Raw genomic sequence first — 288358 nt, 5'->3', positions numbered from 1 at the left:
CACAGATTAGATATTAGAAAAAACTTTTTGACAGTTAGAGTAATCAATGAGTGGAACAGGCTGCCATGAGAAGTGGTGAGTTCTCCTTCAATGGAAGTCTTCAAACAGAGGCTGGACAGACATCTGACTGGGATGATTTAGCGAATCCTGCTTTGAGCAGGGGGTTGGACCAGATGGCCCAAGAGGTCCCTTCCAACTCTACGATTCTATGATTCTATGATTCTATGAAACCTCACGTACCACATGTGCACCTGCTCCGAATGAAGGTAGTCAGCAACGCTACATCGCTTCCTCCACTGTAAGCCCATCGGTTAGCACACCACCAGCAGCAAATGTCGAGTTGTCGTCGCAAGGGCAAAGCAGTCATGGAATCACAATGTTATTGCTACAAAAGACTGAATCTAGGTCATCAGCAACACCACCAACACCATCACCATCACCAACTCTCTCTCAGTCCGCCATGTCCACTGCTAGTTCCACCATATGCAGCTCTCAAGTCCAGCTCACCCTACCAGAGACTCTCAGTAGGACAAGAAAGTACTCATCCTCTCATCCACGTACACTGGCTTTGAACGCCAACATTGCCAAACTAATCTCGTTAGAGATGATGCCCTACTGGTTGGTTGAAAGCAAAGCTTTCCGCGAGCTCATGGCCTACGCAGTACCACGCTATGACCTACCCAGTCGGCACTTATTTTCGCGAAAAGTCATCCCAGCCCTCCACATGCATGTGAAAGACCGCATTGTCCATGCACTCAAGCAATCAGTGAGTGGAAAGGTGCACCTCACAACTGATGCATGGTCCAGTAGGCATGGCCAGGGCCGTTACATGTCCATCACTGCGCACTGGGTTAATGTGGTGGATGCAGGGTCCACAGGGGACAGCGGCGGTGGGACAGTGCTGCCTAGCCCACGGTATAGGAAACAGTTGGCTGTAGGCGTTCGACCCTCCTCCTCCTCCTCCAGAAGAGAAAGCTCGTCCACAGAGCGCAGTCGCGCGAGCACTCCATCCGCAGCTGCCAGTGTTGCACACGAGGTGTCCCACTATCGAACAGCTAGTGGTAAGCGTCAGCAGGCTGTGTTGAAGATGATGTGTTTGGGAGACAACAGACACACCGCGGAGGTACTGGCCGACTACTTGCAGCGACAAACTGAGTCATGGCTGGGAAGTCTACATCTTGAGGCAGGCAAGGTAGTTAGTAATAACGGCCGGAATATTGTGGCAGCCATAGCCCTTTCAAAACTCCGACACATACTTTGCCTGGCTCACACCTTGAACCTGGTGGTGCAGTGCTTCCTCAATAATTATCCGGAGTTAGCACCCCTGCTCCATAAGGTGCGAAGACTGTGCTCGCACATCCGCCGGTCGCCCGTACACTCCAGTCGTATGCAGAAGCTGCAGGGATTGCTCCACCTTCCCAAGCACCGCCTAATTATCGACGTTGCAACAAGGTGGAACTCCACCCTGCACATGGTTCAGAGGCTGTGCGAACAGAGGCAGGCTGTAATTCATTTGTGGGAGGATACACGGGCAGGCAGTTTGCAGGAAGACATGGAGTTGTCTCGTGTGCAGTGGTCGAAGCTGAAAGACCTCTGTAAAGTCCTTCAGTGTTTTGAGGAATGCACACGGCTGGTAAGCGCAGACAATGCCATCATAAGCATGAGCATCCCACTTATGCGTCTGCTCATGCAAACTTTGATGCACATTAAGAAGCAGGCATCTGCAGCCGAGGAGGAAGAGGAGGAGGGAAGCCTTGATGACAGTCAGCCATTGTCTACTCAGGGAAGTCTCATGGACGAGGTGTTTGAAGAAGAGGAAGAGAAGGAGGAGGAGGATGATGGGGATGATTATTTTGGGGAGGAGGATGCTTCTCAGGGGGCAAGAAAAAATGTTGGCGTGGCAATGTCAGGTACAGGGTTTGTGCGTGACTGGAGGGATGTGGATTTGCCAGAAAGTGCTACTCCACTCAGCACTCACAGTGCATCATTGACACCTGGAACATTGGCCCACATGTCTGTTTATGCCTTGCAGATCCAAAAAAGGGACCCCCCGCATTGCCAAAATGATGAACGATGACGACTACTGGTTGGCCAGCATCCTGGATCCATGCTATTCAGGCAACTTCCAAAACATCATGCCACAGGAGAACCTAGAGCTAATATTGGCTAACAAACAAGCAACTCTGTTAAACCGTTTGTTTGAGGCATTCCCAGCACACAACGGCGATGATGTTTTTCCAACAAGTGGTAGGGGGAAACACGAAAGAGTTGTTCGTGGTGCACACAGCCGAAGTGGTGTTGGACACAGGGGTTTCATGACCATGTTGTGGACTGATTTTTCAAGTATCGTTTACACGACTGGTAATACTGCATCGATCGAAAGTGACAGGAGACAGCAGTTGTCAACTATGGTAACAAAGTACTTCTCCTCCCATATCAGTGTTCTCCCTCACCGGTCATTCTCCTTTGACTATTGGGCCAGTAAACTTGGCACCTGGCCTGAATTGGCACAATATGCCTTACAGGAGCTCGCTTGCCCTGCTGCTAGTGTGTTATCTGAACGAGTCTTCAGTGCTGCTGGATCAATCCTGACAGAAAAAAGGACCCGTCTGTCGACCCAAAATGTTGATGATCTAACCTTCATTAAACTGAACCATTCATGGGTTTCAAAGGATTTTGTCCCACCCTCCCCTGCTGACACGTAGATTGCCAGAAAAATGGCTTGCTTTTGTCCTCCTCTTCCGCGGACTTCTCCAATTACTCCATTTGCAGCTGCTGAATGTCCAACATCAACATATGCCAATATTTCCACCTCCCTAACTGGGCTGCCTCCCTCCACAGGGCCGGGGTCAACACCTGGCGCACGCACTCGTGCGAGTGCCGTTGCCCTGGACAGATGGGTGGGCACACTGTTTGGCAACGGCACTGGCACAAGGTCCCTCATAGTACAATCAAGTGTCTCTGACGGTGGGGGTGCACACCCACCATCAGACACACAGTCGTACTCTGAGGGGCCCTGTGCCAGTTCCGTCGCCAATTAGTGGGCCCTCCCTGCTTGCTCAGGATCACAGCACTTGCAAAGTTAAAATACTTACCTCTCCCTGCTCCACCGCTGTGATGTCTTCCGCATTTGCTGACAGTGACATTCTGGTCAGAGAGCGCGAGTGACATCAATTCCGATACCGAGTACCGATATTTTTACAATATCGGATACCAGAATCGGTAGTTCCCATATTGCAATGAGTCAGTGTTGTGGCTGTGATTGGCTGTTGAAATGCTGTCATCATGAGGCGCGGTCTGTGCGCATCATGATGAGCGGTCTGTGCGGGCCTGCCGGGGGTCTGTGCGGGCTGCCGGGGGTCTGTTTGTAGCATGTTGTGTGTATGTTGTATGTTTGTATGTTGTATGAATGTAGTATATATGTAGTTTGTATTTTTTTTTTTTTACATTTAACACATTAGCCGGATGATGGGACTACTACTGTCTCATCATTGGCTAATGTGTCAATCACTGTCATTGTAGCAGGCATAGCCCGATGGGACTTGTAGTCCCATCGGACCATGCCTGCACACACACACAACCCCCGGCAGACCCGCACAGACCCCCGGCAGCCCGCACAGACCCCAGGCAGCCCGCACAGACCCCCGGAAGTCCACACAGACCCCCGGCAGGCCTGCACAGACCCCCGACAGGCCCGCACAGACCCCCGGCAGCCCGCACAGACCCCCGGCAGGCCCGCGCAGACCCCCGAGAGGCCCGTACAGACCCCGCCCGCACACACACACATGCACAGTGTCCGCCCACGCACCGCCCACACTCTTCCCCCCTCCCGAACTGGATATGCAAGTAAAGAAAGGGGTTTTTTTAATTCCGATATTTCTGTCCCATTGACTTGCATGGGACTTCCGGTATCAGAATCGGCGATACCTGATACTTTTTGGGTATCGGTCCGATCCAATCCGATCCGATATTTCTCAATATCGGAAAGTATCTCTCAACACTAGTCATGAGATGTAAAAAGTGAAGTATTTTTCTTTGTACTATACCGCTATTTCTCTGCCGTATCAGAGGATCATGAATTGTGGCATGTGTTAAAGGAGCCCATTGACACTCTTTGACCCTGGGCCCACGAAAATCTGGAGCCAGCCCTACCCCCCCCACAACTTTAGCCAAATAAGCCCCAGTTTTCAATGCCTAACTATTATTATAAAGTAAATTAAGGTTGACAAGCTTAAGTAATAAGAATTGATATTTTTGGCATTAAAATGGGCACTGTAGGTGTGTTTCCTGTCCTCCACTCACTGCCGACTTTTCTTCCCCATTGACTTGTATTGGATTTCGTGTTTCAGTCGGCCTTCGACTTTTCACGATAATCGGCCGATTTCGTCCTACCCGACTTTTGAGAAAGTTGGGTTTCATGAAAACTGACTCATAGTAACATAGTAACATAGTAACATAGTTATTAAGGTTGAAGGGAGACTTTAAGTCCATCTAGTTCAACCCATATCCTATCCTAACTTGCCCTAACATGTTGATCCAGAGGATGGCAAAAAAAACCCATGTGGCAACAGTAAGCTTCACATTGGGGAAAAAAATTCCTTCCCGACTCCACATACGGCAATCAGACTAGCTCCCTGGATCAACGCAATATTAAGGAGACTAGTGTATATACCATGTAATATTATACTTTTCAAGAAAGGCATCCAGTCCCTTCTTAAATTTTAGTAGTGAATCACTCATTACAACATCATATGGCAGAGAGTTCCATAGTCTCACTGCTCTTACAGTAAAGAATCCGCGTCTGTGAGTATGCTTAAACCTTCTTTCCTCCAGACGTAGAGGATGCCCCCTTGTCCCCGTCACAGGTCTAAGAGTAAAAAGATCATTAGAAAGGTCTTTGTATTGTCCCCACATATATTTATACATTGTAATAAGATCACCCCTAAGCCTTCGATTCTCCAAACTAAATAACCCCAAGTGTAATAACCTGTCTTGGTATTGCAGACCCCCTAGTGCCCTGATAACCTTGGTCGCTCTTCTCTGCACCCGCTCCAGTTCAGCTATGTCTTTCTTATACACCGGAGACCAGAACTGTACACAGTATTCTAAGTGTGATCGCACTAGTGACTGATATAGAGGTAAAATTATGTTCTCCTCATGAGCATCTATGCCTCTTTTAATGCATCCCATTATTTTATTTGCCTTTGCAGCAGCTGCTTGACTCTGGCCACTAAATGTGAGTTTGTCGTCCACCCATACACCCAGGTCTTTTTCAGTGACTGTTTTGCCCAGTGTTTTACAATTAAGCACATAATTATACAACTTGTTCGTTCTACCCAAGTGCATGACCTTACATTTATCCCCATTAAAGCTCATTTGCCATTTATCAGCCCAAGCTTCTAGTTTACATAAATCCTCCTGTAATATAAAATTGTCCTCCTCTGTATTAATTACCCTGCAGAGTTTAGTGTCATCTGCAAATATTGAAATTCTACTCTCTATGCCACCTACAAGGTCATTAATAAATATGTTAAAAAGAAGCGGGCCCAAAACTGACCCCTGTGGTACCCCACTGCTAACCGTGACCCAGTCCGAGTGTGCTCCATTAATAACCACCCTTTGTTTCCTATCCCTGAGCCAGCTCTTAACCCACCTACACATATTTTCCCCTATCCCCATTGTTCTCATTTTATGTATCAACCTTTTGTGTGGCACCGTATCAAAAGCTTTTGAAAAGTCCAAGTACACCACGTCCACTGCATTCCCTTGGTCCAGTCCGGAACTTACCTCTTCATAAAAGCTTATCAGATTAGTCTGACAGGAACGGTCTCTTGTAAACCCATGTTGATATTGGGTCATAAGGTTATTCTTCTCCAGATACTCCAGTATAGTATCTCTTAGAAAACCCTCCAGGATTTTACCCACAGTTGAGGTTAAACTTACTGGCCTATAATTTCCAAGTTCAGTTTTTGTCCCCTTTTTGAATATTGGCACCACATATGCTATATGCCAGTCCTGTGGTACAGACCCTGTTATTATGGAATCTTTAAAGATTAAAAATAATGGTCTATCTATGACTGTGCTTAATTCCTGCAGTACTCGGGGGTGCATCCCATCCGGGCCCGGGGATTTGTCAATTTTAGTGATTTGTAGACGCCGCCGTACTTCCTGCTGGGTTAAGCAGGTGACATTTAATGGAGAATTTTTATCCCTGATCATGTTATCCGTCATGGGATTTTCTTGTGTAAATACTGTTGAAAAAAAGTCATTTAGCATATTGGCTTTTTCCTCATCCTCATCCACCATTTCACCCAGACTATTTTTAAGAGGACCAACACTATTATTTTTTAGCTTCTTACTATTTATGTAGTTAAAGAATATTTTGGGATTATTTTTACTTTCTCTGGCAATGAGTCTCTCTGTCTCAATCTTTGCTGTCTTGATTTGCTTTTTACAGAATTTATTTAATCTTCTGTATTTATTTAATGCCTCATCACTACCTACTTGCTTTAATTCTCTAAATGCTTTATTTTTATCTCTTATTGCGCCCCTTACAGCTCTATTTAGCCATAGTGGTTTCCTCCTATTTCTCGCATGTTTATTCCCATACGGTATATATTGTGCACAGCTCCTATTCAGGATGCTAATAAACGTCTCCCATTTTCTTTGTGTATTTTTATGTCTCAGGATATTGTCCCAGTTAATTGCACCAAGACCATCTCTCATCCGTTGGAAATTTGCCTTCCTGAAGTTTAGTGTTCTTGTAACCCCTCTACTACACATCTTAGTAAAGGATACATGAAAACTTATTAATTTGTGATCACTATTACCCAAGTGGCCCCCAACCCTTACATTTGATATGCGGTCTGGCCTGTTGGTTAATATTAGGTCTAGCAGTGCCCCCCCTCTTGTTGGGTCCTGAACCAGTTGTGAAAGGTAATTGTCTCTCATCGTTGTCAGAAACCTATTACCCTTGCTGGAACTGCAGGTTTCGGTTCCCCAATGTATTTCAGGGTAGTTGAAGTCCCCCATAATAATGACTTCTCCTTGAGTCGCTGCTTCATCTATTTGCTTTATGAGGATATTCTCTGTAGCTTCTATTATTTTTGGAGATTTATAACAAACCCCTATCAGTAATTTATTATTTTTCCCCCCTCCCCTTATCTCTACCCACAGGGACTCTACATTTTCATTAGATTCATATATATTATCACGAAGGATGGGTTTTAAGGATGATTTTACATATAAACACACGCCTTCCCCTCGCTTATTTGTTCGGTCATTTCTGAACAGACTATAGCCCTGTAAATTAACAGCCCAGTCATGGCTCTCATCCAGCCATGTCTCAGATATCCCCACCATGTCATAATTATGTTCCAACAACATTAACTCCAATTCCTCCATTTTGTTGGCGAGACTTCTGGCATTAGTATACATGCACTTTATGTATCTCTCTGTACCTCTATTCTTTCTTAAATTATTAACTGTTCTAACCCCACCCCCCATGCCACCTCCACCCCCAATGTCATTATTTGTGCCCAGGTCTCTATCTGCACTGTCTTCCCCTCCTATAAAAGGAATACCCTCCCCCCGTCCCTAGTTTAAACACTCCTCCAACCTTCTAGCCATTTTCTCCCCCAGCACAGCGGCACCCTCCCCATTGAGGTGCAGCCCGTCCCTAGCGTAGAACCTGTAGCCAACTGAGAAGTCGGCCCAGTTCTGCAGGAACCCAACCCCTCCTTCCTACACCAATTCCTGAGCCACTTATTAACCTCCCTAATCTCCCGTTGCCTCTCTGGCGTGGCACGTGGTACAGGAAGTATTTCCGAAAATACCACCTTGGAGGTCCTTGCTTTAAGCTTGTAGCCTAATTCCCTGAAATCATCTTTAAGGACCTTCCACCTACCTCTAACTTTGTCATTTGTGCCAATGTGCACCATGACCGCTGGATCCTCACCAGCCCCTCCCAGTAATCTGTCAACCCGATCAGCGATGTGTCGGACTCGACCGCCAGGTAGGCAGCACACCGTTCGACGATCCCTGTCTTTGTGACAGATTGCCCTATATGTTCCCCTAATAATTGAGTCTCCCACTACCAGAACCTGTCTGGCCTGCCCTGCTCTCCTATTTCCCCCCTTACTGGAGCAGACACTCCTCCGGCTTTCAGAGGACATGCCTTGCTGCAGCAGTGCTACTCCTGCACTAACACTCCCCTCATCTACCAACTTAGCAAACTTATTGGGGTGTGCCAGATCAGGACTAGCCTCCCTGGTGCTCTTCCCTCTACCCCGCCTTCTAACTGTCACCCAGCTAGCTGCTTCATTGTCCTGCAGCTCCAACCTAGCATTCCCCCCCTCATCTATCCAATTGAGCGTCTGCTCAGTGAGCAGAAGACTCCTTTCCATATTGTCTATGGATCTCAGTGTTGCCAGCTGCACATTTAGATCCAGTATCTGGGCTTCCAAATGCACAACGTGCTCACATCTTGCACAGCAGTATGCACCCTCGACCGGCTGTTCAAGGATTTCATACATGCGGCAAGACGTGCACTGGATGGCATTGGCAATAGTGGAGCACATCCTAATGGGGATTGCACCAGACAATAAGATAAGCAAAAATAAATTTAAAAAAAAAAAAGTATTAATATAACAGCAATTCAGTAAGACCTCCCTTGGAAACTCCCTGAATCTAAAGTCACTGAATTTCAAGTCACACACTTACCACAGTTCGCACTTAAGCTCAGGTCACACTCAGCTCGTTCACACTCGCTCAGGAAGAAGATTTAAAAGAGTTTTTTTTTTTTTTTTCCCTTTTACCAGCACACCACCTTGCTGCTCAATGCACTTCGACCCGAAAAAAGGCAAAGTCGCTCATCTCTAGTGCTAACAGAATCAAGACAGCAGTCCAATACACAAAACAATCACTGTTGATCATGGGGGAACAAGTGTGTTTGATGCAAGAATACAGCTTGCAACAAACACACCAGCACCTTCAAGACCAAGAGTGCAAACAGAATCAAGACAGCAGTCCAATACACAAAGCAATCACTGTTGATCATGAGGGCACAAGTCTGTTTGATACAAGAATACATCTTGCAACAAACACACCTGTACCATCATGACCAAGAGTTAATGCGGCCTCACAGAGCAGGTTTATACTTGCTGAATGCCATTTGGAAGCTGAAGAGGTGCTGTCCTAGCCATCCACCAGCGCTGCGGCCACCTCATTCCACAGCTGCCGGGTCACCACTGTGTCTTTGTACTGCTGGTCATGGCTGTCCCACAACGGAATACGCTCCTCAACAAGGCGGATCAGGGCGTCGTTATTAGAGTTGAGCGAAACGGGTCGAAAAATTTCAAAAGTCGCCGACTTTTGGCAAAGTCGGGTTTCATGAAACGAAACCCGACCCTAGGATGAGGTCGGCCACGAGGTCGGCGACTTACGCCCCAAAGTCGCATTTCAAAAGTTTGTTTTGCGCTCTTTTTCAGCCAATCAGGATCCACGGACACTGTGGGCAACGTGATGACATAGACAGGGGTCACCACCATCTTTCAGAAGGGCATGCAAGTGATTGGCTTGCTTTGGTGGGCGTCACAGGGGTTATAAAAGGGCGTGCACGCCGACGGCCATCTTACTTCTGCCGATCTTAGCATAGGTAGAGGTTGCTGACTCTGTAGGGAGAGCGTTAGGCAGGGAAGAAGAAAAAAAAACTGCTTCTGCTGCTAGCGATTTTGCCTGTACAACACACCAGTCACTGTGTGTGCAGTGCAAGGGGAGGCTATATTGTGGTGGATCAGCGGTGTTGGTTGTTAGGCTGCCTTCTAAGGCTTCCTGACAGCTGCATTGCTGTTTACCCACTGCTCTGCAAACTGCTTTTTTAAAAGCAATCCCAATTTTTTTTTTTGTCCTGCTGAGATACTGACCGTGCATTTTTTCACACCATACAGCATCAGTGGGCCTCAGACAATCCAAAAGTGTCCAGTGTCCACTAGTGTCTGCAGAAATTCAAAATCTCCCTTATCCTGTAGTCACTTTTTTCACACCTGTGCCATCGAGCCTGTGACATAGCGCTCTGATATTCAGTGGGCCTCACACAATCCAAAAGTGTCCAGTGTCCACAAGTGTCTGCAGAAATTCAAAATCTCCCTTATCCTGTAGTCACTTTTTTCACACCTGTGCCATTGAGCCTGTGACATAGCGCTCTGATATTCAGTGGGCCTCACACAATCCAAAAGTGTCCAGTGTCCACTAGTGTCTGCAGAAATTCAAAATCTCCCTTATCCTGTAGTCACTTTTTCCACACCTGTGCCATCGAGCCTGTGACATAGCACTCTGATATTCAGTGGGCCTCACACAATCCAAAAGTGTCCAGTGTCCACAAGTGTCTGCAGAAATTCAAAATCTCCCTTATCCTGTAGTCACTTTTTTCACACCTGTGCCATCGAGCCTGTGACATAGCGCTCTGATATTCAGTGGGCCTCACACAATCCAAAAGTGTCCAGTGTCCACTAGTGTCTGCAGAAATTCAAAATCTCCCTTATCCTGTAGTCACTTTTTTCATACCTGTGCCATCGAGCCTGTGACATAGCGCTCTGATATTCAGTGGGCCTCACACAATCCAAAAGTGTCCAGTGTCCACAAGTGTCTGCAGAAATTCAAAATCTCCCTTATCCTGTAGTCACTTTTTTCACACCTGTGCCATCGAGCCTGTGACATAGCGCTCTGATATTCAGTGGGCCTCACACAATCCAAAAGTGTCCAGTGTCCACTAGTGTCTGCAGAAATTCAAAATCTCCCTTATCCTGTAGTCACTTTTTTCACACCTGTGCCATCGAGCCTGTGACATAGCACTCTGATATTCAGTGGGCCTCACACAATCCAAAAGTGTCCAGTGTCCACAAGTGTCTGCAGAAATTCAAAATCTCCCTTATCCTGTAGTCACTTTTTTCACACCTGTGCCATTGAGCCTGTGATATAGCGCTCTGATATTCAGTGGGCCTCACACAATCCAAAAGTGTCCAGTGTCCACTAGTGTCTGCAGAAATTCAAAATCTCCCTTATCCTGTAGTCACTTTTTTCACACCTGTGCCATCGAGCCTGTGACATAGCGCTCTGATATTCAGTGGGACTCACACAATCCAAAAGTGTCCAGTGTCCACTAGTGTCTGCAGAAATTCAAAATCTCCCTTATCCTGTAGTCACTTTTTTCACACCTGTGCTATCGAGCCTGTGACATAGCGCTCTGATATTCAGTGGGCCTCACACAATCCAAAAGTGTCCAGTGTCCACAAGTGTCTGCAGAAATTCAAAATCTCCCTTATCCTGTAGTCACTTTTTTCACACCTGTGCCATCGAGCCTGACATAGCGCTCTGATATTCAGTGGGCCTCACAAAATCCAAAAGTGTCCAGTGTCCACTAGTGTCTGCAGAAATTCAAAATCTCCCTTATCCTGTAGTCACTTTTTTCACACCTGTGCCATCGAGCCTGTGACATAGCGCTCTGATATTCAGTGGCCTCACACAATCCAAAAGTGTCCAGTGTCCACAAGTGTCTGCAGAAATTCAAAATCTCCCTTATCCTGTAGTCACTTTTTTCACACCTGTGCCATCGAGCCTGTGACATAGCGCTCTGATATTCAGTGGGCCTCACACAATCCAAAAGTGTCCAGTGTCCACAAGTGTCTGCAGAAATTCAAAATCTCCCTTATCCTGTAGTCACTTTTTTCACACCTGTGCCATCGAGCCTGTGACATAGCGCTCTGATATTCAGTGGGCCTCACACAATCCAAAAGTGTCCAGTGTCCACTAGTGTCTGCAGAAATTCAAAATCTCCCCTGTCCTATAGACACCTTGTACCTTGTTTTACATTACTATATAGTTTGTTGGATTTTGTCTACATTTCTACAAAAAATGAGGAAGGCTGGTGGAAGAGGCCGTGGAATTGGGCGGGGGTTGGCATCTGGTAATGATGGTGTTGGTGGTGGATCTGATGGTAGTGGCAAGAGCAAAATAGGACCGAATGCAGGAGGTGTTGAGCCTGCGTCATCGTCTGGCTCCATAAGGCTTCGAAGGCTTAGTTTTCTAGGAGTTGGCACACCGCTTTTAAAGCCAGAGCATCAGGAAAAAGTTTTGTCTTACATTGCTGACTCAGCCTCCAGCTCTATCGACTCCTCTTCTGAAGTTGTAAAAAGTAAAAGCACTGAGTCGTCATTGGAGGCTCATGTTCATGAACCACACCTTTCCTTGTGTCCTTCACCCCAGCCAAGATTGAAGGATGATGCAGGCCATACTACTGATTACTCCATGGAGCTGTTTTCACATACCATGCCTGGATTATCAAGTGAAATGGTGAATTACCCAGGCCAAGATGAATCTGACATGGAGTGCACTGATGCACAGCCGCTGATAGATGATTCTGCTGGTACATTCACTCAGAGCACTACATTGTCCTCACAGTGTACAGAGCCAGATTCTGACCCTGATGAGGCTCAGGTGCCCCTTCCCGCACACTATACCACCATACACGGTGACACAGAGGAAGGTGCACATGACATTGAAGAGGAGGTGATAGATGACCCAGTTGTTGACCCAGATTGGCATCCATTGGGGGAAGAGGGTGCTGCTTCCAATAGCTCAGATGAGGAGGAGCATCCACAGCAGACATCGACATCGCAACACCTGTTATCTGGCAGGCCCGGAGCACTCCAAAGACCGGTTCCAAAAATCAAAAGAGTTGCTGGACAGATTGTCCAGACGGTCAAAAGATCACAGCGTGCTAGGCCACAAAATGTCTGCCAAAGTAGGAAGAGTGCAGTGTGGCACTTTTTTGAACAAAATCCTCATGATCAGGCCAAGGTTATCTGTAAGAAGTGCGCAAAGACCTTTAGCCAAGGGAAAAATCTGAAAAATTTGAATACCAGTTGCATGCTTAGACATTTAACCAGCATGCACTTGCAAGCGTGGACACAACACCAAACCTCAAGTTCCACATGTGCAACTGATCACAAAGAAGGTAGTCAACAACGCTACATTGTTTACCCCACTGTAAGCCCACCGGTTAGCACAGCAGCAAATGTTGAGGTGTCGTTGCAAGGCCACAGCAGTCAGGGAATTCCACTGTTATATCAACGAAATACTGAATCTAGGCCATCAGAAAGAACACCAACTCCATCACCATCATCAACCATCTCTCAGTCCGCCCTGTCCACCGCTACTTCCACCATATGCAGCTCTCAAGTCCAGCTCACCCTCCCAGACACTATGAGTAGGTCAAGAAAGTACTCAGTCTCTCATCCACGTACACTGGGTTTGAACGCCCACATTGCCAAACTAATCTCGTTTGAGATGATGCCCTATCGGTTGGTGGAAAGCGCAGCTTTCCGCGAACTCATGGCCTATGCAGTACCACGCTATGACCTACCCAGTCGCCACTTCTTCTCTCATAAAGCCATCCCAGCCCTCCACCATCATGTAAAAGACCGCATTGTCCATGCACTCAAGCAGTCAGTGAGCGGAAAGGTGCACCTCACAACTGATGCATGGTCCAGTCGGCATGGCCAGGGCCGTTACGTGTCCATCACTGCGCACTGGGTTAATGTGGTGGATGCAGGGTCCACAGGGGACAGCGGTGGTGGGACAGTGCTGCCTAGCCCACGGTATAGGAGACAGTTGGCTGTAGGCGTTCGACCCTCCTCCTCCTCCTCCAGAAGCGAAAGCTCGTCCACAGAGCGCAGTCGTACGAGCACTCCATCTGCAGCTGCCACTGTTGCACACGAGGTGTCCCCCTATCGAGCAGCTAGTGGAAAGCGTCAGCAGGCTGTGTTGCAGATGATGTGTTTGGGCGACAGACACACCGCCGAGGTGCTGGCCGAGTACTTGAAGCGACAAACTGAGTCATGGCTGGGCAGTGTACATCTTGAGGCAGGCAAGGTAGTTAGTGATAACGGCCGTAATTTTGTGGCAGCCATAGCCCTTTCAAAACTCAGCCACATACCTTGCTTGGCTCACACCTTGAACCTGGTGGTGCAGTGCTTCCTCAAAAATTATCCAGAGTTAACAGCCCTGCTCCAGAAGGTGCGAAGACTGTGAGCGCACATCCGACGGTCGCCTGTACACTCCGTTCGTATGCAGAAGCTGCAGCGATTGCACCACCTTCCCAACCACCGCCTCATTATCGACATTGCAACAAGGTGGAACTCCACCCTGCACACGGTGGAGCGGCTGTGCGAGCAGAGGCAGGCCATAATGCATTTGTGGGAGGATACACGGCCAGGCACTTTGAGAGCAGACATGGAGTTGACAGGTGTGCAGTGGTCGAAGCTGAAAGACCTCTGTAAAGTCCTTCAGTGTTTTGAGGAATGCACACGGCTGGTAAGCGCAGACGACGCCATCCAAAGCATGAGCATCCCACTTATGCGTCTGCTCATGCAAACTTTGACGCACCTTAAGGAGCAGGCGTCTGCAGCCAATGTTGATGAGGAGGAAGAGGAGGAGGGAATCCTTGATGACATTCAGCCATTGTCTGCTCAGGGACCTCTCCTGGACGAGGTGGAGGAAGAAGAGGAGGAGGAGGAGGATGATGGGGATGATTACTTAGGGAAGGAGGATGCATCTTGTGGGGCAAGTGAAAATGTTGGCGTGGCAAGGTCTGGTACAGGGTTTGTGCGTGACTGGAGGGATGTGGATTTGCCAGAAAGTGCTCCTCCAACCAGCACTCGCTGGTTTCGTTTCATGAAACCCGACTTTTCCAAAAGTCGGGTCGAGCAAGATCGTCCGATTATAGGGAAAAGTCGGGGTCGTCCCGAAACACGAAACCCAATGTAAGTCAATGGGGAATAAAAGTCGGCAGTGAGAGGAGGACAGGAAACACACCAACAGTGCCCATTTGAATGCCAAAAGCATCAATTCTTCTTACTTAAGCTTGTCAACCTTAATTAACTTCATAATACAAGTTACGCACTGAAAAATGGGGTTTATTTGGCTACAGACTGTGGGGGGGGGCTGGCTCCAGGTTTTCATGTGCCCTGGGCGAAAGAGCGCCCCTTTAACACATACCACAACTCATCATGCTCCGATATGGCAGAGAAATAGCGGTATAGTACAATGAAAAATACTTGACTTTTTACATCTCATGACGAGGCCCATCTATTTCTCCATACAGAATAATTGGTCCCATATAATGTTTGAAACAGTATATGATGAGCTCCACATAATGCTACAGTATATGTTGGTCCCAATGGATGAAGCTCCACTGTCTTATGGGCCCAAATAATGCTCCAAACATAATGGGCCCCATTTCTAATGCTCTAGTGTATAATGGGCCCTGTAAATGCTGCTCCAGTGTCTGATGTCCACCTTTGGAATGTTCCAGTGTATGGTGGGCTCCATCTATCATTCTCCAGAGAATAGTGCTCCCCAAAAATTGCTGTCCCAACATTGAAAACAATCAAATAAGTCTCCTCGCTAGGGAATCCCTGTACTTGTCTGGACTCCTCGTCGTCCCCATCTTCCATCTCACTGCACAGTAATTTCAACTTTGCAAGTGCTGTGATCCTGAGCAAGCAGGGGGGGCCCACACGTTGGCGACGGCACTGGCACAGGGCCCCTGATAGTACGGTGGTGTGTCTGATGGCGGGTGGGCCGAACCTGCACTTTCATCTGCAGCTTCCTCTTTGTCACCGTGTAAGATGGAACTGTATATGGGAAGGGTAACCTGAGTTTCATCAGGGTCAGATTCAGGCCATGTAGCGTGCGAGGGGAATGTAATGGTCTGGGTCAATGTACCAGCAGATTCATCGAGCAGTGGCTGGGCATCAGTGCACTTGTGTCGCCCCCAGGAGTACGGTCGCCACAGTGCCATTACCTTCTTCCTAGGGAGTGTGATGTCATGCTTGGGAGCAACGAACGATCTCTCTAGCAGGTTAACTGATTGGGCGGCGTTATTCCCACGAGTCATGACCCTCCAAACAGCGTTCATGAAGGCAAAGTGTTTGTTTTACGTGGGCAGTATGGTTGCAAAGCTGAACCTTAAAGGAATGTCCAGAAGGGCACCACCAGGAGTGGAGCCTACGGTTAAATTCGACTCCACCTGGGAAACCTCAACCATGCCAGCTACAGAACAGATGCACACATTGCAAGCTTAATTCCGTTAACGAAAGAGACTCCGTCATGCCCCGCGGTCCAAGTCCGGCTTACTAGAGGGACACGTGAGGCTCTGGCACATGAGATTGGCCAATAACTGGTGTGTCATGCCCTTACATGTCCATGGCTGCATGTGCGCTACACTGAAAAGGCCAGCGTTTGTCGCTTACAGGTGCAGATAACCCGCTGAACAACGTTAGTGATGGGGATCACTGATTACAATTATTACCCGCGAACAATGATTTCCCAGTAAGTGCAGGTCAACCGCAGTTCTGGAATTAGGCCTAACCGTCATTCCTGAAAAAATGAAAAACTTACGTGTGCAAACCACAGGTGCTGTAGCTTGCATAACAGCTCCCAGCCATTCTCACGCCCAGTATGGATTACACATGATTGCACAAAGGTGAGAAAGGGTACCGTATCCCCAGATAACATGTATGGATAGCGTACACATTCAAAATATATGTCTATACATCAGGAGGCAGGCTCAGACGGTGTTAGGCCCAGTATGGATTGCACGTGTTTGCACAAAGGTTAGAAAGGGTACCGTATCCCCAGATAACATGTATGGATAGCGTACACATTCAAAATATATGTCTATACATCAGGAGGCAGGCTCAGACGGTGTTAGGCCCAGTATGGATTGCACGTGATTGCACAAAGGTTAGAAAGGGTACCGTATCCCCAGATAACATGTATGGATAGCGTACACATTCAAAATATATGTCTATACATCAGGAGGCAGGCTCAGACGGTGTTAGGCCCAGTATGGATTGCACGTGATTGCACAAAGGTTAGAAAGGGTACCGTATCCCCAGATAACATGTATGGATAGCGTACACATTCAAAATATATGTCTATACATCAGGAAGCAGGCTCAGACGGTGTTTGGCCCAGTATGGATTGCACGTGATTGCACAAAGGTTAGAAAGGGTACCGTATCCTCAGATAACATGTATGGATAGCGTACACATTCAAAATATATGTCTATACATCAGGAGGCAGGCTCAGACGGTGTTAGGCCCAGTATGGATTGCACGTGATTGCACAAAGGTTAGAAAGGGTACCGTATCCCCAGATAACATGTATGGATAGCGTACACATTCAAAATATATGTCTACACATCAGGAGGCAGGCTCAAACGGTGTCAGGCAAAGTATGGATTTGACGGACCAGACTACACAGCGGAGGAGCAGGGAGAGGTAAAGATTGCAAATGCTGGGGCCCTGCCCAAGCAAGGGGGGCCCACTCGTGGGTGTCGGTACTGGCACTGGGCCCCTCATAGTACGGCGGTGTGTCTGACGGAGGGTGTGCACCACCACCGTCAGAGACACTTGATTGCACTATGAGGGACCCTGTGACAGTGCCCGCGCCCAAGAGTTGGCCTACCCACCTGTCCAGGGCAACGGCACTCGCACAGTGTCGTGCGCTAGGTGGTGACCCCGGCCATGGGGGGGGAGGCAGCACAGTTAGGGAGTTTTAGAAAGTGGCATATGTTGATGTTGGACATTCAGCTGATGCAAAAGGTGAAATAGGTCAAGTCCCAGGAAGAGGTGGACCAAAGCAAGCCATTTTTCTGTCACCCTATGTGTCATCAGGGGAAGGTGGGACAAAATCCTTGGAAACCCATGCGTGGTTCATTTTAATGAAGGTTAGATCATCCACATTTTGGGTTGACAGACGGGTCCTTTTTTCTGTCAGGATTGATCCAGCTGCAGTGAAGACTCTTTCCGATAGCACACTTGCAGCTGGGCAAGCGAGCTTCTGTAAGGCATATTGGGAAAATTCAGGCCAGGTGTCCAGTTGCGGCCCAATAGTCAAAGGGGAATGACCTGTGTGGGAGAACATCGATATGGGAGGAAAAGTAGTTTGTAACCATAGTTGACAACTGCTGTCTCCTGTCACTTTCCATCGATGCAGTATTACCAGTTGTGTGAGCGGTACTTGAAAAATCAGTCCACAACATTGTCATGAAACCCCTGTCTCCAACGCCACTTCTGCTGTGTGCACCACGAACACCTCTGCCAAGCTGATCCCGGCCCGTACGGCTCGTGTGAGAACCATCACCGCTGCTGTGTGCTGGGAATGCCTCAAGCAACCGATTTACCAGAGTTGCTTGTTTATTAGCCAATATTAGGTCAAGGTTCTCCTGTGGCATGATGTTTTGTAATTTGCCTTTATAGCGTGGATCCAGGATGCTGGCCAACCAGTAGTCGTCATCGTTCATCATTTTGGCAATGCGGGGGTCCCTTTTTAGGATCTGCAAGGCATAATCTGACATGTGGGCCATTGTTCCCGGTGTCAATGATGCACTGCGAGTGCTGGTTGGAAGAGCACTTTCTGGCAAATCCACATCCCTCCAGTCACGCACAAACCCTGTACCAGACCTTGCCACGCCAACATTTTCACTTGCCCCACGAGATGCATCCTCCTCCCCTAAGTAATCATCCCCATCATCCTCTTCTTCCTCCACCTCGTCCAGGAGAGGTCCCTGAGCAGACAATGGCTGAATGTCATCAAGGATTCCCTCCTCCTCTTCCTCCTCATCAACATTGGCTGCAGAAGCCTGCTCCTTAAGGTGCGTCAAAGTTTGCATGAGCAGACGCATAAGTGGGATGCACATGCTTAGGATGGCGTCATCTGCGCTTACCAGCCGTGTGCATTCCTCAAAACACTGAAGGACTTTACAGAGGTCTTTCAGCTTCGACCACTGCACACCTGTCAACTCCATGTCTGCTCTCAAAGTGCCTGGCCGTGTATCCTCCCACAAATGCATTATGGCCTGCCTCTGCTCGCACAGCCACTCCACCATGTGCAGGGTGGAGTTCCACCTTGTTGCAATGTCGATAATGAGGCGGTGGTTGGGAAGGTGGAGCAATCGCTGCAGCTTCTGCATACGAACGGAGTGTACAGGCGACCGTCGGATGTGCGCGCACAGTCTTCGCACCTTCTGGAGCAGGGCTGTTAACTCCGGATAATTTTTGAGGAAGCACTGCACCACCAGGTTCAAGGTGTGAGCCAAGCAAGGTATGTGGCTGAGTTTTGAAAGGGCTATGGCTGCCACAAAATTACGGCCGTTATCACTAACTACCTTGCCTGCCTCAAGATGTACACTGCCCAGCCATGACTCAGTTTGTCGCTTCAAGTACTCGGCCAGCACCTCGGCGGTGTGTCTGTCGCCCAAACACATCATCTGCAACACAGCCTGCTGACGCTTTCCACTAGCTGCTCGATAGGGGGACACCTCGTGTGCAACAGTGGCAGCTGCAGATGGAGTGCTCGTACGACTGCGCTCTGTGGATGAGCTTTCGCTTCTGGAGGAGGAGGAGGAGGAGGGTCGAACGCCTACAGCCAACTGTTTCCTATACCGTGGGCTAGGCAGCACTGTCCCACCACCGCTGTACCCTGTGGACCCTGCATCCACCACATTAACCCAGTGCGCAGTGATGGACACGTAACGGCCCTGGCCATGCCGACTGGAACATGCATCACTTGTGAGGTGCACCTTTCCGCTCACTGACTGCTTGAGTGCATGGACAATGCGGTCTTTCACATGATGGTGGAGGGCTGGGATGGCTTTGCGAGAGAAGAAGTGGCGACTGGGTAGGTCATAGCGTGGTACTGCATAGGCCATGAGTTCGCGGAAAGCTGTGCTTTCCACCAGCCGAAAGGGCATCATCTCAAACGAGATTAGTTTGGCAATGTGGGCGTTCAAACCCAGTGTACACGGATGAGAGACTGAGTACTTTCTTGACCTACTCATAGTGTCTGGGAGGGTGAGCTGGACTTGAGAGCTGCATATGGTGGAAGTAGCGGTGGACAGGGCGGACTGAGAGAGGGTTGATGATGGTGATGGAGTTGGTGTTCTTTCTGATGGCCAAGAATCAGTCTTTCGTTGATATAACAGTGGGATTCCCTGACTGCTGTGGCCTTGCAACGACACCTCAACATTTGCTGCTGTGCTAACCGGTGGGCTTACAGTGGGGGAAACAATGTAGCGTTGCTGACTACCTTCGTTGTGATCAGTTGCACATGTGGCACTTGAGGTTTGGTGTTGTGTCCACGCTTGCAAGTGCATGCTGGTTAAATGTCTAAGCATGCAACTGGTATTCAAATTTTTCAGATTTTTCCCTCGGCTAAAGGTCTTTTCGCACTTCTTACAGATAACCTTGGCCTGATCATGAGGATTTTGTTCAAAAAAGTGCCACACTGCACTCTTCCTACTTTGGCAGACATTTTGCGGCCTAGCACGCTGTGATCTTTTGACTCTCTGGACAAGCTGTCCAGCAACTCTTTTGATTTTTGGAACCTGTCTTTGGAGTGCTCCGGGCCTTCCAGATAACAGCTGTTGCGATGTCGATGTCTGCTGTGGATGCTCCTCATCTGAGCTATTGGAAGCAGCACCCTCTTCCCCCAATGGATGCCAATCTGGGTCAACAACTGGGTCATCCATCACCTCCTCTTCAATGTCATGTGCACCTTCCTCTGTGTCACCGTGTATGGTGGTATAGTGTGCGGGAAGGGGCACCTGAGACTCATCAGGGTCAGAATCTGGCTCTGCACACTGCGAGGACAATGTAGTGCTCTGAGTGAATGTACCAGCAGAATCATCCATCAGCGGCTGTGCATCAGTGCACTCCATGTCAGATTCATCTTGGCCTGGGTAATTCACCATTTGACTTGTTAATCCAGGCATGGTATGTGAAAACAACTCCATGGGGTAATCAGTAGTATAAACTGCGTCATCCTTCAATCTTGGTTGGGGTGAAGGACACAAGGAAAGGTGTGGTTCATGAACATGAGCCTCCAATGACGACTCAGTGCTTTTACTTTTTACAACTGAAGAAGAGGAGGCGATAGAGCTGGAGGGTTAGTCAGCAATGTAAGACAAAACTTTTTCCTGATGCTCTGGCTTTAAAAGCGATTTGCCAACTCCTAGAAAACTAAGCCTTCGAAGCCTTATTGAGCCAGACGATGACGCAGGCTCAACACCTCCTGCATTCGGTCCTATTTTGCTCTTGCCACTACCATCAGATCCACCACCAACACCATCATTACCAGCTGCCAACCCCCGCCCAATTCCACGGCCTCTTCCACCAGCCTTCCTCATTTTTGGTAGAAATGCAGACAAAATCCAACAAACTATACAGTAATGTAAAACAAGGTACAAGGTGTCTATAGGACAGGGGAGATTTTGAATTTCTGCTCACACTAGTGGACACTGGACACTTTTGGATTGTGTGAGGCCCACTGAATATCTGAGCGCTATGTCACAGACTCGATGGCACAGCTGTGACCAAAGTGACTAGAGGATAAGGGAGATTTTGAATTTCTGCAGACACTTGTGGACACTGGACACTTTTGGATTGTGTGAGGCCCACTGAATATCTGAGCGCTATATCACAGGCTCGATGGCACAGCTGTGACCAAAGTGACTAGAGGATAAGTGAGATTTTGAATTTCTGCAGACACATGTGGACACTGGACACTTTTGGATTGTGTGAGGCCCACTGAATATCTGAGCGCTATGTCACAGGCTCGATGGCACAGCTGTGACCAAAGTGACTAGAGGATAAGTGAGATTTTGAATTTCTGCAGACACTAGTGGACACTGGACACTTTTGGATTGTGTGAGGCCCACTGAATATCTGAGCGCTATGTCACAGGCTCGATGGCACAGCTGTGACCAAAGTGACTAGAGGATAAGTGAGATTATGAATTTCTGCAGACACTTGTGGGCACTGGACACTTTTGGATTGTGTAAGACCCACTGAATATCTGAGCGCTATGTCACAGGCTCGATGGCACAGCTGTGACCAAAGTGACTAGAGGATAAGTGAGATTTTGAATTTCTGCAGACACTGGACACTTTTGGATTGTGTGAGGCCCACTGAATATCTGAGCGCTATGTCACAGGCTCGATGGCACACCTGTGACCAAAGTGACTAGAGGATAAGGGAGATTTTGAATTTCTGCAGACACTTGTGGACACTGGACACTTTTGGATTGTGTGAGGCCCACTGAATATCTGAGCGCTATGTCACAGGCTCGATGGCACAGCTGTGACCAAAGTGACTAGAGGATAAGTGAGATTTTGAATTTCTGCAGACACTTGTGGACACTGGACACTTTTGGATTGTGTGAGGCCCACTGAAAATCTGAGCGCTATGTCACAGGCTCGATGGCACAGCTGTGACCAAAGTGACTAGAGGATAAGTGAGATTTTGAATTTCTGCTCACACTAGTGGACACTGGACACTTTTGGATTGTGTGAGGCCCACTGAATATCTGAGCGCTATGTCACAGGCTCGATGGCACAGCTGTGACCAAAGTGACTAGAGGATAAGGGAGATTTTGAATTTCTGCAGACACTTGTGGACACTGGACACTTTTGGATTGTGTGAGGCCCACTGAATATCTGAGCACTATGTCACAGGCTCGATGGCACAGCTGTGACCAAAGTGACTAGAGGATAAGTGAGATTTTGAATTTCTGCTCACACTAGTGGACACTGGACACTTTTGGATTGTGTGAGGCCCACTGAATATCTGAGCGCTATGTCACAGGCTCGATGGCACAGCTGTGACCAAAGTGACTAGAGGATAAGGGAGATTTTGAATTTCTGCAGACACTTGTGGACACTGGACACTTTTGGATTGTGTGAGGCCAACTGAATATCTGAGCGCTATGTCACAGGCTCGATGGCACAGCTGTGACCAAAGTGACTAGAGGATAAGTGAGATTTTGAATTTCTGCAGACACTGGACACTTTTGGATTGTGTGAGGCCCACTGAATATCTGAGCGCTATGTCACAGGCTCGATGGCACAGCTGTGACCAAAGTGACTAGAGGATAAGGGAGATTTTGAATTTCTGCAGACACTTGTGGACACTGGACACTTTTGGATTGTGTGAGGCCCACTGAACATCTGAGCGCTATGTCACAGGCTCGATGGCACAGCTGTGACCAAAGTGACTAGAGGATAAGTGAGATTTTGAATTTCTGCAGACACTGGACACTTTTGGATTGTGTGAGGCCCACTGAATATCTGAGCGCTATGTCACAGGCTCGATGGTACAGCTGTGACCAAAGTGACTAGAGCATAAGGGAGATTTTGAATTTCTGCAGACACTTGTGGACACTGGACACTTTTGGATTGTGTGAAGCCCACTGAATATCTGAGCGCTATGTCACAAGCTCGATGGCACAGCTGTGACCAAAGTGAGTAGAGGATAAGTGAGATTTTGAATTTCTGCTCACACTAGTGGACACTGGACACTTTTGGATTGTGTGAGGCCCACTGAATATCTGTGCGCTATGTCACAGGCTCGATGGCACAGCTGTGACCAAAGTGACTAGAGGATAAGGGAGATTTTGAATTTCTGCAGACACTTGTGGACACTGGACACTTTTGGATTGTGTGAGGCCCACTGAATATCTGAGCGCTATGTCACAGGCTCGATGGCACAGCTGTGACCAAAGTGACTAGAGGATAAGTGAGATTTTGAATTTCTGCAGACACTTGTGGACACTGGACACTTTTGGATTATGTGAGGCCCACTGAATATCTGAGCGCTATGTCACAGGCTCGATGGCACAGCTGTGACCAAAGTGACTAGAGGATAAGTGAGATTTTGAATTTCTGCAGACACTGGACACTTTTGGATTGTGTGAGGCCCACTGAATATCTGAGCGCTATGTCACAGGCTCGATGGCACAGCTGTGACCAAAGTGACTAGAGGATAAGGGAGATTTTGAATTTCTGCAGACACTTGTGGACACTGGACACTTTTGGATTGTGTGAGGCCCACTGAATATCTGAGCGCTATGTCACAGGCTCGATGGCACAGCTGTGACCAAAGTGACTAGAGGATAAGTGAGATTTTGAATTTCTGCAGACACTTGTGGACACTGGACACTTTTGGATTGTGTGAGGCCCACTGAATATCTGAGCGCTATGTCACAGGCTCGATGGCACAGCTGTAACCAAAGTGACTAGAGGTAAGTGAGATTTTGAATTTCTGCAGACACTTGTGGACACTGGACACTTTTGGATTGTGTGAGGCCCACTGAATATCTGAGCGCTATGTAACAGGCTCGATGGCACAGCTGTGACCAAAGTGACTAGAGGATAAGTGAGATTTTGAATTTCTGCTCACACTAGTGGACACTGGACACTTTTGGATTGTGTGAGGCCCACTGAATATGTGAGCGCTATGTCACAGGCTCGAAGGCACAGCTGTGACCAAAGTGACTAGAGGATAAGTGAGATTTTGAATTTCTGCAGACACTTGTGGACACTGGACACTTTTGGATTGTGTGAGGCCCACTGAATATCTGAGCGCTATGTAACAGGCTCGATGGCACAGCTGTGACCAAAGTGACTAGAGGTAAGTGAGATTTTGAATTTCTGCAGACACTTGTGGACACTGGACACTTTTGGATTGTGTGAGGCCCACTGAATATCTGAGCGCTATGTAACAGGCTCGATGGCACAGCTGTGACCAAAGTGACTAGAGGATAAGTGAGATTTTGAATTTCTGCTCACACAAGTGGACACTGGACACTTTTGGATTGTGTGAGGCCCACTGAATATGTGAGCGCTATGTCACAGGCTCGAAGGCACAGCTGTGACCAAAGTGACTAGAGGATAAGTGAGATTTTGAATTTCTGCAGACACTTGTGGACACTGGACACTTTTGGATTGTGTGAGGCCCACTGAATATCACAGCGCTATTTCACAGGCAGAAATTGGCTAGTGTATCACAAACTACAAGGTGTATGTAGAATTGGGCAGAGTAGGAATCTCCCTAGAGTGCAGGTCTGTAAGAACGGAACATGTCCTCGACTTATTCTCACAGAGTGACACAGATAGCTTCACTGTGGCTGTGATAACAGCCGTTACACGGTACTGTGTGAGGAGCGTACACCGCTGTATGGTGTGAAAAAATGCATGCTCAGTACCTCAGCAGGACAAAAAAAAAAAATTGGATTGCTTTTAAAAAAGCAGTTTGCAGCTCAGTACCTCAGCAGGACAAAAAAAAAAAAAATTGGGATTGCTTGTAAAAAAGCAGTTTGCAGAGCAGTGGGTAAACAGCAATGCAGCTGTCAGGAAGCCTTAGAAGGCAGCCCAACAACCAATACCACTGATACACCACATTATAGCCTCCCCTTGCACTGCACACACAGTGACTGGTGTGTTGTACAGGCACAATCGCTAGCAGCAGAAGCAGTTTTTTTTTCGTCTTCCCTGCCTAACACTCTCCCTACAGAATCAGCAGCAACCTCTCCCTATGCTAAGATCGGCAGAAGTAAGATGGCGGTCGGCGTGCACGCCCTTTTATACCCCCTGTGACGCCCACCAAAGCAAGCCAATCACTTGCATGCCCTTCTGAAAGATGGTGGTGACCCGTGCCTATGTCATCACGTTGCCCACAGTGTCCGTGGATCCTGATTGGCTGAAAAAGAGCGCAAAACAAACTTTTGAAACGTGACTTTGGCGCGTAAGTCGCCGACTTCGTGGCTGACCTCATCCTAGGGTCGGGTTTCGTTTCATGAAACCCGACTTTGCCAAAAGTCGGCGACTTTTGAAATTTTTCGACCCGTTTCGCTCAACTCTAATGACGACTACTGGTTGGCCAGCATCCTGGATCCACGCTATAAAGGCAAATTACAAAACATCATGCCACAGGAGAACCTTGACCTAATATTGGCTAATAAACAAGCAACTCTGGTAAATCGGTTGCTTGAGGCATTCCCAGCACACAGCAGCGGTGATGGTTCTCACACGAGCCGTACGGGCCGGGGTCAGCTTGGCAGAGGTGTTCATGGTGCACACAGCAGAAGTGGCGTTGGAGACAGGGGTTTCATGACAATGTTGTGGACTGATTTTTCAAGTACCGCTCACACAACTGGTAATACTGCATCGATGGAAAGTGACAGGAGACAGCAGTTGTCAACTATGGTTACAAACTACTTTTCCTCCCATATCGATGTTCTCCCACACAGGTCATTCCCCTTTGACTATTGGGCCGCTAAACTGGACACCTGGCCTGAATTGGCACAATAAGCCTTACAGGAGCTCGCTTGCCCAGCTGCAAGTGTGCTATCGGAAAGAGTCTTCAGTGCAGCTGGATCAATCCTGACAGAAAAAATGACCCGTCTGTCAACCGAAAATGTGGATGATCTAACCTTCATTAAAATGAACCATGCATGGGATTCCAAGGATTTTGTCCCACCTTCCCCTGATGACACATAGGGTGACAGAAAAATGGCTTGCTTTGGTCCACCTCTTCCTGGGACTTGACCTATTTCACCTTTTGCATCAGCTGAATGACCAACATCAACATATGCCACTTTCTAAAACTCCCTAACTGTGCTGCCTCCCCCCCCATGGCCGGGGTCACCACCTAGCGCACGACACAATGCGAGTGCCGTTGCCCTGGACAGGTGGGTAGGCCGACTCTTGGGCGCGGGCACTGGCACAGGGTCCCTCATAGTGCAATCAAGTGTCTCTGACGGTGGTGGTGCACACCCGTCGTCAGACACACCGCCGTACTACGAGGGGCCCAGTGCCAGTACCGACGCCCACGAGTGGGCCCGCCTTGCTTGGGCAGGGCCCCAGCATTTGCAATCTTTACCTCTCCCTGCTCCTCCGCTGTGTAGTCTGGGCCGTCAAATCCATACTGTGCCTGACACCGTCTGAGCCTGCCTCCTGAGACATATATTTTGAATCCATACATGTTATCTGGGGATACGGTACCCTTTCTCACCTTTGTGCAATCACGTGCATTCCATAATGGGTCTGACACCGTCTGAGCCTGCCTGCTGATGTATAGACATATATTTTGAATTTGTACGCTATCCATACATGTTATCCGGGGATACGGTACCCTTTCTCACCTTTGTGCAATCACATGCAATCCATACTGGGCCTAACACCGTCTGAGCCTGCCTCCTGATGTATAGACATATATTTTGAATGTGTACGCTATCCATACATGTTATCCGGGGATGCGGTACCCTTTCTCACCTTTGTGCAATCACGTGCAATCCATACTGGGCCTAACACCGTCTGAGCCTGCCTCATGCTGTATAGACATATATTTTGAATGTGTACGCTATCCATACATGTTATCCGGGGATACGGTACCCTTTCTCACCTTTGTGCAATCACGTGTAATCCATACTGGGCGTGAGAACAGCAGGCGAGCTGTTAAGCAAGCTACAGCACCTGTGGTTTGCACACGTAAGTTTTTCATTTTTTCAGGAATGACGGTTAGGCCTAATTCCGGAACTGCGGTTGACCTGCACTTACTGGGAAATCATCGTTCGCGGGGAAGAATTGTAATCAGTGGTCCCCATCACTAACGTTGTTCAGCGGGTTATCTGCACCTGTAAGCGACAAACACTGGCCTTTTCAGTGTAGCCACGGACATGTAAGGGCATGAAACACCAGTTATTGGCCAATCTCATGTGCCAGAGCCTCACGTGTCCCTCTAGTAAGCCGGACTCGGACCGCGGGGCATGACGGAGTCTCGTTCATTAACGGAATTAAGCTTGCAATGTGTGCATCTGTTCTGTAGCTGGCATGGTTGAGGTTTCCCAGGTGGAGTCGAATTTAACCGTAGACTCCACTCCTGGTGGTGCCCTTCTGGACATTCCTTTAAGGTTCAGCTTTGCAACCATACTGCCCACGTAAAACAAACACTTTGCCTTCATGAACACTGTTTGGAGGGTCATGACTCGTGGGAATAACGCCGCCCAATCAGTTAACCTGCTAGAGAGATCCTTCGTTGCTCCCAAGCATGACATCACACTCCCTAGGAGGAAGGTAATGCCACTGTGGCGACCATACTCCTGGGGGCGACACAAGTGCACTGATGCCCAGCCACTGCTCGATGAATCTGCTGGTACATTGACCCAGACCACTACATTCCCCTCGCACGCTACACGGCCTGAATCTGACCCTGATGAAACTCAGGTTACCCTTCCCATATACAGTTCCATCTTACACGGTGACAAAGAGGAAGCTGCAGATGAAAGTGCAGGTTCGGCCCACCCGCCATCAGACACACCACCGTACTATCAGGGGCCCTGTGCCAGTGCCGTCACCAACGAGTGGGCCCCCCTGCTTGCTCAGGATCACAGCACTTGCAAGGTTGAAATACTGTGCAGTGAGATGGAAGATGGGGACGACGAGGAGTCCAGACAAGTACAGGGATTCCCTAGCGAGGAGACTTATTTGATTGTTTTCAATGTTGGGACAGCAATTTTTGGGGAGCACTATAGTCTGGAGAATGTAAGATGGGGCCCACCATACACTGGAACATTCCAAAGGTGGACATCAGACACTGGAGCAGCATTTACAGGGCCCATTAAACACTAGAGCATTAGAAATGGGGCCCATTATGTTTGGAGCATTATTTGGGCCCATAAGACAGTGGAGCTTTATCCATGGGGACCAACATATACTGTAGCATTATGTGGAGCTCATCATATACCGTTTCAAACATTATAAGGGACCAATGATTCTGTATGGAGAAATAGATGGGCCTCGTCATGAGATGTAAAAAGTGAAGCATTTTTCATTGTACTATACCGCTATTTCTCTGCCGTATCGGAGCATGATGAGTTGTGGTATGTGTTAAAGGGGCGCTCTTTCTCCCAGGGCACATGAAAACCTGGAGCCAGCCCTACCCCCCCATAACTTTAGCCAAATAACCCCCATTTTTCAGTGCGTAACTTGTATTATGAAGTTAATTAAGGTTGACAAGCTTAAGTAAGAAGAATTGATGCTTTTGGTATTCAAATGGGCACTGTAGGTGTGTTTCCTGTCCTCCTCTCACTGCCGACTTTTATTCCCCATTGACTTACATTGGGTTTCGTGTTTCGGGACGACCCCGACTTTTCCCTATAATCGGCCGATCTTGCTCGACCCGACTTTTGGAAAAGTCGGGTTTCACGAAACGAAACTCGACCCTAAAAAAACAAAAGTCGCTCAACTCTAGTCGTTATCAATGTACACGTCTTCTTCATCACGTTGTGGAACCTAGAACAAAACAAAAAAATATCATCTTGGAAATTTGGAAGAATTAAAAAGATAGAAAAAGAAACAGAGAAGAAGCAAGATAGAAGATGAAAATAAAGACAGGAAAAAAACAACAAAGGAACAATGAAAGACTATATACATACATTACGTCTCCTCGCTGCGACTTGGCCACGCTGCTCACGCTCAGGCTGCTTCCGCTCAGGCTACTCCCGCTCAGGCTGCTCCCGCACAGGCTGCTCCTGCTCTTCGGCCTCACTTGCCGTGTCCAATGTCTGTAAGGCTGGTTTCACATTAGCGCTTTTGTGCGCAGCGCATCGTGCGCACCCGTGCGCATGCGCACGGCGCACCTGTTTAACATGGCAGGCGCATGGTCTTGAGCACGTTCACGTTTTCATGCGCATGCGCTTTTTTGTCTTTCGCGCCAGGTGCAACATGTTGCATTTTTTGGTCCGCCCTGTCTCGTTAAAACAATGCATGTGCACGCTTGCGCACGGAATGCGCAAAAACAACACATTGCATTTTCTAGACAATGGAAAACCACTCCCAAAAACCAAGGTGATAAAAGATTGTGTGGGCACTGGAATTCCCCAATACTCTACAGACTGCTGCAAGAGTCACAACAAAAAACCCAAGCTGTACCAATGTAAGTATAAAACCTAATGTCTGGCTGAATTTTGAATATATTTCTATGTACTTATGTCTCTTTTTTTTATTGCAGCATGTCTTCTTCATATGGTGACAAATATGTCCCCGGGACAGGGCAAGAGGCACAAGAAGTGAGTACCATGCTTCCCTATGGATTGGTAAAAATATACACATGTGGCTAATTTTTTTTGTTTAATTTTCAGACCTCATCCTCCACCACACCACCACCACCACCACCGGAGGAACGGCAGGAGCAGCAAGGACCAGTGCGGGCGGGAAGACGGAATGTAAGTACAGATGGTCTGTTTTTTTTTTTTTCATTGTCATTACTTTTCCTTATTCTTACTTTTTTATGCCTTTTTTTTCATCTTCATTAATTTGTTTCATTTTGTTCTGTTTTTTTTTCAAATTTTTTGTTTGGGTTAATTCCTCCGCTGTTTTTTTTTTTTTTTTAAAGTTGATTTCTATGCTTGGTTATTTTCTTTTTTTTGGAACTGTATTGAAATAATTTTATCTTGTCTTTTTTGATCATTTTTTATTAGTATTTTTTGGTAATTTTCCTGCTGTTATTTTTTGGTTCTTTTTTTGGTACAGTTTTTTTTTTATGTTAATTTCTATGCTGGTTTATTTTCTTTGTTTTTTTGTAATCATTTTTTAATGTATTTTTTTTACATTTTCATGCTGGTTTATTTTCTGTGTTTTTTCATGCTTTGTTTGCTTTTATTTTCATTTACATTTTTTTTTTTTCATGGCTGTTTTTTTTTCTATATTTTTCATTTTAAAATATTTCTAAGATTAATGTTTGTCTTTCTTTTCTAGGCTCCACAACGGGAGGAGGACCTTGCGCTGGACAATGACGAGCTCATCCGTTTAGTCCAGGAGCACTCGGATAACGTGGTGATCCGGTGGCTCTGGAACGAGGTGGCCGAATCGCTGATGGATGTCTCGGAGAACGCCTCTCCCCGGGTCCGAAAGGATTTTCGTAAGTATATAAATGCAGTGTGATGCAGCAGTGATCTCGGCAGGGATCACCCAACTGTGTGTGATGCTAGTAACTCCATGGAGTTTCTAGCATCACACACAGTTGGGTGATCATGGCCTCCAGTGCATAGTCTTATTTTTTTGTTTGTTTTTACCCACAGTGAACAAAGTCAGAACCCGTTGGCGCTCGATGAAGGACCGCTTCAACAGGGATATCCATCAGGAGAAGTAGGTTCGCAGTGGTGCTGCGGCAAGGACCGGCACGAAATACCGATATCATCGTGCCTTGGCATTTTTAAGACCGGACCTTGCCTCCCGAACGTAAGTATTTTCTAGTTGTATTGTGTTTTATCCTGTGCTTTTCTATTCCACAGGAGTTGGCGATTGTTAATTTATGGTAGTAATTTATTTCTTTTCTTTTCACAGCACCTGGAGCAGGACCCTGCAACCTGGGCCCGAAGCCGTCCTTCATCAAGCTGCCCCGGACCCGTCCCAGCCATCCATCAGCGAGGAACCTCCTTCCAGGTCTGCACCACAGTCATCTGGAGACCAGGAAGCTGGTCGCTCAGGTGTTCCCCTGTCCCTGGTCTCTGCCACTGGTTTGCGGGCACTTCCCGCCAGCAGCGGCATAGGACCTCGGACAGGCCTGTCATGCCCGAGTTTGTTGAATTGAGCTCGGTCTTTCAGAGTAGCCTCAAGGCACTCTCCGATAGACTTGTGAGCGGTTTCCTCCTTTTGGACCAACGCTGCAAGTCTATCGAGCGTCGCCTTGAGCACCTGGAAGTCGACCTCGCCAAACCAGCGCATCATTTTTATGCACAAGTAGCGGAACACCTTACCCCTGAACTCCAGTTGACTGTCATGCAGGCCTGCAACAATGCTTTTATGCAGGCTATGCAGCAGAGTAGGTAAATGCAGCAGTCAGCGGTGGCATTTCCACCTGTGCCACCGCTGACTCGATTCACAGCATTACCTACTTCTGCTGCATATCACTGCACGGCCACCACACTTCCAAGCAATGCCGGACACCATTATACCACCTCAAGTCCGAGTGCAGCTGGACACTTCCCCGCCAACACCATGCCAAGCGCTTCTCCTGCCTGGCCCACCACTGCTGCCACCACCACCACCACCACCACTGGATGGCCCGTCGTCACCACCCCTGCCTGGAGCGCCACCACCACCAGCACCAACACCCGGAGCACCACCCCTGACTGGGGCAACACCGCCGCCACCACCATCACCACCACCGGGAGGACCAACCTGGTATGGACCGCCACCACCAACACGTCTGCATGGACCGCCACTACCACCAGCACAACCACCTCGGAGCAGCATCAGCTGGGGACCTGCATTCACTATTTACAGCCCCTGCCAGGACATCCACCACCACCACCAGCATGCCACAGAAGCTACAGGATCCTGGCAGGCGGTCCACAAGCTCCAGGCGGTCCCCCAGCTCCAGCTGGTCCACGGCCTCCAGGCGGTCCACAGACTCAAGGCGGTCACCGGGGTCGAGCCAGTCCTCAGGCTCCAGGCGCTCCAGGCAGGACAGCAGCACGCCGACGGGCCACCATCATAAAAAAAAGAGGAGGACTCTAACCGTCCCCACTCCCTCACCTCCCACTTCCCTTTTCCTTGCCTCCGCTGCCTTCCCCCACTTCTTTGGTTCCTCCTTCCCCTAGAACCCCTTCCTCCACCCTAAGCCATTCCTAATCCCTCCACACACCCCAGTTTCCACCAACTGACCCCAAGTAAATTTATTTCTTTTTTTTTTTTTTAAATCTTAATTTCATTTATTTAAATAAATTTTTAAGTTTGATTTGAAAATAATGTTTGGTTATTGTGTCTTTCGCCGCCTGCACACACTGCGCCGTACACTTTGTGTTTTTGACACCTCATAGCTCCAGTACTGACACATGTTTCTTCAGTCTGCTAATATTGGTCAGACTGATGGTGGAGGGTGCAAGGCATATCTATTCTCACCTTGCCAGGTGTCATAAAGAGTGAATTGAGGATGGTGTGTTTTGCCCATTCGCATTTCACTCTTTGTGACACAAGGCCAGGGGATTCTAGATACCTTGTAATGAACCACATCATCTATACAGTCTGTGGCAAATAGACTGAATAGATGATGGAGAAACTACAGGCCATATCTACAAATACCCTGGCCTGGTGTCATAACTATTTAGCACACCTGGCCAGGTGAGTATACCTATGAGTTCTAATCTGCAGCGTCGCTTCAGTCTTCATTATCTATTGCACACAGACTGGAGACATGCTGGAGGTTAACTCCTATGTCTATTCACCTGGCCAGGTGTCCAAAAATTTCTGAAGTCAGGATGCGTTTTTTGGGGGCATCATCAATTCATCATGACACCAGGCCAGGGGATTGTAACAGTTGTATAAACCTTTATCATCTCTCCAGTCTGCGTGCGACAGTGAAGATACTACAACTAATATTTTTAATCACATGGTCAGTTATCAGACAGAGTGAAGGATGCTACTGCATCCCAAAATCAATATACTTAGGCAAGGTGATATAAATATTGTATTATCTACACCTTCTCTGCAATATGCCTTATGAACACGGACTGGAAAAATGAGGAAGGTCATACAACTTTTATATGTAGGGTCACCTGGTCAGGAGTCCTAGTAAAGTCAGGAAGCACAGCATCCTGATTTCACTGGACACCTGGGCAGGCGAGTAGTGGAGTGTATTAAGACACAGTACACTGGGTACAGGTATACAAAACAGGTATTTTATTATTAACACACATCAAAGCTATTACACCATTTGATCCTGCCATGCTACACGACCCATATCGGATAATAAGAAGTCCGCAAATTGGTCCCTCATTTGGGCAACTTCGACTGATGACCGAAGAGGGTGCTGAGTAAAATCTGGCAAAGGGTTGGTTCATCCATGTCAAAGTTCGGCCGCTCCTTTGCCATAACAAAATTGTGCAGAACCATGCACGCCTTCACCACCTCATCCACTGTTTCCAGTTTGAGATTGATGGCGGTGCTGAGAATTCGCCATCTTAACACTAGAATGCCAGTTGAATACTTTCTTGGAGTGGTCCAAGTCACGGCTGGAGTACGGCTTGAGCAGGTTTTGGCACATCTGAAATGCCTCATCCCCAACCACTACAAATGGCAGTGGTGGAGCTTGGGTTTGGGGAAGAGGCTGTGCCAGTGGAAAATTGAACTGGTTGCCGTACAACCTCCGGCCCATATCAGAGTTTTTAAAAGTCTGGGAATCGTTGCCCTGTCCGAATGCCACTATGTCCACCGCCACAGACCGGCAGTCTGCATCCGCAATGGCCATGAGTACTGTAGAAAAGTACTTCTTGTAGTTGTAGTACTCAGAGCCACTTCTTGTGGGTTTTGTGATGCGGGTTTTGTGATGCGGATGTGCTTCCCGTCCAACGTTCCCAGGCAGTTCGGGAAATTGCAGACTGCCCAGAATTTGTCCGATATTTGAAGCCACTTTTCGGCGGTGGGCAAGGGCAGAAACTCCGGACACAGAACATCAACAATCCCGGATAAAGTGGAGATTCCCAGCCGATACTGGAAATGCATGGATGAAAGACTCTCTCCAGTTGCCAGGAACCTGCAAAACATTAAAAGAAAAACAATTTATATTTCTGTCTAGGGTATTAATAAAAACACTGAAAATAAAAAGTTCATGGCATAACTATTTTGCATGGTTTTTTAATACAACATAGCAGAAAAACATTTTATAAAGGCTTGTGATTAGTACATGACAGAAGAAAAACCATTATGCAAAAAAGCAATTTCCCAAAAATAATGTTAAAATTCATTACCAAAAAACACAGAATTTTTAGCCACCAAAAAAAAAAAAAAAAATTATGCAAACATAAAAACATTTCATACCGTAAGGTGACGAGGAGCCTTTCTTCGGGAGGAATGGCATGCCGGAGCTGAGTGTCCCGTCTCCGGATGATTCCTTCAACCATACCCAGCAAGTCCAGGAAGCTTTGCTGGGACATCCGGGTATAGTCAGCAAATTTCTCCAGGCTTTCCTGGAGCTCGCTGTACAGCGTGTGATACGCTCCACGGCTTTCCCGGAGTTCAATTATTGGATGCCTCCAAAACCGACGCCGCTGCCATCTCTGCTATCTCTCCCTCTCCCTTTGTTGCTGGCAAGAAAAGGCATACTGCAATAAAAAAAGAGAAGAGCCAGCACTGCCAGTGGTCAGAACGCATAACATGAGGTGCATATGCACATATCTTACTGCATTCAAAATGAGACATTTAGCAAAATATTGATCAATATATTGAGCCACCCCGCCACGCCAAGGCAATCTCATATGGGGGGTCCTACTCTACATTTTTATTTATTCACTGTGCCATTGCGGCCTCCTAAATGTTTTAAAAGCAAGACCATATCAAATGCAATCCATACCTGAAGCATATCTGCATCACTCCCGTGCAGCCAGATGGAGCAGGTGCAGATGAAGGCCAACCAGGTCTGAACACAGACATCTCAGGTTTGACCTCCACACACTGCCCAACCAGCAAACACAGATGAAGGGCAATGCAGGCTCAGACATGGATGCAAAAATAAATAAAGCCTGGGGCAGGGCGGGGCTGCCGTGAGTGTGCACAGCAGCCTAGATCAATCACAATAAACACAGAAAGGATTGCGAACATGACCCAGCGTGCACGGCAACAGTGGTGGTCAGCCACAAAACCAATTTGCAATAAAGAAAGAGTGCACACACACAGCAGCCCCGCCCTGCCCCAAGCTTTATTTAATTGTGCACCTGTGTCCGGGCCAATATCGCCCTTCATCTATGTTTGCTGGTTGGGCAATGTGTGGAGGTCAATCCTGACATGTCTGTGTTCAGACCTGGTTGGCCTTCATCTGCACTTGCTTCATCTGGCTTCATGGGAGCGATCCAGCAATGTTCAGGTACAGATTGCACTTGATGTGGTCATGCTCTTAGGAGGCCGTAATGGCACAGTATTTATTATAAATGTAGAGTAGGACCCCCCACATGAGATTGCCTTGGCGCGGCGGGGTGGCTCAATTGAATTGATCAATTTTTTTGCTAAATATCTCATTTTTGAATACAGCTGGATATTATGTGCATATGCACTTTAATTTATGTGTTCTAACCTTAATCAGTGCTGGCTTCCCCCCCTATTTTCAAGAAAAGGCATACGCCTGAGACAGTGCAATGTCAAGATCCAACTTGAATCGAAAATTATCCAGACGCAGGTCAATCTTGACACCGGAAACAGCAGCAAGATCTGAGAAATTCATATAACAGGGTCTATATAAAACATTCCAATAACACACGTCCACTGGTGTCCCATTGGTGTACTCTGTTTCTATTGTTTTTCAAGGAATGTGAAATGTCACACTTAGAAACGCATGTGCATAAAAACGCAAACACATGTAAAAACGCATGTAAAACGCAAGCAACGCTGCGTTTTTTGGACGCATCAGCGAATGCATGACGCTAAAAAACCGCACATTTGTTTTGCGTTTGCATGCGTTTTTCATTGCGTTTTTTATGTGCACGATGCGCTGCACAAAAAAACGATAATGTGAAACTAGCCTAAAGAAAAAAAAATTACACATTCCTAGATGCAGCAGCTATACTTACCCAAAGGCAGCAATATCCTCACCTCACGATCAGCTTGTGACAGTTCTTCCTGGGATGGCGAATAAACTGATTCAGAAGAAGACATGCTGAAATGTAAAGAAAAATAAAACATTAGTACATAATAAATTGTACAGGACACACACACATTATGTTGAAGAATACTCACATTTTGGCTGCTGAAGTTTGAATCCAAGGCTCTTTTTCTGGTCTTCTATTCAAGGCTGTCTCTGGCTGCTTTTCTCTTGCTGTCTGTAGCTGGTCTTATCTTCAAGGCTGTAGTGGTGTGGCCCTGAAGACACCTTGTTTTATCTACACTCCTCCCAAACAATGTTGCTTGTTTAGGGGGATGTTTAAACAAGTGTCTAGACATCGTTTACTCAATTTGCATGCGCGCAACCATCTCTGACGTGCGCACATCCAAGTGCACGCCAGCAACCCCATAGACTGTAATGCTATTTCTGGCGCATACCGTGTGCACACGCGCACACGCTCTTTTTTAACGGTGTTGGGCGGAGCAAAAAATGCAACATGTAGCGTACGGCGCGTCTGGGCGCACACCTGGAAAATGCGCAGCACACGCAAATGCTGATGAGCGCATGCAATCGCTAAACACTGCTCATGCCATGTTAGAGATAGGGGAACATTACGCGTGTGCCCGATAGCGCACGATGTGCTGCGCGATAAAACGCTAGTGTGAAACCAGCATAAGAGAGACAGATGGCATGCAGGGAACATTAATAAGATTAGAAGGGTTTCTGAGTGTAGCAGTTGGGGGGTTTGACTTTCTATAACATGGGGGACCAAGGTTTGGAGCAATGTCTCCTGCGACTAGGAGAAGGAGGGTAGAAAGAGCGAGCAGATTGTTAAGTGATTTATGAGAGCGTCTCTGATGTTGAATAGTGGGACTGAATGGATCTGTGCAATTTAGCAATGTGAAAAGAGCGTGAGTGCTAGGGATGGGCGAGTCTACTCGCTAGGACTCGTTACTCGGCGAATAGCAAGGGACTCGCTGGACTCGTTACTCGGCGAGTCTCCCAGTGATTACTCACACAGTAACGAGTCCAATGCAAGTCAATGGCAATCCTAGTTTTGTCAGAGTTTTTTTTTCTCACTCGCTAGACTCGCTATATCACATCGCTGTCAACAGCGAGTCTGAGCGAGTCTACGATTCCGAGTCCTGTATACTGGATTCGGGACTCGCTTTTACAGAATCTGTTATGTTCCTACAAGTTTCCAAGACAGCCTATGTCAACACACAGCGATTGTGAGCGAGTCTGAGCGAGTCTACGAATCCCGAGTCCTGTATACTGGATTCGGGACTCGCTTATACAGAATCTGTTATGTTCCTACAAGTTTCCAAGACAGCCTATGTCAACACACAGCGATTGTGAGCGAGTCTGAGCGAGTCTACGAATCCCGAGTCCTGTATACTGGATTCGGGACTCGCTTATACAGAATCTGTTATGTTCCTACAAGTTTCCAAGACAGCCTATGTCAACACACAGCGATTGTGAGCGAGTCTGAGCGAGTCTACGAATCCCGAGTCCTGTATACTGGATTCGGGACTCGCAAATATAGAATCTGTTATGTTCCTTTGTAATTTGTAAATCACACATTACTCGCTAAGACTCGCTTCCCCATTCATTAACATTGGACTCGCTAGACTCGCAACGAGTAGCGAGTCCCGGGCTCGGACTCGCTAGAGTCAAGCGATTCCGAGTGAGTGCCATACATAGGAGAGGAAAGGAGTGAGGGGCCAATATGGATGGAGTGTAGAAAGTTAATGCCAGGGCAGTGGATGTGTGTGAATGCAGTGGCCAGGATATAAATTACACAAATGCATATGGTATATATTTGTTGTAATCCAAATGTACAGGGAGTAGATGTTTATAAATGACTTACAGTCTCCTGCCCTGTCTAACTGCCATGTTATAACTGCCTCATACATTGATTAAATGTACTTCGATTAAATGTGCATAAATGCCCCCTGCGTAAATGCCTTCCCCAAGCTATGTCTGAATATATAGGAGGCTAAGACTTTTTTTTTGCTCTCTCTCAATCATATAAGATGAAATAAGGTGCAAGATAAGAAAAAAAATATTATAACAGTGCAAGGTGAAAAGTGCATGAATATATAATAACTAGCTGAAGAGCCCGGCGCTGCCCAGGCATAGCATCTAACTGTGGTTAGTTAAATTATAATTATCCTCCATCCCATAGTCCTGTGCCCATATACCTATCATACATATCCACCATCCCATAGGCCTGTGCCCATATACCTATCATACATATCCACCATCCCATAGGCCTGTGCCCATATACCCATCATACATATCCTCCATCCCATAGTCCCATGCCCATATACCCATCATACATATTCTCCATCCCATAGTCCCATGCCCATATACCCATCATATATATTCGCCATCCCATAGTCGAGTAGTCGAGTAACCATATACCCATCACACATCCTTCATCTCATAGTCCCATGACCATATACCCATCATACATATCCTCCATCCCATAGTCCAGTGCCCATATACCCATCATACATATCCGCCATCCCATAGTTCCGTGCCCATATACCCATCATGCATATCCTCCATCCCATAGTCCAGTGCCCATATACCCATCACACATCCTCCATCCCATAGTCAACCATTAAGACGTCATAATGAGCGGCGGGGTTGCAACCTATGATGAATCAGCTTTGCCATAGCAACCATTATGACATCATAATAAGGGGCGGGGATTGATACGCACACACTGTTTCCCCATTATGTAGATAGGGGCATTATGACATCATAATGAGGGGCGGGACTTGACGTGCACACACTTTTTCCCCAGTACATAGACAGGGGCAAAATTGTTTGGTGAATTGGAACATGCGGGGTTAAAATTTCACCTCACAACATAGCTTAGGAGGCTCTCGGGGTCCAAACGTGTGACTGTGCCAAATTTTGTGGCTGTAGCTGCGACGGTGCGGATGCCAATCCCGGACATACACACATACATACATACACACACACACATACGTACATACATACACACGCTTGAGCTTTATATATTAGATAATTAATAATGATAATATGAAAGTGATGATCTCCTTCTTTTCTGTTAATTGTCTTCAATCCAGGTAGAACAACAGAAAATTGGATCACAGGTAGAACATTTCCTCGACCAGGCGAGAAAGATGGACCACAGGACCAAATGGCCCACAAGAAGACTAGAACCAAACGACTGCAAGCTTCAGGATATCCACAATTGACAAAGGTCACTAGATTCAAAACATAAAAATTAATAAGGAACATAAAGAAACAATAATATACATATAATAAGTAAAATATTACATAGACAAGTGTAGAATAAATAAAGTGCTCCATACGACAGAATAGATAAAATCAGGAGATAAAATGTATAAAAAAACATTAAATAACCGGATGACAAGGTGGTCATAAGATCGGAACAAAGCTAATATTTTCGTTTAGACCAAGGGGGTGTATGGTGTCTAATTTCCATATCCATCTAGATTCCATTTGCGCCAATCTCTGACTAATGTTACCTCCCCGTATCGTTGGGGGAATTTTATCAATTCACCTCACCCTCAACCATGATAGATCACAATTATGAAATTTTTTGAAGTGTTTGGGGATAATTTTCAAAAAGGACACCTCATCTTCATTTTTAGCAGCAATGATGCCGTTTACGTGTTCTTGTACACGTATCTTCAACTGACGAGTGGTAAGCCTTACATATATTTTAGGGCACGGACATACTGCATAATAAATCACCGCTTTTGTTTCACAGTCAATATGATGTTTAATGGTAAAAGTTTTTGGGCCTAAGGAATCACTAAATATGTCCGTTCTATCAATATTAGGACAGGCCACACAGTGTCCGCATTGAAAAGATCCTTCCTTTTGTTGTATCTGGGATAAAAAGATTTTGGGTTCACTATAATAGTGGCTCCTCACTAATGTATCCCGGATATTTTTGGTCCCACGATATGTCATGCTCGGTTCTTTGGGGAGGTATTTGGATAACGTTTTATCCACTGTGAGTATCGGCCATCCCTTTAATAGGGCATCCCTCATGCTTTGACTTTCAGTATGATAATTTTTCGATGTTCCAGCACGTTTGGAAGATGAATATAATTAATCATTCCTTTGTGAATGTCTTGCCCGATTATAGGCCCTTTTAATGGCCTATAATTGGCTGCTCTTTTTATAAATACCTTCCCCTTTTTGGATGACGCCACACCCTGAAGAAGGCTGATGCCGAAACGGCCGTCGGGGCTGGGTGCATCCTGGGGGCGCTGCACATGAGGGCTTAAGATAATGACCGAGTGAATTTTGAGCAACCTTCCATATATATCTCCTATTGTAGTGACATATACCGGTACCTACATGGTGTCATCTGCCATTGTGCATACATGTTTGAATCTGGTCTTTACTATTAGTTCAGGTATATGCCTTAATACTTTATTTGTATTGTTGTGCACCTTAGCCCTTTTTTGAATCATACTGCATTTGCACTTTATATGTATATATACACATAATATTTGAATACTAGTATTTTGCTTATCTATTTTTGTGGCTTATTAATTACTTTTTTTTGGATAATGCTAGATATATTTTTATATGTATTTATACTATATTGGCCATACTATATTTATGTGCAATATATATATATGTGCAATTGTTCCCCTGTTTTGTTGCCCCCCTCTTTTGGTATTTTGCTCCCACCCCCCCCTTTTTATGGCTTCTTGTATTTTTAAACAATTCTTATGTTGTTAATGTAAATATTGGTCATTAGAGTTGAGCGAAACGGGTCGAAAAATTTCAAAAGTCTCCGACTTTTGGCAAAGTCGGGTTTCATGAAACGAAACCCGACCCTAGGATGAGGTCGGCCACAAGGTCGGCGACTTACGCGCCAAAGTCGCGTTTCAAAATTTTGTTCTGCGCTCTTTTTCAGCCAATCAGGATCCACGGACACTGTGGGCAACGTGATGACATAGGCAGGGGTCACCACCATCTTTCAGAAGGGCATGCAAGTGATTGGCTTGCTTTGGTGGGCGTCACAGGGGGTATAAAAGGGCGTGCACGCCGACCGCCATCTTACTTCTGCCGATCTCAGTATAGGGAGAGGTTGCTGCTGATTCTGTAGGGAGAGCGTTAGGCAGGGAAGAAGACAAAAAAACTGCTTCTGCTGCTAGCGATTTGGCCTGCACAACACACCAGTCACTGTGTGTGCATTGCAAGGGGAGGCTATATAGTGGTGTATCAGTGGTGTTGGTTGTTGGGCTGCCTTCTAAGGCTTCCTGACATTCCTGCATTGCTGTTTACCCACTGCTCCGCAAACTGCTTTTTTAAAAGCAATCCCAATTTTTTTTTTTTTGTCCTGAGAAGAAAAAAAAACTGCTTCTGCTGCTAGCAATTTGGCCTGCACAACACACCAGTCACTGTGTGTGCAGTGCAAGGGGAGGCTATATTGTGGTGTATCAGTGGTGTTGTTTGTTGGGCTGCCTTTTAAGGCTTCCTGACAGGCTGGCATTGCTGTTTACCCACTGCTCCGCAAACTGCTTTTTTAAAAGCAATCCAATCTCCCTTATCCTCTAGTCCCTTTTGTCACAGCTGTGCCATCGAGCCTGTGACATAGCGCTCAGATATCAGTGGGCCTCACACAATCCAAAACTGTCCACAAGTGTCTGCAGAAATTCAAAATCTCCCTTATCCTCTTGTCACTTTTGTCACAGCTGTGCCATCGAGCCTGTCACATAGCGCTCAGATATCAGTGGGCCTCACACAATACAAAACTGTCCACAAGTGTCTGCAGAAATTCAAAATCTCCCTTATCCTCTCGTCACTTTTGTCACAGCTGTGCCATCGAGCCTGTCACATAGCGCTCAGATATCAGTGGGCCTCACACAATCCAAAACTGTCCACAAGTGTCTGCAGAAATTCAAAATCTCCCTTATCCTCTCGTCACTTTTGTCACAGCTGTGCCATCGAGCCTGTGACATAGCGCTCAGATATCAGTGGGCCTCACACAATCCAAAACTGTCCACAAGTGTCTGCAGAAATTCAAAATCTCCCTTATCCTCTCGTCACTTTTGTCACAGCTGTGCCATCGAGCCTGTGACATAGCGCTCAGATATCAGTGGGCCTCACACAATCCAAAACTGTCCACAATTGTCTGCAGAAATTCAAAATCTCCCTTATCCTCTCGTCACTTTTGTCACAGCTGTGCCATCGAGCCTGTGACATAGCGCTCAGATATCAGTGGGCCTCACACAATCCAAAACTGTCCACAAGTGTCTGCAGAAATTCAAAATCTCCCTTATCCTCTCGTCACTTTTGTCACAGCTGTGCCATCGAGCCTGTCACATAGCGCTCAGATATCAGTGGGCCTCACACAATCCAAAACTGTCCACAAGTGTCTGCAGAAATTCAAAATCTCCCTTATCCTCTCGTCACTTTTGTCACAGCTGTGCCATCGAGCCTGTCACATAGCGCTCAGATATCAGTGGGCCTCACACAATCCAAAACTGTCCACAAGTGTCTGCAGAAATTCAAAATCTCCCTTATCCTCTCGTCACTTTTGTCACAGCTGTGCCATCGAGCCTGTCACATAGTGCTCAGATATCAGTGGGCCTCACACAATCCAAAACTGTCCACAAGTGTTTGCAGAAATTCAAAATCTCCCTTATCCTCTCGTCACTTTTGTCACAGCTGTGCCATCGAGCCTGTGACATAGCGCTCAGATATCAGTGGGCCCCACACAATACAAAACTGTCCACAAGTGTCTGCAGAAATTCAAAATCTCCCTTATCCTCTCGTCACTTTTGTCACAGCTGTGCCATCGAGCCTGTCACATAGCGCTCAGATATCAGTGGGCCTCACACAATCCAAAACTGTCCACAAGTGTCTGCAGAAATTCAAAATCTCCCTTATCCTCTCGTCACTTTTGTCACAGCTGTGCCATCGAGCCTGTCACATAGCGCTCAGATATCAGTGGGCCTCACACAATCCAAAACTGTCCACAAGTGTCTGCAGAAATTCAAAATCTCCCTTATCCTCTCGTCACTTTTGTCACAGCTGTGCCATCGAGCCTGTGACATAGCGCTCAGATATCAGTGGGCCTCACACAATCCAAAACTGTCCACAAGTGTCTGCAGAAATTCAAAATCTCCCTTATCCTCTCGTCACTTTTGTCACAGCTGTGCCATCGAGCCTGTCACATAGCGCTCAGATATCAGTGGGCCTCACACAATCCAAAACTGTCCACAAGTGTCTGCAGAAATTCAAAATCTCCCCTGTCCTATAGACACCTTGTACCTTGTTTTACATTACTATATAGTTTGTTGGATTTTGTCTACATTTCTACCAAAAATGAGGAAGGCTGGTGGAAGAGGCCGTGGAATTGGGCGGGGGTTGGCAGCTGGTAATGATGGTGTTGGTGGTGGATCTGATGGTAGTGGCAAGAGCAAAATAGGACCGAATGCAGGAGGTGTTGAGCCTGCGTCATCGTCTGGCTACATAAGGCCTCGAACGCTTAGTTTTCTAGGAGTTGGCAAACCGCTTTTAAAGCCAGAGCATCAGGAAAAAGTTTTGTCTTACATTGCTGACTCAGCCTCCAGCTCTATCGCCTCCTCTTCTTCAGTTGTAAAAAGTAAAAGCACTGAGTCGTCATTGGAGGCTCATGTTCATGAACCACACCTTTCATTGTGTCCTTCACCCCAACCAAGATTGAAGGATGACGCAGGCCATACTACTGATTACTCCATGGAGCTGTTTTCACATACCATGCCTGGATTATCAAGTGAAATGGTGAATTACCCAGGCCAAGATGAATCTGACATGGAGTGCACTGATGCACAGCCGCTGATGGATGATTCTGCTGGTACATTCACTCAGAGCACTACATTGTCCTCGCAGTGTACAGAGCCAGATTCTGACCCTGATGAGACTCAGGTGCCCCTTCCCGCACACTATACCACCATACACGGTGACACAGAGGAAGGTGCACATGACATAGAAGAGGAGGTGATGGATGACCCAGTTGTTGACCCAGATTGGCATCCATTGGGGGAAGAGGGTGCTGCTTCCAATAGCTCAGATGAGGAGCATCCACAGCAGACATCGACATCGCAACAGCTGTTATCTGGAAGGCCCGGAGCACTCCAAAGACAGGTTCCAAACATCAAAAGAGTTGCTGGACAGCTTGTCCAGAGGGTCAAAAGATCACAGCGTGCTAGGCTGCAAAATGTCTGCCAAAGTAGGAAGAGTGCAGTGTGGCACTTTTTTGAACAAAATCCTCATGATCAGGCCAAGGTTATCTGTAAGAAGTGCGCAAAGACCTTTAGCCGAGGGAAAAATCTGAAAAATTTGAATACCAGTTGCATGCTTAGACATTTAACCAGCATGCACTTGCAAGCGTGGACACAACACCAAACCTCAAGTGCCACATGTGCAACTGATCACAACGAAGGTAGTCAGCAACGCTACATTGTTTCCCCCACTGTAAGCCCACCGGTTAGCACAGCAGCAAATGTTGAGGTGTCGTTGCAAGGCCACAGCAGTCAGGGAATCTCACTGTTATATCAACGAAAGACTGATTCTAGGCCATCAGAAAGAACACCAACTCCATCACCATTATCAACCCTCTCTCAGTCCGCCATGTCCACCGCTACTTCCACCATCTGCAGCTCTCAAGTCCAGCTCACCCTCCCAGACACTATGAGTAGGTCAAGAAAGTACTCAGTCTCTCATCCGCGTACACTGGGTTTGAACGCCCACATTGCCAAACTAATCTCGTTTGAGATGATGCCCTTTCGGTTGGTGGAAAGCACAGCTTTCCGCGAACTCATGGCCTATGCAGTACCACGCTATGACCTACCCAGTCGCCACTTCTTCTCTCGCAAAGCCATCCCAGCCCTCCACCATCATGTGAAAGACCGCATTGTCCATGCACTCAAGCAGTCAGTGAGCGGAAAGGTGCACCTCACAACTGATGCATGGTCCAGTCGGCATGGCTAGGGCCGTTACGTGTCCATCACTGCGCACTGGGTTAATGTGGTGGATGCAGGGTCCACAGGGGACAGCGGTGGTGGGACAGTGCTGCCTAGCCCACGGTATAGGAAACAGTTGGCTGTAGGCATTCGACCCTCCTCCTCCTCCTCCTCCTCCTCCTCCAGAAGCGAAAGCTCATCCACAGAGCGCAGTCTTTCGAGCACTCTATCTGCAGCTGCCACTGTTGCACACGATGTGTCCCCCTATCGAGCAGCTAGTGGAAAGCGTCAGCAGGCTGTGTTGCAGATGATGTGTTTGGGCCACAGACACACTGTCGAGGTGCTGGCCGAGTACTTGAAGCGACAAACTGAGTCATGGCTGGGCAGTGTACATCTTGAGGCAGGCAAGGTAGTTAGTGATAACGGCCGTAATTTTGTGGCAGCCATAGCCCTTTCAAAACTCAGCCACAAACCTTGCTTGGCTCACACCTTGAACCTGGTGGTGCAGTGCTTCCTCAAAAATTATCCGGAGTTAATAGCCCTGCTCCAGAAGGTGCGAAGACTGTGCGCGCACATCCGCCGGTCGCCTGTACACTCCGTTCGTATGCAGAAGCTGCAGCGATTGCTCCACCTTCCCAACCACCGCCTCATTATCGACATTGCAACAAGGTGGAACTCCACCCTGCACATGGTGGAACGGCTGTGCGAGCAGAGGCAGGCCATAATGCATTTGTGGGAGGATACACGGCCAGGCACTTTGAGAGCAGACATGGAGTTGACAGGTGTGCAGTGGTCGAAGCTGAAAGACCTCTGTAAAGTCCTTCAGTGTTTTGAGGAATGCACACGGCTGGTAAGCGCAGACGACGCCATCCTAAGCATGAGCATCCCACTTATGCGTCTGCTCATGCAAACTTTGACGCACCTTAAGGAGCAGGCATCTGCAGCCAATGTTGATGAGGAGGAAGAGGAGGAGGGAATCCTTGATGACATTCAGCCATTGTCTGCTCAGGGACCTCTCCTGGACGAGGTGGAGGAAGAAGAGGAGGAGGAGGATGATGATGGGGATGATTACTTAGGGGAGGAGGATGCATCTCGTGGGGCAAGTGAAAATGTTGGCGTGGCAAGGTCTGGTACAGGGTTTGTGCGTGACTGGAGGGATGTGGATTTGCCAGAAAGTGCTCCTCCACCCAGCACTCGCAGTGCATCATTGACACCGGGAACATTGGCCCACATGTCAGATTATGCCTTGCGGATCCTAAAAAGGGACCCCCGCATTGCCAAAATGATGAACGATGACGACTACTGGTTGGCCAGCATCCTGGATCCACGCTATAAAGGCAAATTACAAAACATCATGCCACAGGAGAACCTTGACCTAATATTGGCTAATAAACAAGCAACTCTGGTAAATCGGTTGCTTCAGGCATTCCCAGCACACAGCAGCGGTGATGGTTCTCACACGAGCTGTACGGGCCGGGGGCAGCTTGGCAGAGGTGTTCGTGGTGCACACAGCAGAAGTGGCGTTGGAGACAGGGGTTTCATGACAATGTTGTGGACTGATTTTTCAAATACCGCTCACACAACTGGTAATACTGCATCGATGGAAAGTGACAGGAGACAGCAGTTGTCAACTATGGTTACAAACTACTTTTCCTCCCATATCGATGTTCTCCCACACAGGTCATTCCCCTTTGACTATTGGGCCGCTAAACTGGACACCTGGCCTGAATTGGCCCAATATGCCTTACAGGAGCTCGCTTGCCCAGCTGCAAGTGTGCTATTGGAAAGAATCTTCAGTGCAGCTGGATCAATCCTGACAGAAAAAAGGACCCGTCTGTCAACCTAAAATGTGGATGATCTAACCTTCATTAAAATGAACCACGCATGGGTTTCCAAGGATTTTGTCCCAACTTCCCCTGATGACACATAGGGTGACAGAAAAATGGCTTGCTTTGGTCCACCTCTTCCTGGGACTTCACCTATTTCGCCTTTTGCATCAGCTGAATGTCCAACATCAACATATGCCACTTTCTAAAACTCCCTAACTGTGCTGCCTCCCCCCCCATGGCCGGGGTCACCACCTAGCGCACGACACCGTGCGAGTGCCGTTGCCCTGGACAGGTGGGTAGGCCGACTCTTGGGCGCGGGCACTGGCACAGGGTCCCTCATAGTGCAATCAAGTGTCTCTGACGGTGGTGGTGCACACCCGCCGTCAGACACACCGCTGTACTATGAGGGGCCCAGTGCCAGTACCGACGCCCACGAGTGGGCCCCACTTGCTTGGGCAGGGCCCCAGCATTTGCAATCTTTACCTCTCCCTGCTCCTCCGCTGTGTAATCTGGGCCGTCAAATCCATACTGTGCCTGACACCGTCTGAGCCTGCCTCCTGAGACATATATTTTGAATGTGTACGCTATCCATACATGTTATCTGGGGATATGATACCCTTTCTAACCTTTGTGCAATCACGTGCAATCCATACTGGGCCTAACACCGTCTGAGCCTGCCTCCTGAGACATATATTTTGAATGTGTACGCTATCCATACATGTTATCTGGGGAAACGGTACCCTTTCTAACCTTTGTGCAATCACGTGCAATCCATACTGGGCCTAACACCGTCTGAGAATGATAGATGGGGCCCACCATACACTGGAACATTCCAAAGGTGGACATCAGACACTGGAGCAGCATTTACAGGGCCCATTATACACTAGAGCATTAGAAATGGGGCCCATTATGTTTGGAGCATTATTTGGGCCCATAAGACAGTAGAGCTTCATCCATGGGGACCAACATATACTGTAGCATTATGTGGAGCTCATCATATACTGTTTCAAACATTATATGGGACCAATGATTCTGTATGGAGAAATAGATGGGCCTCGTCATGAGATGTAAAAAGTGAGGTATTTTTCATTGTACTATACCGCTATTTCTCTGCCGTATCGGAGCATGATGAGTTGTAGTATGTGTTAAAGGGGCGCTCTTTCGCCCAGGGCACATGAAAACCTGGAGCCAGCCCTCCCCCCCCACAGTCTGTAGCCAAATAACCCCCATTTTTCAGTGCATAACTTGTATTATGAAGTTAATTAAGGTTGACAAGCTTAAGTAAGAAGAATTGATGCTTTTGGCATTCAAATGGGCACTGTTGGTGGGTTTCCTGTCCTCCTCTCACTGCCGACTTTTATTCCCCATTGACTTACATTGGGTTTCGTGTTTCGGGACGACCCCGACTTTTCCCTATAATCGGACGATCTTGCTCGACCCGACTTTTGGAAAAGTCGGGTTTCACGAAACGAAACACGACCCTAAAAAACCAAAAGTCGCTCAACTCTATTGGTCATCTTTTCGTTTTTTTCGTTGATAAAGTTTAGTGTGTCCTTGTGGTTGACCACCAAAGCCGAGCCTATTCACCCCTATGAGCTGGTGTTGTTTAATGTCCGAGAGGCCATTGGTTGGGTACCAGCTCCAACAATCTCGTCAGTATTCTGGTCAGCCTCCGCACATAATAACTGAAAAGCGGGCATTGATGTCTGACATTGGCTTGGTTCTGAAGGACTTTGAGCACTCTACAAAGACATGAGTGGTGATGACACCATAGTCAGTGCAGCTATCCCATTTCTGTGCCTTCTTAACCAGTCGCTGCTCACAAAACACTGAAAGATTGTAAGTTCACAGATAAAAGGGAGATAGGGGAGTATATAAGGAATTAGAAGTCACCGAATCAGGAATAATCCAATTTACATATACTAAAATATAACCTTTATCATTAAAATAATCCAATAACGTGAATAAAACACACACCACCATTAAGGTGTCATAGACACTTGCAGGAAGACCTGGGGAGGTGCCTGTCCCTACAATTTCCTGTAAGCCTACCTAACAGCAGAGGTTAGTACCCTAGATACTGCACAATGGCGCCCCCGCTCAATGACGACTCACCCTGCTGGCCCTACTGCCACTAATTTGAGGCAGAGGAGAAAGGAAAAATGATAGATAAGAAAATCTTAGAATGTGTTATGTGTTTTCAACTTAATTGTCAGGGTTCATAACAATTGTCTGAAATGTTAGAGTTGTATGTGAATACAGTTGATGGTACACTTACCCCTACTGTGAGACTACCTAACAGTGGGGGTTGGCACCTTAAATAAAATGGGAGTGGAGCCCTGCTCCTCAGTGGCTGTCCCTTCTGTCCCTAACGGGAAGTTAATGCCAATTGGCATAGTGAGAAGGAGAAGATGATAGATAAAGTGCTGTGTGTGAAATATAGTTGGGATATGAAATAGCCTAGAAATCACTCCATAGATCGTAAATAGATAACAGATATATGTTATCGTGATACTACTTATATGAAGATACCCAATTTAAAAAAAATGAAAGACTGTCCACAACAACTTGATGTGGGATAGATGTGTACAAGCTCACAATGTCACAAGTTAACGATTTAAATGGAGGGAGCCATGTATGTCCATCCATAGCAGTAACTATCATCTTAGTATCCCTGACATACCCTGCCAGACGAATAACCAAGGGTTGTAGATGATGCTCTATCCACTGCCCTACGTTCTTACCAACATCATGCCAAAATTCAGCATGGCATCTAGATATAGAAGTGCTAGACTTCTAGAGGGTCAACTGGATTATCTTTTCGTCTGACAGATGAGGCATATAGTTGTTTGTTTATGGTCTTTTACAGGGGACACGGGAATCGAGGATTACCTTCACGTCGGACAGGTAAGGGATATTTTTTTTATTATTTTTGGTCTTTTACAGGAGACATGGGTCTTTTATAGTGGGACATGGGCATCGGAGGATTATCTTCACATCTGACAGGTGAGGAATAAAGTCAATAGTTTGCCAAGAGTTCCCCAAAAAAAACCTTGGCAAACTGTTGACTTTCACTATTCCTGGCTGGCGTAATCTCAGTAATTGTAGCTTAATACAGGTGTGTAATTAGTGTTGTAAGTCATTGATTTTTCATGGTGTATATTATTGGGAATGAATTATATGGCATCTGTAATTAAATTTCATGCATATTACTGCTGTTTCTGGCATCACATGGGATGGCAATGATTCCCTCTTTCTTGTTGTACTTGCACCTTTCTTGCTGTACCTATATTTAAAAATGTTTCAATAAAAATTAATTTTAACCTTCATGGTACTTCACTTCATTTCTCCTATACACAAGTAGGGGTGAATTGTGGTGTATGTCTTGGGTCTTATGAAGTACCTGGTAGTCTATTTGTTTTTTGGACTTTATTTAGTGAATTAAAGGTGAGGAATATGGTGGTTTATTATTTTCTGCCTTTTACAGGGGACATGGGCATCATTGGATTCAGTGTAAAGGTGGGTATAACTGTGCTTTTTTAATTTTGCATATTTTTACTTTTATTGATGTCAGTGGCCATAAAGATGTGCCTTTTTGGTGGCAGCTGTGGGCTGATATCTTTAAGACGGGGGAGCCAGTTTCTATGGCCCTTTACATTTAGAGAAAACTAGCCCCTAGCTGTCTGCTTTAGCTTAGCTGGTTGTCAAAAATGAAGGGCAATGGCACACCATTTTTTTAACTATTCATTTAAATCATTTAAAAAAATGGTGTTGGATCCCTTTATTCTTGATAATCAGCCATGATAAAGCTGACCTGTGCTGCTGTTTTGCCTCCACTGGTTATCAAAAATATCAGAGACTCCATTTTTTTAATTTATTTATTTATAGCACAGGCACCAGTTGATGAAAACTCAATGACAGCAGACGTATGCTGTTGAGAGTAGTACTCTGTCATCAGCCAACACCTTTCCCCTGTGTTACCTTTTACCACAGCTACTGGTTAACATGCTGTCATTTTATTTAGAAGAAATAACAAAAATTGCATTTTGTGATATTTTTGCATATTTTGTGCTCGAGAAACAATAATATAATTTTATAGTACTGGTTGATACCTTAAGGCCAGGGTCACACTAGAGAGGAATACGGACGAGTGAGAGGCATTAAAAGCACGCATTACACACGGACCAATGATTCTCTGTGGGTTTGCTCCCAACAGCCGTATATTTCTTGCCCGTATTCTACGGTCCATGCCAATCGCATCATGCCGCGATTGTCAGCGTACTACGCCCGTAGTACACCAATGAAAGTCTATGGGTGCGCTAAAAATACGGATTACACACGGACCACACATGTGACTTGCGAGAAATACGCACCCGGTGTCTTTTAGAAAAGCCGGCAATTCAGTGCGCTATACAGTAAACTCACACTGACAGGTTTAATAAAAAAACTAAAGAATAGACATATACACAAAGAATACATATATATATATATATACACATACATGTCATAGCGACAAACATATATATATTTATATTTCACAGAGTTCTTCATAGCAGAATAGTCGCTAATTAAATTGCCTGCTTCTATCAAATCATTCCCCAACCCGACATGAAATGACACATGGTTTACATTCAGTAAAGCATTTCATTTCATGTTTCTTTGTGTCCCTGACTAATAATTAGATGAGGGTTTGTGTGCAAAATTTGGGAGTTGTAATTGTTATTTTAAGGGGTTAATTCGTTGTTAAAAAATGCGTGGGCTTCCCATTGCCCTATAGTGGTGGCGAATGGGTTAATTTAACAAAGGGTTAATGCCACCATTCGATTGTAAGGTGACATTAAGCCTTTGTAAGATTAACCCATTGGCCACTGCTACAGGGCAATGGGAGGCACACGCATTTTTTAACAACGAATTAAACCCTTAAAATAACAACTACAACTCCCAAATTTTGCACACAAACCCTCATCTAATTATTAGTCAGGGACATATTAAAAAACATGAAATGAAATGCTTTAATGAATGTAAACCGTGTGTCATTTCATGTCGGGTTGGGGAATGATTTGATAGAAGCAGGCAATTTAATTAGCTGCTATTCTGCTATGAAGAACTCTATGAAATTTAAATATATATATATGTTTGTCTCAATGACTTGTGTGTGTATATATATATATATATATATATATATATGCATTCTATGTGTCTATATCTATTATTTCGTTTCTGTTAGAAAACCTGTCATAGGGCTCCATTATATGTCCATTTTGCAAGGTGGCGAGAAAATCTCAGCATACGGATGGCATACGGATTACATACGGATGCAGACATGCGCAAAATGCGCGACCACACCTTGCTTACGGATGACATATGGAGCGCTATTTAGGGGTCATTCATACGTATTACGCATGTAAACTACGGACCGTATTTTGCGTCGGTTAGTGTAACCCCGGCCTTATAGTGATAAACTAATTTGCAACTATTTTTATGTTTTATTACTTTTGCACAAGAAAATCATCTGCATCACATTCTTTGTCAAGAGAGTAACTTGAAGCTCCTGAGCCATATTGCAACATCTCTTCAAACTATAGCAGGTCTGTAGTCGTTCCATTTAGACCAAAAAATATTTTTCGGCTCCTATAAGCTCCAGGGCCCAAGATCGTTTGCAACCCCTGCACCTACTATAGTGACACCCCTGTCCTAAACCACAACCTTTGAAGTAAAAATCTGTTTGGAAACTTGTTTTTTTGTGTAACTAGATGTAGTTTTTACTGGTAACATTTTGGGTTACATATAACTTTTTTTGATAACGTGTTTCATTTTATGCAAACAGAGAAAAAGATGAATAAAATATTAATTATGTTTAATTTTTCTGTTTTGCAGTGTTCACCAGGTGGGATAAAGAATTAGGTATTTTTTATTGTACTGATTGACACTGGTACGGTGATACCGGACATGTCTTTTTTTATTCCAAAAAATGTTATTTTTTATCTTTTAACTGAATATTTTGCTAAACAGTTGAAAACCTTTTTTGGTTTTGATTTTTTTTTTACAGTATGTATCAGTCCCATAAGGGAAAGCTTAGGCTAGTTTCACACTAGCGTATGGAGTAGCTGTGGAGGGATGCGGAAATCCTCAGTGAAACTCCGCCCACTGCCGTGCCTCCTCCATTCAGTTCTGCCTTTGTCGGCATGCGGCCTGCGTACCCTATCTTTAGCATTGGGTGCACAGGCCATGTCAATGTATGCGGATGCCTCCGCATGCGTTGTTTTGACGGTGCAGCAGCCGCAACAGAATCCAACACGTTGCGTTCGGCGCAGGTCGCCGCACCGTCAAAATGACGCATGCGGAGGCATCCGTATACATCAGCATGGCCTGCGTACCCAATGCTAAAGATAGGGTACGCAGGTCACATTCTGATGGAGGCGGAGCTGAATGGAGGAGGTGGGGCAGTGGGTGGAGCTTCATGGAGGAAGTCGGTATCCCTCTGCAGCTCCTCCATACGCTAGTGTGAAACTACCCTTAATTACCCTGCACTACTTGTGTAGTGCACAGCATTATTTATCCTGTAAGGGTGTGTGCACACGCTGTGGATTCTGCTGCGGATCCGTAGCGGTTTTGGTCCTGCGGATCCGCAGGAGAATTAGCTGTGTTGTACTGTACCATTATATCCCATGGAAAATGGAAACCGCAGTGCTGAAGGTGCGGAATTTTCAGTGCGGTTTTTGCTGCAGTTTCCAATCCGCAGAAAGAATTGACATGTCATTCTTTTCTGCGGATTCCGCTGCGGTTTGCCATCTCCTCCATTGTAGAGATGATAAACCGCAGGGCAAAACCGCAGGCTAATCCACAGATAAACCGCAGGTCTTTTGACCTGCGGATTTACCTGCAGATTTTGCAAAATCCTCTCTGAAAAATCCGCAGACCAATCTTCAGCGTGTGCACATAGCCTCATTGTTAGGCTGTGTGCACACGTTACTTTTTTGCTGTGTTTTTTTCAGTGCAGATTTATCACAAACCCTGAAGTGTTTCCTGATGCCAGTAAACTGTATGAGGATCCTGATTCTCATGTACATGTTGCTTATTTTTTCTTTGAAGATTTGGTGCGGATTTGACAATGAAGCATGTCAATTCTTTCAGTGCATTTGCTGTAGATTTCATCTATACTAATGAGTGAAGAAAAAATCAGCCCGAAAAACGCAAGTAAAAAATGCAGCAAAAAAGCACATTTTTGCTCCTGCTTGTTCCCGCAAACAGATATAGAAATGGTGATGACATTTCTGCACCAAATACTTGTGTGCACATACCCTTTAGGTGCATTCAGATGAGCCTACACATTGGTCGTTTCTTTGAAGGTAATTCACGGACTGGCCACGGGTCTCCCAAATGGAGCATGACAGCTCCATATATATTTCTATGAGACTTTGACGCAGGGGACAGCAGGGTCACAGCATGTCTGTGCATTCCAGTCCATGATTGGATCGATGTGCACGGTCATCTGAGCCCTTATGCTGATTGACAGCCCAACAGACCATGCATCTAGCACGGTATATTTGGCTTTCATCTAATGTTAGGCTTCCAGTTGTCATAGCATTATTGACACCCCACGATCATACTGCAGAAAGTCCATGGAGTGACAGAGGGAGGCATCTTCCTCTGTCACACTGTTCTAATGCAACAACTACTAGTAACCAAGGCATAGAAAGAGTCAGTTGAGTCTCTGCAAACACTATCAGCCCTAAGATCCTTCTGTTATATCTTTGCTAGCAAGGGGAATTTAATGCTGTCGGGCAGTGGTAGCCCTAAGATAAAGATTCCCTGGCCTTTCACAACCTAATTGAAAAGTTGAGTGTTCATTTGCATGTGAAAAGTCACTGTTGTGATAGGAAATGGTTAAGAAACGTGGCAGGAAAAAGTAGCTAATCATTGCAAAAATATGGAATTTTTCCTCCCAAAAACTGAAGTGCAACCAATAAAATGTTCCTTCCTAAGTGTTTTTTAAATCTTATTCAAACAAGTTTTACTAGAGAATTAAGAAAATATAGATGGCATTAAAGTTATAAAAGAACAAATCTACTGTAATGTGAATAGGTAACAAAGATAAAGATATAAATGTGATACATTTAACACCATAGACAAAGTACAAAATGGTAATGAATAACACAAAGTGGGGGCAATGTGCAAATAAATGATGTGCGGAGTCTGTATTTAGTAGAATCAGAAATCCCTCAGTGTGGGGCCATCAATTGCTTAGTGATGCGTTCATATACATTTGGAACTGAGGATGATTCAGCATCTCGCCATGGATTCAGCTGTGAGCAGTCTGAGGACCCTTACAGTTCTCCATCTACACCTTCGGCATGGGACACCTCATTGAACCCCACGGTTTGCAGTATCATCTCTATGCCGATGACACCCAGATCTACGTATCTGGACCTGACATCACCTCCTTACTGGCCAAAATACCACAATGTCTGTCCATTCTTTCATCTTTCTTTTCTGCTCACTTTCTAAAACTGAACATGGACTAAACAGAATTCATCATCTTTGCCCCATCTCACTCTAGCTCTCCACCTGACCTATCCATCAATGTCAATGGCTGCTCACTTTCCCCAGTCTTGCATGCTTGGTTCCTCGGGGTGATCCTCGACTCTGCCCTCTTTTTCAAGCCACATATCCAAGCCCTCGCCTCCTCCTGCTGACTCCAACTCAAAAATATTTATGGATCTGTACATTCCTTGACCAAGAAACTGCAAAAACACTTGTGCACACCATCATCATCTCACGGCTCGACTATTGCAACCTCCTACTCTCTGGCCTCCCCTCTAGCACTCTTGCACCACTCCAATCTATCCTAAACTCTGCTGCCCGACTAATCAACCTGTCTCCCCATTATTCCCCAGCCTCTCCTCTCTGCCAGGCCCTTCACTGGCTTCCTATTGTGAAGAGGCTCCAGTTCAAAACCCCAACTATGACTTACAAAGCCAGCCACAACCTGTCTCCACCATACATCTGTGACATGGTATCCCGGTACTTACCTACAAGCAACCTTCCATCCTCTCAAGATCTCCTTCTCTGCACCCCTCTTATCTCTTCTTCTCACAGCTGCATTCAAAACTTCTCCCGTGTTTCCCCCATACTCTGGAACTCTACCCCAACACATCAGACTTTCGACTACCATGGAAACCTTCAAAAGGAACCTGAAGACCCACCTCTTCTGACAAGCCTACAACCTGCAATGATCCTCATTCTACTGAACCGCCCCACGACCAGCTCTACCCTATCTTAGTGTATCCTCACTCATCCTCGCCGGGGCAGGGTTCTCTCTCCTTCTGCACTTGTGTGTGCCTTGTATTGCTCATGTTTATTGTACTTGTCTAGGTAGCGCCCCTGAGGCTACAGTCGCCACAAAGGTACTTCACCTCCTCCTGAGGTGTGGTGCCCCACCATCCAGGTAAGGTGGGAACTCCTAACCATGCTCCAACACCTGCACCCCTCACCACAAAGTAGTGTAGCAAAGCCACATGGCGGCTCCTTGCTTAGAGAGTAGCAGAGCACCTTGGGTGGTTCCCTGCTTGGAAACATGAAATGTGCTGGGAGGTGGGTGGAGTTTAGAATACATAAAAGAGTGGGAAGGTTTAGAATTTCAGTGAGTAGTGAGTTAGTTCAGTCAGTCGGAGGGAGTCACTCAGAGAGGAGAGAAGATCACTAAGAGAGGGATGGAGGAAGAAGTGCTGCAGCTGCCTCAGTGATCTGAGCCAGCTGGCACGGGAAAGAAAAGGAGAAAGACATTGAACTGAAGCCTGAGCTTCCATAAGAAAAAAAAACAAGTACGGAACGTAGGAGTGAAAGGGAACACAGAGGACGTGGGTTAGAGGAAGAACCTTGCCTAGAAGTTCTAAGCGCAAGGCAGGGGCCCTGCCCCGAGGTTGTATGGACACTAATCGTTCTGCAACAGACACTGGTGGAGTAGTGAGCTGTAAATGCACTACTCCCATCTAAGACTTGGGGCACAACAGCAACTTGGATAGTGAGCCTGGACTCAGGAGTAAGGAGTCCCTGAAGCAGGCTACAGCTGTCTGCCGTACAAGTAGAGTTCTTGGGAACATCTGTCAGGAGGCACTCCATTGTAAAACTCAGTACTAGGAGTACTTCACTTAAAGGCGCTATAGAGGAGACGTTCAGAAAGGTACATGTTGGCAGAGTGTTGGAAGGGAGCATCCTATCTTGCCTGGAGGTTGACTGAGCCCAGGACCCGGAGGACACAGCACGGAGGAAGGCATCTGTGTGAACTACAGACTGTGAGTAAAGCTTTGGAACTACATGCCCTGGGGTCCTCCACTTATTCCCGCACCACTGCACCCCGCACTACTACATCTGGGCACCAGCCTCTACACCGCCTGTGCCTCTCCTCCATTGCTACATCTACACTGCCCTGGGACTACAGTTCCACCTGTGGGGAGCTTCACCATCTTGGCTGCAACCCACCACCAGTCCCAGAGGATCTGCATGCAGTGTTGGCCTAACACCTCACTTGCCGAACACCACAGGTGGCATCACAAACTATTCATAAACTTTATTTTATTGTTCATTCATCCCCCTTTTGCCATGGAGCCCCAGAGCCACGGACCGGGTCACAGCTTCCGTGACAACTCCCATTGAGATCAACGGGCCCGGTACCGAGTACCCCGCTAGGCCCTGGTGGGACGCTCCATATGCCCCTTTTTTCACATGTAAAGTGCCATGGAATAAATGGCGTTAAAAAATGAATAATAATAATAATAATAAAAATAATAATAATAATAATATTCCTCATGTCCTTGCTAAAATTGCTGTGCAGCACCACATCAATAATTTCAGTAATTATTCTTCAAATTTGAGAGAATTTATTTTTTTGCCTTTGGATTATTTACTCAAATTTTTTTTTTTTTATGTTTGACCGTCAATTTTACTTACAGGTACTGGGAACCTCAATGAGCTCGAAATTTTCCCCAACCCTCTCCATTCTCTCTTCATTGCATGGTGGGAAGAAATGCATACCTTTATTATTGATAAACTTTTTTTCATGATATCTTCTGGTACGGTCGTTAAGTGGATGACCTCCTCCTTGTTTGGAGGAGGGCACACAATCTGTATTGGGATTCTTGGATTATTTAAACAATTTTTAGTATTTAAAATTTACGCTAAATCAAGCATCTGAACAGGTTCATTTTCTGGATGTGCTGCTGCATGGCAAATTAACCCTACAGAGAGTTAACACTTCTCTGTTCAGAAAGGTGAATGCAGGCAATACCACTCTTTTAGCCTCTAGTTCACACGCAGCACACACCATTAAAGCGATTCCACATGGTGAATTCCTTGGAGCCAGACTATATGCTCTGATGACCAATCCTTTCTATCAGAAAGTCATATTATCAAAGATAGACTAAGAGAAAGAGGTTACAACAACTTCAATATCATTCCAGCTTTTAATAAAGTTTACAATACAACACGCATAGCTGTACTTCATGAAAACAAAATAAAATCCTCATCTATTAATATTAAAAGAATTGAATCTGTGATGACCTTTTCCACTCCATACAGTGCTCAGTTCAAAGAAATACAAAAAAATTATATTTAAATATTTACCGAAAGTAAATCAGGATGAATCCACAGTCTAGATCACGTGAAGTCATTATTTCCCTCTACTCCTCTTTGGTCAGACCTCATCTGGAATATTGTGTCCAGTTTTGAGCGCCACATTTTAAAAAAGACATCAACAAACTGGAGCAAGTTCAGAAAAGAGCGACCAGAATGGTGACCAGTCTGCAAACCCTGTCTTATGAGGAAAGGTTGCAGGATTTGGGATTGTTTAGTTTGCAAAAGAGAAGACTGAGAGGAGACTTAATAGCGGTCTACAAATATCTAAAGGGCTGTCACATTGCAGAAGGATCATCTTTATTCTCATTTGCACAAGGAAAGACTAGAAGCAATGGGATGAAACTGAATGGGAGGAGACACAGATTAGATATTAGAAAAAACTTTTTGACAGTTAGAGTGATCAATGAGTGGAACAAGCTGCCACGAGAAGTGGTGAGTTCTCCTTCAATGGAAGTCTTCAAACAGAGGCTGGACAGACATCTGACTGGGATGATTTAGCGAATCCTGCTTTGAGCAGGGGGTTGGACCAGATGGCCCAGGAGGTCCCTTCCAGCTCTACGATTCTATGATTCTATGATACGATCCTTAATAATGGAGTCAGGTGTGTGGCGAGGAGAGGCATATCACTTGGCAATGTGCTCTCTCCTATCCACTACTCCTCAGCACAAAACTCGACTACATGGCCGTCCTACCAAGGCTTTTTTACATGTGCAGGAGTTCGCTGCAAAATGTGTGAATACTCCTAAAATAAGGATAGTTTCACACTAGCGTATGGAGGAGCTGCGGAGGGATGCGGACTTCCTCTGTGAAGCTACGCCCACTGCCGCGCCTCCTCCGGTCAGCTTCACCTCCGTCCGTATGTGGCCTGCGTACTCTATCTTTAGCATTGGGTATGCAGGCCATGCCGATGTATGCGGATACCTCAGCATGTGCCTTTTAGATGGTGTGGCGACCGCAACAAAAATGCAACACGTTGCGTTTGGCACAGGTCACCGCACCATCAAAAAGACTGTGCTAAAGATAGGGTGCGCAGGCCGCATGCCGATGGAGGCGGAGCTGACCGGAGGAGGCGTGGCAGTGGGCGGAGCTTCATTGAGGAAGTCCGCATCCCTCCACAGCTCCTCCATACGGTAGTGTGAAAATAGCCTAAGAAAATGTTTACTCTTTCCCAAGGTTCCTCACACACCATTAATTCATTTATTAACTGTGACACCGATCACTTAATTTTTTGCATAGAATGCAGCATCTGCAAGAGGAGATACGTAGGCTGCACCACGAGAAAACTAAAGAAAAGAATTGCAGAGCACATTGCCAATATAAAGAGTAAAAACAGCACATACTCAGGGGCTGTGAAACCTTTCACTTTATTACATCAAAGTGATCTTTCCAGTTTTTCTGTTTTAGGGGCTGAAAGAATCATTAAACCTAATCGAGGGGGGAACTGGCAAAAAGAACTCATGTTGCGAGAAGCCTTCTGGAGTCTCCATTTAGATGCTAAGTGTCCAAATGGCATGAACCATAAAAATGATCTCTTTTACATTTATTGAAATTAATAGTCATATTTTTCTATATTAAATGCAAATAATATTTTCAAATTAAAGTCTATGAATTAATTACACTTCACTTGCATTCCCTGAGCACCTGCTTCTGCTAAAAGCTGACAACTCCGCACATCCAATTGCACATCAGTCCATTCTCCACGTCACTCTCAACTCAATTATCGCTCACTTACCATCACACTTGTGGGTTTCTTTCTCTGTACATATATATACTGCTCAAAAAAATAAAGGAAAACTAAACAATGCAATGTATTGTTGAGTGTTCCCTTTATTTTAGTGAGCAGTATATATATGACCATATGGGCATTACTATGTATCCTATGACTAAGGGCACTGACTTGCTAGAAACATGTCAGGTTTTGTTTTTAATTATGTTTTTCACTTAATAAATTTTTGAATTTTATTTACTGGAAGTTTGTGTTGAGCTTCATCCTCCCCTTCTGTTCTACATTGCCGCAATCACCGGCTGGACTAGCGCCTTCCAGGAGCATATCGAACCCGTGACGTCACATTGCACGGTGTAGGAAGCTGCTTTTAATTCCTATACTACTGTATAGATAATGCTCACCTCTCGGAAACCTTCAACCATCGAGCCGTACAGCTCACTCTGGCTCCAGTGTTTCCACCGAACGCTGACTAAGCCTCACATCATCATGGCATCAGGTGATGAACCATGTCCTGCTGCAGCATCAGGCCTACTCAGTACCCTGAGACTTCATATTATGTGGCCTAATCCACAACCTGAAGAGAAGCTAGTGTCAGAGAGAGTTAAACAGGTTGAAAATCTATTTTTTTCAACCTTGCATTTATTAAGCTTTGTGATCTTCCAAGATCGCCAGACTATAATAAATATCTTTAAAATTTCAAATTCGATTTGCATGAAATACTTTTGACATGAATCAAATTTCACAAAAAATCACACATATGTGCCAAATCATTTCCCTTCTAGTCATGTAGTTAACTGTTCGTAAGGCTAACCCTAAATTCACCCACACCATGACATGACTGTCTACTATGCAACTGAATTTTCCTCTTACCCACTGTTTACCCTTGATACCAGCTCCCAGCGTCCTCGTTGGTCCTGATTGCTGGTGAGTCCGCCTGTTTGACAGCTCCCCAGCGATCATGTAGCGAGACACCAGCGATCCTGATCAGGACATATTGTTGTCGGGATCACTAGTGCATCGTTTAGTGTAACGGGACCCTTATGAAAGGCAAAAAGTGAGGATCAGCATTTAAGCCTCTATTGTCCTTTAACAATTAGAGAAACATTTTTCTCAGAATTGCTCATTGTCATCCCTAATATTTTATAGAAAGAGTCTTCAACTTGAAGGGCAACTATACATTGGCTATAGATGCACACTATATCTTATCTGCGAGGGATTGCACAGATTTCATAGGGTAAAGGAGAACTAAGTAATCCCACTGCAGGTGAAAGGTCTAGCTTCGCCCCTGTTGGAGCCTTGAATGTAAAGTTCTGTAGCAGAGTTGTGAAGAACAGGAACAATTCTTTTTTTGCCAAGTTCTTTCCGGCACAACTTCTTTTACCTGTGTAAGACAAAAAAATAGATAAAAAAAACATTATGGTGATCAGCCATATTGAGCATGCATGTTGTACAGCAGGAAGAACTAGCATTATTTAATAATTTTCAGAAAACCATAAATCAAAATGGTACACAATGTAATGAAAGAGCTACTAATATTTTGGAAGATTTATTAGGACTTAATTCTGAGAAGATGCATTGGGGTTTCAGTACCTCATCAAAGTTAGCCATAAAACGGCACCAAAGAGCGGTAACTATCAGATAAATATAAGCTATAGGTAAAGCAAAATACACTGAAGTGATTAGAACTAATGATAGATATCCAAAGATATAATATAGCAGAGCTAAAACCCACATAAAGTGTCATAAAGTGCAAGTGAGGTAAACATGAAAAAACACATGTGCAAATAGCAGTGGATATGTTACTGCGGAGCCAGGAGTCCCTATGTACGTGTCGGCAATATCAGCCTTCTTCCGGGGGATATTGCCGAAACGTACGTAGAGACTCCTGGCGCCGCAGTACACTGTAGGTAAACATATTCACTGCTATTTGCACATTTGTTTTTTTATGTTTACCTCTGAACTTTATGACACTTTACGTGGGTTTTAGCTCTGCTATACTATATCTTTGAATATTTATCACCAGTTTTATTCACTTGAGTGTATCTTGCTTTACCTATAGCTTATATTTATCTGATAGTTACCGCTCAGTGGCGCCATTTTATGGCTAACTTTGATGAGTTGATTTATGTATTTTATTAATCATTACTTTTATATATTATTGAATAAAGATATATTCTTTTATGATATATATTTTTTGTATTTGGGTTTATTTTTCTCCTTGTCTGTATATGCTCTTCTTTATTGTGGTGTAGAACCATATTTTGTCCTTAATTTTTATTATTTTTTATATTTCACATTTGTTGCTTTATTTTTGCCCTGAGTTTCAGTACCTGGCTAGAGGTGATGCAAATTAATTTGCAGAGTAATCTGTGGTGAGTGGACAGTAGACATTTAAACTTTCTCCTACCTGCCGGCATCTGCAGCTCTTAAGTAGCCGGCTTAGCGCAATGTCACATGACACTGCAGTCGGCTAATCAATAAGTAAGCCAGAGATGCTGTCAGGTAAGAGGTAGTGATGGGCGAGCACTAAAATGCTTGGGTGCTTGTTGCTTGGGTTGAGCAAATTTGAACGCTCGGGTGCTTGACCCAAGCAACGAGCCCAATGTAAGTCTATGGAAAAACCGAGCATTTTTACCATGACCAGCCCAGGCGGTCGTTTTAGGGTCAAAAAATGTCGGAAATCGATGGGAACAGTGCTGAAATTACATGAGAACATCATGGGCAAGACCTATGGAAGCATTTCTGACACCGAGGTCACTGCTGTGAACAATGTTGTCAGAGTGTTATGTCACTTTTACAGGCGCACGCTAATACATACAAAAACGAAACCAAAATGGATTTTCCTGGGAAATATGTTAAGGAACATCCTTTACAGGGTAATGATTTGTATGTAAGGCAAAATAAATACCCCCCCCAAAAAAAATGTACCTGCACCACTTGGGCTATGTTCACACGTAGCGTTTTTGATGCGTTTTTCAAATTTACCATTGCTTTCAACCAATAGAAATGAATTCACTGGGAAACGTCATTTTAACATTTAACAACCTTAGCTGGCCATATGGTGTGTGTCACATCATCAGACACATCCTGTTTCATTTATGAAGGAGGGACACTGATAGTCACAAAGCCTATTTTTATAGGGGCATCAGGTGGCATTAATATTCTTAAAGGGCCATCAGGCGGCTATGTTTTGTTGTTCCCATTATTAAACAGTGGGTCTCCTATACTGCTATTGCCTATGCAGTGAGTAGCTGGGCTGCCAAAAATTAGGACGCACCCCAATACCCCTTTGACAAGACCTACAAGAGGGCCTCATGAAAAAATGTTCCCATTATAAGAAAGTGGGTCTCCCATAGTGTTTGCCTATGCATTGAATTCAAGCCCTGCCTTGCTCCAAAGTTTCACGCACCCCAATAACCCTTTGAACCGATGTACTGGATGGCCACATGAAACCAAAGTACCCATTATTAGAAATTTGGTACTCCCATACTGTTTGCCTATGCATTGAATGCAAGTCCTGCCTTGCCACAAAGTTACACGAACCCCAATAACACTTGGAACAGATGTCATGATGGCCACATGAAAGCAAAGTTCCCATTATGCTTATCTTTATATACTACATTACAGTTTGCCCATGAAGTGAATGCAAGGTCTGCTCTGCCACAAACTTACACGCTCCCCAATAACACTTGGAACAGATGTCCTGGATGGACACATGAAAGTTCCCATTATTACTCATTTGGTACTCCCATATTGTTTGCTTATGCATTGAATGCAAGGCCTGCCCTGCCCCAGTTACACGCACCCCAATAAGCCTTTGAACCCACGTACTGGATTTCCACATGAAACCAAATTTCACATTATTATGATTTTTTTTAACTCACATAAAGTTTGCCCATCAAGTGAATACAAGACCTGACCAAAATTTGCCAGCACTCCAATCCCCCTTGGAAGAGACATGGAGGATGGCCCCTGAAAAATGTTTTCCCAGTATAAAGGAGCGGGTCTCCTGTACTTATAATGAACATACACTATGTGTATGGGATGACAAACATTTCACTCTGGGGGTTACTCATCAAGCTACTGTGTCAACCTTTTTTTGGGGGGGTGATCATAAACACCCTTGCCAACAATAAAGTGGCTGGTGGTGGATGATGAGAATGAGGAGAAGGAGGAGGATAAAAGCAAATAGCCAAAATCAGGAAGAGCATACCCATGTGTGGGTGTGAAGAAGCACATGGGAATATACAGGGGTTGGACAAAATATTGGAAACACCTAACGTTTTGGCATCATAATCTTCGAACATGTTATAAACATGCAAACCGTGACGTATGGTAATGTGTTGTAGTTGATTATTTGTGTTATGTGATATGTGTATGTAAATTAACTGTTTGTTTTGCAGAATTGTAAGAACACTGATGAGAACCTGATACCAACGGCAGACTTCTCGGATTTTCAAAGAGGCCAAATTGTTGATGCTCGTATGGCAGGCGCTAGTGTAACAGAAAGTGCCCGAATGCTTGGCATGTCAAGAGGTACTGTCTCCAAAGTAATGACTGCGTTTGAAAGAGAAGCAAAAACGTCCGCAGCAAAGCCCAGGTCCTGCCGAAATTCGAAGTTGGCTGAGAGAGACTGTCGGACTCTAAAGCGAATTGTGAGAGAGGATCGCAAGACCACGGTTCCGAAAATCACTGCTGAGCTCAATGAACACCTACAGAACCCAGTTTCCACAAAAACTGTTCGTCAGGAGCTGCACAAATCTGGATTCCACGGAAGAGCTGCAATTAGAAAACCGCTGCTCTCAATGACAAATGTTTCCAAGCATTTAGAGTGGTGTAGAAACCTCCAGAATTGGTCCCTCGAGCAGTAGAAACATGTGATATTCTCAGACGAATCATCGTTTACCCTATTTCCGACTTCCGGCCGAGTGTACGTTAGGAGACAGCCGAAAGAAGTATTCCATCCAGACTGCCTCCTCCCAAAAGTAAAACATGGAGGAGGTTCTGTGATGATCTGTGGTGCTATTTCGTGGAGATCCGCCAGGTCAATGATATCCCTTCATGGAAGAATTAACAGCCGAGATTATTTAGGCATTTTGGGTGACCAAGTGCATCCTATGGTTCAAGCACTGTTCCCAGAGGGGAACGCCATCTTTCAGGATGATAATGCACCAATTCATACAGCTAGAATCGTTAAAGCATGGCACGAGGAACATTCTAATGAAGTTGAGCATCTCATCTGGCCCCCACAATCCCAAGACCTCAACATTATTGAGCATTTATGGTCGATTTTAGAGATTCAAGTTAGACTTCGATTTCCGCCGCCATCGTCGCTCAAAGAACTGGAGGGTGTTTTAACTGAAGAATGGGCTAAAATTCCTTTGAAAACATTTCATACCTTGAATGAATCCATACCTCGGAGAATTGAGGCTGCAATCGCCGCAAAAGGTGGACCTACACCATATTAAACTAACTTTTGTTGATGTGTCCAGGTGTTTCCATTATTTTGTCCAACCCCTGTACTTCCTAGACACTGGATTAGAGGTTAGGTTTCTCTGTTATCATGCAGTGGTGTGCAGAAGTCTGGCCCAATCGAGCCCTTGTTCATTTTTAAAGAGTCAGCCTGTCAGCATTTTCAATTGACAGGTGGATGGACTTATCAGTTTTAATTCCACCAGGAAAAGGCAGCGCAACATAAAGTCAGCCATGCATGCCAGACTGCTAAGAGGCAAGACTTCCAAGTCCTCACCAAGAGAACGACTGACTGTGCTCTCCTCCTCCTCCTCCCTGTCCTCAGGACATCCACACTGAACAGACGGTATGACAGTTGTGCTTGTAGTACCATCTATAGCGCATGAAAGTAGCTCCTGTTCTTCCTCCTCTTCCTCATGGTCAACCAATCCATGCTGGGATGACATTAGGCTGGGCTGTGTGTAATCACCCTGTATGCTTCCTTGCTTCATCTCATCATGCTCCACCTGCAATGCATCCTCTTTGATTGTGAGCATATAGCATTTAAGAACACAGAGAAGCGGGATGGTGACGCTAATTATGCCTTCATCGCCACTCACCATCTTGGTGGACTCCTCAAAATTTTGTAGGATGGTACATATGTCTAACATCCATGTCCACTCCTGAGGTCTTATGTGTGGAGTTGAAACTTAATACCGACAGCCTTTTTGTCAACACCCGCCCTCTTCAGCTCACAAATCCTTTCCAACATATGCAGTGTAGAGTTCCAAAGCTTGGGGACATCACATAACAGTCGTTGAGCTGGAAGCTGCAAATGCTACTGTAACACCCGTGCCCGTACCTCTGCAGGGTCCACGTCGGGGCCTCCAGTCTCAGTCTGCTCCCCAACACTCTGCCTCTGCCTCTGGTCTCTCCCCTACTCCTGCTTCCCGGTGCGCAGCCAACAGATCCTCGGGTGTGGTGCTGACGTCATGCGCGTGCTCCCGTTCTCTTAAAGAGACAGCGCACATTTTTCAAAATATGCTGTTAGCCAATGGTGTCCTTGTGTTTGCTATTTCTGGCCCCTCTGCCATAGAGAGGGCACTGGAGCAGCAAGTGTTTCCTGTTGCTAGTTTCTGGTTTAGTGTTCAGACATACTGTACCTGTGATCTGTTGTGCTTTTCCAGTATCCTGTCAGTACCGAGCTAATACGGTTTGTCTTCTCAGACTGTCAGCGGCTTGCTACTCCATCCCCAGGACGATACCAGTGCTGCCTGTGCAAGTTTCATCCTGCTCAGCCGTCTGTCACCCCATTACCAACAACAACGTCAGTACTGCCAGAGTCGGCGCCGTACCGTCCAGCCGCTTCCCGCCTGTCAAGTTCTATGCTACCTGTTATCCTTGTCTGTGCACCTGAACCACTGGGCCAGCTTCCACGTGTCTGGGGTCTAACTGGAGGTAGCACCTTTGTCTCTCGGACATTCCATTCTGATCCTGTTTGAGGGGTCTTACTACGGGTGTCTGGGGTTTGCATAGTCACGTCCCCTTCGGAGACCTCCAGACCATGATCCCGTGGTTCCACAAAAATAGCAATAAACGAATGTGTACTTCAACATCTGTGCCTTCGCTTCCATTCATTACAGGCATGCTCAGACTGGCCCACAGGGTAACAGGGGAATCCCCCGGTGGGCCCTTGGTGCAGATCCGGGCCCCCAACCCCACTGTATGGGCAGTACTTGGCATAATTCACTTGATTAACTCTGTAAAGGAAAAAGCAGCATCTTATCATTCATTAACCAAACTACCCTGTTTATTATATAGAGATAGAGGTAAATTTGTAAATGAGGGTAATGGAATATGTGTATGCAGGTGAAAAGTGGGCCCCCAAAGTCATTGTTACTGGTGGGCCCTTGGCATCCCAGTCCGACACTGATTATAGTTGCTGAAACACGAAAAGAGCGGTGGAAGCTGTAGCTTACTTTTTAAAATGGGCACACAGGCGACGTACTTTCACAAGCAGATCTGGCAGCTCTGGGTAGTTTTTGAGAAACCATTGAACAATGAGGTTAAGTACATGGGCCAGGCATGGTACGTGTATGAGCTGCCTCGCCTCAGAGCTGCCACCAGGTTCCGGCCATTATCACACACGACCATGCCTGGCTGTAGGTTCAGCCGTGTAAGCCACAGATCTGCCTGCTCTTAAAGAGCTGTCCACAACTCATGAGCATTGTGTGGTTTGTCACCTAAGCATATTAGCTTCAGTACAGCCTGTTGACGCTAGGCTGAGGCAATTCTGCAGTGCTTCCAGCTTGTGACTGATGTGGTCATTTCGGAGATGGAGGCTGAAGAGGAGAAGGAGGAGGAAGAGGTGCAGAAGCTGTAAATTGTGGGGGCAACCCTGATTGATGTAGGGTCTGCAATCCTCGGCGTCGGTAGGACATTTTCCATCCCAAGGTCTGACTGAGTCCCGGCTTCCACAATGTTAGCTCATTTTGCCATCAGCGAGATGTACCGTCCCTGCCCACAAGCACCTGTCCACCTGTCCATAGTTACAGTAGATGGACTTTCCCAGTAACAACATTGTTGAGGGCATGGCTAATGTTGTGGGAAAATATCTTCCCTGTAGCTAAATATTTATTTGGCAGCTAAATATTTTATTGGCAGCAAAATGGTGTCAAGAAATTGTATATGACACTCCAAAATTTTTTTACAGTACTACAAATGTGGCAGAATTTTCTGCGCACTCAGATGTGACCGCTGGAATGGGCAAACACGTTTAAAATAGCTGGATTTTCATGCTGTGCTATGAAAGCGATCTGGCTGTATTCTGCAGTATCAACAAGCAAATGGAGAAAAAAAAACGTGTGCTATGGATTGCTTTAGACTAAAATAGTCAAGATTAAGATGCAAAAAAAATTTCCTGCCCACTGAGACCTGGGGCTAGGTACAGTATATACGGTCAATATATGTAATAGGCAGCAGCAGCAGACAGTAATGGAATCGTCCCTCTTGATGTATGTGTGAGGGATGGCCAGGGCTGTAGTCACTGTCGAGGACACCAGGGCCTTTGTGTCCTGGCCTCCCATCACATGAAAACAATGTCTATTAGTCAGGATACCTGTGACTTCAGGTCCATCGTCATCAGGATCCCTTCTGCGCCACTGAAGGCTGTCTGCAAACGGTTTCACATGAATTAAGTCACAGTCCATTTCAACTTTCAAAAGGGCAACTGTACTGTATTTGTTTCGCAGCACATCCAAGTTTTTCACATCATTAATCACATATTACATTGCACATCTCTTCCTCTTTCCCTGTACTTCTGTCACTGTCACACAGCACGTACCCGGGTCGGACTACCACATATAGTTCCTTAGGGTCCTCCCTGTTTAGCTCTGCCACGGTAAGACACTCGTCTGCCTGTTTTGCCCCAGACATAAGATCATCTGTTCCCGAAGTCAGTTGCCACATGGCGAGTGACCTGACCTTCTGTACTTTCTCCTGCGGTGACACAGCATCCTCCCAGTCCAAACTTACTGCATCTGGAAGTTCCCTCAGCTGTTTCACCCAGGATATGAGGGCATCAGCCCATGCGATAAGTTGCCACATAGTGGAGCCACCTGCATCCCTGCATTGCCACTGTTTTTGCCTTAAGCTTCTGTTCCAAGCCTGCTGTGATCCTCCGCTGTTCTGGCCTGTAGCTATGGATGACTGGGCTTCTCCCTTAAACGTTGCATGGTCTCTGCTATAATTCTTGGCACCTAAGCCCATGCTATAATTCTGGGCACTTAAGACCAGGCAGGCGGTTTGGGCAATGTGGCCCGTCTGACCCCTAAGAGGAAATTTTCCCTCTCTTAGCTGCAGCTGACCCCACCTATGTTTAAATGCTTCCGAATCCTAACTGGTTTCACTATCTTAAATTACATATCCTATAACACCCCTATCTTGTGGACAAAAATGGGTACTAGGCTTTCCCTAATAAAACTGTACAGATATTAGCTTCAGATACAATACACAGTATTAACCCCTTCACCCCCAAGGGTGGTTTGAACGTTCATGACCGGGCCAATTTTTACAATTCTGACCACTGTACCTTTATGAGGTCATAACTCTGGAACGCTTCCATGGATCCCGGTGATTCTGACACTGTTTTCTCGAGACGTATTGTACTTCATGTTAGTGGTAAAATTTCATTCAAATAACTTGCGTTTATTTGTGAGAAAAACGAAAATTTGGCGAAAATGTTGAAAATTTCGCAATTTTCCAACTTTGAATTTTTTTGCCCTTAAATCACAGAGATACGGCACACAAAAAACTTGATAACTAACATTTCCCACATGTTTACTTTACATCAGCACAATTTTGGAACCAAATTTTTTTTTGTTAGGAAGTTATAAGGGTTAAAAGTTGACCAGCGATTTCTCATTTTTACAACACCATTTTATTTTTAGGACCACATCACATTTGAAGCCACTTTGAGGGGTCTATATGATAGAAAATATCCAAAAGTGACACCATTCTAAAAACTGCACCCCTTAAGGTGCTCAAAACCACATTCAAGAAGTTTATTAACCCTTTAGGTGCGTCACAGGAATTTTTTTGAATATTTAAAAAAAAATGAGCATCTAACTTTTTTTCATAAAAAAAATACTTCAGGTTCAATTTTTTTTATTTTACCAAGGGTAACAGGAGAAATTGAACTGCAAAAGTTATTGTGCAATTTGTCCTGAGTACGCAGATACCTGATATGTGGGGGGGAACGACTGTTTCGGCGCATGGCAGAGCTCAGAATGGAAGGAGCGCCGTTTGACTTTTTCAATGCAAAATTGGCTGGAATTCAGATTGGACGCCATGTCACGTTTGGAGAGTCCCTGATGTACCCAAACAGTGGAAACCCCCTACAAGTGACCCCATTTTGGAAACTAGACCCCCCAAGGAACTTATCTAGATATGTGGTGAGAACTTTGAACCCACAAGGGCTTTACAGAAGTTTATAACGTACAGCGGTACAATTAAAAAATCATATTTTTTCCACAAAAATGATCTTTTCACCCCAATTTTTATTTTCCCAAGGGTAACAGGACCCTAAAAGTTATTGTGCAATTTGTCCTGAGTACGCTGATACCCCACATGTGGGGGTAAACCACTATTTGGGCGCATGGCAGAGCTCGGAAGGGAAGCAGCGCCATTTGACGTTTTTGGCTGGAATTGAGATCGGACACCATGTCGCGTTTGGAAAACCCCTGATGTACCAAAACAGTGGAAACCCCCCACAAATGACACCATTTTGGAAACTAGACCCCCTAAGGAACTTATCTAGATGTGTGGTGAGAACTTTGAACCCCCATGGGCTTCACAGAAGTTTATAACATAAAGCCATACAATTAAAAAATCATATTTTTTCCACAAAAATGATCTTTTCACCCTCAATTCTTATTTTTCCAAGGGTAACAGGACCCTAAAAGTTATTGTGCAATTTGTCCTGAGTACGCTGATACCCCACATGTGGGGGTAAACCACTATTTGGGCGCATGGCAGAGCTCGGAAGGGAAGCAGCGCCATTTGACGTTTTTGGCTGGAATTGAGATCGGACACCATGTCGCGTTTGGAAAACTCCTGATGTACCAAAACAGTGGAAACCCCCCACAAATGACACCATTTTGGAAACTAGACCCCCTAAGGAACTTATGTAGATGTGTGGTGAGCACTTTGACCCCCCCAGTGCTTCACAGAAGTTTACAATGCCCGGGCGTGAAAATAAAAAATTCGTATTTTTTCCACAAACATGATCTTTTAGTCACCATTTTTTTATTTTCCCAAGGGTACCAGGAGAAATTGGACCCCAAAAGTTGTTGTCCAATTTGTCCTGAGTATGCTGATACCCCATACGTGGGAGAAAACTACTGTATGGGCACACGTCGGGGCTCGGAAGGGAAGTAGTGACGTTTTGGAATGCAGACTTTGATGGAATGGTCTGCGGGTGTCATGTTGCCTTTGGAGAGCCCCTAATGTACCTAAACAGTGGAAACCCCCCACAAATGACACCATTTTGTAAACTAGACCCCCCAAGGAACTTATCTAGATGTGTGGTGAGCACTTTGAACCCCCAAGGGCTTCACAGAAGTTTATAATGCCAGGGCATGAAAATAAAAAAATCGTATATTTTCCACAAACATGATCAATTAGTCCCCAATTTTTTTATTTTCCCAAGGGTAACAGGAGAAATTGAACCCCAAAAGTTGTTGTCCAATTTGTCCTGAGTACGCTGACACCCCATATGTGGGATAAAACTACTGTATGGACACACGTCAGGGCTCGGAAGGGAAGTAGTGACGTTTTGGAATGCAGACTTTGATGGAATGGTCTGCGGGTGTCATGTTGCCTTTGGAGAGCCCCTAATGTACCTAAACAGTGGAAACCCCCACAAGTGACCCCATTTTGGAAAAGAGACCCCCTAAGGAACTTATCTAGATGTGTGGTGAGCGCTTTGAACCCCCAAGGGTTTCACAGAAGTTTATAATGCCCGGGCATGAAAATAAAAAAATCGTATTTTTTTCCACAAACATGATCAATTAGTCCCCAATTTTTTCATTTTCCCAAGGGTAACAGGAGAAATTGGACCCCCAAAAGTTGTTGTCCAATTTGTCCTGAGTACGCTGACACCCCATATGTGGGAGAAAACTACTGTATGGACACACGTCGGGGCTCGGAAGGGAAGCAGTGACGTTTTGGAATGCAGACTTTGATGGAATGGTCTGCGGGTGTCATGTGCGTTTGGAGAGCCCCTGATGTACCTAAACTATTGAAACTCCCCACAAGTGACCCCATTTTGGACACTAGACCCCCCACGGAACTTATCTAGATGTGTGGTGAGCACTTTGAACCCCCAAGTGCTTCACAGAAGTTTATAACACTCGGACGTGAAAATAAAAAAATCATTTTTTTCCACAAAAATGATATTTTTGCCCCCCATTTTTTATTTTCCTAAGGGTAACAGGAGAAATTGGACCCCAAAAATTGTTTTGCAATTTGTCCTGAGTAGGCTGATACCCTACATGTGGGGGTAAAACACTGTTTGGGCGCATAGCAGAGCTTGGAAGGGAAGGAGCACCATTTGACTTTTTCAACTCAGAATTGGCTGGAATTGAGATCAGACGCCATGTTGCATTTGGAGAGCCCCTGATGAGCCCAAACAGTGGAAACCCCCAATTCTAACTCCAACCCGAACCCCAACACGCCCCTAACCCTAACCCTAGCCCTAACCCTAGCCCTAACCCTAGCCCTATCCCTAACCCTAACCCTAGCCCTAACCCTAGCCCTAGCCCTAACCCTACCCCAACACACCCCTAACCCTAACCCTAACCCTAATGGAAAAATGGAAATAAATACATTTTTTTTATTTTATTATTTTTCCCTAACTAAGGGGGTGATAACGGGGGGTTTGATTTACTATTTATGGCGGTTTTTATGTTTGGCGGCTGTCGCACGCTAAAAGACGCTTTTTATTGTAAAAATAGTTTTTGCATCACCACATATTGAGAGCTATAATTTTTCCGTATTTTGACCCACCGAGTCATGTGAGGTCTTATTTTTTGTGGGACGAGTTGACGTTTTTATTGGTACCATTTTTGGGCACGTGGAATTTTTTGATCACTTTTTATTCCGATTTTTGGGACGCTGAATGAACAAAAACCAGCGTTTCATGAATTTCTTTTGGGGGGGTGCGTTTACACTGTTCCGCGTGCGGTAAAATTGATAAAGAGGTTTTATTCTTCACGTCAGTACGGTTACAGCGATACCTAATTTAGGTTTTTTTTATGTTTTTGTCGGTTTTATGCAATGAAAACTATTTTATATAAAAAATAATTATTTTTGCATCGCTTTATTCAGCGAGCTATAACTTTTTTATTTTTTCGCTGATGATGCTGTGTGGCGGCTCGTTTTTTGCGGGATAAGATGACGTTTTCAGCAGTACCATGGATATTTATATGCGTCTTTTTGATCGCGCGTTATTACACTTTTTGTTTGGCGGTATGATAATAAATCATTATTTTTTGCTTCGTTTTTTATTTTTATTTTTTAAAGGGTTCGCTAAAGGGGTTAACTAATGGGACAGTTTTATAGGTCGGGTCGTTACGGACGCGGCGATACCTAATATGTGTACTTTTATTGTTTGTTTTTTTTATTATTTCCAAAAAATGGATTTATTGGGGGAATATTTTTTTTTTTTTCTAATATATTTGGCGATTTTTTTTTAATTATTTTTACACTTTTTTTTATTTTTTTTTTACTTTATTAAATAGTCCCAGGTGGGACATCACTGTCCTGTGACAGATCGCTGATCTGTCACATCACAGATCACTGTGACAGATCAGCAATCTGTCACAGGCATTGAAGAAGACTTCCTCATGCCTGCGCTTTGCAGGCACTGAGGAAGCCAGCTTCCTCAGGCCCCCGAAGGCCCCCGTCGCCATCTTGGATTCGGGGGCCTGGAGGAAAGGAGCCCCCCGCAGCAGCGCTGCACATTGCGCTGCCGTGGGGGGCTCAGGGAAGCACGGAGGGAGCCCCCTCCATGCCGATGCTTCCCTTTAACCCCCGGTACACCGCGATCGTGTTTGATCGCGGTGTGCAAGGGGTTAACGTGTCGGGGGCGGTCCGTGACCGCCCCTGACACATTGTGCCGGGTGTCAGCTGTGATAATCAGCTGACACCCGGCCGCGATCAGAGGCGCTCACCACGTGGGCGCCGCTGATCGCGGTAGACGTACTATCCCGTCCACGGTCATACGGGCCCGGGTACCGTGGACGGGATAGTACGTCGGATGTCAGGAAGGGGTTAAGCAACACTATTTACATAGCAGCCATATACATTAATAACAACAGTATCAACACAAAGGAAGGGAGTTCTCCCTTTTACATCTGCAATGAAGTAAGTCACATACAATGCCTGCCTGACTAGCAGTGATATCTATACACCCACATACAGTGCATTCATGCATGGCACTGATATGTATATACCCACACACACTCCCTGCCTAAATAGCACTGCAATCTATATAACCCGTAATTAGTCCTTAGAAGGACTGCTGATTTAGCTGGATTTGTGTATTTAATTATGGTATACCCACACTAACTTTGAAACCCCCAAATCTGACCCTATCTCGGCAGTTACGGTAACAGTACCTGACAATGATATGGATCGCTGATGCAAATCATTGTAATGCCATGACCAACATGGCTGCGGCATTACAGTGCATGGCACGCACTCCCTGCATGTTGACTGGTGCTCTAAAGAGCACCAAAAATGCAGGGCAGGGACCCGAGCTCACACCGAGCAAACCCGGAAATGCTCAGCGCTCGTCAAGCATCGCAAGTACAGCGATGATTGGGCGAGTACCGACCATTACCAAGTATACTTGGTGTCATGGTCACGTGTGTCTGGACGCAGCGAGTACTGCAAGGCGAACCCATGACACACGTGACCCTGGATAGACCGCCTCCAGTGGGGCAAAGTTAAATAATAAAACGTGCAACTGAATACGCCACCTCCAACTGGCGAATTTAGGCATTACATGTTATACATACAGTAGTCTGGAAACCCCTCCTGCAGTAAGGCGAATTTAAATAATAAAGGGGGAACCTGGGTAACATTAACAATGGTGGGCCCTGCAATGGGAATAGGGAAGTGGAGACCTCCTGAGCTCCCCTGAGCCAGTGTCCCTGCACTCCTAACGTTCCCTATGCCGGTTCCGCACCGGGCAACGCACAGGAACCTAAAAACCCTAGCTCGCCCTGAACCTAAACCCTCACTAGGGAATTGGTCGGTGCGGAATCTAATCCCACCACTGCACTAAACACACATGAGGGAAAATGAAAATACAGGGGAAACACCACTTAGCTTTGCTCTGTTGCGTACGCTCCTAGCAACACAGCCAACCACCTGTGTTCATCTTCTCCTCCACCCGGATCCATCACCATAGCTGGATCCTTCACCATAGTGCAGTGTCATGAACTCATTTTCTGCTCCACCAGTTGAGAGTTCCCCTTCCGTTCTCCCTCTGGTGGTGACAGGAGGTAGTGCGGTTGGTTTAAGTGGTAGTGATCTGCCACCTGATGAGGAAGATAACGATTGGATCTCTGGAGTATCAGACTGGATATAAGACAGCCGACGCCCTATCCGGGTGCTGGTGATTCAGTCTGCTTCTCAGGTCCTGGACTTCAGCTCTCTTCCAGTCTTCTCAAGTTAAGTTTGTTTTTTGCTAATGTTCACACTTGCGCTTGTTGGTCAATTAAGTTTTTTGTGTAATCAGCCTGCCCCTGCTGGGGCTATGCTGAAATTCCACTCCTATTAATCAGTATTTGCCAATCTGCTTTTTGTCCCTTATTAGATTGGTCTCTTTTTTGCTCTGTCTCAGAATATTTCAGAGTGCTGATATAGGTTTAGAAGTCTAGTGACTTCAGGGTTAATTTTGCTATCAGAAGTGTTGGACAATATTTTTGTAGGTTTTTTGGGCAGATTGCAGACAGTGTCTTTCCTTTTCTGTCCTTTTTAGTTAGCCGGGCCCCATCGTTTGCTCAGCCTATTTTCCTGCCTTTGTTTGTATTTTCATCTTGTTTTGCCGTCAATACATGTGGGGGGCTGTCTTTCCTTTCGGATCTGCTCTGGGGCAGTTAGCTTTCCTCTTTTCCTGCTTTAGGCTTATGTAGTTCTCCGGTTGTGACGAGGCGTCTAGGACCAACGTAGGAACGCTCCACGACTGCTGCTAGTTGTGCGGGTAAGATCAGGGATCTGCAATCTGCATAGTTACCAACTTCTCTGGTTTTCTGAGACTTAGCTTGTTGTCTTTTTTTCCTCCTTGGTTTCCCATTCATAACAGTGTAGCCTTGGAGCAGAGTCCACCACCAATTGCAGAAGTCCAGTAACAGAGTCCCAAAGATGAGTTCAGCGCCTGCCCAAAAAGTCAAGCTTGCTTGAGTCTAGCTCTAAGCAACCAAGTCCTGCATGCTGAGTGCAACTCTCTCCATAATCGCCACTTCACCAAGCCATGCAAGCACTTCCTGCCGACACCATAAACTGTGACTCCACCATGCCATGCCAGCCCTTCTTGCAGACCACATAGCTGCCACTCGTCCCCTCTGGCTGGGCTGCGCAGGACTCATGTTCAGCTCCTTCCTCACCCAGGCTTGCTTCCCAAATGACGAACACAATATCACCAACAGTGATTAAACACACCTGACTCTCTTTTATAGAGCCTAACACCTGATTTGTAATTAAGTGCACATTAAACCAAAAAAACTAAAGTGCACTACCGCTCACCACCACCGGGGCAACTTAGAATAAACGACACCACGTGTAATAATTCTAATGGCCACCGGGGGGCAATCAACCCACTTTGGCACCAAGCCAAAGGAAAAAAAGTTCACTTTGTGCATTTAAACTGTCAGATCCTCCTTGGATCATGACACTTGCTCATTACTAGCATGAGGTTGTTAACAGGGAACAGGTGGCAAAGGATTACTGATGTGGCTTGAAAATCAATCTACACCATCTCTAATCTTGAGACACTCACTGTTTCCTGAAACCTAGGCTTTTGGAAGATTGTGTTAAATATGTATATGAGGACTTTTAACTCTGAGAAGTTTGGTCAAGGGCCACAGCTCAGGAGTTAGGAGTTGTAACTTCTAAATAGTGAAGCATGGATGCAGTAGAAAGCATATACATGTCTTCAAAAATTAAGGTCTTTGTTCCTGTGTGCATTTGTAAACATTAGTCTGGCATTTTTATTTTCCTTTGGAGTAATGGCTTCTTGCTGGTAGAGTGGCCTTTCAGCCCATGTTGATACAGTACTCGTTTCACTGTGGAACTAGACACAATCTTACCAGCTGCCGCCATAATCTTCTCAAGGTTTTTGCTTTTGTCCGTAGGTTGATATGCTCATGTCAGACCAAAGCATGTTCACCTCTGGGACACAGAACTGTCTCCTTCCTGAGTGGCATGATTGCTGGGCATTCCCATCTTGTTTGTATTTGCGTATAGTTGTTAGTTTAGATGAATGAGGCATCTTTAGGTATCTTGAAATTGTACCTAAGAATGAGCCAGACTTGTGCAAGTCCACATTTCTCTTCCTGATATGTTGGCTGATTTTTTGAGACTTTCCCATGATGATACAAAAATAAGATGTGTGTTTCAGGTGTGCATTAAAATACATCCACAGATGTGTCTCCAATTAACTAAGATGATGCCAAAGAACCTATCAGAAGCTTCTAGACACATGACATCATCATATGGGCCGTCCAGAATTGTCTAAAGCCATAGTAATCTTAGTGTTTGTAAACTTTTGACTTTGCAGTAGAGATGAGCGAAATGGGTCGGTCAAATTAAAAAATCAACAACTTTTGCCAAAGTCGGGTTTCATGAAACGAAACCCGACCATAGCGAGAGGGCGGCCATGAGGTCGCCAATCCACGCACCAAAGTCGCATTTCAAATGTTGCTTCCAGTGCCTTTTTTCAGCCAATGATGGAGGACACGCACTGTGGGCAACGCGATGACATGTGCAGCGCCCACCACCATCTTAGAAAAGGGCATTGAAGTGATTAGCTGGCTTTATGTGGCGTCACAGGGGCTATAAAAGGCTGTGACCCCCGACCGCCATCTTATTTCTGCCGATCTTAGAACAGGGAGAGGTGCCGCTGATGATGCTGAATAGGGAGAGTGTTAGGCAGGGATGAAGAAAAAAATAGCTTCTGCTGCTAGCGCTTTTCACTGTACAGTTAGTGTGCAGTGAAAGTTGAGGATTTTAATTGTGTGCACCAGCGCTGGTGGTGATTAGGCTGCCTTTTAAGGCTACCTGATAGCTGCATTGGTGTGTGCACACTGCTGTTCAAACTGCTTTTTTCAAAGCACTCCAACTTTTATTATTTTGCTCATTTACCGAGCGCTCATTTTTTCACACACCGTATAGCGGTATATGCTCCTCACACACTACCGTGTACCAGCTGGGATCACGGACAAATATAAGCTATCTGTGTGTGACTCTGGAAAAACATGCTGAGGCGATTTGTCAGTTTTCCCACACGTACACCGTATAGAGCTGTCGGCTTTTCAAACAGTTTAGTATATGTGCTGTTTGATCACGGTCCAAACTATACAGAGATAGCGTGTGTCACTCCGTATAAACATAGCCTGAGATTTACAATCTTCCATACAGACACCGTATAGCGGTGTACGCTCCTCACACACTACCGTGTACCGGCTGGGATCAAGAACAAAACAAGCTATTTGTGTGTGACTCTGGAAAAACAAGGCGAGGCGATTTGCCAGTTTTCCAGACCTACACCGTATAGATCTGTCGGTTTTGCAAACAGTTTAGCATATGTGCTGTTTGATTACGGTCCAAACTATACAGAGACAGCGTGTGTCACTCCGTAGAAACATAGCCTGAGATTTAAAATCTTCCATACAGACACCGTATAGCGGTGTATGCTCCTCACACACTACCGTGTACCGGCTGGGATCACGGACAAATACAAGCTATCTGTGTGTTTTTCTGGAAAAAAATATCGAGGAGATTTTCCATTTTTCCAGACCTGCACCATATTGAGCTGTCTGATTCTCAAACAGTATTGTATATCTGCTGTTCGCATTACAGTCACATCTATACAGAGTCAGCGTGTGTGTTTGTGACACTCTTTAAATTCATATACGGAGATTGTTAGTTACACAAAAAATGTATCTAGCTGTACACTTCTGATACAGTACCGTATATCTGCTTGATGTATTACGGTCAAATACATACTGGGAGAGCGTCTGTGATGAATAAAAAACTATACGTAGATTTAATTTTTTTAATACACCTTACACAGCTGGATGCTCCTCATACAGTACCATCTCTCTGCTGGTATTTTGGGTACATTTTCCCAAACATGAGGAAGTATGGTGGAAGAGGACGCGGACGTGGGCAGGGGGGCGCAGCTGGTACTGATGGTGGTGGTGCATCGGCTGGTTCTGGCAAAAGTACAATTGCAGCTAAGGCAGGAGGTGTTGAGCCTGCATCATCGCCTGGCCCAAGAAGGCCTGTAAGGTTCCCTTTCCTTGGAGTAGGAAAACCGCTTTTAAAGCAGGAGCATCAGGAACAGGTTTTGGCGTACATTGCCGAAACAGCCACCAGCTCTATTGCCTCCTCTTCTGAACGTTCCAAACCTGCAAGCACGGAGTCGTCAGTGCAGGGTTCTGGTCAGAAAAAACACCTTTCCTTGAGTCCTTCACCCCCACCAAAAGTGAAGGAAGCGGCAGCCAACACTTCAGATTACTCTATGGAGCTCTTTTCACATACCATGCCTGGGTTATCCAGTCAAATCCTAAATTCCCCATTCCAAGATGAATCTTACTTGGAGTACACTGATGAACAGCCCCTGCTAGATGATTCTGCTGGTACATTGACCCAGAGCATTACTTTGCCCTCGCACTCTACTGAGCCGGAATCTGACCCTGACGAAACTCAGTTGCCCCTTCCCGCATACTATACCACCTTACACGGTGGCACAGAGGAAGGTAAAGAGGAAGGTGCAGATGACTTTGAAGAGGAGGTGATGGATCACCCAGTTCTTGACCCAGATTGGCATTCATTGAGGGAGGAGGGTGGCGCTGGCAATAGTTCAGATAAGGAGAAGGATCCTCAGCAGGCATTGACATTGCAGCAGCGGTTATCTGGCAGGCCCGTAGCTGTCCAAAAATGTGGACCAAAAAATAAAAGAGTTGCAGGACAGCTTGGCCAGACGGTTAAGTTAGCAGAGCGAGCAAGGCTAGAAAATGTCTACCGTAGTAGGAAGAGTGCAGTGTGGCACTTCTTTGTCCAAAATCCTGCTGATGAGGCAAATGTTACCTGTAAGAAGTGCGGAAGGACCTTTAGCCGAGGTAAACAAGTCAGAAATTTGAATACCAGTTGCATGCTTAGACATTTAACCAACATGCACTTGCAAGTGTGGACAGACTACAAAACGTCAGGCAGCACATGTGCACGTGCTCCGACTAAAGGTAGCCAGCAGCTCTCCATCACTTCCTTCACTGTAACACCACTGCCACTGTTAAGCACACCACCAGCAGAAAATGTTGAGGTGTCGTCGCAAGGCCAAACCACTCAGGGAATCACAATGGTTTTGCAACACAGCACTGAATCTAGGCCATCACCACCAACCCCCTCTCACTCCGTCTGGTCCACCGCTAGTTCCCCCATATGCAGCTTTCCAGTACAGCTCACCCTACCAGACACTCTGAGTAGGACAAGAAAGTACTCATCCTCTCATCTGCGTACACTGTGTTTGAACGCCTACATTTCCAAACTAATCTCGTTAGAGATGATGCCCTACCATTTGGTTGAAAGCGAAGCTTTCTCTGAGCTCATGGCCTATGCTGTCCCATGCTATGACCTACCCAGTTGGCACTTCTTTTCTCGAAAAGCCATCCCAACCATCCACCTGCATGTGAAAGACCGCATTGTCCATGCCCTCAAGCAATCAGTGAGTGGAAAGGTGCACCTCACAACAGATGCATGGTCCAGTTGGCATGGCCAGGGCTGTTACGTGTCCATCACTGCACACTGGGTTAATGTGGTGGATGCAGGCTCTACAGGGCACAGTGGTGGTGGAACAGTGCTGCCTAGCCCACGGTATAGAAAACAGTTGCCTGTAGGCTCTCGAGCCTCCTCCTCCTCTATAAGCGAAAGCTCATCCACAGAGCACGTCGCATGAGCACTACATCCGCAGCTGGCAGTGTTGCACACGAGGTGTCCCACTATCGAACAGCTGGTGGTAAGCGTCAGCAGGCTTTGTTAAAGATGATGTCTTTTGGCGACAACAGACACATCGCGGAGGTACTAGCCGACAACTTGCAGCAACAAACTGAGTCATGGCTGGGCAGTCTACATCTTGAGCCAGGCAAGGTAGTCAGTGATAACGGCCGGAATTTTGTGGCAGCCATAGGCCTTGCAAAACTCACACACATACTTTGCCTGGCTCACACTTTGAACCTGGTGGTGCAGTGCTTCCTTAATAATTATCCGGAGTTAATGTCCCTGCTCCATAAGGTGCGAAGACTGTGCTCACACATCCGTCGCTCGGCTGTACACTCCAGTCATATGCAGAAGCTGCAGCGATTGCTCCACCTCCCCAAGCACCGCTGTTGTGAGTTCATTTTCCCCTCCGTCACTGAGGCCTGGTGAACTTCCTATTCTAGTGAAGGAAGGTAGTGAGATAGATTATCAGGCACCTGGGACTAATGAAGACGATTGGCTGAGTGGAGTCACTGACTGGATTTAAGGCAGCCTACGCCCTTTCTGCCCTGCGGGTGATTTCTCTGTGGACTCTTGGACACCAGTCTGATTCCTGCTCTCCTAAAGCTAAGTTTTCTGTTTTGCCTTTTTGCATCTAAGATTTGTTTTTGTTTTTCTTGCTTTTTGGATTCTGCCACTCCCTGCTGGAGTGTGCAGTGTTTCTTGAGCTCTGTCTTCTGAAAGTACCTAAGTGCTGATTTAGTTTTTGAAGCTTAGTTGCTTCAGGGCCATTTTTATATCAGCTTGTTGGCTTTTGTCTCTGATAGGGTTTTGGCAGATTGCAGACAGCAGCCTTCCTATCCGTTCCTATCTAGGTAGTTTTTGGGCCCCGTCTTTGCTCAGCCTGTCTTTCTGTCTGTGTAAGTGTTTTCATCTTGCTTCACCGTCATTATATGTGGGGGGCTGCCTATTGCTTTGGGGTCTGCTCTGGGGCAGTTAGATTTCCCCTTTCCTTCTTTAGGCCTATGTATCTCTCCGGCTGTGATCGAGGGGTCTAGGTCATCTTAGGAACCCCCCACGGCTACTGCTAGTTGTGTTGATAGGTTCAGGGGTCTGCAATCTGATAGTTGCCAATTTCTCTGGTTTTTAGGACTTAGGCTGGTTTCACACTTGCGTTTTTTTTTTGCGGTATTTTAGCGCTAAATAGCGCATGCGTTTTTTTTCCTATACTTTGCATGGGATGCGCTTATGTGTGCATACACATGCGTTTGTACGCGTTTTTCCGCGCATGCGTTTTTTTGCGGTATGCGCTCGGGCGCACAAAATGCAACCTGTTGCATTTTTTGGGCGTCCGACTTGCCTCAAAAAAACGCATGCGCGCGCAATGCGTTTTTTTACAGCAAGACACCCATTATAAGTCTATGGTGAGCATATGTGCGCATTGGCATGCTTATGTATGCGTTTTTTTGCACATGCGTTTTTTTTTTTTACCATTAGTTTAGACAATGGAATTTAGGGGTTTGGGTTAGAGTTAGGGTTAGTTAAGGCGGTTTAGGGTTAGGGTTAGGGTCAGGGTTAGGGTTAGGATCAGGGTATGGTTTGGTTAAGGGTTAGGGTTAGGGTCAGGGTTAGGGTTAGGGTTAGGGTCAGGGTTAGGGTTTGGGTTAGGGTTAGGATCAGGGTATGGTTTGGTTAAGGGTTAGGGTTAGGGTCAGGGTTAGGGTCAGGGTTAGGGTTAGGGTGAGGGTCAGGGTTAGGATCAGGGTATGGTTTGGTTAAGGGTTAGGGTTAGGGTCAGGGTTAGGGTTAGGGTTAGTAAAGTCATGGTTTGGGTTAGTGTGAGGGGCCACCTAATGTTGGAAAAAAATGCAAACGCGGTAAAAACGCACTAAAAACGCATACAAACGCATAAAAACGCTGCGTTTTTTTCATGCATGCTCATAAAAATGCTTGAAAAAAACGCAGCATCTGTATGCGTTTGTATGCGTTTTTTCAATGCGTTTTTTTGCGGGAAAAACGCGCTGCAAAAAAAAGCAAGTGTGAAACTAGCCTTAGCTAGCATTTCTGTTTTTGCCTCCTACGGTGACTCAATCATAACAGAATCACCCGCCAAACCGCAGATCCTGGGGTACTCAATAGCAGGAAAGAATTGTGTTTAAAAAAAAAAAAAAAAAAAAGGTGTGTGTATATTCTTTCCTCTGTATCTCTGAGGCCGTAGGGGGAATTTTTTTTTCTCTCAATGGAGATAAAGCAAGTGTCTGATCGTGTGGAGCAGCTCGCTGCTGAATTGCGAGGAATTTCAACCTATCTTGCTCGTTCACATGCTGTTGAACCAAAGATCCCCACACCTGATGTATTTTTTGGGGATCGATCTAAATTTTTGAGTTTCAAAAATAATTGGAAATTATTTTTTGCTTTGAAGCCTAACTCGTCAGGGAGCCCCGCGCAGCAGGTTAAAATTGTCATCTCTTTGCTGCGCGGCGATCCCCAGGATTGGGCGTTTTCTTTGAAACCAGATGACCCTATACTGACTAATGTGAACGCATTTTTTCAAGCCTTGGGGCTGCTGTACGACAAACCTAATGCTATTGATCAGGCTGAAAAGACCCTGTTAGCATTGAACCAGGGTCGAGAATCTGCAGAGTTGTACTGTCAAAAGTTCCGAAAGTGGGCGGTCCTTACTACCTGGAATGATAGTGCCTTGGCTGCTCTCTTTCGGAAGGGTTTGTCAGAAGCCGTAAAAGATACTATGGTGGGATTTCCTGTTCCCTCTGGTCTGGACGATTCTATGTCTTTAGCCATTCAGGTTGATCGGCGTTTACGTGAACTCAGGATTACACGAGAGGTGTTGCCACCGGTTGAACAGACGTCTGAACCTATGCAATGTGATAGAGTTTTGTCTAAGGCACAACGTCAGGAATTCAGAAGGCGTAATAAGCTGTGTTTTTTCTGTGGCGATGCCTCACATGTTATTTCTGTTTGTCCTAAACGTGAGAAATGCTTTGCACACACGTTTTCTGTTGGTGGGGTTCAGCCTAAGTTTCTTTTGGCGAATACTCTGATCTGTTCCCTGTCCACATTTTCCGCCAAGGCTTTTGTGGATTCGGGAGCAGCGCTAAACCTAATGGACTTGGATTTTGCTAAACGTTGTGGATTTCCGTTGACACCTCTGCAGACGCCTATCCCTTTGAGGGGGATTGAAGCTACCCCTCTGGCTAAAAATAAACCTCAGTTTTGGACCCAGTTGGTCATGCGGGTCGCCCCAGACCACCAAGAAAATTGCAGATTTTTGGTGTTGCATGGTCTGCATGATGCCGTTGTTCTGGGGTTTCCCTGGTTGCAGATTCATAATCCAGTTTTGGATTGGAAGTCTGTGTCTGTGGTGAGTTGGGGTTGCCGGTGTACCTTTAGTGAGGCTCCGGTTTTTTCCACCTCTCCTCAGTCGCATGAGGTTCCTGACTATTTGGCGGACTACTATGATGTATTTAGTGAGAATGAGTCTGCGTCCTTGCCTCCTCATAGGAGTTATGACTGTGCAATTGAACTAAACCCGGGGTGTAAATTTCCTAAGGGTTGGCTCTTCAATTTATCTGTACCCGAGCACGAGGCTATGCGGTCCTATATTAAGGAGGCGTTGGAGAAGGGTCATATTAGACCATCCTCTTCACCCTTAGGTGCCGGTTTTTTTTTTTGTGGCCAAGAAGGATGGTTCTTTAAGGCCTTGTATTGATTATCGTGCCCTCAATAAAATTACTATTAAATATCAGTATCCGTTACCCCTGATTTCGGATCTATTCTCTAGAGTCAGAGGTGCTTGCTGGTTTACCAAGCTTGACCTCAGGGGGGCGAATAATCTTATCCGCATTAAGCAGGGGGATGAATGGAAGACGGCGTTTAATACTCCAGAGGGACATTTTGAGTACCTGGTGATGCCTTTTGGGCTCACTAATGCCCCTTCTGTCTTCCAGTGCTTCATGAACGATATTTTCCGAGACTTTGTCGATAAATTTTTGATTATCTATCTGGATGATATTTTGATCTTCTTCATGGATTGGGATTCTCATGTGGAACATATTCGGACTGTGTTCCGGATCTTGAGAGAGAATTCTCTGTATGGCAAAGGATCAAAATGCCTTTTTGGACTACAGAGAATTTCTTTTTTGGGATTTATTTTGTCTCCGTCAACTATTGAAATGGACCCGGCCAAGGTACAGGCCATTTATGATTGGGTTCAGCCCACTTCTTTGAAAGCCCTCCAGAAGTTTTTGGGTTTTGCTAATTTTTATCGGAAATTTATAGCAAAATTTTCTAGTATTGCCAAACCATTGACTGACCTGACCAGGAAGGGTGCGGATGTGTTGAATTGGTCTCCGGAGGCGGTTGCTTCCTTTCAGGAGCTGAAGCGTAGATTTACCTCCGCCCCGGTTCTACGGCAACCTGATGTCTCACTCCCGTTCCAGGTAGAGGTGGATGCTTCTGAGATTGGTGCAGGAGCGGTGTTGTCCCAAAAGGATCCGGTAACATCTAAAATGAATCCCTGTGCTTTCTTTTCCCGTAAGTTCTCTTCATCTGAACGTAACTATGATGTGGGGAATCGGGAACTGTTGGCCATGAAATGGGCATTTGAGGAGTGGAGACATTGGTTGGAGGGAGCCAAACATCAAGTTGTGGTCCTCACTGACCACAAAAATTTGATTTACCTAGAGTCGGCTAAACGCTTGAACCCTAGACAGGCTAGGTGGGCCTTGTTTTTTACACGTTTTCATTTTGTGGTCTCTTTCCTTCCTGGAACTAAGAATGTCAAGGCAGACGCCCTCTCTAGGAGTTTCTTTGCTGATTCTCCTGTGGTGACCAAGCCTGCCACCATCTTAGGCGAAGGGGTAGTTCTTTCTGCCATCTCGCCCGATTTGAGACTTGCTCTGCAAGAGTTCCAGGAGGACAAACCTGAGCATTGCCCCAGTGGAAAGTTGTATGTTCCTGACCAGTGGAAGAAGAGAGTGATGTCTGAAGTTCATTGCTCTGCATTGGCTGGTCATCCAGGTATTTTTGGTACTAGAGATCTGGTGAGACGCTCTTTTTGGTGGCCCACCTTGTCTCATGATGTCAGGAATTTTGTGCAGTCCTGTGGGACTTGCTCCCGGTCTAAATCTTGTTCTCGCTCCAGTGGGTTGTTGATGCCTTTGCCGGTCCCCAGGAGGCCATGGACCCATATTTCAATGGATTTCATATCTGATATGCCGGTCTCTCAAAGAATGACTGTTATTTGGGTGATTTGTGATAGGTTCTCTAAGATGGTTCATCTTGTACCACTCCCTAAGTTGCCATCTTCCTCTGAGTTGGTGCCTCTGTTTTTGCAACAGGTGGTTCGCTTGCACGGGATTCCTGAGAACATTGTATCTGACAGAGGAGTTCAATTTGTGTCTAAATTTTGGAGGACGTTCTGTTCCAAGTTGGGAATTCAGTTGTCCTTCTCCTCTGCTTTTCACCCTCAGACCAATGGGCAGACAGAGAGAACAAACCAGACATTGGAGTCGTATTTGAGATGTTTTATTTCCGCTGATCAGGATGATTGGGTATCATTTTTGCCCTTGGCCGAATTTGCTTTAAATAATAGAGCTAGTTCTGCCACTTTGATGTCACCTTTTTTTTGTAACTTTGGTTTTCACCCTCGATTTTCTTCAGGGCAGGTGGAGCCTTCTGCCTGCCCAGGTGTTGACACTGTGGTGGAGAGAATGCACTAGATCTGGGACCAAGTGGTGGATAAGTTATCTCTCTCCCAGGAAAAGGCCCAGCGGTTTTCCAATCGACATAGGACCATTGGTCCCCAGTTTAAGATTGGTGATATGGTGTGGTTATCATCAAAAAATATTGCTATGAAAATGGCTTCTCCTAAGTTTAAGCCTAGATTTATTGGACCTTACAAGATTTTGGAGATTATTAATCCGGTCACTTTTCGTTTGGCTCTTCCTGTCACATTTAAGATCCATAATGTGTTCCATAAGTCCTTGTTGAAGAGGTTTGTTGAGCCAGTTGTGCCTGAGGTGGCACCTCCGGACCCTGTATTGGTTGAAGGTAACTTGGAATATGAGGTAGAGAAAATTCTGGATTCCCGTCTGGCTAGACGGAGACTCCAGTATTTGGTTAAGTGGAAGGGTTATGGTCAGGAGGATAATTCCTGGGTCTCTGCCTCTGATATTCATGACAAAAGATTGGTGCGTGCCTTTCATCGGGCTCACCCTGATCGCCCTGGTAGCGTTGTTGAGGGTTCGGTGACCCCTCCTCAAGGGGGGGGTACTGTTGTGAGTTCATTTTCCCCTCCGTCACTGAGGCCTGGTGAACTCCCTATTCTAGTGAAGGAAGGTAGTGAGCCAGATTATCAGGCACCTGGGACTAATGAAGACGATTGGCTGAGTGGAGTCACTGACTGGATTTAAGGCAGCCTACGCCCTTTCTGCCCTGCGGGTGATTTCTCTGTGGACTCTTGGACACCAGTCTGATTCCTGCTCTCCTAAAGCTAAGTTTTCTGTTTTGCCTTTTTGCATCTAAGATTTGTTTTTGTTTTTCTTGCTTTTTGGATTCTGTCACTCCCTGCTGGAGTGTGCAGTGTTCCTTGAGCTCTGTCTTCTGAAAGTACCTGAGTGCTGATTTAGTTTTTGAAGCTTAGTTGCTTCAGGGCCATTTTTATATCAGCTTGTTGGCTTTTGTCTCTGATAGGGTTTTGGCAGATTGCAGACAGCAGCCTTCCTATCCGTTCCTATCTAGGTAGTTTTTGGGCCCCGTCTTTGCTCAGCCTGTCTTTCTGTCTGTGTAAGTGTTTTCATCTTGCTTCACCGTCATTATATGTGGGGGGCTGCCTATTGCTTTGGGGTCTGCTCTGGGGCAGTTAGATTTCCCCTTTCCTTCTTTAGGCCTATGTATCTCTCCGGCTGTGATCGAGGGGTCTAGGTAATCATAGGAACCCCCCACGGCTACTGCTAGTTGTGTTGATAGGTTCAGGGGTCTGCAATCTGATAGTTGCCAACTTCTCTGGTTTTCAGGACTTAGCTAGCATTTCTGTTTTTGCCTCCTACGGTGACTCAATCATAACACACCGCCTAATTATAGACGTTGCAACAAGGTGGAACTCCACCCTGCACATGGTTGAGAGGCTGTGCAAACAGAGGAAGGCTGTAATGCATTTGTGGGAGAATACACAGGCAGGCAGTTTGAGGGCAGACATGGAATTGTCGGGTGTGCAGTGGTCAAAGCTGAAAGATCTCTGTAAAGTCCTTCAGTGTTTTGAGGAATGCACACGGCTGGTAAGCGCTGATGATGCCATCATTATCATGTGCATCCCACTTATGCATTTGTTCATGCAAAGTTTGACGCACATTAAGGAACAGGTATCTGCAGCGGAGGAGGAACAGGAGGAGGAGGGAAGCCTTGCTGACAGTCAGCCATTGTCTGGTCAGGGCACTGTCCTGGACGAGGTGGAGGTAGAAGAGGAAGAGGAGGATGAGGGGGATGATTATTTTGGGCAGGAGGATGCTTCTCAGGGGGCAAGACAAAATGTTGGCGTTCCTGTCAAGGTTAGGACATGGTTAATGTCCTGTTCTCACAGGGTTAACTTTTGCCGGCCTCTCTTTGGATCTGGGAGGGGTATTTATAATCACTCCAGACTAGCATTCTCTGTCAGCTATACTGTTATTCTGGCTGTGTGTCTGACCCCCCTCGTGTGCGTGGATACTGCATTGCTTGTTTGATTCCCGTGTATGACCCGGTCTTTTCCCTCATTCTATACTCTGTCTCTCGTTTTGGTACTATTGTCTTCTCTGGTTCTGACCACCTGGCTTGGCTATTGTTACTCCGTTGCAGTTTGTCCCTATTGCACCGTCCATTGCCCATTCTGGTTTTCTGATCTATTGCTATGTCCTGACTATCCATTCTGTCTAACCCTTTGGTACTGTATTGCTATCTCGTGCTTTGACCTGGCTTGATCTGGTTTCTGTCTCTGTCTATGCCCCTTGGTAACATTGTCCTGTAGTTACCTTTCTAGGAGTTTCCCTGCAGCTCCTAGTTCTGTGGAGCTTAGGCCACGCCCCCAGCAGTCACGTGCTTCAGATCCTGGAGCATGCATCGTCACCGCTGCTGCCCACTCCACAGGTATCTTTGAGCACTGTTTTGTACTCAGGACATGCGCACTGGCTCAATGAGCAAGTGCAGTGCGGTGTTCCTGACAGTTCCAAGGTCAGGTACAGGGTTTGTGCATGACTGGAGGGATGTGGATTTTCCAGAAAGTGCTCCTCCACCCAGGAGTGGCAGTGCATTATTGACACCTGGAACATTGGCCCACATGTGTGATTATGCCTTGCGGATCCTAAAAAGGGACCCCCGCATTGCCAAAATGATGAAGGATGACAACTACTGGCTGGCCAGCATCCTCGATCCACGCTACAAAGGCAAGTTACACAACATCATGCCACAGGAGAACCTAGAAATAATATTGGCTAACAAACAAGAAACTCTGGTAAACCGTTAATTTGAGGCTTTCCCAGCACACAGCAGTGGTGCTGTTTCTCCCACGAGCCGTAGTGGGCACAATGGAAGAGGTGTTCATGGTGCACACAGCCAAAGTGGCGTTGGAGACAGGGGTTTCATGACCATGTTGTGGAATGATTTCTCAAGTACCGCTCACACGACAGCTAATACTGCATCGATTCAAAGTGACAGGAGACAGCAGTTGTCAACTATGGTTACAAACTACTTATCCTCCCATATCAATGTTCTCCCTCACAGGTCATTCCCCTTTGACTATTGGGCCTCTAAACTGAATATCTGGCCTGAATTGGCACAATATTCCTTACAGGAGCTGGCTTGCCCTGCTGCTAATGTGTTATCTGAAAGAGTCTTCAGTGCTGCTGGATCAATCCTGACAGAAAAAAGGTCCCGTCTGTCGACCCAAAATGTTGATGATCTAACCTTCATTAAAATGAACCATGCATGGGTTTCCAAGGATTTTGTCACACCTTCCCCTGATGACACCTAGGTTGCCAGAAAACTGCCTCGCTTTTGTTCTCCTCTTCCTCTGACTTGCCCAATTCTGCCATTTACAGCTGCTGAATGTCCAGCCTACACATCAACATATGCCATTTTTTAAACCTCCCTAACTGGGATGACACCTCCCAAGGGCTGGGGTCAACACTTGGCGCACCCGGGCAAGTGCCGTTGCTCTGAACAGGTGGATGGGCCCACTGATGGCTGACTGCACTGGCACAGGACCCCTCATAGTACAACACAGTGTCTGACGGTGGGAGGGCCCACTCGCCATCAGACACACCAGAGTACTATGAGGGGCCCTGTGCCAGTACCATCTCCCACGAGTGTGCCCTCCCTGCTTTGTCATGGCCACAGCACTTGCAAGTTGCAAGACTTACCTCTCTGTGCTCCACCGCTGTGTAGTCTGGGCAGTTAAATCCTTCACAGGGACGGCCAATAGAAATTTGGTGTATTGATCGATGATGGTTAATATGTAGCTATGGTCTGTCCTGCTGGCCTCTACCTTCAGATGATCATTGGCTACCATTTGTAATGGACCTCAACTCACAATCGGATGCAGTGGTGCTTTATGATCAGCTTTCACAGCCTTCCTAGAGACAGATGTGTGACATTCCTGCCACCATTTTTCAATGTCTCCTCTCATGCCAATCCAATAGAATCGCCTGCGGCCTGTGGCTTCTGTCTTTTACCTTCCAAAATGCCCAGACACATCATGATAGGCAGTGAGGACCATGTCTACATCTCTCCCTGTGATCACAATTTGATGGAGATGAGTAACGGTGATGTGATCCATGCTACTGCGATAAAGCAATCCTTTCTTCACAAAGAACTGTTTTCACTGTCTCCACAGACACAGTAATTGAGGGCCTGCATTGCCTATGCAACATCCACCGTGAGGTTTTCCCGTGATGAGTAATTCCCAAATTTCTGCAAACACTCGACTTTCCTTCTGTTCTTTTATCCATGCAGTTTGCAGTAGCGGAGAGTCTGGACTGGCTTACTGAAATTGAAATATATACGAAGATTTAAAAGTACCACAACACTGTATACTGGTGTACGCCTCGAATACCTTTCCCTTTTTCTACTTTTTAAATTCTGGTGTAATACACATTGAGCCTGTGAGCATCTGTGTATGACTCATGAAATATGTATGGAGATTTATTGTTATCCGTCGACTGTATAGAGCTGCACGCTTCTGACCATTCAGTACCATTTATCTGCTGGTATATTGGGTCCATTTTTCAAAATATGAGGAAGTATGATGGAAGAGGATGCGGACGTGGGCATGAGGGGTCACATTTTAGTGATGGTGGTGGTGATGCATCTTCTGGTAGTGCCAAAAGCACAATAGCAGATAGGGCAGGAGGTGTTGAGCCTGTGTTATGGTGTAGCTCCTGGAGGCCTGTAAGGCTCTCTTTCTGGGAGTAGGTAGACTGCTTTTAAAGCCAGAGCATCAGGAACTGGTGTTGCCTTACATTGGTGAAACAGCCTCCAGCTCTATCGCCTACTGTTCTGAAGTTTTAAAAAACCAAGCACTGAGTCGTCAGTGCAGGCTTCTGGTCAGGAGCAACCCCTTCCTTGTGTCCTTCACCCACATCAAAAGTGAAGGATGCGGCAGCACACACTTAAGATAACTCCATGGAGCTCTTTTCACATACCATGCCTTGGTTCATTAAAAATGGGGCCCATCATATTCTGGAGCATTCCAAATAGGGGACATCAAACACTGGAGCAGCATCTACAGGGCCCATTATATACTGGAGAATTAGAAATGGAGCCCATTATATATGGAGCATTATTAGGGCCCATCATATACTGGAGCATCCTCCATGAGGCCCATCATATACTGGAGCATTCCAAATGGGGGACATCAGACATTGGAGCAGCATTTACAGGGCCCATTATACACTGGAGAATTAGAAATGGAGCCCATTATATATGGAGCATTATTAGGGCCCATCATACACTGGAGCATCATCCATGAGGCCCATCATATACTGGAGCATTCCAAATGGGGGACATCAGACACTGGAGCAGCATTTACAGGGCCCATTATACACTGGAGAATTAGAAATGGAGCCCATTATATATGGAGCATTATTAGGGCCCATCATACACTGGAGCATCGTCCATAGGGGCCATCATATACTGTGGCATTATGTGGAGCTCATCATATACTGTATGGAATATTATATGTGACCAATTATTCTGTATGGAGAAATATATGGGTCTGGATGGTGCACAATGTGGTGGCCATAAAACTGTATGGAATAATATACTGTCCTTTTTTTGAGCTATTGTAGAATTTAAAATAGGTCAGTCATGTCATGTAAGCAGTGAAGTATTTGTCATTGTACTATACCTATATTTCTGTGCCGTATCGGAGCATCATGAGTTGTGGTAAAGGGGCGCACTGACACTCTTTGGCCCAGGGCACATGAAAACCTGGAGCCAGCCCTACCCCCCCACATCTTTAGCCAAATAACCCCCAGTTTTCAATGCCTAACTATTATTATAAAGTAAATTAAGGTTGACAAGCTTAAGTAAGAAGAATTGATGCTTTTGGCATTCAAATGGGCACTGTAGGTGTGTTTCCTGTCCTCCACTCCCTGCCGACTTTGCTTCCCCATTGACTTGCATTGGGTTTCGTGTTTCATTCGGCCTCTGACTTTTCCCTATAGTCGGCCTCTGACTTTTCCCTATAGTCGGCTGATTTCGTTCTACCCGACTTTTGTGAAAGTTGGGTTTCATGAAACCCGACTCGACCCTAAAAAAGTCGCTCATCTCTACTTTGCAGTAATTAAAATGCCTTAAAACATTTTCTTTCTCATTATTCTGTAATTAGGCAAATAGTAATAATTATGGTAATCCTAAATGATTTAAAACAGGAAAGGTTTATTCTTATTTCATGTTTAATATTGATAAAAACATGCATATGTGTCTTTTTTATAGTGTATGTAAACTTCAGTTTCCACTGTATATAATGTATTTTGCAGATTATTAAGACGCACTCCAAACTTCAGGGAGGAAAATAGTAAAAAATGTTTACCTTATATACTCGAGTATAAGCCGACCCCCCTAATTTTGCCACAAAAAACTGGGAAAACTTATTGACTCAAGTATAAGCCTAGGGTGGGAAATGCTCCATAGATTATTCCCCCATTTGAAGTTCCATAGATTGTTCCCCCATATGCTGACCCCAGAAGAAGCTCCAGATTATTCCCCCATATGCTGCCCCCATGCTGCTGCTGCATGTAAAAATAAAAAAAATGACATACTCACCTCTCCGTTGCTGGGTGTCAGGTGCCGGTGTCACTGCTGGCACCTGAGATACTCACCTGTCCTGCGTCCATGGCTGCTCACTGCTATCTGCCACGTCATCAGTCAGTGACATTCAGACTGCAGGGGGCGCGGCACGCACTAACCACATCACCGCGCCCTCTGCTGTCTGAAGTCACTGACCGATGACAGACAGCAGCAAGCAGCCATGGACGCAGGACAGGTGAGTATCGCTATACTTACCCGTCCTGACGCTGTGTCTTGAGCCCCCAGCTTCTCCGCGCTCTCTCTTCCTGCCTTCAGCGGTCATGTGGTACTGCTCATTAAAACTCATGAATATGCCCCCCCTCTCCCTCCGACCCCCTTTGTATATGACTCGAATATAAGACGAGAGGGGGACTTTCAGCCCAATTTTTTGGGCTGAAAATCTCGGCTTATATTCGAGTATATATGGTAATATTGTGGTGCATTTTAGAGTCCATTTTTATTGTAGCTTACCCGGGGGTTGGGGGAGACAGCTCGGGTGGAGGGTCCAAGGAGGCAGGGTCGCTGCTGCTGGAAGCTGGCAGCGGTGGCAGGAGTGGGGTGATGCTGCATGCCTCGGACTGGGAGGAGGGGATTTTTGGCAGTGCAAGGCTGCTGCAGGCTCCGGGCTTACTGAAAATGTTTGCGGAATCCCCGCGCTGCTCATCATTTTCACTGCGGTAGACTTTGGGAAAATGGCTCGAGCAGGTGGCACATTCCATGCACAAATTGAGATAATGGCTCCTGAGATTTCAGGAGACGAGATCTCGGGAGGCGAGATCATAATCTGCTCATGCACAGCGTAGCAGTATTTTCTGATGAAGGAAACCGAGATTTCCAAAAAGCGTACGACCATGATTTGTGGACACCACAATCCTGAGCTCCCTGATCCCTCTACTTTCTGCTTCATGTTTCTTCTACTTCCCCCAGAACATCTCATGCATCGCCTACATGGGGGTCACCTTGCTGGAAAATTTTTGGTGACTGTGACCCTGGATCTTGCAGGACTTCATAGTGGTGAGTGGGCTAATCATCTACTCTGCTGTTGCATCCTATTCATTCTCTCTATGTATGTAAGAGATATTTTATCTAGCACTCGCTGTATTTGTTACAGTGTATGGGTGGATTGAATCAGGCTGACTCCTATTTTTTATCAGTACATCTAAATATTTTTTCTGCCTAGATGCCTATCCATTTTACAACTTGATTGGGTACCTATCCCAAGATATCTAAAACAGCTCATAGGGCATATATATTTTAATATTTCTTATATTAAAGTGCTTTTTATCCAGTGCTATTAGATTTTTCTTCCAAAGCTATATATTGCAGCCCATTTTCTTTGTCTTTTGTGTATAAGAACTTTATTGCAGCGGTTCTTATGTTTTTGTCCTTGGCAGTATGCATAGTGCAGAGTTTTATGCCTGTTTTTGGTTTTCAGATATACTTTAATACAGGAAAGATGTATATCTTTGTACCGTGTTAGCCAGTAGATAGAAAAATATTCAGAATTGAGAGTCCTCAGTGGTTGATACCTTTTAATAGCTAACTGAAAAGATGGTAACACATTGCAAGCTTTCGAGACTACTCAGGTCTCTTCATCAATGCTCATCGTCACACAATAAGAGAAAAAAGAATGGATCTACCTGTGGCAAAACATTTTTGTATGATGGACCACAACATCATGGATATGAAATTACTGGTATTGAAAGGTAACTTCACATCTCAGAGAGAGAGACGTGTTTGGGAGTATAAATTTATGACGACCTTTGACACTCTCAGTGCTGGAATGAGTGTCACATGGATTTATGTCTTTTTACATCAATTAAGGAATTTGCTTTAAAGACCCGGTGGGGGCATCACAACTAGAGTTGAGCGATACCAGCCGATACTTGAAAATATCGGATCGGAATGGATCGGCCGATCTTAAAAAAAAGTATCGGTATCGCCGATTCCGATACCGGAAGTCCCATTCAAGTCTATGGGACTTCCGGTATCGGAATAAGAAAAACCCTATTTTTGCCTTGTACAGCCTCTCTGGGGTCTGTACGGGCCTTTCGGGGGGCTGTGCCGGCCTGCCAGGGGGTCTGTGCAGGCTCCGGTGGTCTGTGCAGGCCTGCCGGGGGGCTGTGACGGCCTGCCGGTGGTCTGTGCAGGCTCCGGTGGTCTGTGCCGGCCTGCCGGGGGGCTGTGCCGGCCTGCCGGTGGTCTGTGCAGGCTTCGGGGGTCTGTGCAGGCATCGTCCGATGGGACTACAAGTCCCATCGGGAGATGCCTGCTACCATGACAGTGATTGACACATTAGCCAATGATGGGACAGTAGTAGTCCCATCATCCGGCTAATGTGTTGAATGTAAAAAAAAAATAAAAAAAAATTACATGCTACATACATGCTACATACATACAACATGCATACTACATATATACTACATGTAACATACATACTACATATATACTACATGCAACATGCATACTTGCTACATACTACATGCATGCTACATACATGCTACATACTACATACATGCTACATACATACTACATATATACTACATGCATGCAACATACATACTACATATATACTACATGCATGCAACATACATACTACATATATACTACATGCATGCAACATACAACATATATACTACATGCATGCAACATGCATACTACATATATACTACATGTAACATACATACTACATATATACTACATGTAACATACATACTACATACATGCTACATACTACATGCATGCTACATACTACATACATGATACATACATACTACATATATACTACATGCATGCAACATACATACTACATATATACTACATGCATGCAACATACATACTACATATATACTACATGCATGCAACATACATACAACATATATACTACATGCATGCAACATGCATACTACATATATACTACATGTAACATGCATACTACATATATACTACATGCAACATGCATACTACATACATGCTACATACTACATGCATGCCACATACATGCTACATACTACATACATGCTACATACATACTACATATATACTACATGCATGCAACATACATACTACATATATACTACATGCATGCAACATGCATACTACATATATACTACATGTAACATACATACTACATATATACTACATGTAACATACATACTACATACATGCTACATACTACATACATGCTACATACATACTACATACATAATAGATATATACTACATGCATGCAACATACATACTACATATATAATATATATACTACATGTAACATACATACTACATATATACTACATGCTACATACATGCAACATACACACTACATGCTACATACATGCAACATACATACTACATACCACATGCATGCAACATGCATACTACATATATACTGCATATATACTACATGCATGCAACATACATATATACTACATACAATACATACATATAGACATACAGTACATATAGCATAGAGTACATACTCACCGTCACTTGTCACTTTGATCCCCGAAGCCATTGTCACCTGAGGGATAAATATCAAAATAAAAAAACACCAATATACTTACCCCGATCCGCAGAAGTCCACGAGGGTCCCACGTCGATCTTGCGTGGAGAACAGCAGCATCAGCTGATGCTACCGTTCTCTACCAGCTCCAGGAATACAATGACGGAAGGTAGGTATCCTTCCACACTGTATTCCTCCACCACTTTAAAAAAAAAAAAGTCCCTAGTCTCACTTTATGCCATTGCTGCGTAGCAATGGCATAAAGTGAGACTAGGGACTTTTTTTTTTTTTTTTTTTAAAGTGGTGGAGGAATACAGTGCGGAAGGATACCTACCTTCCGTCATTGTATTCCTGGAGCTGGTAGAGAACGGTAGCATCAGCTGATGCTGCTGTTCTCCACGCAAGATGGACGTGGGACCCTCGTGGACATCTGCGGATCGGGGTAAGTATATTGGTGTTTTTTTATTTTGATATTTATCCTTCAGGTGACAATGGCTTCGGGGATCAAAGTGACAAGTGACGGTAAGTATGTACTCTATGTTATATGTACTGTATGTCTATATGTATTGTATGTAGTATATATGTATGTTGCATGCATGTAGTATATATGCAGTATATATGTAGTATGCATGTTGCATGCATGTGGTATGTATGTAGTATGCATGTTGCATGCATGTGGTATGTATGTAGTATGCATGTTGCATGCATGTGGTATGTATGTAGTATGTATGTAGCATGTATGTAGTATGTATGTTGCATGTATGTAGCATGTAGTGTGTATGTTGCATGTATGTAGCATGTAGTATATATGTAGTATGTATGTTACATGTAGTATATATAGTATATATGTAGTATGCATGTTGCATGCATGTAGTATATATGTATTATGTATGTAGTATGTATGTAGCATGTATGTAGTATGTAGCATGTATGTAGTATGTAGCATGCATGTAGTATGTAGTATGCATGTTGCATGTAGTATATATGTAGTATGTATGTTACATGTAGTATATATGTAGTATGCATGTTGCATGCATGTAGTATATATGTAGTATGTATGTTGCATGCATGTAGTATATATGTAGTATGTATGTTGCATGCATGTAGTATATATGTAGCATGTATGTAGTATGTAGCATGTATGTAGCATGCATGTAGTATGTAGCATGTATGTAGTATGCATGTTGCATGTAGTATATATGTAGTATGTATGTTACATGTAGTATATATGTAGTATGCATGTTGCATGCATGTAGTATATATGTTGTATGTATGTTGCATGCATGTAGTATATATGTAGTATGTATGTTGCATGCATGTAGTATATATGTAGTATGTATGTAGCATGTATGTAGTATGTAGCATGTATGTAGCATGTATGCAGTATGCATGTTGCATGTAGTATATATGTAGTATGCATGTTGTATGTATGTAGCATGTATGTAGCATGTAATTTTTTTTTTTTTTTTTTTTTTACATTCAACACATTAGCCGGATGATGGGACTACTACTGTCCCATCATTGGCTAATGTGTCAATCACTGTCATGGTAGCAGGCATCGCCCGATGGGACTTGTAGTCCCATCGGACGATGCCTGCACAGACCCCCGGAGCCTGCACAGACCACCGGCAGGCCGGCACAGCCCCCCAGCAGGCCGGCACAGACCACCGGAGCCTGCACAGACCACCGGCAGGCCGGCACAGCCCCCCGGCAGGCCGGCACAGACTACCTGAGCCTGCACAGACCACCGGCAGGCCGGTACAGACCCCCGGACAGTCAGCACAGCCCCCCCGAAGGCCCGAACTGACGGCGCATCATGATGCGCACAGACAGCGCATCATGATGACGTCATTTTGGCAGCCAATCAGAGCCACAAAAGTGGCTCATTGCATTTTGGACTTCCGATTCCGGTATCCGATACGAAAAAAGTATCGGTACTCGGTATCGGAATTCCGATACGGCAAATATCGGCCGATACCCGATACTTGCGGTATCGGAAAGCTCAACACTAATCACAACACATTACAAGACCCCAATCAGAGGACTATAAAACATCCGGACTCCTTATCTATGTACTGGTCCAATATTTATGTTTCTCCCTATCCCATATTGATAGTTCTGCTTCACGTCACTTGTCTTATCCATTGCATTTTTTCTATGCTGTATTGTGCATAAATATGTGACTCTTCAGATTTTGTATTTGTCTATGCCTGAAGAAGAGACCTGAGTAGTCTCGAAAGCTTGCAATGTGTTACCATCTTTTCAGTTAGCCATTAAAAGGTATCAACCACTGAGGACTCCCAATTCTGAATATTTTTCAGATATACTTTAGAGACTGTTTGATTGAAACCGCTGATGCTGCTATGATTACAGGACTAAAATCAAGGTGTAAATCAAAAATGCAGTACAGGATCAGCACTTCAAAATTATATTTTAAACCAAGATAAATTTTGAGGTTCAGTTTATACAGTTTGCTTTATGTTATATAAATGCATGATGCCATTAAAAGGGAATGAAGGAAAGAGATTTACCTAATGAGAAGGGAATGAAGGCTTCGTTCTTCTTAAATTTTCCTTCTGAGTCAAGAAAGTGCCCAGGATAAAACTCTTCTGGCTTCTCAAAATAAGCTTCATCTCTAAGAGCAGAGTGAAGTAATGGAATGACAGTTGTGCCCTGGGGAAACAAAAGGTAAAATAAACTACCATAAAAATATACAATATAGCGAAAATATTATAAATATGCAAAAATTCTTAATAAAACACACACACAAAATCCTGACTTAAGTTATAAAAAAGTGTCCTAACCTTTGGAAGATTATATCCCCTGAATGTGACGTCCGTAGCTGTGGCATGTGGGAGGCTTCCAGGTACAATGTCCCCAAATCTTTGAATTTCATGAATGACAGCGTCAGTATATGGCATTTCCTTTCTATGTTCTACTTGAGGTTGAGCAGATCCTATAACATTTTCAATTTCATTTTGCACTGTTTCTTAAAGGTAAAAATGGAATGTATTGTGAGTTACAATGCAAATTCGGAAATATATAAAACAAAGTTCAATATATGTTGGACCTGTAAAACAAATTTATTTTGTTATTCTACACTTTCATAAAAGTAATATTCCTATGTCTAAGATTCTATCCCAACATGCAGTAAGTGTAATAATAATAATAATAATAATAATAATAATAATAATAAAAAAAATATAACTACAATTAGAAATGCAGTATAGTTCTCCTAATTAGCTGTGTCGCTTACTCTTTGTGCAGGGCATTACAGTAGCTTGGGTATCAACCACTCATGTAGTGACAGCTATTTAGCTGTTAGAGGAAACATAGGATTTAATCTGGCACACCCACCCATTGTAAGATAAAGAAAAAGGTCAGCTTACCCCTCAATCCTCCATGAGCCCGAGCACAGAAAATCTGTAGCACAGCAGGGAGTTCAATTAAAAGAGGAAAAAATACAGCTCTTGGGTCCTTCGAAATTCATCATTTATTAAAAAAAACTTTTAAAACTCCAACTTCATAACAAAAGCATAATCACCTAAATCCCCAAGGATTATAAGTAGTGATGAGCGAACGTGCTCGACACTACTCGGCACTCGCCCGAGTATCACTCTACTCGGTGTATTCGGCGAGCACCGAGCATTTCTGGGATTACTCGGCGGGAGATCAAGTCTCCACCCAGCATTTTTGGCAGACTTTAGAGACCCAATCACGCTGCAGGGATTGTCTGCCTGGCTATGAAACGTCGCAGCCATCTTTGTTGTGGTCGTGCAGTGATTGGCTGGCTGCACAGCATCATCAGGGGTATAAGAGACCAGACGCCGCCCTGCTCGGCGCATTCAGCTCCGGATTGAGAGAGTGTAGGGAGAGCGGTTGCCTTGATAGGGTCAGAATTGGGGATTTATTAGTTAGTGTGGGTTCTACCGTCAAAAATACTTACATCCAGCTAAACCAACGGTCCTTCTAAGGACTAATTCCGGAGTATATAGGTTCCAGTGCTAGGCACTCAGGGTAGTGTATTTCATTCTATACACATCAGTGCAAGGCCTGTATGTGTGTAAATAGCTCATTGCATCCATCAAGAGGGTCCATTCTTTTCCAGTATTCTGGTACTGCTGCTGCTACATGTGGGATATATTAGCCGTATATAGCTAGCCCCAGATGTAATTGGAATACAGGCCTCACATTTTTTGGTGTGGCATCTCCGTGCCAGCTCATATCAGTGCATGCTCAAAGATTGGCCAGTTTATGGCTGCTTTCTTTTTTTTGCGTGGCTGTCACTTTTGGTTAAATACAGCAGTATTTAGCCAAAAAAAAAAGGAAGCCACACATTTGTCACAGTCATATGTTTTGAATGGGTCACCAAGGAGGATGGCAGGAACAGGCTAAGCCACCAGAAAACCTGAGAGGTTGGTAACTAAGCAGATTGCAGACCCCTGATCCTATCAACACAACAAGCAGTAGCTGTGGAGCGTTCCTACGATGCCCTAGATGCTTCGGAACAGCCAGAGAACTAACTAAGCCTAAAGCCAGAAAGGTGAAATCTAAACTGCCCCAGAGCAGATCCTGAAAGGAATAGACAGCCCCCAAACATATATTGTCGGTGAGACAAGATGAGACACAAACACAGGCAGAGAACAGACTGAACAAACGGTGGGGCCCAAGCTGTCTAGACAGGACAGGACAGAAAAGATAATATCTGCAATCACGCACAAAACCCTGCAAAAATCCAACACATCTGATATACAAAAAACCTGAGGCCACACGACCTCACCCCGCTAGATGAACACTCTGGTATAAACTGGAAGCAAAGCAAAAGATACTAACATAACAGGGGACTGAACAAACTGACACAAGCTGTAACATATGGAGTGGGGCCAAGCGCTGCCCCAAGCAGGGAGTACGCTGAACCCTAGCAACAAAGCAGAAAGCAAAAAAAAGGCACAACCAGATTAGATGCAAAGGATTAGCAAAAGAATCACTTAACTGAACCATACAGATCAGGCAGGAGACAAAAGAACTCCAAATGCACAAGGAGGAAATCACCAGCAACCACCAAGAGCAGCCAGCTCAATTACATGCTCCCAGCCAGTAATCCCAGGTTCCCAATTATCGTCATCAGGTGGGAAACTTCCATCAACCTGGCCAGCTTCACTACTCCCAGTAACCACCAGAGGGAGCAGAGCGAGCTTAGGCTCAGAAGTCCGAGCAAGGAAATTCACAACAGTGCCACCCCCTTGAGGAGGGGTTACCGAACCCTCATCCACGCCACCAGGCCGATCAGGATGGGCCCGGTGAAAGACACGAATCAATCTCTTGGCATGGATGTCAGAAGCAGAGACTCAAGAATAATCCTCCTGGCCATAACCCTTTCACTTGACCAAGTACTGAAGTCTCCGTCTAGCCAGATGAGAATCCAATATCTTCTCTACCTCATACTCCAAAATACACTTAACCAGTACAGGGTCAGGGGGTGCCGCCATGAGAACTACTGGCTCCACAAACCTTTTCAAGAAAGATTTATGAAAAATGTTATGAATCTTAAACATAACTGGAAGAGCCAAACGGAAAGAAATGGTGTTAAGGATTTCCAAAATCTTATAAGGTCCAATAAACCTTGGCTTGAATTTTGTAGATGCAACCTTCATGGGAATAATTTTTGGAGGATAACCAAACCATATCACCCACTTTAAACCGGGGACCAATGGTCCTATGCCGGTTGGAAAACCGTTGGACCTTTTTCTGAGAGTGGGACAACTTATCCACTGCTTGGTCCCAAATCTGCTGCATTCTCTCTACCACAGAATCCACACCTGGGCAGGCAGAAGCTTCCACCTGCCCCGAAGAAAATCGAGGATGAAACCCAAAGTTACAAAAGACATCAAAGTGGAAGAACTAGTCCAATTGTTTAGCGCAAATTTGGCCAAGGGCAAAAATGAGACCCAATCATCCTGATCAGCAGATATGAAACATCTCAAATAGGACTCCAAAGTCTGGTTTGTTCTCTCAGTCTGCCCATTGGTCTGAAGATGAAATGAAGACGAGAAAGACAACTGAATTCCCAGTTTGGAACAAAAAGCTCTCCAAAATCTGGAAACAAACTGGACCCCTCTGTCTGACACAATGTGCTCAGGAATCCCGTGCAAGCAAACCACTTGTTGTAAAAACAAGGGCACCAACTCAGAAGAAGATGGCAACTTTGGGAGTGGTACAAGATGGACCTTCTTAGAAAATCTATCACAGATCACCCAGATAACAGTCATTCTCTGAGAGACAGGGAGATCAGAGATAAAATCCATTGAGATATGGGTCCATGGCCTCCTGGGCACCGGCAGGGGCATCAACAAACCACTAGCACGAGAACAGAGCTAAAGGCCCCGTCACACATAACGACTCACCAGTGATCCCGACAACGATATCATCGTGTCAGGATCGCTGGTAAGTCACTATGTGATCGCTGGTGAGCTGTCAAACAGACAGCTTCACCAGCGATCAGCACAGCGACGCCGAGCGTGCGGCGTCGCTGTGTTAGTTAGTTACCAGCGCACTGATGCAGGGAGCTGGTAACTAACGTGCGTCCCTTAGATACCCGATGTGTACGTTAGTTACCAGCTCCCTGCATCAGCGCGCTGGTAACTAACATACACATCGGGTTTCTAAGGGACGCACGTCCCTTGGATACCCGATGTGTACGTTAGTTACCAGCTGATCGCTGGTCTCCCGCCTGTAACACGCAGCGATGCATGCTGGCCTGCGGGAGACCAGCGACCAAAGAAAAGTCCTGGGCTTTCCTACAGCGATCAGCGATACCGGCAGGGGGGCCGGTCACTGATCACTGTCACACACAGCGATCTCGCTGGTGAGATCGCTGTTGTGTCACAAAACTTGTGACTCAGCAGCGATCTCGTTAGCGAGATCGCTATGTGTGACGGGGCCCTTAGACCAAGAACAAGTTCCACAGGACTGCACAAAATTCCTGACATCACGAGATAAGGCAGGCCACCAAAAAGACTGTCTCACCAAATCTCTGTTAGCAAAGATACCTGCATGACCATCCAATGCAGAGCAATGAATTTCAGACATCACTCTTTTCCTCCACTGGTCAGGGACATACAATTTTCCCATAGGACATTGTTCAGGTTTATCCTCCTGAAATTCCTCCAGGGCACATCTCAAATCAGGAGAGATGGTGGAAAGAACTACACCCTCATTTAGAATGGTAGTAGGCTTGGCACATCAAGAGAATCTGCAAGAAACTCCTAGAAAGGGTGTCCGCCTTAACATTCTTAGTGCCCGGAAGAAAGGAGACCACAAAATGAAAATGCAAGAAAAATAAGTCCCACCTAGCCTGTCTAGGATTCAAGTGCTTGGCTTATTCAAGATAAATCAAATTCTTGTGATCGGTGAGGACCACAATTTGATGTCTAGCTCCCTCCAACCAATGTCTCCACTCTTCAAATGCCCACTACATGGCCAACAATTCCCGATTCCCCACGTCATAGTTACGCTCAGATGGAGAAAATTTTTGAGAAAAGAAGGCACAGGGATTCATCTTAGAGGTTACCGGATCTCTTTGAGACAAAACGGCTCCTGCACCAATCTCAGAAGCATCTACTGTATTTTCACCTGAAATGGGAGTGAAAAACATCAGGTTGCCATAGAACCGGAGCAGAAGTGAATCTCTGCTTAAGCTCCTGAAATGCTGATACTGCCTCTGGAGACCAATTCACCACATCAGCGCCCTTTTTGGTCAAATCCGTCAGAGGTTTAACAATATCAGAAAAATTACTTATAAATTTACGGTAGAAATGAGCAAAACACAAAAACTTCTGAAGATCCTTCAGAGAAGTGGGCTGATCCCAATTATAAATGGCCTGTACCTTGGCTGGGTCCATTTCAATAGCCGACGGGGACAAAATGAATCCCAAAAACGAAATCCTCTGTACACCAAAAAGACATTTAGATCCTTTAACATACAGAGTATTTTCCCTCAAAATCCGGAACACAGTCTGGACATGTTCCACATGAGAATCCCAATCACTGGAAAAAAATCAAAATATTATCCAGATAAATGATCAAAAACTTATCCACAAGGTCCCGGAAAATATAATTCATAAAGATTGGAAGACGGAAGGGGCATTAGTGAGCCCAAAAGGCATCACCAGGTACTCAAAATGTCCCTTCGAAGTATTAAACCCTGTCTTCCATTCCTCCCCGTGCTTGATGCGAATAAGATTATACACCCCCTGAGGTCAAATTTGGTAAACCAACAAGCACTTTTAACTCTGGAAAATAAATCAGAAATCAGGGGTAATGGGTACTGATATTTCACAGTGATTTGTTAAGGGAACAATAGTCAATACATGGCCATAATGAGCCATCTTTTTTGGCCACAAAAAAAACCAGCACCCAAAGGCAAAGAGGATTGTCTGATATGACCCTTCTCCAATGACTGCTCGATATAAGATCGCATAGCATCATGTTCAGGTACCGATAAGTTGAAAAGCCGACCCTTGGGAAATTTACAGCCGGGCATTAACTCAATTGCGCAGTAATAACTCCTATGAGGAGGCAAAGACGCGGACTTACTCTCACTAAATACATCAGAAAAATCAGCCAAGTAGTCAGGAACATCTTGAGAATGGGGAGAGGTGGAGAAAAAAGGAGTGTCACTAAGAACACATTGACAACCCCAACTCACCACAGACACAGATTTCCAATCCAAAACAGGATTATGGGTTTGCAATCAAAGAAAACCCAGTACAATAGTATCATGTAAAGTGTGCAACACCAAAAATTTACAGTTCTCTTGATGGTCCGGGGTGACCCTCATTACTACGTGGGTCCAAAGCTGGGGTTTATTCTCCGTCAAAGGGGTAGCATCAATCCCCCTCAAGGGAATAGGAGTCCTCAGGGGCACCATGAGGAAACCACAATGCTTGGCAAAGGCCTTAACAGAAAATGTATACAAGGAGGAGATCAAGGTAACTGCCAACAGGAACTTAGACTGTACACTACCCACCGCAAATGCGTGAGCAAAGCGTTTTTCTCGTTTAGGGCAGACAGAAACAATATGAGAGGTGTCCCCACAAAAGAAGCATGACTTATTACGCCTTCTGAACTCTTGACGTTGCGCCCTAGACAAAACCCTATCACATTGAATGGGTTCAGAAGTTTGTACAAAAGGCAGTACCGCCTCTCGCGTACTTTTATGCTCACGTAAACGTTGTTCAATTTGAATGGCTAACGAAATGGAGTCATGAAGACCAGAGGGGACAGGAAATCCCACCATAACATCTTTTACAGTTTCTGCCAGACCTTTCCGAAAGAGAGCGGCTAGGGCATCATCATTTCATTTAGTAAGGACCGCCCACTTTCGGAACTTCTGGCAATATAATAACTCCGCAGCATCCTGACCCTGGTTCAATGCCAATAAGGTTTTCTCCGCTTGATCAATAGCATTAGGTTCATCACACAACAACCCCAAGGCCTGAAAAAATGCATCTACATTAGCCAGAATAGGATCTCCAGGTGTCAGAGAAAAAGCCCAATCATGGGGATCGCCACGCAGCAGGGAGATGACAATTTTAACCTGCTGCACCGAGCTCCCTGATGAATTAGGTTTCAAGGCAAGAAATATTTTACATAGTTATTCTTGAAATTCAAAAATTTTGACCGATCCCCCGAAAATACATCAGGAGTAGGGATCTTTGGTTCTACAGCAGATGATTGAGCGAGAGAGGCAGAAATTCCCTGCACTTCAGCAGCAAACTGCTCAACACAATCATACAATTGCTTAGTCTAAGACTAAGGGTACTTGGTCTATCCTTCATGTGAGTACCCTAGAGTCTACGGTTTGGCTGGTGATTCTGTTACGAATGGGTCACAGAGGAGGATGGGAGGAACAGGCTAAGCCACCAGAAAAAGAGGTTGGTAACTAAGCGGATTGCAGACCCCTGATCCTATCAACACAACTAGCAGTAGCCGTGGAGCGTTCCTAAGATGCCCTAGATGCTTCGGCACAGTCAGAGAACTAACTAAGCATAAAGCCAGAAAGGTGAAATCTAAACTGCCTTGGAGCAGATCCCCAAGGGAATAGACAGCCACCAAACATACAGTATATTGTTGGTGAGACAAGATGAGAAACAAACACAGGCAGTGAACAGACTGAGCAAACGGTGGGGCCCAAGCTGTCTAGACAGGACAGGACAGAAAAGATACTGTCTGCAATCACGCACAAAACCCTGCAAAAATCCAACACATCTGATATACAAAAAACCTGAGGCCACACACCTCACCCCCGCTAGATCAGCACTTTGGTATAAACTGAAAGCAAAGCAAAAGATACTAACATAACAGGGGACTGAACAAACTGACACAAGCTGTAACATATGGAGTGGGGCCCAGCGCTGCCCCCAACAGGGAGTACGCTGAACCCTAGCAACAAAGCAGAAAGCAAAAAAAAGGCACAACCAGATTAGATGCAAAGGATTAGCAAAAGAGTCACTTATCTGAACCATACAGATCAGGCAGGAGATAAAAGAACTCCAAATGCACAAGGAGGAAATCACCAGCAACCACCAAGAGCAGCCAGCTCAATTATATGCTCCCAGCCAGTAATCCCAGGTTCCCAATTATCGTCGTCAGGTGGGAAACTTCCATCAACCTGGCCAGCTCCACTACTCCCAGTAACCACCAGAGGGAGCAGTGGGAGCTTCATCTCAGAAGTCCAAGCAAGGGAATTTACAACAGTCGTATCTCCATGGCAACTCATATCTGTGAGTGCTCAAAGTTTGCCCATTTTACGGCTGTTTTCTTTTTTTTTTTGCTGGCTGTCACTTTTGGTTAAATACAGCACTAGTTAGCTCAAAAATAAAAAAACAGGGCACACATTTGTTGTAGTGGTATCTACTTGTCAGCTCATATCTGTGTGTGCTCAAAGTTTTGACAATTTACGGCGGTTTTCTTTTTTTGTCCTGGGTGAAACTGTACTTATATACAGCATTATGTTGCATATAAAAAAAAAACTGCCACATTTTACAGTGGGGTCTATCTATAACACGCCTCATACATCCGTGTGTCAAAAATTGAGGCATTTTAGGCCTAAATTCCCTTTTTTTGGGCAGTCTGTCACTCTTGTTATATCCAGCAGTCTTTTGCATCCACCAAAAAACAAAGAAACATATTTTACAGTATAGTATATCTGTGACACGCCTCATACATCCATGTGATGAAAATTTGTAGATTTTAGGCCGGTATTCCAGTGTTTTCCTGTCTGGTACTCAAGTTATATACAGCACTATGTTGCATTATTTAAAAAACAGGCCACATTTTACATTGGGGTCTATCTATTACACGCCTCATACATCTGTGTGCCAAAAATTGAGGCATTTTAGGCCTAAATTTCCTTTTTTGGGCAGTCTGTCACTCTCGTTACATCCAGCAGTCTTTTGCATCCACCAAAAAACCAAGAAACATATTTTACAGTGGGGTATATCTGTGACACACCTCATATGTTCGTGTGATAAAATTTTTTGGATTTTAGGCCGGTACTCCAGTGTTTTCCTGTCTGGTACTCAAGTTATATACGAGGGGCAATCCAAAAGTAATGATAATCAATAATAAACACAATGAATATAGTCAAAAAAATTTTTTATTTTTCTACATAGTCTCCTAACAAGTCTATACATTTAGTCCATCTCTTTTCTAAACTTAGAATTCCCTTCGAAAAAAATTCTTGATCTTGACCCTCAAAAAACTCCCTAACAGCAGTTATCACGTCGCTATTGTCGTCAAATTTCTTGCCCCGGTGGTGTTCCTTGAGCCGAGGAAAGAGAAAGAAGTCACTGGGGGCTAGATCTGGCGAATAGGGGGGGTGTTCCACCAGTTCAAAGCCCGCTTCTTGAATGGTAGCCATGGCAACTGCAGCTTTGTGAGCTGGTGCGTTATCTTGGTGAAACAGCACTCCAGCCCGCAGTTTGCCGCTCCTTTTCTCCTTGATAGCCTCCCGCAATCTTCTTATTTGTTCTGCGTAGTAGGAGCCCGTAATAGTGGCTCCATTCTCCAAATAGTCCACCATAATAATTCCTTCAGCGTCCCAAAAAACGGACGCCATAACCTTCCCTGCTGAGTTTGACACTTTGAATTTCTTCGGCGTCGGTTCGTCGGCTCGTTTCCTTGTCATCGATTGTTGTTTATTTTCAGGATCAAAGTGGTGGATCCAGGTCTCATTCATGGTCAAAAAACGTGACAAAAAATTCTCCTTGTCTGCTTGGAACTTTTCGAGATTTGCTATTGAAATGTTAACTCGTTTCTTCTTTTGCTCGTCGGTTAACATTTTTGGCACCCAACGTGCGGAGACCTTTCTCATATGCAATTCTTTTGCAAGGATTCTATGAATACTGCCATATGAGATCCCTGTGACCTCAGCTACATGCCTGATAGTCACTCTCCGATCTGCCAACACAACTTCTTCAACTTTTTTCACGTTTTCTTCATTGAGGGACGTGGATGGGCATCCTTCGCGATGTTCATCTTCCGTCGATGTTCTTCCCAGCTTAAATTCCTTGGCCCAGCGTGCAACTGTGGAATATGGAGGAGAAGAGTCCCCCAATGTTTCCGCCAAGTTGCTGTGTATGTCTTTGGTAGACATGTTTTTCAAGCAGAGGTATTTGATGACAGCTCTGAGCTCGTTTTTTTCCATTTTGATGTTCACTCCTTGGCAGTTCATATTCAAATGAATGTAGCTCCCGGGATTCGTGGCCTATTTAAGTGATTTTTTTTTTCCTGGACTAGTGGGTACCTAAGAGAGAAGAAAACATTTTATTTTATTTTGTGTGTGCAATAGAAATAACCGATTATCATTACTTTTGGATCGCCCCTCGTACAGCACTATGTTGCATTTTTTTTTAAAAAAAAAAACAGGCCACATTTTAGAGTGGGGTGTATCTCTGACATGCCTCATACATCTGTGTGCCAGAAATTTAGGCATCTTAGGCCTAAATTATAGAGTTGAGCGAAACGGTCGGTCAAATTCATAAGTCGCCGACTTTCGCTAAAGTCGGGATTCACGAAACGAAACCCGACAATAGCGTGAGGTCGGCCACGAGGTCAGCGGCCAGAGCGCCAAAATCGCGCTTCAAATGATGCTTCCAGCGCCCTTTTTAAGCCAATGATGGAGGATGCATACTATGGGCAACGCGATGACATGGGCATCGGTCACCACCATCTTTGAGAAGGGCATGCAAGTGTGGCGTCACAGGGGCCATAAAAGGGCGTGCATGCCGCCCGCCATCTTACTTCTGCTGATATTAGCATAGGGAGAGGTTGCTGCTGCTGATTCTGAATAAGGGAGAGCATTAGGCAGGGAAGAAGACCAAAAAAGCTGCTTCTGCTGTTAGCGATTTCCACTGCACAACACAACAGTTTGTGTGCAGTGACAGGGGAGGCTATATTTTGGTGCATCAGCTCTGTTGGTTATTAGGCTGCCTTATAAGGCTCCCTAATAGCTGCATTGCTGTTTGCACACTGCTGTGCAAACTGCTTTTTTAAATGCAAAAATACTTTTCTTCCTCTTTTCTGCACAGTTACCAAACGTTCATTTTTCCACACTTTTGTGTGCAGCAGTCCTGCTTATTAGGCTGCCTGCTGCCATACTTGTACTGAGAGCATCATTGTCAGCATCCTAAAATCTCTAGGGAGCTTCCAATTCTCCCCAATACTATATACACATCTTGTACTTTGTCATACACCAGCCAATTTCAGCCTGTTAAATTTAGGTGTAATCTATAGTGGGCCTGAGATAATAGTTCAGCCTCCTAAAATCTCTAGGGAGCTTCCATATCAGGATCCTGTCAGCGCCGGCGGGCTGCCATGGCTGAACAGGGTAACTCACCAAGACTACGGGAGGACCCGGGGTCCCATACTGCAGGGAAAGTTCAGACAACAGGACCTGCGACACTGAAAGTAGTTTAGCAGTACAAGGACCTACGATCATGTGACCACAGGGGGCGTGGCTTAGCGTCCTGCTGCAGGATAGGGTTCTATTACAGGAATCCTGGAGCAAAGGCTAGGGAAACTCAGGTCAGACAAGCAGGGGTCATACACAGGGAGGACGGCGCGGTACCAGAGGGGCAAGCAGAGAATAGTCAAAATGTAATCAATGAATCATACACAGAGATAGCAACGCAGTACAAGGGAGGCAGTCAGAGAATAGTCAGGTCTAAGGCAAAAGAGTCATACACGGGAATAGCAGAGCAGTACAAAAGGAACAGGCAGAACTCGTAACAGGGACAGAACCGGATCAAAACCAAGCAATCATAAAGTATCACAGTCACAAAGCACACAGGGTCACACACTCGGCCAAGGGTCTGAGTATAAGCGACAAGGAGTGAGCCCACAATGACGCTATAAAAAGCCTCCCAGAATCTCATTGTGAGGCTGTCAGATTAACCTCTAAACTACCTGATCCCATGAACTCAGCAGATCATGACATTCCAGTCCTGCCCCGGCCTTGTCCCACCTCCCGCTGCCCGAGAAGTTCTCAGGATATAGAGCTTCATGCAGGGGTTTCGTGAGTCAGTGCTCCATTCACCTGAAGTTGCTGGCCACACGATTTCCCTCTGAGTGGGCCAGGGTGGGGATTTTCATCTCCCTCCTGTCGGGCAGGGCCCTGGAGTGGGCCACCCCACTGTGCGAGTACGGGGATCTCCTGGTACAGAATGCCACCCATTTCCAGGTCGCTCTGAAGCAGGTGTTCCTGGGCCTTCGGGTCACGCAAGATACTGCACTTCAGTTGCTGGCTCTAACCCAGGGTGCGTCTCTGGTCAGCCAGTATGCCATCCTCTTCAGAACTCTGGCCTCGGAGCTGGAGTGGCCAGATAAGGTTCTCATATCTGTATTCTAGAGAGTCCTGGCTGATCATGTCAAAGACGCCCTGGCCACCAGGGAGGAGCCCACCACTTTAGAAGAGCTCATTACGGTCTCCGAATCAACATTCGCTTCACTGAGCGAGGGCTGGAGCGCTGCAGGTCCCGCCAACTATATAAGTTGGCTCCAAATTTTGCTACACCACTGGAACCTCCCGGTCAGCCCCCGAGCCTCCAGAGGTCATGGGCCTGGTCCGTGCGGGTACCACCAGTCTGCTTCCGCTGTCGGCAGACTGGGCACCTTGCTAACCAGTGCCCACAGCGCTCAGGAAACGCTCCCGTTTAGTGGTTATCGGAGGGGGCCAACTAGACACCGCAACTTTCTCCAAGCTCCTGTTTAAAGGGGCGTTAGAGTTCAATTCTTCCACTCTGACTGTGGAGGTTTGCGTGGACTCTGTGGCAGAGGGCAATTTCATGTCATCTGCCTTCGCTCACCAACACGCAATCCCCCTGATCTTACTCCCTCAACCAGTCACCATCAGAGTGGTGAATGGGGCGACACTCCCATCCCAAATCACTCACCAGATGGCTCCACTGAGACTCTCTTTGTCTCCTTCTCATCAGGAGATGCTGTCTCTCTTTGTTATGCCCGAAGGGATCAACCAGGTCCTCCTAGGGGTTCCCTGGTTACGATCTCATTCTCCCCACATAGAGTGGTCTTCGGGGAAAATCCTCGGTTGGAGCAAGTCCTGCGAGGGTAGGTGTCTGAGGGACTGCGTACAGGTCGCTACTTCTGAGGTTCCTGCAGATCTCTCCTCGCTTCCCAAGCCATATCAGCAGTATGCAGACGTATTCTCCAAGAAGGCGACAGAGACCCTTCCGCCGCACCGCCCTTGCGACTGTCCTATTGACCTCTGGCCCCGTGCTGAGCCTCCCCGGGGTCGAGTATATCCCCCATCTCTCCCAGAGACAGAGGCCATGTCTCAGTATATCAGGGAGAATCTGGCAAAAGGATTCATTAGGAAGTCGGTGTCACCAGCGGGAGCGGGATTCTTCTTTGTCCAAAAGAAGAATGGAGAATTACGTCCATGCATTGATTACAGGGGCCTTAACGCCATAACCATTAAGAACAAGTATCCTCTGCCCCTGATATCGGAACTGTTTGCTAGGCTACGGGGAACGAGAGTGTTTACTAAGCTCGATCTGCGGGGAGCCTATAACCTGATTCGCATCCATGAGGGGGACGAATGGAAGACGGCTTTTAACACCAGAGACGGGCACTATGAGTACCTGGTGATGCCCTTCGGGCTATGTAACACTCCAGCCATCTTCCAAGACTTTGTGAACGACATCTTCCGGGATATGCTTACCACCTCGGTAGTAGTCTATCTGGACGATATTCTCATTTATTCTCCAGATATTGACTCCCACTGGAGAGATGTTCGCAAAGTTTTCAATCTCCTGTGGGCCAACTCTCTTTATACCAAATTGGAGAAATATGTGTTTGAGCAGGAGTCCTTGCCTTTCCTGGGCTACATGATCTCAGCCCAGGGTTTGGCCATGGATCCTGCCAAGCTACAGGCAGTGATGGATTGGCAGGAACCCCATTCTCTCAAAGCGGTGCAGCGCTTTATGGGGTTCTTAAATTACTATCGCCAATTCATTCCCCATTTCTCAACTTTGGTCGCACCCTTGGTAGCCCTCACCAAGAAGGGTGCAAATCCCAAACTGTGGTCGGAGACTGTCTCCAATGCTTTCGCCTCCATTAAGACCCACTTTGCTAGCGCTCCCACTCTACATCGCCCTGATGTAGATAAGCCCTTCATCCTGGAGGTGGATGCCTCCTCCGTCGGTGCTGGAGCGGTCCATTTTCAGAAGTACTCGCAAGATCGGAAGCACCCATGCTTCTTCTTCTCTAAGACCTTCACACCGGCGGAGAGGAATTATTCCATCGGGAACAGGGAGTTGCTAGCAATGAAGCTGGCCTTCTCAGAGTGGAGACACCTCCTGGAGGGGGGTCGCCACCCATTCCAGGTGTTCACCGACCACAAAAATTTGGTCTATTTACAGACAGCCCAGCGGCTGAATTCGCGCCAGGCCAGATGGTCCTTGTTCTTCTCCCGATTCCATTTCTGTCATGGTATGCCTAGGTTACTTTAGGCAAAAACCCCGGGACCCCTGCGATGTCCCTCAGAGTAGGGGAACCCTGTCTGTCCCTCTACCCAGGGTTTACACTGAAGGTGTGCCTGCCTGAGCCTCCACCCTGTCCCTGTCTCCTGTCCAGCCCTAAGCTGAACCCACCACCCTCCACCCAGTGAGAGGACCAGACACCAGACCCCACAAATACGTATGGACAGGGGTAAAAGAAACACCACACAGTTAATACACAAGGGAATACAATAATGTGCAAGGGCAACCAAATATATATATAACAGATTGGAGAAAGAACCACTGAGGGATATACTGCACCAGATATCAGACGCTCCAACACCACCACTGCTGACCAGTATCGCTAGCACTAGGCTAAAGCTATAGTCGGCGACGCCCATAGTCAGGACGAACTATTTAAAGACCAAGGGCATGGCCCAGCCCTCAGCCAGCATGACAACCTGGTTAACCCTATCCCGACTGGAACAGAATACCCAACAGGGTATTACCGCTGTCTGCCGGACACCCTGGTGTGAACAGTGTCCGACATGACAGTACCCCGCCTTCTACGAGGGACCTCCGGAACCTCACCATGTCGAGGACCTGGCTTGTCCGGATGGCGACGATGGAACATAGTAACCAGTCGATCAGCATGAATGTCAGAGGCCGGCACCCATGTCCTCTCCTCAGGACCATAGCCACGCCAGTGGACCAGGTACTGTAGAGTGCGACGCACAACCCTAGAGTCCACCACTTTGGACACCTCAAATTCCAACGCGCCATACACCAAGACGGGAGGTGGTGGCCCGGGGGAACCATCCACCAAACCCACGACCTTCTTTAGCAATGCTTTGTGAAATACATTATGAATCTTATACACAGCCGGCAACTCCAAACGAAATGCCACTGGGTTGATCACTGCGGAGATTCTAAATGGGCCAATGAACCTGGGACCCAACTTAAGTGATGGTATCTTGAGCTTAATGTTCCTAGTAGATAACCACACCCAATCACCCACACACAGGTCCGGACCTGGCACACGTCTGCAGTCAGCCACCCGTTTGTACCTGGAACCCACCTTCAACAAGCGCTGCTTGACTCTCCTCCAAACAGACGACAATTGAGCTCCCAACTGGTCCTCTTCAGGGACGCCAACTGAGCACCCCTGACGCAAGGTGCAAAATTGAGGATGTTGACCATACACACAAAAAAAAGGAGATTCCCCAGACGATTCCTGGCAATGGTTGTTTATTGCGAATTCTGCCAGAGGAAGAAACGCTGACCACTCTTCCTGATTGTCGGAAATAAAGCAGCGCAAGTATTGCTCCAGGTTTTGGTTCATCCGCTCAGTCTGTCCATTCGACTGAGGGTGGAAAGCCGATGAATGAGATAATTTGATTCCAAGGCGAGAACAAAAAGCTCTCCAAAACTTTGCCACAAACTGCGTACCTCGATCAGACACAATGTCAGATGGGACACCATGAAGTCTGACCACCTCGCGAATAAATATCTGAGCAAGAGTCTTAGCATTGGGCAAAGATGGTAAAGCAACGAAATGTGACATTTTGGAGAACCTATCAACAATTACCAAAATGACCGAGTTCCCTGCCGAGGCGGGCAAGTCAGTAATAAAATCCATGGAAATCTCAGTCCATGGCTTACTGGGCACCCCAAGAGGCTGCAAGCTACCAGCGGGACGGGAACGAGGAGTCTTGGCCCGTGCGCACGTGGTACAGGCAGCCACATATGAGGCCACATCCTGACGGATTTTAGGCCACCAAAAACGACGCGATACCAATTCCAGAGTGCTCTTAACCCCTGGATGACCTGCCAGTACCGTGTCGTGATGTTCGCCCAACACTCTAGAGCGTAGATGTAGCGGCACAAAAGATTTATTAGCAGGTAACCCCGGCGGTACCACCTCCTGAGCCTCGGCAATCTCTGCCTCAATCTCTGTCGTGATGGCAGATACCACCACACCCTTTTGGAGAATAGGCATCGGCTCTTCACATAACTCTCCACCAGGAAAACACCTGGATAAAGCATCTGCCTTAACATTCTTCGACCCAGGTCGATAGGTAACAATGAAGTTGAACCGGGTGAAGAATAATGCCCAGCGAGCCTGTCTGGAGGACAGGCGCTTAGCAGATTCTAAATAAAGCAAATTCTTATGGTCGGTTATCACAGTAATCTGATGAACAGCCCCCTCCAAGAAGTGTCGCCACTCCTCAAATGCCAATTTGATGGCCAATAGTTCCCTGTTGCCAATATCATAATTACGCTCCGCAGGCGACAGCTTCTTGGAGAAGAAGGCACACGGATGCAACTTGGCCCAAGAAGGGCCCTGAGACAGTACAGCCCCCACTCCAACCTCCGACGCATCCACCTCCACGACAAACGGTAAGGAGACATCGGGCTGCACCAGAATGGGCGCTGAGGCAAAACTATTCTTGAGGAATTCAAACGCCTGTACCGCAGGCTCAGACCAGTCAGAAAAGTCGGTACCCTTCTTAGTCATGTCAGTCAGTGGTTTGGCAATCATAGAGAAGTTCTTAATAAATTTCCTATAGTAATTGGAGAAGCCAAGAAATCGCTGAAGCGCCTTAAGATTATCAGGCCGATCCCAATGTAGTACCACCTGCACCTTTGCGGTGTCCATCATAAAACCTGAGGCGGAGATTATATAACCCAAGAACGGTAGCTCCTGTACGAAAAACACACATTTTTCAAGCTTGACATAGAGCCTGTTCTCTCTGAGCAACTGCAGAACCTGTCTAACATGCTCTATATGTGTCTCATGGTCGCGAGAGAAAATGAGGATGTCGTCAAGATAAATTATAACAAACCTCCCCAACAACTGAGAGAAGACATCATTAATGAAGTGTTGAAAGACCGCCGGTGCCATAGTCAACCCAAACGGCATTACCAAACTCTCAAAGTGACCCTCAGGGGTATTGAACGCTGTCTTCCACTCATCCCCCTGATGGACTCTTATAAGATTGTACGCCCCCCTGAGGTCCAGTTTGGAGAACCACCTGGCACCAACCACTTGGTTGAATAAATCGGGTATAAGTGGCATAGGGTAAGGATCACGGACCGTAATCTGGTTGAGTTCTCTGAAATCCAGACACGGGCGTAAACCGCCATCCTTCTTTTTAACAAAGAAGAAGCCAGCAGCCAGAGGAGAAGAGGAAGGTCTAATATGACCCTTTCTAAGGCTATCCGCAATGTATTCCTTGAGAGCTAGCCTCTCGGGACCTGAGATATTAAACATTCTAGTTTTAGGTAACTTGGCCCCTGGTTTCAACCTAATAGCACAGTCATAGGGGCGATGCGGTGGTAGTTCCGAACAACCCTTCTCAGAAAATACATCCGCATAATCCAGCAACGGCTCCGGGATACTGGGGGTCAAAGCAGAAATACATGTAGCCAGGCACCTCTCCTGACACTCCCTGCTCCACTGAATTATGTCCTGGGTCTTCCAATCAATAACAGGATTATGCATTGACAACCATGGAAAGCCCAGAACCATCTGAGCCGGTAAGTTACTAAGCACCTTACAAGTTACCCGCTCTGAGTGCAATACTCCGATGTGGAGTTGTATATCCAACACACACTCTGTGGTCTCCCCTTGAGACAACGGGGAAGCATTGATGGTAACCACCCGGATGGGGTTCGGCAATTTCTCCACCGGAAATCCCGCTGTATGCGCGAACCTCTCATCAATGAGATTGGCAGCTGAGCCACTATCAATAAATACTGTAATAGAGAGCATTTGCCCCCCAAGTACCACCCTAGCAGGGAGCATACACTGGGAAACCATGACGGAGGATACACAAAGGCTCAGACTAGACTCCTCCAAACCCTCTGAGCCTATCAGTTTTCCGCCGGCGCGCCCTTCTTAGGTACCAGGGGGCAAGCGTTAATAAAATGTCCTCCTTTGCCACAAATAAAACAGAGCCCCTGCCTTCTGTGCCAAGGACGTTTAGGCTTATTACTCGGTGACTGTGCTATACCAGCGATCTGCATGGGTTCCACGGATTCACCCGCGGCAACCTCACCGACCACTCCCCCACCTCCCGGAGGCAACGAAACCAGCGCCCCCTGACGGAGACGTCGGTCTATGCGTACTACAAGTGCCATCGCAGCCTCCAGAGAGGCGGGAGTCTCGTACATTAGGAGAGTCTGTTTAACCCTTCCAGAAACCCCATGCAAAAATTGACTTCTAAGCGCAGGGTCATTCCACTGCGTGTCCACCGCCCAGCGCCGGAATTCCATGCAGTAATCCTCAGCTGGTCAATCACCCTGTAGCAGTGAGCGTATCTTAGACTCTGCTAAGTTTAATCTATCCGGATCGTCATAGATCAAACCCAGAGCAGAGAAAAAAAAATCTACAGATTCAAATGCCTGTGAGTCTGAAGGGAGTGAAAAGGTCCAGGCCTGTGGGTCACCACTCAGCAAAGAAATCACCAAGCCCACGTGTTGAGCCTCATTACCTGAGGAATGTGGACGCATACGGAAATACAATAATGTGCAAGGGCAACCAAATATATATATAACAGATTGGAGAAAGAACCACTGAGGGATATACTGCACCAGATATCAGACGCTCCAACACCACCACTGCTGACCGGTATCGCTAGCACTAGGCTAAAGCTATAGTCGGCGACGCCCATAGTCAGGACGAACTATTTAAAGACCAAGGGCGTGGCCCAGCCCTCAGCCAGCATGACAACCTGGTTAACCCTATCCCGACTGGAACAGAATACCCAACAGGGTATTACCGCTGTCTGCCGGACACCCTGGTGTGAACAGTGTCCGACATGACAATTTCACACTGCATTTTCTCTCTGGGGAGAAGAACATCCGGGCCGATGCTCTTTCCCGCTCCGTGGTGTCATCGGAGGAGAAGGAGCCTCGGTTGATAGTCCCATCAGAGAGCCTGAGGACCGTGGCTCCAGTTGCTCTCGAGTCTGTACCTCCGGGCAAGACTTTGGTCCCTGCCCATCTGCGACCGGAGGTCCTCTCTTGGGCCCCTTCGTCCAGGGTAGGTGGCCATTTCGGGATCAAACAGACCTCTGAACTCCTGGCGAGGACGTACTGGTGGCCGCATATGGCCCGTGACGTCAGGGACTATATTCAGGCCTGCGTCTCATGCACCCAGAATTGGTCCTCTCGGCAGCGGCCCGCTGGTTTACTCTATCCTCTGCCGGTTGCGGACAGGCCCTGGGAGATGGTCGGTATGGACTTTGTGGTGGGTCTGCCCAAGTCCAGTGGCAACACTGTCATTTGGGTGATCACCAATCATTTCTCCAAGATGGTGTATCTGGTAATAATAATAATAATAATAATACATTTTATTTCTATAGCGCCGACATATTCCGCAGCACTTTACATTTTAGAGGGGACTTGTACAGACAATAGACATTACAGCATAACAATAATCACATAGATTATAACAAATACCAAGAGGAATGAGGGCCCTGCTCGCAAGCTTACAGTCTATGAGGAAAGAGGTAGACATGAAAGGTGGGTGGTGACAGTTGCCCTGATTGTATGGACCAGCCATAATGTTAAGTGTGTAACAGTACAGACACAGAGGGCTAATGGATGCATAAAGCATGTGGGAACATGATGCAGGGAACCTGGTTATAGTAAAACTTTTGGCTGTACCACACGGGGATAGATTAGGTTAATGTGTTGAGGCGATAGGCCTGTCTGACTAAATGCGTTTTCAGGGCACGCTTAAAATTGTGGGGATTGGGGACTAATCGTATTGACCTGGGAAGTGCATTCCAAAGAATTGGTGCAGCACGTGTAAAGTCTTGGAGACGGGAGTGGGAGGTTCTGATTATTGAGGATGCTAACTTCAGGTCATCAGCAGAACGGAGGGCGCGGGTAGGGTGGTATACTGAAACAAGGGAGGAGATGTAGGGTGGTGCTGAGCCATGGAGGGCTTTGTGGGTGGGGGTAATAAGTTTATACTGAATTCTGGAGTGGATGGGTAGCCAGTGTAATGACTGGCACAAGGTAGAGGCATCGGTGTAACGATTAGTGAGGAATATGATCCTGGCTGCCGCATTCAAGACAGATTGGAGATGAGAGAGTTTGGTAAGAGGGAGACCGATTAGAAGAGAGTTACAATAGTCGAGATGAGAATGAATAAGAGAAACAGTAAGAGTTTTTGCAGACTCAAAAGTAAGAAAAGGTCGAATTCTAGAAATGTTTTTGAGGTGCAGATGACAAGAGCGAGCCAGTGATCAAATGTGGGGGGCAAAGGAAAGCTCGGAATCAAGTATAACCCCAAGACAGCGGGCATGTTGCTGGGGAGTAATAGTGGAGCCACACACAGAAATGGCAATGTCGGGTATAGGTACATTAGTAGAGGAAGGAAACACAAGGAGTTCAGTCTTTGACAGGTTCAGTTTCAGATATAGTGAGGACATGATGTTAGACACAGCGTTTAGACAATCACCGGTGTTTTCTAGAAAGGCTGGCGTGATGTCAGGAGAAGAAGCATATAATTAGGTGTCATCAGCATAGAGATGGTACTGGAAGCCAAATCTACTGATTTTTGACCTATAGGGGCAGTGTACAAGGAGAAGAGGAGGGGGCCTAGAACCCATCCTTGAGGAACCCCAACAGTAAGGGGAAGGTGAGAGGAGGAGGAACTGGCAAAAGATACAGTAAAGGAGCAGTCAGAGAGATAAGAGGAGAACCAGGGGAGAACGGTGTCCTTGAGATCAACGGAGCATAGTGAGGAGGAGCTGATGATCCACTGTGTTGAATGCTGCAGACAGATCCAAGAGAATTAGCATGGAGTAATGACCATTTGATTTAGCTGTTAGTAGATCATTAGAGACTTTAGCGAGGGCAGTTTCAGTTGAGTGTAAGGAGCGGAAACCGGATTGGAGAGGGTCGGGAAGAGAGTTATCAGAGAGATAGCGGATAAGACGGGAGTGGACCAGGCGTTCCAGGAGTTTAGAGATGAATGGAAGATTAGAGACAGGTCTATGGTTAGCGGCACAGTTTTGGTCAAGGGATGGTTTTTTAAGTAGTGGATGTGTGATGGCATGCTTAAATGAGGAGGGAAAGATACCAGAAGAGAGAGAGGTTAAATATTTTAGTTAGGTGAGGGGTGACAGCAGGGGAAAGGGACTGGAGGAGATGTGACGGAAATGGGTCACTGATGCAAGTGGTTGGGCGAGAATATGCAAGGAGCCTGCTTACTTCTTCTTCTGTGACTGGTTCAAAATCAGAGAGTGAGCTAGATGCAGTGGGAGAGGGAGGACAGTGCATGGTATGAGGTGATTGGGAGATAATTTCCTGTCGGATCTGGTCAATTTTTTCTTTGAAGTAATTGGCCAGATCGTCAGCATGAAGCTCCTTGGTTGGGGCCTGTACTCTTGGGTTGAGTAGAGAATGAAAAGTGTCAAAGATGAGATGTTTCGGGTTATTGGACAGTGAGGTGATGAGGGTGTTGAAATAGGTTTATTTGGAGAGCTGAAGGGCAGTGTTGTATGTTCTAAGCATAAACTTATAATGGATGAAATATTCGTGTAGATTGGATTTTCTCCACAGACGTTCGGCGCACCTGGAGCACCGCTGCAGGAAACGTGTTTGCATGGGGTGCCAGGGTTGTCGCCATCTGTGTTGTGATGTTCTATTTAGAGCGGGTGCAAATTCATCCAGGGCACTTTGAAGTGTTTCATTGTAATGCTTCAGTGCAGAATCAGTACATGAGAGGGAGGAGATAGGGGCTAATGAAGACTGCTAGTTCTTCATAAGTTTCTGGGTGTTAATGGCCTGTATGGTTCTATAGGTATGGACAGTGGGGGCGACCTGAGCGGCCTGGCAGTTCTTGATAAAGAATGAAAGAAGATTGTGGTCAGAGCGGGAGAGGGGAGTTTGCAAAATCATCCACTGCACACAGCTGAGAGAAGACCAAGTCGAGGGAGTTTCTGTCTTCATGCATTGGAGAATTAGTAAGCTGCAAAAGGCCAAACTAGGAGGTTAGAGATAAAAGCTGAGTAGCAGATGGGGAGAGGGGAAGAGCAATGGGGATGTTGAAATCTCCAATGATGAGGGTAGGGATGTCACAGGAGAGAAAATGTGGAAGCCAAGTGGCAAAATGATCCAGGAACTGATGGGAGGGGCCGGGAGGACGATACACCACCACCACTTACATGGAGAAGGGGGTGTAGAGTCTGACTGCATGGACCTCAAAAGAAGGGAAGACTAGTGAGGGTATTTGAGGGATAACCAGAAAGGTACATTTTGGTGATAGAGGCAGACCAATGCCTCCACCAGCTCTATTGTCTGATCTTGGGGTGTGAGAGAAGTGTAGTCCTCCGTATGAAAGAGCAGCAGCAGCGGTAGTGTCTGACTGCTGGATCCAGGTTTCAGTAAGAGCCAGGAGGTTAAGAGAATTAGAAAGGAAAAAGTCATGAATGAAGGACAGTTTGTTACACACTGAGCGAGAATTCCAAAGTGCACAATTAAGAGAGATAGATGGCATGCAGGGAATATTAAGGAAGATTAGAGGGGTTTCTGAGTGTAGCAGTTGGGGTTTTGACTTTCTATAACATGGGGGACCAGGGTTGGGAGCAATGTCTCCTGTGACTAGGAGGAGGATAGAAAGAGTGAGCAGATGGTTAAGTGATTTGTGAGAGCGTCTCGTATGTTGAATGGTGGGACTGACTGGATCTGTGCAATTTAACAATGTGAAAAGAGCGTGAGTGCTATACACAGGAGAGGAAAGGAGCGAGGGGCCGATATGGATGGAGTGTAGAGAGTTAATGCCAGGGCGGTGGATGTGTGTGAATGCAGCGGCCAGGATATAAATTACACAAATGCATATGGTATATATTTGTTGTATTTCAAATGTACAGGGAGTAGATACTGTATATATATAAATGTCTTACCTGTCTCCTGCCCTGTCTAACTGCCATGTTATAACTGCCAGTACTTTGATACATGTACTTCGATTACATGTGCGTAAATGCCCCCTGCATAAATGCCTTCCCCAAGCTATGTCTGAATATATAGGAGGCTAAGGATTGTTTTTTTTTTTTTTGTGCTCCCTCTCTTCTCGTTAATCAATCAAACTAAATTGAGACAGCAGGACCCAATAAAATTTTGTGGTCAGATAAACAGATGTCCAGCACTACATGGATCATAAAGCACTTTGAAAAGTTTCTTGACCTCACAACATAAGGGGACAAGCAGAGTAAGTTAAAATAACTATATACCAGATATAAGCTTGCATAGTTGAAAACACATATATAGTATTCAGTACTAACTGCTTGCTGACTAGGGATGGGCGAATCCTGAAATACTCGGAATCGCTAGACTGTAACGAGTCCGAGTCGGAAACTCGCTATTCGTTGCAAGTCTAGCGAGTCCAATGTTAATGAATGGGGATGTGAGTATTGCAGCGATTCCTGTGCTGGGGAGAGAGAGAGAGAGAGTTATTACTACAAGCAATTCTAGTTTCTTAGCGATTTTGTGTCCCTCTGCTGACACAAAATCGCTAAGAAACTAGAATTGCTTGTATTAAACTCTGAAAAAAAAAAAATAGGAGTCTTAGCGATTTTGTGTCCCCCTGCTGACTAGTGTTGAGCTTTCCGATTGGCTGCCGAAATGACGTCATCATGATGCGCTGTCTGTGCGCATCATGATGCGCCGTCAGTTCGGGCCTTCGGGGGGGCTGTGCCGACTGTCCGGGGGCCTGTACCGGCCTGCCGGTGGTCTGTGCCGGCCTGCCGGTGGTCTGTGCAAGCTCCGGTGGTCTGTGCCGGCCTGCCGGGGGGCTGTGCCGGCCTGCTGGTGGTCTGTGCCGGCCTGCCGGTGGTCTGTGCAGGCTCCGGGGGGCTGTGCCGGCCTGCCGGTGGTCTGTGCAGGCTCCGGGGGGCTGTGCCGGCCTGCCGGTGGTCTGTGCAGGCTCCGGTGGTCTGTGCAGGCATCGTCCGATGGGACTACAAGTCCCATCGGGCGATGCCTGCTACCATGACAGTGATTGACACATTAGCCAATGATGGGACAGTAGTAGTCCCATCATCCGGCTAATGTGTTGAATGTAAAAAAAAAAAAAAAATACATGCTACATACATGCTGCATACATACAACATGCATACTACATATATACTACATGCAACATACATACTACATATATACTACATGTAACATACATACTACATATATACTACATGCAACATACATACTACATACATGCTACATACTACATACATGCTACATACTACATGCATACTACATACATGCTACATACTACATACATGCTACATACATACTACATGCATGCAACATACAACATATATACTACATGCATGCAACATGCATACTACATATATACTATATATACTACATGTAACATACATACTACATATATACTACATGCTACATACATGCAACATACATACTACATACATGCTGCATACTACATGCATACTACATACATACTACATACAACATATATACTACATATACTACATGTAACATACATACACTCTACATGCTACATACATGCAACATACTACATACATTCAACATACATACGAATTTCCCACGCAGCAATGGCATAAAGTGAGACTAGGGACTTTTTTTTTTTTTTTTAAAGTGGTGGAGGAATACAGTGCGGAAGGATACCTACCTTCCGTCATTGTATTCCTGGAGCTGGTAGAGAACGGTAGCATCAGCTGATGCTGCTGTTCTCCACGCAAGATGGACGTGGGACCCTCGTGGACTTCTGCGGATCGGGGTAAGTATATTGGTGTTTTTTTATTTTGATATTTAACCCTCAGGTGACAATCGCTTCGGGGATCAAAGTGACAAGTGACAGTAAGTATGTACTCTACGTTATATGTACTGTATGTCTATATGTATGTATTGTATGTAGTATATATGTATGTTGCATGTATGTAGTATATATGCAGTATATATGTAGTATGCATGTTGCATGCATGTAGTGTATGTATGTAGTATGCATGTAGCATGTATGTAGTATGTATGTTGCATGTAGTATATATGTAGTATGTATGTTACATGTAGTATATGTAGTATATATGTTGTATGTATGTAGTATGTATGTAGTATGCATGTAGTATGTAGCATGTATGTTGCATGTATGTAGCATGTAGTATATATGTAGTATGTATGTTACATGTAGTATATATGTTGTATGTATGTAGTATGTATGTAGTATGCATGTTGCATGTAGTATACACTCACTGGCCACTTTATTAGGTACACCTGTCCAACTGTGTGTTAAGACTTAATTTCTAATCAGCCAATCACATGGCGGCAACTCAGTGCATTTAGGCATGTAGACATGGTCAAGACAATCTCCTGCAGTTCAAACCGAGCATCAGTATGGGGAAGAAAGGTGATTTGAGTGCCTTTGAACGTGGCATGATTGTTGGTGCCAGAAGGGCTGGTCTGAGAATTTCAGAAACTGCTGATCTACTGGGATTTTCACGCACAACCATCTCTAGGGTTTACAGAGAATGGTCCGAAAAAGAAAAAAAATCCAGTGAGCGGCAGTTCTGTGGCCGGAAATGCCATGTTGATGCCAGAGGTCAGAGGAGAATGGGCAGACTGGTTCGAGCTGATAGAAAGGCAACAGTGACTCAAATTGCCACCCGTTACAACCAAGGTAGGCAGAAGAGCATCTCTGAACGCACAGTGCGTCGAACTTTGAGGCAGATGGGCTACAGCAGCAGAAGACCACACTGGGTACCACTCCTCTCAGCTAAGAACAGGAAACTGAGGCTACAATTTGCACAAGCTCATCGAAATTGGACAGTAGAAGATTGGAAAAACGTTGCCTGGTCTGATGAGTCTCGATTTCTGCTGCGACATTCGGATGGTAGGGTCAGAATTTGGCGTAAACAACATGAAAGCATGGATCCATCCTGCCTTGTATCAACGGTTCAGGCTGGTGGTGGTGGTGTCATGGTGTGGGGAATTTTTTCTGGGCACTCTTTGGGCCCCTTGGTACCAATTGAGCATCGTTGCAACACCACAGCCTACCTGAGTATTGTTGCTGACCATGTCCATCCCTTTATGACCACAATGTACCCAACATCTGATGGCTACTTTCAGCAGGATAATGCGCCATGTCATAAAGCTCGAATCATCTCAGATTGGTTTCTTGAACATGACAATGAGTTTACTGTACTCAAATGGCCTCCTCAGTCACCAGATCTCAATCCAATAGAGCATCTTTGGGATGTGGTGGAACGGGAGATTCGCATCAGGGATGTGCAGCCGACAAATCTGCGCCAACTGTGTGATGCCATCATGTCAATATGGTCCAAAATCTCTGAGGAATGCTTCCAGCACCTTGTTGAATCTCTGCCACGAAGAATTGAGGCAGTTCTGAAGGCAAAAGGGGGTCCAACCCCTTACTAGCATGGTGTACCTAATAAAGTGGCCAGTGAGTGTATATGTAGTATGCATGTTGTATGTATGTAGCATGTATGTAGCATGTAATTTTTTTTTTTTTTTCTTTTTTTTTTTTTTACATTCAACACGTTAGCCGGATGATGGGACTACTACTGTCCCATCATTGGCTAATGTGTCAATCACTGTCATGGTAGCAGGCATCGCCCGATGGGACTTGTAGTCCCATCGGACAATGCCTGCACAGACCACTGGAGCCTGCACAGACCACCGGCAGGCCGGCACAGCCCCCCGGAGCCTGCACAGCCCCCCGGCAGGCCGGCACAGACCACCGGAGCCTGCACAGACCACCGGCAGGCCGGCACAGACCACCGGCAGGCCGGTACAGACCCCCGGACAGTCGGCACAGCCCCCCCGAAGGCCCGCACAGACAGCGCATCATGATGACGTCATTTCGGCAGCCAATCGGAAAGCTCAACACTAGTCAGCAGGGGGACACAAAATCGCTAAGACTCCTATTTTTTTTTTTTTTCAGAGTTTAATACAAGCAATTCTAGTTTCTTAGCGATTTTGTGTCAGCAGGGGGACACAAAATCGCTAAGAAACTAGGATTGCTTGTATTAAACTCTGAAAAAACTAGGATTGCCATTGATTTGCATTGGACTCGTTACTGTGCGAGTAATCGCTTGGAAACTCGCAGAGTACCGACTCCTGCGAGTCCCCTACTACTCGCAGAGTAACGATTCCTAACGAGTAGATTCGCCCATCCCTATTGCTGACATTGAATGGAGTGGAGAAACTGGAGTTGATTCACAGCAGAGATTGAAAGAGCTGGTTACCAGATACTTGCATAGTTGAAAACACATATATTGCATTCAGGATTAACTGCTTGCTGACATTGAATGGAGTGGAGAAGCAGGAGTTGATTCAGAGCAGAGATTGAAAGAGCTGGTTACCAGATATAAGCTTGCATAGTTGAAAACACATATATAGCATTCAGGATTAACTGCTTGCTGACATTGAATGGAGTGGAGAAACAGGAGTTGATTCACAGCAGAGATTGAAAGAGCTGGTTACCAGATACTTGCATAGTTGAAAACACATATATAGCATTCAGGATTAACTGCTTGCTGACATTGAATGGAGTGGAGAAACAGGAGTTGATTCAGAGCAGAGATTGAAAGAGCTGGTTACATTGAATGGAGTGGAGAATCTGGAGTTGATTCAGAGCAGAGATTGAAAGAGCTGGTTACCTGTTCCACTGGTAACACTCTCTCGGCTACCATCGGCACGGGGTCTGGCATCGTTGTTTATTAAACATGTTTTTCGCCTGCACGGCATGCCAGATAAAATTGGCAGCGACCGGGGTCCTCAGTTTGCATCTTGGTTCGGGAGAGAGCTCTGTTCTCTGCTCAGCATTGAGCTAAATCTCTCCTCGCCCTTGGCCTATCATCCCGAGACAAACGGGTTGGTGGAGAGAGCCAACCAGACCCTGGTGACATATCTGCGACATTTTGTCTTGGCTAGGCAGGATGATTGGGCACCCTTGCTGCCGTGGGCGGAGTTCGCCTTGAACAACGCTGTGGCCGACTCCACCCTTTCCTCTTAAACTATGGCCAGCATCCGCGTGTCCCTGTGCCCATGCCTGTGTCGTCCACCGACTCTAGGGTGGAAGACTGGGCGGTGGAGGCATGTGACATTTGGGATCGCACGCAAGATGCTATCCGGGCCTCCAAGGAGAGAATGAGGTCCTCCGCTGACACTCGCCCGCGCCCGGCTCTGACCTTCGCCCCTGGCGACGTGTTGTGGCTCTCCGCTCTAAACATCAGGTTGCGGGTGGAATCCGCTAAGCTCGCACCGTGCTATATTGGTCCTTTCAAGGTCCTCGAGCAGATCAACCCTGTGGTCTATCGCCTGGCTCTTCCACCACACTTGGCCATCTCGGACACGTTTCATGTGTCTCTCCTTAATCCGGTTCACATGTCCCGATTTTCTGAGCCATCTGCCGGGACATCAGACCTGTCATCAGACGAGTTTGAGGTCAATGCCATAGTGGGATGCAAGATGATGCGGGGAAAAAAATTTTATTTGGTAGATTGGAAGGGTCATGGTCCAGAGGCTCAGACCTTCGAGCCGATGGAGAACATCCACGCTCCTCTTCTCATTGCGGAATTTAAGCAGAGCGAGGCTAAGAGAGGAGGGGGCCCTAGGAGAGGGGGAAATGTTAGGCGTCAGGTTGCTGTCGCTGCACAACGGGAATCCCGAGCCTTGCTTCCTGCAGTCTCCCATTCCTCTCCGGCCGCAGAGGAGGTTGCTCAGCAAACTCGTCGGTCACGGCGCTCTGCCCAGACCAGCTCCGTGGGTTTGCTTGCTGTTGCCACCTCTGGCACAGCTATGGCAGTACATGCTGCTCAGCAGCAAGAGTCTCCAGGGACTAAGTCCTCATGTCGGACCACTGAGCATGCCCGTGGAGTGATCTCCCATTGGAGATTGAAGGTCACGTGCTCAGGTCCTGCTCATCCGAGAAGCCAGGATGGTCCCGGACGCTTGCGGCTATAAAAGGTTTGCATGGCCGCTCGGCCATGCGCTAGGATAGACTGTATTTTCAGACTATAATGAGTGTGTGGTGTATGCATGTATGAATGTCTCTGGTGACTGACTCATTATGAAACCCCTACCCTTGGTACGCATGTGTTGTGCAGCCTAGCCTGCTAGCGCCCAGGCTTAGGTGTAGGTAGGTCAGAGTCTGAGTCTGGCTTTAGCCATCATCATTAACTCGGCATGCCTCAGTGCCCGTGCTCCTCACTCCATAGCCAGCGTCTATGGAGCTCGTGGCAGCAACGGTGCGCGCTCAGTGGGCCTAGAAGGACTCTAACCCTGTGTCCTTGGGGTAGAGTTCTGTGGCCGCTTGCTGTGCGCTCTTTGGTCGGGCTCTGTGAGTTAAATAGGCTCCGGCATCCACGTTCAGCGGCTGCGCAGCTCTGTGAATTAACAGAGTCCGCTCCTGTTCACATTGGGTGACGTAAGCAACGTGTGACTGTTTTTACGCCGCTCTATTCTTCCGCCATTGTCTAGCAGCAGTGTACCACCTCTGCACGGTGGACCTCGGGCTGCGAACGCACCTACTACTACTTTATAATTTGGTGTGTTCCGCCAGCCCTAACACACGCTGTGCATGGGCTGACAAACATTTCCCCATGGGGGGTACATTTTTAAAAAATATACTGCGGGCATCATAGACACCCTTGCCAAAAATTGGACTGCCTGTAGCAGCACAAAATACGCTAACCCTGGTGATTTAGTGGCAGATAATGAGGAGAAATAGTGATAAATCATACTGAAATCAAACAAATAAATAAAAAATGTGAATTCACCTATGAAAGAAAATAGCAAAAGGGAGGGGTGAACACAGGTTCATAGTTATGTAGCCAGACTATGTCCAACGAGATATGTTTGTCCCTAACAGCTCAGAGACAGGGATATAAATGAAAACATAATATATAATATTTCTATGTTTTTCTATTTTAGAGGTATACACTAGGTCCTAGGAGGATGGTCCAGAGATAGTAAAACTGGAAAATATAAGAATAAATGGGAAGAATATATGTACATCTCATTTTTATTATATTTCTCCCTGGTGGAGTAACATTTGTTTCGGTTTCAAATTAGTAACGGGCATCATAAAAACACCCTTGCACAAAAAGTGAGTGACTTTTGCATCACGGAACACATTCACCCTGGTGTTCTACTGGTTGTGGATGATGAGGATGAGGATAAGGGGAAGGATAACACCAAACAGAGCAAATCAGGAAGCGGATACCTATGTGTGGTTGTGAAGAGGTGCATGAGAATACACCTCCACAAAAGACAAAGTATTTAAGGTTATGTTTCACTGTCTTCATTCGGTGCTGTACAGAAGTCTTGCCCAATCCAGCCCTTGTTCATTTTTATAAGATTCAACCTGTCAGCATTGTCAGTTAACAGGGATGCGCTTATCTGTTATAATTCCACCAGCGGCACTAAAAACCCGCTCTGACAGAGCTAGCAGCAGGACAGGAAAGGAGCTCCAAGGCGTAGAGAGCCAGTTCATGCCACATGTCCAGCTTGGATACCCAATAATTAAAAGGCATAGAGGAATCCCGGAGGACGTTTGAACGATATGCAAGGTACTCCTTCAGCATCTTCCCAAACATTGCACTTCTTGTGCCAGCACCCCTTGCCTCTGTGTCAGCACGATGGGAGGGTCTGAGAAAACTGTCACAGAACTTTGCTATTGTTCCCCTGCCTGAGCTGGATTGTACTTCTGTCTCTCTCAATTGGACTCCTTGGTTGTACAGCAAACTCTGAAGTCTGCTGCCAGCGTTCTCACATGGGAATTTTTTCAGTAATTCTGCTACAAGGGCCCTCTGGTACAGCAACATTTTTGTACACCTCTCTGCCTCTGGAAGAAGAGATTGAAAGTTCTCCTTGTAGCATGGGTCTAGAAGTGTCACCAACCAGTAATGTGTGTCACCTTAAATTTTGATAAGGCGAGGGTCAAGGGGAAAACCCGGCCAAACATAAAGTTAGCCCAATGCGTCCCAGATGACTGATGACTGACCATGGTGTCCTCCTCCTCCTTGTCCTCACACCTACAACACTTACAACGAACCTCAGTAAGATCATAGTACAAACATCATTGTAAATACCTTCTTGTAAATACACCCCTGTATTTTTAAGCTCCCCCCACCTCATTTTAGATTGTAAGTTGTCACGAGCAGGATTGTTTTGTTTGGTTAAATTATTGTTATCGTTGTTACTTATTGTAGATTGTAAGCTGTCATGAGCAAGGTAGTTTTGTTTTGGTTTAATTATTGGATTATAGTTATCGCTGTTACTTAGGACTGTTGTGTTTGAAACTGTTAAACTGGAAATATGTTTTCGCTCTAGAATAATTCCCAATCTTCAAATTAGAACACAGATAAGCAGGATGGAGGTGATAATTAAGGTATCATTGACGTTCACAATCTTTGTAGATTCGTCAAATTTTTGGAGGATGTTACATTTGTCAGACATCCTTGTCCACTCCTCACACGTTATGTGTGAAGACAGAACTGAATACTGACAAACTTGTTGATGATGGTTGGCTATTCACCAACTGCCCTCTTCTGCTCACAAATCCTTTCCAATATCTGCAGTGTAGAGTTCCAAGGGCTGGGGACATCACACACCAGTCGTTGAGCCATAAGCTGCAAGTGCTGCTGAATCACGGCAAGGGCGGATGAAGCTGCAGCTGACTTTCTAAAATGGGAATTTCGAGCGTTGCACTTTTCCAAGCAAATCTCCCAGCTCCGTGTCGCCTTTCTAAAACCATTGACCAATTTGGTTAAGCACATGAGCCAGACATGGCACGTGGGTAAGCTCTTAATAGAAAAAGGAAAGTCCAGCGCATGGAGTAAAATCCAGAATTTTATTTATTTATTTCATTAAAATACAAGCATGGCTGCTATAGTCATCATTGTGGTTTTTACCTTGACATGGGATAGCCGCACAGAGAGTGCCCAGGAGGTTCTGTACGCGTTTCGAGCGGTATACGCTCTTAGACTCAGAAATGCTTGAAAAGCGTACAGAACCTCCTGGGCACTCTCTGTGCGGTTATCCCATGTCAAGGTAAAAACCGCAATGATGACTATAGCAGCCATGCTTGTATTTTAATGAAATAAATAAAGAAAGAAAATTCTGGATTTTACTCCTTGAGCTGAACTTTCCTTTTTCTATGAAGTATTTCAAGATGTCCAAGTGGAGACGAGTCCTTGCTCGGACCTTGCTGCAGCATCAATGAGGGGTGAGCTGAACTAAATCCTTCTTTCTCCAGCGTGTGTAAGCTCGCCTTGCCACAGAGCATCCACGAGGTTCCAGCCATTGTCACACACAACCATGCCTGGCTGTGGGTTCAGCTGTCTCAGCCACCGATCTGCCTGTTCTTTCAGAGCTGTCCACAACTCTTCAGCATTTTGAGGTTGGTCACAGAAGCATTTTAGCTTCAGCACAGCCTGTTCCCTCTTTCATTTGGCAGTGCTGCAGTGCTTCCAGCTTGTGACTGATGTGCTACCTTTTCAAGCTGGAGGCTGAAGAGGAGGCAAAAGAGGAGGAGGTGCAGGAGCTGTAGACTGTGGGGGCAACCCAGATTGACGTAGGGCCCGCAATACTCGGGGTTGGGGGGACGTGCACCATACCAAGGTTGGAATGGGTCCCGGCTTCCGCTATGTTAACTCATTGTGCCCTCAGTGAGATGTACAGTCCCTGACCACAAGCACTTGTCCACATGTTTGTTGAAGGGACGGGTAATGTTGTGGGTCATGTGCCTGTGTAATCCTGGGATGGCACACTGGGACAACTATTCCCACATGCTTGTGCCGTCGGGGTGATACTCGACTCTGCCCTCTCTTTCAAGCTAAGATCCAAGCTCTTGCCACCTCCTGCCCATTACAAATCAAAAACATTTCCTGGATCTGTACATTCCAAGAAAATTCAAAAATGTTTGTGCATGCCCTTATTATCTCCCTCCTTGACTATTGCAACATTATACTCTCTAGACTCCCCTCTATCACTCTTGTCCCACTGAAATCTATCCAAAACTCTGCTGCCAGAGTAATCCAACTGTCCGTCCATTATTCCCCAGCTTCTCCTTTCTGCCATGCCCTTCACTGCCTTCCTATTGCCCATAAGATACAGTTCCAAACCCTAAATATGACATACAAAGCCTTCCATAACCTGTCTCCTCCACACATCTGTGACATGGTCTCCCAATGTCCAACTGACTTATGACTTCTTGTACACAAACCCTGTGTACCGTCAGCAAGATGTACCATCCATGCCCACAAGCACTTGCCCACGGGTCCGTGGTTAGGTGCACTATCCCTGTACCAGCATCGTTAATGGCCCGGTAATGTTGTGAGACACGTGCTTGCTTGTCTAATGTCGTGACGGCAGACAGGGAGAAATAGTGTAGCGTGGGGACCGAGTACCTTGGTATGGTCACCATCATCAGGTTGCGGATAGCTTCCAATTTCCACAAGCCTAAAATGCAACATTTCAAGCGCAAGCAGATGGGAAATTTGTTCATTTCGCCTGTGGGCCGTTGGCTACGTCTTTCCGCTTATGGTGCAATGACTGGGGTATGGACAGCTGAAGGCTGCGCTGGGACAAGGACGTGGACGTGCTTGATGATGTTGCTATTTGACTGTGGTCAATGGTAGGTGCAGGGGAGTAGGCATCTTCACATGCACTGTGGACAGGGGATTGGCTTGCACGCACAACAGTGGAAGAAGCAGTAGTATCACCAGCAGACACATTTCAAGGAGCCTGGTGTTCAACCAACAAAGTAAGGATTGTAGTTTTACTACCCTTAATGATGCGGCCATGGCAGGTGGTGCAAATGTCCTTTTTGTGGTTATCGGCAGAATCTTTAAAAAACAATAAGACTGGTAGGGGGACATTCATTCCTCTACTACACCACCTCCTCACCTCGACACTTGTCTTTCATTGTTTCCCAAGGTTCTGTTCTAGGACCCCTACTCTTCTCCATCTACACCTTCGGCCTGGGTCAGATGATGTAATGGCATGGTTTGCAATATCATCAATAGCCAAAGACACACAGATCTACCTATCTGTACCTGACATCACCTTCTTACTGACAAAAATCACACGTCTTCCTACCTAATCATCCTTCTTTTCTGCTTGCTTTAAAAAAGTGGACATGGACAAATCAGAATACATCATCTTTCAAGTATCTCACGCTGAGTACACCTGAGAGGTGTGTATGCCTCATTCGATACCACTTTAGTAAGAGGTAAACTTTGCCCTAGAGAAAATGATTTTCCAGACATTCACTGCCTTTTTTGCACATGTTTTGCAGCTGTGATCTATATGATGATAAATGGGAAAGATACAACCAAGCCGTCAGGAAGAACAGAATTCTGATAATAAGAATAATAACCTGAGGCTGAAAGAGCTTTTTTTGATATGCTTGATTATTTTATTGAAAATAACAGTCACACAAATCACCCAACGTTTCGGCTTTACTAGCCTTTTTCAAGGGTATCTTATCTAGGTAAAACAAAAAATAAACACCAAATCACAAAATATGAATTATTATACAAAATATGAATTATTATACAAAATAAATGAATTGCAATTCATTTATTTTGTATAACAATTCATATTTTGTATAATAATTCATATTTTGTGATTTGGTGTTTATTTTTTATTTTCAATAAAATAATCAAGCATATCAAAAAAAGCTCTTTCAGCCTCAGGTTATTATTCTTATTTGCAGCTGTGATCTTCATCTTTTTGGTGTGGATGTGGAAATTTTCTAAGCCGTCATCAATACCATCATCATCCATATGTTGTAAAGAGGAAATCAGGCTTTTCAAAGGGTCAGGGTTTACATTTTGTGCCATTTCTTTAACAATGTTGGTTACACTCGGACAATAAATTTTAGACTGTGACATTTGTATATTATTGGTAATATGTATGGGTGAAGATGAAGAAGTTTTGCCCGGGTGTGTTTATAGTTACGGTTGATGCACTCCTCTTTAAACTTAGTTTTTCACGAGCATTCATCAGTTTGTTTTGCTTTCCTCCAACACTGATCTGCTTTATATAAATCAGCATCTCACGAACATGTTGCACTTTGCACTTTATACAGATGGGTGCGTGTTTGGCAACATATTTGGGATGGGCATTTCATAGGGCGAGTCTCACACGCGCATCTGGTACACCGATCTTCTGATGGGCATGAAACCGAATCTGATAATTGATGGTGGCTAAACGACGCATCATTGTTGGCTGTATCCTGGATGTCATACCTCCCATAGCCACTGCTGTTATTAATCATGTACTTTCACATTCCTGTCATCACCATGCCCCTTTTCCAGATCACTTCATCCAACGATTCATCTGCCATATTTTTACTAAAAACCTGCACCTTCCCAGCATCAACTGTGTATGAAACCACGTTACAGTTTTGTAAGGTGTTTATGATGACCCCCCCCAAAAAGGCCACACTATGTTGATATTTACCCCCATGGGGAAATGTTTGCCAGCCCATACACTTAATGTATGGGCATTCCAAGTTTAGGAGACCGGCTCCTTTAAATTGGGCATAGTTTTAAATCAGGCCTTCCTCCACGTCTCATCATCCACCCCCACTAGATCAATAGGGTTAATGTGTTCCATGCTGCTACAGCCAGTGTCGAATTCTGAACTGTTACGCCACCCTAACTGCGTACCTCCGCAGCTGGTGCACGCCGCATGACTTCTTCACTTCCGCTCTCGCGGCCAGAGCTGAGGCACCGTAAGGTGCGTGCGTGTGCCGTGCGCTATTTACTCTGCGGCTGTGCACCTAGTACCAGGTCCTAACCAGCATGCTTGCGCACAACCCACAGCTCTGACTGAACCCGCTCTGACTCCGACGTCTCTATGGTCCTGGAGGACCTGACCCGGAAGTCCCGACGCACATTCCCTATATCAGGACGCCTCTTCCTGTAGGCAGCGCATGATTATCACTTTTGCTTCCTTGCTAGGACTTCTTGGTGCCTGCATGGTGGCTCTCTGTATTCAGGTCCACTACCTTGTACTCTGGCGTGCTTCCCAGCACGCGCTCTGTTCTGTCTTGTGCCCAGACGTGTTTCCCAGCATGCACTCTGCTCTGTCATGTACCCAGGCTTGCTTCCCAGTACACGTCCTGCATCATCCTGTACCCTGCGTGCCCCCGTGTACATGCTGTACGCACTTCCATACCCAGCGTGCCCTGAGTACACGCTTTACATATTCCTGAACCCTGCCTGCCCCCGTCTTCATAACATGTACACAATGCTTACAATTGCATTCAGATAATACAATGACATTAATAAACCGAGGACGTTTTAGTGCCCATTGAGGTACCATAAATTATTACATTGATGCAGTATAGAAATCTATGTTTGTATCTGTTTCAGTTCATTGTTCAGTTACAATTTTATATTACTTACGTACTTTGGATTTCAGGATATTTCATCATTAGCAAAAGGCCCCATCGCAAAGTGGTCGATGAGGTCTCCATTCCAGCAGAAAATAGGTTGCCCACCAGTTTGACCAAGTTTATATCATGAAAGTATAACGTAGATTCTGGCTTATCCTTTGTAAGATATAAATATACAGTTTGGGTAATTATTTTATTTTAGGAATGGAATTATGCAATTTAAAGCTTAAGATGATCTGCAGCACAATACTTAGCATTTACATTATAATACAGTAGCTTTGCAAATTGTCTCTTCAGAAAGGAAGAGGACTAGAACTCTAGTGCCACCTATTGGAAGTAGTATAATAACTTTGTAACATATCTGAAAAGTTCCATTGTCTGTACCCCAGGACCATCAGCCTGCATTCATCAGCTTGCTGCTGACTCCCTATAAATAGCAGACAGGAAGGATGGGGATTAGTGTTGAGCGATACCGTCCGATACTTAAAAGTATCGTATCGGATGGTATCGGCCGATCTAAAAAAAATATCGGGTATCGCCGATTCCGATACCGGAAGTCCCATTCAAGTCTATGGGACTTCCGGTATCGGAATAAGAAAAACCCTATTTTTGCCTTGTACAACCTCTCTGGGGTCTGTACGGGCCTTTCGGGGGGCTGTGCCGGCCTGCCGGGGGGTCTGTGCAGGCTCCGGTGGTCTGTGCAGGCCTGCCGGTGGTCTGTGCAGGCTCCGGTGGTCTGTGCAGGCCTGCCGGGGGGGCTGTGCAGGCCTGCCGGTGGTCTGTGCAGGCTCCGGGGGTCTGTGCCGGCCTGCCGGTGGTCTGTGCAGGCTCCGGTGGTCTGTGCCGGCCTGCCGGGGGGCTGTGCCGGCCTGCCGGTGGTATGTGCAGGCTCCGGGGGTCTGTGCCGGCCTGCCGAGGGTGCTGTGCCGGCCTGCCGGGGGGCTGTGCAGACTCCGGGGGTCTGTGCCGGCCTGCCGGTGGTCTGTGCAGGCTCCGGTGGTCTGTGCCGGCCTGCCGGGGGGCTATGCCGGCCTGCCGGTGGTCTGTGCAGGCTCCGGGGGTCTGTGCCGGCCTGCCGGGGGGCTGTGCCGGCCTGCCAGGGGCTGTGCAGGCTCCGGTGGTCTGTGCCGGCCTGCCGGGGGGCTGTGCCGGCTCCGGGGGTCTGTGCAGGCATCGTCCGATGGGACTACAAGTCCCATCGGGCGATGCCTGCTACCACGACAGTGATTGACACATTAGCCAATGATGGGACAGTAGTAGTCCCATCAACCGGCTAATGTGTTGAATGTAAAAAAAAAAATAAAAAAATTTACATGCTACATACATGCTACATACATGCTACATACATGCTACATACATGCTACATATATACATGTAACATACATGCTACATACTACATGCATACTACATACATAATACATATATACTACATGCATGTAAAAAAAAAAAAAAAAAAATTTACATGCAACATACATACAACATATATACTACATGCATGCAACATGCATACTACATATATACTATATATACTACATGTAACATACATACTACATATATACTACATGCTACATACATGCTACATACATACTACATACATGCTACATACTACATACATAATACATATATACTACATGCATGCAACATACATACAACATATATACTACATGCATACTACATATATACTATATATACTACATGTAACATACATACTACATGCTACATACATGCAACATACATACTACATACATGCTACATACTACATACATAATACATATATACTACATGCATGCAACATACATACAACATATATACTACATGCATACTACATATATACTATATATACTACATGTAACATACATACTACATATATACTACATGCTACATACATGCTACAAACTACATACATGCTACATACATACTACATACATAATACATATATACTACATGCATGCAACATACATACAACATATATACTACATGCATGCAACATGCATACTACATATATACTACATATACTACATGCTACATACATGCTACATACTACATTCATGCTACATACTACATACATAATACATATATACTACATGCATGCAACATACATACAACATATATACTACATGCATACTACATATATACTATATATACTAAATGTAACATACATACTACATATATACTACATGCTACATACATACTACATACATGCTACATACCACATGCATGCAACATGCATATTACATATATACTGCATATATACTACATGCATGCAACAGACATATATACTACATACAATACATACATATAGACATACAGTACATATAACATAGAGTACATACTCACCGTCACTTGTCACTTTGATCCCCGAAGCCATTGTCCCCTTGAGGAATAAATATCAAAATAAAAAAACACCAATATACTTACCCCGATCCGCAGAAGTCCACGAGGGTCCCATGTCTATCTTGCGTGGAGAACAGCAGCATCAGCTGATGCTACCGTTCTCTACCAGCTCCAGGAATACAATGATGGAAGGTAGGTATCCTTCCGCACTGTATTCCTCCACCACTGTAAAAAAAAGTCCCTAGTCTCACTTTATGCCATTGCTGCGTGGGAATTTCCCACGCAGCAATGGCATAAAGTGAGACTAGGGACTTTTTTTTTTTTTTAAAGTGGTGGAGGAATACAGTGCGGAAGGATACCTACCTTCCGTCATTGTATTCCTGGAGCTGGTAGAGAACGGTAGTGTCAAAGACACCGCACTACACTTGCTCATAGAGCCAGTGCACGTGTCCTGAGTACAGAAGCAGTGCTAAGAGTTACCTGGGGAGCAGGGCAGCAGAGGTGACAAAGCGTGCTTCAACTAATAGTGTCAGAGAAGCCAGAGAACTCAGATTATGGCAAAGCAGAAGTCATGCACGGTATAGACCAGCGAGGTACAGGAGGGATAAACAGATGGGAGGTCAGACAAAGCAAAAGGTCATACACAAGATATCAGTACAGTACCAGGGAGGAGACAGAGCGGATAATCAGGGCCAAGCAGAGATCAAAACCAAACAGACATAGGAGGTACCAGGCAGAATCCAAAGCGATATCCAGGGAACAGACCGAGTCATACACAGAGAATCAAGCAACCAGTACACAGCACTAACACACTCAGGGGTCACCACACAATGCCAAGGGCAAGAGTATAACTGACAGGGATGGGAGCGTCCTGAGGCTATAAGAAGCCTCCCCCAGAACCAGGGAGAGGCCGCAATCATAGCCCCAGGTGTGCAGGTAAGCCTGCATCGGGATCACAACCTTGAACCCCAGAAATGCCAGTCATCAGCACTGGTTCCAAACATTAACCCCACGTGTGCGAGTCAAACCCGCACTGAGATCATGACAGGTAGCATCAGCTGATGCTGCTGTTCTCCACGCAAGATGGACGTGGGACCCTCGTGGACTTCTGCGGATTGGGGTAAGTATATTGGTGTTTTTTTATTTTGATATTTATTCCTCAAGGGGACAATGGCTTCGGGGATCAAAGTGACAAGTGACGGTGAGTATGTACTCTATGTTATATGTACTGTATGTCTATATGTATGTATTGTATGTAGTATATATGTATGTTGCATGCATGCAGTATATATGCAGTATATATGTAGTATGCATGTTGCATGCATGTGGTATGTAGCATGTATGTAGTATGTAGCATGTATGTATGTTGCATGTATGTAGCATGTAGTGTGTATGTATGTAGCATGTATGTAGTGTGTATGTTGCATGTATGTAGCATGTAGTATGTATGTTACATGTAGTATATATAGTATATATGTAGTATGCATGTCGCATGCATGTAGTATATATGTTGTATGCATGTTGCATGCATGTAGTATATATGTATTATGTATGTAGTATGTATGTTGCATGCATGTAGCATGTAGTATATATGTAGTATGTATGTTACATGTAGTATATATAGTATATATGTAGTATGCATGTAGTGTATATAGTATATATGTAGTATGCATGTAGTATATATGTTGTATGTATGTTGCATGCCTGTAGTATATATGTATTATGTATGTAGTATGTAGCATGTATGTAGCATGTATGTAGCATGTAGTATATATGTAGTATGTATGTTACATGTAGTATATATGTAGTATGCATGTTGCATGCATGTAGTATATATCTTGTATGTATGTTGCATGCATGTAGTATGTAGCATGTATGTAGTATGCATGTTGCATGTAGTATGTATGTTACATGTAGTATATATGTAGTATGTATGCAGTATGTATGTAGCATGTATGTAGTATGTAGCATGTATGTAGCATGCATGTAGTATGTAGCATGTATGTAGTATGTATGTTGCATGTAGTATGTATGTTACATGTAGTATATATGTAGTATGTATGCAGTATGTATGTAGTATGTAGCATGTTTGTAGCATGCATGTAGTATGTAGCATGTATGTAGTATGCATGTTGCATGTAGTATGTATGTTACATGTAGTATATATGTAGTATGTATGTAGCATGCATGTAGTATGTATGTAGCATGTATGTAGCATGCATGTAGTATGTAGCATGTATGTAGTATGCATGTTGCATGTAGTATGTATGTAGTATGTATGTAGTATGTATGTAGTATGTATGTAGCATGTAAATTTTTTTTTTTTTTTTTACATTCAACACATTAGCCGGATGATGGGACTACTACTGTCCCATCATTGGCTAATGTGTCAATCACTGTCATGGTAGCAGGCATCGCCCGATGGGACTTGTAGTCCCATTGGACGATGCCTGCACAGACCCCCGGAGCCTGCACAGCCCACCGGCAGGCCGGCACAGCTCCCCGGCAGGCCGGCACAGACCACCGGAGCCTGCACAGCTCCCCGGCAGGCCGGCACAGACCACCGGAGCCTGCACAGACCACCGGCAGGCCGGCACAGCTCCCCTGGCAGGCCGGCACAGACCCCCGGAGCCTGCACAGCCCACCGGCAGGCCGGCACAGCCCCCCGGCAGGCCGGCACAGACCCCCGGAGCCTGCACAGACCACCGGCAGGCCGGCACAGCTCCCCCGGCAGGCCGGCACAGACCCCCGGAGCCTGCACAGACCACCGGCAGGCTGGCACAGACCCCCGGACAGTCGGCACAGCCCCCCCGAAGGCCCGAACTGATGGCGCATCATGATGCGCACAGACAGCGCATCATGATGACGTCATTTCGGCAGCCAATCAGAGCCACAAAAGTGGCTCATTGCATTTTGGACTTCCGATTCCGGTATCCGATACGAAAAAAGTATCGGTACTCGGTATCGGAATTCCGATACTGCAAATATCGGCCGATACCCGATACTTGCGGTATCGGAAAGCTCAACACTAATGGGGATATAGTTTCAGTGTATCAGATTGTCTCCTGAAAGACTGAGTGACAAAGGGGAAGATAAAGTGCAGCAATTGGTGTTAGTGATGTTTGATCCTAAAAGACTAAGGAGACATTTTTATTTTTAGTTTATACTAGCTGAAGAGCCCGGTGTTGCCCGGGCATAGTACTTAACTGTGGGTCCCGCTCTCTTTCTTAATAGCCCCGCTCTCTACCCGCCATCACGCTCTCCCCTTCCACAGCCCTGCTCTCCACCCACCGTCCCGTTGTATCCCTCCGCAGCCACGCTCTACATCTGTGTCCCGCTCTCTCCCTCCACAGCCCTGCTCTCTTCCTCCAGAGCCCTGCTGTCCCGCTTTCTCCCTCCACAGCCCCACTCTCTTCCTCCATAGCTCCACTCTCCATGCACCGTCTTGCTGTATTCATCCACAGCCGCGCTTTCCATCCGTGTCCCACTCTGATGCTTCATGATTTGTTGGTGTCCGAACTTACATCCAGCTCTCAGGAGATGAACTTGTAATCTTGAAATTTTTTTTGTTTTCAATAATTTTGATTCTCAAGTTGTCGGACAGTTCTCTTCTCTTTCTATTCTCCATGCTTAGTGTGACACACACAGAACACACAATGCAAAGTCAACTTCTAACCTTTTTATCTGGTTTTAGGTGTGATTTTCATATTACCCACATCTATTTGTTGTGGTCTCCCATAGTTGTATGTCCATTAGCTGGCCCCAGTCCTTCTTAGCCCTTAACCACATGCATGTCACTTGACAAACGGTAAGGTTTTTAATATTAGAGTTAGAACTGCCCCAATTACGGTCACTGTAAAGGGGTGGGATGGCTTTCGCATTTTTTTTAACCAAAAAACATGTTAACTAAGTACCTTATGTTGTTTTCATGCACTATGATGCTATTTATTTATTGCAAGGTATATAATCATTATGTTTCTGTCTTTGGTTAATTTTCGATAGGTGTCAATAATTTTATCCAGTCCATTTTTGGGTTTATGTGTGAAATTATGCTCAATTTGCCTTTTTTACTCTTGCTTTGCGTTGTTTGAAAACACACAAATAAAATAAACATGTAATTGCAATCATTTTCTTGGAGAAATACTTCAATTTCTGAAACAATTTCAAGGGTGCCAACACTGCAAAGAGCAAACTCTGTCTGTAGGATCCAGCACCTTTATCACAACCTACGCCAATAAAATGGAAAAGTTTGAACAATGACTACATTTTCATTTAGATTATCGTTGTGGCTTTATTGACCTAGGTATGGATTGTCAAAACATGAAAACTCTTTCAGGCATCACACAGTGTGAAAAACTTGCTCATCATAAGGCATAAAAATGGGAAGAACAATCTAAAACGGCACCTTCTAGGATACACTGAAGATTCAGTGCACAATGCATCAGCAGAATCAAAATATATGGTGGTAAAAAAAAATACATGGAAGGTGGTGTTGGGTAGGGAAGGGTCTCAGAGTCTCTAGGAAGAATTTGATATGTGATTGGGCCATCCAGTAGGTCACAGCATATTAGATTGTGACTTCCTGCCTACGTATTAGAGCAGGCACTGGACTAGCTTCATACAGGAAATCACATGATGCCCGTATTAAAAGTTTTACAATATATCACTGTAATTGAGATGGGATTGAATGAAATAAAAAACACTACTGAAATATATTAATAGTTAGCTAGCATTATATGAAGAGAAAAAAAAACACTTTAAGGCTATGTGCCCACGTAGCGGTTTTCAAGCGATTTTTTTCCTGAGCAGAAAAGCATGCCCTTGCCAGGGAAATCGCAAGCGCTTTTTGACACGCATTTTGACGCGATTGTCAAGCATTTTGACTTGCGTTTTCCCATGCATTTTTGCTCATACAATTGATGGTATGCGGAATCGCGGGCGATTCCGCAAAATTAACGAACATGCTGCGTTTTTTACCGCTAAGCGATTCCGCAGCGGTAAAAAGCGCACCATTGGCACAACATGTGCATTTTCTATTACAAATGCATGGAACGCTTATTTTAAGCATTTCCACGGCAGAATCGCGCGTTAAAAAACACTGCGGAAACGCTTAAAAATCGCTACGTGGGCACACAGCCTTAAAGTAGTGTTTCTGTAAAGGCAGTCTCACAGCAATTGTGACCAACAGGGGTAACTGGAGACCTGCTTCTTAAAGGGTCACCTAATAGCACAGAATGACTGTTCAAACTAAGTCCCGCCACTCAGTGTATCACGGCAGGGCCAATAAGTTGAATACACCTTTCCACTTGCTTATTTTCCCACAATCTCCACCTCCGCTTCTTTGATTGACAGCTCAACTTTCACATAGTCAGAAAAGGTGGAGACAGATGGAAGCAAAGCAGGTGGGAAAGGGTATATAAGTGATTGGCCTCAATATGAAGCACCAAGTGCCTGTACTTGGTTTGAACATTCATTCTGCACAGACAGAGTTTCTTTTAATTATATATACCTTCCTGTACTGTTTTTCAGTTATACAGTTATTTAAGCATGTATGCCCTACAATAATTACTCAAAAACAGATGTCAGGGGTTGTGGAGCCTTTAATAAAGAGATCTGAGAGCACTTCAGGCATAAGAACCGCACTCTAGAGCACTTTTCGGAGATGTGCTCACTGCGGTAAGACTTAACTTTCACATTCATGCTAATGCTAAAACAGTACTAAACTGTATGTTTAAAGGTGTATTCCCATCTCTAAGATCATATCCCAATATGTAGTAGGTGTAGTAATATTACCAAATGTCTCCAATTAGAAATGTAATATAGTTCTTCTGATTCACTATGTCACTTACCGCATGTGCAGGGAATTGCAGAAGCTTAAGAATCCATGGTTATAACTAGTGATGAACAAACATGCTTGTTATTCGTTTGAAGTTCTAGCATTATGGTACTCAAGATACTCGGTACTCATCTGCCATGCCTGATTCCCCGTCCAGCACTTTTCACGGCTGTTCTTCAGCCAATAAACATGGGAGGATCAGCTGCAATTAGTGTAGTGAAAGTTTATGGAGAATCATAAAATCATAGAATCGCAGAGTTGGAAGGGACCTCCTGGGCCATCTGGTCCAACCCCCTGCTCAAAGCAGGATTCGCTAAATCATCCCAGTCAGATGTCTGTCCAGCCTCTGTTTGAAGACTTCCATTGAAGGAGAACTCACCACTTCTCGTGGCAGCTTGTTCCACTCATTGATCACTCTAACTGTCAAAAAGTTTTTTCTAATATCTAATCTGTGTCTCCTCCCATTCAGTTTCATCCCATTGCTTCTAGTCTTTCCTTGTGCAAATGAGAATAAAGTTGATCCTTCTACAATGTGACAGCCCTTTAGATATTTGTAGACAGCTATTAAGTCTCCTCTCAGTCTTCTCTTTTGCAAACTAAACATTCCCAAATCCTCCAACCTTTCCTCATAAGACAGGGTTTGCAGACCGGTCACCATTCTGGTCGCTCTTTTCTGAACTTGCTCCAGTTTGTTGATGTCTTTTTTAAAATGTGGTGCCCAAAACTGGACACAATATTCCAGATGAGGTCTGACCAAAGAGGAGTAGAGGGAAATAATGAGTTCACGTGATCTAGACTGTATGCTTCTGTTTATTCATCCTAGAATTGCATTTGCCTTTTTTGCTGCTGCATCACACTGTTGACTCATTCAGTCTGTGATCTATTAGTATACCCAAGTCTTTTTCACATGTGCTGTTGCTTAGCCCTATTCCTCCCATTCTGTATATGCTTTTTTCATTTTTATTGCCCAGATGTAGTACTTTGCATTTTTCCCTGTTAAAAACCATTCTGTTAGTTGCTGCCAACTTCTCCAGTTTATTTATATCTTTTTGAATCCTCTCTCTCTCTTCTCTAGTATCCCTCCTAGCTTTGTGTCATCAGCAAATTTAATCAGTTTACCCTCAATTCCTTCATCTAAATCGTTGATAAAGATGTTGAACAATACAGGGCCCAGGACAGAGCCCTGTGGTACCCCACTTGAGACTTTCTTCCAGCTGGATGTGCAGCCATTTGCGACCACTCTTTGGGTCCGATCACTAAGCCAGTTATGAATCCACCTAACAGTTGCCTTGTCCTTTCCATACTTAGTCATTTTTTCAATAAGGATTGTATGAGAGACTTTGTAAATGCTTTGCTGAAGTCAAGATATACTATATCTACAGCATTTCCTTGATCCACCCAATTAGTGATTCCGTCATAGAAGGAAATTAAGTTAGTCTGACATGACTTATTAGTTACGAACCCATGCTGACTCTGTTTAATCACTTCATTCTTATCCAGGTACTGACATACATGTTGTTTAATAATTTGTTCAAAGATCTTTCCTGGTATAGAAGTCAGAATCACCGGCCTATAGTTGCCTGGGTCCACCTTCTTCCCCTTTTTGAAGATAGGAACAACATTTGCTCTTCTCCAGTCTTCTGGGACTTCTCCTGTTCTCCAAGAATTTTCAAAGATCATGGAGAGGGGTTCAAAAATTTCTTCTGCTATCTAAGGAGAGTGCCTTAGAGGTATCTCTTCAGGGATTAACGCTTTACAGTCCTTTGTGTGCTGGCACGTCGCAGCGTAAAGTCTTTTCCGGGCAAATTTTAATCAATTCTATTCTCATATAATACTGGTCTGAGCTGAAATTGGTGTAGGGAAAGTTTTTGGAGAAGTGAGAGAGTGTCTTAGGAGGTAACAATTCAAGGATTATAGCCTAACATTACAGTGCAAATTACTTTCAGGGATAACTCAAAAAGCTTTTATTCTCAAATAATACTGTTCTGAGCTGCAATTAGTGTACAGAAAGTTTATAGATAAGGGATATTTTCTTAGAAGTATCTATTCAGTGATTATTATTACATTACCGTCCTTCATGCTGCAGTCCAAAACCAACAGTCCTTATCGTGGTTACATGTATTGTATTCTATTCCCTATTAATACCGATGTTAGCTGCATTTGGTGCAGGAATAGGTGCCACAGGAGGGAAAGTGTGGATTTAAAAATAAACCATGAATTATATACCATTTGTGGGGTGGGAAGGTATGCATGGGAATACACGCCCCCCCAAAACACCTAACCCCTGATCAGGGAACATAACATGTGTGAGTGCTCTAGGGAACAGTTGTTTGGCTTTTCCTTCTAGCCACCTCTTCCTGCCTGTTTCGGTGTTACTTATCCCATCACCAATGCACTGCTGTGCTTGCTCTTCATGGCACCATGCCGGGTTGGGTCACTGACTTCATCATGCTCCACCTCATCTTCTACTAGTGCAATCTGGTCCTCCTCCTTATTTGTTGACTTAACAATATTACTTATTGTCAAATGTGTCTCATCATCAACCGGTTGAAACTCTAATAAACGTACCACACCATTATTTTCCTTTGACCGTGACTGCACAAATATTTGGCCATCATTACAAAAAATCTCCTCATGTACTTCTTGAACTGTCCAGAGAGAGAGGCCAGAATCAATAAATTCAAATGTCAACACTTGTTTCTTGGAATGTCCAATTGTGGGATCATTTGTCTCCTGGAACTTGCCATGATGGGAGGAAGGAGGATCAGGTTGATGATTAGGCGGTCCAGACTCTTGGCTTCCGAGACTGTACCATGTGGAAAACAGGGTGATGCTGATCAATACACTGGAAGCATTATCTGTCATACACCCGACCACCTGTTTGCACGGTTCTGCTTTAAAACGTGTTATTCACCACCCTCCTGCAAAATGGGACAGGAATCTAGGTCTCATGGATGAGCATATCTGCTGGCCCTCCAAAATTTATGAGTGTATTTATGAGTTCTACTCAGAGTGTGGGTCAAGAAGGGTGAACATCCAGTAATCAATTTTGTCCAAAATGCATATAACGCGTTGGTTTCTGGAAACGCAGCTGTACATAAAGCTAGCCATGTTTGCCAGACTCCTAATAGTCAAGACTTCACTGTTTCCACAAGGAAAAGGACTTTCCATCTCCTCCTCCCTCTCCTCCTTCTAACATTTCAGTATTGCTGCTGGCAAAAAATTTTGAAAAATGTAGCAAAACGCCAGTGATGAAGATAATTTAGAATAATTGATACACTGTCAATCGATACGTCCAAAAATTATTCCTGCAGTAATACCAGCTTTTTGAAATGATAGAAAAAGGGTCTTCAAATCCCAATATATAGTGAGAGGTGCCTAATTGTCTTCTCAAATTTTATCGTAGAGGGTTGTCTGAGGGTCCTACCAAATAATGGTAGAGGGGCACCTCAGGGTCCTTCCAAATTAGTGATAGAGGACCATCTGAATACCCTACCAATTGTATGGTAGAGGGCCGCCTGAGGGCCCTCCAAAATGGATGGCAGGGGACCGTCTTAAGGCCCTCCCAAATTTATAAAAGAGGCCCTCTGAAATTTATGGGAGAGGGCCACCTGAGGACCCTCCCAAATTAATGGTACAGGGCCACCCAAAGGCCCTCTAAAATGTATGGTGGAGGGCCACCTGAGGGCTCTCCCAAATGTATGAGTGAGGGCCACCTTATGGCCCCACAAAAATTCTGGTTGAGGACCACATGATGGCCTTCTCAAATTTATGGGCCAAGCGATATTCAGTTGAGGCATCATTAGCTAATTTTAGGGTGCCAAATTCTGCAGTCAAGCAGGGACACTTCAAAGTCAGGTTTAGGCAACTCTTAGCCTGTTTAGAGTCCTTTGGTTATATATCCCCTACTTTGTCCATCCTTGTGTGCATAAGGATGCAGTAGTAAAAGAAACGTAGCATTCCTATCCACAAGATTTGTCCACATGTTGGTCGAAAGAAGCACATTCACAGTAGCTACTTTGATCATGGTATGGGTGCTCTTATGAGACACGTGCTGGTGTAAGGCAATGGACGTACTCTGAAATGAGGTTGCTGAAACCCAATGTGTCCACAAACCTGAATGGCAAGAATTCCAGGGCAAGAAATCTGTAAATGTGACCATTTAGCCTGTGGCTGAGTGGGTGGCGGGGTATTTTCTCTTACTTTTTGCCTTGGGACAAACAAGTGGAAGTGGATAATGATGGTGCTTGTGAATGTGCAATGACAGTTGCATGGATGGACAGGGGATTGACAAGCACAAAACATCCTGTGTAGTGATGAGCAAGCATGCTCGTCACTAGTCGGCACTCGCCCGATCATCTCACTGCTCAAGATGTTCGGAGCTCGCCGACTATTTCTGGAGTTGCTCAGCAAGAGCTTGTTAACTACAGGCCAGCTATTTAAAACTGTAGTTTGTCCGTCACACAGATCACATATAAGATAGCTCCAAATTCAGCCATTTGTAGTGAGCGTGGAAAATATTGTCATCCATTTAAAATGGGTAAGGCCCGTGGCAAGGGACGGGGAACTGGACATGATGTTGATGGTGATAGTGCATGCCGAGGCTGTGGGCAAGCTGAAATTGTGCCACAACTAACACCCACATCTTTTTGCCTGATTTTCCTGTCCCAATTACTAGGGGACTGCAGCACACCACTATTGAACCCAGAGCAGTGTCAAAAGGTTGTTTTTTGGATAGCGGATACTGCTTCCAGTGACTTTGCTACCACCACCACTACCCTGTCATCCACATGGTCGAGTTTCAGTAGCAGTGAATCTGGACCGCCTATTCCTCACACTGATCCTCCATCCTCCCACCATGCCGAGTGCCTGGAGTCAACTGATGCCACATTTTGACATTCTAAAGAGCTGTTCACTTTTCCACTTAGAAATTTGGGCCTCTTGCTTGGTCTGCTTGAAGCATGGCAAGAGGAGATCGCATGTAGTGATGCCCAAATATTTGAGCAGCCAAGGTCACACGAAGTCGACGGTGGGAAAGTGTCACAAGAGGTGGATGTTGATGAGACACAATTGCCAGAAAGTCAGGAAGAGGACCAGGGTGCAGAAGTGGAAGAAGAGGTGGTGGATGATAATGTAACTGAGCCAACCTGGCAGGAGGACATGTAGAGCGAGTACAGCAGCTCACAGGGGGAGGGAGGTGTAGCACCCGAACAGGCAGGAAGAAGCAGTGTGGTGGCCAAAGACAGAAGGTGGGCAACCGTTCCCCGTAACATCAACATGACGGAAGTTGGCAGTACAACTGTTAGGTCTTCCCGAGTCTGGCTGTTTTTTTAGTCCCTGACGATAACCCCAAAAAGGCCATTTGCACCACCTGCAAGGCCAGCATCAGCAGGGGTAGCAAAAATACCAGCCTGACCACCACCAGCATGCCGAACCCCAGGGTCTATGCAGCCTGTCTGCGGGTAATATCACTGCTTCTTCCACTGTTGTGCATGCAAGTCAATCCCCTGTCTATGGTGCATGTGAAGATGACTCCTGCCCTGCACCTGTCAACTAGCATCATCAGCAAGCACGTCCACGTCCATGTCCCTAGGCAGCGTTCAGTTGTCCATTCCCCAGTCCTTGGAATGCAAGCACAAATACGCAGCCAATGCCCCACAGGTCACACTACTAAATTCCCATATTTCACGACTACATGCGCTCAAAATTTTGCATTTGCAGCGGCCATCCCTCAATAGTCAGTCCCCAGCTGCGACTATGTCTCCCCATGTGCCGTCCCCACATTACACAAGCACGTGTCCCACATTACACAAGCACGTGTCCCACAATATTAGCCATGCCCTCAACAATGCAGTTACTGGGAAAGTCCACCTAATCATGGACACATGGACAAGTGCTTGTGGGCAGGGATGGTACATCTCGCTGACGGCACACTGGATTAAAATAGTAGAAGCAAGGACCCAGTCAAACCTTTGGATGGAGCACATCCTTCCTGCACTGATGATTGCAGGCCCTAGGACAATCAGGGTTGCCCCCACAGTCTACAGCTCCTGCACCTTATCCTCCTCCTCCTCTTCAGCCTTCATCTCATCTCTGAAATGACCACAACCGTCACAAGCTGGAAGCACTGTAACACTGCCTCAGGCTGTGCTGAAGCTAATATGTTACAATAGGTGACAAATGCTGAAGAGTTGTGGACAGCTCTGAAAGAGCAGGCAGATCTGTGGCTGATATGACTGAACCTACAGCCAGGCATGGTCGTGTGTGACAATGGCCGAAACCTGGTGGCAGCTCTGAGGCAAGGCGAGCTCACACACGTACCATGCCTGGCCCATGGGATTAACCTCGTGGTTCAGCGGTTTCTCAAAACCTGTCTGTGTTCCCATTTTAGAAAGTTAGCTACAGCTTCTGCCGCCCTTGCCGTGCTTTAGCAGCATTTGCAGCTTCTGGCTCACCGACTGATGTGTGATGTCCCCACGCATTTGGATCTCTACACTGCAGATGTAGGGAAAAATTTGTGAGCAGAAGAGAGCAGTTGTTGACTATTAGCATCAATAAGGCCATCGGTAGAGTTGAGCGACTTTTGCTTTTTTAGGGTCGAGTTTCGTTTCATGAAACCCGATTTTTCCAAAAGTCGGGTCGAGCAAAATCGGCCGACTATAGAGAAAAGTCGGGGGTCCGACCGAAACACGAAACCCAATGTAAGTGAATGGGGAATTAAAGTCGGCAGTGAGAAGAGGACAGGAAACACACCTACAGTGCCCATTTGAATGCCAAAAGCATCAATTCTTATTACTTAAGCTTTTCAACCTTAATTAACTTCATAATACTAGTTACGCACTGAAAAATGGGAGTTATTTGGCTAAAGTTGTGGGGGGGTAGGGCTGGCTCCAGGTTTTCATGTGCTCTGGGCAAAAGAGCTCCCCTTTAACACATACCACAACTCATGATGCTCCGATACGGCAGAGAAATAGCGGTATAGTACAATGAAAAATACTTCACTTTTTACATCTCATGACGAGGCCCATCTATTTCTCCATACAGAATCATTGGTCCCATATAATGTTTGAAACAGTATATGATGAGCTCCACATAATGCTACAGTATATGTTGGTCCCCATGGATGAAGCTCCACTGTCTTATGGGCCCCAATAATGCTCCAAACATAATGGGCCCCATTTCTAATGCTCTAGTGTATAATGGGCCCTGTAAATGCTGCTCCAGTGTCTGATGTCCAGCTTTGGAATGTTCCAGTGTATGGTGGGCCCCATCTATCATTCTCCAGAGTATAGTGCTCCCCAAAAATTGCTGTCCCAACATTGAAAACAATCAAATAAGTCTCCTCGCTAGGGAATCCCTGTACTTGTCTGGACTCCTCGTCGTCCCCATCTTCCATCTCACTGCACAGTATTTCAACTTTGCAAGTGCTGTGATCCTGAGAAAGCAGGGGGGGCCCACTCGTTGGCGACGGCACTGGCACAGGGCCCCTGATAGTACGGTGGTGTGTCTGATGGCGGGTGGGCCGAACCTGCACTTTCATCTGCAGCTTCCTCTTTGTCACCGTGTAAGATGGAACTGTATATGGGAAGGGTAACCTGAGTTTCATCAGGGTCAGATTCAGGCCGTGTAGCATGCGAGGGGAATGTAGTGGTCTGGGTCAATGTACCAGCAGATTCATTGAGCAGTGGCTGGGCATCAGTGCACTTGTGTCGCCCCCAGGAGTACGGTCGCCACAGTGGCATTACCTTCGTCCTAGGGAGTGTGATGTCATGCTTGGGAGCAACGAAGGATCTCTCTAGCAGGTTAACTTATTGGGCGGCGTTATTCCCACGAGTCACGACCCTCCAAACAGCGTTCATGAAGGCAAAGTGTTTGTTTTACGTGGGCAGTATGGTTGCAAAGCTGAACCCTAAAGGAATGTCCAGAAGGGCACCACCAGGAGTGGAGCCTATGGCGTAATTTGACTCAACATGGGCAACCTCAACCATCCAGCCACAAAAAAGATGCACACATTGCAAGCTTAATTCCGTTAACAAACGAGACTCCGTCATGCCCCGCGGTCCGAGTCCGGCTTACTAGAGGGACACGCAAGGCTCTGGCATGTGAGATTGGCCAATAACTGGTGTGTCATGTCCTTACATGTCCGTGGCTGCATGTGCGCTACACTGAAAAGGCCAGCGTTTGTCGCTTACAGGTGCAGATAACGCGCTGAGCAACGTTAGTGATGGGGATCTGGGATTACAATTATTACTCGTGAACGATGATTTCCCAGTAAGTGCAGGTCAACCGCAGTTCCGGAATTAGGCCTAACCGTCATTCCTGAAAAAATGAAAAACTTACGTGTGCAAACCACAGGTGCTGTAGCTTGCTTAACAGCTCGCCAGCCGTTCTCAGGCCCAGTATGGATTACACGTGATTGCACAAAGGTGAGAAAGGGTACCGTATCCCCGGATAACATGTATGGATAGCATAGTGTACACATTCAAAATATATGTCTATAGATCAGGAGGCAGGCTCAGACGGTGTCAGGCCCAGTATGGATTAGACGGCCCAGACTACACAGCGAAGGAGCAGGGAGAGGTAAAGATTGCAAAGGTTGGGGCCCTGCCCAAGCAAGGGGGGGCTCACTCGTGGGCATCGGTACTGGCACTGGGCCCCTCATAGTACGGCGGTGTGTCTGACGGCGGGTGTGCACCACCACCGTCAGAGACACTTGATTGCACTATGAGGGACCCTGTGCCAGTGCCCGCGCCCCAGAGTCGGCCTACCCACCTGTCCAGGGCAACGGCACTCACACGGTTTCGTGCGCTAGGTGGTGACCCCGGCCATGGGGGGGGAGGCAGCACAGTTAGGGAGTTTTAGAAAGTGGCATATGTTGATGTTGGACTTTCAGCTGATGCAAAAGGCGAAATTGTTCAAGTCCCAGGAAGAGGAGGACCAAAGCAAGCCATTTTTCTGTCACCCTATGTGTCATCAGGGGAAGGTGGGACAAAATCCTTGGAAACCCATGCATGATTCATTTTAATGAAGGTTAGATCATCCACATTATGGGTTGACAGATGGGTCCTTTTTTCTGTCAGGATTGATCCAGCTGCAATGAAGACTCTTTCCGATAGCACACTTGCAGCTGGGCAAGCGAGCTCCTGTAAGGCATATTGTGCCAATTCAGGCCAGGTGTCCAGTTTAGCGGCCCAATAGTCAAAGGGGAATGACCTGTGCGGGAGAACATCGATATGGGAGGAAAAGCAGTTTGTAACCATAGTTGACAACTGCTGTCTCCTGTCACTTTCCATCGATGCATTATTACCAGTTGTGTGAGCGGTACTTGAAAAATCAGTCCACAACATTGTCATGAAACCCCTGTCTCCAACGCCACTTCTGCTGTGTGCACCACGAACACCTCTGCCAAGCTGCCTCCGGCCCGTACGGCTCATGTGAGAACCATCACGGCTGCTGTGTGCTGGGAATGCCTCAACCAACCTGTTTACCAGAGTTGCTTGTTTATTAGCCAATATTAGGTCAAGGTTCTCCTGTGGCATGATGTTTTGTAATTTGCCTTTATAGCGTGGATCCAGGATGCTGGCCAACCAGTAGTCGTCATCGTTCATCATTTTGGCAATGCGGGGGTCCCTTTTTAGGATCTGCAAGGCATAATCTGACATGTGGGCCAATGTTCCTGGTGTCAATGATGCACTGCGAGTGCTGGTTGGAGGAGCACTTTCTGGCAAATCCACATCCCTCCAGTCACGCACAAACCCTGTACCAGACCTTGCCACGCCAACATTTTCACTTGCCCCACGAGATGCATCCTCCTCCCCTAAGTAATCATCCCCATCATCATCCTCCTCCTCCTCTTCTTCCTCCACCTCATCCAGGAGAGGTCCCTGAGCAGACAATGGCTGAATGTCATCAAGGATTCCCTCCTCCTCTTCCTCCTCGTCAACATTGGCTGCAGACGTCTGCTCCTTAAGGTGCGTCAAAGTTTGCATTAGCAGACGCATAAGTGGTATGCTCATGCTTAGAATGGCGTCGTCTGCTCTTACCAGCCATGTGCATTCCTCAAAACACTGAAGGACTTTACAGAGGTCTTTCAGGCTTCGACCACTGCACACCTGTCAACTCCATGTCTGCTCTCAAAGTGCCTGGCCGTGTATCCTCCCACAAATGCATTATGGCCTGCCTCTGTTCGCACAGCCGCTCAACCATGTGCAGGGTGGAGTTCCACCTTGTTGCAATGTCGATAATGAGGCGGTGGTTGGGAAGTTGGACCAATCGCTGCAGCTTCTGCATACGAATGGAGTGTACAGGCGACCGGCTGTTAACTCCGGATAATTGTTGAGGAAGCACTGCACCACCAGGTTCAAGGTGTGAGCCAAGCAAGGTATGTGGCTGAGTTTTGAAAGGGCTATGGCTGCCACAAAATTACGGCCGTTATCACTAACTAACTTGCCTGCCTCAAGATGTATACTGCCCAGCCATGACTCAGTTTGTCGCTGAAAGTACTCGGCCAGCACCTCCGTGGTGTGTCTGTCGCCCAAACACATCATCTGCAACACAGCCTGCTGATGCTTTCCACTAGCTGCTCGATAGTGGGACACCTTGTGTGCAACAGTGGCAGCTGCAGATGGAGTGCTCGTACGACTGCGCTCTGTGGACGAGCTTTCGCTACTGGAGGAGGAGGAGGAGGGTCGAACGCCTACAGCCAAGTGTTTCCTATACCGTAGGCTAGGCAGCACTGTCCCACCACCACTGTCCCCAGTGGACCCTGTATCCACCACATTAACCCAGTGCACAGTGATGGACACGTAACGGCCCTGGCCATGCCGACTGGACCATGCATCTGTTGTGAGGTGCACCTTTCCACTCACTGACTGCTTGAGTGCATGGACAATGCGGTCTTTCCCATGATGCTGGAGGGCTCGGATGGCTTTGCGAGAGAAGAAGTGGCGACTGGGTAGGTCATAGCGTGGTACTGCATAGGCCATGAGTTCGCGGAAAGCTGCGCTTTCCACCAACCGATAGGGCATCATCTCTAACGAGATTAGTTTGGCAATGTGGGCGTTCAAACCCAGTGTACGCGGATGAGAGACTGAGTACTTTGTTGACCTACTCATAGTTTCTGGGAGGGTGAGCTGGACTTGAGAGCTGCATATGGTGGAACTAGCGGTGGACAGGGCGGACTGAGAGAGGGTTGATGATGGTGATGGAGTTGGTGTTCTTTCTGATGGCCTAGATTCAGTCTTTCATTGATATAACAGTGGGATTCCCTGACTGCTTTGGCCTTGCAACGACACCTCAACATTTGCTGCTGTGCTAACCGGTGGGCTTACAGTGGGGGAAACAATGAATCGTTGCTGACTACCTTCTTTGTGATCAGTTGCACATGTGTTACTTGAGGTTTGGTGTTGTGTCCACGCTTGCAAGTGCATGCTGGTTAAATGTCTAAGCATGCAACTGGTATTCAAATTTTTCAGATTTTCCCCTCGGCTAAAGGTCTTTGCGCACTTCTTACAGATAACCTTGGCCTGGTCATTAGGATTTTGTTCAAAAAAGTGCCACACTGCACTCTTCCTACTTTGGAAGACATTTTGCGGCCTAGCACGCTGTGCTATTTTGACCATCTGGACAAGCTGTCCAGCAACTCTTTTGATTTTTGGAACCTGTCTTTGGAGTGCTCCGGGCCTGCCAGATAACAGCTGTTGCGATGTCGATGTCTGCTGTGGATGCTCCTCCTCCTCCTCATCTGAGCTATTGGAAGCAACACCCTCTTCCCCCAATGGATGCCAATCTGGGTCAACAACTGGGTCATCCATCACCTCCTCTTCAATGTCATGTGCACCTTCCTCTGTGTCACCGTGCATGGTGGTATAGTATGCGGGAAGGGGCACCTGAGTCTCATCAGGGTCAGAATCTGGCTCATTACACTGCGAGGACAATGTAGTGCTCTGACTGAATGTACCAGCAGAATCATCTATCAGTGGCTGTGCATCAGTGCACTCCATGTCAGATTCATCTTGGCCTGGGTAATTCACCATTTCACTTGATGACCCAGCTCCATGGAGTAATCAGTTGTATGGCCTGCGTCATCCTTCAATCTTGGTTGGGGTGAACGACACAAGGAAAGGTGTGGCTCATGAACATGACCCTCCAATGACGACTCAGTGCTTTTATTTTTTACAACTTCAGAAGAGGAGGCGATAGAGCCAGAGGCTGAGTCAGCAATGTAAGCCAAAACTTTTTCCTGATGCTCTGGCTTTAAAAGCGGTTTTCCAACTCCTAGAAAACTAAGCCTTCGAGGACTTGTGGAGCCAGATGATGACGCAGGCTCAACACCTCCTGCATTCGGTCCTATTTTGCTTTTGCCACTACCATCAGATCCACCACCAACACCATCATTACCAGCTGGCAACCCCCGCCCAATTTCACGGCCTCTTCCACCAGCCTTCCTCATTTTTGGTAAAAATGTACACAAAATCCCACAAACTATATAGTAATGTAAAACAAGGTACAAGGTATATATAGGACAGGGGAGACGTCGAATTTCTGAACACACTTGTGGACACTGTTGGATTGTGTGAGGCCCAGTGAATATCACACCGCTATGTCACAGGCAGAAATTGGCTAGTGTATGACAAACTACAAGATGTATATAGAATTGGGCAGAATAGGAATCTCCCTAGAGTGTAGGTCTGTAAGAACGGAACATGTCCTCGACTTATCCTTACAGAGTGACACACAGATAGCTTCACTGTGGCCGTGATAACAGCCGTTACACGGTACTGAGAGAGGAGCGTGCACGTACACCGCTGTCCGGTGTCCGTAAAATTGTCAAGCTCCGTGTTTTTTAAGTATATGGACTGACACACGCTGTCTCTATAGTTTTGAATGTGATCAAACAGCAAATATACTTAACTGTTTGAAAAGCAGACAAAACTAGAAGGTGGAGGTCTGTAAGAATGGAACATGTCCTCGACTTATTCTTGCAGAGTCACACACAGATAGCTTCACTGTGGCCGCGATAACATCCATTACACGGTACTGAGAGAGGAGCGTGCACATACACCGCTGTCCGGTGTCCGTAAAATTGTCAAGCTCCGTGTTTTTTAAGTATACGGACTGACACACGCTGTCTCTCTATAGTTTTGAATGTGATCAAACAGCAAATATACTTAACTGTTTGAAAAGCAGACAAAACTAGAAGGTGGAGGTCTGTAAGAACGGAACATGTCCTCGACTTATTCTTACAGAGTCACACACAGATAGCTTCACTGTGGCCGTGATAACAGCCGTTACACGGTACTGTGTGAGGAGCGTACGTCGCTGTATGGTGTGAAAAAATGCACGCTCAGTACCTCAGCAGGACAAGAAAAAAAAATTGGGATTGCTTTTAAAAAAGCAGTTTGCAGAGCAGTGGGAAAACAGCAATGCAGCTATCAGGAAGCCTTATAAGGCAGCCTAACAACCAACACAGCTGATCCAGCAAAATATAGCCTCCACTTGCACTGCACACACAGTGACTGGTGTGTTGTACAGGCAAAATCGCTAGCAGCAGAAGCAGTTTTTGGTGTCTTCTTCCCTGCCTAACGCTCTCCCTACAGAATCAGCAGCAGCAGCAGCTCTCCCTGTTCTGAGATCAGCATGAGTAACATGGCGGTCGGCGTGCACGCCCTTTTATACCCCCTGTGACGCCCCCCAAAGCAAGCCAATCACTTGCATGCCCTTCTCAAAGATGGTGGTGACCCCTGCCTATGTCATCACGTTGCCTACAGTGTCCGTGGATCCTGATTGGCTGAAAAATGGCGGAAAACAAACTTTTGAAACGCGACTTTGGCGCTAAAGTCGCCAAGCTCGTGGCCGACCTCACCCTAGGGTCGGGTTTCGTTTCATGAAACCCGACTTTGAAATTTTTCGACCCGTTTCGCTCAACTCTAGCCATCGGTATTGAGTTACTTAGTTAGTAAGGCTGAAAAAAGACATTAGTCCATCCTGTTCAGCTTATAAAATTCTGTCAGAATAAATCCCCAGATCTATGTTCTTCTAAAGAACCTAACAATAACTGTAAGATACAATATTGTTACGCACCAGGAAGACATCCAGGTCTCTCTTGAACCCTTCGACTGAGTTCACCATCACCACCTCCTCAGGCAGGGAATTCCAGATTCTCACTGCCCTAACTGTAAAGAATCATCTTCTATGTTGGTGGAAAAACCTTTTCTCCTTCAGACGCAGAGAATGCCCCCTTGTGACCGTCACCTTCCTTGATATAAACAGATCCTCGGTGAGATATTTGTATTGTCTCCTTATATAAGATCTCAGGAGTGGACATGGATCTCAGACATATGTATCATCCTACAAAACTCTGAGGACTCCACCCAGATGGTGAGTGAGGATGTCGCCATAATTAGCGTCTCCATCCCGCTTCTCTGTTTTCTCAAAGCTCTCTGCTCACAATCAAAGAGGATGCTTTGCAGGCCGAGCATGATGAGATGGAGCAAGGAATCATACAGGGTGATTACACACAGCCCAGCTGCATCTCATTCCAATGTGGATTGTGTGACAATGAGGAAGAGGAGAAGGAGTAAGAACAGGAGCTAGTTTCATGCGCTATAGACAGTACTACCCGCACAACTGTCATACCATCTGTTCAGCGTGGATGACCTGAGGACAAGGAGGAGGGGGAGAGCATGGTCAGTCACCTTCTTGGTGAAGACACGGAAGTGTTGCCTGTTAGCAGTCTGGCACGCATGGCTGAGTTTATGTTACGCTGCATTTACTGTGACCCTCGCATTTTCAAAATTTTGGGTGACGGTCATTACTGGTTGGTGGCACTTCTAGACCGACACCACAAGCAGAGCTTTCAATCTCTTCTTCCAATGGCAGGTTCAGAAGGCCCTTGTTGCGGATATACTAATAAAATTCTCATCTGAAAACGCTGGTGACAGAGGTCACAGTTCGATGGAGAACCAAGGAATACAGGTGAGAGAGACACAATTCCGATCCAGCAGAGGCAGGAGAACACTGGCAAAGTTATGGGAGAGTTTTCTCAGACCATCTCATCGCACAGGCCCTGAGACGCAGAGTAGTCTCATTCTGGTTTCATTTTGGTATGTTTTAAGTGGGGCCTGTAAAAGTGGCTTAAGACTCTGGCAACATTGTTCACAGCTCTGACCTGGGAGTCAGAAATGCTTTCAGGGGTTTTACCCATGATGTTCCCATGCAAATTGAGCACTGTTCTGATCGATATCTGCAATTTCCAGTCCCTCTGCAGACCACTGGGGGGGTGCTGGAAAAATTCTTGAGTTTCCATTAGACTTACATTGGGCTCGTTGCTCGGGTCGAGCACCCCACCATTCCAATTTGCTCGACGCGCGCAACAAGCACCCAGGCATTTTAGTGCTTGCCCATCACTAATCCTGTGTACTTTCTTCCTCGATCTCTGCTTGGCCCATATGCAAACCTGCCTCTTTAATTGTGAATAGAGAGCGTTTGAGTAGGTATATCCAAATTGACTCTTCAGAGAAGAAGAGGACTAGAACTCTATGGAAAGTGGCAATCCTAAAAGTCAATATTCATTCTCCAATGAGCTTTGTCACATGACTTAGGATAAAAGCCAAGGTGGCACTAGAGTTCTAGTTTTATTCCTCTCTGAACAGACAATATTGCTTATTTCCCAGCGGAGCATTGCAGCTTAATAGTCTCCTCACCTCGGCATGCTTGACATGTTATTCTATGCAAGGAGAAACGATACCCCTTGGATCCTGAATAGATATGTGAGGCTGGTTTCACACTAGAGTTTGATCGCGCAGCGCATCGTGCGCTATCGGGCACACACGCAATGTTCCCCTATCTTTAACGTGGTGATCACAGGGTCTTGCGAATGTACACACTCATCAGCGTTTAGCGTGCGCTGCGCATTTTACAGGTGTTCGCCCAGACGCGCCGAACGCTGCATGTTGCATTTTTTGTTCCGCTCGATGTGCGCCCAAAAATAGCATTACAGTCTATGTGGTCGCTGACAAGCGCTTGGCACCGCGCACGTCAGCGCCTTGTGCGTGCACACACTTTGCGTAAACAATGTCTAGACACTTGTCTAAAACTCCCCCTAAACAAGCAACATTGTTTGGGAGGAGTGTAGATAAAAGATGGTGTCTTCAGGGATAATTACTCTACAGACAGCCTTGCAGAGAGCAGACAAAAGCCCAGAAGAGCCTTCCAAGTGTGGATTCAAGCTTCAGGAGCCAAAATGTGAGTATTCTTCAACATAATGTCTGTGTGTCCTGTACAATTTAATAATGTACTAATGTTTATTTTGTTTTCATTTCAGCATGTCTTCTTCTGGATCGGTCTATTCGCCATCTCGGCAAGAACTGGCCCAAGCTGATCGTGAGGTGACAATCTTGCTGCCTTTGGGTAAGTATAGCTACCTCTAAAAATGTGTTTTAATTTTTGATTTCATTACAGACATCGGACACGGGCAGTGAAGATGGAGTGCTGGAGCGGTCTGAGTGGGAGCGTTCTGAGCGGGAGCAGTCTGAGCGGGAGGATTCAGAGCAGGAGCAGCGTAGTCAAGTCGTGGCAAGGAGACACAATGTGAGTATATAATGTGCCTTTTTTTCTGTCTTTATTTTCATCTTTTGTCTTGCTTCTTCTCTGTTTCTTTTTCTATTTTTTTCATTCTCCAAAATTACAAACATTCTAATATATTTCTTTTTTTCTAGGTTCCACAACGGGATGACGAAGAAGTCTACATCAACAATGAGCACCTGATCCGCCTCATTGAGGAGCGTATCCCGTTGTGGGACAGCCGTGACCAGCAGTACAAAGACACAGTGGTGACCCGGCAGCTCTGGAATGAGGTGGCCGCAGCAATGATGGATGGCTGGGACAGCGCCTCTCCAAGTTCAAAAAGGGCGTTCAGTAAGTATAAAGATGCTCTGTGATACTGCATTGATTTTTGGTCCTGATGGTGCTGGTGTTTTTTTGACAAGATATATTCTTGCATTAAAAACACCAATGCCATGTGGCACACTGTGACTGATTTTGGTCTTCAACTGCTGCATTGATTTCTGGTCCTGATGGTGCTGGTGTTTTTTGGCAAGATATATTATTGCATTAAAAGCAGCAATGCCATGTGGCACACTGTGATTGATTTTGGTCTTCAACTGCTGCACTGATTTTTGGTCCTGATGGTGCTGGTGTTTTTTTGGCAAGATATATTCTTGCATTAAAAACACCAATGCCAAGTGGCACACTGTGATTGATTTTGGTCTTCAACTGCTGCATTGATTTCTGGTCCTGATGGTGCTGGTGCTTTTATGGCAAGATATATTGTATTGAAAAGTTCAATCTGTTGTGTGTGCTGATATTTAAGTTGCCTTAAGTGCATTTTATAATTTTCTTTTGTTTTTTTGTTTTTTTTCCCAACAGTGAACAAAATACGCACACACTGGCGCTCGATGAAGGACCGCTTCAACACTTATGTTCATGCTGAGGGACAAGTTCGGAGTGGTTCAGTGGCAAGGCGCAGAAGAAAGTACCGCTACTATCGAGAGTTGGCTTTCCTGAGACCGGTCCTTGCCAGCAGAGCGTAAGTTTTTTTTTTGGTTTGTTATTACTATGTGCTTTTCAATTCCACAGGTGATGCTTCTTGTAAATACATGATACTAATGTTTTCCTTTTCTTTCCACAGCACTTGGAGCAGCACCCTGCAACCTGTCCCGGGAGCGGTTCTTCATCGATCAACCTCGGACCCGTCCCAGCCATCCGACAGCCAGGAAGCATCTTGCAGGTAAGCAACACAGACAGTTGGTGACCAGGAAGCTGGTCCATCAGGTGTTCCCCTGTCCCAGGTCTCTGTCACTGGTTATGCAGGCACTACCTGCCAGTGGCAGAGGACCTCGGACAGGCCTGTCATGCCTGAGTTCATGCACTTGAGCGAGGCCTTTCAGGCCAGCCTCAAGGCGCTGTCCGCCACAATGGAAAGCATTTTTTCCCTGATGGAACGTGGTTTTAACCACATGGAACACCACTTCCACTCTGTCGACCAGCGCCTTGACCGTCTGGAGGCCGACCTCAACAGACCGGCGCACCATTTTTTCAGTAAAATTGAACAGGGCATGGCGGAACACCTTAGTCCTGAGCAACAGCTGAGTGTGTTACAGGCCTGCAACATTGCTTACTTGCAGGCTATGCAGCAGAATCGGTATGTTCAGCAGTCGGTCATGTCATTTCCAACAGTTCCATCGCTGACTCGCTTTACCACACTACCAACTTCTGCTGCATACCACTGCACGGCCACCTACTTTCCCAGCGAAGCCGGACACCACTACACCACCCCAAGTCTGAGTGCTGTTGGACGCTCCTCCGCCACCACCAATATGTCTAGCGCTGCTCCTTTATGGAGCACCACCACCACCAAAGCACCACCAGCTTGGAGCCAAACCACCACAGAACCTGCGTGGGCCACTGACACCACCAGTCAACACCAAAGGAGCACTGCCAGCACTCCTCAGCAACAGAGCACCGCCAGCACTCCAAAGCAACAGAGCACTGCCAGCACTCATCAGCAAAAGAGCACCGCCAGCACTCATCAGCAAAAGAGCACCGCCAGCACTCCTCATTTAAGGAGCACCAGCAGTACTCCGCATCAAAGGAGCACCACCACCACTCCTCATCAAAGGAGCACCACCACCACTCCTCATCGAAAGATAACTGCCACCCATTCTCCTCCTCGGAGTCCCCAAAGATCTTTGTCTGAGATCCCAGACAGGCAGCCTCCTGCTCGGTGCACCAACCCAACTTTTTCCCCTTCTAGGAGCACCGCCACTGCCAATTGCAGCAGCACCGCCACCGCCACCACAGAGCAGCAAAGTGGGGATCTGCATTCCCTTTTTTACAGGGCAACGCCACAGTCCACCGCCACCAGGCGGTCAACAAAAGTAAGGCGTTCACAGGCTGCCAGTCGGTCCGGGCAGGATATTCCTGCGCCAAAGAAAAAGAAAAAAAAAACTTTGTTTGTCCATCCACCTTCTCCTCCTAATGTCTCTCAACATGCCTCCTTGTCCATTCCAGAGCTCCCTTCCCCCAGTACTTTTGTCGCCCCTTCTCCTAGAACCCCTTCCTCAACCTCCAATCGTTCCTCGTCTCTCCACACACCCAAAGTATCCCAAACTTCCCCCAAACGTCATTCCTAATAAAATATATATTTTTTTTGGTACAAAATAAATGAGCACTTGTGCTTTCACAAAATCTGGATTGGTTACTGTGTCTATTGCCAACTACACACACTGCGCCGTACACACACACTGCGCCGTACACTTAGCTTTTTTGCCACCAGATATCTCCATTACTGACATGTTTCTTGTGTCATTCTTGGAGATATGTGTTGTCAACGCAACAAATCTAAATGACTTGTCTTTTCCACAGCAATCTCTACATTCTTGTAATATTGCACGGTTCCCCAACTCCAGTCCTCATGGGCCGCCAACAGATCATGTTGTATGGAATCCTCTTTTTATTTCATTACAACATGATCTGTTGGTGGACCTTGAGGAGTGGAGTTGGGAAACCCTGGTGGATCCAGCCTGTGCAATATACAAGAATGTAGAGACTGCTGTGGAAAAGACAAATCATGTAGATTGGTTTCAAAAAAACCAAACCAATCTACATGACTTGTCTTTTCAACAGCAATCTCTACATTCTTGTAATATTGCACGGTTCCCCAACTCCAGTTCTCAGGGGCCACCAACAGATCATGTTGTATGGAATCCTCTTTTTATTTCATTACAACATGATCTGTTGGTGGACCTTGAGGAGTGGAGTTAGGGAACCCTGGTGGATCCAGTCTGTGCAATATACAAGAATGTAGAGACTGCTGTGGAAAAGACAAATCATGTAGATTGGTTTCAAAAAAACCAAACCAATCTACATGACTTGTCTTTTCCACAGCAATCTATACATTCTTGTAATATTGCACGGTTCCCCAACTCCAGTCCTCATGGGCCACCAACAGATCATGTTGTATGGAATCCTCTTTTTATTTCATTACAACAGGATCTGTTGGTGGACCTTGAGGACTGAAATTGCGGAACCTTGCTGTATCCAGTCTGTGCAATATTACACGAATGTAGAGAGTTACATACTCAGGAGTATTAGTGAATTCATGATGCACAAAACACAGCATCATAAATTCACTGATACACCTGGCTACTTGCTAATAGTATTGGGAGTGTAAAAACTGAGAATGCACTCAGTACAGGTATCAAAACAGTTATTTTTATTAACATACCAACAACATGCAATAAAAATTTTTTTACATTTGCTCTTGCCATTCCACCCGTCCTACATCTGAGTTGAAGTAGGCCGCAAATGGTCCCTCATTTGGCCAACTTCAACGGATGACCTGAGAGGTTGCTGTGTCAATTCTGGCAAAGGATTAGGAGCAACATCATCAAGATCAAAGTTCAGGTGCTCTCGAGAAATTACAAAATTATGTAGAACAACACAGGCCTTGACCACCTCATCCACTGTTTCCAGTTTAAGATTAATAGCTGTGCCAAGAATGCGCCATCTCGATACAAGTATACCAAAAGCACACTCTACTGTTCTCCTGGCCCTGGTCAGCCTGTAATTAAAAATTCTTTTTTGTAGGTCCAAGTCCCGGCTGGAGTAGTGTTTGAGGAGGTTTTGGCACATCTGGAACGCTTCATCACCAACCATTACAAATGGCTGTGGCGGACCTTCGGTGTTGGGAAGAGGACGTGGCATGGGGAAATCGAAGTTGTTGCCATACAACCTCCTGCCCATGTCCGATGTCTTAAAAGCCTGGGAGTCATTCCCACGGCCAAATGCACCAATGTCCACTGCAATAAACTTACAGTCTGCATCCGCAATGGCCATCAGTACAGTAGAAAAGTACTTTTTGTAGTTACAGAACTCAGAGCCAGTTCTTTTGGGCTTGATAATCCAGATGTGTTTCCCATCCACCGCTCCTAAACAGTTTGGGAAATTGCATACAGTCCAGAATCTTTCAGCGATTTCCAACCACTTTGCTGCAGTGGGCATGGGCATGAATTCGGGACAAAGAACGTTCCAGAGAGCCCGACAGGTGTCCGCTACAATTCCAGACAACGTGGAGATTCCTATCCGGTACTAGAAGTGCAGTGACGAGAGGGTCTCTCCAGTAGCCAGGAATCTGTAACACAAAGAAAACAATAATTAATATTTGTGTATACGTAATTTTTTTTGCACACGTTTAATTAAAAAAACAAAAAAATAAAAATTCTGCAGCCTTTGGTTTATGAAAACTACGTACCTTAATGTGACCAGGAGCCGTTCCTCAGGAGTAATCGCATGCGGGAGCTGCGTGTCCTGTCTCCGGATGACTTCTTTTACCCGACCAAGCAAATAGTGAAAGGTTTCTTGGGTCATCCGGGTATAATCCGTAAATTTCTCCGGGTTTGCCTGTAGCTCGCTGTAGAGGGTGTGGTACGCTCCACGGCTCTCCCGGAGTTCAATAATGGGATGTATCCACATACGCCACTGCTGCTATCTTCGCTGCCTCTCTCCCTCTGTTCATGGCAAGCAGCTGCATAAGCCTGAGCCATCCTCATGTCCAGATCCGGGTCAAAGTAAAAGCTCTTCCAGCGCAGATCCATGTTTCTCAAGTCAAATGCAAGCAAATGTGAAGAATTCAGCTGTAAAAAGGGGCTATATAAAGATTTTCCATAAGACACGCCCACTGATTTCCCATTGCTTGAGTGTGTTGCAAGAATTTTCCAAGGATTTTTTCTCTAGTTTATTGTGCATAAAAAATGCAAACGCATGAAAAACGCTTACAAACGCATAAAAACGCTGCAATTTTTGGTTGTTATGCGCACAATAATGCTACAAAAAATGCAGCGTTTACAAGCGTTTGTATGTGCTTTACACATGCGTTTCATGTGCGCTTCTAATGCAACGCAAAAAAACGCTAGTGTGAAACTAGCCTAAGCGGGATAATTACACAGATTAAGGTGACATCGCAGAATTACACCCCAGAGTACTGAAGGAGATAGCAGAAGAAATTTTTGAACCCCTCTCCATAATCTTTGAAAATTCTTGGAGAACAGGAGAAGTCCCAGAAGACTGGAGAAGAGCAAATGTTGTTCCTATCTTCAAAAAGGGGAAGATGGTGGACCAAGGCAACTATAGGCCGGTGAGTCTGACTTCTATACCAGGAAAGATCTTTGAACAAATTATTAAACAACATGTATGTCAGTACCTGGATAAGAATGAAGTGATTAAACAGAGTCAGCATGGGTTTGTAACTAATAAGTCATGTCAGACTAACTTAACTCCCTTCTATGATGGAATCACTGATTGGGTGGATCAAGGAAATGCTGTAGATATAGTATATCTTGACTTCAGCAAAGCATTTGACAAAGTATCTCATACAATCCTTATTGAAAAAATGACTAAGTATGGAATGGACAAGGCAACTGTTAGGTGGATTCATAACTGGCTTAGTGATCGGACCCAAAGAGTGGTCGTAAATGGCTGCACATCCAGTTGGAAGAATGTCTCAAGTGGGGTACCACAGGGCTCTGTCCTGGGCCCTGTATTGTTCAACATCTTTATCAATGATTTAGATGAAGGAATTGCGGGTAAACTGATTAAATTTGCTGATGACACAAAGCTAGGAGGGATAGCTAATACTAGAGAAGAGAGAGAGAGGATTCAGAAAGATATAAATAAACTGGAGAAGTGGGCAGCAAATAACAGAATGGTTTTTAACAGGGAAAAATGCAAAGTACTACATCTGGGCAATAAAAATGAAAAAAGCATATACAGAATGGGAGGAATAGGGCTAAGCAACAGCACATGTGAAAAAGACTTGGGTATACTAATAGATCACAGACTGAATATGAGTCAACAGTGTGATGCAGCAGCAAAAAAGGCAAATGCAATTCTAGGATGTATTAACAGAAGCATACAGTCTAGATCACGTGAAGTCATTATTTCCCTCTACTCCTCTTTGGTCAGACCTCATCTGAAATATTGTGTCCAGTTTTGGGCACCACATTTTAAAAAAGACATCAACAAACTGTAGCAAGTTCAGGAAAGAGCGACCAGAATGGTGACCGGTCTGCAAACCCTGTCTTATGAGGAAAGGTTGCAGGATTTGGGAATGTTTAGTTTGCAAAAGAGAAGACTGAGAGGAGACTTAATAGCTGTCTACAAATATCTAAAGGGCTGTCACATTGTAGAAGGATCAACTTTATTCTCATTTGCACAAGGAAAGACTAGAAGCAATGGGATGAAACTGAATGGGAGGAGACACAGATTAGATATTAGAAAAAACTTTTTGACAGTTAGAGTGATCAATGAGTGGAACAAGCTGCCACGAGAAGTGGTGAGTTCTCCTTCAATGGAAGTCTTCAAACAGAGGCTGGACAGACATCTGACTGGGATGATTTAGCGAATCCTGCTTTGAGCAGGGGGTTGGACCAGATGGCCCAGGAGGTCCCTTCCAACTCTACGATTCTATGATTCTATGATTCTATGATTCTATGATTCATCATCTTGGTTGATTCCTCACAAATGTCATACATCCATGGCCACTCATTACTTGTTATGTGCAAAGGCTGAGTGGAATATCGATGGGCATGTTGAAGCTGAAATTCAACTACTGCCCACTACAGCTTTCAAAGTCTTGTCAAGTACACATGCAATGTTGAGTTCCAGCACGTGGGCAGGTCGCAAAGAAGTCAGGGAGCTGGCATTTGCAAGAGCTGCTACAGCGCTGCCAGACAAGCAGCAATTGTAGCTGACTTATAGAAATGGACATGATTTTCTTGCCCCCACTCCAGTGCCGCCTATGACAACACGCCTCCCAGCATGCCGCGTGGTACTGCAATGGCAGTGATTTTACAGTTTAGTTAGATCTAAGGCGCACAGGACCCGGTGATACCGGGTCCATTCATCCTGTTTGTGATGCCCAAATGGATTGCCCACCAGATTAGTCCGTGGCCCTGGGCATCTAATAAAAGGGTAATAGTGAAAAAGGGAAAAATAAAGTTTGTGATAAAGTGTTCATGATTCCACCTGTGGTTTTTGGTCAGAGTTGACCAGCGCTGCCTGTCAGATCCTCTGGGATGAATGGTAATGCAGCTCAGTTGGTACAGCTCTCCACAGGCAGAGCTTTGTCCCAGGGCAGTTATAATAGGAAAGATTTTGTATCTGATGATGGTAGATGTAGCAGAGTTGGGTAGGTGACACAGGAATAAGTAGAGGACACAGCTGGATGCAGTTCCAAAGGTTTACTCACTGTTCTTATGGGCCCAAGTGCTTGCTTGGCGCTGCATCCTCCAGGTGAGGGGTCCAGCAAACTCCCAGGTAAATCAGGATACACCTTTCCAGCACACCTTTCTGTATCTGCCTTTTCTGGCTGTCTCACTGTGTTGGCTTACCGCCTCTCCTGACCAACACCTCACAGTCTGTGTCCCAGGCAAGTAGCCGCAGATCTTGTCAGGTAACATTCTCTTTGCGTTCCCTTGCTCCTTTAAGGCTGCCTTTCTGGCGAAGATAACTGTTGCTTGGGGCTCAGGAACCTACAGGTGCCTCTGCCTCCGGCTTGCTAGTTGAGTCTGATGATTTCTCCACTAGACTAGGAGGCCAGTACCCCCATGCAACCTGGTCTCTCCAATACTGGATCGGGCCCCACGGGTGTCTCTTGCACGGCCGGTGCCCCTAAGACCCCTTGTGCTCTCCAAGAGCTTCTTTGCGTCTCTTTCTCTAAAGGTACTGTTACACTTAGCGATGCACCAGCGATCCCGACCAGCGATATGACGCGGTCAGGATCGCTGGTGCATCGCTAAGTGGTCGCTAGTGAGCTGCCACACAGGCAGATCTCACCAGCGACATCGCTGTGGACGGGGGTCGCTACTTACCTGTCAAACTAGGCGATCCTGACGTCCTCCCGCCCGGCTCCACGCTCGTCGCTCGTCTCTCCACAGGAAGCGCCGCAGGAAGCTGACGACGAGAAACAGTCCTGGACATTCTCGCGCGATCAGCGATAACCAGCGGGGGAGCGGGTCGTAGGTAAGTATCAGACATAGTGATATCGCTTGCAATATCGCTATGACGTCACAAGTTATAGCGATATTGCTAGCGATATCGCTAAGTGTGACAGTACCTTAAGTCTCCCAGGGAGCTTCTTGTTAGCACATCTGCTCCCTTTCCTTCCACAAACTCTTTACTCTGAACTGTTCCTTCTGCTGCTCCTGACAGCTTTCACTTTCTCCTCACTCTCTCTCTCTCTCTGCACTGTTCTTTCCTGCTCTCTAAGCTCCTCTCCTTTCCCTTCCCTTCCTTCTCCACACACTCTCCCAACCCCTTTACTACCCAGCCAGCGGTGAGGCCATCCTCCCTTAGGGTACATCCAGGGTGCCCTGCTTCTGCAGTGTGTGTTGGGTGCAGGTGTAAGGCCTCTTTCACACATCAGGTTTTCAGCGTCAGGCGCGATCCGGCGCTTTTGACTAAAACCGGATCCGGCGAAATGCAATGCTGGATCCGGTTTCCCCCTCATTGACTTGCATTAGAGCCGGATCGAGCCGGATGGCCATGCGTTTCATCCGATTTTCGCCGGATCCGGCAATGTGACGCGATCCGGCGTCTGGAAAAAACGGCTACTGTAACGTTTTTTGTCTCCGGCGAAAAAGCCGGACACGCCGAATCCGGCGTGTCCGGCATTTTCATACAATGAAAGCCTATGAGCGCCGCAATGCGCCTGATCCGGCGACAGCCGGATCCGGCGGCCGGATCCGGTTTCTTTGGTCTGAGCATGCTCAGTAGCTCTGCCCACAGGACATATATAAAAGCAAGACAATGGGACCCTCAGCCACACCCAACATGCCACCCAAGCCAAGAACCAGGAGCAGGAGAAGGCAGCAGACATCTGCAGCAGCAGCACCATCAGCACAACCCCAAATGGAGCAGCATGCTGAACAACGGGAGGGGAGTCTGCAGCAGATGAGAGACGGTAATTATCAAATCCCCCATTCCTCCAAACTGGGGCTATGGAATATCAAGATATTCATTGCCCCTTTGTTTCTCTTTATTCAACAGCCGCCCAATAGATGCAGCAGCAGCAGCAGCAGCAGCAATGGCAGCAGCAGAAACACCACCCACAGCCATGGAGTCTGGCCATGAGGAAGACAGCACATCTTCTGGGAGCCCTCCCTCGCATCGTCAGCGTTTGACGGTAAGTTTTTATTTCCAAAATCCATCATCTCTGTAATATATGTGTATTCATTGCCTTTTATTTCAAAACAGGAATCACAAGATGAAGAGGAGCTCCCAGAAGAAGAAGGAAGGGGTGGACAGACACTTGGAGTGGGCTCACAATTTGTAAGTTTTTTGCATCAAACGCAGAAACACAACATCACACTACACACAACACATAGAAAACAATGTTCTGCAGACCACACACAGCAAACAAATGCCTACATCCAAAGACATAACATTTTTTGTTTTCTTCTCTAGTCTTCCCAATCTGGTGCTCGGCCAAGAGGTCCTCGCAGTGCCTCCCAGGGTCGTCGGCGACAGCAACGCGGCGGTCACCAGCGTGTAAGTATAAATATTTTTGCTTTGTTTTTTTGCACTTTTTATTTCATTTCTTTTGTGGAGGCTAATTATGTTATTTTTGTCTTTTTCTTTAACAGCCTTCACAGCGTGCTCCCGACTCTGACGGTGAGGATGGAGGGATTGATGTGGACCGCCTCATCGATCTCGTCAGAGAAAGGGAGCCGCTCTGGAATATGGCTGACCGCCGCCACGCTGACCTGATCGTTACCCGACGACTCTGGGAGGAAATCTGTTCGCTCCTTGTGGACCGCTGGGAGGACCTCGAAGCTCGGGCCCAGATTAAAGAGCGTAAGTATATACAGTACCGGTTGCTTGATTTAAACCAGTGTTTCCTGAACTCCAGTCCTCGTGGTCCCCACGGATCATGTGTTCAGGATTTCTATTTACTTTGGAAATCCTGAAAACATGACCCCTGGGGACCATGAGGACTGGAGTTTGGGAAACACTGATGTTGTATACTAACCACTTTGTCCTTTCTCGTTTCAGGGGAGAGAATTGTGAAGCGGTGGCAGTCTGTGAGGGATCGTTTCAAGAAGGAGTTCAATAAAGAGATGCGGGCCCCGAGTGGATCTGGAGGACGCAGGAGCAAGTACAAGTACGCACGAGTCCTGTCGTTCCTCCGGGAGACAATGCTCACCAGAAGGTAAATATTACAAACCACATGTGACAAAAAAATGTTTAGATGTAACTTTTTTTTTTCAGCCAGGGCCATACCATGTCACTATTTTAATTGTTTTTTTTTCTCTTTATTCCACAGCACGGTGAGCAGCACTCGGGAGCCTGCACGATTGGACCCTTCTGAGGCGATCCCTGAGGAGACCGGCACCGAGGGACACTTCGACCGCCCCGGTACATCTGCACCTTCCCAGCCTTCCCATACATTTGACCCATGTGTCCCATCCACCAGCACAGGAGCATCGTGGCCGCCTACATTACATGAAGCTGCTGGTGAGGAGATCGCTTTCCCTTTACCCCACCCTTCTGCCCCTGCCACCTCTAGTACACCTGCGGGTACTGGGCGGCAGCGGCAGAGGGGTCAGGAAAACACTTATGCGCCAGAGTTCTTGCATCTGAATGCATCTTTCCAGAACTGTCTAAAAGTCTTGTCAGAGCAAATCTCCGCAGGCTATCAGCAGATCAACTCCAGCATTCTGGAGGTGAAGACACTTCTGCAAACCATGCATTCAGAAGCAAGATCTTCGCCAAACCACACCTTTTTCAGGTCTGTTGTGGAGCGCATGGAAACGCTCTCTCCTGCCCAGCAGATGCATGTAATGCATTCATGCCACGCTGCTCTCCAGCAAGTTACCTCCCAACCTCCTCCTCCCACCACAGTAGTTCCTCCACCTGCACCCCCTCCAGCCACTTTCCATCCTCCCCCTCCTATTACATCTACACCCCCTCCAGCCACTTTCCATCCTCCCCCTCCTATTACATCTACACCCCCTCCAGCCACTTTCCATCCTCCCCCTCCTATTACATACCAGCAACCTCCCCAGCACCAGCAACCTCCCCAGCACCAGCAACCTCCCCAGCACCAGCAACCTCCCCAGTACCAGCAACCTCCCCAGTACCTGCAAACTCCCCAGTACCAGCAACCTCCCCAGTACCAGACATCTCCCCACTTCCAGCAACCTGCCCCGTACCAGACATCTCCCCACTTCCAGCAACCTGCCCCGTACCAGACATCTCCCCACTTCCAGCAACCTGCCCCGTACCAGACATCTCCCCACTTCCAGCAACCTGCCCCGTACCAAACTCCTTCCCCATACAACTTGCCATCAACATCATCTGCTCCTACAGTCCCTGCCCAACCCTCCACTCCACCACCCACCACCTCTTCTGCTTCCCACATGTCCACCCATTCTGTAGTTTTTTCCACACCTTCACCTCTAACTGTTCCTTCCCCACCACGATCCCAGTCCTCTCTCCACACTCCCAGTGTCGAAGTGTCCCGCAGCCCCTCCAGCAGTATTTCCACCACACACTACACAGATTTATAATGTGTGTATTTAAATAAAAATGACCAGTTTTATGGTTTCAAAGCTTTATTAAACAAGTTTATTAAAATTTTAAAAAAGTTTACTAAAAAAAACATTTTTCAATAAAAGTTAAATTATTTTACACTGGTTGTCTGTCATTTCTTTCTGCGGCGAAAAAGGATAAAAACAGCGTATTTAAAAGGTGAAATGGTATTCAAAACTAGGTATATAACTGTGGGTAAATTTTAGCTTTTTGCCACAGTTGTGTTCCTGGTTGTGTTTGAAGCAAAGTATTTCACCTAAAAAGTTGTGTTTATTGTTGGTGATTTCCTAACAATGTACACAACTTTTGTTACAGGTGAAATACTTTGCATAAAACACAACCAGGTACACACCTGTGGCCTAAAGCTAAAAATAGAGACCATGACAAGATAGCCAACTTTGGTTGGCAAAGGTATATACTGTTGGTACAGAAGGTACACAAGTTTGGTTAGGGCACAAATCTTTCACACTCTGTCATCCTGCCAGTGTACTCTGCCTTGAGGTGACATAAAGTATAGTGCAAAATTGTCCCTCATTGCTGAAACCGTCACAGAACTTCTAGTGGTAATGTCATGGTAATCTTGCAAGGTGGTTTCTTCAGAGGTGTCCTCAATGGAAATGGGTTCCTTGCAGATAACAAAATTGTGGAGTACCACGCACGCTTTGATCACCTTGTTCACAGTTTCTGTCTTGAGGTTGATCGCAGTCAATAGGACCCGCCATTTGGCTGTCAGAATACCAAAGGTACATTCAACCATTCTTCTTGCTCTTGTGAGGCGGTAATTAAAAATGCGTTTGGTCTTGTCAATCCTCTGCTAGAGTACGGTTTCAAAAGTTGTTCTGACAGCTGGAAGGCTTCATCCCCTACACAGACAAATGGCATAGGTGGACCAGATGTTTGCGGCAGCGGTCTAGGTGGTGGGAACTGGAAGTTGTTTCCATACAGTTTACGCCCCATGGCAGACAGTTTGAAAACTTGAGAGTCATTGGAGCGGCCATAGGCCCCAATATCAACCGCAATAAATTTGTATTCCGCGTCAGCGATGGCCATGAGGACAATTGAAAAATATTTCTTGTAATTGAAATATTCCGATCCCGATCCAGCTGGCTTTACAATGCGGATATGTTTCCCGTCCACAGCGCCCAAGCAGTTGGGAAACTGACATATCTGTTGAAACTTGTCAGCAATTTCAATCCACCTCTCTGTTGTGGGCTCTGGTAAAAACTCTTCAGCTAAGGAGTCCCACAGTGCACGGCATGTGTACTTCACAATTCCAGATATGGTGGAAATCCCGAGTCTGTACTGGAAATGCAGTGACGAAAGGGATTCTCCAGTTGCAAGAAATCTGTGGGGAATTAAAAAACAATCAATTAGTTTTAAATCACAGCATTACATACCAAAACTGAGCTATAACACTTGGAGATACAAACTACCACCAACAAGATTGCAGTGAAAGTGTGCTCTGATGCGATCACATCCAATAAATGTGGCTTACCTTAAAGTCACCATCAGACGCTCTGTGGGTGAAACAGAGATGCGGCAATAGGTGTCCGCTTTTCTTATGAGGTGTGCAATGCGCTCCACCAAGTAATCAAAATTCTCCATTTTCATCCTAACATATCCAAAAAATTTATCCGGGTTTCGTCGAAGGTCCATGCAGAGTGTAGAATAGACCTCACGCGTCATTCTCTTGGCTGTGATGGGGTGGATCCACAAACGTCGTCTACGATGCCTGATGCGCTGCTGTCTCGCTCTCTCCTTCTCCAGAACAATCACCCTCAAACGATTCGCCTCCGCTATAAAATCCGTCAAATTCTTCAAAATATTTCCAATGACAACATCCATCTTCGCCAGTAACTTGCTCTTCTCTCCAACCTGCACTTTCTCCTCTACAACCTGTCAAAGAAGGGCTGTAGGAACATGCTATATATAGTTTTCCAGTAGCCAATCCCGTTCGGAAGGCCACAAGGGTCAATTTTAAAAACCAGATCCGGCGTAATCCGTCGAAAAACGGATAGAAAAACGGATGAACCGGATGAGACGGATCCGGTTTTGTCTGTCAAGAAAAAGACGGATCCGCCAGAAAACCGGATCCGTCACATCCGGTTTTACTAAACATTTGCCGGATCCGGCGTTCCGGCACGACGCCGGATCGCGCCTGATGCCGAAAACCTGATGTGTGAAAGTAGCCTTAGACTCCTGAGTGGTGCTCCCTCCTTACCTGAGAATGGGGTACCACACTTCTGGGTGAGGTGCAGTACCTCTGTGGCGAGTGGACACTCAGGGGCACCATACCTACTCATCTCTACAGAAAATGTAGAGTTTCAAATTTTGAGGGTTGGGGGCATCATCTCTTAAAAAGGTCCCATAGCTGCATGCAAACAGTTTGAGCAGAAATCTTAGAAGAGTCAAAACCTTGAGGCCACATGGGGCACATAGCCCCTCACTTTGTCACTGAGGATGATTTCATTGTTCAGGGATTACTCCAGAGTGGTTCTTGTGGTGGGATGCAGGTCTGGATGGCTGTCGTCATCCTATTAGATATCTAAGAATGAATTTAAGTGTGTGTATGCTTTATTAAAGATGGAGTGAATGCTTAGTCTAAGAGTTGGAGGAGGTGAGTTATTTTTTTCAATTCTTGAATTTGCCTTATATACAAGTCATTATACAGGAAAAAAAAAATATTTCTTCGTATTTTTTCCTGCAAAATCTATTTTATGTTTGTCTTTGTATATTTCATTGTCAGTCCAAAAAAGTGGAATAATACTCTGACAACATTGTTCCCAGCCATGAACTGGGAGAAGCGTCCAGGCTTCTTCCCCTTGCTGTTCCCATTCCATTTGAGAACTGGTTCCATCCATTTCAACAATTTTACTGCCCCCCCCCGGACATCATGGGAGGGTGCGTCAGAAAAATGTTTGAGTTTCACATTGACTTCCATTATATTCGTAAATCATGACGAGCACTCGAGCAGTATAAAGTGTTCGATACGAGTAATGCGCACCCGGACATTTTAGTGCTCGCTCATCACTAGTTACGACTTCTCATATAGCGTCAGTTAATTGTTACTGGTTGTAACCATGTATACCTAAGCTACTGTGATGTCCTGCACATGGAATAAGTGACACAGCTTATCAGAAGATATATACTACATTTCTAATTGGAGGTATTTGCTAATATTATTATTATAATTACTACTACTATAAGATCTTGGAGATCTTCTATTCTGAATGATCAGCATTTTGTAGGATCAAAATTTGCTAGCAAACCCCTTTTAAATACTAGAATACCATACCTCTTGTTGCTTTGCAAGGAAGGCATCAATAAGGTTTCCCTGATTATTCACATCCAGTTCTCTCTGCTTTCTTGTGAAGGTTTCCCTTAAAAAGTTTTGCATCTCAATGTGGTTTTTGCTCAGTGTTCTATGACTCCCTGGCAGCCAGCCAACCAGTGAGGGATAACTGTTGTATAGCTTTAAATACGAAAAATCACATAATTCCATCAAATATACAGTTTATTAAAAAGTTTAAAAAGTCACAGAAACTACAAGTTATTCAACAAACAAAGGTTAGAAATCTGAGAAAGAACTTTATTTCACCCATGAAACTCAGACATCTCATGTACCAAACATTAAAGCTAACAAACTGAAAAATAATAAATGGAAATTTTCTTTCCCTGTTTTCCTTCTTATTGAATAAATCAGTCCACCCATTATTTAACCCCTTTACCCCCAAGGGTGGTTTGCACGTTAATTCCCGGGCCAATTTTTACAATTCTGACCACTGTCACTTTATGAGGTAATAACTCTGGAACGCTTCAATGGATCCTGGTGATTCGGACATTGTTTTTTCATGACATATTGTACTTCATGTTAGTGGTAAAATTTCATTCATATAACTTGCGCTTATTTGTGAAAAAAAACGGAAATTTGGCAAAAATATTTCAATTTTCCAACTTTGAATTTTCATGCCCTTAAATCGCATAGATATGTCACATAAAATACTTAATAAGTAACATTTACCACATGTTTACTTTACATCAGCACAATTTTAGAACCATATTTTTTTGTTAGGAGGTTATAAGGGTTAAAAGTTGACCAGCGATTTCTCATTTTTATAACACCATTTTTTTAGGGAAACATCATATTTGAAGTCACTTTGAGGGGTCTATGTGATAGAAAATACCCAAAAGTAATACTATTCTAAAAACTGCACCCCTCAAGGTTCTCAAAACCACATTTAAGAAGTTTATTAACCCTTCAAATGCTTCACAGGAATTTTTGGAGTATTTAAAAAAAATGAACATTTAACTTTTTTTTCACAAAAAAAAAATTATTTCAGATCCATTTTTTTATTTTACCAAGGATAACAGGAGAAGTTTCACAAAAATTTTTGGGGTCCAATTTCTCCTGAGTGTGTTGATACTCCATATTTGCTGGTAAACCACTGTTTGGGCGCATGGTAAAGCTCGGAAAGGAAGGAGCGCCGTTTGACTTTTCAATGCAAAATTGGCTGGAATTGAGATCGGACGTCATGTCACATTTGGAGAGCCCCTGATGAGTCTAAATAGTGGAAACTCCCCACAAATGACACCATTTAGGAAACTATACCCCCCAATGAACTTGTATAGATGAGTGGTGAGCATTTTGAACCCCCAAGTGCTTCACAGAAATTTATAACTTAGAACCATAAAAATAAAAAATCATATTTTTTCCACAAAATGATATTTTCGCCCCAAGGGTAACTTAAGAAATTGTACCCCAAGAGATATTGTGCAATTTGTCCTGATTACACTGTTACCCCATATGTGGGAGTATACCACTGTTTGGGCACATGGCAGAGCTCAGAAGGGAAGAAGCACCAGATTTTACTGTTATGGTTTGCAGGTGCCATAACACACTGGGAGAGCTCATGAGGTGCGAAAACAGCATAAACCCCCATAAGTAACCCCATTTTATGTACTACACCTCTCAATGAATTAATCTAGGGGTGCAGTGATCATATTGACATCATGAGTGTGTCACAGAACTTTATACCATTGGGCAGTGAGGACAAAATAACTACATTTTTACCACCCAAATTTTGTTTTAGTCAAAGATTTTACATTTTCACAAAAGAAGTGGCTAAAAATGGTAAAAAAATTTTGACCCACAATTTCTATTGAACGTGGCAATATTCCATATGTGGACGTGGCAATACTCCATATGTGGCTGTACAGTGCTAATTAGCCATGCGGAGAGAATGGGTCTGTGCACATGTCAGTGTGTTTCCTTGGACCGTGTGTCCATGGGCAAACCGCGCTCACATGTCCTCTTTTTAAAGTCAGCACGGGCCACAAAACATCGAGCACACATTCATACACACAACACACATGGATGTCATCTATGGCGCCCCCAAGCATCCAGTTGCCACAGAGGTACTGCACCTCCTCCTGATAAGATGGAAACACCTGACCAGACTCCAGTACCTGCACCCAGCACAGGCACCTTAGAACAGCAGAGCACCCTCTATGGCCCCTGCTTGGTTCATGAAGGGTGCTGGGAGGTGGGTGGAGCTTAGATTGCTCTAAAGAGCAAGAAAGCAGATAGGAAGTGAGTCAGATACCCAGAGAGGGATGGAGTGAAAGGACATATATGCAGCAGCCTTCTATGAGCTGGAGCTGCAGGCAAGGAAGGGAAGAGAAAGATTAGTTCTCAGGCGAAAAATAGAAAAGTACGAAACGTGTGGAGGAGAGCTGGGGACTAGAGCTAGAGCAGAGCCCTCTTCCTAAGTTTATGCACCAAAGGCCGGGCACCGGTATCCGAGGCTGTTTGTGATACTAATGATCCTACAGCAGAAACTGGAGGAATAGAAATTGTGACCACTTAATTCGACGAAACAGTAGCAAGTGTGTGAGCTGGGACATGACTGTAGGGAGTCCCCAAAGTGGGCTACAGCTGCCTGTCAAGCGAGTGGAGTTCTAAGTAACAGAAAGAAATAGGAACTTGAGTGTAAGTCATAACTATAGCTCTACCCTCGCCTACTGTATCCTCACCCATCCCTTGTAGATTGTGAGCCCACACGGGCAGGGTCATTTCTCATCCTGTACCAGTCGTGACTTGATTACTGTACTTATATGTATTATATGTATTATGTATACCCCTCCTCACATGTAAAGCGCCATGGAATAAATGACGCTATAATAAAAAATAATAATGGCTACAAGTACTTCAGATTAGCGCTAGTAAGGAGATGTTCAGAAAAGGCACACAAAAGGGAATGCTGGAAGGGTGTATTCCATCTGCCTGGAAGTTGGCTGAGCTCCTCACCTGGAGGATGCAGCACTGAAGCGTGCATCTGTCTATGCCAGAAACGTGAGTAAAGCATTGGCACTGCATTCAGCTGTGTCATTGCCTTCTTCCTGCGCCAACCCCTTCAGCAATGCTGCATCTCCGTGCCTAAACACTACACCATCTACCTCAACATCTACTACCATTGCCCTGGGACTACAGCTCTGCCTGGGGAGAGCTATTACAACTCTGCTGCATCCCACCACCTGTCCCAGAGGATCTGCACTGCAGCGCTGGTCCCCTTCTGACCAGATACCACAGGTGGTGTCATGAACTTATCTACACATAAACTTTATTCCACCTATTTTACAAGGTTACTGCCACCGCAACACATCCCCTTTGAGACACCGGCCTAGTACTGAGTAAGAACACCACTTGCCCTGGGGGTGCTCCATTTTGGCGTCACGAGCAGAATTACGAAGCCTAGTGCCACTGGATCCTGTGTGCCGAAGATTTGATTCATTTGAGAGATGATAAACCCAAAATGTTCAAAGCAACAAGTTTATTGAATTGTGGATTCAACTGTGATTTTGACTGGAAAAATGGCTACCAAGGCAGTGAAGTAAGATGTGCCATTGTGGGCGGCACCCCAGAAAGAGCACGAAATGACATGAACCTCCTTTGCCTGTACTTCTATGCTACTGTGTCATGGCTGACCCAAAGAGGGGTCCGGATCCTAGCCTGGTAAGGCGGCAAAGGAAAAAGACACCGCCCCCAGGGGGTGGAGAGAAGCTCTGCTGCGAGAAAAGGAGCAAAGAAGAAGACACAGTACCAGGAGGCCATGATGGAGAGCAGCAGGAGGTCTGTGGAGCACGGTGGAGAGATGTCAGCTTCTCCCGGCTCCATGGAATCAGGCTCCAGCTCCTCAGCAGACCTCACCCTGTCGCAGCTGGAGATGGAAGTGGAAGAGCTGCCAGGTGATTTCAGCAGAAACAGACTCTGCTGGAGTGAAAACGACAGGCTGCCCAGGAGGAGTCTGCCATCTTGGAATCCCCACCATTGGAACCTCCAGCCATCCCTCAGGTACAGTCACTGCCGGTACACAGCTGCCTATCCCCGGTACCACCATCACCGCTACCCGACGCTCCTCCAGTCTCCCCGTCACCTGAGGCTGAAGATGAGGATCACCGTGGCCCTGGAGGAGCAGGTACTCCGTGGTCCCAGGGACATGGGAGGCCCTGCTAGGACCCATCGGAATACCACCAACCTCAAAATACAGTCAGGTCGTCCTAGATGTAGCCTGGGACTGGAAGATGGCACACAGAGGGGTATCCTAGAACCTGCTCCTATACCAACGCCACGTTCCACCGTGTGTAACAGGCCGATGTTCCTCAGGGAACAAGTGAGAGAATTACGCCATCAATTCCAAGACGCTAAACTGACTGCAATGGAGAAGTGGAAAACGTCCCTGCGGAAAAGCCCGGTGTCACCGGGTCCTGTGTGCCGAAGATTTAATTGATTTGAGAGATGATAAACCCAAAATGTGCAAAGGAACAAATTTATTGAATTGTGGATTGGACTGTGATTTTGACTGTAAAGATGGTCGCCATGGCGGTGAAGTAAGGTGTGCCATCATGGGCGGCACCTCAGAAAGAGCACAAAACAACATGAATCTCCCCTGCCTGTGCTTCTATGCTACTGCGTCATGACCGACCCAGAGAGGGGTCCGGACCCTAGCCTGGTATGTCAGCAAAGGAAAAAGACACTGCCCCCAGGGGTGGAGAGAAGCTCCGCAGTGGGAAAAGGAGCAAAGAAGAAGACACAGTACCCGAAGGCCATGATGGAGAGCAGCAGGAGGCCTGTGGAGCGTGGTGGAGAGATGTCAGATTCTCCCGGCTCCATGGGATCAGGCTCCAGCTCCTCAGCAGACCTCACTCTCTCGCAGCTGGAGATGGAAGTGGAAGAGCAGCTAAGCGATTTCAGCAGAAACAGGCTCTGCTGGAGCGAAAATGACAGGCTGCCCATGAGGAGTCCACCAACTTGGAATCTGCACCATCGGTACCTCCAGCCAGTCCTTAGGTACAGTCACTGCCAGTACCCACCTGCCTATCCTGGTGCCACCATCACCGGTACTCGACACTCCACCAGTCTCCCCATCACCGGAGGCTGAAGATAAGGATCACCGAGGCCCTGGAAGAGCAGGTACGTCCGCTGCCCCTGGGACATGGGAGGCCCTGCTAGGCCTCATCGGAATGCCACCGATGTTACGGTACTGCAGCACAGGACTAGGGTAGAAGGGGGGAAAACTGACCATGCACTGCGACTAGGCTGATACCCTACGATGGAGTGGGCGACCCATTCCTTGTGAATAGACCCACCGACGATCCTAGGCTAATCTCAAGTGAAGACCTATAGATAGGGGAAAGGGGGTCCCTGAAAGATCTAAGGACTGGGTACAAAAATGGGTCACCTCCTAATAGAAAACAAAGAGAAAGCTGCAGACCACTGCAGCGCCGGTCCCCTTCTGACCAGATACCACAGGTGGCATCACGAACTTATCTACACTTAAACTTTATTCCACTTATTTTGCACGGACCGGGTCACTGCCACCGCGACACATCCCCTTTGAGACACCGGCCCGGTATCGAGTAAGAACCCCACTTGCCCTGGGGGTGCTCCACATTCATGTGACACGCATCAGCGCAGGGGAAGAAGCAATAAAGTAACCGCTCTTCCCGGGTGCTGGGTGCTGAACACGGCTCTCATCATTCTCCCCTGCTTGCACCGATCGCCAGCAGAGCAGGGGAAAATGATGAGAGCCGTGTTCAGCACCCGGCACCAGGGAACAGCGCTTATTTAATGCTTCTTCCCTGGCGCCCGTCCTTGTGCTACTGATGTGGCAAACGCATGCTGCACGTGTGCCGCAATTATTACACACACGGACACTGACATCTCTGGTACCAGAAATATCAGGACGTGTGAAAGAGGCGTTATAATGGGTTTTTATGTTTGGCTGCTGTCACACGCTAAAAGACGCTTTTTATTGCAAAAAATAGTTTTTGCATCATCACATTTTGAGAGCTATAATTTTTCAACATTTTGGCCAACAGAGTCATGTGTGGTCTTGTTTTTTGTGGGACGGGTTGACGTTTTTATTGGTACCATTTTTGGGCACATAACTCTTTTGATCGCTTTTTATTCTGATTTTTGGGAGGCGAAATGAACAAAAACCAGCAATTCATGAATTTCTTTTTGAAGGGGGGTGCGTTTATACCGTTCCGTGTGTGGTAAAATTGATAAAGCAGTTTTATTCTTCGGGTTAGTACTATTACAGCATTACCTCATTTATATCATTTTCTTATGTTTTGACGCTTTTATACAATAAAAACTATTTTATATAAAAAATAATTATTTTTGCATCGCTTTATTCTGAGAGCTATAACTTTTTTAATTTTTCAGTGATGGAGCTGTATGGCAGCTTGTTTTTTGCGGGACAGGATGATGTTTTCAGCGGTGCCATGTTTATTTATATCAGTCTTTTTGATCGCGAGTTATTCCACTTTTTGTTTGGCAGTATGATGATAAAGCATTGTTTTTTTCCCTTGTTCTTTTTTTCTATGATGTTCACTAAAGGGGTTAACTAGTGGGACAGTTTTATAGGTCACGTTATTATGGACTCGGCAATACCAAATATTTGTACTTTTATTGTTTAGATTTTTTTCATTCAAATATTTTTTTAGTGACAGAATAAATATTGATTTTTTTGTTCTAATTTTTTTTTAATATTTTTACAATTATTTAATTTTTTTACCTTACTCTAACTTTTACACTTTGTCCCACTATGGAACAATCATTTTTTGCAGGCTGATCACTTCTATAGTATGCGGATAAAGCAACATCTGCATGCTATAGAAGCTGTCAGCACTGCACACTGACCTGAGAGACTTCCTGATGATGCACTGCGCATGACAGGAAGTTTCTTAGCTCTGGTAACCTAGTTGTTGTCATGATGACATCAGGTTACTATGGCAGCAATCAGGACTCCGTGTGTCAGGTGCAGGATTTTTCCCGCTGCACAGGAAAGATCCCAAGCCTTGTCTGGTGTAGTGGTCTCCCATTCAGGCTCAGCCGCTCGGATAACTGCTCAACCAAGACTCCGGACCCAGCGCCTTGCCCAAGCTCATGCTGCATGTGTAGTTGCTGCTGGCTCTCCAGCTAAGCCTATGAGGACTACTGGTATACACGTGCAGCATTGTACTCTAGAGCCTAAGTCCAGATTCCACCCTACTGAGCATGTCCATGATGTGGCACCTTCTCATTGGTGCTCGGACGTCAACTGCTCTGGTGATGTGGCAGCTTCAGATTGGTCCACAGGCAAAGTCCAGTCTGTCTGGACTTGAGCTTAAGGTATAAAAGGCTTTCAATGGCGCATGCCTGTGCGCTAGTATCACTTATGGTTGGTGTGTGTGAGTGGATACGCTACCACTCTGTATGCATGTGTATGTGTGTGTGTTTAGTTTTCTCCTGAGTTTTAGCCAGTTAGGGCTTTTTGTACCCCCTTGGCTTAGCATCTGTTTCCCACATGTGTGCAGTTAGCACAGTGGACGCACATGACAAGTTTCAATCATAGAGCTGTGCTCTTCTGTGAAGTCTACATGGTCTGTAGTTAGTGTCAGCTTTGTATTTTTCTTCTGACTCAGCATCTGTTTCATCCACATGTACGATTGGCATGGGTCAGTTACAGAGCGAGCGCAACCCTATAATTTCTTCCTCTCTGTGATGCTAACAGAGCTGAGTGTTGTGTGTTCTGTTCATACTGCGTGGAGTTAATGCAGTCCTATTTAGGAGTTTGCGCTGTCTTTAGTTCGCCATTGTTCACATTACCTGCAGTTTTACATCTCTGCACGGTAGACCCCGGGTTGCAAACACACTTTATCATTATATTTTAATTAGTGCATTCCACCAATCTTAAACCACATCATGCCGCGGGGTCGCCGATCCAAAGGCAGAGGGACTGTCACCCCTCTGCCTACTCCCGGAATACTGCGATCGTATTTGATCACAGCATTTTGGGGGTTAAAGTGCCGGGAGCTGTCCATGACCACTCCTGATACTTAGTGCCAAGTGTTAGCTGTGAGAATCAGCTGACACCCGTGGCAGATTGCTGAGATGTACTATTCCGTCCATGGTCAAATTGGCCCAGGGCACAAGGACAGTAAAGTATGTCTGATATCAGAAAAGGGTTAATCTGATTTAAAAAGTGTGTGGGGTTATCTTGGTGCTCAATTTACTGTATTTTAACCCATTAAATCATTTGATTAATAGGAAAACTTATTAATTATTTAATAAATTTACAATAGGCTGGACTTATTTTTGTGCACTATCATAGATTGACGAGGAACCTGGAAAGAAGACAGAAGCAGTAAAGCAGTTTTTTTCCTCTGTTTAAACATACATGTGTTTGTAATCAATTAGAACCCCCCCTAAAAAAAATATTATTCAGATAAATTTCAAGCCTATAAATTTTATTATTTATTGAGCTACATTGGTAACAAAAAGTCAGCAAATTACTTATGTGATAACATATAGTTACATGTGAAGTCTGCATTAAATTTTATTTTATTTTTTGGGAGGAAGAAGGGGTGATGGGTGTTAAGTCAAGAATTATTTTTCTTTTTCTTTACTATATACATATGTTTTTACTGTTTTTTACATTATTTTTTTTACTAACTTTTAAATATTTAACTATTACTAAAAATTTGCATTTTATTAATTTAAATTTGCCTGTTTCATTAACATTAACAAAATTTGATTAATCAAAAATCTCAAGAGTGAAAATTGTCTTGATAATGCCAATGCTCCTCACACCTAGTATTATCCTTCCATCTTATTCGATCTCTTTCTCCAGCTTTGATGCTAGGCAAATGTCCTATTAACTGCAATCTGTTAATTGCTCCCTGCTATGAACAATCCTCTGCTCCCTCCTACTCCTCCTCCTCCCTCTCTCACTCACCTGGCTTCATTTCATGGACATTTGAATGGTATACGTTGAACAGAGCAGGTCAGATATGACCTTGGTCAGATGAGACATCATTTGAAGTGTGACATCTTTTAAAGTGTTACATCAGAAATATACCAGAAATAGTCCAGAAATCGGTCAAAAGGTAAGAATAGCCACTAGAGATGAGCGACTTTGCCTTTTTTCGGGTCGAGTCAGGTTTCATGAAACCCGACTTTCGCAAAAGTCGGGTCGAACGAAATCAGCCGATTATCGTGAAAAGTCGAAGGCCGACTGAAACACGAAACCCAATGCAAGTCAAAGGGGAAGAAAAGTCTGCAGTGAGTGGAGGACAGGAAACACACCTACAGTGCCCATTTTAATACCAAAAACATCAATTCTTATTACTTAAGCTTGTCAACCTTAATTTACGTTATAATAATAGTTAGGCATTGAAAACTGGGGGTTATTTGGCTAAAGTTGTGGGGGGGTAGGGCTGGCTCCAGATTTTCGTGGGCCCAAGGCCAAAGAGTGTCAATGGGCTCCTTTAACACATGCCACAATTCATGATCCTCTGATACGGCAGAGAAATAGCGGTATAGTACAATGAAAAATACTTCACTTCTTACATCTCATGACTGATATCCTTTTTAAATTCTCCAATATCTCCAAAAACAGACTGTATATTACTCCATACAGTATTATGGCCACCGCATAGTGCACCATACAGAGTAATGAGGCCCATATATTTCTCCATACAGAATCATTGGTCCCATACAGTATATGATGAGCTCCACATAATGCTACAGTATATGTTGATCCCCATGGATGAAGCTCCACTGTCTTATGGGCCCAAATAATGCTCCATATATAATGGGCCCCATTTCTAATGCTCTAGTGTATAATGGGCCCTGTAAATGCTGCTCCAGTGTCTGATGTCCACCTTTGGAATGCTCCAGTGTATGGTGGGCCCCATATATCATTCTCCAGAGTATAGTGCTCCCCAAAAATTGCTCCCAACCTTTAAAACAATTAAATAAGTCTCCTCCATAGGGAATCCCTGTACTAGTTTGGACTCCTCGTCATCCCCATCTTCCATCTCTCTGCACTTAGACTGTTTAGGCAGAGGGCGTACAGACGTGATGTCATCGCGCTCTCTGACCAGAATGTCACTGTCAGGAAACGCGGAACACGTCACGGCGGTGGACCAGGGAGAGGTAAGTATTTCAACTTTGCAAGTGATGTAATCCTGAGCAAGCAGGGGGGGCCTACTCGTGGGCGGCGGTACTGGCACAGGGCCCCTCATAGTACGCAGGTGTGTCTAATGGCGGGTGTGCACCCCCACCGTCAGAGACACTTGATTGTACTATGAGGGACCTTGCGCCAGTGCCGTCGCCCAAGAGTGAGCCCACCCACCTGTCCAGGGCAACGGCATTCGCACGGGTGAGTGCGCCAGGTGGTGACCCCGGCCCTGGGGGGGGAGGCAGCCGAGTTAGGGAGGTTGAAAAAATGGCATATGTTGATGTTGGACATTCAGCAGCTGAAAATGGAGGAATTGGAAAAGTCCAAGGAAGAGGAGTACAAAAGCGAGCCAATTTTCTGGCAACCTACGTGTCAGCAGGGGAAGGTGGGACAAAATCCTTTGAAACCCATGCATTGTTCATTTTAATGAAGGTTAGATCATCAACATTTTGGGTAGACAGACGGGTCCTTTTTTTCTGTCAGGATTGATCCAGCAGCACTGAAGACTCTTTAGGATAGCACACTAGCAGCAGGGCAAGCAAGATCCTGTAAGGCATATTGTGCCAATTCAGGCCAGGTGTCCAGTTTACAGGCCCAATAGTCAAAGGGGAATGACCTGTGAGGGAGAATATCGATATGGGAGGAGAAGAAGTTTGTAACCATAGTTGACAGCTGCTGTCTCCTGTCACTTTCAATCGATGCAGTATTATCAGTCGTGTGAGCGGTACTTGAAAAATCAGTCCACAACATTGTCATGAAACCTGTTGTGAGTTCATTCTCTGGTTCACCAGTTGTGAGTTATCCTTCCAGACTCCCTCTGGTGGTAACAGGAGGTAGTGAGGCTGATTTGATTGGTGGAGATCTGCCACCTGAGAATGAGGATGACGATTGGACCTCAGGAGTCTCAGATTGGATTTAAGACAGCCGACGCCCTATTCAGTTGCTGGTGATTCCTTCTGGCTTGTCAGCTCTTGGTTTTCAGCTCTGTTCCAGTCATCTAAAGCTAAGTTTTTCTGCTAATGTTCACACTTGGTTTTGTTGGTCTATTCAGTTTTTTGTGTGGTCAGCCAGCCCCGGCTGGGGGCTGTGCTGAATTTCAACTCTTATTTATCAGTATTTTGCCAATTTGCTTTTTGTCCCTTACTAGTTTGGTCTCTTTTTGCTCTGTCTCAGAATATTTCAGAGTGCTGATATAGTGGAAGAAATCTAGTGACTTCAGGGTTAATTTTGCTATCAGAAGTGTTGGACATTATTTTTGTAGGGTTTTTTGCAGGTTGCAGACAGTGTCTTTCCTTTCCTTTCTAGTTAGTTTGGGCTCCATCATTTGCTCAGCCTATTTTCCTGCCTGTGTTTGTGCCTTCATCTTGTTTCACCGTCAATACATGTGTGGGGGCTATCTACAGTCGTATGTTAACCTTTTTTCTTTATAATAATTTTGGTTTTTGCAACAGCTATTTCAGTTTCATATATCTAATAACTGATGGACTCAGTTATATTTCTGGATTCAAATGAGGTTTATTGTACTAACAGAAAATGTGCAATCTGCATTTAAAAAAAATTTGACCGGTGCAAAAGTATGGGCACCCTTATCATTTTCTTGATTTGAACACTCCTAACTACTCTTTACTGACTTCCTGAAGCACTAAATTGGTTTTGTAACCTCATTGAGCTTTGAACTTCATAGCCAGGTGTATCAAATCATGAGAAAAGGTATTTAAGATGGCCACTTGCTAGTAGTTCTCCTATTTGATTCTCCTATGAAGATTGGCATCATGGGCTCCTCAAAACAACTCTCAAATGATCTGAAAACAAAGATTATTCAACATAGCTTTCCAGGGGAAGGATACAAAAAGTTGTCTCAGAGATTTAACCTGTCAGTTTCCACTGTGAGGAACATAGTAAGGAAATGGAAGAACACAGGTACAGTTCTTGTTAAGCCCAGAAGTGGCAGGCCAAGAAAAAATATCAGAAAGGCAGAGAAGAAGAATGGTGAGAACAGTCAAGGACAATCCACAGACCACCTCCAAAGACCTGCAGCATCATCTTACTGCAAATGGTGTCACTGTGCATCGGTCAACAATACAGCGCACTTTGCACAAGGAGAAGCTGTATGGGAGAGTGATGCGAAAGAAGCCGTTTCTGCAAGCACGCCACAAACAGTGTCGCCTGAGGTTTGCAAAAGCACATTTGGACAAGCCAGTTACATTTTGGAAGAAGGTCCTGTGGACTGATGAAACAAAGATTGAGTTGTTTGGTCATACAAAAAGGCGTTATGCATGGAGGCTAAAAAACACAGCATTCCAAGAAAAGCACTTGCTACCCACAGTAAAATTTGGTGGAGGTTCCATCATGCTTTGGGGCTGTGTGGCCAATGCCGGCACCAGGAATCTTGTTAAAGTTGAGGGTCGCATGGATTCAACTCAGTATCAGCAGATTCTTGACAATAATGTGCAAGAATCAGTGACGAAGTTGAAGTTACGCAGGGGATGGATATTTCAGCAAGACAATGATCCAAAACACCGCTCCAAATCTACTCAGGCATTCAAGCAGAGGAACAATTACAATGTTCTGGAATGGCCATCCCAGTCCCCAGACCGGAATATCATTGAATATCTGTGGGATGATTTGAAGCGGGCTGTCCATGCTCGGCGACCATCAAACTTAACTGAACTGGAATTGTTTTGTAAACAGGAATGGTCACAAATACCTTCATCCAGGATCCAGGAATTCATTAATAGCTACAGGAAGTGACTAGAGGCTGTTATTTTTGCAAAAGGAGGATCTACAAAATATTAATGTCACTTTAATGTTGAGGTGCCCATACTTTTGCACCGGTCAAATTTTGTTTAAATGCAGATTGCACATTTTCTGTTAGTACAATAAACCTCATTTGAATCCAGAAATATAACTGAGTCCATCAATTATTAGCTAAATGAAACCGAAATAGCTGTTGCAAAATCCAGAATTGTTATAAAGAAAAAAGGTTAACATTAATAGGGCTGCCCAAACTTTAACATATGACTGTATTCCTTTGGGGTCTGCTTTGGGGCAGTTAGTTTTCCCCTTTTCATGCTTCAGGTTTATTTAGTCCTCCGGCTGTGACGAAGCGTCTAGGAACATCGTAGGTACGCTCCACGGCTGCTGCTAGTTGTGTGGTAGGATCTGCAATCTGCAGTTACCAATATTTCTGGTTTTCTGTGACTTTGCTTGTTTTGCTTCTTTCTCCCCGGTGGCCCATTCATAACAGAATCACCAGCCATACCGCAGATTCTAGGGTACTTAAAAGCAGGAAAAAGCTGTTAAAAAAAAGTGTCAGAATTTTTTTTTTATATTTTTTCCTCTTTTTCTCTGGGGCCGTAGGAGGATTTTTTTTTCTTTTTCCTTATGGAGATTAAGCAATTGCCTGATCATGTGGAGCAGCTGGCTGCTGAAGTGCAGGGAATTTCCACCTACTTCATTCAGTCACATGCTGCTGAACCTAAGATCCCTACTCCTGATGTGTTTTCTGGGGATTTGTCTAAATTTCTGAATTTTAAGAATAATTGTAAATTATTTCTGGCCTTGAAGCCTAACTCATCAGGGAGCCCTGTGCAGCAGGTTAAAATTGTCATCTCCTTGCTGCATGGCGATCCCCAGGATTGGGCTTTTTCTCGGACACCTGAAAATCCTATTCTGACTAATGTGGATGCATTTTTTCAAGCCTTGGGGTTGTTGTATGATGAACCTAATGCTGTTGATCAAGCTGAGAGAACCCTGTTGGCATTAAGCCAGGGTCAGGATTCTGCAGAGTTATACTATCAAAAATTCCGAAAGTGGGCGGTCCTTACTACATGGAATGATAGTGCATTGGCAGCTCTCTTTCGGAAGGGTTTATCAGAGACCGTAAAAGAAGTTATGGTGGGATTTCCTGTTCCCTCTGGTCTGGATGATTCTATGTCATTAGCCATTCAAGTTGATCGGCGTTTATGTGAATGCAAAACTACACAGGAGGCGCTGCCACCTTTTGAACCAACGTCTGAACCTATGCAATGTGATGGGGCTTTGTCTATGGTGCAACGTTAGGAGTTTAGAAGGCGTAATAAGCTGTGTTTTTTCTGTGGAGACGTCTCTCATACTATTTCTGTCTGCCCAAAATGAGAGAAACGTTTTGCACACACATTTGCTGTGGGCAGTATACAACCTAAGTTTCTTTTGGCAATTACTCTGATCTGCTCCTTATCCACGTTTTCCACGAAGGCTTTTGTGGATTCAGGAGCAGCGTTGAATCTGATGAATTTGGACTTTGCTAAACGTTGTGGTTTTTCCATGACGCCTCTGCGGACGCCTATTCCTTTGAGGGGTATTGATGCTACTCCTTTGGTGGAGAATAAACCTCAGTTTTGGACCCAGGTGACAATGCGAGTTGCCCCAGACCACCAAGAAAATTGTAAATTTTTGGTGCTGCATAATTGCATGATACTATTGTTCTAGGTTTCCTTGGTTTCAAACTCATAATCCAGTTTTGGATTGGAAATCTGGGTCTGTGGTGAGTTGGGGTTGTCAGTGTGTTCTTAGGGATGCTCCTCTTTTCTCCACCTCTCCTCAGTCTCATGATATTCCTGATTACCTAGCTGATTTTTCTGATGTATTTAGTGAGAGCAAGTCTGCGTCTTTGCCTCCTCATAGGAGTTATGACTGTGCAATTGAGTTGATGCCTGGGTGTAAATTTCCCAAGGGTCGGCTTTTCAACTTATCAGTACCCGAGCATGATGCTATGCGATCCTATATTAAGGAGTCATTGGAGAAGGGTCATATTAGACCATCCTCATCACCTTTAGGTGCTGGGGTTTTTTTGTGGCCAAGAAAGATGGTTCATTAAGACCGTGTATTGATTATCGTTCCCTTAACAAGATGACGGTTAAATATCAGTACCCGTTACCTCTGATGTCTGATTTATTCTCCAGAGTTAAGAGTGCCTGCTGGTTTACTAAGCTTAACCTCAGGGGGGCGTATAATCTTATTCGCATCAAGCACGGGGATGAATGGAAGATGGCGTTTAATACTCCGGAGGGACATTTTGAGTACCTGGTGATGCCTTTTGGGCTCACTAATGTCCCTTCTGTCTTCCAGTCCTTTATGAATGATATTTTCCATGACTTTGTGGATAAGTTTTTGATCATCTATCTGGATGATATTTTGATCTTTTCTAGTGATTGGGATTCTCATGTGGAACACGTCCGGACTGTGTTCCGGATTTTGAGGGAGAATTGCCTGTTTGTTAAGGGATCGAAATGCCTCTTTGGTGTACAGGGGATTTAATTTTTGGGATTTATCTTATCTCCATCGACTATTGAAATGGACCCGGCCAAGGTACAGGCTATTTATGATTCGGTTCAGCCTACTTCTTTGAAGGCCCTCCAGAAGTTTTGGGGTTTTTCTAATTTCTATCGTAAATTTAAAGGTAATTTTTCTGGTATTGTCAAACCACTGACTGATCTGACCAAGAAGGGCGCTGATGTGCTGAATTGGTCTCCTGAGGCTATCTCAGCATTTCAAGAGCTTAAGCAGAGATTTACTTCAGCTCCAGTTTTACGGCAACCTCCATTTCAGGTGGAGGTAGATGCTTCTGAGATTGGTGCAGGAGCTGTTTTGTCCTAAAAAGACCCTGTGACTTCTAAGATGAATCCCTGTGCCTTCTTTTCTCGAAAGTTCTCCCCATCTGAATGCAACTATGACGTGGGGAATCGGGAATTGTTGGCCATGAAGTGGGCATTTGAGGAGTGGAGACATTGGTTGGAGAGAGTTAGACATCAAGTTGTGGTCCTCACCGATTACAAGAATTTGATTTATCTGGAGTCGGCCAAACGCTTGAATCCTAGACAGGCTAGATGGGCCTTGTTTTTCACGCATTTTAATTTTGTGGTCTCTTTTCTTCCGGGCACTAAGAATGTTAAGGCAGATGCCTTTTCTCGGAGTTTCTTTGCCGATTCTCTTATTGTGACCGAGCCTACTACCATCCTAGGTGAGGGGGTAGTTCTTTCTGCCATTTCGCCAGATTTGAGATGAGTCCTGGAGGAATTTCAGGAGGATAAACCTGAGCATTGCCCTATGGGAAAATTGTATGTTCCTGACCAGTGGAGAAAGAGAGTGATGTCTGAAATTCATTGCTCTGCATTGACTGGTCATCCAGGTATTTTTGGTACCAGAGATTTGGTGAGTCGGTCCTTTTGGTGGCCTGCCTTATCTCGTGACGTCAGGAATTTTGTACAGTCCTGTGGGACTTGTTCTCGGTCTAAACCCTGTTCTCGTTCTAGTGGGTTGCTGATGCCCTTGCCGGTGCCCAAGAGGCCATGGACCTGTCATGATCCCAGTGCAGGTTTTTGAGCTGCACACCTGGGGTTAATGTCTGGAGCTCAGTGCAAGTTTTGACCTGCACACCTGGGGTTAATGATTGTGGCCTCTTTCTGGTTCTGAGAGAGCTTTTTAAACCCCTGGGAAGCTTCAATCCCTGCCAATTATACTTTTGCCTTTGGCCTAGTGTGCTGACCCCTGTGTGCCTGTTTGTTGCTATAGCTTGTTTATATGGTTCTGACCCGGTTCTGTTTCCCGTTGTGAGTTTGCCTGTTATTTTGTACTGCGTTATTATCTCTGTGTATGACTCATTGCCTGTGACCTGACTACTCTCTGCTCGCCCCTCTTGTACTTTTGCAGCTATCTCTGTGTGTGACTCATTGGCTACGTCTTGACTATTCTCCCTGTCTATGCCCCCTGGTAACTTTGTCTCGCAGTTACCCTGCTAGGAGTTATCTTGCAGCTCCTAGCTCTGTGGAGTTTAGGCCACGCCCCTAGCAGTCACGTGCTTCAGGTCCCGCGGCTCTGAAGTACACATCTACTCGGCTGCTGCCCGCTCCACAGGTATCTTTGAGCACTGTTCGCTTTACTCAGGACACGCGCACTGGCTCAGTGAGCAAGTTCAGTGCGGTGTTCCTGACATTATAACTGGCCTACAATTTTTTTTTTCACTTCTGCAGCATGGACCCAATGTGTGCTTTATCTGAGCAGGTGAAATGCTTGACTCAGTCACTGCAGAAGCTTAGTTTGGAACACCAAGCTCTGGCCCAGTCCCAACAGCAGGTGGAGAACTCAGTTCAGGGGGTGCTTTCCGCAGGCTTCCAGCAGGTGGGGAATAGAGATGTCATTTTAGTCCCACCCGAATCCCCGGTTAATTTGCCAGATACATTTTCTGGTAACAAGGATGATTTCAGGGCATTTAAGGAGGGCTGTAAGCTCTTTTTCTCTTTGAGACCCTGCTCCTCTGGGGATGAGAAACAGAGGGTGGGGGTGGTGATGTCCCTGCTTAGGGGGGCCCCACAAGCCTGGGCATTTTCGCTTTCCTCTTCTGCCCCTGAGAGAATGTCTGTGGATGCATTTTTTTGAATCCTTAGGGCTTATTTATGATGAGCCTGATAGAGTGCGGTTGGCTGAGGACAAGGTGATGAGTGTCTGTCAGGGGGAGCACTCAGCCGAATGGTTCTGTACTGAATTCAGATGTTGGGCACCCGAGATTTCCTGGAGTGATGCCGCCCTTCAGGGGCTGTTCCACAGAGGCCTGTGTGAACATCTGAAGGATGCTTTGGCACTTCATCCTCTGCCTGACTCCCTGGAGGATGCCATGATCCAAGCGGTTCGCATGGATCGCAGGCTGCGGGCTAGAGGCATTATGCAATGGGAAACACCATTATTCTTCAGTGGAGATGAGACCCGGACTCTTCCTATGGCTATGGAGGTGAGTGCTGTCACCTGTGAGGGAAAGGAATGAAGACGCCGCCGGGAAAAGCGGTCGTGCTTCTATTGTGGGAAATCTGGACATTGGAAGAAGGACTGCCCCTCCTGTCCTTTATCCTCCAAGATGGCGGGAAATGACTAGGTCTGGGTAGTAGTCGAGGAGGCTACTCAGACCTTCAGGTACAATTTTCCTCATGTGCAAAAATGGTGCTGCAGGTGGAACTGGAACTTGGTTATGGTCCTGTTCAGACTACTGCTTTTATTGACTGTGGTTCTGCTGTGAACCTGATTGATACCAAGGTTATGACTCTTAATAAGATAGGGACAGTCAGGCTTCACGATCCTGTCAAACTTGTGGCAATTGACTCGTCACCTCTTACCCAAAACGGTATTTGTTGCAGGTCTGAACTTTTTTCTCTAAAAGTGGGTTCCACTCATGTGGAAAAACTAAGTTATCTTGTGCTAGATAACGTGCCTGCAGGACTGGTACTGGGCATGCCTTGGTTTCAATGCCATAATCCTACCATTGATTGGGTTACAGGGGAAATCACTCAATGGGGATGCAATAATAAATGTGGTAACCTGGGACATCTTGTTAACGCTGTTAAATCCGTGTCTGTGTTGTCTGTCAGTCTGGAAGGTATTCTGGAGTACCTGAAGGATTTCGAAGACGTTTTTTCCGAAAGTGAGGCTGAGGCGCTGCCACCACATAGACCCTACGATTGTGCCATTGATTTAGTACCTGGAGCCAAGTTACCTAAGGCTCGATTGTTCAATTTGTCTGGGCCTGAGCACCAAGCCATGAAGAAGTACATAGCTGAGAGTCTCCGCAAAGGGCATATCAGGCCTTCTGTGTCACCTGTGGCAGCAGGGTTCTTCTTTGTGAAGAAAAAAGATGATGGTTTGCGGCCGTGCCTCGACTTTCGGGAACTGAACAAGATTACGGTTAGGAACTCTTACCCGCTTCCCCTCATCCCAGACTTATGTAACCAGTTAGCTGGGGCCCAATGGTTCTCCAAGTTAGATCTGTGGGGGACCTACAAACTGATAAGGGTTCGGGAAGGGGACGAGTGGAAAACTGCATTCCTCACATCAGAAGGACTCTTTGAGAACCTGGTAATGCCGTTTGGGTTAACTAGTGCACCCGCTATTTTCTAAAATGTCATCAATGTTGTGTTTTCTGATCTGATAGGCCGTTTTGTTATTATTTATTTGGATGACATTTTGGTGTATTCCCCGGACAGTCAAACTCACTTGCAACATCTCAAGACAGTTCTCCAGTGACTAAGGGAGAACCAATTGTTCGCTAAATTGGAAAAATGTTCGTTTTTTGTACAGGAGCTGTCTTTTTGGGGGTTGATTGTGTCCTGTGAGGGGTTTCGTATGGATCCTAAGAAGGTGCTGGCGATCGCTGACTGGGTTCAGCCTCAAGATCTCAAGGGGCTCCAGCGCTTCTTAGGATTTGCGAACTATTACCGGATTTTCATTAAAGGTTTCTCACAAGTGGTTAAACCACTCATGGATCTTACCCAGAAGGGGGCTGATGTAAAAAATTGGTCTGTACTCGCTAAGGAATCCTTCTTAGCGATTAAGAAATGTTTCATGCCTGCCCCGGTGTTGGTACAACCTGACCCGTCCAAATCATTCATTGTGGAGGTGGATGCTTCTGAAGTGGGGGTGGGGCTGTGCTGTCCCAGGGTCTGGCCACCCTTACTAATCTCAAACCCTGTGCCTTCTTCTCCAAGAAGTTCTCTTCAGCTGAGAAAAACTATGATGTAGGCAATAGGAAACTTCTTGCGGTCAAGCTGGCGTTTGAGGAATGGAGGCACTTTTTGGAAGGGGCGGCTCACCCTGTCACGGTTGTCATGGATCACAAAAATTTGGCATACCTTGAATCTGCAAAGAGGCTTACTCCTAGACAAGCCCGTTTTTCACTTTTTTTTTCACGATTTCAGTTCTCCATTACTTTTCGACCGGGGTCCAAAAATGTTAAAGCGCATGCCCTGTCCAGAAGTTTTGATCCAGTGTCTCCCCCTGAGCCGCCGTCCTCCATTCTTCCCCCAGGGGTGGTAGTGGCAGGGGTCTCAACTGAGTTGGAACAAGAAATTCTAAGGGCTTAGGCCCTAGCTCCAGCAACCAGGCCAGGGGATAAGGCTGAGTTCACACGTGGCGTTTTTTTCGCATTTCCGCGGCGGTTTTAACCGCGCAATTTTGCCGCGAAAACGCGAAAAATAAGCATTCCATGCATTCCTATGGGATTCCGCAATGCTGTGCTAATGCTGCGGTTTTTACCGCGGCGGAATCGCTTCGCGGTAAAAGCCGCAGCATGCTCATTAATTTGCGGAATCGTGGCGATCCCGCACCCATAGGAATGCATTGTTCCGCTTACTTCCCGCATGTGGCTGTGCACACCATGTGGAAAGTAAGCAGAACATTTGCGGATGGTACCCACGGTCCGGAGGAGAGGAGACTGTCCTCCAGGCTTTGGGTACCATATCCCTGTAAAAAATAGAATTTAAAATAAAAAATATTGTTATTCTCACCTTCCGACGTCCCACGCAGCCTTCCCGCTTCTCTCCACGCTCCCGGTCCCAGTAATCCTTTGCGAAAATGCCCGCGATGGCATCCGTTCTCGCGGGATCGCGAAGTCTCGCGGTCATTCGCGCGACATCATCGCGAATTACCGCGAGACATCGCGATCCCGCGAGAACGGACGTCATCGTGGGCATTTTCGCAAAGGATTACTGGGAACGGATGCGCGGGACGTCGGAAGGTAAGAATAACACCATTTTTTATTTTTTTTTACATTTTATCTTTTACTACTGATGCTGCATAGGCAGCCTCAGTAGTAAAAAGTTGGTCACACTCGTCAAACACTATGTTTGACGAGTGTGACCAACCTGTCAATCAGTTCTCCAAGCGATGCTACAGATCGCTTGGAGAACGCTAGCATTTTGCAAACTAATTACGCTTGCAAAATGCTAGTTTTTCCGCGGGAAAATCGCGGGAATTTAAAATGCGATTTTCCCGCGGAATGGAATTCCGGAATTCTCGCGGTAATTTCCGCGAGAGTTCCGGTACGTGTGCACTTAGCCTTAACTGTTTGTTCCAGATTCATTGCGGCCTAGACTTCTGCAGGAGTTTCATGAGTCTAGGCTGAGTGCTCATCCAGGTATCACGGCCACTAGAGAGGCAGTAGCCAGGGGTTTTTGGTGGCCTTCATTAAGGTCCGATGTCAAGGAATTTGTTTCTGCTTGTGGCATGTGTGCCCGTTCCAAAAGCTGACATAACCGACCGGCTGGGGAACTCATACCTTTACCGGTTCCTGATAGGCCATGGACTCATCTTTCCATGGATTTTATTAACGGCCTTCCACCTTCCAGGGGCAATACCGTGATCTGGGTGGTGGTGGATAGGTTTTCTAAACAGGCCCATTTCATTCCCTTGGCAGCATTACCCTCAGCAGAAACAATGTCAAGGTTGTTTGTGCAGTATGTGGTCCGATTGCATGGGGTACCCCTGAATGTTGTGTCTGACAGAGGTGTGCAGTTTGTGGCCCAATTTTGGAGGGCGTTCTGTATGAAATTGGGCATCTCACTCTCCTTCTCGTCGGCATATCACCCGGAGAGTAATGGTCAGACAGAACGCACCAATCAATCCCTGGAACAAATTCTCAGGTGTCTGACCTCCGCCAGACAGGAGGATTGGTGTGATGTGTTACCGTTATCTGAATTCGCTTTTAACAACCGGGGGAGTCAGTCCACCAACATGTCCCCATTCCTGATTAACTATGGGTTTTATCCGCATTTTGGGGAGTTTTCTCGGGTGCATTCAGATTGTCCAGGGGCAGAGGGGTCCGTTCAACAGTTAAAAAACCTCTGGACTGAAGTCCGGCGTAATATCTCTCGGGCCCAGGGGAGATACAAATATTTTGCTGACAAAAAGAGAGCCTCGGGAGACATGTTTCAGTTGGGAGAGAAGGTTTGGCTCTCCACACGTAACATCAACTTAAAGGTACCATCAGCTAGGTTGGGACCAAAGTTCATTGGTCCGTACGAGATTATGGAGATAGTCAACCCAGTGGCATATAGGTTGCGTCTCCCCGCCTCCTTAAAAATATCCAATGTGTTCCATAAATCTCTGTTGAAACCTGCAGGATCTGTCAAAGAGAACTCTGAGTCTGTTGTTCCTCCAGTGCTGGTGGAGGTTCAAAGTGGAGTATGAGGTCGGACATATTGAGAATTCTCGGCGGGTGCACCGCTCTTTGCAGTACCTGGTCCACTGGAAGGGATATGGACCAGAGAAGCGCTCATGGGTCCCTGCTCGCTCGGTACATGCAGATCGCCTGGTTCGGGCTTTCCATGCCAAGTACCCGGGGAAGCCTGGGAGTTCAGAGGCCCCCCATTGAGAGGGGGGTACTGTCATGATCCCAGTGCAGGTTTTTGAGCTGCACACCTGAGGTTAATGTCTGGAGCTCGGTGCAGGTTTTGACCTGCGAACCTGGGGTTAATGATTGTGGCCTCTTTCTGGTTCTGGGAGAGGTTCTTAAACCCCTGGGAAGTTTCAATCCCTGCCAGTAATACTTTTGCCTTTGGCCTAGTGTGCTGACCCCTGTGTGCCTGTTTGTTGCTATAGCTTGTTTATATGGTTCTGACCCGGTTCTGTTTCCCATTGTGAGTTTGCCTGTTGATTTTGTACTGCGTTATTATCTGTGTATGACATATTGCCTGTGACCTGACTACTCTCTGCTCACCCCTCTTGTACCTTTGCAGCTATCTCTGTGTGTGTCTCATTGGCTACGTCTTGACTATTCTTCCTGTCTATGCCCCCTGGTAACTTTTTCTTGCAGTTACCCTGCTAGGAGTTATCTTGCAGCTCCTAGCTCTGTGGAGTTTAGGCCACGCCCCTAGCAGTCACGTGCTTCAGGTCCTGCGGCTCTGAAGTACGCATCTACTCGGCTGCTGCCCACTCCACAGGTATCTTTGAGCATTGTTCGCTTTACTCAGGACACGCGCACTGGTTCAGTGAGCAAGTTCAGTGCGGTGTTCCTGACAGGACCCATATCTCAATGGATTTTATTTCTGATATTCCTGTCTCTCAGAGAATGACTGTTATCTGGGTGATTTGTGATAGATTTTCGAAGATGGTCCATCTTGTACCACTCCCAAAGTTGCCATCTTCCGCTGAGTTGGTGCCCTTGTTTTTACAACAGGTGGTTCGGTTACATGGGATTCCTGAGAACATTGTGTCCGACAGAGGAGTCCAGTTTGTTTCAAGATTCTGGAAAGCCTTTTGTTCCAATCTGGGAATTCAGTTATCCTTCTCCTCCGCATTTCACCCCCAGACCAATGGACAGACTGAGAGAACAAACAAGACCTTTGAGTCTTATTTGAGATGTTTTATATCTGCTGATCAGGATGATTGTGTCTCATTTTTGCCCTTGGCCGAATTCGCACTGAACAATAGACCTAGTTCTGCCACTTTGATGTCACCCTTTTTCTGTAATATTGGGTTTCATCCTCGATTCTCTTCAGGGCAAGTGGAATCTTCGTCCTGCCCAGGTGTGGACACTGTGGTTAAGAGAATGCAGCAGATATGGTACCAAGTGGTGGATAAGTTGTCACTCTCTCAGGAAAAGGCCCAGCGATTTTCCAACCGGCATAGGACCATTGGTCCCCGGTTTAAAGTGGGTGATATGGTTTGGTTATCATCTAAGAATATTCCTATGAAGGTTGCATCTCCTAAATTTAAGCCAAGATTTATTGGTCCTTATAAGATTTTGGAAATTCTTAATCCTGTTTCGTTTCGATTGGCTCTTCCAGTTACGTTCAAGATCCATAACGTATTTCACAAATCTCTGTTGAAGAGGTTTTTTGAGCCAGTGGTTCCTATGGCAGCACCTCCTGACTCTGTGTTTGTTGAAGGCAATGTGGAATATGAGGTAGAGAAAATATTGGATTCTCGTTTGGTTAGACGGAGACTCCAATATTTGGTCAAATGGAAGGGTTATGGCCAGGAGGATAATTCTTGGGTCTCTGCCTCCGATATTCATGCCAATAGATTGGTTCGTGCTTTTCACCGGGCCCATCCTGATCGGCCTGGTGGCGTGGATGAGGGTTCGGTGACCCCTCCTCAAGGGGGGGGTACTGTTGTGAGCTAATTCTCTGGTTCACCAGTTATGAGTTCTCCTTCCAGACTCCCTTTGGTGGTAACAGGAGGTAGAGAGGCTGATTTGATCGGTGGAGATCTGCCACCTGAGAATGAGGATGACGATTGGACCTCAGGAGTCTCAGATTGGATTTAAGACAGCCGACGCCCTATTCAGTTGCTGGTGATTCCTTCTGGCTTGTCAGCTCTTGGTTTTCAGCTCTGTTCCAGTCATCTAAAGCTAAGTTTTTCTGCTAATGTTCACACTTGATTTTGCTGGTCTATTCAGTTTTTTGTGTGGTCAGCGAGCCCCGGCTGGGGGCTGTGCTGAATTTCCACTCTTATTTATCAGTATTTTGTCAATTTGCTTTTTGTCCCTTACTAGTTTGGTCTCTTTTTGCTCTGTCTCAGAATATTTCAGAGTGCTGATATAGTGGGAGAAATCTAGTGACTTCAGGGTTAATTTTGCTATCAGAAGTGTTGGACATTATTTTTGTAGGGTTTTTTGCAGGTTGCAGACAGTGTCTTTCCTTTCCTTTCCTTTCTAGTTAGTTAGGGCCCCATCGTTTGCTCAGCCTATTTTCCTGCCTGTGTTTGTGCCTTCATCTTGTTTCACCGTCAATACATGTGTGGGGGCTATCTATTCCTTTGGGGTCTGCTCTGGGGCAGTTAGTTTTCCCCTTTTCATGCTTCAGGCTTATTTAGTCCTCTGGCTGTGACGAAGCGTCTAGGAACATCGTAGGTACGCTCCACGGCTGCTGCTAGTTGTGTGGTAGGATCAGGGATCTGCAATCTGCATAGTTACCAACCTCTCTGGCTTTCTGTGACTTAGCTTGTTTTTCTTTTTTCTCCTCGGTGGCCCATTCATAACAGAAACCCCTGTGTCCAACGCCACTTCGGCTGCGTGCACCATGAACACCTCTTCCATGTTGCCCCCTACGGCTCGTGGGAGAACCATCCCTGCCGCTGTGTGATGGGAATGCCTCAAACAAACGGTTTACCAGAGTTGCTTGTTTGTTAGCCAATATTAGCTCTAGGTTCTCCTGTGGCATGATGTTTTGGAATTTGCCTTTATAGCATGGATCCAGGATGCTGGCCAACAAGTAGTCGTCATCGTTTATCATTTTGGCAATGCGGCGGTCCCTTTTTAGGATCTGCAAGGCATAATCACTAGTGTTGAGCGATACCATCCGATACCCTAAAATATCGGATCGGATGGTATTGGCCCGATACGAAAAAAGTATCGGGTATCGCCGATTCCGATACCGGAAGTCCCATTCAAGTCTATGGGACTTCCGGTATCGGAATAAGAAAAACCCTTTTCTCTCCTTGTACAGCCTCTCGGGGGGGTGTACGGACCTTCCGGAGGTCTGTGCCGACTACCCGGGGGTCTGTACTGGCCTGCCGGTGGTCTGTACCGACTGCCCGGGGGTCTGTGCGGACTGCCGGGGGTCTGAGCAGACTGCGGGGGTCTGTGCAGGATCGTCCGATGGGACTACAAGTCCCATCGGGCGATGCCTGCTACCATGACGGTGATTGACACATTAGCCAATGATGGGACAGTAGTAGTCCCATCATCCGGCTAATGTGTTGAATGTACAAAAAAAAATACATACTACATACATGCTACATACATACTACATACATACTACATGCTACATACATACGACATACATGCGAACATACATGCAACATATATACTACATGCATGCAACATACATACATACTGCATATATACCACATGCATACTACATATATACCACATATATACTACACGCATGCAACATGCATACTACATATATACCACATATACCGGGGGGCTGTGCCGACTGTCCGGGGGTCTGTGCCGACTGCCCAGGGGTCTGTACCGGCCTGCCGGGGGGCTGTGCCGGCCTGCCGGTGATCTGTACCGACTGTCCGGGGGTCTGAGCGGACTGCCGTGGGTCTGTACCGGCCTGCCGGGGGGCTGTGCCAGCCTGCCGGGGGTCTGTGCGGACTGCCCGGGGGTCTGAGCGGCCTGCCGGGGGTCTGTGCCGGCCTGCCGGGGGTCTGTGCCAGCCTGCCGGGGGTCTGTGCGGACTGCCCGGGGGTCTGTGCGGACTGCCGGGGGTCTGTACCGGCCTGCCGGGGGTCTGTGCCGGCCTGCCGGTGGTCTGTACCGACTGTCCGTGGGTCTGTGCGGACTGCCGGGGGTCTGTACCGGCCTGCCGGGGGGCTGTGCCGGCCTGCCGGGGGGCTGTGCCGGCCTGCCGGTGGTCTGTACCGACTGTGCGGGGGTCTGTGCAGGCTGCGGGGGTCTGTACCGGCCTGCCGGGGGTCTGTGCCGACAGTCCGGGGGTCTGTGCAAGTCCCATCGGGCGATGCCTGCTATCATGACGGTGATTGACACATTAGCCAATGATGGGACAGTAGTAGTCCCATCATCCGGCCTATGTGTTAATTGTAAGAAAAAAATAAAATACATACTACATGCTACATACATACTACATACATGCAACATATATACTACATGCATGCAACATACATACATAATGCATATATACCACATGCATGCAACATTCATACTACATATGCCACATATATACTACATGCATGCATACTACATATATACCACATATACCGGGGGGCTGTGCCGACTGTCCGGGGGTCTGTGCCGACTGTCCGGCGGTCTGTGCCGACTGCCCGGGGGTCTGTACCGGCCTGCCGGGGGGCTGTGCCGGCAGGCCGGTACAGACCCCCGGGCGATGCCTGCTACCATGACGGTGATTGACACATTAGCCAATGATGGGACAGTAGTAGTCCCATCATCCAGCTAATGTGTTGAATGTACAAAAAAAAAAAATACATACTACATGCTACATACATACTACATACATGCAACATATATACTACATGCATGCAACATACATACATACTGCATATATACCACATGCATGCAACATGCATACTACATATACACTACATATATACTACATGCATGCAACATGCATACTACATATATACCACATATACCTTGGGGCTGTGCTGACTGTCCGGGGGTCTGTGCCGATTGCCTGGGGGTCTGTACCGGCCTGCCGGTGGTCTGTACCGACTGTCCGGGGGTCTGTGCAGGCTGCAGGGGTCTACACCGGCCTGCCGGGGGGCTGTGCCGGCCTGCCGGTGGTCTGTACTGACTGTCCGGGGATCAGTGCAGGCTGCGGGGATCTGTACCGGCCTGCCGAGGGGCTGTGCGGACTGCCGGTGGTCTGTACCGACTGTCCGGAGGTCTGAGCGGACTGCCGGGGGTCTGTACCAGCCTGCCGGGGGGCTGTGCCGGCCTGCCGGTGGTCTGTACCGACTGTCCGGGGGGCTGAGCGGACTGCCGGGGGTCTGTACTGACTGTCCGGGGGTCTGTGCAGGCTGCGAGGGTCTGTACCGGCCTGCCGGGGGGCTGTGCCGGCCTGCCGGTGGTCTATACCGACTGTCCGGGGGTCTGAGCGGACTGCCGGGGGTCTGTGCAGGATCGTCCGATGGGACTACAAGTCCCATCAGACGATGCCTGCTACCATGACTGTGATTGACACATTAGCCAATGATGGGACAGTAGTAGTCCCATCATCCGGCCTATGTGTTGAATGTAAAAAAAAAAAAAAATACATACTACATACATACTACATACATACTACATACATGCTACATACATACTACATGCATGCAACATACATACATACTACATGCAACATGCATACTACATGCATGCAACATGCATAAATACAACATATATACTACATGCATGCAACATGCATGCTACATATATACCACATATATACTACATGCATGCAACATTAATATATACTACATGCAAAATGCATACTACATATATACTACATGCATGCAACATACATACTACATATATACCACATGCATGCAACATGCATACTACATATATACTACATGCATGCAACATGCATACTACATATATACCACATATATACTACATGCATGCAACATGCATACATACAACATATATACTACATGCATGCAACATACATACTACATATATACCACATGGATGCAACATGCATACTACATATATACCACATATATACTACATGCATGCAACATACATATGTACTACATGCAACATGCATACTACATATATACTACATGCATGCAACATGCATGCTACATATATACCACATATATACTACATGCATGCAACATACATATATACTACATGCAAAATGCATACTACATATATACTACATGCATGCAACATACATACTACATATATACCACATGCATGCAACATGCATACTACATATATACCACATATATACTACATGCATGCAACATACATATATACTACATGCAAAATGCATACTACATATATACTACATGCATGCAACATACATACTACATATATACCACATGCATGCAACATGCATACTACATATATACCACATATATACTACATGCATGCAACATACATACTACATATATACTACATGCAACATGCTTACTACATATATACTACATGCATGCAACATACATACTACATATATACCACATGCATGCTATATATACCACATATATACTACATGCATGCAACATACATATATACTACATGCATGCAACATATATATATATATATATATATACACATATATACTACATGCAACAAACATACTACATATATACCACATGCATGCAACATGTATACTACATATATACTACATATATACTACATGCATGCAACATACATATATACTACATGCATGCAACATACATATATACTACATGCAACATGCTTACTACATATATACTACATGCATGCAACATACATACTACAGATATACCACATGCATGCATACTATATATACCACATATATACTACATGCATGCAACATATATATAATACATATATACTACATGCTTGCAACATTCATACTACATATATACTACATGCATGCAACATACATATATACTACATACAATACATTCATACAATACATACATATAGACTTACAGTACATATAACATAGAGTACATACTCACCATCACTTGTCTCTTTGATCCCCGAAGCCATTGTGATTTTTGGAATAAATATTAAAATAACAAACAAATAATATACTCCCTGATCCGCAGAAATCCACGAGAGTCCCACGACGATCTTGCGTGGAGAACTGCAGCATCAGCTGATGCTACCGTTCTCTACGGGGCCCAGGAAACCAGTGTCGGGAGGTAGGTATCCTTCCGCCCTGTATTCCTCCGCCAGTGTAAAAAAAAAAAAAAGTCCCTAGTCTCACTTTATGGCAAAAGCTGCATGGGAAATTTTTCACACAGCAATGCCATAAAATGAGACTAGGGACTTTTTTTTTTCTCTTTACAGTGGCGGAGGAAGGAGCCCTAGAGCTCCGAAACACACGTCGGGGAGACGAGCAGTCCGCCCGGTCATCCTGAACCTTTCAGTGAGGTAATGCTATTTCGGGGAAGTAACCCTTTCAGGGTAGGTTGTGTGCATGTTTGACAGTGCTGGGAATCTCCCTTCTATTTCCCATATGTGTGCTCTAGTAATACAGTTGTTTCTGCTTTGTGGCAGTATTTGAGTGGGATCTGATTATTTGATTTATTGAGCACATATGGGTAATGGATATGGGCACTATTTCTCCTATTATAGTTATTGTTGTATATGGAATTAACATGCGCAGTCAGTCCAATACATAGGACAGCCTATTTTTCATACCCCCTAATCATTGTTAAGTCCTTTTAGGCGTGCTATATACCTCTTTATTCTTTGAAATTTTGAATATGAGTAACGGTTTATTTTATAACTGGGTTTGACTGTGGCTGGACTGCTCGTTTTGCACTTTTGCACTATTTGCACTGTGGTCGCTATTTGCACATGTCCTCCAGTTGTCCTTTTTTGTCCATTATCTAATAAAGTCGTTTAATACTTTAATATTATGGATCTATGGTCGCATCTTTTTCTGTGGTTTCCACATTCCTCACATTATAAGTTATAGCGATTGATCCTTGATGGTCTGGTTTCTGCTGCACCTGTGTGTCAATTTGTGACATGCAGGATGCAACGTTATACCGTTGCTATTGTATGTTGCATGTATGTAGCATGTATGTAGCATGTAGCATGTATGTAGTATGTATGTAGCATGTAGTATGTATGTAGTATGTATTTTTTTTTTTTTTACATTCAACACATAGGCCGGATGATGGGACTACTACCGTCCCATCATTGGGCAGGCCGGTACAGACCCACGGTAGTCCGCACAGACCCCCGGGCAGTCGGCACAAACCCCCGGGCAGTCGGCACAGACCACCGGTAGGCCAGCACAGCCCCCCGGAAGGCCGGTACAGACCCCCGGGCAGTCGGCACAGCCCCCGGGCAGGCCAGCACAACCCCCCGGCAGGCCGGTACAGACACCCGGCAGTCCGCTCAGACCCCCGGACAGTCGGTACAGACCACCAGCAGGCCAGCACAGCCCCCCGGCAGGCCGGTACAGACCCACGGCAGTCAGCACAGACCCCCGGGCAGTCGGCACAAACCCCCGGGCAGTCGGCACAAACCCCCGGGCAGTCGGCACAGACCACCGGCAGGCCGGCACAGCCCCCTGGCAGGCCGGTACAGACCCCCGCAGCCTGCACAGACCCCCGGACAGTCGGTACAGACCACCGGCAGGCCGGCACAGCCCCCCGGCAGGCCGGTATAGACCCCCGGGCAGTCGGCACAGACCCCCGGACAGTCGGCACAGCCCCCCGGTATATGTGGTATATATGTAGTATGCATGTTGCATGCATGTAGTAAATATGTGGTATATATGTAGTATGCATGTTGCATGCATGTGGTATATATGCAGTATGTATGTATGTTGCATGCATGTAGCATGTATGTAGTATGTATGTAGTATGTATTTTTTTTTCTTACATTCAACACATAGGCCGGATGATGGGACTACTACTGTCCCATCATTGGCTAATGTGTCAATCACCGTCATGGTAGCAGGCATCGCCCGATCTTGCTGACGGCCTAGATTCAGTCTTTCGTAGCAATAACATTGTGATTCCCTGACTGATTTGGCCTTGTGACGACACCTCAACATTTGCTGCTGGTGGTGTGCTAACCGGTGGGCTTACAGTGGGGGAAGCGATATAGCATTGCTGACTACCTTCATTCACCCCCGCAGCCTGCACAGACCCCCGGACAATCGGCACAGCCCCCCGGCAGGCCAGCACAGCCCCCCGGTAGGCCGGTACAGACCCCCGGCAGTCGGCACAGACCCCCGGGCAGTCGGCACAGACCCCCGGACAGTCGGCACAGCCCCCCGGCAGGCCGGCACAGATCCCCGGCAGGCCAGCACAGACCCCCGGCAGTCCGCTCAGACCCCCAGACAGTCGGTACAGACCACCGGCAGGCCGGCACAGCCCCCCGGCAGGCCGGTACAGACCCCCGGCAGGCCGGTACAGACCCTCGGACAGTCGGCACAGCCCCCCGGTATATATGCAGTATGCATGTTGCATGCATGTAGTATATATGTGGTATATATGTAGTATGCATGTTGCATGCATGTGGTATATATGCAGTATGTATGTATGTTGCATGTATGTAGCATGTATGTAGTATGTATGTAGCATGTATGTATCATGTAGTATGTATGTATCATGTAGTATGTATGTAGTATATATGTTGCATGTATGTAGCATGTATGTAGTATGTATGTAGCATGTAGTATGTATGTAGTATGTATGTAGCATGTAGTATGTATGTAGTATATATGTTGCATGTATGTAGCATGCATGTAGTATGTATGTAGCATGTAATATGTATGTAGTATGTATGTAGCATGTAGTATGTTTGTAGTATGTATGTAGCATGTATGTAGTATGTATTTTTTTTTTTTTGTACATTCAACACATTAGCCGGATGATGGGACTACTACTGTCCCATCATTGGCTAATGTGTCAATCACTGTCATGGTAGCAGGCATCGCCCGATGGGACTTGTAGTCCCATCGGACGATCCTGCACAGACCCCTGGACAGTCGGCACAGCCCCCCGGCAGGCCGGTACAGACCCTCGGCAGTCGGTACAGCCCCCCGGCAGGCCGGTACAGACCCACGGCAGTCCGCACAGACCCCCGGGCAGTCGGCACAGACCCCCGGGCTGTCGGCACAGACCACCGCCAGGCCGGCACAGCCCCCCGGATGGCCGGTACAGACCCCCGGGCAGTCGGCACAGACCCCCGGCAGGCCGGTACAGAACCCCGGGCAGTCCGCATAGACCCCCCCCACGGAAGGCCCGAACTGACAGTGCATCATGATGACGTCATTTCGGCAGCCAATCAGAGCCACAGCAGTGGCTCTTTGCATTATGGGAACTTCCGATTCCGATATCCGATATTGAAAAAATATCGGTACTCGGTATCGGAATTCCGATACAGCGAATATCGGCCGATACCCGATATTTGCAGTATCGGAATGCTCAACACTAATAATCACACATGTGGGCCAATGTTCCAGGTGTGAATAGTGCACTGCGAGTGCTGGGTGGAGGAGCACTTTCTGGCAAATTAACATCCCTCCAGCCACACATAAACCCTGTACCTGACCTTGCCACACCAACATTTTCTCTTGCCCCTGAGGTTTCTCCTCCCCTAAATTATCATCCCCATCCTCCTCCTCTTCCTCCACCTTGCCCAGGAGAGTTCCCTGAGCAGACAAAGGCTTACTGTCATCAAGGCATCCCTCCTCCTCTTCCTCCTTGGCTGCAGACGCCTGCTCCTTAATGTGCATCAAAGTTTGCATGAGCAGACGCATAAGTGGGATGCTCATGCTTATGATGGCGTCGTCTGCGCTTACCAGCCGTGTGCATTCCTCAAAACACTGAAGGACTTTACAGAGGTCTTTCAGCTTCGACAACTGCACACCAGACAACTCCATGTCTGCCCTCAAACTGCCTGCCCGTGTATTCTCCCACAAATGCATTACAGCCTGCCTTTGTTCGCACAGCCTCTGAACCATGTGCAGGGTGGAGTTCCACCTTGTTGCAACGTCGATAATTAGGCGGTGCATGGGAAGGTGGAGCAATCACTGCAGCTTCAGCATACGACTGGAGTGCACCTTATGGAGCAGGGCTGTTAACTCAGGATAATTATTGAGGAAGCACTGCACCACCAGGTTCAAGGTGTGAGCCAGGCAAGGTATGAGTCTGAGTTTTGAAAGGGCTATGGCTGCCACAAAATTCCTTCCGTTATCACTAACTACCTTGCCTGCCTCAAGATGTAGACTGCCCAGGCATGACTCAGTTTGTCACTGCAAGTAGTCGGCCAGTACCTCCGCGGTGTGTCTGTTGTCGCCCAAACTCATCATCTTCAACACAGCCTGCTGACACTTACCACTAACTGTTCGATAGTGGGACACCTCGTGTGCAACACAGCCAGCTGTGGATGAAGTGGACGTGCGACTGCGCTCTGTGGACGAGCTTTCACTTATGGAGGAGGAGGGTCGAAAGCCTACAGCCAACTGTTTCCTATACCGTGGCCTAGGTAGCCCTGTCCCACCGCCGCTGTCCCCTGTGGACCCTGCATCCACCACATTAACCCAGTGCGCAGTGATGGACACGTAATGGCCCAGGCCATGCCTACTGGACCATGCATCTGTTGTGAGGTGCACCTTTCCTCTCACTGATTGCTTGAGTGCATGGACAATGTTGTCTTTCACATGCAGGTGGAGGGCTGGGATGACTTTTCGAGAAAAGAAGTGCCGACTGGGTAGGTCATAGCGTGGTACTGCGTAGGCCATGAGCTCGCGGAAAGCTTTGCTTTCAACCAACCGGTAGGGCATCATCTCTAACGAGATTAGTTTGGCAATGTGGGCGTTCAAACACTGTGTACGCGGATGAGAGGATGAGTACTTTCTTGTCCTACTCAGAGTCTCTGGTAGGGTGAGCTGGACTTGAGAGCTGCATATGGTGGAACTAGCGGTGGACATGGCGGACTGAGAGAGGGTTGGTGATGTTGATGGTGTTGGTGATCTTGCTGACGGCCTAGATTCAGTCTTTCGTAGCAATAACATTGTGATTCCCTGACTGATTTGGCCTTGTGACGACACCTCAACATTTGCTGCTGGTGGTGTGCTAACCGGTGGGCTTACAGTGGGGGAAGCGATATAGCATTGCTGACTACCTTCATTCGGAGCAGGTGCACATGTGGTACGTGAGGTTTAGTAGTCCGTCCACGCATGCAAGTGCATGGTGGTTAAATGTCTAAGCATGCAACTGGTTTTCAAATTTCTCATATTTTTCCCTTGGCTAAACGTCTTTGCACACTTCTTACAGATTACCTTTGCCTGATCATTAGGATTTTGTTCAAAAAAGTGCCACTGTAGTGCTCTCAGTGAATGTACCAGCAGAAAAATCTAGCAGTGGCTGTGCATCAGTGCACTCCATGTCAGATTCATCTTGGACTGGGGAATCTACGATTTGACTTGATAACCCAGGCATGGTATGTGAAAAGTGCTCCATGGAATAATCTGTAGTGTGGCCTGCCACATCCTTCACTTTTGGTAGGGGTGAAGGACACAAGGAAAGGTGTTGTTCCTGACCAGGAGCCTCCACTGACGACTCAGTGCTTTTGTTTTTTGAAACTTCAGAAGAGGAGGCGATAGAGCTGGAGGCTGTGTCAGCAATGAAAGCCAAAACTGGTTCCTGAAGCTCCGGCTTTAAAAGCGGTTTATCTACTCCCAGAAAAGGGAGCCTTCGAGGCCTTGTGGAGCCAGACGATGATGCAGGCTCAACACCTCCTGCCTTAGGTGCTATTGTGCTTTTGCCAATATAAGCAGATGCACCACCACCCTCACCACCATCAGGACCAGCTGGCAACCCCCTCCCACTTCCACGGCCTCTTCCACCAGACTTCCTCATTTTTGGAAAAATGTACCCAAAATAACAATATGGTACTGTAAAACAAGGTACCAGGTGTATATAGTATTGTGGAGAATTTGAATCTCCCTAGAGATTTTAGGAGGCTGAACTATTATCTCAGGCCCATTATAGATTACACCTCAATTTAACAGGCTGAAATTGGCTGGTGTATGACAAAGTACAAGGTGTGTATATAGTATTGGGGAGAATTGGAAGCTCCCTAGAGATTTTAGGAGGCTGAACTATTATCTCAGGCCCACTATAGATTACACCTCAATTTAACAGGCTGAAATTGGCTGGTGTATGACAAAGTACAATGTGTGTGTATATAATATTGGGGAGAATTGGAAGCTCCCTAGAGATTTTAAGAGGCTGACAATGATGCTCTCTGTCCAAGTATGGCAGCAGGCAGGCTAATAAGCAGGACTACTGCACACAAAAGTGTGGAAAAATGAACGCTTGGTAACTGTGCAGAAAAGAGGAAGAAAAGTATTTTTGCTTTTAAAAAAGCAGTTTGCACAGCAGTGTGCGAACAGCAATGCAGCTATCAGGAGCCTTATAGGGCAGCCTAATAACCAACAGAGCTGATGCACAAAAATATAGCCTCCCCTGTCACTGCACACAAACTGTTGTGTTGTACAGTGGAAATCGCTAACAGCAGAAGCAGTTTTTTTTTTGTCTTCTTCCCTGCCTAACGCTCTCCCTTATTCACAATCAGCAGCTGCAACCTCTCCCTAATGCTAATATCGGCAGAAGTAAGATGGCGGTCGGTGTGAACTTTTATAGCCCCTGTGACACCACACAAAGCAAGCCAATCACTTGCATGCCCTTCTCAAAGATGGTGGTGACCGATGCCCATGTCATCGCGTTGCCCACAGTGTGCGCCCTCCATCATTGGCTGAAAAAGGGCGCTGGAAGCATCATTTGAAACGCGACTTTGGCGCTCTGGTCACCCACCTCGTGGACGACGTCACGCTATGGTCAGGTTTCGTTTCATGAAACCCGACTTCAGCGAAAGTCGGCGACTTATGAATATGACTGACCCGTTTCGCTCAACTCTAATTACCACTGCTTTCTAATTTTACTTGCGTTTCTGTTCTATCTTTGCTCTTTTACCATGCTTACATTTGCCCTCACCATTTTTGCTCCACTAATCTTCACTCTCCTTCGCTATCCCCAAACCCCTGCACCCTTGAACCAAATAACTATCTCTCCCTCTCTCTTACCCCCAACTCGCTTCATCTGCAGACATACTCCTTAACCTCAGACCTCTCCGACTAAAATACAATACAAGACGATCACTCTCCTTCACCCACCCTTTCCCTGCTTCTTCTCACTGCTGGTGACATATCCCCCAATCCTGGCCCCCCCGCTACATACATCCCATCCCCTATCTTTCTCACACTAAAAGAAACTGCCACAATCCCTCACACCTAAAACCTGTGCCACTGACCCCCACCCTCCCGCACCCTGTCTCTGGAGCACTTTGGGATGCTCGCTCCGTCTGCAACAAGCTCCACGTGATCCACGACCTCTTTACCTCCCGCAACCTTTCCTTCCTGGCCCTCACTGAGACCTGACTGACACCACCTGACACAGCCTCCCAGCCGCACTGAGTTATGGCGGCCTCCACTTTACCCACTCTCCTCACCCTGGCAACAGACATTGTGGAGCAGTGGGTTTCTCCTTTCTAAACACTGCTCCTTCAACCCTATCCGACCCCCACCCTCCCTTATCCTCTCTTCTTTCGAGGTTCACTCTGTCCGTATCTACTCTCCCTCTAATCTCCAAATGGCTGTCATATACCGAGCACAGGGCTCAGCCTCTGCCTTCATTGATCAATTCTCCACCTGACTCCTGCACTTTCTCTCTGCTGACATCCCCACCATCATCATGGGTGACTTCAACATCCCCATTGACACCCACCAGCCAGCAGCCTCCAAACTCTTGTCACTTACCTCATCCTTTGGGCTCACTCAGCGGTCCTCCACAGCCACCCACACAGATGGAAATACATTAGACCTCATCTTCACCCTCCTCACTAACATGATCGTTCCAGCCCTAACCCATCTCTTCAACCTATCCCTATCTTCTGTTACCTTCCCCTCTGCCTTCAAACATGCCACCATAACACCCATCCTCAAAAAATCAAACCTTGTCTCAACTGCTATGCCCAGCTATTGCCCCATATCACTGATCCCGTTTGCTTCCAAACTACTTGAACAGCATGTCCATGCTCAACTTTCCTCCCACCTCTCATCTAACTTCCTCCTTGACATCCTCCAATCTGGCTTCCACCCCACCACTCCACTGAAACTGCCCAGACCAAAATTACTAATGACTTACAGCCAAAGCTAACAGACAGTTCTCCATCCTACTCCTTCTCGACCTGTCCTCTGTATTCGACACAGTCGACCACTGTCTACTGCTACAGATTCTTTCTTCCTTTGGCATCAAATACCTTACCCTGTCCTGGATTGCCTCATACCTTTCTGACTGCACATTCAGCGTTTCCCACTCCCACACTACCTCCTCATCCCACCCTCTCTCTGTAGGAGTCCCCCAAGGCTCTTTCCTGGGACCCCTACTTTTTTCCATCTATACTCTTGGTCTAGGACAACTCAAAGTCCCACAGCTTCCAGTACCACCTGTATGCAGACGACACTCAGATCTACCTCTCTGGCCCAGATGTTGCCTCTCTGTTGTCCAGAATCCCGGAGTGTCTATAAGCCATATCCTCCTTTTTCACCTCTCGCTTCCTAAAACTCAATGTAGACAAAACTGAACTCATTATCTTTCCTCCTTCTCATGTATCTTCCCTACCCGATCTATCTATTATGGTAAATGGCATCACGTCCTCTCCCGCACCTGAAATCCACTGCCTCGGAGTAACTCTCGACTCTGCCCTGTCCTTCAAATCACACGTCCAAATTCTTGCCACCTCCTGTCGCCTCCAACTCAAAATATTTCCAGAATCCGTCCCTTCCTCAGCCCTCAATCTACTAAAACTCTTGTACATGCCCTCATTATCTCCTGCCTTGACTACTGCAACACTCTCCTCTGTGGCCTCCCTGCTAACTCTCTTGCACCGCTCCAGTCAGTCCTCAACTCTGCTGCCTGACTAATCCAGCTCTCTCGTCGTTACTCCCCTGTTTCTCCCCTCTGCAAATACCTCCACTGGCTCCCAATTCACCAACGACTCCAGTTCAAACTACTAAGGGTACCGTTACACCTAGCTATGCACCAGCGATCCCGACCAGCGATATGACGCGGTCAGGATCGCTGGTACATCGCTAGGTGGTCGCTAGTGAGCTGCCACACAGGCAGATCTCACCAGCGACATCGCTGGGGATGGGGATCGCTACTTACCTGTCAGACGTGGAGATCCTGCATCCTGCAGCCTGGCTCCACGCGTCGTTTGTCGGCGCCACAGGAAGCGCCGCAGGAAGTGACCGATGAGGAATGGTCCAGGAGCTTCTCGCGCGATCAGCGATAACCAGCGGGGGAGCCGGTCGGAGGTAAGTATCACATGCAGTGATATCGCTAGCAATATCGCTGCAACGTCACAAAATCGGTGACTTTACAGCGATATTGCAAGCGATATCGCAGTATGTAACGGGGGCTTAACACTGACCTACAAAGCCATCCACAACCTATCCCTTCCCTATATCTCTGAACTAATCTCCCAATATCTTCCCTCACGTAATCTTCGATTCTCCCAAGACCTCCTACTCTCCTCCACACTTATTTGTTCCTCACACAACCGCCTCCAATATTTCTTCCGAATATTCCCTATCCTCTGGAATTCCAAACCTCAGCACGTCCGATTATCCACCAATCTCGGATCCTTCAAATGCAACCTGAAAACCCATCTTTTCAGGAAAGCTTACAGCCTGCAATAACCATTCTGCCACCTCACCACCGCCTGAGCTGCCACCTCATCACCTCCAGAGCTGCTGCACCCCCCGAACTTCTTTCTCTTTCCCACTATCGCATAGAATGTAAGTCCACAAGGACAGGGTCCTCTCCCCTCTGTACCAGTCTGTCATTGTAAATTTGTTTACTGTTAACGATATCTATAACTTTGTTTGTTCTCATGTACAGCACCATGGAATTAATGGCGCTATATAAATAAATAATAATAATAATAATAATAAATGTGCAACAATTGGAAGTCTCCTAGGAATTTATTAAAAACTTTTCAAGGACTTAAAGGGAAATAAAGTCTTAGTATGTGTGATGTATGATATGCTATGTGGATGTCATTTTGTGTATATTTCAATTTCACTTGTTTTCATAGTGTCTTTCTTGATGCCCTGTGGGTCTACAGCCTGACTGTGTCTGTCTCTTGATGCCCCCCTGCAGTGCATTAATCCCCATGGCTCCTTTGTTCTCCTCTGGGAGGCCTGGAAACCGCCCCAACCTGTTTGACTACCCCTGGACACAAGGAAGGGGGTGGGGAGAACAGGAGCTGATCAAGTCAGTTCCTGTTTGGAGAGGATCATGTAAAGACTGCACTTTAGAGAGAAGGACCCATTTTTATCCTCTGGTGCTAGAGTTTTGGAATCTCGTCTCCCTAGACATTTTATCCTGTTACTGGACTACATTCTTGTTCTGGACTATTGTATCCACAGTGTGGTGGATTGTTTATGGACCTTCTAATTTTGCCTGTAATAAAGGTCTTGGGATTGTTCACCCTTCCCTCGCTCTGTTAATTGTGTGGTATCGGAGAAGGACCCTGTGACAACTGGTAAATAAATAATAATAATAAATGTGCAACATTTGGAAGTCTCCTAGGAATTTATTAAAAACTTTTCAAGGTCTTAAAGGGAAATACCGTCTTAGTATGGATTCACACTTGTGACCAGTCAACAGTATCCTAACCTGAACCATTACGTGCTACTCCAAACGCAGAATAATATGCATGCAACATCTTTTTCAGGCAGATTCCACCCAAAACCCACCTGAAAATAAGTTTCCTATAAAATGCCCATTGTGCACAGCATTGTCATGACTAAGGTTGCTCTGAAACCTAAAATGCGTTGATAACGCAACTTCTTGTCTTATTATGCAGCATTTTATCCTCTATTTTTGCTAAATCTGAGTGAATAAAGAATTGTTTTTTCACTTCATTGTTGAGCTGGATAATCTTTTCATTGGAATACTTTATTGCATAGAGCAAGAGAGTGCATTCCATTACTGTCTGCTGCTTGTTAGAGATATTGACCGTACATACATAGCCCCAGGTATCAGTGGCAAGGAATAATTTGTTTTTTCATCTTAAACCTGATTATTCTATTTAAAGCAATCCAGAGCACACATTATTTTTCTCAATTTGCTTGTTGGCACTGCAGAATACATCCATCATACAGCGTGAAAATCCAGATATATAAAACAGGGGTTTGACCGTCACACCGATCACATCTGAGTGCGCATAAAACTCTGCCATTTTTGTGGTACTGAAAAATTTTTTTGGAGTGTCTTATACAAGTTCTTGACATCAGTTTGGTTAAAAAAAAATATTTACCTACAGGGCAGACATTTTAGACTGTGTATTGTCCGCCACACGGATCGCCTAACATTATGCTCAAAATTGTAGCATTTCAGGCCTCCATTGAATTTTTTTGTTGTTTGTTTGTCTAGTTAGTGACACTATTTTTCTGCCAAAAAAAACAAAAAATAGGCCAGATAATTTAATATTTAATTTAATATTTTATTTTATCTGCGTCGCAGGCAACATGTATCATTGTATAACATTGCGCTCAAAATAGTGCCATTTCAGCCCTCCATTTAATTTTTGTTACTGTGTCTTAACCTACTTATTGACACAATTTTGCTGTAATTAAATAAAATATAGGCCATATAATTTAAAGTCTGGTATGTCCATCACACGCCTCACCTATCTGTGGGCAAAAAAGTGGGCTAAAAATTGGGGCATTTTTTGGGCTCAATTGAACTGTTTTTGCTGTGTCTTAGCCTACTTAGTGACACAAGTTTGCTGTTTTAAAAAAAAATAAAGGCCAAATATTTGAAAGTGTAGTATCTCCGCCACATGCCTCAACTATTTGTGGGCTAAAAATTAGGGCATTTTTTGTGATCCATTGAAGTTTTTTTGCTGTGTCTTAGCCTAGTTATTCACAATCTTTTGCTGTTTAAAAAAATTTACAGGCCGGGTAATTTAAAGTGTGATATCTCCATCACATGCCTCACCTATCTGTGGACTAAAAATTGGGGCATTTTTTATGCTCCATTGAACCTGCTTTTGCTGTGTTTTAGTCTAATTATTAACACCAGTTTGCTTAAAAAAAAAGGTGTTACCTACAAGCCAGATAGTTTAACCCCTTTCTGACAGTGGATGTACTATCCCGTCCATGTGCCCTGGGACTTACTGCCCATGGGTGGGATAATACGTCATAAGCTATCGGCTGCGCTCCCGGGGGGAGCATGGCCGATCATGGCCAGGTGTCAGCTGATTCTCACAGTACCACACGGACGGGCGCCAGGGGAGAAGCGTTGCAGTAAGCGCTGATCCCTGGCGCCGGGTGCTGAACACAGCTCTCCTCATTCTCTCCTGCTTTGACGATGATCGGCGTTAGAAGGGGAGATTGTTGAGAGTTACATTTAACCCCTTAACGTCCTGCGATACTCCTTTTAACGGTGGCAGTTAAGGGTACTTAAACCACAGCGACACTTTTTAACGGTGCTAAGATTTAAGGTTGTAGCATCCCCCAATTTGCGAGGGTAGCTGAGACTCCAGAGAACATGATTCGAGTAGTTTTTTACCGACCCCGGAAATGCAATTGCCATTATTAGGCCGGGGTCACACTGGCAATTAAATCGGACGAATGCAATGCGATAAAAAAATTGCATTGCATTCGTCCCAATGTTACTCTATGGGGCAGCTCCCATCATGCGATTTTTGATCGGATCCGATCCTCGGACCGAGACAATCGCAGCGTACTGCGATTGTCACCGATTTTCGGATCAGATTCGACAATACAAGTCTATGGGGGCGAGAAAAAATGGGACTAAAAACGGACTAGATGTGTGATTTGCTATAAAATCGCACCCGGTGTCCTTTAGCAAAAGCCGTCAATTCTTCCAATACAGTAAAATCACAGAGACCGGTTAAATAAAGAATGAATAGATCTAGACATGTGTGTATATATATATATATATATATATATATATATATATACAGTATATATATATATATATATTTTTTTTTTTTATACACGTCACAGAGACACATTAATATATATATTACAAATTCATACAGTTCATCATAGCAGAATAGCCGCAGAAACATTTGCCGGCTTTTGTATAATTATTCTCCTGCCCGACATGAAATGACACATGGTTTACATATAGTTAACCATTTCATTTCATGTTTTTTTTTGTTATGTCTATCACTATTAATTAGATGTGGGTTTGTGGGTAAAATTTTGGACTTGTAGGGGTTAATTTAAGGGGTTAATTCGTTGTATGAAATTACGGGGACTCCTTGCAGCCTCAGTGACTTCAGCAGGAGTCCCTGCAATTTAATACAACAAATCCCTCGGTCCCCAATCACCCCCCTGGTACCCCCGCTGTCCCTGCAGGCCACCCTGAAGTCCAAAGGGCTGCCGTCTTCTTACAAGAGAAAATGGCGGGCGCATGCATAGTGAGCCCGCCGAGATCTGCTGGCTTGCATCCAGCAACATTTGGAGATTTTTTCCTTTTGATTCAATTTGATCTCTGTGATAGACCCTATCACAGTGATCAAAGTAAACAAAAAAATAGTTCCCTTTCCCTTAATTAGGGAAAAATATTAAAATAAAAAAGTATTTATTTCAATTTTCCCATTAGGTTTAGATTTGGGCTCAAGTGAGTTGGGCTAAAGTTAGAGTTAAATTTGGGGCTAACGTTAGGGTTTGGATTGGGGCTAAAATTAGGGTTAGGTTTGGGGCTAAAGTTAGGGTTAGGGTTGGGATTGGGGCTAAAGTTAGGGTTGGGGCTAAAGTTAGGGCTAGGGTTCGAGTTAGGGCTAGAGTTGGGGTTAGGGTTAGGGTTGGGATTAGGGTTAAGGGTGTGTTAGGGTTAGGTTTGTGGTTAGGGTTAAGATTAGGGCTGGGATTAGGGTTAGGATGTTTTGGGGTTAGGGTTTGAGTTAGAATTGGGGGGTTTCTACAGTTTAGGCACACCAGGGGATCTTCAAATGCGACATGGCATCCGATCTTAATTCCAGACAATTTTGGTCTGAAAAAGTCAAACGGCGCTCCTTCCCTTCCGAGCTCTGCCGTGTGCCCAAACAGTGGTCCCCCCACATATGGGGCATCAGTATACTCAGGACAAATTGGACATCAACTTTTTCTCCTGTTACCCTTGGGAAAATAAAAATTGAGGGCAAAAATATCAATTTGGTAAGAAAATATGATTTTTTATTTTTACGGCTGTACGTTATAAACTTCTGTGAAGCACTTGGGGGTTCAAAGTGCTCACCACACATCTAGATAAGTTCATTGGGGGGATATAGTTTCCTAAATGGTGTCACTTAAAGGGAGTTTCCACTGTTTAGGCACATCAGGGGCTCTCCAAACGCGACATGGTGTCCGATCTCAATTCGAGACATTTTTGCATTGAACAGTCAAACGGCACTTCATCCCTTCCCAGCTCTGCCATGCGCCCAAACAGTAGATTACCTGCATATATGGGGTATCAACGTACGCAAGACAAATTGTGCAACAACTTTTAGAGTCCAATATTTTCATTGAAAATGAAACAAATTGGATCTGAATTACATTTTTTGTGAAAAAAAGTTAACACTAGAACTACCGCATGTTTCATAATACCTATAACTACCATTAGGGGTCATTTTGACCCCCATTCAAAAGTACTGACTCTAGAGTAAAAATAACTTTTTTGTTGCCAACAAATTAAAGAACATTTTTTTTAACTTAGTAGGAACAGTGTTAAGTTCAAGTACAGCACGCATTTTCCTTTTACATGGTCATAGCAAGCGGTGTCCAACAGTTAACACAAACAGTACTTTCTTCCACTTTCCCAGTGCATTTTCCACAAACTGGTTTGTTACAGCTTGCGCAAGTTTTAGTTGTTTTGTTTTCGTTGCATCTACCAACTCCACATTTTCGATGCTTGCGGATTTCTTGTCCTTTTGTTTGTGGCTCAGATATTGTGGATGATGGGCTACTTCTTCTGACTCATTTTCAGATAAATTCTGAAGACATTTCAAAATTTCATCACTTGTCAGACCCCTCTGCTTACTCATGCTTCAAATATACGTCGCAAAAAGGGACTTGTAAGATCGCAGAAGTAATAAAACGACACTGTACAAACATGCAGAGTTGTAGCTTCAACTGTAATGTTTGCTACTGAAGTGCAGACAGAAATCGCTACAAGAGACATGGATCAAACATGTTCAGACAAGTTTAGACAAAACAAAATGCTGAATCATCCCTGATATGCAAAGATACAATTACACTCTACAACTAGGGAGAAGCACTGTGATTTTCAGTACTCTGTAATATTAGGTGACTTGCCTACTACTACTTTTATGTATGGGGTCAAATTGACCCCTTCAGTACTTATAGGTATGAATTGTAAAATCCGGGCCCCTGAAAAAGTTACAATTCATTTTTGTGTCCTAAAATATACACTACCATGAATAAATAAAAGTCACAAAAAGTCAGAACTCATTTGTTAAAATTTTAGAAATTATAGGAAAAAGAAATAGCAAAAGGGTCAAAATAACCCCTCCGGTAGTTCTAGTGTTTTAAATGTTCATTTTTTTTAAACCTTCCAAAAATTCCTGTGAAGCACCTGAAGGGTTAGTAAACTTCATGAATGTGGTTTTGAGCAACTTCAGGGGTGCAGTTTTTAGAATGGTGTCAATTTTGAGTATTTTCTCTCATATAGACCCCTCAAAGTGACTTCTAAAAAAAATGGTTTTGTAAAAATAAGAAATCGCTGTTTTACTTTTAACCCTTTTAACTTCCTAACAAAATAAAATGTTTCCAAAATTGTCATGATGTAAAGTAGACTTGTGGGAAATGTTAGTTGTTAAGTATTTTGAGTGACAAATCTCTGTGATTTAAGGGCGTGAAACTTCAAAGTTGGAAAATTGCAAAATTTTCAAATTTTTCACCAAATTTCATTTTTTTTTAACAAATAAACACAAGTCATATCAATTAAATTTTACCATTTTCAATGTCAGAATCACCAGGATCCATGGAAGCGTTCCAGAGTTATTACCTCATAAATTGACAGTGGTCAAAATTGTAAAAATTGGCCTGGTCATTAACATGCAAACCACCCTTGGGGGCAAAGGGGTTAAACTGTGGTTTTCCCGCACACGGATCACATGTAAGTTTGCGCCAAAGTCAGGCATTTGTAGTGAACGTGCAAAATATTGTAGTCCATCTAAAATGGGAAAGGCACGTGCCAAGTGACGGGGAAGTGGACGTAATGGTGAGGGTGCATGCAGAGGGGGAGGCCGAGGATGTGGGCAAGCTGAAATTGGGCCACAACAAACACCCACATCTTCTCGCTCGATCTTCCCGTCACAATTACTAGGGGACAGTATCAGCACACCACTACTGTACCCAGTGCAGTGTCAAATGGTTGTTGGTTGGTTAGCGGATAATGCTTCCAGTCGCTATGCCATCACTACCATCACCTCCCTGTCTTCCACACGGTCAAATCGGAGTAGCCGTGTGTGGACTGTTATTCCTCAGCTTGATCCTCCATCCTCCCACAATGCCGAGTGCCCTGAGACAACTGATCCAACACTTGGACACTCCAAAGAGCTGTTCACTTTTCCATTTAGAGATTCGGGCCTTTCTCCCAGTGCACCTGAACCGGGGGAAGATGAGATCGCATGTAGTGATGCCCAAATATTTGAGCAGCGACATTCACATGAAGGCGACAGTGGGAACATGTCACCAGAGGTGGACGACGATAAGACACAATTGCCCAAAAGTCAGGAGGAGGACCAGGGTATGGAAGTGGAAGAGGAGGTAGTTGATGATCTAGCAACTTACCCAACATGGCAGGAGGACATGCAGAGCGAGGACAGTAGCACACAGGGGGAGGGAGGCATAGCACCCTAACAGGCAGGAAGAAGCATTGTGCTGGCCACAGACAGAAGACAGGCAACTGTTCCCCGTAACACCAACACGACGGAAGTTGCCAGTACAAGTGTTAGGTCTTCCCGAGTATGGTCGCTTTATTAAAGTCTGTGCCAATAACCCCAAACAGGCCATTTGCACCATCTGCCATTCCCACATCATCATGGGTAGCAAAACTACCAGCCTGACCACAATAAGCATATTCAAGTACATGGCAGCAAAGCACCTGACTTTGTGGGCCGAACCCCAGGGACCAGGAATAGTGTCTGCACGTGACAGTACTGCTCCTTCTGCTGTTGTGCATGCAAGCCAATCCCCTGTCCATGGTGCCTGTGAAGATTCCTTCTGCCCTGCACCTGTCATTGCACACACTCAACTAGCACCATCATCAAGCACGTCCACGTCCTTGTCCTAGCGCAGCGTTGAGTTGTCCATACTCCAGTCCTTGGAACACAAGCAGGAATAGGCTGCCAACGACACTACTAAATTTACACATTTCTCATCTGCTTGTGCTTGAAATGTTGCCTTTTAGGCTCGTGGAAATGGAAGCTTTCCGCAACCTGATTGCAATCATCCCAAAGTAATCGGTCACCATCCACCACTATTTCTCCCAGTGTGCCGTCCCCACGTTACACAAGCACGTGTCCGACAACATTACTCGTGCCCTCAACAATGCTGATACTGGGAATGTCCACCTAACCACTGACATGTGGACAAGTGCTTCTGGGTAGGGAAGGTATATCTCGCTGACGGCACACTGGGTTAACCTTTTGGAAGACGGGACCCATTTGGATCTTGGAATGGAACACTAACTCCCGACGTCGAGGATTGCGGGCCCCATGTCTATAAGAGTTGCCCCCACAGTCTACAGCTCATGCTCCTCCTCCTCTTCAGTCTCTGTCTCCGAAATGACCACATCAGTCACAAGCTGGAAGCACTGCAGCACTGCCTCAGCCAAGCGGAAACAGGCTGTGCTGAAGCTAATATGCTTAGGTGACAAACCGCACAATGCTGAAGAGTTGTGGACAACTCTGAAAGAGCAGGCAGATCTGTGGCTGACATGGCTGAACCTACAACCAGGCATGGTCATGTGTGACAGTGGCTGGAACCTGGTGGTGGCTCTAAAGCGAGGCGAGCTCATACACGTACCATGCCTGACCCATGCACTTAACCTCATTGTTCAACGTTTTCTCAAAAGCTACCCGGAGCTGCCGGGTCTGCTTTTGATAGTACGCCACGTGTGTTACCATTTTACAAAGTAAGCTACAGCTTCTGCTGTCCTTGCCATGCTTCAGCAGCTCCCAGCTCACCGACTGTTGTGGTGGAAACACATGTACCACGTGTTGGAACTCTACAATGCAGGAGCCAGGATGTAGCACATTAATACAATGGCTTGTACATCTGGCCAACATACTGGGGGGGTCCTATGTCCAAATTTTGCACCAGGGAACATTCAACTCTAGTTACACCACTGTCATCCCATTTCTTCTGGCAAAGTGATAAAAGCATACATACCCGAACCATCCTACTTTCCATGATCCTGATAATTTCATTCACTAGCTTCATGAGTTTTAGGATCGTAGGATCATCATATTCATATCTATGACCCAGCAGGATGCACACGATTACGTTGGCCACAGCAGCATTTATGATGGTTTGGTTATTGAATGGTTTCCCTGAAAATACAAAGTGGGGAAATTTTTAGTTCAAGGAATGGAAATAAAGTTTGTTGAGTAAAACACAAAACACAAAATTAAACTCATTTAATTGCCACTTTGTATGTCATTACCGGTATGTAGAATTGCTTCAACTAAGGTTTTTAATTCTTCAATCCATCTAAAATAACAATTAAGCAACTTTTCAAACACTCTTGATTATAAAAAAGAAAAATCTCCCTTCCGTTTTGACTATCAGGCATCTATGCAGACACATGAACACATTTTATGAACTGAATTACCTGCATAAGATCTGAATGTCTGTACTAAGCAGTCACACTCTTCGGTGATCTTGTTTTCTATGTCCTTTTTCCCCATGCCATAATGTCGTAAAGTGGACATCGTGAATTTTCTCATCACTCTCCAGTTCTCTCCATTGGAGAAGAGGATACCTGCATGGATTGAGGACAGGTCGTTGATGTTATAATAATAATTGCTAATAAAAAATACCCGGAGCTGCCGGATCTGCTTTTGATAGTACGCCACCTGTGTGACCATTTTACAAAGTAAGCTACAGCTTCCGCTGCCCTTGCCATGCTTCAGCAGCGATTGCAGCTCCCAGACTGTTGTGTTGGAACGATGTGTACCATGTTTTGGAACTCTATAATGCAGGTGTTGGAAAGAATTTGTGAGCAGAAGAGAGCATTTGTTGACTACCAGAGTCAACAAGGCCGTCGGTATTTAGTTCAGACTCCACACATAAGACCGCAGGAGTGGACATGGATGTCAGACATATGTATCATCCTACAAAACTTTGAGGAGTCCATCAAGTTGGTGAGCGGCGATGATGCCATAATTAGTATCACCATCCCACTTCTCTGTGTTCTGAAATGCTCTCTGCTCACAATCAAAGAGGATGCATTGTAGGCGGAGCATGATGAGATGGAGCAAGGAACCATACAGGGTGATTACATACACCCCAGCCTCATGTTATCCCAACGTGGATTGGTTGACAGTGAGGAAGAGGAGGAGGAAGAGCAGAAGCTATTATCATGTGCTATAGATACTACTATAAGCACAACTGTCATACCGTCTGTTCAGCATGGATGGCCTGAGGACAAGGAGGAGGAGTAGGAGGAGGAGAGCATGGTCAGTCATCCTCTTGGTGAGGACACGGAAGTCTTGCCTGTTAGCAGTCTGACACTCATGGCTGACTTTAAGCTGTGCTGCCTTTCTCATGACCCGCATATTCTCAAAACTTTGAGTGACAGTCATTTCTGGTTGGTGACACTTCTAGACCCATGCTGCAAGGAGAACCTTCAATATCTTCTTCGAGAGGCAGACAGGTGTACTAAAATGGTGCAGTACCAGAAGGCTTTGTTGCAGGATTATTTAAAAAATTCCCATCTGAAAACGCTGAAGGCAGAGGCCACAGTTCGTTGGAGAACCAAGGAGTACAGGCGAGAGAGACACAACTCCAATACAGCAGAGGCAGGGAAACACTGGCAAAGTTCTCGGAGAGTTCACTCAGACCCTCCCATCGCAGTGGCCCTGAGGCACGAAGAACTGTCACAAGGAGTGCAAAGTTTTGGAAGATGCTGAGGGAATACCTTGCTGACTGTAAAAATGTCCTCCATGATTCCTCTGTGCCTTATAATTATTGGGTATCGAAACAGGATGTGTGGCATGAACTGGCTCTCTATGCCTTGGAGGTCCTGGCCTGCCCTGCCTCTAGCGTTTTGTCAGAGTGGGGTTTCAGTCCCGCTGGTGGAATTATAACTGATCGCATCTGCCTGTCAAATGAAAATGCTGACAGGCTGACTCTTATAAAAATGAACAAGGGCTGGATAGGGCCAGACACCTCTACACCTCCGAATGATAACAGCGAAACATAACCTCAAATCCAGTGTCTTTTTTTGGGAGGTATATTCCTATGCACCTCTTCACACCCACACATAAAAATACGCTTCCTGGTTTTGGCTATTTGCTGTTATCCTCCTCCTTCTCCTCATCCTCATCATCCACCGCCACTAGATCACCATGGTGACCGTGGTCCGTGATGCAACAGCCATTTATTGTTTTCAAGGGTGTTTATGATGCCTTTGATGAGCCCAAGCCAGTTCTCCAGCCTTGAGGAGTTTTGTATAGAGCAGTATGTGGCTCAGAAGCTCTGTGCATATGCATTTTTGACAATGTTATGATGACAACCCCTATCTATATGTTCCAATTAGAAGTTCTCTGTACATCACTCATCTTATTGGGTGCTGTACATGAGATATCTGGCTGATCGCACTTTTGCTGGTACCATCCGTTTCTTTGCTGGGACATAGGAAAAAGAACCTGGTGTGACCGGCTGATCATCCCGTAGCAAAATTTTAAAATATATGATAGTATTCTACTCCTCAACAATCATTCAAATTGCAACAACAAGAATGAAAAGTCTTGGACTTATGGAAATCACAGGATCAATAGCTGTGATAATTATATGCAAATGGTAAAATGTAGAAAATGCTTTGAGATGTTTGAAAAAATGTCATTCTCCAGTATGAGCATCATGTACAGCAAAACACACACTTACATCCTTGGCTTTGTTCACTGCGGTTATTATAGGGAATCTGTCACCCCATTTTTCGATTATGAGCTGCCGGCACTGACATCAGGGGCTTATCTGCAGCATTCTGTAATGCTGTAGATAAGCCCCCGATGTAACCTGAAAGAGAAGAAAAAGTAGTTATATCATACTCACCCTGGCATTTGGTCCAGTCCGATGGGTGTCGCTGTCCGGCCCAGCACATCCCATCTACTAACGGTGACGTCCTCTTCTTTGCTGCCTGTCGTGACTCCAGCGCAGGCGCACTGCTCTGCCCTGTTGAGGGCAGAGCAGTGCCCTGCAGTGCGCAGGCACCGAGAGAGGTCCAGCGCCTGCGCACTGCAGTATTCTTCTCTGCCCTCAACAGGGCAGAGGAGTGCGCCTGCGCCGGAGTCACGACAGGCAGCAAAGAAGAGGATGTCACCGTTAGAAGATTGGAGGCGCCGGACCGCAACACCCATCGGACCAAGACCGGACCGCCCCCCAGTGAGTATAATGTAACTCCTTTTTCTTCTCTTTCAGGTTATATCAGGGGCTTATCTACAGCATTACAGAATGCTGTAGATAAGCCCCTGATGTTGGTGCCGACAGCTCATAGTCGTAAAATGGGGTGACAGATTCCCTTTAATGGTTGTATAATAAATGTTCTGGGTACAGAATTCGTCTTGTGTATCTTTGGGATTGTTTTGAAGGGGCTTCATTTTGGCAAAGTGTCGCTCATCTTATTTCTAAAATTGTTGGCTTTTCGTTCAGCGACCACTTAGCGATGCACCAGCGATCCTGACCGTGTCATATCGCTGTTCGGGATCGCTGGTGCATCGCTAAGTGTGACATTACCTGAAAAAGTACTATGAAAAGAATAATTCCTGATTAGGTGTAGATACATTATCTTTCAGGTTTTCCTGATTGCTAAAATGCTAATAACCTCTAAATGGAAGTTGTGTTGCCTATATCTGCAGCCATAAAGGAAGTTATTAGCAAAACTTAATTACATTATTCTTTTGACATGATTGATAATTGCCATTAGTGGAAATTCACTCACCAACTTTCAGATATGGTGGATTATTCTGTTTCCACAATCTTCAGTAAAATACTTTAGCACCTCTCCATTACCTTTGGTCTGTGCCGATACTCAATTTTTTGTTTTATTAGGTGCGTTACTTGTTGCTTCTCTCTCTCTGATCCTTTGTAAGCATATTATTTTTGTTCTTTGCTATTATTGCACCTTGAATTAATACATTCCTCTTGTCCTCACTTCCTTTCTTTTACATCACTCTCCTCAGCTTTAGTTTTATTTTGATTTGTCAAACAATAAAAGTTTAGTGGTACTGAAAAACAGATAGTGGAATACTTTCGAAAAATGGCCGGTCCACTAGTTCCACAAGCAGGTCAACGCAACACCGAGCTGTTAGTGTACCTGATATGAAAACTAGAGGGATTTGTCTACCGTAAATTATGCCACCCCACTCCATGTGACGTTTCTTCATGAAGACCTCTTTATGGCACTGCCTATATGGTCTCCACTAGAGTTGAGCGAAACAGGTCGGTCAGATTCAAAAATCGCCGACTTTCGCCAAAGTCGAGTTTCGCTGATCGAAACCCGACCATAGCGTGAGGTCGGCCATGAGGTCGGCCATGAGGTCGCCGAGCCGAGCGCCAAAGTCGCGTTTCAAATGATGCTTTCAGCGCCTTTTCTCACCCAATGATGGAGGACGCACACTGTGGACAATGCGATGACATGCGCAGCGGCCACCACCATCTTAGAGTAGGGCATTGAAGTGATTAGCTGGCTTTGTGTGGCGTCACAGTGGGTATTAAGTGGCTATGAACGCCGACCGCCATCTTACTTCTGCCGATCTTACAATAGGGAGAGGTGCTGCTGCTGATTCTGAAAAGGGAGAGCGTTAGGCAGGGAAGAAGAAAAAAAAACTGCTTCTGCTGATAGCGCTTTTCACTGTACAGTTAGTGTGCAGTGCAAGGGGAGGATTTTTGTTGTGTGCAGCAGCGCTGTGGTGATTAGGCTTCCTTTTAAGGCTACCTGCTAGCTGCATTGCTGTGTGCACACTGCTGTTCAAACTGCTTTTTTCAAAGCACTCCAAATTTTATTATTTTGCCCTGGTGAGTTACTGAGCGTTCATTTTTTCACACATCGTCTAGCGGTGTACGCTCCTCACACACTACCGTGTACCGGCTGGTATCATGGACAAATAAAAGCTATCTGGGTGTGACTCTGGAAGAAAAAGCTGAGGAGTTTGTCCGTTTTTCCAGACCAACACCTTAGAGTCGTGTCCGTTTTTCAAACAGTTTTGTATATCTGCTGTTTGATAACGGTGAAAACTAGACAGAGATAGCGTGTGTCAGTCCATATACAAATACACGGAGCTTGACAATTTTACATACACACATCGTATAGAGCTGTCCGATTCTCCAACAGTATTGTATATCTGCCGTTCGCATTACAGTCACTTTTATACCTAGTCAGCGTGTGTGTGTGAGACACTCCGTAAATACATATACGGAGATTGTTAGTTGCACAAAAATCGTATACAGCTGTACACTTCTGATACAGTTCTGTATATCTGCTTGTTGGATTACGGTCCAATACATACTGTGAGAGCGTCTGTGACTAACATAATATATACGTTGATTTAATTTGTTTAATACACCTTACACAGCTGGACGCTCCTCATACAGTACCATCTCTCAGCTGGTATTTTTGGTACATTTTCCCAAACATGAGGAAGTATGGTGAAAGAGGCCGCTGACGTGGGCAGGGGGGCGCAGCTGGTACTGATGGTGGTGGTGCATCGGCTGGTTCTGGCAAATGTACAATAGCAGCTAAGGCAGGAGGTGTTGAGCCTGCGTCATCCTCTGGGCCAAGAAGGCCTGTAAGGTTGCCTTTTCTTGGAGTAGGAAAACCGCTTTTAAAGCCGGAGCATCAGGAACAGGTTTTGGCATACATTGCCGAAACAGCCAACAGCTCTATTGCCTCCTCTTCTGAACGGTCGAAACCTGCAAGCACGGAGTCGTCAGTGCAGGGTTCTGGTCATAAAAAACCCCTTTCCTTGTGTCCTTCACCCCCACCAAAAGTTAAGGATGCGGCAGCCCACACTTCAGATTACTCTATGGACCTCTTTTCACATACCATGCGTGGGTTATTCAGTCAAATCCTGAATTCCCCAGTCCAAGATGAATCTTACATGGAGTGCATTGATGCACAGCCACTGCTACATGATTCTGCTGGTACATTGACCCACAGCACTACATTGTCCTCGCAGTCTATTGAGCCAGAATCTGACCCTGATGAAACCCAGGTGCCCCTTCCCGCATGCTATACCACCTTACACGGTGACACAGAGGAAGGTAAAGAGGAAGCTGCAGATGACTTTGAAGAGGAGGTGATGGATGACCCAGTTTTGGACCCGAATTGGCATCCATTGGGGGAGGAGTGTGGCGCTGGCAATAGTTCAGATAACGAGAAGGATCCGCAGCAGGCATTGACATTGCAGCAGCGGTTATCTAGCAGGCCTGTAGCTGTCCAAAAACGTGGAACAAACACTTAAAGAGTTGCAGGACAGCTTGACCAGACGGTCAACTTAGCACAGCGTGCAAGGCCAGAAAATGTTTACCATAGTAGGAAGAGTGCAGTGTGGCACTTCTTTGTCCAAAATCCTACTGATGAGGCAAAGGTTACCTGTAAGAAGTGCGGAAGGACCTTTAGCCGAGGTAAACAACTCAGAAATTTGAATACCAGTTGCATGCTTAGACATTTAACCAACATGCACTTGCAAGCGTGGACGGACTACAAAACCTCAGGTAGCACATGTGCACCTGCTCCGACTGAAGGTAGCCAACAACGCTCCATCGCTACCACCACTGTAAGACCACCGCCACCATTAAGCACACAACCAGCACTAAATGTGGAGGTGTCGTCGCAAGGCCAAAGCACTCAGGGAATCACAATGGTTTTGCAACACAACACTGAATCTAGGCCATCACCACCAATACCATTACCAACCCCCTCTCACTCCATCCCATCCACCGCTACTTCCCCTATATGCAGCTCTCCAGTCCAGCTCACTCTACCAGACACTCTGAGTAGGACAAGAAAGTACTCATCCTCTCACCCGCGTACACTGTGTTTGAACGCCTACATTGCCAAACTAATCTCATTAGAGATGATGCCCTACCATTTGTTTGAAAGTGAAGCTTTCCACGACCTCATGGCCTACGCAGTCCTACGCTATGACCTACCCAGTCGGCACTTCTTTTCTTGAAAAGCCATCCCTGCCCTCCATCCTCATGTGAAAGACCGCATTGTCCATGCACTAAAACAGTCAGTGAGTGGAAAGGTGCACCTCACAACAGATGCATGGTCCAGTAGGCATGGCCAGAGCTGTTACGTGTCCATCACTGCACACTGGGTTAATGTGGTGGATGCAGGCTCCACTGGGGACAGTGGTGGTGGAATAGTGATGCCTAGCCCACGGTATAGGAAACAGTTGGCTGTAGGCTTTCGCTCCTCCTCCTGGTCTATCAGCGAAAGCTCGTCCACAGAGAGCAGTCGCACGAGCACTACATCCGCAGCTGGCAGTGTTGCACACGAGGTGTACCACAATCGAACAGCTAGTGGTAAGCATCAGCAGGCTGTGTTAAAGATGATGACTTTGGACGACAACAGATACACCATGGAGGTACTGGCCGACTACTTGCAGCGACAAACAGAGTCATGGCTGGGCAGTCAACATTTAATTTTGTGGCAGCCATAGCCCGTGCAAAACTCACACACATACCTTGCCTGGCCCACACTTTGAACCTGGTGGTGCAGTGCTTCCTTAATAATTATCTGGAGTTAACATCTCTGCTCCATAAGGTGCAAAGACTGTGCTCGCACATCCGTCGCTCGGCCGTACACTCCAGTCGTATGCAGAAGCTGCCGCGATTGCTCCACCTCCCCAAGCACTGCCTAATCATAGACGTTGCAGCATGGTGGAACTCCACCCTGCACATGGTTAAGAGGTTGTGCGAACAGAGGCAGAAAGGAAAGACACTGTCTGCAATCTGCCCAAAACCCTACAAAATAATGTCCAACACTTCTGATAGCAAAATTAACCCTGAAGTCACTAGACTTCTCCCACTATATCAGTACTCTGAAATATTCTGAGACAGAGCAAAAAGAGGCCAATCTAATAAGGGACAAAAAGTAAATTGGCAAATACAGATAAATAAGAGTGGAAATTCAGCACAGCCCCCAGCCGGAGCTGGCTGACCACACAAAAAACTGAATAAACCAACAAAATCAAGTGTGAACATTAGCAGAAAAACTTAGCTTTAGATGACTGGAACAAAGCTGAAAACCAAGAGCTGACAAGCCAGAAGGAATCACCAGCAACTGAATAGGGCGTCAGCTGTCTTAAATCCAATCTGAGACTCCTGAGATCCAATCGTCATCCTCATTCTCAGGTGGCAGATCTCCACCGATCAAATCTGCGTCACTACCTCCTGTTACCACCAGAGGGAGTCTGGAAGGAGAACTCACAACTGGTGAACCCTGGTGAACCAGAGAATGAACTCACAACAGAATTGTCGGGTGTGCAGTGGTCAAAGCTGAAAGACCTCTGTAAAGTCCTTCAGTGTTTTGAGGAATGCACATGGCTGGTAAGCGCAGACGATGCCATCATAAGCATGAGCATCCCACTTGTGCATCTGCTCATGCAAAGTTGGACGCTCATTAAGGCTCAGGCGTCTGCAGCGGAGGAGGAGGAGGGAAGCCTTGATGACAGTCAGGCATTGTCTGGTCAGGGAACTGTCCTGGACGAGGTGGAGATAGAGGAGGAAGAGGAGGAGGATGAGGATGAGGGAGTGATTATTTTGGGCAGGAGGATGTTTCTCAGGGGGCAAGAGAAAACGTTGGTGTTCCAAGGTCAGGTACAGGGTTTGTGCATGACTGGAGGGATGTGGATTTGCCAGAAAGTGCTCCTCCAACCAGCACTCGCAGTGCATCATTGACACCTGGAACATTGGCCCACATGTGCGATTATGCCTTGCGGATCCTAAAAAGCGACCCCTGCATTTCCAAAATGATGAGGGATGACGACTACTGGCTGGCCAGCATCCTCGATCCACGTTACAAAGGCAAATTACACGACATCATGCCACAGGAGAACTTAGAGATAATATTGGCAAACAAACAAGCAACTCTGGTAAACCGTTTGTTTGAGGCTTTCCCAGCACACAGCAGCGGTGCTGGTTCTCCCACGAGCCGTAGTGGGCACAATGGAAGAGGTGCTCGTGGTGCACACAGCCAAAGTAGCGTTGGAGACAGGGGTTTAATGACCATGTTGTGGAATGATTTCTCAAGTACCGCTCACATGACTGCTAATACTGCATCGATTAAAAGTGACAGGAGGCAGCAGTTGTCAACTATGGTTACAAAGTACTTTTCCTCCCATATCGATGTTCTCCCTCAGAGGTCATTCCCCTTTGACTATTGGGCCTCTAAACTGGACACCTGGCCTGAATTGGCACAATATGCCTTACAGGAGCTCGCTTGCCCTGCTGCTAGTGTGTTATCTGAAAGAGTCTTCAGTGCTGCTGGATCAATCCTGACAGAAAAAAGGACCCATCTGTCGACCCAAAATGTTGACGATCTAACCTTCATTAAAATGAACCATACATGGGTTTCAAAGGATTTTGTCCCACCTTCCCCTGATGACACATAAGTTATCAGAAAAGAGCCTCTGTTTTTTCCTCCTCTTCCTCGGACTTGCCCAATTATGCCCTTTGCAGCAGCTGAATGTCCAGTCAACACATCAACATATGCCAATTTTTAAACCTCCCTAACTGGGCTGCCCACCCCTCCCCCAATGGCTGGGGTCAAGACCTGGCGCACCCGGGCAAGTGCGGTTGCTCTGAACAAGTGGATGGGTCCACTGATGGCCGACGGCAATGGCACAGGGCCCATCATAGTACAATACAGTGTCTCAGACGGTGGGAGGGCCCACTTGCCGTCAGACACACCAGTGTACTATGAGGGGCCCTGTGCCAGTACCGTCGACCACGATTGTGCCCCCCCTGCTTGGTCATGGCCACAGCACTTGCAAGTTGCAATACTTACCTCTCCCTGCTCCACCGCTGTGTATTCTGGGCAGTTAAATCCTTCACAGGGAGGGCCACTAGAAATTTGGTGTATTGATCAATGATGGTTAAGATGTAGCTATGGCCTGTCCTGCTGGCCTCTACCGTCAGATGATCATTGGCTACCATTTGAAATGGACATCAACTTACAAGCGGATGCAGTGGTGGTTTATGATCACCTTTCACAGTTGTGATAGTCACAGACGTGTGACATTCCTGCCACCATTTTTCAAAGTCTCCTGTCATTCCAATCCAATAGAATCGCCTACGGCCTGTGACTTCTGTCTTTTGCACTCCAAAATAACCAGACACATCATGATAGGCAGTGAAGACCATGGATACATCTCTCCCTGTGATCACAATTTGATAGAGACGAATAACGGTGATGTGATCCACGCTACTGCGATAAAGCTATCCATTCTTCACAAAGAACCTTTTTTGCTTTATCCACAGACACAGTAATTGAGGGTCTGCATCGCCTCTGCAACATCTACCAGGAGGCTTTCCCGCAGTGAGTAATTGCAAAATTTCTGCTAACACTCGACTTTGCATCTCTACTTGTATCCATGTAGTTTCCAGTAGCGGAGATTCTTGACTGGCTTACCGAGATTGAAATATATACGAAGATTTAAAAGTACCACAACACTGTATACTGGTGTACGCTATGAATACCTTTCCCTTTTTCTACTTTTTTAATTCTGGTGTAATACATAGTGAGCCTGTGAGTGTCTGTGTCTGACTCCGGAAGTATAGACGGAAACTTAACCCTAGACTGGACACACCTGGCATGTGCTGATACAGTACCTTGTTTCAAAAATTTGTATTAAGGTATCATCTGTAGGATAACCAACTGTGGGGGGGGGCTCTTCTTGCCGCAGACAAACATGAGACTGAGACAGAGTTTGTATTGAACAGGTCCATTTTTAGTGCCCATCCTTCTGTCGACAACAGCAATTCAGCACAGCCGTTTCACATTTCTCTGTACACAGGCCCCGGTACCTTCACTTCCTTTGTAACTATAATTGTGGCATCCTCTGTGGCTCTTCCACTGTGGCTGGCCTAGGCCCAACCACCACAGCGCTGCACCAGCCTGGCACACCGTCCGTATGATAGCCCCAGGCCGTCTGCGTCTGCGGCTACCATCCTCTGGGTCACCCCCTGTGACCGCCTCAACTGTCAGTCCTCTCTGGAGCCTTTCCACTGTCTCTATTTCCTCAGCAGAACTTCCTCTTTACTGTGCTCCCTTCGCTGACTGACTCATCCAAAACCTTCCCTCAGCCTTTTATACTTCCTGTTCTGGTAACTCCGCCCACCATCACCTAACAGTTTCTCTGATCAATGGCAGTTCACTACCACTATTCAGTACCACTCCTACACTCTCCACTGCCCTCCAATGGGCAAGCTAAAACACTGCACCCTTTCTCTTTATCTTAGCGGTTTCACACCTAAACTGTGCTACACCTCTGCTTCTCACTACAGGCTGGTTTGTCTGTCAGTCCACCTTCCCTACATCATCCATAGTGAGTGAGCGTGTGTGGGTTACGCCTTCTATATATACAGTGAATCGGAGAAACCAATTTTTACACTATACTCGATACAGCTTGTATCTTGTTATACAGTACCTTTGTTCGACATTTAGCATTACGGTCAAATCCATACTGTGTAAGCGTCTGAGACTGACTACGTGACTATTTATATGGAGATTTCAATTGTACCCTAAAAAATATATACTTGCTCTCTTGTTATCAAGGACCTTTTTTACCAAATTTTTTAATATGGTCAAAACTAGTGTTGAGCGATACCGTCCGATACTTAAAAGTATCGTATCGGATGGTATCGGCCAATCTAAAAAAAATATCGGGTATCGCCGATTCCGATACCGGAAGTCCCATTCAAGTCTATGGGACTTCCGGTATCGGAATAAGAAAAACCCTATTTTTGCCTTGTACAGCCTCTCTGGGATCTGTACGGGCCTTTCGGGGGGCTGTGCCAGCCTGCCGGGGGGGTCTGTGCAGGCTCCGATGGTCTGTGCAGGCCTGCCGGTGGTCTGTGCAGGCTCCGGGGGTCTGTGCCGGCCTGCCGGGGGGGCTGTGCCGGCCTGCCGGTGGTCTGTGCAGGCTCCGGTGGTCTGTGCCGGCCTGCCGGGGGGCTGTGCCGGCCTGCCGGTGGTCTGTGCAGGCTCCGGGGGTCTGTGCCGGCCTGCCGGGGAGCTGTGCCGGCCTGCCGGGGAGCTGTGCAGGCTCCGGTGGTCTGTGCCGGCCTGCCGGGGGGCTGTGCTGGCCTGCCGGTGGTCTGTGCAGGCTCCGGTGGTCTGTGCCGGCCTGCCGGTGGTCTGTGCAGGCTCCGGTGGTCTGTGCCGGCCTGCCGGGGGGCTGTGCCGGCCTGCCGGTGGTCTGCGCTTGCTCCGGGGGTCTGTGCAGGCATCGTCCGATGGGACTACAAGTCCCATCGGGCGATGCCTGCTACCATGACAGTGATTGACACATTAGCCAATGATGGGACAGTAGTAGTCCCATCATCCAGCTAATGTGTTGAATGTAAAAAAAAAAAAAAATTTACATGCTACATACATGGTACATACATACAACATGCATACTACATATATACTACATGTAACATACATACTACATGCTACATACATGCTACATACTACATACATGCTACATACATACTACATACATAATACATATATATTACATGCATGCAACATATATACAACATATATACTACATGCATGCAACATGCATACTACATATATACTATATATACTACATGTAACATACATACTACATATATACTACATGCTACATACATGCTACATACTACATACATGCTACATACTACATACATATATACTACATGCATGCAACATACATACAACATATATACTACATGCATACTACATATATACTATATATACTACATGTAACATACATACTACATATATACTACATGCTACATACATACTACATAAATGCTACATACATACTACATACATAATACATATATACTACATGCATGCAACATACATACAACATATATACTACATGCATGCAACATGCATACTACATATATACTATATATACTACATGTAACATACATACTACATATATACTACATGCTACATACATGCAACATACACACTACATGCTACATACATGCAACATACATACTACATACATGCTACATACACACTACATGCTACATACATGCAACATACATACTACATACATGCTACATACTACATACATGCTACATACAAACTACATATATACCACATGCATGCAACATGCATACTACATATATACTGCATATATACTACATGCATGCAACATACATATATACTACATGCAATACATACATATAGACATACAGTACATATAACATAGAGTACATACTCACCGTCACTTGTCACTTTGATCCCCGAAGCCATTGTCCCCTTGAGGAATAAATATCAAAATAAAAAAACACCAATATACTTACCCCGATCCGCAGAAGTCCACGAGGGTCCCACGTCCATCTTGCGTGGAGAACAGCAGCATCAGCTGATGCTACCGTTCTCTACCAGCTCCAGGAATACAATGACGGAAGGTAGATATCCTTCCGCACTGTATTCCTCCACCACTTTAAAAAAAAAAAAGTCCCTAGTCTCACTTTGTGCCATTGCTGAGTGGGAATTTCCCACGCAGCAATGGCATAAAGTGAGACTAGGGACTTTTTTTTTTTTTTACAGTGGTGGAGGAATACAGTGCGGAAGGATACCTACCTTCCGTCATTGTATTCCTGGAGCTGGTAGAGAACGGTAGCATCAGTTGATGCTGCTGTTCTCCACGCAAGATGGACGTGGGACCCTCGTGGACTTCTGCGGATCGGGGTAGGTATATTGGTGTTTTTTTATTTTGATATTTATTCCTCAAGGGGACAATGGCTTCGGGGATCAAAGTGACAAGTGACGGTGAGTATGTACTCTATGTTATATGTACTGTATGTCAATATGTATGTATTGCATGTAGTATATATGTATGTTGCATGCATGTAGTATATATGCAGTATATATGTAGTATGCATGTTGCATGCATGTGGTATATATGTAGTATGTATGTAGCATGTATGTAGTATGTATGTTGCATGTATGTAGCATGTAGTGTGTATGTATGTAGCATGTATGTTGCATGTATGTAGCATGTAGTGTGTATGTTGCATGTATGTAGCATGTAGTATATATGTAGTATGTATGTTACATGTAGTATATATAGTATATATGTAGTATGCATGTTGCATGCATGTAGTATATATGTTGTATGTATGTTGCATGCATGTAGTATATATGTATTATGTATGTAGTATGTATGTAGCATGTATGTAGTATGTATGTTGCATGTATGTAGCATGTAGTATATATGTAGTATGTGTGTTACATGTAGTATATATAGTATATATGTAGTATGCATGTAGTATATATGTTGTATGTATGTTGCATGCATGTAGTATATATGTATTATGTATGTAGTATGTAGCATGTATGTAGTATGTAGCATGTATGTAGCATGTAGTATATATGTAGTATGTATGTTACATGTAGTATATATAGTATATATGTAGTATGCGTGTTGCATGCATGTAGTAAATATGTTGTATGTATGTTGCATGCATGTAGTATATATGTATTATGTATGTAGTATGTATGTAGCATGTATGTAGTATGTAGCATGTATGTAGCATGCATGTAGTATGTAGCATGTATGTAGTATGCATGTTGCATGTAGTATGTATGTTACATGTATTATATATGTAGTATGCATGTTGTTTGTATGTAGCATGTATGTAGCATGTATGTAGCATGTAATTTTTTTTTTTTTTTTTTTACATTCAACACATTAGCCGGATGATGGGATTACTGCTGTCCCATCATTGGCTAATGTGTCAATCACTGTCATGGTAGCAGGCATCGCCCGATGGGACTTGTAGTCCCATCGGACGATGCCTGCACAGACCCCCGGAGCCTGCACAGACCACCGGCAAGCCGGCACAGCCCCCCGGCAGGCCGGCACAGACCACCGAAGCCTGCACAGACCACCGGCAGGCCGGCACAGACCACCGGAGCCTGCACAGACCACCGGCAGGCCGGCACAGCCCCCCGGAGCCTGCACAGACCACCGGCAGGCCGGCACAGCCCCCCGGCAGGCCGGCACAGCCCCCCGGAGCCTGCACAGACCACCGGCAGGCCGGCACAGCCCCCCGGCAGGCCGGCCCAGCCCCCCGGCAGGCCGGCACAGCCCCCCGGAGCCTGCACAGACCACCGGCAGGCCGGCACAGCCCCCCGGCAGGCCGGTACAGACCCCCGGAGCCTGCACAGACCACCGGCAGGCCGGCACAGACCCCCGGACAGTCGGCACAGCCCCCCGAAGGCCCGAACTGACGGCGCATCATGATGCGCACAGACAGCGCATCATGATGACGTCATTTCGGCAGCCAATCAGAGCCACAGAAGTGGCTCATTGCATTTTGGACTTCCAATTCCGGTATCCGATACGAAAAAAGTATCGGTACTCGGTATCGGAATTCCGATAAGGCAAATATCGGCCGATACCTGATACTTGCGGTATCGGAAATCTCAACACTAGTCAAAACCAAACTGAGTGAGCGTCTGAGGGTGACTATGGAAATATATTCCGATATTTTCAATTTGGCCAACACTGTATACAGCAGAACGCTTCTGATACAGTAACCTTTTAAGCTATTTAGTTTCTGGTTTATTCCATAATGAGCCTGTAAACGTCTGTCTGTTACTCCGGCAATATATTTGGAACTTTAAGATTACCCCAACACTGTATACAGCTGTACGCTTGTGTTACATAACCCATTTACAGCTTTTCATATTCTTGCATAATCCATACTGGGCCTGAGAGCGTTTGTATCTGCCTGCTGAAAAGTATACGGAGAATCAGAACGTTTGCACTATACTATATATACCTTGTATCTGGTGATACTGTACCCTTTTTCAACTTGTTATTTTATTGGGTAATCCATACTGAGCCTGTGAGCGCCTGTGTATGCCTCATGAAATATATACGGAGATTTACTGTTATCCATAGACTGTATAGAGCTGTACGCTTCTGATACAGTACCATATATCTGCTGGTATTTTGGGTCCATTTTCCAAAACATGAGGAAGTATGGTGGAAGAGGACACGCATGTGGGCGTGGAGGGCCACCTGGTACCGATGGTGGTGGTGGTGCATCTGCTGGTAGTGCCAAAAATACAATAGCAGCTAAGGCAGGAGGTGTTGAGCCAGCATCATGGTGTAGCTCTGGAAGGCCTGTAAGGCTCCCTTTTCTGGGAGTAGGTAGACTGCTTTTAAAGCCAGAGCATCAGGAACTGTTTGTGGCTTACATTGCTGAAACAGCCTCCAGCTCTATCGCCTCCTCTTCTGAAGTTGTAAAAAATGCAAGCACTGAGTCGTAACTGCAGGTTTCTGGTCAGGAGCAACCCCTTTTCTTGTGTCCTTCATCTGCACCAAAAGTGAAGGATGTGGAAGCACACACCTCAGATTACTCCATGGAGCTCTTTTCACACACCATGCCTGGGTTAATTAAAAATAAGGCCCATCATGTACTGGAGCAATGTAAATGGGGCAGATCAGACACTGGAGCAGCATCTAAGGGGCCCATTATACACTGGAGCATTACAAATGGGGCCCATTATATATGGAGCATTATTGGACCCCATCATACACTGGAGCATCATCCATGAGGCCCATCATGTACTGGAGCAATGTAAATGGGGCAGATCAGACACTGGATCAGCATCTAAGGGGCACATTATACACTGGAGCATTACAAACGGGGCCCATTATATATGGAGCATTATTAGGGCCCATGATACACTGGAGCATCATCCATGAGGCTGATCATGTATTGGAACATTGTAAATGGGGCAGATCAGACACTGGAGCAGCATCTAAGGGGCACATTATACACTGGAGCATTACAAATGGGGCCCATTATATATGGAGCATTATTGGAGCCCATCATACACTGGAGCATCATCCATGAGGCCCATCATGTACTGGAGCAATGTAAATGGGGCAGATCAGACACTGGAGCAGCATCTAAGGGGCACATTATACACTGGAGCATTACAAATGGTACCCATTAAATAAGGAGCATTATGTGAAGCTCATCATATACTGTATGGAACATTATATGTGACTAATTATTTGGTATGGAGAAATATATGGGGCTCATTATTCTGTATGGTGCACAATGTGGTAGCCATAACACTGTATGGAGTAATATACTGTCCTGTTTTTGAGCTATTGTACAATTTAAAATAGATCAGTCATGTCATGTAAGCAGTGAAATATGTGTCATTGTACTATACCTATATTTCTGTGGCGCATCGGAGCATCATGAGTTGTGGTATGTGTTAAAGGGGCGCACTGACACTCTTTGGCCCAGGGCACACGAAAATCTGGAGCCAGCCCAACCCCCCCACAACTTTAGCCAAATAACCCCCAGCTTTCAATGCGTAACTGTTATTAGGAAGTAAATTAAGGTTGACAAGCTTCAGTTATAAGAATTGATGTTTTTGGCATTGAAATGGGCACTGTAGGTGTGTTTCCTGTCCTCCACTCCCTGCCGACTTTGCTTCCCCATTGACTTGCATTGGGTTTCGTGTTTCAGTCGGCCTCCGACTTTTCCCTAGTCAGCCGATTCGTTCGACCCGACTTTTGTGAAAGTCGGGTTTCATGAAACCCGACTCGACCCGAAAAAAGGCAAAGTCGCTCATTTCTAGTCTCCACTTCAGGCAAAATTGTGGCTATTATTACGTCCAAGACAAGTAGGACTCAACACTGAAGAGGACATACTGTACCTTCATTTCAATCTTCATCTGGAGACCACATTTGTAAAGCAATAAAGAGGCCTTCATGAGGGAACATTACACCAGTTCTATTTCCAGGATTTTAGTGTGGTATAATATATGTAGCTGGATTCCTCTAGTCTTCATTTGCAGGGGTTAGCATTTATGTACATTTAATCGAACTACATTTCATCAAAGTACTTGGCAGGTATACCAAAGGAGAATCTATCAAGCATCTCTATTCTCTTCATACAGGTAATCAGCTCACTCAACTCCTGCACTGATCCATCCTGCATGTGTTCACACTATTTTATGTCAGCAAGCAGTTTGTAATGTTAATTAGCTCATTCATCTCCTGCACTGATCCATCCTGCATGTATACAGTTCTTCCTATTAATATTTGCAAGCATATGTAATGATATTTAGGCATTTAAACTTACTCTGCTTGTCCATTTATGGTGTAAGGTCATGCAACTTTTTCAAAGTGGTTTATGATCCATGTAGGCAATGTTTATTTGTTAGTTCATTTATGGCCTCCTGCTGTCTTAACTTATTTGATTGATTGCTAACGAGGTAAAATAGTGAGAGATCTTAGAGCTGGCCTCCTATATATTGAGACACAGCCTGGGGAAGCATTTATGCAGGGGTTAGCATTTATGTACATTTAATCAAAGTACTTGGCAGTTATACCATGGCAGTTAGACAGGGCAGAAGACAGGTAAGACATTTATACAAACCTATTCCCAGTACATTTGGACTACAACAATTATTTACCATATGCATTTGTATAATGTATGTCGTGGCTTCTGCATTCACACACATCCACAGTTCTTGCACTAACTCTTTACACTCCATCTATATTGGCCCCTCAGTCCTTTACTCTCCTATGTATAGCACTCTTTTCAGATTGCTAAACAGCACAGATCCATTCAGTCCCACCATCCAACACAAGAGACGCTCTCACAAATCACTTAACCATCTGCTCACTCTTTCCATCCTCCTTCTCCTTCATCCATTATACAGTATGTTTATGCTTAGAACATACAACACTGCCCTTCACCTCTCCAAACAAACCTATTTCAACACCCTCATCACCTCACTGTCAAATAACCCGAAACGTCTCTTTGACACTTTTCATTCTCTACTCAACCCAAGAGTACAGGCCCCAACCACGGAGCTCCGAGCTGACGATCTGGCCAATTACTTCAAAGAAAAAATTGACCAGATCTGACAGGAAATTATCTCCCAATCACCTCATAGCATGCACTGTCCTCCCTCCCCCACTGCATCTAGCTCACTCTCTGATTTTGAACCAGTCACAGAAGAAGAAGTAAGTAGGCTCCTTGCATCTTCTCGCCCAACCACTTGCACCAGTGACCCATTTCCATCACATCTCCTTCAGTCCCTTTCCCCTGCTGTCACCCCTCACCTAACTAAAATATTTAACCTCTCTCTCTCTTCTGGTATCTTTCCCTCCTCATTTAAGCATGCCATCATACATCCGCTACTTAAAAAACCATCCCTCGACCAAAACTGTGCCGCTAACTATAGACCTGTCTCTAATCTTCCCTTCATCTCTAAACTCCTGGAACGCCTGGTCCACTCCCGTCTTATCCGCTATCTCTTTGATAACTCTCTTCTCGACCCTCTCCAATCCGGTTTCCACTCTTTACACTCTACTGAAACTGGCCTCACTAAAGTCTCTAATGATCTACTAACAGCTAAATTAAATGGTCATTACTCCATGCTAATTCTCTTGGATCTCTCTGCAGCATTCGACACTGTAGATCATCAGCTCCTCCTCACTATGCTCCGTTCCATTGGCCTCAATAACACCGTTCTCTCCTGGTTCTCCTCCTATCTCTCTGACCCCTCTTTTACTGTATCTTTTGCCAGTTCCTCCTCCTCTCACCTTCCCCTTACTGTTGGGGTTCCTCAAGGATCGTTTCTAGGCCCCTTCCTCTTCTCCTTGTACACTGCCCCTATTGGTCAAACAATCAGTAGATTTGGTTTCCAGTACCATCTCTATGCTGATGACACCCAATTATACGCTTCTTCACCTGACATCACGCCAGCCTTTCTAGAAAACACAGGCGATTGTCTAAACGCTGTGTCTAACATCATGTCCTCCTCACTATAACTGAAACTGAACCTGTCAAAGACTGAACTCCTTGTGTTTCCTCCCTCTACTAATGTACCTATATCGGACATTGCCATTTCCGTGTGTGGTTCCACTATTACTCCCCAGCAACATTCCCACTGTCTTGGAGTCATACCTGACTCCGAGCTTTCCTTTGCCCCCCACATTCGATCACTGGCTCGCTTTTGTCATCTGCACCTCAAAAACATTTCTAGAATTCGACCTTTTCTTACTTTTGACTCTGCAAAAACTCTTACTGTTTCTCTTATTCATTCTTGTCTCGACTATTGTAATGCTCTTCTAATCGGTCTCCCTCTTACCAAACTCTCCCCTCTCCAATCTGTCTTGAATGCTGCAGCCAGGATCATATTCCTTGCCAATTGTTACACCGATGCCTTTACCTTGTGCCAGTCATTACACTGGCTATTAGAGGTGAGCGACTTTGCCTTTTTCTGGGTCGAGTCGAGTTTCATGAAACCCGACATTCGCAAAAGTCAGGTCGAAAGCAATCGGCCGATTATTGTGAAAAGTCGAAGTCCGACTGAAACACGAAACCCAATGTAAGTCAATGGGGAAGAAAAGTCGGCAGTGAGTGGAGGACAGGAAAAACACCTAGAGTGCCCATTTTAATGCCAAAAACATCAATTCTTATTCCTTAAACTTGTCAACCTTAATTTATTTTATAATAATAGTTAGGCATTGAAAACTGGGGGTTATTTGGCTAAAGTTGTGGGGGGGGGTAGTGCTGGCTCCAGATTTTCGTGGGCCCAGGGCCAAAGAGTGTCACTGGGCTCCTTTAACACTTGACACAATTCATGATCCTTTGATACGGCAGAGAAATAGCAGTACAGTACAATGAAAAATACTTCAATTCTTACATCACATGACTGATATCCATTTTAAATTCTCCAATAGCTCCAAACACAGACAGTATATTCCTCCATACAGTATTATGGCCACCGCATAGTGCGCCATACAGAGTAATGAGGCCCATATATTTCTCCATACAGAATCATTGGTCCCATATAATGTTTGATACAGTATATGATGAGCTCCACATAATGCTACAGTATATGTTGGTCACCATGGATGAAGCTCCACTGTCTTATGGGCCAAAATAATGCTCCATATATAATGGGCCCCATTTCTAATGCTCCAGTGTATATTGGGCCCTGTAAATGCTGCTCCAGTGACTGATGTCCACCTTTGGAATGCTCCAGTGTATGGTGGGCCCCAGATATCATTCTCCAGAGTGTCGTGTTCCTCAAAAATTGCTCCCAACTAGAGTTGAGCAAAACGGGTGGAAAAAATTCAAAAGTCGCCAACTTTCGCCAAAGTCGGGTTTCATGAAACGAAACCCAACCTTAGCGTGAGGTCGACCACGAGGTCGGTGACCATTGCGCCAAAGTCTCGTTTCAAAAGATGCTTTAGCGCCCTTTTTCAGCCAATCAGGAAGAACGGACATTGTGGGCAACGTGATGACACAGGCAGCGGTCACCACCATCTTTGAGAAGGGCATTCAAGTGATTGGCTTGCTTTGTGTGGCGCCACAGGGGCTATAAAAGGGCGTGCACGCCGACCGCCATGTTATTTATGCTGATCTCACAATAGGGAGAGCTGCTACTGCTGCTGCTGATTCTGTAGGGAGAGCGTTAGGAAGGCCAAAAGAAAACAAAATGCTTCTGCTGATAGCGCTTTTCACTGTAGTTAGTGTGCAGTGAAAGGTGAAGATTTTTGCTTTTGTGCAGCATCGCTGGTGGTGATTAGGCTGCCTTTTAAGGCTACCTGCATTGCTGTGTGCACACTGGTGTTCAAACTGCTTTTTAAAAGCAATCCAAATTGTATTGTTTTGTCCTGGTGAGGTAGTGAGTGTTCATTTTTTCACACACCGTACAGCGGTGTACGCTCCTCACACAGTACTGTGTAATGGCTGTTATCACGGCCAAATTGAAGCTGTGTGTGACTCTCTAAGGAAAAGCCGAGGAGTTTGTCCGTTCTTACAGACCTACACCTTAGAGTTTTGTCCGTTTTTCAAACAGTTTTGTATATCTGCTGTTTGATTACATTTAAAACTAGAGAGACAGCGTGTGTCAGTCCGTATACAAAAACACAGAGCTTGACAATCTGTGTGTAAGGCTACTTTCACACTTGCGTTTTTTGCTGCGCGTTTTTTGCGCACACAAACGCATGAAAAAAACGCATCAAGCGTTTGTGTGCGTTTTTTGTGGGTTTTGGTGCATTTTTTTTAAAAAAAGCATGATTTTTTTGCGTATACGTGCGCATTACAATGCGCACGTATGCGCACCCATAGACTATTATGGGTGTGTTGCTGTAACAAACGCATTGCGTGCGCTTGAGTTTTTTGGGGGTAAGTCGAACGCACAAAAAATGCAACAGGATGCATTTTGTGCGCCTGAGCGCACACTGCAAAAAAACGCATGCACATACAAATGCGTACAAACGCATATGTATGCACACATATGCGCACCCATGTTAAAGTATAGGGGGAAAAACGCATGCGTTTTTTTGCGCTAAAACACAGGGCAAAAAAACGCATGTGTGAAACCAGCCTAACTCTGTAAGGAAAAGCTGAGGAGTTTGTCCGTTCTTACAGACCTACACCTTAGAGTTTTGTCCGTTTTTCAAACAGATTTGTATATCTGCTGTTTGATTACATTCAAAACTAGAGAGAGACAGCGTGTGTCAGTCCGTATACAAAAACACGGACTTTGACAATTTTACATACACCGTACAGCGGTGTACGTGCACGCTCCTCTCTCAGTACAGTGTAACGGCTGTTATCACGGCCAAATTGAAGCTAAGTGTGTGACTCTGTAAGGAAAAGCCGAGGAGTTTGTCCGTTCTTACAGATCTACACTCTAGGGAGATTCCAATTCTGCTCAATTCTATATACACCTTGTAGTTTGTCATACACTAGGCAATTTCTGCCGGTCACATTGCGGTATTATAGACACAGGGCGTGACAGAATCCAACTGTGTCCTGAAGTGTAGAGAGATTCCAATTCTCCACAGTCCTCTATCCACCTTTCTTACAACATCCAGAATCTGCCTGTCACATTGCGGTGTAAAATAAACAGGGCCTGACAGAATCCAACTGTGTCCTGAAGTCTACAGAGATTCCAATTCTCCACAGTCCTCTATCCACCTTTATTACACCATCCAGAATCTGCCTGTCGCATTGCGGTGTAAAATAAACAGGGCCTGACAGAATCCAACTGTGTCCTGAAGTCTACAGAGATTCCAATTCTCCCAAGTCCTCTATATACCTTTCTTACACCATCCAGAATCTGCCTGTCACATTGCGGTGTAATATAAACAGGGCCTGACAGAATCCAACTGTGTCCTGAAGTCTAGAGAGATTCCAATTCTCCACAGTCCTCTATACACCTTTCTTACACCATCCAGAATCTGCCTGTCACATTGTGGTGTAATATAAACAGGGCCTGACAAAATCCAACTGTGTCCTGAAGTCTAGAGAGATTCAAATTCTCCACAGTTCTATATACACCTTTCTTACACCATCTAGAATCTACCTGTCACATTGCGGTGTAATATAAACAGGGCCTGACAGAATCTAACTGTGTCCTGAAGTCTAGAGAGATTCAAATTCTCCCCACTCCTATATACACCGTGTACCTTGTTTTACAGTACCATATAGTTGGTGGTTTTTTGGTTACATTTTACCTAAAAATGAGGAAGTGTGGTGGAAGAGTCCATGAAAGTGGGCGGGGGTTGTCAGCTGGTAATGATAGTGTTTGGTGGTGGATCTGCTGGTAGTGGCAAATGCAAAATAGCACCTAATGCAGGAGGTGTTGAGCCTGCATCATCGTCTGGCTCCACAAGGCCTCGAAGGCTCCCTTTTCTGGGAGGAGGTAAACCATTTTTAAAGCCAGAGCTTCAAGAACAAGTTTTGGCTTACATTGCTGACTCAGCCTCCTGCTCTATCGCCTCCTCTTCTGAAGTTTTAAAACTTAAAGCACTGAGTCGTCATTGGAGGCTCATGGTCATGAACCACACCTTTCCTTGTGTCCTTCACCCCAACCAAAATTGAAGGATGCAGCAGGCCACACTACAGATTGCTCCATGGAGCTGTTTTCACATGCCATGCCTGGGTTATCAAGTCAAATCGTGAATTACCCTGCCCAAGATGAATCTGACATGGAGTGCACTGATGCACAGCCACTGATAGATGAGCCTGCTGGTACATTCACTCAGAGCACTACATTGTCCTGGCAGTGTACTGAGGCAAAATCTGACCCTGATGAAACTCAGGTGCCCCTATATACCACCATACATGGTGACACAGAGGAAGGTGCACATGACATTGAAGAGGAGGTGATGGATGACCCAGTTGTTGACCCAGATTGGCATCCATTGGGGGAAGAGGGTGCCGCTGCCATTAGCTCAGAAGAGGAGGAGGAGCATCCGCAGCGGGCATCGACATCACAACAGCTGTTATCTGGCAGGCCCGGAGCAGTCCAAAAACAGGTTACAAAAACCAAAAGAGTTGCAGGACAGCTTGGCCAGACGGTCAAAAGAGCACAGCGTGCAAGGCCTCAAAATGTCTTCCATAGTAGGAAGCGTGCAGTATGGCACTTTTTTGAACAAAATCCTAATGATCAGGCAAAGGTTATATGTAAGAAGTGCGCACAGACCTTTAGCTGAGGGAAAAATCTGAGAAATTTGAATACCAGTTGAATGCTAAGACATTTAACCACCATGCACTTGCAAGCGTGGATGGACTACCAAAACTCACGTACCACATGTGCAACTGCTCCCAAAGAAGGTAGTCAGCAACACTCCATTGTTTCCCCCACTGTAAGCCCATCGGTAAGCATACCACCAGCAGCAAATGTTGAGTTGTCGTCGCAAGGGCAAATCAGTCAGGGAATCACACTGTTATTGCAATGAAAGACTGAATCTAGGCCATCATAAAGAACACCAACTCCATCACCATCATCAACCCTCTCTCAGTCCGCCATGTCCACCGCTAGTTCGACCATATGCAGCTCTCAAGTCCAGCTCACCCTACCAGAAACTATGAGTAGGACAAGAAAGTACTCATCCTGTCATCTGCGTACACTAGGTTTGAACGCCCACATTGCCAAACTAATCTCGTTAGAGATGATGCCCTATCAGTGGTTGAAAGCGCAGCTTTCCGCGAACTCATGGCCTACGCAGTACCATGCTATGACCTACCCAGTCGCCACTTCTTTTCTCGCAAAGCCATCCCAGCCCTCCACCTTCATGTGAAAGACCGCATTGTACATGCACTCAAGCAATCAGTGAGTGGAAAGGTGCACCTCACAACTGATGCATGGTCCAGTAGGCATGGTCAGGGCCGTTACGTGTCCATCACTGCGCACTGGGTTAATGTGGTGGATGCAGGGTCCACAGGGGACAGCAGTGGTCGGACAGTGCTGCCTAGCCTACGGTATAGGAAACAGTTGACTGTAGGCGTTCGACCCTCCTCCTCCAGAAGCGAAAGCTCGTCCACTGAACGCAGTCGCACGAGCACTCCATCCGCAGCTGCCAGTGTTGCACACGAGGTGTCCCTCTATCGATCAGCGTCAGCAGGCTGTGTTGTAGATGATGTGTTTGGGCGACAGACACACCGCGGAGGTGCTGGCCGACTTCTTTTAGCAACAAACTGAGTCATGGCTGGGCAGTCTACATCTTGAGGCAGGCAAGGTAGTTAGTGATAACGGCCGGAAATTTGTGGCAGCCATAGCCCTTTCAAAACTCAGACACATACCTTGCTTGGCTCACACCTTGAACCTAGTGGTGCAGTGCTTCCTCAATAATTATCTGGAGTTAACAGGCCTGCTCCAGAAGGTCCGAAGACTGTGCTCGCACATCCGCCGGTCGCCAGTACACTCCAGTCGTATGCAGAAGCTGTAGCGATTGCTCCACCTTCCCAAGCACAGCCTAATTATCGATGTTGCCACAAGGTGGAACTCCACCCTGCACATGGTTGAGTGGCTGTGCGAAAAGAGGCAGGCCGTAATGCATTTGTGGGAGGATACACGGGCAGGCACTTTGAGGGCAGACATGGAGTTGACAGGTGTGCAGTGGTCGAAGCTGAAAGACTTCTGTAAAGTCCTTCAGTGTTTTGAGGAATGCACATGGCTGGTAAGCGCAGACGACGCCATCATAAGCATGAGCATCCCACTTATGCGTCTGCTCATGCAAACTTTGATGCACATTAAGGAGCAGGCGTCTGCAGCCGAGGATGATGAGGAAGAGGAGGAGGGATGCCTTGATGACAGTCAGCCATTGTCTGCTCCAGGAACTCTCCTGGACGAAGTGGAGGAAGAAGAGGAAGAGGAGGAGGAGGATGATGATGGGGATGATTATTTAGGGGAGGAGGATGCTTCTCGTGGGGCAAGAGAAAATGTTGGAATGGCAAGGTCTGGTACAGGGTTTGTGCGTGACTGGAGGGATGTGGATTTGCCAGAAAGTGCTCCTCCACCCAGCACTCGCAGTGCATCATTGACACCGGGAACATTGGCCCACATGTCAGATTATGCCTTGCAGGTCCTAAAAAGGGACCCCCGCATTGCCAAAATGATGAACGATGACGACTACTGGTTGGCCAGCATCCTGGATAAAGGCAAATTCCAAAACATCATGCCACAGGAGAACCTTGACCTAATATTGGCTAACAAACAAGCAACTCTGGTAAACCGGTTGGTTGAGGCATTCCCAGCACACAGCAGCGGTGATGTTTCTCACACAAGCCGTAGGGGCCGGGGACAGCTTGGAAGAGGTGTTGGTGGTGCACACATCAGAAGTGGCGTTGGAGACAGGGGTTTCATGACCATGCTGTGGACTGATTTTTCAAGTCCCGCTCACACGACTGGTAATACTGCATCGATTGAAAGTGACAGGAGACAGCAGTTGTCAACTATGGTTACAAACTACTTCTCGTCCCATATCGATGTTCTCCCGCACAGGTCATTCCCATTTGACTATTGGGCTGCTAAACTGGACACCTGGCCTGAATTGGCACAATATGCCTTACAGGAGCTCGCTTGCCCAGCTGCAAGTGTGCTATCGGAAAGAGTCTTCAGTGCTGCTGGATCAATCCTGACAGAAAAAAGGACCTGTCTCTCGACCCAAAATGTGGATGATCTAACCTTCATTAAAATGAACCATGCATGGGTTTCCAAGGATTTTGTCACACCTTACCCTGATGACACATAGGTTGCCAGAAAAATGGCTTTCTTTGGTCGTCCTCCTCCTGGGACTTGACCAATTTCACCTTTAGCAGCAGGTGAATGTCCCACATCAACATTTGCCATTTTGTAAACCTCCCTAACTGGGCTGCCTCCTCCCCCCATGGCTGGGGTCACCACCTAGCGCACGCTACCGTGTGAGTGCCGTTGCCCTGGACAGGTGGGTGGGCTGACTCTTGGGTGCGGGCACTGGCACAGGGTCCCTCATAGTGCAATCAAGTGTCTCTGACGGTGGGGGTGCACACCCGCCGTCAGACACACTGCCGTACTATGAGGGGCCCTGTGCCAGTGCTGTCGCCAACGAGTGGGCCCCCCTGCTTGCTCAGGATCACAGCACTTGCAAAGTTGAAATACTTACCTCTCCCTGCTCCAATGCCATGACGTCTTCCGCGTTTCCTGACAGTGATATTCTGATCAGAGAGTGCAATGACATAACGTCTGTACGCCCAGACTAGTACAGGGATTCCCTAGTGAGGAGACTTATTTGAAGAGACTTATTTAATTGTTTTCAATGTTGGGACAGCAATTTTTGGGGAGCACTATACTCTGGAGAATGATATATGGGGCCCACCATACACTGGAGCATTCCAAAGGTGGACATCAGACACTGGAGCAGCATTTACAGGGCCCATTATACACTAGAGCATTAGAAATGGGGCCCATTATGTATGGAGCATTATTTGGGCCCATAAGACAGTGGAGCTTCATCCATGGGGACCAACATATACTGTAGCATTATGTGGAGCTCATCATATACTGTTTCAAACATTATATGGGACCAATGATTCTGTATGGAGAAATATATTGGCCTCATTACTCTGTATAGCGCACTATGCAGTGGCCATAATACTGTATGGAGTAATATACTGTCCATTTTTGGAGCTATTGGAGAATTTAAAATGGATATCAGTCATGAGATGTAAAAAAGTGAAGTATTTTTCATTGTACTATACCGCTATTTCTCTGCCATATCGGAGAATCATTAGGTGTGCTATGTGTTAAAGGGGCGCTCTTTGGCCCAGGGCACATGAAAACCTGGAGCCAGCCCTACCCCCCACAAATTTAGCCAAATAACCCCCATTTTTCAGTGCGTAACTAGTATTATGAAGTAAATTAAGGTTGAAATGCTTCAGTAATAATAATTCATGTTTTTGGCATTCAAAAGGGCACTGTAGGTGTGTTTCCTGGCCTCCACTCCCTGCCGACTTGGCTTCCACATTGACTTGCGTTGGGTTTCGTGTTTCAGTCGGCCTTCGACTTTTCACGCTAATCGGTCGATTTCGTTCGACCCGACTTTTGCGAAAGTCGGGTTTCACGAAACTCGACTCGACCCGAAAAAAGGCAAAGTCGCTCATCTCTACTGGTTACCCATCCACTCCAGAATCCAGTACAAACTTTTTCCCCCCACCCACAAAACACTCCATGCCTCAGCACCACCCTACATCTCCTCCCTCATCTCAGTCTACCACCCTACCCATGCCCTCCATTCTGCCAATGAACTGAGGTTAACATCCTCAATAATCACAACCTCCCACTCCCGTCTCCAAGACTTTTCACGTGCTGTGCCACTTCTTTGGAATGCACTACCCAGGTTAATAAGATTAATCCCCAATCCCCACAGTTTTAAGTGTGCCCTAAAAATGCATTTGTTCAGACTGGCCTACCATCTCAACGCATTAATCTAACTATCCCTGTGTTACCCAATCAAAATCTTTTACCATAACCAGGTTCCTCGTATCATGTTCTCTCATGCTTTATGCATTTAATAGCCCTCTGTGTCTGTACTGTTACATACTTAAGCTGATAACCAGTTCATGCAGCATTACATGAACACCTGATTCTATGGCTATGTGCACACGGAGTTTTCTGCCTCTGTGGATTTTGTAGTGAAAGCCGCAGATAAATCCGGTTTATCTGCGGTTTTGCCTGCGGTTTTGCCCTGCGGTTTTACACCTCATAATGGATGAGGTGTGAAACCGCAGCATTTCTGGACAAAAAAATTGACATGCTGTGGATTGTAAACCGCAGCAAAACCGCGCTGAAAAATCCGCAGCATGTGCACAGCGTTTTCCAGTTTACCATTGAAAACAATGGTACTGTGCAATGCACCTAAATCTGCTGCGGACCCGCATCTGCAGAAACGCTGCGGATCCGCAGTAGAATCCACACCGTGTGCACATACCCTTACATTATGGCTGGTCCGAACAATGAAGGCAATTGTTATTATTATTAATATTATTATTATTACTATTATTGTTATTCACAGTACACTAATAGCTTGGCATTACATTGATTTGGTTGTGGAACTGTGATGAGAGCATTTCTGCTAATTGTTCCAGGATCAGTTTTTCAACAGAACAGCACAAGACCACATGTTGCTTGTGTTAGTGAAAGCAGGTTGCGGGATGCAGTGACAGGCAGAAGCCAGGGCAAGAATTAACAAATTTAACAGTTTTAAATTATCAGAGGGTTAACTCCTCGCAGGGAGATGAAGGGTTAAATGGCGGAATAGCAGCCTTTGTGCACTTATCGTGTCAGGAGTTCCTCAGACTGCAGGTACTACTTGGGGGTTAGTAGCGCCAACAACGGCTGGTGTGGTGTTTGTCCAAGAAGATTCTGTTGGTAACAGTGGTCCGTCTTCTGGCAGCAGCGGTCAGTCTCGGGCACCTTCCGCTGAGTTCCTAGTACATGAGCATATGGCTGGAGCAAACAAGGCCGCAGCACTATCAAGGTCCACCGTGGGTGGGCAGGTATATGCTAGTAAGGTGGGCCGCAAACATCTGTCCAGTACCCGGTTCTCTCTATGCGGAATGTGCGCTGTAATAACGGACACGAAGTGCATAGCACCTCGCTCTCTGCCAGTTACCGGGCACACTGCACTTCCCTCTCTGTAATTCCCACCGGTGACGGCGGGAGTCCCTGAATGTGGGACGGCGTAGTCCTAGTGCTCAAGGGACGGAGCACTTCTCTTTCCGAGCTGTGCACTGCCTGTTCCCGCCAAGACTGCCTGCTTCTGCGTGTGCTGTGGCTGTTGCCGCTTAGCCACACCCCCTGTTTCCGAGTGAAAAGGTATTTATCATCATTAGTCAATTCGGATCATTCAGAGATCCACAATGAACTTCTGGAGTGAGTTTGCTGCACTGAAAGTAAAGGGGCAGAATAATATTGCACGCCCCACCTTTCAGTTTTTGAATTTCCACAAAAATGTAAAATAAACAATAAATTTTGTTCAATTTCACAATTGTGTCCCACTTGTTGTTGATTCTTCACCAAAAATTTACATCTGGTATCTTTTTGTTTGAAGCATGATATGTGGGAAAAGATTGAAAAGTTCCAGGGGGCCGAATACTTCCGCAATGTACTGTATGTGTATTTGTTTGTATGCAAATTATGCAAATTGTCTCTTCAGAGATGAAGAGGACTTGAACTCTAGTGCCACCTATTGGAAGTAGCAATTCTTTGTTTGTATGTGTGTGCTTCCATGTGTGTATGTGCGTGCACATGAATGTGTGTATATATATGCGTGTGTGTATGCAAGTGAGTGTATGTGCGTGCTTGTGTGTGTATGTGAGGACATTATACTCTGTGTATGTATGTGTTTGTGTATACGTGTGTTTGTGTGTAAGTGCGTGCATGTGTAAGTGCATGTGGGGACATTATACTGTGTGTGTATGTATGCATGTCTATGTGTTTATATATGTGAGTACATGTATGTGTGTGTACATTCAAGTGTGTGTGTACATTCATGTACATTCATGTCTGTAGTGTGTGTGTGTGTGTGGGGTGTGTGTCCCGCAGCTGTCTGCCCACCTACCTCTGTGTAGTCACAGCCATCAGCAAAAGCGGTGGTTTGTGGCCTGTGCTGGAGATGCGGTGCCACGCCACCAGAGGGCGCGCGCAGCCCATCTCCAGCACAAGTCGCAAGCCGCAATCTTTCTTGCTGGCTGTGACTGCACGGAGGTGGGTGGGTAGGCAGCTGCGAGATGTGGCGGTTGTCAGGTGGGGACGGGTGTGCCGGCGGGGATCCTGTGACAGCGGTGGGGGTCCGACGGCGGGGGGTCCGGCGACGGCGGTTGGGTGTCCCGGTGGGGGTTCGGTGGTGGCGGGTGTCCTGGTGGGGGTCTGGCGGTGAAGGGTGTCCCGGCAGGAGTCCTGCTGGTGGTACTGCGCAAGGGCCTGGTACCACTAGCGGGTGCCATATTGGAATACCCATCAATTAGCTATTCCAATATGGCGTTCGGTGTACTTCCGATGCGGCGTGGTGGATTGTGGGATAGCGACACAATCACCGGAAGCTGTGACGGAGATGATTGGCAATTATATATTAGATACAGAAGAAACCAAGAAGTTTTGAAATTTTTTAGGTATTGCAATTTCAAAGTTGAGGAATGTATGAGATGGCATAGATACTGATGACCTAGCCTTATGACTGGTCATCCATATAACATAAATTTGGGTTTGACACCCGGAACCCCCAACTTGCAGCTTCCACGTCAGCTGAATGTAAAATGGTGGGCAGAATTGGAAAACACAGCTCTGTGCACAATTTAATAGCTGTTCTCAGGTAATGTAAGTTAATTTCTGTTCATGTAAATAGGAGCTGAGCTGGCTGCCATGGATCTGCAAACAGCTGATCAGTTGGGGTGCCCGGAGGTGAATCCCAATGATTGGTAATCAATATCCATGTCCCACAAAACCCCATGTAAAATGTTGTGATAGGATATTTGAAATTAAATAGCTTAGAAAAAAACTAATTTATTTGTATAATACAAGTGTGGTCAGTACAAAGGATGGCACGTGACCTATTCCTTCCGAAGACCTTACGGAGAACATTCATTATATGTGGAGAAAAGATTTCTGGTAGCTAAATAGGAAAGGGTTCTTTACAGTTAGGGCAGTCAGAGTGTGGAATGCCGACCACAAGAGGTAATAATGGCCAACACTATAACAGCAGTTATAGGAGAGCTGGATGCATTGCTCACATCCAATGGCATTGTGGGTGATAAACAATCTAACGAAAGAGAATGTAGAACTGGTGGAGAAAGGTTGAACTTTATGGCCCTAAGGCTGGTTTCACATTTGCGTTTTTTAGCGCTGGAAAAAAACGCATACCTGCGCATGCGTTTTTTCCCCTATATTTAACATGGGTGCGCATACCTGCGCGCTGGTAAGCGCACGTATGCGATTTTCATGCGCTGCGTTTTTTGGGGGTGAGCGTTTGTATTTTCCAGACGCAGCATGTTGCATTTTTTGGCCTTGCAAAAAAGCGCATGCGCACGTATGCGCACGTTTTGCGCTAAAAATGGCCATTATAGCCTATGGATGCGCATACGTGCGCACTGGCATGCTCATGTATGCGTTTTTTTGCACATGCGTTTTTTTTTGTTAACCATGGAATTTAGGGGTTTGGGTTAGAGTTAGGGTTAGTTAAGGGGGTTTAGGGTTAGGGTTAGGGTCAGGGTCAGGGTTAGGGTTAGGGTCAGGGTTAGGGTTAAGTATGGTTTGGTTAAGGGTTAGGGTCAGGGTTAGGGTTAAGTATGGTTTGGTTAAGGGTTAGGGTCAGGGTTAGGGTTAGGGTCAGGGTTAGGGTTAGGGTTAGGGTCAGGGTTAGGGTTAGGGTTAAGGTCAGGGTTAGGGTTAGTTAGGGTTTGGGTTAGGGTTAAGTATGGTTTGGTTAAGGGTTAGGGTCAGGGTTAGGGTTAAGTATGGTTTGGTTAAGGGTTAGGGTCAGGGTTAGGGTTAGGGTTAGGGTCAGGGTTAGGGTTAGGGTTAAGGTCAGGGTTAGGGTTAGTTAGGGTTTGGGTTAGGGTTAAGTATGGTTTGGTTAAGGGTTAGGGTCAGGGTTAGGGTTAAGTATGGTTTGGTTAAGGGTTAGGGTCAGGGTTAGGGTTAGGGTTAGGGTCAGGGTTAGGGTTAGGGTTAGGGTTAAGGTCAGGGTTAGGGTTAGTTAGGGTTTGGGTTAGGGTTAAGTATGGTTTGGTTAAGGGTTAGGGTCAGGGTTAGGGTTAAGTATGGTTTGGTTAAGGGTTAGGGTCAGGGTTAGGGTTAGGGTCAGGGTTAGGGTTAGGGTTAGGGTTAGTTAGGGTTTAGGGTTTGGGTTAGGGTTAAGTATGGTTTGGTTAAGGGTTAGGGTCAGGGTTAGGGTTAGGGTTAGGGTCAGGGTTAGGGTTAGGGTTAGGGTTAGTTAGGGTTTAGGGTTTGGGTTAGGGTTAAGTATGGTTTGGTTAAGGTTTTGGGTCAGGGTTAGGGTTAGGGTTAGGGTCAGGGTTAGGGTTAAGGGTTAGGGTCAGGGTTAGGGTTAGTAAAGTCATGGTTTGGGTTAGTGTGAGGGGCCACCTAATGTTGGAAAAAAACGCAAACGCGGTAAAAACGCACTAAAAACGCATACAAAAGCATAAAAACGCTGCGGTTTTTTCATGCATGCTCATAAAAATGCTTGAAAAAAACGCAGCAGTTGTATGCTTTTGTATGCGTTTTTTCAATGCGTTTTTTTGCGGTAAAAAGGCGCTGCAAAAAAAAGCAAGTGTGAAACTAGCCTAATTCTGTTTTTTTTCACTTATGTAACACTGAGGATTCAGAATCAGATATCATTTCAATCTCGTTTATTACTTACCATGCTCGTTTGATACTTTGGAATCTATCGCCGTACACGGCCTGCCGGCAAATTCCTCGGCGTGGTTGACGAGAGCATCTTTCACCGTGTCATAACCACACAGTATAACCAGCCTTTGGGCACCAAGATAGACTGTGAATATCGGTCCGTATTTCTTTGACATCTGGGTAAACACAAGACAATATATCATTAAAATCCTCCATTGGATGCATTTTTGCCGCAGCTAGTCTATATGTCGAATTCTGTTCTCGTCAATGCTGACAGAAAATCTAATGCCCTAATATCTATTTCCTAATAAACGTTTTCAGATATTTTTTTAAAAAAAGTGAGCCACAAGGAAAAAAATTTATATAAATTAATGAAGTAACCCATAGTCCCCTATCTGACACACTCTTGGCTTCAGCACTGCCGTGCTGGTGGTGGTCTTCGGTCTCTGGTTACTTCCTGTGTATTATTCATGCACACATGATCACTGCCGCCAACTACTGTCCCCTCCAGTGAGGTCATCGTGGCAGGAAGCAAGTAGAGACTATCGGGGGAGTTATTAAATACCATTTGTTCCTTGCGGGCAATTTTGTTAAAATACTAGACAATGAATTTAACGCTTTAAAAATATAAAACAACATTTGCAAATTTAAAAATCTCTTAACATTTTTTGCAGACCTAGGTGTTTCCATGGTAGGAGACTACAAGCAACAATGTAGTGCCATCCTGCAGTCAAGTGCTATTCTTATTTATCTGCCCTGTAATCTACTGCCTGAAAATAAGGAAAAATGTTGATGTTGAACACAGGGACTGGAGTTATCCATGACTGCAGAAACCACACAGGGTTTGTTTGTTGTTCTCTTTATTAGGACATAAAGGACCTGAATACACAGATTCACAGTATAAATTAAAGGGGTGGTCTGGGGCTTCAACATTGGTGTCCTATCCTTTGGAGAGGTCATCTGTGTCTGATCCTTTGGGTGCAGCATCCGGCACTCCCACAGATTATCTGTTCCTGCTGCTGTCATCGTCTAGAACTGCTCATTTCCGAACAATCAAAGGAACATCTCCATCAAATGTATAATAACTGCAGCTGGGTGCTGCATAAGTTGTCTAAAATTGGTATGTATAAAACTGAAATTTAATTTCTCCTCTAGAAAATAATAAAAAACAAAGAAAATTAGTGAATAAATTAGCTAATTCAAGTAGGCCCAGCAGCCAGGAAAAGGCAATCTTGTTTGCTGGGAATCTAACCAAATGTGTTTCCTCTCTTTGGCTGGAAACATAAATTTATATGGGTAGGTAGCATCCTGCTGTGATTAGGGTTAGGGTTAGGGTTAGGGTTAAGTATGGTTTGGTTAAGGGTTAGGGTCAGGGTTAGGGTTAAGTATGGTTTGGTTAAGGGTTAGGGTCAGGGTTAGGGTTAGGGTTAGGGTCAGGGTTAGGGTTAGGGTTAGGGTTAGTTAGGGTTTAGGGTTTGGGTTAGGGTTAAGTATGGTTTGGTTAAGGGTTAGGGTCAGGGTTAGGGTTAGGGTTAGGGTCAGGGTTAGGGTTAGGGTTAGGGTTAGTTAGGGTTTAGGGTTTGGGTTAGGGTTAAGTATGGTTTGGTTAAGGTTTTGGGTCAGGGTTAGGGTTAGGGTTAGGGTCAGGGTTAGGGTTAAGGGTTAGGGTCAGGGTTAGGGTTAGTAAAGTCATGGTTTGGGTTAGTGTGAGGGGCCACCTAATGTTGGAAAAAAACGCAAACGCGGTAAAAACGCACTAAAAACGCATACAAAAGCATAAAAACGCTGCGGTTTTTTCATGCATGCTCATAAAAATGCTTGAAAAAAACGCAGCAGTTGTATGCTTTTGTATGCGTTTTTTCAATGCGTTTTTTTGCTGTAAAAAGGCGCTGCAAAAAAAAGCAAGTGTGAAACTAGCCTAATTCTGTTTTTTTTCACTTATGTAACACTGAGGATTCAGAATCAGATATCATTTCAATCTCGTTTATTACTTACCATGCTCGTTTGATACTTTGGAATCTATCGCCGTACACGGCCTGCCGGCAAATTCCTCGGCGTGGTTGACGAGAGCATCTTTCACCGTGTCATAACCACACAGTATAACCAGCCTTTGGGCACCAAGATAGACTGTGAATATCGGTCCGTATTTCTTTGACATCTGGGTAAACACAAGACAATATATCATTAAAATCCTCCATTGGATGCATTTTTGCCGCAGCTAGTCTATATGTCGAATTCTGTTCTCGTCAATGCTGACAGAAAATCTAATGCCCTAATATCTATTTCCTAATAAACGTTTTCAGATATTTTTTTAAAAAAAGTGAGCCACAAGGAAAAAAATTTATATAAATTAATGAAGTAACCCATAGTCCCCTATCTGACACACTCTTGGCTTCAGCACTGCCGTGCTGGTGGTGGTCTTCGGTCTCTGGTTACTTCCTGTGTATTATTCATGCACACATGATCACTGCCGCCAACTACTGTCCCCTCCAGTGAGGTCATCGTGGCAGGAAGCAAGTAGAGACTATCGGGGGAGTTATTAAATACCATTTGTTCCTTGCGGGCAATTTTGTTAAAATACTAGACAATGAATTTAACGCTTTAAAAATATAAAACAACATTTGCAAATTTAAAAATCTCTTAACATTTTTTGCAGACCTAGGTGTTTCCATGGTAGGAGACTACAAGCAACAATGTAGTGCCATCCTGCAGTCAAGTGCTATTCTTATTTATCTGCCCTGTAATCTACTGCCTGAAAATAAGGAAAAATGTTGATGTTGAACACAGGGACTGGAGTTATCCATGACTGCAGAAACCACACAGGGTTTGTTTGTTGTTCTCTTTATTAGGACATAAAGGACCTGAATACACAGATTCACAGTATAAATTAAAGGGGTGGTCTGGGGCTTCAACATTGGTGTCCTATCCTTTGGAGAGGTCATCTGTGTCTGATCCTTTGGGTGCAGCATCCGGCACTCCCACAGATTATCTGTTCCTGCTGCTGTCATCGTCTAGAACTGCTCATTTCCGAACAATCAAAGGAACATCTCCATCAAATGTATAATAACTGCAGCTGGGTGCTGCATAAGTTGTCTAAAATTGGTATGTATAAAACTGAAATTTAATTTCTCCTCTAGAAAATAATAAAAAACAAAGAAAATTAGTGAATAAATTAGCTAATTCAAGTAGGCCCAGCAGCCAGGAAAAGGCAATCTTGTTTGCTGGGAATCTAACCAAATGTGTTTCCTCTCTTTGGCTGGAAACATAAATTTATATGGGTAGGTAGCATCCTGCTGTGATTAAAACTACCATAGGCTGATGGATGGAGTGCTAGGTCTGAGAGCCTATGCATACAAATATCAAAAAACCTGACAATCACTTCCAAACAGGTGTGAATAGGTGCATACTAAGAGTATCCATCCCCATAAATAACTAACAGCCAATGGCACTTTTAATCATAGCAGGATCTTACCTACCCATTTAAATGTAGGCTCTCATCATAAGAGAGGAAACACAATAGGTTAGGTTCCCTGCAAAGTACACTGCATTGTTGTGGCTGCTGGGCATACATGAATTGAGAGAATTAGTTGCCAAGTGTCATAGATTTTAACTATTTTCTAAAGAAGCAATGCAAGTCCAATTTCATATATTTCATGTTTACATGCTATAGGACTAAAGAGTGCAACTTTATTTGTTAGTCCAATTGGTATGTATATGGGGTACATGTGCATTACTTGGCCACAGCCCCTATTACATTGACAGATCTTCACAGCTTTGCATCTGAGCATTTCCGACACTAGCACCAGGAAAAGCAGTTCATACCCCCATGGATCAGACATTGATGACCTATGTTAAGACTTTTTGAAAAGTTGCTGAATCTAATTATATTGGAATAAGATTTTAAGCACACTATTTCAGAGTATGAAGTCAATACCGTACAAAAAATTGACAAATAAAGCCATATGCAATTGTAGTACTCCGCCAAGAGTAAAAATCCCAATTTAATGCACACTGTGTCTGTACATAATGCCGGTACATAATGTCTGTACATACAGCGGAGAGTCTCTTACCTCTGTGAAGGACTTTTGGGGTTTTAATGTGTTGATCATATGCATATTTCCTATGATCGGTAAAGGCATAGGACCAGGAGGGAAATTGTTGGATTTTTTCTGCTTCTGAAAAACATTGACCAGAAATGAAATGACCACAACGGACACAAGAATGAATATGGGATCCACCATGATCATGTCTGCAAAAGCCTAGAAAACAGGGAATAAAATACAGATAGTTCAATATTCAGTGTTCTCAGAATATGGCCGGAGTCACACTAGAGAGAAATACGGACGAGTGCTATGCGAAACAAAATTGCATCATCCGTTTTTTCTCGCCCGTATTATACATGCGAGAGAAATCGCAGCAGGCTGCGTTTTCCACCGTATCTCGGCCGACTCACCAATGCAAGTCTATGGGGGCGATAAAAAAACGGATTACACGCAGACCACACATGTGACTTGCGAGAAATACGCACCGGTGTTCTTTAGAAAAGCTGGCTATTCAGTGAGCTATACTGTAAAATCACACTGACAGGTTAAAACAGAATAGATGTATACACATAGTATAGGTATATATACACATATATATATGTGTGTGTGTCAGTGAGACACACACACACACACACACACACACATACATATATATATATATATATATCATAGAGATATAGATAGCAGAATAGGCTAAAATTCAATTGCTGGCATCTGTAAAATTATTACAGAACCCTACAGGATAGGACACATGGTTTACATACTATAAGCCATTGCATATCCGTTATATCTTTATATGTCCCTCACTAATAATGTTATTAGTGTATGTGTGTTAAATTTTGGAGCTGTAGGTGTTAAAGGATTAATTCATGGAAAAAACTGGCGTGTGCTCCCGCCCAATTTTCTCTGCCAGAGAGGGCAAGCCAGTGACTGAGGGCAGAAATGAATAGCCAAGAGAGGGACCATTGTTTTTGGGCCCTCCCTGGCTAAAAAAAAATATGCCCCCAGCCACCCCAGCACTTACCCACTCTCTTCCCATTGCCCTGTAGCAGGTGGCATATGGGGTAATAATGGGTTAATGTCACCTTGCTATTGTAAGGTGACATTAAGCCTGGTTAATAATGGAGAGGTGTCAATAAGAATACGCATGCAGGACGGTCTTTTATTCAGGATGCAGGATGATCCTTTATCCATGTGACCTCCTGCTACCAATGGCATCTTTAGGTGGTCTTCCAATCCTTCCAAATCAAGATACATCAACCAAAGTATCCATAGAGGTGAGAATGCCTTTCCCAGCTCCATATTCACTAAAATCTTTATTCTAAGAGAGTGTCAAAACATGGCTCTCTATTTTCTTATTATTGGCAAACAGTTTTGTAAAAAATGCAATGAGATAAAAACTCATATTGCCGAAAAATTACTTGTGATATATGATCATTAATCACTCATCTTCCATATGATCACATATCCCCTTGGGTGAGTGTGCACAGTGTTGGTGACTCGTGAATGATGTTGACATATCTGGGAAAACAAAAATTAATACACCTATATTTTAAAAAAAACAAACAATATAATCATGAAATATATATTAATAAAAGTATCTCTAATGCACTTCAGTCCTTATATACTGGAGAGAAACCAAGGAATTTCCACTCATGTATAGCATATACTTTGAATCAAAAAGTGGAATGTATTTTAAAATCCACACTTAATCCCACTGGTCTAAGGGTATTCAATTCATAGATCCATCTGAGTTACCTTTTTTTCAGGAGGCGCTCTCTATCACTGACTCTTCTTTGTACCGGTGTAACAGGCCAGAATATACCCCATTCCAGACTTAGCCTGGGGTTAAAGTGACCTAGGCCAGAGTATTCCCCAGGGTATATTCTGGCCTAGACCACATTATACCCCTCCAGACCAGACTATACCCCCCAAGGGTGTAAAATAGCATGGGCCAGACTATGCCCGGGGTTAAAGTGGCCTTGGCCAGAGTATAACCTGGGTATATTCTGGCCTAGGCCAAAGTATCATCTTGGTAAATCTTAAGGCTGCTGGCATGATAGGTGTTGCTCAGTATCTTGGCAGCCTTATTGTTCTTAAGTTTTACTTGTCCCTTGGTCAACGATTCCACAACAAAGTAGGGTCCAACCCAGTGTGGTTCCATCTTTGAAAACATGCAATAAATACGGCAATGATTCTTCATGTAAATGATGGTGCCCTAAGTGATTTCATTACTGCTTTTGTGTCGACGATCAAATGAACATTTCTGGTGTTGGTACTGATGGTCGAGTGGAGATTTTTACGAATGATTGCCAGTGTATTTAGTACATCAGGATTAGCATAATCTGGAAGGAACATGAGGTCCATGGTGTCAATTTCTGAGGGATCGAGGTCGATAGGAAGCTTGGCCTTCAGTCAAAACATGACCTCAAATGGAGTGCACTTTGTTGAAACATGCACTCATGTGTGATAGGCAAACAAAATACAAGGGATCAACTGGTCACAGTTATTTTCTTTTTCATTGAGAAGCTTACAAAGAGATTCTCTGAGTGTTGAATTGTCACGTTCCTGCTGGTCATTTGTGGGTGGTAGGCAGATGAAATAAGGTGATCTGTTTGAAATTGTTCCATCAGGTTGTCAATGATAAAGTTCACAAACTCTCTTCCCTGGTCTCTAATCAGAGTGTCCATACTTACTTGACACTCTTGTCTGGAACAGCTTTTGCTTCTGACCACTTGGAGAAATGACCAGTGGCAGCAACTATATATTTGTTGCCGTTTGATTTTTCCTGAAGAGGACCGATCATATCAATACTGACAAAGCTCCATACTTTTCCAGGTACTGGTATATTGTTGAGTGGTGGAGCCTCATTGCTGGTTTTGGTATTTATGACAAAACATTTTTGACAGGCTTTGACATGTTTGAGAATGTCATTCTTCATTCCCTCCCAGTAATAATGGGTCAGAGATTTTGTGTAAGGTTTTATCTTTGCCAAAATGGCCATCAGAAATTGGATTGACATGACAGGCCCTTAGGAAATTTGGCAGTCGACTTTCAGTGAGAACCTCCTTTTCCCCATGGTAAAGAATCCCTCCGTCTGCTCGATATGGCTTAGATGTTTGCCTAAACTGGGACTTGGTACTTACATGCTTCTCTGGAGGTAGATCGTAGATCCACTGGGGGTACTTTTGTTCCGTTGAAGTGAACAATCTCAATAGCTGGTTATACAGTTGGTCTTCCATGGTTGTCAAAATTGGAAAACTTAGGGTACCGTTACACCTAGCGATGCACCAGCGATCCCGACTAGCGATATGACGCAGTCAGGATCGCTGGTGAATCGCTAGGTGGTCGCTAGTGAGCTGCCACACAGGCAGATCTCACCAGCGACATCGCTGGGGTCGGGGGTCGCTACTTACCTGTCAGATGCGGCGATCCTGCGTCCTCCCGCCCGGCTCCACGCGTCGCTCGTCGGAGCCACAGGAAGCGCCGCAGGAAGCTGACGACAAGGAATGGTCCAGGAGCTTCTCGCGCGATCAGCGATAACCAGCGGGGGAGCCGGTCGGAGGTAAGTATCACATGCAGCGATATCGCTAGCAACATCGCTGTAACGTCACAAAATCAGTGACTTTGTTAGCGATATCGCAGTGTGTAACGGGGGCTTTATTTTGGTCTTGGGGCTGTTGCAAATTCACTTTACATATCTTATCAGGATAGAAGAGGAACTCATGCTGGATAAATGAGTGCTTATCATAGAGAGCAGAGAGAAACATGCATAGCAAGCTACAATACAACATAACATTAACTATGCACTGATGGAAGAACGCCATCTACTGTCAGTGTAATGCAACTCCACCAACACATACTGTAAGAGTAGCCCTACTTTCTGCCTTTGTAGTCATTCTGTAGAACAACTGCAGCAGGAAAAACACACTAATATTCGGGCTTGGAGGGGTATAGTGGTATAGTTTAGTCTAGGCTAGAATATAACCGGGGTATACTTTGGCCTAGGCCAGAATATACCCGAGGCCTAGGCCTCTTCAACCCTGGACATAGTGTGGCCCAGGCTATTTTACATCACTGGGGGGTATATTCTGGCCTGGAGGGGTATAATGTGGCCTAGACCAGAATATAACCCGGGGTATACTTTGGACTAGGCAATTTATGCATGTCAAACACGGATAGCAGCCTTTCCTCTCAGTTCCCATTAGGGAGGCCTGATGTGATTTCTTCAAGGAACCTACGGTATATCAGACTTTATTAAATAATCCCTAATGTTTTTATTCTTTCTATAAGAAAAGAGTGGTGGGCTCTTGAATTCTTCTAGGTTTGGGAGGTATTTTGCTAACATGCCCCAATGAATCCTAATGATACCCACTACATCCCTACTCTCCTCTGTAAAGGTTATTACAAATGGAATTCATGATAGTTCTTTTCTTTTTAGCTTAGTCCGTAGTAATTAGGCCCTTTCTTGTTTCATAACCTTCTTTTTTGTTGGACCCAACAGATTCTCAGGGTACCCTCTATGTCTAAACTTTTCTACCAAGGAATCCATGACTCCATTCACTTTCTACATATCATTAACTATCTGCTGAACTCTTAAAAGTTGTCTCAGTGGTATTGACCTTAGCATGCTGCACGCATGTTGGCTATTATATAACAATAGATTGTTTCTGTCTGCTTAGCAAATAAAGTACTGGTTAAATATTCATTCTCTTGTCACACCAGTACATCTAAAAATTGTATGCTTTCCCTGGATGATATTAACGTGAATTTAATAGTTTTGTCAATTTTAATTAGAAATTCATGAAAGTGATTCAGCTCTTCCTTGGGTACCCTTCCGTAGGAAGAAGACATTGTCTATGTACCTGAGAAAATGGAGAAAAAGCTACTGACCAAAATGCAGGGATCACTGCAAAATTACAAATTTTATTGGTAACAAAAAGACAACATCCATGTAAAAACATTTAAAAAGTCATACAATGACATGAAACTATCACAAAGGCTTATAATAAAGCCCAAAGAGCTCCCTCCAGTAAATGGACATATATAAAAAAAGGCTCTAGAATATATCACATACAATAGCATACCTGCAATGAAGAAATGTTCAGAGATGTAATACTAAACATAATGATCCATTGAATAATCCATCCAAATAGACTATAGTACAATAATGAATGCAAGTGATAACAAATGTAAGCAACTGAGCCATGAAAATAAACACCATAGGGTACTAAGCATAGATGAAAAGTATAGCAATCATGGTGTAGCCAAAAGGCTAAAATGACCAAGATTAAATCCTGCCTGCATAGTCCCTATATAGTGCCACTTACAAAGGGGGAGCTTGTGGAGTGCCCTACTGATGAAGCCACCTTTTGGTGTGCGACACGCGTAGGGCACTCCATTTTGTTTTATAGCCTGGCATATACATCTCATTAACTGCCAGCAAGTGCAGAAATCATCCACAAACCTTTCCTTCCATCCTTAATTTAAAACTTCCCAGCAATATGAGAAGCAAATGGGAGGAATTGACCTGAAGTGTGCAGATAATATGTGCTATATAGGAGGTTCTCTGAGCGTGTGCCCTACCTAAGATGGCATTGCAAATGATGATGTGTGCAGGCGCAAGAAAGAAACATGTCATACACACAGCATGATCAGCCAACGACTTTTGTATGTACAATGAGGCGCTAATGAATGCGCAATTAGTACCTAAAGATGCCAAATATGCCAAATGTCTGCATAGCCTTTACTGGCTATTAAAATAGGGGGACCCCCCAAAATAATGACGTGGGGTACCCCTATATTTTATAGCCAGAAAGGCTACACAGACAGCTGCGGGCTAATATTCATAGCTTAGGAAGGGGCCATGGATATTGGCCCCCCTGGCTACAATTACCAGCCCACAGGTGCCCCAGAAATGGCGCATCTATGAGATGCACCAATTCTGGCACTTAGCCCCTCTCTTCCCACTACCGTGTAGTGGTTTCATATAGGATAATATAAGGGGTTGATGTCACCTTGCTATTGTAAGGTGACATTAAGCTCGGCTAATAATGGAGAGGCGTCAATAAGACGCCTATCTATTATTAATCTTATATTAATAAAGGGTTAAAAAACCCACACACATAAGAATAAAGCATTTTAATGAAAAAACACGACACAATTTTTCATAATTTTTATTACACGCCCAGATCCTAGCGAAGCCATCGATCACCCGCAAAATATAAAACAACAAACCAACGATATACTCCTTGTCCAACGCATCCCATTAATAACAAGTGTCCCACGACAATCTCCCCTATAGAGCTGTCACATCAGCAGATGTGACCTCTCTATAGGCCTCTGATTACACACTTGCCACCGGAGATAACCCTCCAGCAGTGTGTCATTGGAGATTAGCCTCTCACTTCACTGCACTACAACGTCAGAAAATTCTCACGCTGTAGTGCTGCAAAGTGACAGCTGAGCTCAGGTGACCTGTTGGCGGTGGAGTGATACATTAAAAACCAACAAAGAAATCATCATTAAACCTGCTGACAAGGGTGGTGCAATATTCATGATGAATACATCAGACTACATGAAGGAAGCAAACAGGCAACTTATGGACACACGCTACTACAAAAAATTGGAGTCAGATCCTACACAGGACTATTACAAGAAACTAAACAAGTTGGTATCTTGTCTGCCTGACCAGTCCATAAGAGCCGGCGATGACCTGCTACCAGAGAGTCCAAGAATAGGGACATTCTACATGCTTCCAAAAATCCACAAATCTGGAAATCCAGGAAACCAATTATTTCATGTGTGGGCACCCTTACTGAGCAGGTATCTGGATGGGTAGAGGGTATTCTTAAACCACTGGTGAAGGATACACCCAGCTACATTCAGGACACAATTGACCTATTGAATAAACTAGCAGCAATAGGTCCTCTACCAGAAGGAAGCATCCTGGCCACCATGGATGTGGAATCTTTGTACTCTAATATCCTACATCAGGATGGATTAAATGCCTGCACATTCTTCATGGAAAACACAGTGACTGATGCTGATGCTGTGATGAAACTTATAAAATTCATCCTCACCCTCAATTACTTTGAATTTGACAATAGCATCTATCTACAGGAGACTGGCACAGCTATGGGAAGTAAAATGGCTCCACAATATGCAAATCTTTTCAAGCCAAGCTTGAAAGCGACTTTTTGTCCTGATGTCCCATCAGGCCTCTGCCCTACTACCGCTTCATTGATGATATTTTAATCAACTGAATGGAGTCTGAGCAACAGCTAAAGATGTTCCACGAACAGTTTAATCAATTTCATCCCACCATCAACTTAACACTCAACTACTCCAGCATGGCGATTAACTTTTTGGACACCATCATTAACCTAAAAAAACAATGAAATAGACATCCCTGTATCAGAAGCCAATCCACCTTCCAACATACCTTAAATGGGACAGTTTCCATCCAAAACACATAAAGAACTCTATTATCTACAGCCAAGCTATCAGATACAATCGTATATGTTCCAACCCCATGGATAGAGATGAACACCTTGGTCGCCTCAAAAAGACCTTTTTGAATCAGGGCTACCATCTAAGAATGATTGAAAACCAAATTACAAGAGCCACCAGAATGTCAAGGAATCACCTGCTACATTACAAAGCTAAAGAAGAAAATAAGCGGGTGCATCTAGTAGTCACCTACAACCCAAATCTGGAGGTGCTAAGGGGAGCTGCACGGAAATTACAACCTTTACTACAAAAAGATGCCCGATTACAATCCATTTTTCCAGACCTCCCACTGCTGTGCTTTAGTCAGCCCCCAAATCTAAGAAGCATCATTGTCAGAAGCTCCCTGTCTTCTCCAACAGCTGCAGGAACCTTTCCTTGCAACCAGAAAAAATGTAAAACCTGTCTATTTATAATGGACAAGATAAAGATCCCCAATTCACATCAGGACTACAAGATCCCAGGCACTTTCAGCTGTATCACATCTAAAGTGGTATACATAATTATTTGTACTAAATGTCCAACTGGGGGTCTATATGTGGGGGAGAACAAGGATGAATTCTCATCGTCACACAATAACAGAAAAAAGAATGGCTCTAACTGTGGCAAAACATTTTTGTATGCCTGATCACAACACCATGGATGAGAAATTACTGGTATTGAAAAGTAACTTCACATCTCAGAGAGAGAGAAGAGTCTGTGAGTACAAGCTCATGATGACCTTTGACACTCCAATGCTGGAATGAATGTGTCGCATGGATTTATGTCTTTTTACATCAAGTAAGGAATTTGCTCCTAAGACCTTGTGGGGGCATCACAACACATTAGGAGACCCCAATCAGAGCACAATAAAAAATCCAGTCTCCATATCTATGAACTGGTCCAATATTTATGTTTCTCTCTCTCCCATAATGATAATTCTGCTTCACGTCACTTGTCTTATCTATTGCATTTTTTCTGTGCTGTGTTGTGCATAAATATGTGACTCTTCAGATTTTGTATTAGTCAATGCCTGATGAAGAGACCTGAGTAGTCTCGAAAGCTTGCAATTTGTTACCATCTTTTCAGTTAGCCATTAAAAGGTATCAACCACTGAGGACTCTCAATCCTGAATATTTTTCATGGAGCAACACGTCAGCAGATCAAGTCTATAAACTCAGCCATGTCACTGTCTTGATCTCTCAGATTCTTGCACTTGTCCATTTTTCCTGCAAATAATCTGACAGTTTTCCTTTATGCCTAATATATCTGACCCGTGAAGTACCAAAGGTATTTGATTGTCAATGTTCTTCAAGTCACTTGTCAGTAATTTTATTGGAAGGCTACAATCCATGGCAGGCTGCTATGGTGCGAGTTGTAAAACAGATCAGTGAATGGATAAATGATTGTCAAATCAGTTTTCAAAATAATTAACAGCAATGTAATATATTCAGTGCACCTAAAACTGTTTCTTACATTTACATTACATGCTTATATTATATTAAATGAAATAAAAGGTGTAACTATCAGCAGAGCAAGTTCTCACCGTGCAGTCGATCATCCAGCCAGCTCTGTCTTATCTCCCAGTCTGTGATGTTGAAGTGAATATTTAAGCCCTCTACTGGTGGCATCGAAGTCCATCCCATACATTACAATGTGGCTTTACTTAACCCCTTAGAGTGGATTCACATGGGGTAGATTTTGGGAAAATGTCACAATTTAATGCAGTTTTTTTGAGCCAATGTTAGAATGCATTCAGAAAGAATAAGAGATATAAAAGGAAGGTTATACTCTGTATTTCCTACTAATGGAGCCAGCTTTGGCTCTGAATCAAAAGCTGCATGAAGCTCAGTAAATTATGGTAGTTTTTTTCCAAAAACGATGCACCAGAGAACACACTAAAACTGGGGGTAAAAAAACACAATAAAAAATTATAACTCCCTACTAAATTACAACCATCTGGCTGCAGTTTTTCTTGCAGTAAAACAATTGCAGAAACCTTCTTCTAAGAGCTCATTCACATGTCCATGTTTACCAACTTAACGACCGCCGATACGCCTTTTAGCAGCGGTAGTTAAGGGTACTTAAACCACAATGCCGTTGATTAACGGCGCTGCAAAAAAACTGCATAGCGCCCCCAGAGTCGGATTTTCTCCGGGGTCTTGGCTGCTAGGGGTAGCCGAGACCCCAGAGAACATGATTTGAGTCGGTTTTTACCGACCCCGCTTTTGCGATCACCATTATTAACCATACAACGGCAACTGCAAAAAAAAAGCCACGATTTTGCTTTCAAGGAGTGACTTTTAAAGTCACAGAGCCTATTTTTATAGGGGCATCAGTCGGCTTTACTATTCTAAAAGGGCCATTATTAAACAGTGGGTCTCCTATACTGTTATTGCCTATGCATTGAGTGGTTGGGCTGCTGAAAATTAGGATCCTCCCCAATACCCCTTTCACGAGACGTACAGGAGGGCCATCTGAAAAAATGTTCCCATTATAAGAAAGTGGGTCATAGTGTTTGCCTATGCATTGAATGCAAAGGCTGCCTTGCCCCAAAGTTACAATCACCCCAATACCCCTTGGAACAGATGTCCTGGATGGCCACAGGAAACTAAAGTTTCCATTATTTTTCATTTGGTACTCCCATACTGTTTGCTTATGCATTGAATGCAAGGCACACCTTCACACAAAGTTACACGCACCCCAGTAAGCTTTTGAACCCACGTACTGGATGGCCACAGGAAAACCAAGTTCATATTATTCTTTTGGTGCTGTCATACTGTTATCCTAAGCATTGAATGCAAGGCCCGCCCTGCACCAAAGTCACATGCACCCCAAAAAGCCTTTGAACTCACATCCTTGATGGTCACAGGAAACCAAAGTTACCATTATTTTTAATTTGGTAATGCCATACTGCTAACCTATGCAATGACTGCAAGGCCCGCCTTGCCACAAAGTTACAGGCACCCCAATAAGCCTTTGAACCCACGTACTGCAGCTTCTAAACCTGTCCGCTGCATTTGACACAGTTGACCACTGCCTCCTACTACAGATCCTCTCCTCCTTTGGCATCAAAGGCCTTGCCCTATCCTGGATCTCCTCATACCTTTCCAACCGCACATTCAGCGTCTCCCACTCCCACACCACCTCCTCATCCCACCCTCTCTCTGTTGGAGTCCCCCAAGGCTCTGTTTTAGGACCCCTACTCTTCTCAATCTATACACTTGGTCTGGGGCAACTCATAAAGTTCCATGGATTCCACTACCACCTTTATGCTGATGACACTCAGATCTACCTCTCTGGCCCAGACGTCACCTCTCTGCTGTCCAGAATCCCAGAGTGTCTATCAGCCATATCCTCCTTCTTCTCCTCTCGTTTCCTCAAACTCAATGTAGACAAATCTGAACTCATCATCTTTCCTCCATCTCACAGATCTTCTTTACCCGACCTAGCTATAACAATTAATGACATCACACTTTCCCCAGTACCAGAAGTCCGCTGCCTCGGAGTAACCTTTGACTCTGCCCTGTCCTTCAAACCGCACATCCAAGCTCTTTCTACCTCCTGTCGCCTCTAGCTCAAAAATATTTCCAGAATCCGTCCTTTCCTCAACCCTCAATCTACTAAAATGCTTGTGCATGCCCTCATCATCTCCCGCCTCGACTACTGCAACATCCTTTTCTGTGGTCTCCCTGCTAACACCCTCGCACCTCTCCAGTCCATCCTTAACTCTGCCGCCCGACTAATTCATCTCTCTCCTCGCTACTCCTCCGCTTCTCCCCTCTGCAGATCTCTTCACTGGCTCCCATTCCCTCAGCGTATCCAGTTCAAATTACTAATTCTGACCTACAAGGCCATCTATAACCTGTCTTCCCCATATGTCTCTGAACTAATCTCCCGATACCTTCCCTCACATAATCTCCGGTCCTCCCAACACCTCCTTCTCTCCTCCACACTTATTCGCTCCTCACCCAACCGCCTCCAAGACTTCTCCCGAATAGCCCCTATTCTCTGGAATTCTTTGCCCCAACAAGTCTGACTATCAACCACATTTGGAAACTTCAGACGGAACCTGAAAACCCACCTCTTCAAGAAAGCCTACAGCCTGTAATGAACCCACTAAATCCTTCTCTCTCACCACTACCGGTGATATCACCTCAACCAACACGGGAACTGCTGCAACCCACCAAACTACTGTCTCCTTCCCCACCATCCTGTAGCATGTAAGCCCGAAAGGGCAGGGTCCTCTCTCCCCTCTGTATCAGTCTGTCATTGTTAGTTTGTTTACTGTAAGTGATATCTGTAATTTGTATGTAACCCCTTCTCATGTACAGCACCATGGAACCAATGGTGCTATATAAATAATATTATTATTATTATTATTATTATTATTATTAAGTACTGGATGGCCACAGGAAAACCAAGTTCACATTTTTCTTTTGGTACTGCCATACTGTTAGCCTATGCACAGTGGCGTAGCAACTGTTTGTGGCGCCCGGGGCGGTCGAAAAATTTGCCACCCCTCTGGTCGTTGATAATCCGGAAGCATCCGAGGAGCCCATGTATGGTCCATGGCGCTGTGATGGACTCAGCCTCTGCTGAGCCCATTTTCCTTTTTAGAGTGGACCCTCTGGGCCGTGGCACCCACCCACCTAGGGCGAGCTGACCTAGTGAGAACCCACCCCCTGTACAGGAAGTGTCAGGGGCAAGACCAAAGGGGTGAGCCACCACGACTGCTGGGACCAGACGGCCAGCTCAGGGGGACACTACGGGAGTGTCTGACGACCAGGGACAGGCAGGAAACAAGACAAGAGGTAAGTGCAAGGTATCTTCATTAAGATCTTCAGGATCACATTCAGTGCAAACATGAAAACAAGCAAATCATGCAAGGTGCGCGTGTGGGCACGCCAAGGTTCATAGCATAGTACGTGCCAGGTGGCACACCTAGGTACAGGTAAAGGCACAATGGCATCGGACTCCGGACCGCTGGCAACGATCGACATGATCAAGGCATCAGGCTGCAGACATCAGCTCCGGACATCAGGCCGCAGTCATCCAGCTTACGATCTCTGGCAGTGATCGGCAGGCTCCGGGCATCCGGCAGGCAAACCAGGGTTCAGGCAAGGAGGCACGTCAGATATCCAGGTATGGTGCGTGTTAGGGAGCACGCCAAGGTCCAAGGCTAGGTGCGTGTGTAGGGGACACGCCAGGGTTCAAGGCTAGGTGCATGTGTAGGGGACACGCCTGGGTTCTGTAATACTATTGTAGGAACTCGAGGATTCTGATAGCGTGGGGCAATGAACAGACAGAAGCGGGTTACTTTAGTGCATATAGTGTATTTTATAACAGCAGTGACACCCAAAACAATATGCTGATAACCTGAAATGAGACAAGTCCTAAAGCTATATAGCAATTCAGTAAAGTTCCTAAAACAGGGTCCTGATAAACATGTGATCCAAGGTGAGTGTAACACTCAGGTGATGTGGTGCAGTTCACAACGTAGTGATGCAGAGAGAGTCCAATCAGGTATGTAGCAAGCACAGGGAAGTCCAGAACAAGTCTATAGGTAAATCCCAGACGCAGCAAGAGCACAGGAAAGTCCAAAAGCTGATTCACAAGTTGATCCCTGGAGCGGCATGAACACAGGTGAGTCCAGAAACAGGTTCACATTAAGGCATACGGTAGGTGACAGTTCCGACTGCTGTCATTGGGGAAGAGTGAAGGGTTAAGAACCACACATAGTTCAGGAACACAGTTCTTACCAGATACCATGAACCAAGGGTTAAGTTCCAAAGATGAGTGCAGCTTTCCTACAGAGAACAGGGAATGTCCAGAGCCACAGCAGAAGCACACTCAGAAACCAGCAGCACAGCTGAAGGAAGCAGAATACTCCAGCAAGGAAAGGCAGCACCTGAGCCAGTTTTATACACATGAACAGGAAGTAGGGCACACAAAAACAGCAACCTCCATCTTAAGAAAGGGCAAATTCATTCACAAGGTGATTTAGAAAACCCAGAATACTGACAGGTTCAAGGCTAGGTGCAAGGCAAGGTGCATGTGTAGGGGTCACGCCAGGGTTCACAAAACGAGACAGGGTGCGTGTGTAGAGACACGCCAAAGCACAAGTTAAGACAGAGTGCGTGTGTAGAGACACGCCAAGGCACAAGGTAACAAAGAGTCCTGCGCGTGCAAAGAGGCATGCCAGGGTCAGGCAAGGCAGAGTACTGCGCGTGCAGAGAGGCACGCCAGGGTCAGGCAAGGCAGAGTACTGCGCGTGCAGAGAGGCACGCCAGGGTCAGGCGAGGCAGAGTCCTGCATGTGCAGAGAGGCATGCCAGGGTCAGGGTTCCAGGACAGGGTTAGGGCCTGTGCGTCCAAGAGGGCACGACAGGGGACATGGCAAGGCCTGCGCGTACTTTTACAGAAGCACCGGGAGGTATGCCATGGGCAGGCGAGGGCCTGCACGTGCTTTAGAGAGCACGCAGAGCACAGTGCGGAAACAGCGTGAAGTGCAAGGGAGCACAGAGGGCACGGCTGGGGCACTGGCTAGCTGATCGGGCTGCGGCACTGACAGACGGGCAAGACTCCAGCGAACCCGGCTGAGGCATGGCAGGCGACACAGCTGTCACTGACCGACGAGCACGGCTGAGGCACAAGCAGGCGGGCACAGCTGAGGCACAAACAGGAGGCTAGGAAGGCCAGGCGCATGCAAAGGGCACACGAAGAAACAGAGCAAGGGAAGACAAGACGAGAAACAAGACAGAGCTTAGGCAGTGTACGGAACCAGGAACGGAAGCATAGGCAGAAACACGGAATCAGGTCAGAGCAAGAACAGAGCTAGCAGCGGAGCGTAGGCCGAAGCCCAGAGCCGGGCCAAGGGAGAACCTTGGGACTAGCCTAGAAGCGTGCAAGAAAGCATAATAGGAAATCGTCTAGCAGCGGAGCGTAGGCCAAAGCCCAGAGCCGGGCCAAGGCAGAGCCGGGCCAAGGCAGAGCCTTGGGACTAGACATGGAAAAGAGCACAAAATGAAAGAGAGGAGGAATGGTGCGTGTGCCAGGGAGCACTACAGAGCATCATCGGAGAGAGCGAGACAGAGCAAGCAAAGACTGAGACCATAGGGAGGAACAAGGCAGAGCAAGGCAAGGTACGAAGCAATGCATAGCGAAAACAGGCAAGGCAGAGAATAACAGAAGGACTACAAGTCCAAGCAGGACAAGGACGAACATGGCACAATGGACAAACATAAGACAAGGCACAGGACAAGAGACGGAGTACGAGCACGGAGCGTGTGCAGAGACGCACGACAGAGCAAAGTGCAAAGGCACAGAATAGAGGGAGCGCCCCACAGACCAAGCAGCCATGCAGGGACACGACACAATACTTAGGCCCTGAGCATAGGAAGGGGCTGTCTAATATAGGGCATAGCACCTCCTCTTCCGGGTCAGGACCAGGGGAGAACTTCCTAGTTCAGATGCTCCAGGATCACAGAGCGCAGTCACATGATCAGGGTTTCAGACATGACGAGATGATCACAGAACCAGACAGTGCAGGATCCTAGGAAGGACACATGATCAGGGATTCTAGACATGACAAGATGATTGCAGAACCAGACAGTGCAGGATCTTAGGAAACGTCACATGATCAAGGTTTCAGACATGACGAGATGATTGCAGAACCAGACAGTGCAGGATCTTAGGAAACGTCACATGATCAAGGTTTCTAGACAAGACGAGAAGATCACAGAAGGCAAAGCAGAAATGCAGGCATCTTGCAGCTCTGCAGACATGAGGTGAGTGTGCACACTGCTGTAGGGAACAAGCAGGATAGCAGACATGAGATGCACATGCACACCGCTCCAGCGTCATGAGGCAAAACAGACATGGCGGACATAGACATGGCGAGCATGACAGGCGCACACAGACAGCACACTGCCCAATTATACGCCTGTCTGAACAAGCTCTTATTGTGTGAGCAAAAAAGAAAAAAATGGTGGTCAAGACTGATTGTGATCTAGATACATCACCAGTAAGTTTATGCACCCCAACATTTCAGACACACAGATTCCCCCCTCTCTACCTTCATGTGTGCTGAAGCATTATTACAGTCACTGACTGACAATGGCTGCATATAACACCAGATGTACACATGTGTAGCTTAACATAGGGGCAGGCACTGGTGACAGGCAGGCAAATGGGGGAGCAGGCACTGGTGACAGGCAGAAAAATGGGGAAGCAGGCACTGGTGACAGGCAAGATGAAAAGTAGAAGGACGAGCAGCAAAATAAGCAGGATTATCAGATGGACAGCAGCAGGACAGGCAGGCAGAAAAGGCTCAGGCACAGGTACAAGTAACAGGCAGACAGACACCAGTGACAGACAAACAGGCAGATATGTTGTGCACTGACATTGTAAAAGTAGAAATAACAGAGCAAAGATAAGCAAGTGAACAGCAGAGTGACAGGCAGTCAGAACAAGCAGGCAGGAGGATAGACAGGGTAGGGACTGGTAATTGGTTGGATGAAATGTAGTAGGGCTGGCAGCAGAATCAGGATAAACAGATGCACATCAGGATGACAGATAGACAGGACAGGTAACAGTTACAGTGAAAAGTAGAGAAGCAGGTAGCAGAAAAAAATGCAGCAGGTGGACAGAAGAGTGACAGGCAGATAAGGCAGGATAAGCATTTGGACAGTGGGGTGACATGCAGATAGGCAAGACAAGGAGGACAGGAAGGGAGGGAGAGAAGCGGCAGACAGGTATAACAACCATGAGTCCAGGCAGGGTGACAGCACTATGACAGCCAGGGGCAGGGTGACAATGCTATGACAGGTAGGGTGACAGTTCAGTGCAGGCAGGGTGGCAGCCAGGATGATAGGCTGGGGTAGAGTGACAGTGCAGTGACAGCCAGGGCAGGGTGACAGCGCTGTGACAGGCAGGGTGACAGACAGGGGCAGGGTGACAGTGCTATGACAGGCAGGGAGACAGTGCGGTGCAGGCAGTGTGACAGCTGGGTGACAGCGATGTGACAGGCAGGGTGACAGGCAGAGTGACAGTGCAGTGACAGGTAGGGGCAGGGTGACAGGCAGGGGCAGGCAGGGTGACAGCAGTGTGACAGGCAGGGGAAGGGTGACAGCCAGGGGCAGGGTTACAGCACAGTGACGGGCAGGGTGACAGGTAGGGGCAGGGTGACAGCACAGTGACGGGCAGGGTGACAAGTAGGGGCAGGGTGACAGCAAGTGACAGGCAGGGTGACAGGTAGGGGCAGGGTGACAGCACTGTGACAGGCAGGGTGACAGCTCCCTCCCCTCCTCCTGCAATCAACAAGTCGGCAGCGCAGTGACAGTGCAAGTTTGTGGCCCCCTCCCATCCCTCCTCCGCCACCTGCAGCAGCACGGAGCGCACGGCTGTCATTACCTTAGCAGGGCATGCGGGGCCACGCTGCCATCCCTGGGGACGTGGCAGCTGCAGCCTCTGGTGCTCTGCAGCTGCTTTGGGCACGAGGGCAGTTGTGCTGCAGCTGAGGGTAATCCAGCTCCCGCTTCCTCCATGATCTGCATAGAGCCAGGCAGGGGTTAGCCAGGGACAGCTAGTCAAACCCAGAGAAACGGATGAAGCAGGCAGCAGCAGCCTCCCCAGACACACGGCCAATAAATACAGGCTGGCAGCTCCAGGCGCTCGGCAATCGATTACAGGACAGTGCACTTGATCCGCTGCTCTAGTCTGAATGTCTCCAGTGATCTCAGCAGCTGCACTGTGCCTCCGCGCTTCTCCCACAGAGGAGACGAATTGCTGCTGCTGCTGGCGTGCCGCCCCAACACACGTGTCGCCTATGGCGGACCGCCCCCCCCACGCTACGCCACTGTCTATGCAATGACTGCAAGGCCCGCCTTGCCACAAAGTTACACGCACTCCAATAAGTTTTTGAACACACCTACTGGATGGCCACAGGAAAAAAACACTCCCTTACTGTTTGCTTATGCAATGAATGCAAGGCCTGCCCTGCACCAAAGTTACCTGTACCCCAATAAGCCTTTGAACCCACATACTGGATGGCCACAGGGAAACCAAGTTCCCAGTATTCATTTGTTACTCCGATACTGTTTGCTTATGCATTGAATACAAGGCCTGCTCTGCACCAAAGTTACACACACCCCAATAATACTTTGAAGACACGTACTGGATGGTCACAGGAAAATCCACTTCATATTATTCATTCGGTACTCCCATACTGTTTGCTTATGCATTGAATGCAAGGCCTGCCCTGCACCAAAGTTACATGCAACCCAATAAGCCTTTGAAGCCACGTACTTAGTGACCACAGGACAGCTAAGTTTACATTATTCTTTTGGTACTCCCATACTGTTTGATTATGTATTGAATGCAAGACATGTCCTGCCTCATAGTTACATGCACCCCTATAAGCCTTTGAACCCATGTCTTGGATGGCCACAGAAAAGCCATATTCACATTATTCATTTGGTACTCCCATGCAATTTGAATATGTGTAACAACCCTGCTGGCATCGCTGTATGGCCTCCCATCCCCCGCACACCAACTTGCTTTCTGCTTCAAGCCATACTGTGAGTTCTGTCTGTTGCCAGCTCTGTGCCTCTGCTCTCCTTGTTTCCTGACTGTGTGTATAGGGGGGCGGCGCCTGAACTCTCTGGTTCTTAGGCAGTCAGGGTGCACCTGTGTAATTTGTCCCTTACCAATCATCTAGAGCCCTTGACTATTTAGTTTTGTCACACCCACTGACCTTGGCCTGTGCAATGTCTAATCTCAGTATCTTGCTGCTGAGGAAGCCAGGCCCCGTTCTGTGTATTTCCTCCTTCTCTGGAGGAATACTTCTTGTCTTGCCTTGTACCTTGTCAGCCTGCCAGGAGACTGAATATCCTGGCCCTTGAGTCTTGGTTCCAGTACCTTGTCTGTACTCTGTCCTACCTTAGTCTCCCTTTCTCGTTGTCCGTGGCTTCCTTCCTTGCTGTATCTTTCCTTGTGTCCTCCCTGTCTGTGAATCTGCACCCTTGCAGCTCTGTCTGTGCATCTGCACCCTTGCAGCTCTGTCTGTGCATCTGCACCCTTGCAGCTCTGTCTGTGCATCTGCACCCTTGCAGCACTGTCTGTGCATCTGCACCCTTGCAGCTCTGTCTGTGAATCTGCACCCTTGCAGCTCTGCCTGCACAGCTCTCTAGCTGCTCTGACTGCACGGCGCTCTAACCGCTCTGCCTGCACGGCTCTCTAGCCGCTCTGCTTGCAAGGCTCTCTAGCCGCTCTGCCTCCACGGCTCTCTAGCCGCTCTGCCTGCATGGCTCTGTAGCTGCTCTGCCTGCACGGCTCTCTAGCTGCTCCGCCTGTCCAGTGTCTCCAAGCCGTGCCCGCTTGCCCAGTGTCTCCAAGCCGTGTCTCCAAGCCGTGCCTGCCTGCCAGTGTACCAAGCCATGCCTGCTTGCCCAGTGTCTCAGCCTGCCTGTTAGTCACACCTGTCCAAGTGACTTGTCCCCGAGTGGGATTAGCAGCCACAGCCAGACACTACCCTGGAGTGGCACCTGACAGCTACCTGCCGCACAAGCCTGACCTCACCATCAGAGGCTCCAGTGAAGACCGAGGTAGCTGTCGTAGTCACGCCCCTTCCAGGGTAGCCTGGTTTGTGGCACAGTGGGGCCACAACCCCCGGCTCACGCCATTCAGCCAAGGCGTGAGTGTGACAATATGCATTGAATGCAAGGCCTGCCGTTTGCTTTTGCATCACGAAACACATTCACCCTGTTACCTAGTGGTGGAGTCTGAAGAGACATGGAGGATGAGCTCCAAAAAATTATTTTCCTAATTTAAAGGAGCGGGTCTCCTATACTTGTAATGAAAAATACACTAAGTGTATGGGCTGACAAACATTTCCCCCTGGGGTGTACACATCAACATAATGTGTAAACATTTTTTTACGAGATTCAAAAAAACCCTTTAACAGAATAACGAGGCTGTTGCATCGTGGACCACGGTCACCATGGTGATCTAGTGGTGGTGGCTAAAGTTGAGCGACTTTTGGTTTTTTAGGGTCGCGTTTCGTTTCGTGAAACCCGACTTTTCCAAAAGTCGGGTCAAGCAAGATCGTCCGATTATAGGGAAAAGTCGGGGTCGTACCGAAACACGAAACCCAATGTAAGTCAATGGGGAATAAAAGTCGGCAGTGAGAGGAGGACAGGAAACACACCAACAGTGCCCATTTGAATGCCAAAAGCATCAATTCTTCTTACTTAAGCTTGTCAACCTTAATTAACTTCATAATACAAGTTACGCACTGAAAAATGGGGGTTATTTGGCTACAGTTGTGGGGGGGGAGGTCTGGCTCCAGGTTTTCATGTGCCCTGGGCGAAAGAGCGCCCCTTTAACACATACCACAACTCATCATGCTCCGATACGGCAGAGAAATAGCGGTATAGTACAATGAAAAATACTTCACTTTTTACATCTCATGACGAGGCCCATCTATTTCTCCATACAGAATCATTGGTCTCATATAATGTTTGAAACAGTATATGATGAGCTCCACATAATGCTACAGTATATGTTGGTCCCCATGGATGAAGCTCCACTGTCTTATGGGCCCAAATAATGCTCCAAACATAATGGGCCCCATTTCTAATGCTCTAGTGTATAATGGGCCCTGTAAATGCTGCTCCAGTGTCTGATGTCCACCTTTGGAATGTTCCAGTGTATGGTGGGCCCCATCTATCATTCTCCAGAGTATAGTGCTCCCCAAAAATTGCTGTCCCAACATTGAAAACAATCAAATAAGTCTCCTCGCTAGGGAATCCCTGTACTTGTCTGGACTCCTCGTCGTCCCCATCTTCCATCTCACTGCACAGTATTTCAACTTTGCAAGTGCTGTGATCCTGAGCAAGCAGGGGGGGCCCACTCGTTGGCGATGGCACTGGCACAGGGCCCCTGATAGTACGGTGGTGTGTCTGATGGCGGGTGGGCCGAACCTGCACTTTCATCTGCAGCTTCCTCTTTGTCACCGTGTAAGATGGAACTGTATATGGGAAGGGTAACCTGAGTTTCATCAGGGTCAGATTCAGGCCGTGTAGCGTGCGAGGGGAATGTAGTGGTCTGGGTCAATGTACCAGCAGATTCATCGAGCAGTAGCTGGGCATCAGTGCACTTGTGTCGCCCCCAGGAGTACGGTCGCCACAGTGGCATTATTTTCTTCCTAGGGAGTGTGATGTCATGCTTGGGAGCAATGAACGATCTCTCTAGCAGGTTAACTGATTGGGCGGCGTTATTCCCACGAGTCATGACCCTCCAAACAGCATTCATGAAGGCAAAGTGTTTGTTTTACGTGGGCAGTATGGTTGCAAAGCTGAACCTTAAAGGAATGTCCAGAAGGGCACCACCAGGAGTGGAGCCTACGGTTAAATTCGACTCCACCTGGGAAAACTCAACCATGCCAGCTACAGAACAGATGCACACATTGCAAGCTTAATTCCATTAACGAACGAGACTCCATCATGCCCCGAGTCCGGCCTACTAGAGGGACACGTGAGGCTCTGGCACATGAGATTGGCCAATAACTGGTGTGTCATGCCCTTACATGTCCGTGGCTGCATGTGCGCTACACTGAAAAGGCCAGCGTTTGTCGCTTACAGGTGCAGATAACACGCTGAACAACGTTAGTGATGGGGATCACTGATTACAATTATTACCCGCGAACAATGATTTCCCAGTAAGTGCAGGTCAACCGCAGTTCCGGAATTAGGCCTAACCATCATTCCTGAAAAAATGAAAAACTTACGTATGCAAACCACAGGTGCTGTAGCTTGCTTAACAGCTCGCCAGCCATTCTCACGCCCAGTATGGATTACACGTGATTGCACAAAGGTGAGAAAGGGTACCGTATCCCCAGATAACATGTATGGATAGCGTACACATTCAAAATATATGTCTATACATCAGGAGGCAGGCTCAGACGGTGTTAGGCCCAGTATGGATTGCACGTGATTGCACAAAGGTTAGAAAGGGTACCGTATCCCCAGATAACATGTATGGATAGCGTACACATTCAAAATATATGTCTATACATCAGGAGGCAGGCTCAGACGGTGTTAGGCCCAGTATGGATTGCACGTGATTGCACAAAGGTGAGAAAGGGTACCGTATCCCCAGATAACATGTATGGATAGCGTACACATTCAAAATATATGTCTATACATCAGGAGGCAGGCTCAAACGGTGTCAGGCACAGTATGGATTTGACGGCCCAGACTACACAGCGGAGGAGCAGGGAGAGGTAAAGATTGCAAATGCTGGGGCCCTGCCCAAGCAAGGGGGGCCCACTCGTGGGCGTCGGTACTGGCACTGGGCCCCTCATAGTACGGCGGTGTGTCTGACGGCGGGTGTGCACCACCGCCGTCAGAGACACTTGATTGCACTATGAGGGACCCTGTGCCAGTGCCCGCGCCCAAGAGTCGGCCTACCCACCTGTCCAGGGCAACGGCACTCGCACGGTGTCGTGCGCTAGGTGGTGACCCCGACCATGGGGGGGGGGAGGCAGCACAGTTAGGGAGTTTTAGAAAGTGGCATATGTTGATGTTGGACATTCAGCTGATGCAAAAGGTGAAATAGGTCAAGTCCCAGGAAGAGGTGCAAGCCATTTTTCTGTCACCCTATGTGTCATCAGGGGAAGGTGGGACAAAATCCTTGGAAACCCATGCGTGGTTCATTTTAATGAAGGTTAGATCATCCACATTTTGGGTTGACAGACGGGTCCTTTTTTCTGTCAGGATTGATCCAGCTGCACTGAAGACTCTTTCCGATAGCACACTTGCAGCTGGGCAAGCGAGCTCCTGTAAGGCATATTGTGCCAATTCAGGCCAGGTGTCCAGTTTAGCGGCCCAATAGTCAAAGGGGAATGACCTGTGTGGGAGAACATCGATATGGGAGGAAAAGTAGTTTGTAACCATAGTTGGCAACTGCTGTCTCCTGTCACTTTCCATCGATGCAGTATTACCAGTTGTGTGAGCGGTACTTGAAAAATCAGTCCACAACATTGTCATGAAACCCCTGTCTCCAACGCCACTTCTGCTGTGTGCACCATGAACACCTCTGCCAAGCTGACCCCGGCCCGTACGGCTCGTGTGAGAACCATCACCACTGCTGTGTGCTGGGAATGCCTCAAGCAACCGATTTACCAGAGTTGCTTGTTTATTAGCCAATATTAGGTCAAGGTTCTCCTGTGGCATGATGTTTTGTAATTTGCCTTTATAGCGTGGATCCAGGATGCTGGCCAACCAGTAGTCGTCATCGTTCATCATTTTGGCAATGCGGGGGTCCCTTTTTAAGATCTGCAAGGCATAATCTGACATGTGGGCCAATGTTCCCGGTGTCAATGATGCACTGCGAGTGCTGGTTGGAGGAGCACTTTCTGGCAAATCCACATCCCTCCAGTCACGCACAAACCCTGTACCAGACCTTGCCACGCCAACATTTTCACTTGCCCCACGAGATGCATCCTCCTCCCCTAAGTAATCATCCCCATCATCCTCCTCCTCCTCTTCTTCCTCCACCTTGTCCAGGAGAGGTCCCTGAGCAGACAATGGCTGAATGTCATCAAGGATTCCCTCCTCCTCTTCCTCCTCATCAACATTGGCTGCAGAAGCCTGCTCCTTAAGGTGCGTCAAAGTTTGCATGAGCAGACGCATAAGTGGGATGCTCATGCTTAGGATGGCGTCGTCTGCGCTTACCAGCCGTGTGCATTCCTCAAAACACTGAAGGACTTTACAGAGGTCTTTTAGCTTCGACCACTGCACACCTGTCAACTCCATGTCTGCTCTCAAAGTGCCTGGCCATGTATCCTCCCACAAATGCATTATGGCCTGCCTCTGCTCGCACAGCCGCTCCACCATGTGCAGGGTGGAGTTCCACCTTGTTGCAATGTCGATAATGAGGCGGTGGTTGGGAAGGTGGAGCAATCGCTGCAGCTTCTGCATACGAACGGAGTGTACAGGCGACCGGCGGATGTGCGCGCACAGTCTTCGCACCTTCTGGAGCAGGGCTGTTAACTCCGGATAATTTTTGAGGAAGCACTGCACCACCAGGTTCAAGGTGTGAGCCAAGCAAGGTATGTGGCTGAGTTTTGAAAGGGCTATGGCTGCCACAAAATTACAGCCGTTATCACTAACTACCTTGCCTGCCTCAAGATGTACACTGCCCAGCCATGACTCAGTTTGTCGCTTCAAGTACTCGGCCAGCACCTCGGTGGTGTGTCTGTCGCCCCAAACACATCATCTGCAACACAGCCTGCTGACGCTTTCCACTAGCTGCTCGATAGGGGGACACCTCGTGTGCAACAGTGGCAGCTGCAGATGGAGTGCTCGTACGACTGCGCTCTGTGGACGAGCTTTCGCTTCTGGAGGAGGAGGAGGAGGAGGAGGAGGGTCGAACGCCTACAGCCAACTGTTTCCTATACCGTGGGCTAGGCAGCACTGTCCCACCACCGCTGTCCCCTGTGGACCCTGCATCCACCACATTAACCCAGTGCGCAGTGATGGACACGTAACGGCCCTGGCCATGCCGACTGGACCATGCATCAGTTGTGAGGTGCACCTTTCCGCTCACTGACTGCTTGAGTGCATGGACAATGCGGTCTTTCACATGATGGTGGAGGGCTGGGATGGCTTTGCGAGAGAAGAAGTGGCGAATGGGTAGGTCATAGCGTGGTACTGCATAGGCCATGAGTTCGCGGAAAGCTGCGCTTTCCACCAACCGAAAGGGCATCATCTCAAACGAGATTAGTTTGGCAATGTGGGCATTCAAACCCAGTGTACGCGGATGAGAGACTGATTACTTTCTTGACCTACTCGTAGTGTCTGGGAGGGTGAGCTGGACTTGAGAGCTGCATATGGTGGAAGTAGCGGTGGACAGGGCGGACTGAGAGAGGGTTGATGATGGTGATGGAGTTGGTGTTCTTTCTGATGGCCTACAATCAGTCTTTCGTTGATATAACAGTGGGATTCCCTGACTGCTGTGGCATTGCACCGACACCTCAACATTTGCTGCTGTGCTAACCGGTGGGCTTACAGTGGGGGAAACAATGTAGCGTTGCTGACTACCTTCGTTGTGATCAGTTGCACATGTGGCACTTGAGGTTTGGTGTTGTGTCCACGCTTGCAAGTGCATGCTGGTTAAATGTCTAAGCATGCAACTGGTATTCAAATTTTTCAGATTTTTCCCTCGGCTAAAGGTCTTTGCGCACTTCTTACAGATAACCTTGGCCTGATCATGAGGATTTTGTTCAAAAAAGTGCCACACTGCACTCTTCCTACTTTGGCAGACATTTTGCGGCCTAGCACGCTGTGATATTTTGACCCTCTGGACAAGCTGTCCAGCAACTCTTTTGATTTTTGGAACCTGTCTTTGGAGTGCTCCGGGCCTGCCAGATAACAGCTGTTGCGATGTCGATGTCTGCTGTGGATGCTCCTCATCTGAGCTATTGGAAGCAGCACCCTCTTCCCCCAATGGATGCCAATCTAGGTCAACAACTGGGTCATCCATCACCTCCTCTTCGATGTCATGTGCACCTTCCTCTGTGTCACTGTGTATGGTGGTATAGTGTGCGGGAAGGGGCACCTGAGTCTCATCAGGGTCAGAATCTGGCTCTGTACACTGCGAGGACAATGTAGTGCTCTGAGTGAATGTACCAGCAGAATCATCCATCAGCTGCTGTGCATCAGTGCACTCCATGTCAGATTCATCTTGGCCTGGGTAATTCACCATTTGACTTGATAATCCAGGCATGGTATGTGAAAACAGCTCCATGGAGTAATCAGTAGAATGGCCTGCGTCATCCTTCAATCTTGGTTGGGGTGAAGGACACAAGGAAAGGTGTGGTTCATGAACATGAGCCTCCAATGACGACTCAGTGCTTTTACTTTTTACAACTGAAGAAGAGGAGGCGATAGAGCCGGAGGCTGAGTCAGCAATGTAAGACAAAACTTTTTCCTGATGCTCTGGCTTTAAAAGCGGTTTGCCAACTCCTAGAAAACTAAGCCTTCGAAGCCTTATGGAGCCAGACGATGACGCAGGCTCAACACCTCCTGCATTCGGTCCTATTTTGCTCTTGCCACTACCATCAGATCCACCACCAA

General features: G+C 45.9%; 1 protein-coding gene across 2 annotated transcripts; it reads right to left on the bottom strand.

The window, feature by feature from the left end:
- Positions 1-60278: 60278 nt before the first annotated feature.
- On the bottom strand, positions 60279-271573 carry LOC141098571 (cytochrome P450 2C23-like). Of its 2 annotated transcripts, XM_073586477.1 has the most exons (10): positions 271474-271573; positions 262759-262949; positions 260684-260846; positions 225401-225550; positions 224959-225119; positions 177280-177456; positions 137179-137320; positions 100522-100706; positions 100249-100390; positions 60279-62039 (listed from the first exon to the last, which is right to left on the bottom strand). In XM_073586477.1, exons 1-10 carry the CDS (start codon positions 271571-271573, stop codon positions 61861-61863), a joined length of 1590 nt encoding a protein of 529 aa, XP_073442578.1. In that variant the 3' UTR covers positions 60279-61860. The 2 variants fall into 2 exon arrangements, with proteins under 2 accessions (XP_073442578.1, XP_073442577.1); XM_073586476.1 differs by lacking the exons at positions 260684-260846; positions 262759-262949; positions 271474-271573 and adding an exon at positions 258702-258892.
- Positions 271574-288358: the final 16785 nt, after the last annotated feature.

This window comes from Dendrobates tinctorius, unplaced genomic scaffold (genome assembly GCF_039654945.1).
Source record: "Dendrobates tinctorius isolate UK_male_01 unplaced genomic scaffold, ASM3965494v1 ptg000093l, whole genome shotgun sequence".
Taxonomy (NCBI): domain Eukaryota; kingdom Metazoa; phylum Chordata; class Amphibia; order Anura; family Dendrobatidae; genus Dendrobates; species Dendrobates tinctorius.
Note: the sequence above shows the minus strand (reverse complement) of the source record. Positions and strands in the feature narration are given on the sequence as shown.

Coding starts and splice junctions, on each gene's coding strand:
- LOC141098571 (XM_073586477.1), bottom strand. CDS start 271,573: ATGGATTGTAGCCTTCCAATAAAATTACTGACAAGTGACTTGAAGAAC. Junction 262,950..271,473: donor GTCAGATATATTAGGCATAA/AGGAAAACTGTC, acceptor TCCCTGTTTTCT/AGGCTTTTGCAGACATGATC. Junction 137,321..177,279: donor TCCTTGCAAAGCAACAAGAG/GTATGGTATTCT, acceptor TATCTTACAAAG/GATAAGCCAGAATCTACGTT.